This window comes from Nelumbo nucifera, chromosome 5 (assembly GCF_055504915.1).
Source record: "Nelumbo nucifera cultivar China Antique chromosome 5, China Antique-T2T, whole genome shotgun sequence".
In the NCBI taxonomy this organism is placed as follows: Eukaryota; Viridiplantae; Streptophyta; class Magnoliopsida; order Proteales; family Nelumbonaceae; genus Nelumbo; species Nelumbo nucifera.
The window spans coordinates 5,829,068-6,049,660 of NC_142653.1; the positions used below are offsets into that span (position 1 = coordinate 5,829,068).

Sequence of the window (220,593 nt, forward strand, 5' to 3'; positions counted from 1 at the left end):
TCTCCGAGACGAAATAGAGGGGCTCATCCGTCGCGGATACTTGAGAAACTTTGTACAGCACAAAAATAATAACAATAAAGCAGATCGGCCGGGCGAGCACGAAAAGGACGCCCCCGAATCTAGCAGCAGGCCAGCTGAACCGTTGCAGCGACAGCCTCCGGTAGAGAGGCCAATTCGGGGAACCATCCATGTAATTGTGGGAGGTCCGGTGGTAGCAGAATGTACCTCGATAGCAGCCCGGACTTCAGTTCGCGAAGCGGTCCTCGAGGAGCAGAACCCTCCGAAAAGGCCAAAGACCGAAGAACCAATCCTCTTCACGGAAGACGACGCGCGAGGAGTTCGCTACCCCCACGATGACGCGCTTGTCATTAAACTAAGGATCAGCGACTTCGAGGTCAGACGCGTACTCGTAGATTCGGGCAGCTCGGCGGACATCCTCTTCAAATCAGCGTTTGATCAGCTACAACTGCCGAGGAGCGAACTGAAGCCCGCAAACACTCCCCTGGTGGGCTTCAGCGGAGAGGAAGTCAGGCCCCTCGGAAAAATAATGGTACCTGTGGAAGTCGGCACGTGGCCTTGTGCGGTCAGACTCAACCACAACTTCCTGGTGGTCGCGACCCCCTCCCCATACAATGCCATAATAGGGCGGCCAATCACGCATATCCTACGAGCGGTGGTCTCCACCTACTATTTGGCCATGAAGTTCCCTACGGACTTCGGTGTGGGGTTAGCGCGGGGCGACCAGCTCGAGTCCCGCAAGTGCTACGTTGCCGCCCTAAAGGGAAAGACCAAGGCAGCCGACGACCTCGATCTGGAGCGGCCCGCAGAACAAGGTGAGGAACGAGCCTCGCCCACAGAGGAAACAATCGCAATTCCAACCTCGCCTACGGACCCAGCTCGCACACTCCAGATCGGTGCTTCCGTCAAAGAACCCCTACGGACCGAACTGGTAAGTTTTTTACTTCAAAATTTAGATATTTTTGCATGGTCCGCGGCCGATATGCCCGGTATTGACCCTGGCCTTATAACTCACAAACTTAACACTGACCCTTTAGTCAGACCCGTTAGACAGAAGAAACGGAACTTAGCCCTAGAACGCTGGAAGGCGGTCGACGAGGAAGTCGAGAAGCTCCTCGCGACAGACTTCATAAGGGAAGTCCATTACCCGAGCTGGGTGGCCAACCCTGTGCTGGTGAAAAAGGCGAACGGCAAGTGGCGCATGTGCGTCGACTACACTGACCTGAACCGAGCTTGCCAGAAAGACTGCTTCCCCCTCCCCAGGATCGACTGCCTAGTGGACGCGACCTCGGGACATGAATTGCTAAGCTTCCTGGATGCCTACTCAGGCTACAACCAAATCCGGATGGACCAGTCCGGCGAGGAAAAAACCAGCTTCATAACCGAGTTCGGTCTGTACTGTTACAAGGTCATGCCCTTCGGATTAAAAAATGCCGGGGCAACCTTCCAAAGACTTGTAAATAGGCTGTTTCGGCCCCTGATTGGCACAAAGATAGAGTGTTATGTAGACGACATGGTCGTCAAGACATGGTTTTCACAAGAACTAATAAAAGACTTGGATTCTATCTTGCAAATCCTGCGTCAGTTTAGCATGAAATTGAACCCCAACAAATGTGTCTTTGGCGTCACCTCGGGCAAATTCCAAGGCTACGTTGTCAATCGGCGTGGTATCGAGGCCAACCCGGACAAGATAAAAGCCATCCTAGATATGTGACCACCTTGGAAAGTAAAAAAAGTTCAGAGGCTAAACGGTCGCATAGCCGCTCTAAGCCGCTTCATGTCCAAGTCAGTAGATCGCTGCCTACCCTTCTTCAAAGCAATCAAAGACAAAGGGTTCGAGTGGACCCAAGACTACCAGCTCGCGTTTGACGAGCTAAAAGGTTACCTCGCTAGTGTGCCAACCTTAGCTCGGCTCGAGGAAGGCGAAGTCTTAGAATTGTACCTCTTGGCTAGTGACGAGGTGGTAAGTTCGGTACTAGTAAAGGAAGCAGACCGGGTCCAATGGCCCATATATTATGTTAGTAAAATCTTGCAGGGAGCATAGACATGGTACCCGCAGATAGAAAAGCTAGCGTATGCACTGGTGATAGCAGCACGGAAACTTCGCCCGTACTTCCAGGCTCACACTATCATCATCCTGACCGACAAACCTCTGAGACAAGTTTTACTCAAACCCGAGGTTTCCGGCCGACTGACGAAGTGGGCCATCGAACTCAGCGAGTACGATCTCCAGTACAAGCCAAGAACTGCCATTAAGGCCCATGCCTTGGCAGATTTTATCGCAGAATGCACGTTTAGCCTCGAAGCCCCTGAGCCGGTCGAGCCTGAGATGCCCAGTTCGGGCGAGCTCGGAGCTCCCAAGCCAAATGAGTCCGAACCCCGTGAAGTAGCAGCCAGTGTAGCATCCCTCCTGGTTAGACCAAGCGTGAACTGGGATGAGGAGCCCTGGATCCTTCACGTAGATGGCTCCTCGAACCAGCAAGGCAGTGGGGCTGGAATAGTGCTACACGGCCCGAGTGGAACAAAGCTGGAATAAGCACTACGCTTTGAGTTCGCGGCATCCAACAACGAGGCGGAGTATGAGGCACTGATAGCCGGGCTAAACCTAGCACACAAGGTTGGAGCAAAGCACATAGTTATCTGCAGTGATTCCCAGCTCGTGGTCAACCAAGTTACAGGCGAATACGAAGCGCGCGAGCTCACAATGATTGCATATTTGGCAAAGGTAAAGGAGGCTCTGCTCAACTTCCAGTCACACTTCATCAAGCAAATCCCGAGGTCAGAGAACGCTGAGGCCGACGCCCTGTCCCGACTAGCTAGCACGAGCCACAACGCCAGGAGAACCGTGTACGTAGAGGACTTACCTCGGCCCAGCATTCTCGGCGGGGCAAAAGGGGTCGCTCCCGTAACTGAAGCCGAGCCGAGCTGGATCGACCCACTCGCGAGCTTCCAGCTAGACAGAACCCTCCCCGCGGACCGCAACGCAGCCAAGAGGGTGCAGCGCCAGGCAGCCAAATGCGTCATGATAGATGAACGGTTGTACCGACGATCCTACACGCTCCCCTACCTGCGATGCTTGCGCCCAGCCGAAGCTGGGCTGGTACTCCGCGACACTCACGAAGGCTTGTGCGGCGGACACCTGGGGGGTAGAGCCCTCGCCCAAAAAGCACTTCGACAAGGATACTACTGGCCAACGATGAAGACAGAGGCAATCGAGCTCGTCAGAAAATGCGACAAGTGTCAGAAGCATGCCAATATCCACCATCAGCCCGTTGCCGACCTCAAATACCTCACCAGTCCATGGCCCTTCGCCCAATGGGGCATCGACCTCCTAGGGCCATTCCCACCAGCGACAGGCGAGAGAAAATTCCTAGTGGTGGCAGTAGATTACTTCACAAAGTGGATAGAAGCTGAACCCCTGGCAATAGTTATAACCCGAAACATACATAACTTCTTTTGGAAGAACATTGTATGTCGCTTCGGGCTACCTCGGGTACTGATATCCGACAATGGCAAACAGTTCGAGGATATCAAGTTCCAAGAATGGTGCCAAAGTATGGGAATTAGTCAGAACTTCACGTCGGTCGCACACCCGCAGGCAAATGGCCAAACAGAAGTAATGAACAGAGCCATCCTCCGCGGACTGAAAGCACGATTAGACCGAGCCAAAGGTTTGTGGGCAGACGAACTACCAAGTGTTCTATGGGCTCACCGAACCACGAAAAAAACCGCCACAGGAGAGACCCCCTTTAACCTCACCTACGGCACCGAGGCGGTGATCCCGGCGGAAATTGAAGTACCCACGCTGTGACTAGAAGCATACGACGAACAGACAAACGAGGGCGATACGCACCAACCTCGACCTACTGGACGAAGTGAGAGACCTCGCGCACATCCAAACTGCGGCCTACCAGCAAAAGGTAGTTCGGTATTATAACGCGTGAGTAAAGAAGAGGAACTTCCGCGTCGGCGACCTGGTTCTCCGTAAAGTCATGGTGCCCGAACCCGGCGTAGGGAAACTTGGACCAAATTGGGGAGGACCCTATAGAGTAAAGAAAGCACTCGGTGGGGGGGCATACGAGCTCGAAACCCTAGGAGAAAAACAAGTACCCCGAGCATGGAACATCGTCAACTTAAGAAGATACTATCTATAAACCACCAAGGCAAGTACCCCGAAGCCGAGGTAAAAAATGAACTAAAGGACCGAAATGGTCAGTTCGGCAAAAAACGTAGCTCGAAGACAGGACAACCAGCACTTAAACAGAAAAGCCATTTCATTTCAGATAAAGGTGTACATTCAAAAAAAAAAATGAGAGCAAAAGCCACTTCATCTTTTACAAGTCAGGGGCTACTTCATCATTATCAGAAGCCACTTCGACAACACCTGAAGGACCTGCCTCCCCCTCGGAGTCCGGTTCGGCATCCGCATCATTAGCCATCTCTTGAGTAATGCGCGAAGTGGATATGGCGCTGGTATTGAGCTCGGGGTACGTATTACGGATCATCCACCGGCTTAGCTTGAAACCCCTCCTGTAGGAATCCATCATCAGATCATCAAAATCCGGCGAAGCAATATAATCACTGACAGCTTTTTTCTTCGCGTCTTTGATGCCTTGAGAGAAGATCTGAGTCCTCTCCCTGATATCCTCCTGAAGATACTCGATCTGATGCTGCAGGTCCAGCTTCAATTCCGCCATATGCTTCACCACCACTCCCATGGCCTCAGCATCTCTCTAAGACCTCGCCTACCTAGACCACGCAAGGTGAGCAGCCTCCTCGGCAGCTCGCGCCTGCCTCGAGCACCTCTCCACCTAGTTCGCCAAGGCGTGAATAGAAGAGTTCACCTACCAAAGGGAAACAAGGAATCAAAGGAACGAATAGAAGAATAAAGACCGAAGAACTCTAAAGAAGGGAGCACTTACCACCATGGCATGGGTAACGGCACGGCAGGCCACTTGGTGCAGAGGGAGCTCGGTCCACGTCGCGACTTCCTCGGGAAACATGGCCTCCTTACTCCATTGAAGAGCGTGAATAGGCGACAGCACACTCCTGAAGTCCCCCGGGGCCTCCGAGCCCGACAGCCCAGCTCGCGTATGGGCAGACTCGGAGTAAGCGGGAGCCCCTGTGTGAGTAGTTTCGGCATAAGGAGCTCCCACCGGTTCCTGCATAGGAGGAACCATCTCGGGCTCCATAGGCTGATCCTCTGCCGGGTAGTCCGGTACCTCGGGCTCCGCACCCTGGGATGGCTCGGCGCGAGCTCGCTTAGCCACCCGTTTTCTCCTCTTCATGCCCTGGAACAAGTGCCCACCTCGGGTCCCTCGGGAGTCCAACGTACCTGCGAAAAGGAGTTCGACATCAGTAAAACAAGTAAAAGAAGAGCAAGACAGGATCGCTAGGGGAAGAACTTACCCGAACTCAGGCCAGCAGCAATAAGCTTGGTCTCCGTCAGATATCGTTGACACTCTAGCCCAAGCCGCGCCCATTGCCGGAGGCCTTTCGCCGTCTCTTTATCGAGTGTGACGCCGGAGTCGGGAGCGGCCATCCCCCAGCCGGTCTGAAACGACCACCCCAGCGCACTTCGCACCCCGAAATAGTCCCGCTTCCATGCCGGGACCTTATTAGGGAGTCCGTGTAAGAGCTTGAAGCCTGGGCGAGGAGACAGGTAGTATACCCGCCTATGCCCAAGAAGGGGACCCGCTTGCTTTTTCAGCATTAAAATAGAGGAAAAAATCTCCAAATCCAAAGGAAAGTTCTCGTCACAGAATAAGGAGATCGTCCCCACTAAATTCCTAATGGAGTTCGGGTGAAGCTGGCCGACCGTCACACCGAAGTGGTTTAGAACCTCGACGAGAAGAGGATGAAAAGGCAGTCGCAGCTCCGCAGTGAGCTGCTCCCGGAAAATCACGATCTCATCAGGACCGTGTTCCCAAGGGAAGCTACCCGTAGGGATGAAGTAGGCATGCTCCCCGGGCAAGTTGTAGTAGTCTATGAGGGATTGAAGTTCCTCAGGCGTCATAGTCGAAGGGCCGAACTGATCTAAAGCCCGGCCACGACGGGAGGTGGACGCCGACCTACTCGAGGCACCTCGGCCTGTAGGTTCAACCTCTTCCTCAGGACCTACATCGGGCTCACTTGAACTACCGGGGGACGCAAATTGGTTCGTAGAACCTGCATCAGACCCGCTTGAACTGTCTGAACCCTCCGAACTAGACATCAGGGAATGGAACGGGATTCCAAGAGCACTCACCCGGGAAGAAGACTGAAGTAGACCACGAAAACTCGAACAAGCAAGGAACCTGGGACGTGAGCTGAAGAGCCTGGACGCGAATTGAAACTTAGGCACGAGCTCAAGAGGTACTGTAGCAAGGACTGCCCCCCCCCCCCCCCCGCTATTTATATCCACAGCGGCCGGAAAGCGACGGCCCAGATCGAAGCCAATCCAACGGCCCACAGCCGCGTTAACCGCACATTTTCCGAAGCCGACCAGCCCACGTCTTTCCGAAACTGACGAGGCGTCACGCACGTCCTGTCAGAGATAACGGGGCATCAGCACGCATCTTCTCGAAACTGACAGGGTGTCAGTGCACGTCTCCTCGCAATAAAAGCATCTGCAGCACGACTCCCGAACGACTACCATCACGTCTCCCAAACGCACGCCTTTTTTGAAAATCAAATTAAAGCGAGCGCCCTCGGTACGGACCAAAATCCTCCTGCTACCTTACGAACTCCCCACGCCAAGGACAGGACCCTTGTCGTAGGGAGTGGGGGGCAATTGATGAAGGGAAATTTGGCCCGACCTCGCAATCACCCAACACGTGGCAAAGGCAAGCAACTCGGGGCAGCAGAACGCCCAAAACGAGCACCGAAAGTCCAAAGCTCGCTATTGAGCCCGAACTCCACCAGACCGGATTCCCTACTAGGAGCCCGAGCTCCCTATCGAGAACTCGAGCTCCCTACTGGAGTCCGAGCTCCCTATTAAGAACCCGAGCTCCCTACTAAGAACCCGAGCTCCCTGCAAGGAGCCCGAACTATCTCGGGTCCTAAGCCTCACGAAGCCATAACCCGAGTTGGCCCATGGTAGCTCGGAACACTCCCCAAACCGAACTCAAGACATCTCGCTCGCCACTCCAGCACTTCGCTTCCGAAACACCAGACTGACCAAATGTACCTGCCACCGAGGACGTCCGTATCCAAGGGCGGCGCACTTGACTGATTTGGGATCTGACGCTTGACAGCCGCACTTCAAACGGCCTCCTACCACCTCCACCTGCCACCGTCATTACCAGCCGCAGAGACGGCTCCGACAAAAGGAGCAGTGGCGGTTCTGTCCGGCCAGAGGGTGAATGCGCGAGGTGGTTATAAAAGGCTCCCTACCCCCCAAGAACGAGGTATGCTAACTTTGCGCTATCTGGCTTATCTTGCCTTTGAAAGATTCTAATTTGAGCTTCGGAGCCCTTACGCCGGGTTCTCCCCGGAGCTTCTTCACCCCCTCCGTTTCAGGTCCCCTGTCACTCAGTTCAGAGGCAAGATCGTTGACAGCTAAGACCGGCCGGATTGTGCATCATTAGGTCCAAAAAAGCAGTGGAAGCCCATTCACAGATGTTTAAAAAGTCTCAATTTAGGAATTGGGGCCAAAAAAAGTAGTTGAAGCCCTTCAAAGAAATTACAAAAAAAACTTGGTTGCACACTTCGAAGAGTGCAAACACAAATATGTTCAGTGCAATCACTCTTCCCAAACAGAGTCTTAGGGATTCTGCATTACTGCAAACTGAGTTTTTTGTTTAAAAAGCTTATAAGCGTCTCTCCAAACGCTATGGTTTCTATTGAACACTCCGAGGGCATTTTAGACGCAAAAGCAAAATCATCTGAAGTGTCACCCCCATAACAAAGGTTTTTTTTTTATTTTATTTTTGGTAAAAAACAAAGTAATTTTAGGATACGAAGAAATGAACTCATTTTAGGATAAGTGGATGACACAATTTTGAGTGCAGTTGTGCATTTTAGGCTCCCTGAAGTTATTTGGATAATTTATCCCTCCTTTATTTCTTTTTTCTAATTTTTTTTGCTACAAGAGGCAGAAATCAAATCTTGCGCTCTTTATATTTTCACTTCTCTGGCAACATCTATGAATGGAACCCAAACTTAATTTTGAACTAAATTCAATGAATTGTTCATTTCCACCTAAATAATATATAGAAAAAGGGGAAAAGTGAAAAATGAACTTTTTCAGATGGTTGAACATATTAATACCAAGGTTCAAAGTATCGGAAATGTCAAGTATATCGGGAAAACAATTTTAAAAGACGAATCGAGATACGCCTTGGATATGTATGCATATCGGAGAAAAACTAAGATACGCATAGATACACTTGGAAACACTATAAATACTTTAATAAATCATAAAAATACATTAACAACACTAAATATAAAACCTCAATGAGTTGTATATACATTAAATTAATATATTTTAATAGTTTTATGAAGAAATATATTGTAGTTAATTATAATTTCATTAAAAATCATATGCTTAACTATATTTATAAATTATAATTCTTAAGTTTTAATGTTTTATGGAATGGGAAAAACCCAACTCTCCTGTCCAACCACAAAATATGCATTAGCACAACTTCTAAGTGAAAATATAATTGATAATAATTTATTATTTAAATAATAATTATTTATTTTCAAAAAATATAAAAATAAATAAATATTATATAATATATTCAAAAATAGTTATTAAACAAGAAATTTCAATTTCTTTGTGGATATGATAGATCATCCATAGAGTTATAATATATTCAATCATTGTGATCAAATGATATTATATAATTAATTAATTATTCTATAAATATAAAAAAAAATAATTATTAAAGAAGAAATTTCAATTGGTGTTTAGATATGATAGATCATCCATGGAATTATAATATATTCAATTGTTGTGATCAAATGATAAAATATAATTAATTATTCCTTATTTTTTAATTCTAAAAATATAAAAAATATAAAAAATTAAAAAAGAAATTTCAATTGCTCTATAGATATATGATAGATAAATCCATAGAAAAAAAAAAACATATTTAGTCTTTATAGGCAAAGAAAAAAATTACATTTTCAATTTTTTTGTTAATTTATACTTTCCTCAAATATTTTCATGAAATTTCCATAAATCTACCGATAGCACAAAAAAATTATAATTTGGAATGTAAGAAATGTAGATTAACATAAATTTATACATTCAAGAAAAAAATAAATTATAAGATTATAAAAAATTGCAAAAATTTACCAATTTTTACCATATTTTTTTCAAAATTTGAAAATTCTTTAAAAAATATTAATGATTCACACTTGTTTCTTGTAATTTTTTTTCAAATTTAGCACTCTATGAATGAGGTTTAGAGTTTTAGAATCATTTAGGGGGTGAAAGAAAGCTTATTTCAGGGAAAAGAAGCTTACTTTTTCCTTTATATTTTTTCAGTTTTTAACCGTATCTTTATATTTTTTCAGTTTTTAACCGTATCTTCTTTGTCGATATACTACCGATACACCCCGATACACCTGAAAAAAAAACGATACACACGATTTCTATACATATACTATATCTATTTTTAAAAGATACGATACAATATGCCCGTATCGTATCGAAATTTTAATACAGTCGAGTTCGAGTCCATTGAGAAATGTCATTCACATATCGAAAATAGCCAACTGCAATAATGACAGGAATATAACTTTTTGCACCAAATCCCCTTCTAATGGAGTAGCCCCTCCCCGTCATCTTCGATCAGGGAATGGAATCCGCTAACAAATCAGCCTGTCTTGATGGATGATAGATGACGCTTAACAGAGCACTAACACCAGGAACAGTTGATGGGTTTTCTATTATTTTTTAATTAACAGGAGGAGATCTGTAATATGCTGGTACGGTCACAGGGAAAAACATCTGCCTCACTCCTTCTGCCTTTATAATGGGGAAAATGATACCTGATGCACCCTGCAAAGGAGCAAAATTGATAATGGTAAGGATCAAACAATCTCAATTTGGTCCACCAAAGATCATGTTCATGAATAAAGGGAAAGAGACAAAAGAAAAAATGAGAAGCAGAGAACCATTTGTATTGATTATTATTTAAATTGAAGTCTAGCAGTTGCAATGTCTGTCCATGAAATAAACCAAATAATAGTTTTTTCTTTTTTTTCTCTTAACAACCAAGTGATAGTTTATGAGGAATGAATACATGAAGATCTGTCTATATTTTACATTCAAAGATGACATCATGACAATATCGAAAATAAATGGTATATAAGATAAATCCCAAAGTACTGGTGCAGGATTATCTAGCTATTGTCCAAACAACATTCAACCATGACTTGCCTATTGGAAATTTGAAAAGCCAATAATGACAAGTGCCAAATTTCAAGCATAAGAAATCAGTGGAAAGTTGTAACTCATGAGGCTACTATTCCGCAAAATGATCTAAAGAAAGTCCGAAATATTACAACAAGAAAAAGGAATACTAACCGAAAGCAATCTAGCTCCAATCCAGAGACGTTTTGGTGAAGGAAATGGAAATAATAAACGACCAATACCATATATAGCCACAGCAAAAAAATGGAGAACTAAGGTCAATGGACTAGGATTTAAACCAGAAAGTAGAGACACAGGTCCTGATGAGAAAACACCTCCAAGCCTTAAATAATCAAAACATGCTTGGCGCATTTCATTTCTTGCTTGATCAGGTGAAGCACAAAACACCTTGTATAGAGCACCTGCCAATGTATTTATGGTAGCTGCTACTGGCTGAGAATGGAATTATGAAACACAAGTTATATATCATATTGCAAACTAAATACCTATGTATTTACCAAAACAAAAACTAAATACCTCTGAAATGAAAGAATTCTATTCATGTTACAGAAGCAGAATGAAATACATTGATAAAAAAAAAAGCATAACGAAATACAACCATCCACTAGGACCTCCCACATGGCAACTTGTTTTGGGTCCCAAAAGGATAAAACAAGTTCTGTACTTCTATATTTGCTTTATTAATGGGGTAAATTTCAGGCCAAAAAACTGTCAGATATCTAGAATAAAACCTGATTCATGGGCATTTAGAAGTTTAGGCCAATCTAGAGGTTCCCCTCCGATGGACAGTCTGGATTGGCCACAGAATTCTTTCTTATAGCAGAAATAGATGGATTGTCTAGAATTTTAGATTAAATATGAAGGGTGAAAAATGGCCATATGCATGTTATGGGTATAACTAAAGGAGCGTATGGTTGAAAAATGGCCATATGCATCTTATTTGAAACTGGGGAATGTAGAATACGTGGTCTTAGGGGGCACAGAATGTTATGGGTATAACTAAAGGAGCGTATGGTTGAAAAATGGCCATATGCATCTTATTTGAAACTGGGGAATGTAGAATACGTGGTCTTAGGGGTCAACTATGGGTTTTTGCCCTTTTGTTGTGCTGTAAGAGACGATAATCACTGTTGTTCCTTCTGAGATGTTGGATCATCACTTTAGGGGGTTGGAAGGCAAGATATTTGAGGAATGGTTCTTAAAGAGTTCTTATTTGGATGGAGTACAGTTGTTCTAGTATCTAGTTCTTTCCTCAACAATTACTTATCACGGTATCACCATCTCTTGCATTCTCATTTTGTTTCACTGAAATTTTTCTTAAATGAGGAAAAAAGACTTCCCAATTGACCCCATCATGGAACCTCTAATTTCTGTGGGCACGTAGGGAACTTGTATGTTTGTGGTTGACATTGATTGTATCCATGTGCTAGAAATTTATACTAAATAGTTCCAAAAAATATCAACCTAACATTTACCATGTTTAACATGATAAGCATTTTTCACCATTAAGATGTAGATCATGACAACTCTATCATCATTTTAACCCAAGATCTTTTGCTTCAATTAGAAATACCATTTCTGAAAATGTGTACCAAATGCCAGATGCTTATAAATACAGGTTACCTTGCGCAAAGTGTAGAATGACTCTAGATATCTGCATAATGCAGGTGCATCATTCAGATCACACAGAGGCCTAAGGAGATTCCGCAGGACAACAATATCAGACATTGCCACAGTCATCCCTCCACCAGTTAAAGGATGGCGCATATTAAATGCATCTCCCATCAATAGGGCCCCGGGAGTAGGATAAGGAGCAGCTGGCATGCTTCTGTTGGCCATGGTTCTTATGTTGCCTTTGTCAACTGCAGCTATAAAGGAATTATAAAGCTCAGGGGGGATCTGAAACAGACATGTTGCTAAGTTAGCCAAGGTGCTAGAAAAGTAGAAGGCAGTGGCAACAGAAACACTTCATGAAAAATATAGGAGAAACAAAACTATATTTTTTTACTGCTTAAAAATTCTGTGCACGCATGATTGGGTTAAACATGTATTTGTGAGCATGTAACACAGCTTAGATACCTGGGGAGCCACCACAGTCTTCAAATAGTTTGCCATTTCACCACTAGGAATAGAAGGAACTTTTTGCCCGGGTACATCAACCAAACAACGAATCTCTGTACTGCTGATGGGATAAAACAAGAGAGGTGAAGGATCTGCCAAGATAACATGTCCATGATTTGGAAATGGAAGTTGACAGTTCTCTAGGAGCAAACCAACAAAACAAGATGGGATATCAACCTGCAAAGAAGATAAAATAATAAACTTATCTTCGTGTGCAAACAATATGGGAAACACATGTATGCTGATAAAAATAATATGGGGAACATATATAATGTTTAAGTGATATACCAACTCAGAAAGAATTTACAACTTAATTGGTTAACCATTACTTACTGTTTTACATAACAAAAGTTATCCAATGATTTGATTAGAAAGGAAATTGTTAATGAATAGAAAGCAAGACTGAAATAAAACATTTACCTTTGGGTTGCAGAGAGTGCGGTGCAAATTGGAAAAACAACCATCGCATACAATTGTAAGAGGTGCATATGCATTTAGCTCTTCACCAATCTTAGTCTTGTATACCACCCCCTTAATGGCACCCTTTTCTTCAAGCAAGGATGTAACAGTTCCCTGCTCCAATCGCACACTAAAGACAAATTTTGAAAAAAAAAAATAATTAGTAAACAAGATAAAGCTTGTGCACATATTGTTAAGATTGAATTACCCATGCTTCCAAGATCCAAAAGCTTGTGAAACTGCAATCATGTATTACATGCTTTTTTTTTTACGAGTATGTCTTAGATACATTGTTAAGATTAGAGAGGCAGCAAAAATCACTTTCTTCTTTCTTTAATTACAACAGATCAAAAGTATATCATGTATCCAAAGTCTTTACCAATTGAAAATGCAGATTGTTACTACTTGTAGTAATACATGAATGGAAAGCAATGCAACATTTTGTTTATACCTAAAATCTTGTGAGTTTTAGATCAACATACCTGGATTTAGTTTATAATACAAAGAATTAAATCCTCAACTTTTATCTCAGAGAAGGTGCTTATGTTTTGGTTTACTCAGACATCCAAAACTCAACATTTTGTGAAACTTTGGATCATGCTACCTATACATATTGTTAAAATTACATACGCAGTATAGAGCACCTTCTTCACTTAGTAGGAACAAACTAAATTGCCAGATATCTATGATGGGGAAAGAGGTTTACTTGGGAAGAGATGCAGCTTTCTCCCGCAGCCGTTGTATGAAACGCCCATGATGAAAGCTCCTTCCAGATACATCTGCATGGAATTTTTCCAAGGGATATGACAGTCTAGTGCTCTTCCCATCCTTGAAAAGAGCATACCCAAATACACGTTGAGAATCAATCTCCTCCACACAGTCTGCAGTCCACATGCATGTACATAATTCAGAACCAGTGTCCAGCTAAAAAGGATGATAAGGACAAAGGGGTAAACAATTTGATGCCAACTAATTAATGACCAAAAACAATCTATTGTGAAAATGTATGGTTTTGCAGCAAAACTAGATCCATCTATCAACAGTAAGAAAATGATGCCTTTCATGCCCACCCTCAAGGCCCAACTCAATCAACTTCAGATAGCCCCCTGGCTGTAATAGTTCGCCAACTATCCTGTCAGGTTCCTTCAAGTCCCTCTCAATCAAATGCACTCGGCGCCCATCCTGCAATCAGTAAAAAATAAGGCTGCAGTTCAAGTCAACCAAGCACATGAAGAAGTTTATCAAATATACCTGAGTGCTAAGTTAAATAAGTTTTTATATAGACTCATGGTTAGAGCATACAAATAATTGTTTCTAGAAAACATGGCTAGAACTCCTCAGGACCTCAGCTAGTCAACCCTTTGGCTATTCCTTGCCATGAACCCTAAGCAAATAGAAAACATAGGTTTTCAGCTCCCAGGCAATTGTCTGATTTCAAAAGAAAATGGCCTTTGATACCATGGTGGGGTTTCCATTTCCGTTACCCAACCTCTCCCCGGTGGGTGCCTCCAGATTCCATTTCAAGTTTTCAACTCTGCCACAAATATTGAGAGGGTGGTTCTGACAACAAATAACCATTCCTTAGCGTGGGTGGTTCTGTCTTTTTCTAACAGGAAAAAAAAAAAAAAATCGTAACAAAGTGCTCCATTTCTGACAACAAAAACTTATTTCTTAACGCTTAATTCATGAAATTTTTAGCGGCACCTCCAAGCGTCGTAAGAGCCAAGAAGTATTAAAAAAATGTTCACACCTCCTGTAGAACAGCATTCTAGCGTATTCTAAAGCTTGTTAGTTTTTCAAAATTTGACATAAGAACGTTCCTTATATCGCTCACTAGAAGACTTGAGGGGGAAAATTCGCCTTGCCGCTAAATGGAATCAAAACTTACCAGCAAGCTGCTCTATTAGCATGCAATAAGATGAGCCTAACCCTTGTGTTTGGTGATACAGGAATCTAAAGTAAAACAGAAAGAGAGGAAAAAACATAAACAAACACAAACGAGCAAATAAATAAAGCGAAACAGCTTCAATTACTTTGTGCTCATACCAGTACAACGATCAATAGAAACTGATAAATCCTGTCAACAACCTCCAAAGTTGCAAACAGAACCTTGTTAATCGTTCAGTGCATGTTCCCTAAACCAAGTGAACTAAAAAGAGGACCCTAAAAAAATTAAAGGACACAGAGAATCACCATCTGAGACTTGTTGCAACTATATGGATTCGGCTACATGAATCCCGTTTCGCCACTCCGTTCTGTTGAGTGCCAGGCCCAGAGGAGACATAGCATATTACCAGAAATCTTAATTCCAGTAATTTCATTTACAAAAACGCATGAAATTAACAGAAATCCGAAGGAGAGTTCAAAGTTGATGAAAAGAAAAGAAAGGAACAAGAATTTTCAATTTCACCTTGCCAAGCGTATAAGCGAGAGCAGAACCAGCAACACCAGCTCCGACAATTATGACATCAGTATTGTCTTTGTTATCCGAACTGCATTCTCCATTAACGGGAGTCCTTATGCATTCGTTTCGGATCTCGGCGGAAGCTCTTATCTTCTCTTCATCCTCCTTCTTTTCTGCCTGCCAACGGTACAACAGAATATAACCTAAAAAGGAAGCAAGAACGCCTGCGAAGATATACTCGACGATCATCTTGTGAAGCCTGTGATCTCTCTCTCTCTCTCCCAGTCTCCTTGGCTCCTTCTCGATTCTCAGTCCCTCTCTGATTCTGTTTTTTTTTTGTTTTTGTTTCTGTGACGGTTTTTAAATTTTAATATAATATTCAAGGCCTACTGCAAACGCTGACGCGGATTTCGTCTTCATACAATCAGTGCTCACACCGTCCTCAAGCCTTATTTTTTAAAGGCGTACTCAAGCCTTTACAGCCGCTTATTGGGGACATCTCCGTATTTATATGAATTACTATCGGGGACCCGTGGGGAAAGATTTAATAATTTTATTTATTATTAATTAATATTAAATTAATAATCAAAATTTGTTATTAATTAAATAAAATTATTCAAAGTTATTATTAATATCTAAAATTTTAATGATTGTATTTTTATTTAATATTGATTTACAAAAAATAATAATTATTAATTTAATATGAATAAATATTTCTTAATAAGTTTAGCTTTATTAATAATTTTTATTATTTTTAAATGAAATTTTGATTAGTTTTAAATAAATACAAATAATTATAAAAACTGACATTTTTATTAATTTCACTAATAAATAACAATTATATAGGAATGACAATGGGGTGAGTTCAGGGCGGGGCACCTCATCCCTGCCCCTGCCCCATAGTGAAGACACTTTATGTCTCTACCCCATTCTTGCCCCGTCCCTAGTGTTAGGCGGGTTCAGGTCAAGGCACCCCACTCCTCATCAAGATGGGGAATCCTTGAATTTCTCCGCCTTGTCCCCAGTGTTAGGCAGGTTAAAGTCAAGGCACCCCACTCCTCATTAAGGATGAGGAATCCTTGAATTTTCCCGCCTCGTCCCCAATATTGGGCGGGTTCAAGTAAAGGTGTAAATCGGGTCGTGCAGGGCTGACATGACATGACTTGCATGCGGCCGGCATAAAGTGCGAGTTGTGCTGTTTTGGCCCATGGGGCGTCCTGGTTCGTGCCTCCCTCCCCTAGGATAATTTGGGGGTCCGTTCCATGCCTTGGGTAGGGCTGGTCCATGGGCCAAGCCAGGTCACAAATCGGGCCAAGCTATGAGAGGTTTGTTTAAAAAAAATGAAAAAGATGTTTAAATTTTTATTTTATATGATTTTTTATATATACAATTGTTTATATATAGAATTAAACCTATTCATGGGCCGGGTAGCCTGATAGCTTGGCCTGGTCTGACCAGTTATTTTTCAGGCTTGGACAAAATTTCAGGCCCATGGGCTCGAGCTCAGGCTTTCTCAAATAAGCTCGGCCTGGTACTATTACATATATAAAAAAATACTTATATATATATATATATGCTTCTTAAATTATTAATAAATATCAATTTAGTATTAGGAAATATATATTAGTTTATTAATTTATTAAATTAATATAATATTAGTTTATAAAAGTATACTAAAAATAAGACATTTTGTATACAGATTGGGCTTTGGGCTCGGGCAATCTAAGTCCGATGGTCGGGTCGGGCTCGGACTCAAGCTTGCACATTTTCTAATGATAAAGAGACCCGTATTAATTATAAAACTATGATTTTTTACAAATTAAAATTTTTATTTAATTCTAGTCTAGTATAAAAAAATATATAACATTTATATATATATATATATATATATATATATATATATATATTAATATAAAATTTGTTAAGGATTGTTTAGCTTAGGCCCTATCTGCTAAAGCCATCATTGAACTCCAAAAGTTTGATACCATGGTGCAAAGTATTTATGGTTGATACTCCAAAAGGAGTATGCACCATGCCCACACTCCTCTGCACCATCCTCAAAGCACATCATAGTTGTGCATGGAGAGCAATTTCTTAGAAATAATAAAATACACGTACAAGAGATATTCCCATTGCATGGTTGAATGTGTTGTGAGGTTGGTGTGAGTAGGTCTGTTAATGGACCGGTTTTGGATTGGATCTCATCCAAACCAAAATCAATTTGGATGGATTGGACGGACCAATAAGACATATTGAATTGGACCAATCCAAACTTAATGGTGTAAAGTATTTATTGCATTAGATGGGACCTGATCCATAATATTTGTAATGAATTTATATTAGATTGGGTTGGATTGAGCCAATACCGATCCATCAATAGAAGATAAGAATATAAATGTCAATAAACTAAATTTGGGTTGAAATTAATCTAAATTAAAACAAATTTGAAAGGATTGGAGAGTCCAAACATTAAATTGGACTGGTCCAAAATGTTCATAGATTATACCTGGTCCATTGGTAATAGATTCACACTGGACTGGATTGGATTGGACCAAATCCAGTCCAATTGACACCCTTAGTGTGAGAAGATGAGAAAAAAATTCGGACTCGCCCATAAGATGCTACAGCCGCACATCTGGAATATATATGAACCAACCCATCAATGATAGCATACAATTACCAAACATATCCTAAATGTGTGGCTGTGGTGGCATACTTCAGTTCTTCAAAACCACCAAAAGATTTTACCGGCCAGCTAATTGGCACTTAGTCGGAAACTGGTAGTTCTGGTCACTCCAAATTTACTACCCACAAACTCTTACCATCTCCTTACCGGCCCACAAAATATTACATTACTATCGTGTATTGGAAACATATCGAATAGATGCAAACAAAACAACTATCTAATTAATTAGTTGTAAGGCAGACGTGGGATCAAAATGCGTGGTCATTAAAAGTTGGTCGGTAACTGTGTATGTATGGGCTAGCCTATCCCCTTGTTTAGTCCCATTGAAAAATAGAAATATAAGTTACGTGTTTCATTGAGGTGTAAATGTGAATCGACGTAAAACTCAACTGTTAGTTCGTATTTATATCTGTTTGTTTTTGGTGTAAAAGTAGATTGGTGTAAACTTTATACCCAGTCCAATTTTATAGTCGTTTATTTATCATGTAAAAGTTACATCTAAAATCGATGCAATTCTTTTTTTTTTATTGATTCTTACATTTTTAATTGATGTAAATGATATATTGATAAAATCGATGTACTTTTATATCTATTCTCACCTAAAAATTTCCAATGATTCAAACAATTTTAAATTGATGTACTTTTACACAAAGATTTTTCATCAACTGACTTTTACACGGTGGATTTTTTCACCGCATTCAAACACAGCCATAACAACAAAACAATAATTCAAACCATTAAGGAGAACGGATGGGTGGTGGCTATCTAGCTGAGTTGGCTTATTTGAGTCACTTCAAACCGGATTCAGATCTGCTCCCAACCAATCACTATAGTGACACATCAGGAACATCTCCCCATTAATGACAAGGGAGATATTTCCAACACTGTGGGTAGCATATCCCTATCCCTCTAAATTAAGCAGCGAAACCAGCTTAGCTGAACCTTTAGCTCACCCCTCCCATATGGGACCTTAGCTTTTAATATGTCTACCAGCCATGTGTGTGGTTTATGATGGAAATGCAAATACTTACAATTTGGGAAGACTGCAAATAAAATATGTACAATCCATACTTTTGCATATGGTATTTCTAGACCTTGTATTTGCACTCTTCCCAAACTAAACCTTATAAAGTTGCCCCCAAGTTCCACCTCAATGGACACTAACAAAAGATCCAAAGAAGTCAAATGGACCTTCTTACCCCTCCTAAAACCACCATTGTATTATTTAATTCTTAATCCTTGATTCCTCAAATCACTTATAGATTGCTTAAAAAATCGATTTAGAATTTTCCAACTTTACCATTTAATATAAATATGATGTTTTCATGTTTTTATATAGTATTTTATTCTTTTTATCATGCACAAATGTGTTTTCACACGGATGTTTGAGATGATGATGATAATGACAATTTATTCAAATAATAATAATTTCATTCTCCTTATTAGAACTCATGCAACAACAACAATTAATTAAGGCATGGTGGAGTGGTGGATTTGTTGCCCTTCACCTTGAACTCCTTTTTAACAAAAATTATTGACTCGGTCAGCAACTTGATAATCTAACCAATTGAACCATTGGCCCATAGACCCAACCAATGGGTCATGGGCATCAATTTTCTTTTTCATTATTTTTTTTTATATTTTTAGTCATCACTGTCATTAATAAAAACAATTCTCATTTATCATACATGTTATTCTTTAATATGATAAATATATAATAAGTCCCAATTCTTCCACAAATTTTATAAATTTATTTGCTGTGTTTTGTATTTTTATTATTTCATTTATAACATCACATTGACTCTAAATAGAACATATTGGCGAAATAGGATTCATGTAGCTGACCCCATAATTAGGATAAGGCATGAATGATGACGATGAATTTATTATGACATCATACATTGATTTATTTGGCCTAGATGATTGAATTGTTGACCTACCACTTAAAGGCAAATGCAGTTCTAAACTTCCAATCAATTTTTAAAACATTAGTTTTTCATCAATGTTCTTTAGCTTGGGTCAAATTGATTAACTGGATCAATTGATCTATTACCCAACCAATATTTTGGATCCATTTCACCACCAAATTGCTTGTCCATGAAAAACATGTTGACTTGGTTAACAACTTGGTAACACAATCAATAAAATTGTTTCATTGTTTGACTCGAGTGGTGAGGTCATAGGTTAGAAATTAATTCTCTCTCTCTCTCTCTTTGTATTTCATTTCCATTATTGGTAAAATGTAATTCTTATATATCACATTTAATTTGTTAACATGATGAATAAATTATATTAGAGAGGTGTAAAATTTTGTCTACAATTTATTTTATTTTATTTTGTATTTATAGCAAATTTTAAATTTCATTATTTGATTATAACGTCATGGATTGAACAATTTGACCCAAATGATTAAACTACCAGTCCATTACCCAAACAGAAATGATTTAATTTTTGGGTTGGTTTTAGAAACATTGATTTTCTACTATTTAAATTAATTATGGTGTATAGAATTAACTTGTGGAATTTAATGTTGAGAATGGGAACAAGGAGTTAATACCTTAAATTAAGGAATTAATGAATAGAAGAAAATGAACTAAGTAGTATCAATTCAAATTACATTTTCTACCCTCATAATATATATATAGGTAGATAGATAGATAGAGAGAGAGGGAGAGAGAACTCTGAAATAGAGGTATTTTAGTCAAAAGAAAATGTCCAAAGGCTCAAACTAAGCCCATCCCCACTTGGGTAAATTGCATATAGGTGCCCATTAGTATTCCATTAGTTATTCGTAGCATGTGAAGTAACTGTGATTTTAAACATTAAAAAATCCCAAAACTACCCTTTTCATGTTTTTTAAAACCATTTTAAAACATGCAACACTTGAGTACCTTGTATTTTGGGTGTAGTGAGAGATAGGCATCTTTAACTTTCAAATGCAACACTTGAGTGACCTGAACTCCCAAAAATAGACACCTGGGTTTATTTTGAAATCCTTGTTTTTCTTCTCAGATTTCATTATCAAGCCTAAACCACAACAAACATCAACCAATTAACAAAGAAGAGAAGGGGTTTCATTCTTAAGTTTGATTTTTCTTATTTTTCAAACTGTGTTGCGCTTTCTCCTCTAAAACTGTATTTCTGAGATTCATTCTTAGGTTCTTAATTTTTAAATCTTCTTTTTTCTTTTTTCATATTTCATACTTAGGTTTTATTATCAAGTTTGATTGTTCTGAGATCATTCTCACGTAAGAGAAAACATGCCATTTTAACTAGGGCTGTTTTGGTCATTTTGATTTTTTTTTTGTTTTTCAATAATTCAAAATATATATGTAGACATGTCAATAATTTTACCACACATGGAAACATTGGTTAATGACACTAGACCAAGGTGTCTATATAGGAGTTCAGGGTACTCAAGTATTGCATTTGAAAGTTCAAGATACATATCTATCAAAATCCCCAAAGTATGAGGTGTCTATTTGTAATATATCCTTTCCATTTTTATAGTAGCATAGAATAGATATAGATTTTGACGTAGGGGTGCAAATGGATCGGATCATGATCCCATCCAATCCTATTTGGTTGAATTTGGATCACCCCGATTTGGATCTTCGGATTTGATAATAGGATCCGATCAGAAATCGGATCGGGTTTGAATCACCCCCTATCCGATCCAATATATATTATATATTTATAAATATAAATATATATAATACATATATATATTATTTATATTATATTTTTATAAATTTGTTATATTATTTATTTTTTATAAAAAATATGTATATATATGATGAAAATAATTAAAAAAAGTACTTCTATTTTTTGTTTTTATTTTATTTAAATTAGTATATTTTATTTTTCTTTTAATAATTTATTAATTAAAAAAAAACAAGTTGGATCGGATCAGATCTGAAGATCTGACTACCGATAGGATTCGAATTCAAATCGAGTCCTATTAGATCTGATTGGATCGGATCCAACATGAACGGTGTTGAATCGGATTCGAATATACCCTGATTCAAATCCGATCCAATCCATTTGCATCTCTATCTTAGTATTATTTGAAAATGTTGATTATCTTTTAGATTTTAGTTTGGTTTTAAGCTCGAACTTCTAAGTAGGAGGGGTCAAGTTGAAGGTTATAACCTTCTCTAATATCACTTTTTGGGTTTGCAAAAAGATTTATCATTTACCCAAGATTTTTTTTTTTTCTATCAAAATCATTTATCCAAGATGATTCCCTATGAATCAGAAAGAAACATTGTTGTTAATGTGGGTACATTGTGTTGTCTCGTGATGTGTTGCACATGATAAGTTAGTCTAATTTGAGCATGCATATAATATACTTGTCATTTAAGACATATTAAGTCAATTGTTTTATTTTTTTGGGTAAATTATAAATATGCCAGTATATTTTCATTTGTGACAAAGACCCCCTAAATTTTTAATTGAGATAAAGACCCCCTTGATCGTTAAGCCAACTGATGGAAGGTGTTACTGTACTTTGTGCTAGGTGAGAAGGTGAATCAGGAGTTGAAGGCAGAGAGGCATCGACACCATTTTATTTTGAAAATTTGAAGAAAAATAAGAGGTAAAACAGTCTTTTTATTTTTTCGTGTAAAAATATTTTAAGATAAAAATAAAATAATAAAGATAGAGTTAATCAATTTCCTAAACTTTAAAAATAATTTAAGAAAATTGCCTAAACTTTTATCATTCAAATTTATTACCAGTTTTTCTTTTCTTTGACAAATCACTGCATTGTTTTGTATTATCATAGTGAGTAAAAGAGATATAACTTAAACCGAAGGTGATATAAAAATATTTGACCGAAACCCCATTGCTTTGAATCAACAATTATAACATTTTTGGAGAAAAAAAAAACTATCATAGCATTGACAGCAGGTTGGTTATTTTTTGAATCAAGATCACGATTACTAACAAAGTACTAATAATTAATTTGAGGCCGATATTTGGTGCAAGAGGAGCGAGCGAGTGCCACTCGTTTGATGAGTGATGATGAATGGAATATAAGAGGATAAAAGGAAACAAAGACACAAACATCAAAAGTCACTCTCAAGTGTCAAAATATTTATTATTGTACTAGCAGTGGGCCTTCTTGCTTTATGATCACATGAACCCTGGCACCGGCACTTGGACTATGTGCTGTGCTATTCTGCTCTGCATCTCAAAATTATACCATATTTTCTTATTTTTGGAATCCCCGTGAGACGAGACAACGATTCGATCAGGACATGCAAGCATCAAACCGAAATGGCTGGATTGGATAGCCGGGGAGTCTGGAGAAGACAGAAAGATACCAATTTTATTACTCGAGGCAGGATGCAGGGAAAGAATCTTCACTTCACATGATAACAAGTTACGAACAGCTTGTTTTGGCATGTGGCTAGTGTTAAGGTGGTATCCAATTATACTCCCACTGCCAGATATTGTCGCTTGTATTGCTGAAAACTACGCTTCAACTAAAATATTCATCCACGCAACAGACTCTCCGGCAATTTGGCGTATGATTTGGAAAAACGTTGGCCGTTTTGGGAGCTTTCTTTTCATGACACGATCTCTCTCTTGATTCTATGTGTTTCTGGTTAACAGAGCATTTGGCTGCAAACACTACTTTACCCAACACCCATGTTAACGTGTCATGCCTGCCTTTTTCTTTTTTTTTTTTCACTAGAACAACCAAAATATTCCCATATAATTTGAGGTTTTTATTTCAACATCAAGTGAGTAAAGTTAACGACATAGAAGATCTCGTTTTGTCTTTGTAGCATAAAAAAATGAGTATATATCTTTTCTTATCAAAATATAATAAAAAAAAATGGGCCATTTAATAATGGCTGAAGTTGCTGAATTGAATTATTTATTTCATTATCTTCTAATATATAAAATAATTAAATATTAAAATTTCAGAGGCATAAGTCAATCTACCCAACTTCATTCAGCCATTAAGGAGCGCCCAACTTCCTTACAATATTATTCAGAAAAAGGACAAAAAAATATAAGCTTTTCCGTTTAGCCACTTCTATTATCAAATTACCACTGAGACATGTAAGTGGAATACCAATATCGTAACTGTTATCGCATAGATAATAATATGCGTGGTATTCTAGCTAGGGTTCTTCAACAAATGAACTCACTTCTAATTTTTGTTGTCATCTCAAATGGTTTCAATGCAGTTGCTTCAAATACAAAGGAAATCTAACAAAATGATATGCATATATATATATATATATATATATATATAGTTTCATGCAATTTATCTCAGATTTTTGAAGTTTTGTTGTACATATCAAATACAATAAAGTCAAAATCCTAATTTGTCATATATAATCTAATTTCCTTGTACAAAAAGCAATATCAAGTCTCAATTTAACAGCAACAGTTGGCTGCCCCCATCGAATATAATTCAACCCTAGTATTATTGATTTTTTTTCCTCAGGCTGCATTTGGAAATGACGCAAATAGAGTATAAATGCAAATATATAGAATGCATTTCGGTCCATACAAATGTAAAATTGGGTTAATTTTGTATTAACAAATTTCCTTTCTTACCAAACGACTTTTAATTATTGTAATGTATGCAAACACAAATTAATATTAATAAAGTAATATACCTTTTTAGCAAAATCCCACTTTGAATGCAAATTTACTTTTCTTTTCAATATAAACATGCCTTGAAAATTGTGTTTGTCAATACATAAATACATTCTTGCCAAATACTAACAAAATTGAACTAAAATTCATATTTACACTGGACAGACATATAAATTCCATTTGCACCGTTTCCAAAGCCTCAAGATTTTTACTCTTTTGTGGGATAAAACCATAAGCTCTTTAATATGGTTAAAATACAGTAGTGGAGTTTTCTAGTTGCAATATCTCTTGCTATTGGTGCCATCCATTCTCCAATCACATAATACAAAAAAGTAAGGCCACAACAATGATAGGGGCTTAGGGGGTGCAAATTAAATTGGTTACCTCCGGATTCAGATTTTACACTGCATCGGCCCAGATTTTCTGAGCCGGGCCCATTAAAATGTTTACAAAACCTCAATCATATCCTAACGCAGCCCCAAAACAAACAATAATGGTTCATCATACAAAACAAAAGAGGTCCCAGCCTTTCAAGTGTCATGATGGGTTTGTTATTTACTTTGCTTGTTTTTGAGAAAAGCAAGCGCCTGAATTCAAACTGCTTATCAACAGAGACGTGTAATTGATGCAGAGGCGATATTGACCCAATACTAATAGGTGTAGAGTATGAAGTGGTTGGTGGGTGCGAGTTAGAGGGTGTATTTAAAGCCTTAGGTGATAGACATGTGTCTAACATTTATGGTATAACCACCAAAGAAACAAAGAGAGATGATGCAATGAATGAAGTTGTTCAGTAAAACAGGGAAACGACTTTCCCACCAAAGTTAGATTGCACCTAAAAGGCATTTTCGTTCAATTCGATCAACAGCTCAGAATATAAATTTGAAGCTAAATGTACATAAAAAAAAAACGGAGCAACTCATAAGAGAACTAAAAAGAAAGGATAAGTTGATCGATGCTGGAATGGTATAACATAGAAGAGATCCTGAACCAATGTGAGCACTACCTACAAAAATTAGTCCATCCTAATACATGGGCTGTAGGCCCAATAAAAAAGATCTACGTAGTTGTGTCCACAATGGAAGCAGTCCAACTCAGTGACCCACAGAGAAAAGTAATGATAGTCCATCTGCAAAGATCCAAAGATAACCGCCTAAGATTGAATTTCCTTCCATACCACCATCGCTACTTCCTTGGCAACCAAAATATTTGCCATTTTCCATGGGTGCAGCGGTGCAGGTGAGGCAACCACAAGTCATCGGATCCACCAAGACTGACTGCACAGTCGAGGTTGATGAGTCCCAACATCCAATGGTGATTAATCTGTAAAAAAACTGCTTCTGCCCAAACGTGATAAACTAGACTCTGTCAAGACTGTAATAGAAAAAGAAGCTGGAAATTAGGCTGCATTTGCTCTACTATAAAATAGATTCATTTTTTATTTCAGATTAGGCTAGAAGAGCTCGAAGTAAACTAAAAGGACAGAAATAGTTTAACAATTAGATATGGTTTCAAATAGAAGGAATTGGCAAAACATGATTCATGCAACTGGCCCCATATAATTGGGATAAGGCATAGATGATGATGATAGCGATTGAAATATTTCAGTCTTTATTTTTCACTTCTTTTACAACAAAAACTTTGTTTTTCACCCATTCTTATTTGTTTTGGTGTAAATCAAATCACATCCAAAGGTGATGGAATTGTAGCTTAACGGTGGTGTTCACCAGCACCAGGTATGTTTTAAAAGCGAAAACATCAAATACAATATGATTTTGTTGAGGTGACAGTCGTTTTTTTTGTTTTGAAAACATCTTCTAAATATTTCAACCTCAACATTTTTTACACTGATTTTACTCAAAACAAATAAAGCTCTGGATTACGATTAAAAAAAAATAAACCTACATTAGGTTTCATTTGTTTCACCTCAAATGGGAAAAAAATTCGATTATGAAAATGTTATTTCAGTTTAGTTTCCTATCCTTTTATATATAACTACTTAGGCTCAGTTTGAAAGAAGTACAAATATGTAGAATGCAAAACCTTATATTCTGTATTTATTTTGTATGTATTTACACTATACATATTTGTATTATTATTGAGTTTTTTACCACCCAAAACGACCCGTGCATATACACAGAATTTCTCATCAAACCAGCTCTGGGTTGAGAAATATAAAACATTTCAAATGGAGTCGAGATTGAGTTACTATTTTATAGTTAAGGAGTATTGAAAATTGATGACATGGACCACTTTGGGAAAAATGTACAATGGTGTCAGGCAGCCCAGGTTCAATACTAAGAGAGGTTTATGCTTAGTTGCTACTCGTAATTATTTATGCTTCTCAATTCTTCAAATTTCGGAAAACGTGAAAAAAATATAGATTAAAAAGGAAGTAATAGGGAAGCATTCTAAATTTTTATTCAATCATCCAATTAAAAAACAAACAAAACCAAGTAAAGAAAAAGGGAAAAGAGCTGTATAAAGAAAGATATGAAGAAGAAGAATGGGTTTTAAGAATTCTAACTACATGGGCTCGGGTTTTCAAAAAGTTGTATTATTATTGAGTTTTGGAATGGCCGGCCCATTGCAGATTTAGCGATATGTTCAGCCCATCACGATCCAAGTTTGTGCTCCCAAAATCAAACTACCATTATTATTAATTGAAAAAATTAAAAAAAAACAAGTAAAATCCGGAAAGGAGTAATAACATAAGAGCTTTGACCAATTAAAATCAAACGTAAATTTTGATGAATACCAACTGATTATATATTTATGTGGTAGTATGTATTTTTTTTTTTTTCATTGTAAAAGTTGTAGTCTGTATTTGAACGCTGGATGGAATTTGGATGGGCACCCCACAGAGTGCGCCCCATGATACATCCCAACCGTGGTGTATCGAAAACATCTTCCCACGACAAGTATGAGAAATACTCCTAATGCATGGTGAGATGTGCATGTGAGGCATGCAAAGAATATATGAAAAAATGAAACCGGATCTGCTTCTAATATAATCTGACACCACACATCTCAATATACACTTCGAACCTGTGAGATGTTTTCAATGGCTGGCTTCAAGTCTCAATACAACACATCTACCAAGATATGTATCCCATCCTATGAGACCAGAGCAACGTTGTGCTCAAGTCTACAATGGCATGGTGAGTACTGACTACTGAGTAGATTGTATCTGATGAAGAACCCATTGACGGCCCGGGAGTGGCCCATGTTGGTTTTCGTTGTAGGCTAGGGGTGACCAAACCCAAAAGCATCCTTTGTATTGTCCCATCTGTCAGGTTTAGAAATTTTTGGGCTCAGATACAAGTTTTTCATCGATACCAGGCCCAGTTTAGACCCACTGGGCCCAATGCTAAACAACTTTAGTTCTAAAACACCCGAGCGCAGTTAAAGATGCCTTGACTTATAATTTATAAGCCCATTAACATTAGAAAAGGATACAGACTTCAGTCCTAGTTGAAGTTGTATATATTTTTCTGCCCCTTTTACAGTAATTATCTCTCTCCATTTTTTTGTCCTTGTTGTTGTGAAGTAAAGGGTGTAGAAAAACATAGTAAAATAGGTTCCCAACGTTTTCACCATCTATTGCCTTTTAGCTTTCGACCAGACCCTAACCATATAACCACATGCTTGGCTATAAGGGGACACCTTTCACCATCCCTCTTTTTGTTTTTGTTTGATTGGAGAGAAGAAAAAAGAAGATATAAAAAAAAAAAAAATCCATGAAGAACAAATAGTAGTAATAGGTTGGTTATAAATTATAAAAGTCTACATCTGAAAAAATGGCAGTCCAACATTGGTTTACTTGATAAGCTAGAATGCCATCTTTCTGTGGGCATGTTGGGTTTTTGAAGCTTTATGTGCACGCCCCATCTACTAACCATCTGCCATGTGGAAAAGCAATGGAGCGAATGACTTTGTCTTATTAATTCCAGGACCTCATCTCATCAATTTTTGAGGTCTATATATATAAATGGTCTTGTTGCAATATGTGTATATGGTCCATTCCATATAAAGAAGCTTAGAAAGGGATTTCAAATTTGATAATTGAATTTTCTTAACATTTTTTTTTTATAATTACCAGAAGCAATTTTTAATTATAAAATGCTTTGAACTTTGCACACGAAAGATAAAATATAATATATAGTAAAGACTAAAGATGGGGAAGCGACATCATCATCATCATTCACATCCATCCTGCTGGCGTGCTTTTCAAAAGTTGAGAATGGAAGAAGCAAGAAGCCGAATACTCCCCAAGCTTTTCTTTCTGCTTCTGCTTTATATATGCATATTAATCCTCTTCAATCAACAAAATACTCCAAAAACCCTCTCTGCAATGCAACTGCAATAGCATAGCTTGGGGAGGAGGGGTGGTCATTGGATTATGACATACACCACTCAGTCACCCTCTCAGCTGATGGAGAATATGTCAATTGCCAATTGCCAACTGGCAAGCAGCAAGCGTCATCTGACACAACACCCAAGTTTTGTCCATCTCACATACATCCAACTCTAAGAACCATCCGTGTTAGATGTATAAATTATTCCTACGTCCTTTGTTATAACAAAAGCCCCAACTAGGTTATTAATTTGCCGATGACCTTCATTATTACCTAACCTATGTATATTAATACAGTTGGGAAATAAAGAAGTGAATTACATGGATCCCAGCTAGCTAATAAGAGTACAAGATGAAAGAGTGTTGCATTGTTTTTTACCCTGCGTCCAGATTCAGTCAAATCCAGCCCATCATGTCAATTATTAGTTTCCAAAATTAAAAAAAAAAAGAATGATAGCTTCACTCTAAACATCCACCATGTGAAGCAGATTACACACGTCCTGTGGTATATAAGAAATTAATGTGTAGCTAGCTAGGTATGAGCATGACTCTCTTATATAGATAATATGTTTATTAAACTAATTTTTATATTTATCAATAAACATAAAATAAATAGCGTACACTAATATATATCGGGTAAGCTGCTTCTATGGATTTCTAGAATTCATGGCGATTTTGAAGATCCAAAAAGGGATGGGTTTTTGTATGAAGCCGAGCTGTCATGCATGAACGCTAATCTTTCCGTGTCACCCCACCTCCATCCATTCAGCTTATGCATTTATTTTTCTTTTTTTAATTTTTCGGAAGCCTGGCCAACTATCTATATTCCTTACAACACATGAATTTAATTTAAAAGTATTAAATATAACATAAACATAGAAGGCAGGTATGTATGACATAAGCCACAGATCATGTATCTCATTTTAATTATTCTTTATAATATGTTGAAAGAATCTTATCATTATGATTCTCAACACTGGGGATGTCTCCCTCCCGGCAGCTCACTTAACCCTTTTTTCAATTTTCTATCTTTGGCCTCGAATACGCTGCCTTAAGTTATACCTCCCTATTCACTCTTGTGCCATACCATCATCATTACTCGTTAGTCACCAGTCCCCACTCACTAGAGACAAGAGAGAGAACCAGAACTAGCGGCTTCAATACATAAGTCAATAACGCGTTAATACATATACATATATATATATCACTGGGCTAGTGGGCTGGAGGCCTGGACCCTGGCTGGATTCAGAATTTTGAACGACACGTCCATTTTGATTTTTGACCCACCTGGATACCACCCACTCCATTCCATAGATTAACAAGTCCAATCCATCCGACGGCCGTCATCTTTCCGCATAAAATCATGAGTCATGACAATTGTAATACCAAGCCTCCTTGTCCATCACCTGCCGTGGCCGTCTGTTTGATTAATTGATCCATCCTTCTGATTAAAAGCTTATGAATTTCCGATCCTAAAAAACACGAAAATCTTATTAATTTTCAGGTCCTTTTCACACCTACCCAATGATAATTGCAGCAGTGCAATAGTGATCACCGCCTCACCGATCGGGAGTATTCAACAAAAGCAACAAAAAATTAAATTAAAATAGGGATTATTCAACGGGGATTGATGAGGTGGCAGAGCAAAGATTGCGCACATAGCGGAAGGCACGACCTAGACTGAGTTGAGCAGGCTGCCGTCAGCCGTGCCGGCTGTGCTGAACAGGTTGTCAGCCACCGAGGACGACCTTTCGACATGTAACACCGCTTATCTGTGCGGGAAGCACCTGGCGGTCACACATGTATGTGATTGTGATGTAAATATCCGAGCCGGAACCCGGACCTGGAGAAGAATTCGGACAATCGGACTTTATCTTTATACCAACTTAATAATTTGTTTGTTTGTTTTTTTTTGCTTTTATAATACCATCCGCTCCGCGTTATTCCTCCTCTAGAGTGAAATTTGAAATTTGAAATTTGAACGGGACTGGACTGAATTGCTCGCCTCACATGAAGTACTTTTTCCGGATTTATTTATAAACTTTACCTCCCCCTTTTTTGTCAGTCATTTTCTTCTGACAGTTTCCCTTCCTCTGTTGCTGGTCGAACCGGACTTCTGTTTGTGTGTGGGTGTGGAAGGTTGGAGGTATCGACCTCGACTATCGACTTTCGAGGTTTGAGGATAGAATCATAGAAGCTTAAAAGCTCTCTGCCACTTGCTATTTCTCGTGTTTGGTCGATGGGTGAAGGGGGTGGTGATCTGATAAATCATAATGGCCTAATGGGGATTGATCGGCCCGACCGCTGGGCTGGTTTCAAGAATTATATTGTAGTCCGTTAGGGGGTGTGTACGTCGTCTGCCAAGCCCAAATGGCCCATAACTACTAACGAGAGCGGAGGGGGGAGGGGGGGACCATACTTGGATACTCTCATACTCCTACTCCTCCTTGTGACCTGATCACCAGCCAGTGACCAGACCACCTGTCAAATGCATGATACATCTCTTCCTCCCTCACCCGCTCTCCCATCGTAAATTCTATTCGAGAAATTGTAAGGACATTTGGGGACGCAAAGCATGCCCATCGTCCATCTGGCATCTGCCGCCTTATGATTTCAACTCTGCTCCCTCCTCCCCCCTCCCCCCTTCTGATTCCAAGGAAGAGCACTCCAATTGGAACTTAAAGGCGGATAAATTCAATGGGCGTTGGACATTTTGGTAAAATCATTCATTCATAGTTCATTCCAATAAACTTCTTTCTTCTTCTTCCTAGATTCATAGAGGATAGGGCTATTTCAAATTTTGTACCGATGGTTATAGTTTTGTTTCCCATTTCCATTCTTACCACGTACCGTATATAGAAGAACCGGTCTTCTCTCTCCCTCACAGAAAGGCTACGGCCATGGATTTCTCCCTGTTAGCGGACTTCTTTTGTCACGTGTTTCTATCCAACAAAACTCATTTTAAATAACCAAACAAACATTTTATTCACTTTTTCTTTTCTCACTTTTGCCTCTCAAACGCGTTTGGTTGTTGGATCGTCGTCGTCTCCTTCCCTGGGACTCTAGGAACTTTCGCGTGTGAGAAAGAAGTCACTCCTAAAGCTAAAAGGCGAGTGGAGGAGAGAGAGAGAGAGAGAAATTCAAAAACCAGGAGACGGGACATACCGTTTTTCTTCAATTTCACACGCGAGAAAAAGTTTTCTACGGTTCTCCCAGGAAAGGACGCTACAAGCCTACAACAAAGATCCTCAATCCTTTGTTTTTTTTTTCTTTTTTTTTCTTTTTTTGGTCAAAAACTACGGAAATAGGAACTGGCTTACCCTCTTTTTTAACTCCTTTAATTATCGATCCGTGCTTTGAAAACCCTAATCTGGTCTTCTGATGAGCTAGGGCTAGGTTTGGTCTGGGTTACAACGTTCTGGGTTTATTTTAAAGGAGCAGTAAAAAGAGAAAGTGCCCAGGCCAAAAGTGGTTTTTGTCGGAATCCTCAGTTATTTTTTGGGTAGAGGTCGGAATCCTCAGTTTCTTCTTGCGATTTCTTTCCTTTAATTTAATTGGTCGGTGTATTTGATAGATCGTTAGATCTCTTTCTTAATTGTCTCAAATTTATAGGGGTAGATTACGGTAAACTTTCCGTTTTATTACCTTCTTTCTTTTCAATTTGGAATAGTTACTGGTTATACGGTGCGAATGCGATCTTAAGTTCTTTATTTTATTTATTTTAATTTCTTCTCAAATCCGAAAAAAAAGAAAAGGTATTTCGAAGACGTGTTGAGCTGTTCTCTCAATCTCTCTCCCTCGTGTTGCTGCTCTCTCGGCTCTCGCTCTTCCCGTTACGGTAACCTGCAAGCTGGAATTGAATAAGAGAGGTTTTGGACTCATTCGCCAAATCTTCTCTTTCTCTCTCTAGAAGGGTCTCTTCTTATAAGTTCTACCTGAATGTCGCCATGAATTGGAGACGCTTTTAGTTTCAGTTCCTCTACCACGCTAATTGAGTCTGAGTCTCTCTTCTCTGTCTTTCTCCTTCTGCTCGTCCATTTCTTCTTTTTTTGTCTCCTTCTGCCTTTTTTCTTTCCTTCTCAAGATTATGGGAACAACTTGGTAGCTTCTTATGACTGCTTTGGTATTTTTGCAAGTATATCGTTGAAAGAAGAGGTGGATCTCAGCGTAAAGTCGATATTTTTAAGTGAATATCTCCAAAATCAGAGAAAAATGGCACCGTCGTTCGACTGGTGGTCCAAGCAGAGCCACCAAGGAACGCCGGTGGTTGTCAAGATGCAACACCCTAATTGGTCCATGGTTGAATTAGAAAGTCCTTCGGAAGACGACTTTCTCCTCGCCGGTGCGACTAGAAGTGGCGACAAGGGTAGAGGGAAGAACGCCAAACAGCTAACTTGGGTTCTTCTCCTCAAAGCTCACAGAGCTGCCGGATGTCTGACCTCGATTGCTTCGGCAATGTTCGGGCTCGCTTCCGCCATAAGGCGTCGGGTGGCCTCTGGGAGAACGGATTCCGACAGCGGCAATGACAATGAAAACGAGAACCCGACAGTGAAGAACCGGTTCTATTCCTGTATTAAGGTGTTTTTGTGGTTGTCCATGGTGTTGTTAGGGTTTGAGATTGCCGCGTACTTCAAAGGGTGGCATTTGGGGGCTCCTGACCTGCAATTGCAGTATCTGTTGTCAACGACATTTACGTTTTTTGGGTTTTTCGATTCTTTGTATTCCCGATGGGTTCTGATCAGGGTGGATTACCTCGCTCCTCCGCTCCAGTTTATCGCGAATGTCTGTATTGTACTCTTCTTCATACAGAGTATCGATCGATTAATTCTTTGCTTGGGTTGCTTCTGGATCCGGTTAAAGAAAATCAAACCCGTTCCCAAACGGTCGGTCGGAGATCTTGAATCCAACGCTGGCAATGCAGAAGGCTACTACCCCATGGTTCTTGTTCAGATACCCATGTGCAATGAGAAGGAGGTATCTTTCGTCCCCAACTGAATTTGGTGGTTGTTTTTCCTGTTTTAATTATTTTTTGGTTCTAACTCTTTAGTTACCGTCAGGTCTATCAACAATCTATTTCTGCCGTCTGCAATTTAGATTGGCCGAAGTCCAACTTACTGATCCAAGTCTTGGACGATTCCGATGATCCGACAACCCAATTGCTGATAAAGGAGGAGGTGCATAAATGGCAGCAAGAGGGTGCTCACGTTGTCTACAGACATCGAGTAGTCAGAGAAGGATATAAAGCTGGAAATCTCAAGTCGGCAATGAATTGCAGCTATGTCAAGGACTATGAGTTCGTCGCCATCTTCGATGCCGATTTCCAGCCAACTCCAGATTTTCTTAAGAGGACGATTCCACATTTCAAGGTACTAATAATCACTCTCTCTCTCTCTCTCTCTCTCTCTCTCTCTCTCTCTCTCCAAGTTGCTATGTTGAGATTGCACTAAAGTCTCTCTTCCTTGTCCTACAGGATAATGAGGAACTGGCACTGGTTCAAGCAAGGTGGGCCTTCGTAAACAAGGACGAGAATCTTCTCACAAGATTGCAGAATGTAAACCTTTCCTTTCATTTTGAGGTGGAGCAGCAAGTTAACGGGATCTTCCTCAATTTCTTTGGGTTCAATGGGACGGCAGGGGTTTGGAGGATAAAGGCATTGGAGGAGTCCGGTGGATGGATGGAAAGGACCACTGTCGAGGACATGGACATTGCTGTCCGAGCTCATCTCAATGGCTGGAAATTCATCTTCCTTAATGACGTTGAGGTATACTACCACTATAATTAACTCCCAAAAAGACCCAAGTTTCGGTTAACCCCCAGTCCTTCGAATTTATCATGACAGTTTTAGTTTTCCCTCCAATTCAGTGTCAATGCGAGCTGCCGGAATCATATGAAGCTTACCGTAAGCAACAGCACCGGTGGCATTCTGGTCCTATGCAGTTGTTTCGCCTCTGTTTTCCGGATATTATCCGAGCTAAGGTATTTAATTTAAAATTTCATAACTTACGACTCAATGGCGCAATGTCGCTCTTGATCAATCACAACTGCTTCATTTCTTCTTTTGGTACATTCACAACTGCTTCAATTGATTTGAGGGGAACCATTTCCAACTCTTGTTAACAGCTCTTCTGATTCTCCTTTTGTTTTTATGCAGGTTAGCGTTTGGAAGAAAGTCAACTTGATCTTCCTCTTCTTTCTCCTCAGGAAACTGGTCCTACCTTTCTATTCCTTCACTCTCTTTTGTGTTATTCTCCCAATGACGATGTTTGTTCCAGAGGCTGAACTTCCTGCCTGGGTGGTCTGCTACATCCCAGCAACTATGTCTTTTCTGAACATCCTCCCGGCCCCGAGATCCTTCCCTTTTATTGTACCATACCTCCTCTTCGAGAATACAATGTCTGTGACCAAATTCAATGCTATGATATCCGGTCTATTCCAGCTTGGGAGTGCTTATGAGTGGGTAGTCACCAAGAAGTTGGGCCGCTCATCAGAAGGTGATCTCCTCTCCTTGGCTGAGAAGGAATCGAAGCAACAGAGGGGTGTTTCTGTGCCCAATCTTGATGCAATTGAGGATGAATCCAAACAGCATGCTAAGAAGAAAAAGATGCACAACAGGATATATAAAAAAGAGCTGGCACTTGCTTTCCTTCTCTTGACTGCCTCTGCTAGAAGTCTTCTATCTGCCCAGGGAATACACTTCTACTTCCTGCTCTTCCAAGGAGTGTCATTCTTGTTGGTGGGTCTTGACCTGATCGGTGAACAGGTTGACTGAATTATATGTCAAGGACAGATGCATTGTTTGGAATTTACAGGGGAAAATTTTGTTTCTATCATATTTGATATACAGAGACAACAAGAGGTTGGGGTGCCCAAGTCAAGTTGCCACTGAAAGAGGAGAGGAGCTACGAATCGGGAGGGTGGGTTTCCTTTATTCCCTTCTTGTTGGCATCCGTCCACCAAAGCCCCTGTGGAATTCCGCCCTCTTTGAGTGAGCGAGAGAGATAAAAAGTAGGGATTATTCCTTTGGTGACTTTTGTCTCTTCTCTGTCCACAGAGAGATGTTGTAGATAGTGTTGCTGCCATTTGATCTGTAAGTTGTGGTCAATTCTTTTGCTTTTTCTCATTTTGGTTGCAAATTCTTTTGTAAGAAAAATTTGTTATTTATAAACAGGAAGCCCAATCACATATGGGAGCTACTCTAGTTCCTTATTCCTAAGAATGACTTCATTTTAAATCCTATCATTTCTAGTTTTTTCCACTTTTGACATGTTATGGGAGCTACTCTAGTTCCCCAGCTCTGGTATGTACTTGTATTGCAATTGAAACTTGAAAGGATGCTACATTACCTTGAGTTAAGTAGAAGACCAAAATAGGCCCCCAAAAAAAAAGAAAAGAAAATCATTATTGAGATTTCTCTTAAGTAAGGCCGATTCATGTTTCAATTATATTAATTTAAATGCCTTAATTATATATTCTTACCATTATGAGAGTGTTTTCTGTCTTTTTTAATTTGGGGAAAGTGATTTGATCTTAGTATTGACTTCGATGTATTCTTACTGATGGGGGCGGTGGTACATTTTATAAGATTGACACTGAAAGGATTTTTTATTTATTTTTGGCAAAATAGGAGTAAACTTTAATTAATGATGGCAGAAATACTAAGTTCATTAGATACATAGCTAATATTTATATTTTTTATATTGTATTTACATGGCCAATGAGCGAAAAGATCAGCCAAAGAGTTTTGATTATGGTTTATGAGCTTGATTTGGACGTCATCATATGATCTGATTAAACTGAATTCACTGGGGTAGTTTCTGGTTGAAACAAGAAAATATAAGTCTTGTCTAAGAATTTTCTGTTCCCCGGAGGCACAACTTGTTTCTACAACGCCGTCTTTATTAATGTAGTCAAGGTGCGTTTGGTTGTAATGCAAACGCAAATATATTTGCACACGATTCGTATTTTAAATCGTTTTTATATTTATCTTGTTTGTTTGAAATTGATGTAAAGTGTGGTTCCTTAATTTTGGTTAAAAAGTTAATTATCAAAAGAGCACAATTGTATTTAATAGGTACAGTCATGTGTCGAAAAATACATTTTTGATCTGATAATTATTATTCTTTTACATATCAAACAAACAAATGTTGGCAAACATAAATGTCTCGTTTGGCGTTTGTATGGCAAACAAATGGAGCTAGAGATGTTTCTACACAACACTACTTATGTTAAACTTACCAAAAAAATGAAACTCAAAAAGATCTGATGAAAATAAGGTCACAGGTGTCACCTGGTGCAAATTGAGTTTGAACTTTCAAATATCTGATCAGTTCGTTGTAAAACAATGTATAAGAAATTTTACATATGGCAGTCCCTTTTTAAAAATGTTTTGCTTGTTCCCGTCCACACTCTTTGCTTTCATATCATGTGCATTTATATGTCATCTAACTTCAGGCTCAGTTTGGGAACACAATTTATGTTCAGTGCAAAACCTTGTATTTGCACCCTTCCCAAACTGAGCCTTAGATTGCAAAGAGTATAATACAAACATATACATTGCAAAAACATGTATTTTGCATTGTACATATTTGTATTTGTTTTCTCTTCAAATTGAGTCTTAGGCTGTGTTTAGTTGCAGTTGCATTAGTACAAATGTATAGGAGTGCAATTTCATTTGCACTGCCATGGTTTTGTATCAGTATAAATTTATTTGCATTACAACCAAACACAGCCTTACGTGCATTGTTTAAACTTTTTTCTAAATAATTAATTATTTTTTCATGTCAGTCTAAATTTTGTGGTAATCAATGAAATATTTGACTGCTTTTTAAAATATCTTTAATATATATTTCTCTGTTTTTTGTTGACCTTTTATATATGTGTGAATAGAGATCTTAATATATTTTATACTTCCATCTCATCAGGATACAATATTTTTTCCCTTTTCTCATGGAATCATTTTAATTGTAAGATATTGGTTATTGAATCCACATCGAACTCTTTCAAGAATGCTAAGACTCCCTCTTCATTTGGGTTGTAAATTTGAGGGATGTTTGTTTTTTTCTTTCTCAAATCTTACCGAGCTTTAAGATCCTTGGGTTTTTTTTTTTTTTTTTATCTTTTTTAAGTTTTAGCTTATATTAAATAGCTTAAAGTTTTTTTCTTTTTTGTTTTCGTATACTCAAATGATGTTCCCACTACCCAAATTTCAGGCATTGAACCTCCCATCAAAAGGTATGTTGAATTTTAGTTTATTTGTTACCTTTGTTCTAAATTGTTCTTTTTTATTGATTGTTTAAAATGTGAGTAGAAATACACTTTCTCGGAAGGCCGAGTTCCAAATTTATCAGCATTTCTATTTTTTTTGTACATGTATGAGTAGAAATTTTAATTTATTTATCTGTTTCTCTTTAAGATGTATTTTTTTTTTTTTATGTTATAGAACTATTTTAATGTGTGGAAAGACTAGCATGAAACTACTTAATTTCAATTTCATTTTTTTTTTCAAGTCATGGAGTCTTTCATTTAGGAAGCGTGTAGAAAAGCTATGAAGAGAGCAGTTGATGAGATTTTCTGTATAACCTTTCATGGTCTTAAGAAACGGAGGAGATATATATGATGAAACAAGTTCAATGTGGTCGGCCGTGGATCGGTCAGATGCTATAGTTGGCACTTGGCAACTCCTGTACAAAAACAAATTTCTGCAATGGGAATCGATTCCTTGATTCCTTCGTGGTATACTCTAGCTTAAATTCATGTGGCCGGCCGTGGATCGATCCAAATGTTGTTTCATACATTTCAATTGCATGATGTAAATCTGATAAACAAGAAAGCTAGGAACGTTGATGATGCTTTTCCGCCAAGACCCAAAGAGCCCGTGAATGCAGCAGCAGCAGGCCCACAGACATGAGACATGGACAAGCATTTCCAAACCCATTGCACTATTCAGACCTCAACCTCAAAACCAGTGGAACTGCGGAGTCAAATGAAATGAGATTTATTTGATTCCGGGTGGCACCCCAGCTATATTAGAATTTGATTCAGTAATTGTTGATGGTTCATCCAAAACAAAAAGGTGGTCCACACTCCACAGATGGGTAGTACCTCCAGGCCCCATAGGTTCACGAATGTTTGTAACATTCACTTTTTTGTTTGTGAGTGGATGACCAGCAGGGGCTGGCTAATTGGCTATAATAGATATTTGAGTTCAAATCGTCTCAGGTGGATGCCTCATCTACTAAACTCATCCGAGACCTCGTAAGTTTGTCTTCATCAGAAAGTTGTCGAGTGTGTCATTAATTTGTAACCACTAGTTGTTCAGCTTCAGGCCTTCAGCAGCTACTCCTCCGGTCTCCGGTATCCAGTCTCCAGTCCTGCTTCATTGACACTTGGCAGGGTTTCCTCTTTCCTTTAGCAGTTGGGACATTCAGTCAGCACCATTCATGATTCACATTAGATCAGTTCAAGGCAAGGGGGAGAAACGAGCCAAATGACCAATGCATGTACATGTAGTCATCTACGTCTCTTCATCGAAACTAAGGCTTCTAATAGCTCCCCTAAACCACACGTTTCACCAACTAAGTTGCCTGTTAATATACCAAAGATGATAGTCAGACACAGAAAAAGCAATGTCTGGGACATTGGGATGAACTTTTGGCAAAAGTTTCATGCTGCAGGTTGCCAACTCCATTCAACTTTCCTCGTTTGTCCAGTGAGTTTGATGGAGGCCCATCACAAGAAAGCCCATCGCACCTCTAGGGGCGGCAGCTCTAGGGATAAGGCAAGAAGTCAAGATAGAGAAGGAGCCAAGATTATCAAGATTAGTCCAAGAGAGATAAGCAAGAACAACTCAAGACTCCCAAGACTATCAAGATTAGCAAGACAAGGCAAGACTCTTCCAAGATTATCAAGAAAGACTCCAAGAAGCATCAAGATTAGCAAGATAATCGAAGGTACATGTATCTAGGGAGATCGGACGGTGGAGATCAGGCAAAGAGGAATTCGATCCTATCTAGATTAGATGTTTTGATCTATCCTAATTGTTCTTTCCCAGTTCTTTTACAATTTCAATTTTCAGATGTATTATAAATACTGCTATTTTTCAATTAACAAAGACAATTCATACTTCAGATTTTCAGATTTTCTTGAGTTCTCTTCTTTGAGTTTTCGCCACCTTTTCTCTCTCCTAGAGAAATCGGTGTTATTCGCTAAGTGCTAGCGAACGCCCGGTGCTTGCATAGCCAGCTCCGGTTCTCATTGCTTCCACGCTGCGTCAGGTGGTATCAGAGCAGGGAATTCGCCCAGTCATGTCCAACCCAGACGGTAGCAGTCGCAACCCACCCCGTGACGGAGATCAGGGGTTTCCAACTGTTTGGAGAGCAATCGAAGAACAGCGTACAACCACACGTAACATCGAGCAGCAGTTGGCAGAGATGACTGAACAACTGCGAACCTTGTTGCGGGAGGTTGTCCCACAGAACTAGGAAAATCCACAGCAGATCAAAGGAGACAACCACGACAAACCACCCGTCGCTACTGCGTCCCGACGTCCAGTTCTTGACGACGACAATGATGATGATTTCCAATTTGGTGGTGCTCCAGTTCTTTCCGGCAACGACAGAAACGGTAGAAATTGGCACAATCAAGGTAATTTCAATCCCCGTAGGAATAATGATGAATTTAAACTCAAGGTAGATATTCCTACTTTTAGTGGAGATCTTAGTATAGAGGGACTTCTAGATTGGATCACAGAAGTCGATAGGTTCTTTGATTACATGGAGATACCAGAGGAACGAAGGGTAAAACTGGTAGCTTTCCGATTAAAGGGAGGCGCATCTGTTTGGTGGGAATGGATGAGAGAGACCCAGATGAGAGAAGAAAGGGGTTCTGTTCGAACCTGGAGGTGCATGAAACAATTAATAAGAGGTAGATTTTTACCTTCTGACTATGAACAATATATGTTTGAATCTTATCAGAGGTGTGTGCAGGGTTCTCGTAGTGTTAACGAATATACATATGAATTTTTGAGATTAGCTGAAGGAAACCAATTATCTGAAGTGATAACCAGCAGGCAGCCCGTTATCTAAGCGGTTTGAGACCGTCCATCAGAGACAAAATTGGTGTACAAATGGTTCTTAGTGTGCAGGAAGTAAAGAACTTAGCCTTGAAAGTAGAATTAATGTTCCAGGACAAGGCACGCAGTGATAATTATCGCCGGTACAACGGGAGCGACAACAGACCGACAACTGTCGACAGGAACAAATCAGTCCCGGCAGTACAACCTTCTCACCCAACAAGTACAAGTAATGCCAGTAAGGCTACTACAGGAGGACATACTCGAGGTAATCCTTCCAATCCTCCTAAACCCAGTAACCCTTATGCAAGGCCTGCTCCTATTAAATGTTTTAAATGTAATGAGGTTGGACATAGATCCAGTGACTGTCCCAGGAGGAAGGCAGTTAATATGGTAGAAAGGGAGAAGGAAGAAGATATTGAGGAAGAAGTATATTGTGGACCTGATGGGGAGGATGAAGAGGGTCCATATGAACATGAGGAGTATGCTTGTGTGTAAGAAAATTAATGTTGTCTCAGAAAAATAAGGATACTTCTCAAAGGCATAGATTATTTCGTACCAGATGTACTGTTAAGGGAAAGTTATTTGATTTAATTATTGACAGTGGTAGTCAGAAAAATATTATTTGCAGGGATGTCATCCAACAATTACAATTGATTCCTGAAAAACATCCCAACCCATACACAATTGGGTGGATCAAGGAAGGGGGTGGCGTACGAGTGGAGGAACGCTGCAAGGTACATTTTTCTATTGGTAAGTACCATGATGAAGTATATTGTGATATTGTAGATATGGATGCTTGCCATATTTTGCTAGGGAGGCCTTGGCAGTTTGATACAGATGCAAGACACACGGGTAGGAAGAATACCTACCAACTTGAAAAAGAGGGTACACGTTATACCTTGTTACCCATAGCAGAAAAAGGTATTACGAATACTCCAAAAGCACATGAAAAGAATTTTCTTACCATCACCCATCATCATGCTGAATTCGTTAAAGAATGTAAGGATACTCATGAGATACATTTGTTAGTAGTAAAAGGAGAAGATGTTAATGATGAAAATACAATTCCAGCTGAAATACAAGGACTACTGGATGAATTTAATGATGTAGTTCCAGAGGAGTTACCAAATGAACTCCCTCCCATGAGAGATATACAATACCATATTGATTTTGTTCCAGGTGCTAATCTACCTAACCTCCCACATTACAGGATGAGTCATAAGGAGAATGAAATCTTACGGGAAAAGGTAGAAGAATTATTGAAAAAGGGACACATTCAAATCAGCATGAGTCCTTGTGCAGTAACTGCCTTATTAACACCTAAGAAGGATGGTAGTTGGAGAATGTGTGTCGACAGTAGGGCCATTAACAAGATCACCATTGGGTACAAATTTCCCATTCCTAGGCTGGACGACATGCTTGACCAACTAAGCGGAGCTGTAGTTTTCTCAAAAATAGATCTCAAGAGTGGATATCATCAAATCAAGATCCGTCCCGAAGATGAATGGAAGACAACCTTCAAGACTAGAGATGACTTGCTCGAGTGGTTAATCATGCCCTTTGGACTAACCAACGCACCCAGCACTTTCATGAGGCTAATGAACTAGGTATTGCGCCTCTTCATTGGTAAATTTGTGGTAGTCTATTTTGATATACAACAAATCTATCACTGAGCATGTGGGACATATTAGGGAAGTCCTGGAAACATTGAGGGAAAATAAATTATATGCTAATTTGAAGAAATGCATCTTTACGAATGATAATTTATTATTCCTGGGATTTATTATAAGCAAGGATGGTGTGAAAGTAGATGAGGAAAAGGTGAAAGCCATTAGGGAGTGGCCGACCCCATCCACTGTCACAGATGTCAGGCGATTTCATGGGTTGGCAACCTTCTATAGGTGCTTTATTAAGAATTTTAGTAGTATCATGACTCCCATTACTGAATGCTTGGAAAAGGGTAAATTTTATTGGGGAGAAGAACAAGAGCAAAGTTTTGCTCTCATAAAAGAAAAATTATGTACTGCTCCTGTTCTTGCCTTGCCAGACTTTAATAAATTATTTGAAGTTGAATGTGATGCCAGTGGAGTTGGCATAGGGGCTATATTGTCTCAAGAGAAAATACCCATTGCTTTCTTCAGTGAAAAACTATATGAAGCCATGAGAAAGTGGTCTACTTATGACAAAGAGTTTTACGCTGTGGTTAGAGCCTTGAAAACATGGGAACACTATTTAATTGCAAAAGAATTTGTTCTCTATACTGACCACCAGGCCCTAAAACATCTTAGTGGGCAAAAGCAATTAAGAAGTGATTTACATGGCAGATGATCTGCTTTCCTAGACAAGTTCCCATATAAAATTGTGTATAAGACAGGACAGCAAAATAAAGTGGCTGATGCACTTAATAGGCGCGTAGCTCTCATTAAGACCCTTAGTGTTGAGAATGTGGGTTTTGAGTGCCTAAAAGACTTATATGCCCAAGATGAAGACTTCCAACAGGTATGGGAGAAATGTGTGAATAAGCAGTCAGCATAAGGCTTCTTTATTTATGATGGGTTCCTTATGAAAGGGGAACAACTGTGTATCCCTTGCACTTCCCTCCGCGAAAAGATCATCAGGGATTTGCATGGGGGTGGATTAGCAGGACACTTGGGAAGGGATAAAACAGTAGAAGCAGTTAAGGGGCGATATTACTGGCCGAAATTAAGAAGGGACGTGTCTACCATCATAAGCAGGTGCTATGTTTGTCAGACAGCTAAGGGACAAACCCAGAACACAAGTCTCAACATGCCCCTACCCGTTCCTACTGCTATATGGGAAGACTTGTCCATGGATTTTGTGCTTGGCCTCCCAAAGACCCAGAGGAACATGGACTCCGTCTTCGTGGTGGTTGATAGATTCTCAAAAATGGCTCACTTCCTCCCATGCAAGAAAACAGCAGATGCATCCGCAACAGCCAAATTGTTTTTCAGGGAGATTGTCCGCTTGCATGGGGTACCCAAGACCATCACTTCAGATCGCGACACATGGTTCCTCAGTCACTTTTGGATGACCCTGTGGTGGTTGTTTGATTCATCACTTAATTTCAGAAGTACAGCCCATCCGTAGACAGATGGACAGACAGAAGTGGTAAACCGGACCTTAGGAAATTTAATCCGCAGCATATGTCGGGAGAAGCCAAAACAATGGGAGTTCGCCATTGCCCAGGCTGAGTTCGCCATTAACAATGCAGTGCACAGTTCTACAGGCAGATCCCCATTCTCCATCGTATACATGAAGGTCCCTAACCATGCACTGGATTTAGTGAAACTACCCAAAGTACCCAGCGCTAGTATCTCAGCAGAGCAGATGGCAGAACAAATCCATTCCGTCCAAGAGGCCGTGAAGCGGAAGCTAGAGCAATCCAACGCCAAGTACAAGATAGCCGCAGACAAGCATCGCCGACCTCAAGTGTTTGATGTAGGTGATGAGGTTATGGTCTTTTTAAGGAAGGAAAGGATTCCCATAGGTACTTACAACAAGTTGAAGCCTCGGAAATATGGTCCATACAAGATCGTGAAGAAGATTAATGACAATGCCTATGTAGTGGATTTACCAGATCATATGGGTATATCCAAGACCTTCAACGTTCCTGACCTTCACCGGTATTTGCCAGAGATCACACTTGCCTATCCTAATCACGACTCGAGGTCGAGTTCTCTCCAAGTGGAGGAGAATGATGGAGGCTCATCACAAGAAAGCCCATCGCACCCCTAAGGGCGGCAGCTCTAGGATAAGGATAAGGCAAGAAGTCAAGATAGAGGAGTCAAGATTATCAAGATTAGTCCAAGAGAGATAAGCAAGAACAACTCAAGACTCCCAAGACTATCAAGATTAGCAAGATAAGGCAAGACTCTTCCAAGACTCTTCCAAGATTATCAAGAAAGACTCCAAGAAGCATCAAGATTAGCAAGATAATCCAAGATACATGTATCTAGGGAGATCGGATGGTGGAGATCAGGCAAAGAGGAATTCGATCCTATCTAGATTAGATGTTTTGATCTATCCTAATTGTTCTTTCCCAGTTCTTTCACAATTTCCAGTTCTTTTACAATTTCAATTTTCAGATGTATTATAAATACTGCTATTTTCCAGTTAATAAAGACAATTCATACTTCAGATTTTCAGATTTTCTTGAGTTCTCTTCTTTGAGTTTTCGCCACCTTTTCTCTCTCATAGAGAAATCGGTGTTATTCGCTAGGTGTTAGCGAACGCCCGATGTTTGTATAGCCAGCTCCGGTTCTCATTGCTTCCACGCTGCATCAGAGTTGAATGTAAGACAAGCTCAATATGGACAAAACTCCCAACACAAGAGACCTCTAGAAGTGATCACATTCCACTAGAATCATGCAGCAGAAATAAGTGGAATTGGTACGCATGGAATACCGTATATAGGTAAAGTACTGCCGTGAGTAAAAGGGATATCACATTATTAAAATACTGTATAATTATAAAAATCTGTCAAATGTTTCAAGTTTCAACATAACATATAATTATTACTTACAGACACTATTTTTATAAGTAATTATGTAAATAAACATTTATTTTATTTTATGCTCCAGTGGGTAGGCCTTGTCAGCTATGTGGGCATGTGGCTGGGCTTGGGCTAGGTCAACGCGTCAAGCATGAGGGTTGGGGAGGCCTGAAGCCATCTCGGTGTATTCCTTATGCCATATGCTTCACCAGTCCGACCCCAACAAATTATTTTTGTAGAAGCTTGTGTATAGTGACACAGGGCCCATGACTTGTTGTTGGGCCTAATAACTTGGCATGAATCAGAAATTGGGTGATTAGAAACTTAGGGTCTGTTTGGTATATAGTTGGATTCAGAATCGAAATTGAAACCTTTGAAATTGAAATCAGAATGGTCTATTCTTATAATCTGTTTCATTCAGACAGGAATCCGAATGAAAATTAGAATCAATAGGAACGAAATCTCATTCTCAAGAGAGGGGGAGGAAATGACCATTCCACTAGGAATGGGAATGGGATTCCGATTCCACCCAACCAAATAGTTGAAATCGGAATAAGCCCATTCTCATTCTGGTTCAAGACCCCTATTCCTGCAAACCCAACAGGGCCTTTAGAATGATCAGGAGTGGTGGGGACGCTCGCTCATAACTCTCATTGAGATCTGATGAAGCTGATTTTTGGTATAAAAGCATGATGGAGGAAGCAGCTCCCAGATCCTGATGACCTGACCCTGACCCTGAGGCCCGAGGCCTGGATATTTGAAGTTCAAAAAAGAAAACATTGAATACTGAATGGAATGGAAAATGACACGGAGACGGAGTCCGCAAATTTCTGATTTCACATTCCAATTGGTCCTTATCACCACTCTTTCAAGTTTCAGCCACAGAGCGAGAACAGAGACAAAGCTCTGGCCTCTGGTTGCGCTATTGATGGATTCATCTTCAACTCATTGACACATTAATAGTGCCTGACATTGGACAACAACATCATCTAATCTTATCCATACCTTAAACTTGAAAATTTTATTCTCCTTTTCTCTTTCCCTTCATTATTAAGAATGAAAAAAGTAATCTGACACACTCTGGGACGCACAGGTTGCTTGTGACCGGTTCAAGTGCAGAGTTATTGAGTCATGGTTGGAATTTTGGCGCCAAACAACTTTAATCAAAATCACTAAAATCCCTTGAAGTGTTGCGCCTTTTTTGAATGCATGTGGCAGGAACAGGAATACCGCATCTAATTCCATTTCCCACCATGCACCATGACATTGCTATTGGTGAAGAATCCATTAATAATAGCTAGCAGCTATACATTCCATGTGTTAACTTGACTCAGTGACTGAACCTTATTTGCTGTGGTGTTGGTGTTGCAGTTAAGAAACCTTGCTTCCCAACCTTGGCATATACAACACCACTGGTTAATAATGGAGCGTTTACAACCAACTAATAACTAGATTGCATCAAATATGGATTCACACTAAAAATTTACAGGTTCTCAATTTCATGGGTGTCATTCTATTCATCATATATAATATTAAAGTCGTGTTAGTTTTATCATTAATATATAATATTTAGATCATTTTTAGGTTAATTTCTCTAATCCAAATGTTAATTCATGGAATTTGGACTATCCTTTACTTTCGAAGCCCTAATCTTTGGCGTGGGAAGTTGGGTTCAATAACCGCTTTCTCCTCTGGGTCAATGGTTAATGGTTCAACCATCATAACAAAAATAAATAAATAATTAATTAATTAAAATAATATAAAATAACTAATAATTCATTAAATGGGTCAGATGGAATCCGCCTAATAGGGATGCAAACGGATTGGGTTGGATTCGAATCGAGGCATATCTCAAGCTAATCCGATAGTACAATAGACCAATCCGACCTGAAAATCCATTTGGATCTCACAAACATCCATTCGAATCCGAATCCTTTAAGGATGTCAGATATCCACAGATTTGATTCGATCCGATTTAATTTATGAAAAAAAATAAAAAATAACAGTTTATAGAAAAACAAAAAAAATGTAATATAAATATATTTTTAAATAAATAATCAGATCGGATCAGGGGGTGATCCAAATGCAATATGATTTTCAACTGGATCTTATTATCTGATATGATCGAAAAATTCAACAGGAAAATATCCAAATCCCACAAAACAGGATTGGATTTTGGACCAAATGGATCATGATCTGATCCGATTCATTTGCACCCCTATTGCCAGGACATATAGATCGTAGGAGAGGGAGAATAAAACTTAGCCATCAAAAAAATGTGGGAGAATAAAACAAAATAGGAGCAGGTTAGTGGTAGGAATGGCAATAGTGTGGGGCGGGGATGAGGAGCCTCTCCCCATCCCCGTCCCCATCCCTGTTAACGGGGACAAAGTTATCCCCATTCCCTGTGATTCTTTATAATGTCAAATATTATGTTTTTGTTTTTTATTTTATTTAAAAGATAAAAATAAAATAATTAAAATTTACAATTTTATTAGAAAAGATTCAAACATATTCAACCATTTTTAAAAATATTAACATATAGACGTATATGTATATATGAATTCGACTATGATATGGAAAAGATATGATATCTGAAAAATGTCTGAGCAATCAATTAGAATCATAAAATGTGGTAGCCAATCAGGTGTTATTTATTAAAATTTATGGATGGATTTTCATTGGTCAAAACTCTTTCGATACCTTGTCTTTCCCGCATGATAAATTTTCTCATGTACATATATACATATATAAACGTATGCATATACATTAGCGGAGATCCCATGGGGTGGGATTTGGGGTCCCCACGGGGCAGGAAGTGCTCTCTCCATCCCCGCACCATCTTCGCCAACGGGGATGAAAAATTTCCCCATCTCCATCCCCACGGGGAAAAATCATCCCCATCCCCGCCCCATTTGGGGTGAATCCCCGATCGAGAAAATTACCATGCCTAGTTAGTGAGGGCAAATGAGTTCAAGAATCAAACCGGCAATGGTCACGATTAATCATGTTAAGATATTTGGAGAAATGGAAAATCAAGTTATCCTTTAGTTTTTTGTTTTTATCAAAATTCATCTGATTTTAATGTTCCCACAAGAATTTTCCCTCCACGTTTCTATTCCTCTTATTTCTCTGTCTAATCAAACATATCCTCAAATTGGATTCAGGCATATCGGACCAAGGCCTAGACAGACATTTGAATGTTTGCAAGGTCAAGGTGGCAAACACTTGATAGGACGGGGGATAGATGCGAGTGTTCAATGTAGGGGGTTATGAATGCAACCCTTATTTAAGGAATTCTTGAGATGACGCTTGTTGAAAATGGGTGGAAATGATAAAATTGTGTGGTCTCCCAGTTCGGTTGTTAAATTTTTGTAAGGTTAGCCTACTTCTTGGCAATGGAGCTCGTTCATAACTCAAAGTGAGGCTGGTTCAATATCCTCTATGGACAAGGAATTTGGATTCTTCTTTGGAAAATCTCTGTTTTAGTCTCAAAATTTACTCCAGGTGGAGGGGCGCCCACGTAAAACTTTTATTAGCCATTTTCAAAAGGAAAAGCCAGAAACACAAGGGAGGACTTGGAGTACAAAGAGCATTTCCTCACAATTTCACCCAAACCCCACAAAGAAAAGAATACCCCACAGCGATACATTAAAAGCCATATCATTCTAAACCTAGGAAAGTAAAAAAGACCCGGCTTATCTTCTGAAGCAGATATTTAACATGAGGGGCCACCTTCGAGGGAGAATAATACCAAGTTCTCAATTCACAATCTTTCTTATAGAGGCGTTGTCACAATGGATTAAGCTATCAAAGAGAACCTCTTCAAGCGTACAGTAGTTCATTCCCTCATTTGCTCTCTTTGTGAAAGAGACAGTGAATCTATCTTGCACGCCCTCGTGTTGATGATACTGATGTTCCCCTTTCATGCAAGCTGGTTTAATAATTGATGCAAGAAGAAGAATCAAGGTAAATGTTGGTGGTAGTTTTTTTTCAAGTTTAATAAAGTTAATATTGGTTATTTGCTTTGGAGATGATGATGGTGTCTGTTGGGTAGGAAAGGGTGGTCCTTGCAAGGTGCAATTGCAGATTTAAGAGCTTTAAAGGTGGTTAGAACTTAGAAGTCTGGATTTCAAGCATGTGATTGTTGAGAGTGATAATCTACGGCTCATCTAAGGCCTAAGAATCCATACTGAATTCATGTTTACAGGGAAATCATGCTTTTGTTCAAAGACATCTTTTCGTTTGTAAGGTTCAATTCAATGGAGTCGTAGGAAATTAAATGAAGCAGGTGATGATCCAGTCAAACCTGGCATCATTTCTGGTTATCATTTTGTGGAAGCCTTTCCCAGTCTGAATGTCGGATGCTTTATCTTGTGATTGGAAGTGGAGGAAGTACTTCATAGTTGTCTCCCTGTTTCGAATTCATAATGATCTGGTTAAAAAACATACATATCCTTAAGTTCAATCTGCAAATAAAATCGTTGAATTTATGATTTTACAGAGAAATAGCACCTCTTTCTTGTTCCTTTCTCCGTTGCCATGGTTTAAGTCAAAACCAGAGCAGAGGATCATGATTAGTGACAAGACATTTTTTCCAATAAACCAGACAATGAAATCGACATTATTATAACTGTATGTGGAGAGAAAGTGCAGTTAGTTTGTATATTGGTCTAAGAGAGAAAGAAAAAGGGGAATTGGAAAGAAGCCTAGAACAACGTACCCTGCAGACCACAATCATGGTCCATTACACAGCCAACAGAAATCATCCATTAACGCTTCCACACAAAGCAAGCAAAGGAATGCTAGAATGCGGATTTTCTGCTGGGGGTACTGCAAAGCCACTGCCACTGCCATCTTTTATATCCTTCAACCTCAAGAGTTGAGCTTTGAGCTCATCATCTTTTTTCTTTTCTTTTCTTTTTTCAGGAACAATATGTAAATGTTTTTGCAGCCTTTGATTTTAACTTGAAGCCTAAGAAATATAATTTTCTCTAGTTTACCCATTTCTTTTTGTTGTGATCTCTAGGGAGATCACCGCCAGGCGCCGGGTTTTCTGCCACATTGCAGGCGGCTTTCGGCCACAGACTGAATCGTCTAAACGGCACTATGACATGGAAAGCTCGCTCTGTGACGTTGTTGTAGAATGAACCCATTTCAATTTTCAGCCGTATTCAGATAAAGCACAATCCCCTCTCTGTAATTGTAATCTCTTTATCTTCTTACTTTTAAATTCGTTTTACATTTCTATAAAAATTACTGCACATTTCTATTACATTCCACAGAAGCTCCATTCATAATAAGATTACTGCAACTTCTTATCCTATCTAAACTTGTAGATGTTGTTACCCAAAAGATTTTCCTGTCCGCTACGGATTGCAAACTTTCAGCCCTACCAAACTAACTAGTCAAGGACAGTGAGGTCCCCCTTTAAAGCTTAAATCATGTCTGAATTGTTCGACTACTGGGGATCCACTGAACCATGTTATGGGTCCCACTGACCGGACAATGTAGCCAGGTATAACCGGTCCGATCAACCACCCCCCTTCTTTCCTTTTTCTTTCTCGTCAGTCATGCCTATTGCCAAAGTCCCCAGCCCAAAAATAGAAAAAAGAAAATTTGTTTCCATCTCCAATTCTGGAGAACAACCTTTCCCACCTCCAGACGGATCAGACGCATTCAGTGATCCAATTCTCCACTCCTACAATCTCACATTACAAAACCACGCAACTCCATAGCATAAAATTCCTTGAATTTATGATTTTTTCACAGAATAGAAACGGTATACACTATACAGGCAGCTAATTGAGCTTTCAGCTCACATAACTCTAACAAAGAGAAGGGGGAACTCATCTACACCAACTTACAAAAAGGGATCTAGTCTACTACAGTTGTTTAGAAGAAAAATATATACATAAAGAAATCCAAAGAAGCACTGAATGTAAAAGCAACAGGCAATTCAGAGTATCAAGTACTGTTTGAATGAGATATAGGTGGTAACCGTATTTGCATTAGCAATCCATGCCTCAATTAGTTTACATTGTTGAGTAAAACAAAAAATCAAGGCAAAAATACAAATGGTTAAAAAAACCCAACAACAAAAAACCCAAGGGGGAAAAAAAGAACAAGTACTCACATCCTCTTTTTCTCTAATCTCAAATTGAATTACACCGGATTCATCGAATCGTACCTGGAATTACTGGTTCGTATCTCTCAACTAATGCATGTTAATAATCAGGCATAAGCTGACTGATCTTCCCTTCTTCACCAGCTATCCCCTGCTCTGTAACCCTCAACCAAATACAGACGGCAGTAAAACTAAGCACCAAGCTCAAGAATCCACTTCCTAAACCGATTCCTACGATGGCCATCACGGACAACCCTTTTGTCTTCAACGGCGGCAAAGGGTAGCCATAAAGGTCCTTGTTTCCTTGAAAGGAGCTGGCATTGAACCTGGGCAAATTCCCAGTTCGGTTTCCCAGCGTAGAAGGGATAGGGCCGGAGAGCCGATTATTGGAAACATCGAAAGCCGATAGCCTGGCTAGCATACCCAATTGCTGGGGAATCGGTCCGGTGAGCTGATTGTCATGGAGATCTATAACGTTGAGATAAGCACACATTGCGAGCTGAGGGGGGATATCGCCGGTGAGTTGGTTTGAGGAGAGATTGAGGACAGCGAGATTGACGAGCAATTGGAGATCAGGGGGGATGGGTCCGGTGAGGAAGTTAGAAGAGAGGTCGAGAGCTTGAAGGTTAGTGCAGTTGGAGAGGAAAGGGGAGATGTATCCTCTGAGAGAGAGGTTGGAGAGTGAGAGCTTGTAGATGCGACCGTTGTTGCAAGTTGCGCCTTGAAGGTAAGAGTTGAAGCCGCTACATGGATTGGCGAAGGTGGTTTTGGTCCAGTTCTTAAGGCTGTTTGTAGGGTCTTGAAGGGATTGTCTTAGGTTTGTGAGGCAGGCTTCGTCGTATGGATCGGATGAAGATGGTGGGAGATGGGCGTACATTACACAGAAGAACAGAAATAATGCAGCATACAACCCCATTTCAGATTGAGACTCGACAAAGAAACCGATTCTTTCCCCCCTTTTTTATGTTTGGTTTGTAGTTGATATTGTGTTTTTTCCTTTTTTTATTGGTGATGGTGGTGGTGGGGGTGCCTCTTTCTTCTACTTCTACTTGGACTTCTTCCTGGTTCGGCTCACGCTAGCTAGCGCAGTAACAGAGGGAATGCGAAATGTATGAGTATTTTATTCAGTTGGGGTTTTGAACTTTTGATAAATAACCAATTAGGTGTTATTATATATTTAATAACACCAATGAAATCACCCCTTCCCCCCGTGATTTTAATAAATAATAACACCTAATTGGTTATTACTAGTTTTATGATACCGGTTCATTGGTTTTTTGGTATCATTGTGGAACCCGGTTGATTGGTTGGTTACCACGTTAACCAATCAAAATCAAAATCAAAATCCCCCATGATGAATTGGTTACCACTTACCACTTCAAATTCTAAGGTACATGGCTGAATGGTTTATATATTACAGTGTGATGCCTCATGATTCTTTTATTGTTTTTCTTTAAAATAAAAAACGGAAGCATAGTAGCATACCGTGAAAAGCATACATCTTTAAAAAGACAAGATGGACCCTGTATGTGTACTTGTATTGTCGTCATAATAAGGATATTCCTTTGTCTTTTCACAAAAGAATGTATACCTCGATGTGCCCAAATCATTTTCATGATGGGATGTGCATTTTTTATTTGTGGGGTTCCAAACTTCCAAGACCAAGATGAAAGCAGTCAGCGCAACAATTGCTGAAAAGATGGAGATTGGAGCCGGATGAGTCTTCATGGTCTGGGAGAGGAAGAGGACTGGAGGAGGGAGGCTTTCTTTCCTTCTTCTTTGGTTGAAACTTGAAAGAATACACATACCTACATACAATATATTGCAGCAGATCTCAGTTTGATTTAAAACTTGAAACTTGTTCGACTCAGTTTGGAAGGAGTACAAATGCAAATTTGTACAAAACCTTGTATTTTATATTATTTATTTGTATTTGTACTCTTTCCAAACTAAGCCAAAGGACAAATTTGAACAGAAATAGGTGGTGTGCATCTCACTCTCACATGCTTATCTCACCGCCTTTGATTTACTTCTCCTTGTCGCTTTCCAGTGTTCGCGGCCAACATGTAAACAGACGGGCTGTTTAAACTTGTATGCAATAAAACAATACTTAAATGGTGTTTGATAAGAAAAATCAACTCGACAATTTTACTTTTGACGGATGAAAATATCGAATTTACTTTGGACAGTCGATAAAGAAATTTCCGCACCCTGAATGATTTTAGGGTTTAGAAAGCAAATAAACTCTCTATAGCTTAGTCTTAGGAAGGGAGAGATATTTGAGTGGTGATCCAATGGTAATAATTTTAGAAAATGAGACAAAAATAAAAGAAAAATAAGAGAGTGATGTAAACTACCATATGCATCTTCTTAGATCAGGAAAAAACACGACGTACTAGGTTCCACCACTTAGTACCCACCCGAACCAACGAGTCCAATTCCGCTGGAGGGGAGTTGGTGGTATACCAAACACACATATCACCCCAATTGTTATAATTACATCTTTATCTTTCATGAAAAATAAAATAAAATGAAAAACCACTCCAACTAAGCTGTGAACACTGATATAAACAAGGTCAAGTCTAGTGGGCAACCTCACACGTCCTTATTGCTGTGTTTGGTTGTAATGCGAATTTATTTGCACTCATATAAAATCATAGTAGTTCAAATGATTTTGGTGCAAATTAAGATTTATTTTATTTTGTTTGATTGTAATAACATCTCAAACAGAACAAAGTAAAATTCAAAACAAAATTAAATCAGAATTTGCATTCTTTTCATTTGCACTCCTATGCATTTGTACTAATGTAAATAAAATTATACTGTAACCAAACAGCCTATATGAATCTCCACAAAACGTCAAACTAACTAAGGATGCAAACGGATCTGTTTAGATTTGAACTAGGGTATATTCAAATCCAATTTGACACTGTTCATGTCGGATCCGAAGATCCGATTGGATCTGAATTCGAATCCTATCGGATCTTTGAATCTTTGGATCTGATTTAATCCAACTTGTTTTCTTTAAAAATTAATAAATTATTAAAAAAAATAAAATATACCAATTGAAGTAAAGAAAAAACAAAACATACAAATATTTTTTAATTATTTTCGTCATATATATATATACATGCTTTTTTTTTAAATAAATAATATAACAAATTTATAAAAATATAATATATTTATAAATAAATAAATAACATATATAAATATTTATATTTATAAATATATAATACATCAGGTCGAATCTTTTCAGATTGGATAGGGGGTGATTCGAATTTGACCAAATAAGATAGGATGAGATCATGATCCGATCCATTTACACTCCTAAAACTAACCCATTTTATCCTCACAAATACTAACTAATCTCACAGCACGTTGCAGCCATTGAAAACATCTTCTCATGAACAATATCAAGTATGAAAGATGTTTTTTCAATACACAGCTGAAAACGCTGTGAGGAGCAAATCTGGATTTTAAATTGTTGCATCACTCCTGACCCAGAGGTGTCACTGAACCCGGTGCACCTCTTCTTGCAGGTAGATAGCACTTCCATATTGGGAAATCGGATTCAGTTTTTACAAAATCATTTTCACACGGTGCTCACAACTATTTGTAGATATGCATTGAAAATATCTCCTAATAAATAAAAACATACAAATATGGAGATATTCCCGATATACCGCTCTAAAGACGGTATGAGCACTGTTTTATAAGAAGTGAATCCGGTCTCCCATGTTGGCCTAAGGCGGGCCCAAGCCCAAGGGCCCTCACTAACATTTTATTTGTTGTGGTTATGCAAACTGCCAAACTGTAGGGATTTCACAGTTATTCCTTCCTTAATTATATGACTAGTGACTACTGTCTTTAAGTGCTTATCCTCCCTACCATGGTCCATGGCTTTCAAGTTTCAACCCCTTTTTGGCTCGGCCGACCACAGCAGTCAAACCGTTGAACCATTGACCAAAGCTGTTAATTTATTTAATAATAATAATAATAAATTATTAATTATTTAATAGTAAATAATAAATTAATTAGTAAATAAAAAAAAGTAATTAATTAATTAACAAATAAGGGGAGACAAGTACAAAATAAACAATAAATATGCAAATTCTCTTGTGCTTGACGGATTTCCTTTTCCATCCTCCACGGATCACGACAGCATTGACAAATTTAAAGGGTGTAGTGTAGTGGAGGTAGGTAGAGACACAATCCATTCAGAAAATGGGACAACGTCACGCTTGGAGTGTGGGCCTTGAATGCGACCCATTTGTGCACCAGGGCCCCAGGCCTCTCCAAGTGCAAGTTTTGGATTCATTTGTTGTGTAAGCAGTCGGACTTGGACCCAGTGGCTTTGCTTTTATGAGTTATGGCTCACCAGAGATGCATGAAAAAAACTTATTAAGACCCCTAATCAAAATCATATCCTCAGCTTGTTAAAGTTATGTGACACCAAATGGGTCACATGCTATGTATATGTGTTGTTGCCTGTTTGGAATTTAAGGACTCGGATCTGGAGCGGACCCATCTAAACCGGTGCCAAACACCCATTAAGTGTTTCGAGTTTAAATATGAATTTTTTATTGGGTTGAAACCGTTTTTAACTTAAAACATTCATAAAATGTTTCATTAGGTCCATCAGCTGCCATTGGAAGAAACAGTCCAATGCCTTGATCCTTAATTGGCATTGGTATCCTATGTGGCAGGCAGTGTAGAGATATATTCTGATGCATCCTATATTTGCAAAGATGGATTATGGATATACACCAGCAACCACCCATATACTTCTAGAACCGTTAAATCTACATCTAGATGTTAATCTATGGTTAGTAATGAGCCAACCATTGGATGAGAGACCAATACAATAGGGTGGTATCACATTGAATATAAATATTTCATTTAGACATTTGAGGTAACAATGCCAATATCAAACACGTGCACTACTGCTCAAAAACATTTGTTCAACACCTAATGGCATAAGTACTAACCAAACAAGTTTCATGTCAAAATACAGTTTCTACTGGAACGTTTTGGGTTGATCGCATATGCCTATTTCAACCATATATAAACAGCCTCAAATAATAATTGTATGCTAATTTATATTGATAATTGGGTTGATCGCATATGCCTATTTCAACCCAAAATAATTTAGGTATAAACAGCAATGGTACCAAACACAATTTAAATGTTTGAGCCTGAAGTGGAAGTGGAAATGGTACCAAACACAATCTTAGTATGGTGTTGAAAGTTGAGATTCTAGCCCTTGTAAAAATAGAAGACCCAATGATTAAAGTATCGGTATTGAGTATCGTATCTAACAACTTGGATACAGATATGTTCTAGAAATGTATGGATACGGACGAATGATTTGGATACGCTAAGTAAACACATAGAAATTCCATAAATATATTAATAACACCAAATTTAAAATCAAATAACCACAAATAATGTATAAATACCTAGTTAATGTATATTTTAATGGTATGTATAAAAAAATATATTATAATTAATATGTCAAGATGCATAAATATCATACAATTTTATAGATTATGCATCAATCAAGAGTTCAAGACACATAAAATATGTACATATTTTATTTTAATTATTATATCAATTATTTTCTATTTTATTATTTCTTACTTTTTTACATTAACAAAAGAGTCAACAAAATATTAAATTCTCAAATGTAAATTAAAATATCAATTAATAATTTATAAAAAATATAATTTCAATTTAAAATATATCAAATTTGTTAAAATTTCTAATATATATATATATATATATAAATTAAAAATTGTATTATATATAAGTTGCAAATTCTTAATTGCTAATATAATTATAACATTATTAGTATTTTTTGTTTCTATAGCTTTTCTAAAATTAAAAACCATTGTTGGTATAACTTTTTATTGGTAGAATTGATAGAATCTATTTAATATTATATTCCCAAATATTTTGTAAACATTTTTTTTTTGTAAATATTTAATATGTTGTTGTTTAATGTGAGGTAGATTAAAATATTAATTAATAATATATATATATATATATATTAATTTTAAGTATTAAAATAATTATTCTATTATTAATATTTTTATTTACATACATTTCTTGAGATGAAAATCATTTTTTGATTTTAATGTGAATTTGATAAGTTATTTATTTGATTATTGTATTAGTTTATAGAATAACAATTTTTAATATTATTCTTTTAATTTTTAGTAAGAATTGTTAAATATAGTATTTAATAAAATTAATTGTATTTCAATAATCAGCATGAGAGTCAAGTTGGATAAATGTGTAGGGAGACTTGGGTTCAAATCGCCCCTCCCTCAAAATCTATTTTTAAGAAAAAGGCGTGGCTGCACGGTGTACAACCTATACCCCAAAACCTTCCTCAAAAATCAAAATCCTTGAGAAGACATCTGTTTTGATACATTTACAAAACCTTTTTTCTCATCCACCTACACCCACAACCCCACATGGTCCATCAGGTTAGATAACCGTCTGTCAAATTGGATTCTGTTGAAAAGAGAGAGAGCGTAGTACGTCGTGAAATGGTGGTACAATCGCAAAGTGACTGATCAGAAAAAACGGGCTGAGGACTTCCTGGGAGGAGTCAGGACCCACCACCACCAGAGAGATGACTTAACGTCTAACGGGATAGAAATAGAAGAATTAATCATCTCATATAACCATTTCAATGATTTGACCGCGGGGTGTTGTTGATTATCTTCTTACCTGTCTCAGACTCAGACCACAAATGCTGAAGCAAATGGTTTACCACATTCTTCTGAACCACCAACTGAGTAGTGAGCGCTTCCTTGTCCTCAGTGTCCCTCCCCTCCTATTCCTACAATCCTCTGTATAATAAAACTCACAATACTTCTTGATCTTCAGCTGCTTTCACCGAATTAATGAAAATCCAAAATGGGTGCTTCTACAGCTGCAACAGGATGGATACAAATGTCAAACGTTAAACTACTGTAATGACAAATCCCCTAAATACATGGGATCTACAGTCATTCAATCTCTCACTAGCTAGGCCCATGCTTATACTTTTTGAGATATTGTCATTGGTTCCACCGCCACCTACGCTGCCATTGTTCAGTTAATCCGAATTAATCCTAATTCCATTAAAGGTTAATGGAACTGTGAGCACATATTTAAAACTGAACTGAATCACAATAAATGTGGATGATCAAACCAACCAATTAACCCACTGATTCGGTTTGGCATTACAAACAAAAACAAAAAACAAAGACAGACATTCAATAATCATTCAGTTGGTCTACCATTCCTGGTGGGGCAAATCAATCAGACGTCACAGACTTTGGATAAGGTGCGCTTCATCATCACGTGGACAAGGATGAGTGAAGTTGCATGGAACTTTCGGTTTTGCTGATTTCATTGATTGGATGAGAAAATCCTTTATATTCTAATTTCAATTGCTTGTTTTTGCTTTTCCAGCCATGGCTTCCTATGTTAAAATTCTACGAAACCGTGCATGCAATTCAATGTTCACCAGTTTGCATGATCTCAACTCTCAAGGAAGGGAGTATGATATGGCTTTTCCAATTCCAATTCTAATTCTAATTGTTCAGAATTTTATCCCTACTTTTGGTAGAATGATATTCTTTCATTTGAAGAAATAACCATTCCCTCCCTTCTTTTGGGAATGAAATTTCATTTCAATTGAATATAATTTTCATTTCAATTCTTATCCGAATCAGATTATAGGAATAAATCATTCTAATTTCAAAGTATTTCGATTTCAGTTCTGATTGTGATTTCAACTGTAAACCCTAAAAGTAGTGGAAGCACCATAAAGGACAAGCATGCAATGCAGCGCCTACTGGCGCAACAATCAAACAGGTGGGTAATAATTACAATGAAGTGCAAAGTGCAAACAACTTAGGCTATACTAGTTCCTTGAACGAGTACCAGTCTTTGGACATTTCTGTTCCGCCAAAGAAAGAAGCAGTGACAGTGGAATTCGGATTAGCTGAATGTGAAACCAATGATGAGGTTCCAGTCAGTAACAAATTCATGGACCCCTACTGTAAAAGATCATTGGTTCTGCAGCCCACTAAACAGTTAAACCTTTGATTAGGCAGCAAATCCAGTGACGCCACGACTTGGTTGTTGTTTCGATCACCAAGTTGTTCCGGCTTTTTTTTCTCGACTTTCTTACCAGCTGTAAACTCTGCAACCATTCTTTTTATTGACTTTCGTATCAGCTGTAAATAAACGATCTCTGCAAACATTCTTTTTCTTGACTTTCGTATCAGCTGTAAATAAACGATCTCCGCAAACATTCTTTTCTTGACTTTCGTATCAGCTGTAAATAAATGATCTCTGCAAACATTTTTTTCTTGATTTTCTTACCAGCTGTAAATAAATGATCTCTGCAACCATTTCATCAATAATAACGTAAATACAAAGGAAGACTAAAATGTGACATTTCTGATAGCCTAAAAATTGATTAACCTCTCGATTATATTATAGATTAGTTCATTAACCACACTTGGTACTTCAAGGGCAGGGCCATTATATCCAAATTAAAGGTCATATCTGAAATCCCATTTCTTGAACCCAGATGCCCCGAATATGCAATCAAATACCTCACCAACAGAGTAGTGCTCTGAAGATGGCGTGAAACAAATAAACTACTTCACAGCTCAGAAAAGCTGTCACCATGGTCATTATAGGTGCTGGGCAGACTGAATGCTAAGGCTGCAATTGAGATTCACACAGCCCATGATCTTTGATTTATAAATGGTTCAGTTCTCAAAATCAAAAGTTTTGCCAATTTCGTCTGAAATATTTCCCATATGCATGAGTTCAACAAAACAGAACTATCCCATAATGCTGCTAATTCACACTCTTCCTGTCGTTTTAAACATGGTTTTTGAACCCAACGGTTGGACTCGTTTACCCCAGGAATTATTCAGGCAATCGGTTCTGTTTTACTCCAAACCAAATCTCTGGCTAAAAATCATTGACCTGGGTGGTCGAATTGCCAACCCGCTCAAACGGTTTTAAGCTATATTTTTATTTTTATTATTTTTTTAATTTTTTTGTCAAAATGGGCCATCCATTTAAATCAGACGGTCGAACCATCAGCCCAAAAACTAGTGGCCAGAATAATCTGTTCCAAATCGTTTTTTAAAACATTGGTTTTAAATACCTTTCACGCATTTCAGACCAAATATAGTTAGCCTCTTTCTTCCATTCCCTACTGAACCACCCAAACATATCAGTTGCTGAGAACTGTCATTTTGTAAGGGCTATAACTGAACAAACCAGCTAACACACCAACGAGCCAGCCTTCGGTTGATATATAACGATTCTCATTGGTTAAGTGACAACAGACTGAATGAACTATGAGTAGAAATGTGATTCACCAATAACCTGAATTGCGACAATTAGACTGCTGCCTCCATCAGTAGCAAATTTACAAATTTTTCTCAGAAAATACTTGCATGAAAGATGCTGGTCAGGAGCCAAATCTTTCCTTTTCATATTCTTTTGCTTCTGTTATCTGTTTATCCACAGAAACAAGGTCCAGATCAAGGTTCAAAGTATTGATATGTATCGGCCCATATCGACCAATACGTATCGTTCCGGAACTCCTCCGATATGCTCATATAGTGGGTATATCAGGAGTCTGACCGGTTCAGGAGATGAAGGAGCCCTAAACCAGCCCCCCTGAACCGGTTTCAGAAAATAAATAAAAAAACTAAAAAAAACAGTATCGATTCACCCAATATGCCCATACTGGCGTATCAATATTTTGAACCTTGATCCAGATAACATTAAATTCGCCAAAGTTGACATTAGTAGGTTTTCCACTTGCGAATACTCCCTTTCTTTCCTGTCATCTCTTTCTAAGTTTGTTGTTAGACAAATTGGTACCATGTAACTTCCACAGCCAAACTTGTTAACATTTTGCTCATTTATTTTATTTGTTATATTCAAACATTTGATCAAGGTTCAAAATATCGATATTATTATTTTTAATTATTTTTATTTTTTTTTCTGAAACCGGTTCAAAGCCGGTTTAAGGCTCCTCTATCCCCTGAATCGGTCAGACCCCCGATACACCCACTATAAGAGCATATCGAAGGGGTCCTGAAACGATACGTATTAGCTGATACAGGCCAATACATGTCAATACTTCGAACCTCGCATTTTAATGTCTAAACTCAGATGTTACATCTCCATACAATTATTAATCTTCAATAGTACATTCCACTCCTTTGCCTTACATCCTGATGATTTTCTGAATGAACTCTATATTGCAAGGACCAAACAATGTCAAATTCTGATTTTATTCTTTCCTTGATTGGATAGATTCAACATTTCTAATCCACCATGTACCATGAGTTTGATATTTTTCTACACAAAGTTTTTAGGTAGTCCTTATTTTAGGTTGTACCCAAAAAAAAAGCAGTTCATCAACTCTTAACACATTATGTCTTTCAAAGAGTTTAATGGAGACAACAGTCCTAGTGGCACTTACTTGGCTAATGGAATTTCTAATGGCCATTGCAATGCTGATGCAACAATTGAACACTCCTATAGCGGCTACAAATGTAGGAAAGTTAAGATGATGTAGAAATCCTACAAGTCAGATTACACGGCTGGATTTTTATTTTTTAGGGTTAAAATAGTAATTGAAAACCATATTTGATGTAAGACAGCCCAGAAATTTCTTGACAGAGACAAATAACATCAAAAGTGCCATCAGAAATAAATGCTAGAGAACCTCCACCGAGTTATTAAAAGAGGTAGATTACCTGGAATTTTTAAAAGGCTCAAAATGCTGAAAAGTTGTAATAGAAAGAAACCACCACATCTATTCATGTTGGAAAGGACAAAATGAGATAAAGCTCTTGGACATCATACAACTAAAGTAGAGAATTTTCAGACAATTAGAGAGGTATTAATGACAGGAGGCTCACCCTAAGTTTGGGCTAGGATAAGAGTCCGAGTAATAAAACAAAGCCACAAAATAATTTCACCATCAAGATTGAGAATAAAGTAAGACAACCAATAAAAGAGTAGAAGGTTTGTATAAAATTTCTGCAATTCAAGAAATGATGTAAATCGTATGAACTTCAGCCCTTGATTATACAGAAAAGGGCATTGTTTAGTACCATGAAAAATCTCAAGATGCCAAAGGAGTTGCAAATGGATGGGTTGGATGAAGGGTGAAGGACAACCATTAGTAACCCAAATTTCTATTGTATACATAGGTTTCAAGTTTCAACCCAAATTATCCGACTTAACCCACCAATGTTGACCCATTTAAATATTTAAACCTACGTAAATACATCCTTATCATGGAAAAAATAGGGATAACAATAACCCAAATGGATAACCATTCCATGTAATTGCCTGCCAAAAAAAAAAAAACTTTCATCATCTTGACCCAAATGGATAACCATAACCCAACCTAACACAGCCCTTTTCAATTGACCCATTTGATTGCTCAACTCGTATTCCACCCACATCTAAAATGGATGAGTATGGGTAGGTTGTAACTTGTAAGTGGATGGTTTGGATGTTTTTCAAGTGGTTGGTTCAGAAATTGCCAGCAATATATGAGAATACATATAAAAAAAAGCTGGAAGTCCAAGTTCACTCCATCCATCCCAAAACACCAGATAGCTAGGGGGCCAGCATAATGGCCTTTTGGCCCTCAGTTATATAGTAAAGGGGTAGGTCTATTTCCTTCCTTTGGCTGCTAGTCTCACACGATAAAGATTTTTATCAACTTAACTGATGCGACATTCCAATTACAGATCCTGGGTCATCATAAGGATGCAAAAGCTTTCTGGTCATGCCAAAAGTCAAGACATTTAAACATGTTCTAAGCTCCAACACATGCAAACAATGCTACAAGAATAGTTGTCAACGGATTGCTTAGGTGATAAAGCATTTTTCACCTTAGTTTTTTTCCAAACGAATGCATTAATTTTCTGTTTACTGTAAAGGTAAAGAGGTAAAAGGAAATTGCAAAATAACAATTTTCAATTCAAAGAACCACAAAAAGAGTAAATAATCTGTTTATAACGATAGACCTCTTCTTCTACTTTTCTCTCAACCTCTTCTTCACTCTATTCATTCTTTCCTCTTTTTCATTGCAATTAAAACACATAGATAAACACTCCTTAACTCTACCACATTCAACATAAATAAGGGCTCTATCATCTTGTTTGTTTTTGTCATTTTCATACCTATAATCTCTTTGTACCTCCCTCACGTATTAAAAGAATAGGGGCTCCAAACTGTTTTTTATTTTTTATTTTTTTTCTCATAGGCCATGTAATTTTGTTTTCCTATTACTTTTTAATGTTGGACTTAGATCACCTTTTTTTATCAGCTTCATGATAAATCACTTTTAGTGTTTGATACATGCTATTCTTACTAGGGAAACAAGCTAACCCATAAAAAAAGGAAAAAAAAAAACTAGGACATTTTAAAACTAACCAAGTTGCATTATAAAACAGTAATAGCTCAGAAGAGTGCTTAATCACCTAGGTAACTAAGTGCCCCCCTGTCATCTAGGTTCTAAATCAACCAAGTAGAACATCTTCAATTTCAAATGCAGTTAGTTGTGATACTATCAAGTGTCTTCTGAGTTTGGCATCACCTATTGGCATGGTTGGTCCAGATAGGAAATTTTCTTTGCAGATAAATATTTATGCTCACAGTGAACACAGCCCTAAGTCCTAGCTATCCATTGCCTAGCAGGATCTCAAGCATTACCAATAAATTCCTTCCCATGCAAGCAGCTAAAATTTGGAGTCTTTGGAACCCACTACAAAATATAGAATGTGAATATATTAATGTACTTTATTTACCAGTTCAGAATTGGATCTCATGCATTGGATCTTTTACCTTAGATTGGTTACAGTGATAAAACCAGACATGGAAATGGGTAACTGATTCAGTTGATAACTTGAACAAGGATGATCAACCTGAGATACTTTATATTTTCTACAAGCTTGATGAAACAAACACAAAACGGACAGAAAGATTTTTAACTAAGCAACAAGAAAGGCTCAAGCTACAATTGAAAGATTGGTCTTTCCTGCTGTTATAAATCACAAATGTAAACATAGAATAACATAATCAAAATCTGGAAAGCATGAAAACCAAGAAAAAAACAAAGAAAAACTGTAAGAAGAAAGAAAAATCTTTTGGGTTTTCATTCTTTCTTTGTTTGTTCTTGTTCAAGAGTTATAATCCATGTTTGGTGTTATACCTCTATCAGATATGTGTGCCATACAAAAGATTCCATCTTTTTCACTGCTTTTATTTGAAATGTAATCATTATTCACATTGAATAGCCTGCTCTTAGGCGTTCCCATGGAAAACTGGCCTTAACTTATATGCCAAAACCTTTCTTCCCTTCTTTATTCTGGATGAAGGAATGCTTCCCCTGGAACCTTATTGTTTGTTCATATTTCATTCTTTCTTTTAATTTCTATGTGGTTAGGAGGCCATCCCAATCATCCTTTGTGTTTTCCTTTTCCTGTAAAATAGGTGGAAGGATCAAATCAAGTTGCTGGCAGGGTGCCAGTCCATGCTGTGTTCTCATCATCAATGCTTCTAGTCCTGTGATTGCGGCTTTCTTGTAAATAGAAAACTCCAGACCAAATCCCACGAATAAGTAAGATGCTTACAAACACTACACTTCCAAGGGTACAGACAACCTGAATAGAACAACAAAGAGGGAAAAGTTGGTTAAAGAAGAGAAGCTGGGATATGTAAAATGCCAGTATACAATATGCATCAGCACATGTCCATTTAGTATCAAACTATCAATATAATATTTCTTTTGTCTTCAAAGCCAGAAAACAAAGCATGTATTTACACCAGTTTCCAGTTATGAAATTACAGTATTGCCTGATAAGATAACACCGTTGTTGATTCAAGAACACAAGAGTACTTTCATTTAAAAAAGTCTATCCAATCACATAAAACAATGGTGGATGCTATAATATGCCACCTCATGGAACAGAAAGATGACCTAATACGAATGTCTACGAATGGCATAATCAATTGTTTATTCAAAATCTTATACTCCATACTGTTTGAACCACATCCCTAGGCTTGTAATCAAGATATGACATTAGCAAACAAAAAAAATTAGTGAGACTCTCAGCAGGGGCAGAGCCAGGGGGTGGTGGTGGGGAGCCATGCCCCCCCCCCCCCCCATGCCTTCAAAATTCCCATAAAATCTATTTAAGTTCCACTTACATTTTAGCCCCCTTACCCATGTTTCCTAGTTTTTGCCCCCCCCAATCCATATTTTCTAGGTTTTAGTCCCCCTCAATAAAAAATCCTAGCTCCGTTCCCTGACTCTCAGGAAACAAATTCAAGTTCAACTCAGTTTGACAGCTTTACATTTGTAACTCCATGGTAGCAACTTGTCTTGGGCTGAGTTGTATATATTAAACAACTATGTCAAATAAAAAAAAAAAAAAAAACTCACATTGACATTGTGTAGAAAAGAATATTGCTAGTAACAGGGAAATACTTTATTGGATTTGAATCCAATCATTCTGCCTAAATTGCCATTAAACGTGCCAATGTGTGCATGACTGGTCAGAACTCAGGAGTGACTTCATCCAAAAAAGGAGATTATTGAATGTAGAAACAATTATTCAAATTACTAAGTCTATGGGACCACAACTAGTTTGATACCATGTAAAACAAAGAGCAAAACAGATGAAAGGAAGAGAAACCAAGAGAAGATGAACTATAAGCAGAAGTTAGAAAATCATCTAAAATTTGGTAGAGTGGTAAGTTGCCTTGATACTAAAACTGGCATGGTTCAGAAAAGTACTGATGTAAATGGTAATTAATATCACATATACATTTTCGGCTGAGGGGTTGATTTCCAGACTCCGGATCTCCTGCCCACGAGAACTCTGCCCACACCTACCCACAATACACTACCTCCCGTGAATTGGGAACATCTCCCCCTGCATAATACTATGTAGAGGATGAGATGTTCTTCATGTGTGGCTGCGATTAATGTGGGCAGAGTTCTCGTGGGCTGGAGATCCGGACTCTGGTTTCCATAGATACCAATGATAGTCAACTGAATCAATAATGGAACCCCAGCTGCCTAACTGTAGCCTCTGAAACAGATATAAGATGTTATCCATTATGTCGGTATACACGAGAGATGCCATGTTTAGACTTTAGGCTATGTTTGGTTTGAAGGAAACGGTATGGAAAGGAAGGGAAAGACATGGACAAGATTTGTAAAGGTCTCCCTACCTTTCCCTTCCTTTCCCTACATTTTCCTTCAAACCAAACTGAACATAGCCTGAGAGTGAGCATCTGAACAAGAAATGATAATGGTTCAAAAACAGACAAGGAAAATTGATTCTACTAAAAATTATAAAAAAAAAATAATTCTACTAAAGTGGAAAAGTAAAAACTGAATGAATCTATTGAAAGCCTTTAACTTCTTCTCCAATAATAAGAGTGTTTTAACGAGCAAGTTGGTTGTTCAGAGAGCAGTACACTACCTCAAGGAATGCCTTCAGAACCCACAAAAACGCCAATATTATAATTCCGTTAACCGAAAAGCCCACCTGTAAGTAACCAAGGCATGTTTGTTAAGGTTACAAATAGATTCATAATTTCGAAATAAATTTCCTTCAGGGATGAAATCCTACACATGAAATAATGGCGCCGATAAGACAGCAGCTGGAAATTTAAGCAAAAAGATTAAAATTGGAGTTTAAGTAGTATCACGGGCAGCAAGAAGAAAACATCTAAAGGTATTATTTTCAACTTGACTGTATATCTGCTAAGGAAAAGCCCTTCGTTTAGGAAGTGTTTGGTTTAATGGTAAATAAGAGAGAAGCAGAAAGTTGAAGGAAATTCTAAGTAATTTCAGAAATTTTGTTAATTACTTTCCCTGGACTTTCTGTTTGTCTCTTATTTTCTATCGAACCAAATATAGAAAATTTAGAATGCATTTTCTGACCACATAGATGAAATAAATCATACTTTATTGGAGGAATCATTTTGGAATACAAGGACAAACCAATTTAGTGGAAATAGAAAGCGGAAGGACTGATCGGACGGCCTTCCTAGCGCGCCGGGAGATCTTCCGGAACACATTCTGAACGAAACGAACGAGAAGATCCAAGCTCCGATCTTCGTCTTCGCCCTCTTCATCGTCATCGGCATCGTCGTCGGTGCTGAAGTCGTCATAGTCCCTGGCGATCCTCCCGCTCCAATTACGTGGTTCAGAGACCAAATTGTCACTTTCCTGGTTAAAATTGATCAGATAATTGAAGGAAAAAAAATTCTATTTCGAAGATGCCTTTGCAGCAAATGAAAACAAGGAAAAAGGGAGGTTATTCTTTCTAGTCAGAGAAGGAGTACCTGCGAGTAGTTGGAGAATCTTCTGGTAGCTGGGAGTCGGAGACAATAACGGAGCCGAGGAGTATTAAACCAGATTGGAAGTTGGTGAGAATGGTCTTTCCGCAGCTTCGTTTGAAAGCTAGTGGAAAGAAACTGGGGAGAGAGAGGATGGGAGGATGCCAACGCCATGAGATACCGATACGAGCGAGAGAGAGAGCGGGAGAAGTAGAAATGGAGACGAAAAATATGATGGAGAAACGGGAAAAGAAAAGGCTCCCACCTCCCAGTCCCAGATCGAGTTACGAGGTTACCACGTCGACAACTGCGAGGCGTGCTTTTCTACAGAACGGAAGCATTGTTTCAATGTTTCTGCCAAGTAGCATGATGATGTAATCAATATGAACCGTCTACAACGTCCCACAATACATCTCCGCCGTGTATTGGAAACATTTCGCGATGATAGTACTAGAATAGATAATATAATCATTGAGAGATATTCTTCATACACAGCGGAATTCAAATTAACCATCTTTTGATTTAAGCGGTTCAATATAAATCATAAATTGGGAGAATGACTGTACAACACACTCGAAGAATTCTTAATCCCACAATATAATTGGAGTAGGTGTCAACTCAGAATTGATGCTAAAATACGAATAGATATTGATGTTTATCATTTTGAATTATGTAAGATTACAATGAAATTCAGAATTATATAGTGTGATACTATATACTTTTTCATAAATTTTTCTTCTCCTCCTTGGGATGGGGTTACACTTGGGCCCGTTCATTTTTCGATCCCTTTTTGTTTAGTTTTTAGGTAAATAAAACAATGAGCGTTTCAATTATAAAAATACATTATTAAAACTGTGTAATTTTGTCTCACCCAATTGATATCCAAGAAAACAAAAAAGTATTTTGGTCAATAAAAACCAAAATCCGATTGACTCACATTCCTCTCTCTCAAGATCCAAAAAACCAATGGACTCTTACACAACTTATGAAATGTGGATTGCACAATGGAATACCCATATCCATCCAAAGTCCATAAGTAGCCCCAACCCTGGTGCAGGTGGGATTAGGGGATTTGATCCTAATAAATCTACCCTTACCAACTGAACCAAGCACCTTATAGTATAAATTTATCTTACATTATTGTACTTTTTCTTTTTTTTCTTTCGATTAGTATGGTTGAAAATTTTAGTATTGATCTTATTTTCTCCTTCACGGCCTGCAATATATTTATTACATTAGATATTATCTTTGGAGAAGCCAAAATCAAAGTAAAAAAATTGTTTGATGAAAAAGTTGGGAGTGGATTTCTTATCTAAAAAAAGGTCTGTTTGAAAAAACTGAAAAAAAAAATCATTTTGCTTTTTATGTTTGCAAGAATTCAGGCTATGTTTGGTTTGAAGGAAAATGTAAGAAAATGAAGGGAAAAGTAGAGAAACCTTTACAATCCATGTATTGGTTTCCCTGTCTTTCCCTTTCTTTCTTTGCCTTTTCTTTCAAACCAAACAAAGCCTAAGAAGTTTTTTTTTTTTTAAGCGGCTACCATTCAAACACTAAAAAAGTATTCTTTTCAAGAAGTCAGTTTCTAAAATTGGCTAAAATTTTCTAAAAGCCCAGGGCTTAGTTATGAAGTCCACACTCCACAATTTGTTCATCACTTGGAATGAAATGAACAGAGAGAGACTTGTCTACAACCTTCTCTCGAATAAAGTGAACATCGAATTCAATATGTTTTGGCACGCCCATGATGTACAAGATTGGATGCTAAGTGAGTGGCACTGTGGTTGTCACACCATAGAGAAAGAGAGAAAGAGAGAAAGAGAGAGAAATCGGCCTGTATTGGTGCTTTTTTTTCTTAATTTTTTATTTTTTTAATTTGGTTTTGAGGGATCAGTTTAAGGCTAATTTATCACCTGAACCAATGTCTGACCCGAAACACTCCCTATAGGAGCGTATTATGAGCCCATGATACAGATTGTAGGAAAAAGGGGTCACTGTAACTTTGGAGGACAAGCTCTGAGGCGCGTCTGAAGGCACTGTCTTTAGAACGTTATTTGCCCCCACTCAGTTTCATTGAGTTTGCTATTGGGTTGTAGGCAAATCTGTTCCTAGGATACAGCAGAGCCTTGGGTGAGAATCTGCAACCAACAAAGTTGAAGAATCTCCGAAAAAACCTTCTGTGAGACTGTAGCAGACCAAACTGAGAGAGAGAGAGAAAGTGGATCTAAAAAATGTGTGTTTTTGAAATTTGATTCATGCTCCTTAAATAGTTTATGAAGAGGTATAAAGAAAATGTAGGTGCTGGTCGCGAGCAAAGTGCGCCTCTAAAGTGCCTTATTGCACTGCACACACACGCCCACACGTGTGGGCACACATTGCCCGATATCAACTCCTATTAAAATACTGAAAACAAAGCTTATAATTTTTCAATGTGGGACAAGTTCAAAACAGAGTTTTGTAAGAGAAAAACTAATTTTCCAATCAAATGTGCATATGCAATTTCTCATATAATTGACGAATCAAACCCATTAAATTTAATCTCTTATGAGATTAAAATCCAACAATCAATGCTTTGAACCTTGATCATAATATCGGCTTAACAACAAACTTAGTAAGTAACAGCAGGTGATTCGAAAAAGACCACCAACAATGATTTGAAAAAGAGTGGGATTATCAAAGAGAGGACAAGAATCACCTAGGCGACATGAGGCAGTCATAGTCATAGGAGTGGTACTAGTTTTGCAATCTTGCATATTTACATGCAATAGTGAGTTTTGGATATGTTTGTACTAATAAATATGAATGCAACTAGAAGAATATTTTAATTCAAGACTAAGACAAAATGAGCAATATCCGTATGACAAAGAGGAAAGCAATGCCAACTGAGATATCAACTCTTGATTGGTAGATGGGGAACTCCTAGCTATCAGAATGTCATAAGCATAAATAAGTGTTAGTAAAATAGAATAACCATCACGCTAAGAATAAGGAGTAAGCATGTAATTCAAGGAAACCCAAGAGAAGTGATTGTACAAACATGTGAATCAAGCTCAAGGAGTCTGTTACAGGCTCTATAATGATTTGTTGAGTTAATAGACATTATTCAGAAAAGGAGAATTAACAAATCCAATGGATTGTTTCATACACACCTCCTTTTGCAATACACCGTAGAAGAAGACATTACCAACATCCAGTTGATGAATCTACCATTTGAAACAAGCATTCAAAGATAATACAGTCCCAATGGTTGTGGGTTTCATCAAAGTCGACGCCTACCTCCTAAGTGTAACCTTCGGTAAGCGTGTTTTGAAGCACTCAATACAACCAACTTCTTGATGTTTAATTTTATACACCCAAACGTTTCCAACAACGTTCTTGTCGGAAGTAAGAGGGATGAGATTCCAAGTATCATTTTAAATAAGACCCTTATATTCCTCGAGCATAGCAAAGACCCCTATCTTATCTGAGCTTTGTGTATGGTAAGTGGGCTTAGTTTCTTGTGAAGAACTAGAATGGAGTTTGAGGATGCCATGCTTAACACGTGTAACCATGGAAGTGGATGGTAGAGGGATGGACACATTATATTCAGCATCAAGGTTCAAGTGTATCCCACACTTGTTTATTGGGCTAGTGAGGTCTGAGGAAGACGAAGGTGTCAAAGCTGGGCAAGGAGTTGTGCCATCAACATAACCAAAAAGATGATGACCGAGGAGGGGGTTCTCAACTTGAAAATAATTTGAAACATCAAGCTTCACTGAAATGATGAGTTGAGCGAATTGGGTACAGCTAAAAGATTGGTACTTGTCCAGGTCGAAGGATTTGAGGAACCGTTGCTAGTTCTCAACATGGTGGAACGATGTGGACCCAAGGAAATTAAGGACGTTAATCAAGGGCTTTGATACCATGAACGAATTTGGATAAATAAGAAAGGCAAGACGATCTTTCCTTGGTTGGTTGTATTCTTTTTTTAGATGAACGGAGCATGAGAAGTTTATTTGTTACAAGATAGTAAAGACAAAATAGAAGGAAATTAAAGAGATAAGAGATATACATCAAAGAGAGAGAGAGAGAGAATCCTATGTACATGAGATATTGCTACGTGTTGAGGATCGATGGTGTTTTACACATAATTTAACGATAAAATCGGCTTCACTCTTCACAAGACCATGTTTACATCGTTCATACAACTTTTAAAGCCATGCAATGAGAATATCTTTATTTATACTTATATGTTTTCTTCATAGAAAATATTTTCGATACATGATGACTGAAAGAGACTGCAAACAGTGTGAGGAATACTGAAGTCGATTTCTTTAACAATTAGCTATCATCATTCTATCTCAAGTTCATACGTTCAAGCATAGGATCCAATATGAGCCAAGGACAGAAAAAAACGGAGCTATTGGTTAATGGTTACTATAGCTTACGCTCTTTGGACTATTTGTAGATCTCAAAATGCAGTTATTTTTCAAAACCCAGCTGACTGTTCTTTGATTTGTGATATTAGTAATATCTCAAAGAGGACGATGAAAAGCATGATGAGAAATTATTGTCAAGGTTCCTTAAATAATGATTCAAACAAGTCAAAGAGATGTTTTTGATGGCATGCATTCTCACGAAGCTGGTGCGATCGATCGATATCGATACAGATGGGAGTTTAGCAATGTAATTAAATAAAGCTAGTTAATTATGGTGTGTGATATATATATATAACTTGTGACCATTCTGGTTCGCGTGTAGCTAAATGCATATTCGTCTGTGGGCCCATTATCATTGATCCCACATCCTGCTAAACAGCTCTAAGCTGCGTCTTTCCATCCCTGCAAGGCCTCTCGTCCCCGCATATCGGTATTTTATGCAGTACTCTTTTAAGTCTCTCCGTCTCCGAGTATATTATCATCTCCGTCTCTCCGAATCGTTGACATTTTATCCAATACCCTTTAAGTAGTATGACAATACTCTATAAAACAAAATCACTGTTCGAAAATAAAAAATCTATATTTGATTATGATTGTGTGAGAGAGATAGAGAAACCCAATGTTATTAAGTTGAACCATTGAAAGTAATCGAAGCTATATATCCTTTTACATCATTGCATAGGTATTTTTATCACCACATTAATAACTCTTGATGTCGCGCGATCTCGCTATTCTTGCGTGTCTGATGATTCGGACTCTTATTCGGATTATACTTTGTCAAGCCGAGCTGATTTTATTCGGATTATACTTAAGTCAAAGAGTGTTTGACAATATTAGAAAATGAGAAAGCTTGAGAGTTTTAGAGGTTGTAATCACGCGTACCTTCATAGATAGAAATGAGTGCTTTATATAGGCATCAGTGGTCTTAGTCCTCTTACAACGGGTATCATCTTCTCGTAGAACCGTTTTCGCTTGATCAGCTGAGTTATTACGTCAATTACGAGATCTGCACAGGGTTACGATCTGCCCGAATAATTCTGAGGCGTGCAATGCGGTAGGCTGATCTAACAGTCGAGACATTAATGCTCCAGAGATCTCGAGTTGGTAATGGATCATTGGGACAAGTCAGCGGGCTCCCCTTGCAAGTCGCTGTAGGTTCCTACAGTTCGGCCAATCTCTGAAACAGGTCGCTATAAGCGGGGAGACTTGACAACTCGGCCTGATCGAGGTGGAGATCGACCTGAGCGAGGGGTTTCAAACTAACTTGCCGACCTAGTTTACTTACTCAACGCCGAAGTATCATTTGCAAGCCAAGTGTCGCAATGTGATTTAAGTTTTGTCAAATAAAAAACAACTCTTTCACTTTTTATGTTCGCCGTTAAATTAACAATTAAAAAATATATTTATTTCAATGTATTAATTTACAACATTAAAATCTTCATGAGTTCATCTCTCAAGAACTCTGATTAGTGCGTTCTTAAGATCTTATCCTGTATTTGGCATTCCTTATATTTAAGGATTTATCCCTTTTGGCTGTTAAAAACTCAACTCAGTATTAATTTATAGGAACATTTTAATTATATAAATAAATAAATTCTTAAAATAAAGAATGCCAAATGCAGCCTTAGTAAGCAACTAAGCATGTTCTCTTTCGACCGACTTAATTTCTGCTATTCTCCTAACACAAAAATGAACATTTCTTCAGCAAGATTTGCTTTTACATTTTCACCTGAAATTAGATAAGTATTTGAAGGAGAAAAGAGAACTGACAAAGTGGTCTGGTACTCTGGTTTATAATTTTTATCCGGTTATCACCAGCTGCCACCACCTTCTTTGTTATTGTCAACGTATCATGATTAAAGGAAGGAGCCACTGTTTGGCTTTATTGTGCTTGCAACTCAAATTTCAGGTGTTGATGACATCTTTATAGAAGGGTGCATAATATTAAAGAGGGGAAATTAAAAGAAAAAAATAGAATAAAAGATGGATTATCTGCAACACTAAACTAGAATGCTCACTGAGGGTACTTTTGGGAGGGCTTTGGCTTTAATTGAGTTGTTTTTACTGAATCACTTTGACGGATTTTGTTTGGGAAAATGATCGATCAGCCCAGAGTCAGAATTTATAAGTTCAAAATACTATCAGAATAGGTGGCAATTCGAAATTGATGCCAATTCATGGGTGAATGTTAATGCATAGAATGTGGATTGTTGATCTTTTGAATGTTTATAGCTTTGTAGTGAAAATAAAAAAATCTAAATTAGAAAAATCCGTACTTCTCCAATTTGATTTCAATTAATTTTTTTTACTCAATAAACGCATATTTAGGCTTTAGCCCTCTCAAACAGGCACTGAGCTATGGTTAGCATGCATGTTTAAACCGTGAAAATCACCATTTTACCAGTACCCAGAAAGGTCACGTCCAGTCCAGTCCAAGACTAACAACTAGCTTTATAGTAAAGCAGCAATCACCATTTCACCAGAACCCAGAAAGGCCATTAGATCACCAGTTCAACCGTTCAGTCCAATCCATGTCTTAACAACACTACTAGCTTATAGGAAAGCCGCAAATGAGACAAGACTCACCCAGATTAGTTTGGCTTGTTGAATTCTTGACATTTATAGATATAAGAAAAGAATACGTTGCTTAGCAGTTTTTGTAAGATACCGATTACCAAGATTAATATTTGTTATACGAGTATACCTAAAGTTGAGCTCAGGCTCGGTTATAACAACTTAGCGTGGTCATTCACTCACTAATCCAGTCGTACACCAAGCCGAAGATACTCCCTTTGGAAGTAAAGACAATTAAGTATCTTTCCCTGTAACCATTGCAACGGTTAGAAAACGGCCAGCGCAATGATGCCGGAAGAGCTTAGCTTTGACCAATCACACCCGGCCCACTCCCTGGTCCCTGCCGTGAATTTTTATGAATACCACCTGATTTGTCATCACTTCCGGTTGATTGGCTTTGGTTAAAAGGTTTTCCGGTATCATGCCTTTCTGTTATCTCAAAATTTTTTTCTCCTCTTTCCCAAAACAAAAAAGAATTGTAGGATTTTTTATTTCAAACCGATTTATACTAAAGAAGGGTAACAGAGGGGGGAAGGGGAATTCAAAATTCTACGGAGAGTCAGAGGCCTTTGCTCCATGGAGTGGCTGGGCCAAAGGCCCCACACCAGAAAGAGAATCAGAGACACCATAAGAAACAAAACCCAGATGCTAGCCCAGAATCCCTGGTTCTTTCTTTATGTCCTTAACCTTTTTTCCCTGTGAATATTCTTTTTTTTTTAATTAGTAATGGAAGTGCTCTGAATTCTGAATGGATTTATGCTTTCTTTAATCTTTATATTGAACTAAAGCCGCCCAAACCGATTCTGGGCCTGGCAACGTTGACAGAATCCAAAAGAAACAGAAGCTACAAAGCCCACAAAACTGCAGCAACGGATAAGGCGTAAAAAAGCTGAACTTGTGTTGTGTTTATGGTGACAAGTTTGTCACGGTTGTGGTTCATTAATGACTCAATCCACAGAACATCAAAATTATTTAAACATGTGGCTTATGTTAGACAATTCGGGCTCATTTGCCGTGGATGGTTTTGAATGGTTCGCATGTTGGCCATGTTACATTTACAAATACAATGGTTAAAGAACTCAAAGAAGACATTTTACTTGACTCGATCTAACTCACCAATCCCCATGGGTCTCAGACTAGACATCTTTACCATTACAAATAGATCTAGCATTACAAGTCTACACAAGCACACAAACAAAACGAAAAAAAAAAGAGAAAAAAAAAGAGGAAAAATGAGGAACCCATCTGCCCTTTTATTGTAACAGAATCAAGCTCAGAAGTTTCAATTTAGTGCCCGCTATTAACAATCTTTCTGTTACAGGTTATGAAAACTCTCACAAAGCTTCTCACATACCTCTGTACTATAGCACCCATAAAAACAATCATCTCCCCAAGTCATGTAAACCTATGCTGTCTGACTATACATGGTGTGTGTGCCTATCAAGTCACCTTCTTCTGCTAAAACTCGAAGAACAAACGGTTAGGAGCCATGGACTATACAACTCCGAAAAATTCTCTCTCACTCTCTTTTACTTTCTACTGGTTTTTCAGAAAAAAATAAATAAATGTAAGATTAAATGAAGACTGGTCCAGAGATTCCTTTTTGATGGAGTTGACTTCAAAAAGACATCTATAACTACACCTTCATGCAACCTGCAAGATGGGACAAAACTTTCAATGTAAAAGTATAAAACTATAAGTTGGATTAAACCAAATGCTTTTCTTTTCCTTTTTATTTCTTTTACCATTATGACCAATATTGTCCAGAGTTGAGTTAGGAACGAAGCCCAATTGGATAACACCTTGAAGCTCATCATCCCATGCACCGGGTATCTGTAACCAGAGGGCTCTATAATCAATGACTGATGAACAAAGGAGAGGAAAGGGAGGTACAACAACTCATTTGTCTTACCGGAGGAATGGGGGTTAACTGTGGATTTGTACCCTGGACTACTGGCAAGGCACCCTGTGATGGAGTTATGTGCTGTTGTGGAAAAGAGGAGCTCATTCCTGGAGCAAATCCAGGAGTACTTGAACTGCCACCTCGTGAATGAAGCATCTATACAGTGGAGTCAAATTTGTCAACTAACAAGGAGTTCATAGCAAGCTCTAAAGAAACCGTGCTTCACCTTCATCTATAGAACTATTGTTACAACATCCATACTTACATCTTTTGATAGAAATCGTTCCATGTTAATGTTTAGCTCCGGATTGACAGTGGCAAGTTTCATTGACAGGAACTGCAGTAGAACATGTGACATATCATAAGAATCAACAAAGCCAATTAGAAAAATAAACAAGCTAAATTCCTAACTCCACTTACTAAATGGAAAATATGCAAATAGACCCAAGTTTCAGCATTTTATAACAGCATTGCACATAAAACATAATATGAGCTTTTATGATATGGGATTGTAAACGAGATCACATCAGCCCACATCCACATTGGAACAACACAAGCTCAATCTTCCCCTCCCTGAGGTAAGGAGACCATTTTCGATTACAAGAAGACATTCACCTTCCCCCCTTAAAATTCTTCCCAGAAACATCACATGGTGGAGCATTCAATTTAGAGAGCCAGCTCCAAGCACGAGGCAGGCAGAACCAATCAGGACTAAACATTCAATGGACCAACCAGTCAACTTTCATTCTAGAACTAAAACTTGAATGGAGGGATGGTACTTTGAACGAAAGATAAAAATCCCATTTACCGGCACTTGCATCAAAGAGAAATGAACTAGAGAAATGGCCCCCTAGGTGCTTACTAGTAGTGTAGATGTAACACAGTGGTCTATATCATATGGAGGTTTTCTCCTTCACTCCCCTGTTTTCTTCTTGGTAAGTATATAGAGGAATTGGTGAACTACATACCTCAACCTGCCGTTGTAATGATTGCACGTAATTGATAATTTCATCAAGCATTCCAGCCTTCCCAGTAACCTTTATTTGTAAAAAACAATAACTAATTAGAAGCAACGAGCTAAATAAGAGAATCCACAGAAATAGAGAAATTAAAACTTTCTTCATCTACCTTGTTGCATCCTGGAACAAGATCTTGAAGAAACCTCATCCGCTCACTGATCTTTTCTCTTCTGACCTACACATTGATGAAGGATGTATGCTCAACAATCTGGAGAAAGACAAAGAATTTCTATTATGAGAACTACGGATGGCTCATAGGAAGAAGTTACCCTCTCTGCCAGGCTGTGACTATTGGTAGCCTGGCCTCTTCTTGCTCTTACATGAATGTAATCTTCTTTTGGGGCGTCCCCATTCTGGGACCGGTCTTTAGCTTGTTTACCTGTTACCTTACCACGCGAATTAGCACCTGGGTTCTGCTCATTTTTCTGTTTCTTCTCATCCTGCTCATTGGCACCATCTAAGGTCTTCTGTGAGAGGTCCTTTTGCTGCTCAGCCTCCAAACTCTGTCCCTTCGGAGATAAAAACCAAATCACAATCTTGCATGACATAATGGTGAACGATCATGAAGTGTAACGCAGTTTACCTGACTGGTATCAAATTGAGAATGATTTTCAGGCACTCTTTTCCTTTTCTTTCCATTAGGTGAAGGTCCCCCAGCCCCGTCGTCCTGCTGGTCCTCTTGGAAGACTCTGGCGTGAATAGCACCATTCGTTGAACTTGCGGTTTTCTCAGTATCACCCTCCTTGTTTGAGGAGGGGTAATCGAGACAGTCAGCATTGACAATTTGGTCACAATCTGGCAAGCCAAGGGAGCTAACCATATCAGAGAAGCTCCCACTACCAAAACATGGAAGCTTGGGCGCTAGGTCGACAAGGTTAGGATCAGATGGAAACTGAACAAGGTGAGGGCTGACTCCCCGATTTTCCAGCATACCAACACCATAAGTTGAAGTAGTAATTTGATGGGGAGAAACAATAGAAGAAACCTGGAATTCCACGTTCTGTGCCTGTGAAACAAATGGATCCCAAGGAGAAGGGAAGAATGAGTCCACTACATTGGAAGATTTAGACATGGACATTGAGCTTGCTGTCATCCCAACAACCTTCTCAGGCACGTACATCCCTGAAGATGGACAATTCAGAAGGCTTCCACATCTCTGTTGGAACCCCAAATCCCCATTATCATCAGCACCCATGTCCTCTAACGAGACTAACTAAATTTTCCAATCTGTTGAATTCAACCTATTTCGAGTCCAATTCACAGTCTCCCCCCAAATGCAAGTGAAATAGCTAAGTTAGCTTAAAAGAGAAGTTCTGTAAGTAAAGCCAAAGTGGGTTTGACTAAAAATAGCCGGTAATTTCTTGCAGGACTCAACAAGGAACAAATAACCTTGGCAGCTTTATAGAACCAAGTAGGGATTAAAGCAAAAGAATGGCTCAGTTGCAGCATCAAAGGAAAAGGAGAAATCGAGTGTACCAGGCATATAATCTACAATCTACACGGTACAAGCAACTTACCTGTGCCTTCTAAAACCCTAAGATCACGTCTACTCTAATGTGAAAAAATGTCCTACAGACAAGAAAGTGAACCTTTCAGAGCACAAAGGAGACAAACAAGAAAAGAATGGCATTAGTTAACAGCTCATCAAACTAACAAAAAAAAAAGGAAAGCAGATTCCCTTTTTCTTTTGTCTTTAAAAGAAACGAAATATCAGCATCTCTTACTCAATTAACTATGCATTCAATCCAAATAAGCATAAAATTCCATTGGTCAGGTTCAAGAGAGGATCATTTGAAACTTGTATGCCATGATAGAAGCTGAAAGTAATGAATACAGAAATCTCAGCAGAGCTCAAGAACTGGTGAACATTCTGATTTCAAATTCAATTGACCCAAACCCCCACTGCTGAGTTTTTTTTTATTTTTTTTTTCCACACAATAATATGGCTTACTTTAGGTACACTAGAATAGAACACACTAAAAGCACCAAATGCTACTACAATTACACAAAACAGTAGAACGGCCGAACGGGTAAGGTTTAAATCTTCCAGCCAACACAAGTTTTCATATCCCCCAAATAAGGCGTTACAGAACCATTAGAGCATCAAATGCTGGTCCAGATCAGGCAATCGAAAAGGGGAAAAAATGAAAACCCTTAATCACCCAACTGTATATTTGCAGAAATGGTGGGAAAAGCACTACAGATTGTTGGGAGGTTGGAGTGTGGGGGTTTTGCTTACTGTAACAACTAAACAGATGAAATGTACGATTCCAAAGGACAGATTAACCACTGCTAACTACCCTTGCTGCTAAAATATATCAAAACCTAACCCGGTTTCTTCTCAGCAAATTCATTCTAATTTTTTATTTAAGTTATCGTATATTTATTTATCTTTTCTTTAGTTAGAGAGAGAGAAAGAAAGAGGTAGGTTCTTCTCTTCAACTCTAAGCTTGCTTGACATCTTTTACTGACACAATTGCCAACTATCCTAATTCCCAACAGACCTACTGCTGTTCTGCACTCAATATATATATATATATATATATATATATATATATATATATATATATATATTTCTCCCTGCCAAGTGCCAACTAACCCCCTCTTTACTTTTGAGAGGGGATAAATTACATAATGGAACCCAGCTCCATCATCTCGGATGCGCCTCTTAATCATTAATCTGGGCCATTCTGACCAGATCGCATCCGTTTGATTCAGAAACAACTCAAGCCTTCCAATCTAGAATTGGACGCCATAATTTATGGCTACCCATTGCCTAAAATCCCTGGATGCATCTTAGCCATCTATGTGAGGTTGGACACAGAAGTATGGCCCACGGGATAATGGTGCAGGAGGATAACCTGTACGACACGTGTAGGGTTAAATGCATCATAAGTATTAAGTAGTCATCCATCATGCTGCTATTGGTTGCTCTTGAGTCTTGAGTAGAGTATCTCTTTTATTATTTTAAGTTTCTCACTCTTTGAGTCTTGACTCGCTCTGCTCTGCTCAGGCTTTCTGCCACCAAAGCATCGTCTAGTAATAACAGACGGGAATCTTTACCATCTTTCTACCTTGTTGTCATTGTACTGTTTCCAGCTGTTGATGTTGCTTGCCCCTGTAACTAATGAATTCTTCTCTAGTCTCCCTACTCTAAGTTGGTCAAAACAAACGACAATTCTTGGTCAACTATTTCGCTGGAAGATGCAAATCCATCGGATTTAGCGATGAATCATTCAGTGTGAACACATGCCATGGAGATCGGTAAACCTCATTAATGACTGAACAACTAGAGAGATGGAGTTATTAATGATTATGAACCTAGTCACGTAGGATCTTCTTTTTTCTTTTTTCGGGTATGAGCGGAGTTCGCATTTGAGTGAATCTTTTGACTTTGTTCTGATGACAATAGTAATAAGGTACCCCCGGTATTTTTTTTTTTTTTTTCAAGTATAGACTATACTATAGGAATTAGGGTTGGTTAACAACGTACGGTACAACCAACTCCAACTATAAGCTATTTGGGTTGTTGTTTCACACTCACTTTGGAAATCGGAACAGGGCTCATGGAGATCTTGACTTGGGCGAGAATTCGACATGGGCTCGAACTAGCCCATGAAAATTTGGACTAAAAAAAAAGTTCAAGGCTTCAAGCTTCGTACCCAGACTGATCTGGAACGTAAAAGGAGGTAAAGTGAGGAGTAGAGAAATGGTTTGGTATCTGGTTTCAACCAAACTGTAAAGCGTTAAATTTGTGTCAGTGCTCTGTACTCAATAAACGCTTTAACGCTTTGGGTTTAAAGTTTAAACATCAAAGCCCTAAAATGAAAATTTGGAAATATATTTCATATTTGCACCCAGCTCCCCAATCCTCATCTCTCTACTCTAAAAATAGGAATATTGAACATAATCCATCTAATAGATCGCAATGGAAACGAGAAAACGAATCTAATTCTTTCAGCAGCGCCTTGCCTTGGTTAAACATTTGATTCAACTCAAGTACTCAACTCAGGTTTAAATCCTAATATTCCAGACCTAACTTCTTCTTCACACAGGCCCAGCTTAGAGTCTTCGACAATAACTCAACTCAAGAAAAGGTAGAAGCCCGATGCATAAAAAAGGTAAGGTAGAAGACTGTACCAATAGTGGCTTCTTAGTGCTTCTCATTTCCCTAAGCTCTACAGTAATTAGGAGCATGTTGACCATGGAAAGGTAGGTAATGGACGGGTTAAACCGGGTCCCTATAAAGGGCATCATTGTGACGAGAACGACCCAAACCGGGTCAGGGTTTGTGGTCGGTTCATTTCATGCTATAACACTTGAATTGACTTTATGCATAATTATTTAATTGTACTTTTTTTGTTTAAAAAATGATAATACCGTATCCCTTCCCTCTTATTTGATATTCGTTTGTTATATTCTCTGGAGCTACTTGGAGTCTTGGACCCGCCAGTTCTAGTCCTAATCACAGGGATGGAACAAATTAATAGAGCTCGGATCTGGATCCTCCTGCCTCTGTCATCTCCATTGGTAATTGGTTCAATAAGACGCCTTCAATTTTTCAGAAAACCAAAACTTGGTTCAATAACACTCTAGATGTCCTGCCCACAAAAATTCTATCCACGTCTACCCACAAGGCCACAATTCACTATCTCCGTGCATCAGTAACATCTCCCGTATATAATATTAGATAGGAGGATGAGATGTTTTCTATATATAACAGCGACGTTATGTTAGTAAACATGGCAGAGTTCTTGTGAACAAGAGATCTGGAATCGTTCAATAATGCCTAAAGACCATCTACAAACATTCCTTCTTGAATCAAGTTCAAGCCTATTTCCATATGGACGGGAGGGACTGTGTATAGGGGACGTGAATGACTTGGCAACTACGAATACCAAATAGCTAGTGGGCATCCCACCACCACCAATGGCCAATGGAAACGGATCATCATCTGATTAGTGGAACATCTATTGGACCAGAAAATCTGTCCATCAGACCACCCAAAAATTGCTTAGATCGGAAAGAGTTCAGATCTGCACCCCACAAGGGGTGCCCCACAATGGCCCACAGTATATATACGCTGTGTATTGGAAACATCTCCTGATGATAATACTAGAAATGATGATATCATCATTAGGAAATATTCCCAATACACGACAGGAATGTACTGTGGAACGATGTGGCACCCCCTTGTGGGGCACAGATCTGAACTCGATTGGAAAGCCGGTGACCCGAACAATTCAGTTTAAAATGGCGACCATTATCCGGAAACTAATGTGGGATCCCCCGAACAAAGAGCGTTCCATTAAAAGTGGGGTGCAAACCTCCATCCTAACTCATTTTTCTATTGATCCGGTATTCCCCTTCTTTTAAAGATCTTAGTTACGATTGGTAAGCCTTTTTGACAATTTGCCCAAAAATGTCTTTTCCTTCTCTTAAGATTTGAGTGGATAATTTACTTTCAAAGATGCTAATTGTACTGACGACTTAAACTTACAGAAATTAACCATCCGTATTAATAGGGGTGTCAACAGACCGGTTTTGGATCGTACCCCGTCCAAACCAAAACCAAATTTGGATGGATTCGACGGACCAAAAAGACATTATATTGGACCAGTCCAAACTTTATGGTTCAAAGTTTTTATTGGATTGATTGGATTGGACTGAACCTTGTCCATTTATAATGAAATAAGGAATTCATATTAGATTGGGTTGGATATATATATATGTGTGTGTGGGTGTGTGTATATATGTGTATACAAATATATGTATATATGTGTATAAATATATATTTTAACAATAAATAATGTATAAATATATTTTGGATATGTTATATGTATTATTCTATATTTAATATATATTTTTTAATTCAGTTTTAAATTTTTTATTTATAAAAAATATTAAAAATTGTAATTTGTAGCTAAAAAAGGTTTTTTTTTTCATGAAAATAGTGGGACAAGGCGCCTATGGCATTTTGGGACACATAGATCTCAAAAATTTATCCAAAATGAAAAAATCACCTTGATCGGACATCGGAGTGCAAAGTTATAGCCTCCAAAAGTTTACATGTATTCAAAGTACAACCCACAACCCAGTCACTAGGTCAAACAGGTCAACAGTCAAACGGTTCTTGACTAAGTCAACAGTTTTTTATCATGTAACGGGTCTTAATTGAACCTGACCAAAAATTCTGATTGGGCGATGGTTCAAACGGTTCAACCAATCGGGTCAACAACGGGTTGAAAACATTGGAAAGTATTCTGCCTTGATTGGGCGGTTTTGACTGAACTAGTTAACTAATTAAAAGAAACTGATGGAAAGTTGATTTTTCAGCTCAAATAAGCTTATTTCCAAACACGATTCCACAGCTTTGGGAGTTTCTCAGCTCATGAAACAAAAGCCTTGAAAGCTCGGCACTAAGTTGAATCCAATCCGGACTTCTCACAGAGATCTATGAGAAGAGGTAATGCAAGCCCATCCTTCACTAGCTTCCACAATTCAAAAACTCCCCTTTCATTTCATGAGATGATTTAAAATCATGACAGCACTATTAGGGGTTGTTCTATAACATGAATGTTTTTGTTTTTATTTGTTTTTAAAATAATTAAATTAGTAAAGAACAAAAACATGTTCTTGAATTATGTTTTTCTTATCAAAAGGAAAAATAAGTTGGTTTTGTTTTCAAAAACAGTAAATGTTTCTTGAACCAATAAAGTATTAGTTTTTAAAACAAAAACAAGTTTTTTAGTATAGAAATCACATGATTTATGGAGCATGAAGTTGAATAATCAGATAAAAACATGTTTTTGAAACCAGATTAAAAAAATATGTTTTTTGTTTCAATTTTGAAAAAACAAAACAAACGCACAACCAAAAACATGTTTTTCTTGTGTTTTTGTTTTGAAAAACAGTTTGTCTTCAAACCAAATTATTTTGATTTGTTTTTGGAATAAACAACAAGAAAAACAATTCGCGTTGTAGAACACCCCCTTAGAGTTATAGTTTGTCTTCAATTTATTGATAGAACAAAATGTGACTCATCCAAAGGCACCGCATAAACATCTGAACTCTTCTGGTTAAAGGCCCATAAGCATGTACAAGTTTCCTCAGAATCTGAATTATCAATATCATAGTTTCTTGGAGATCAGGAAGTGTGTACTGACGATGCACCACAAGAGTCATCGATGCCCATCCTTCTCGAAGACCAAAGACATCAATCTTCGTCTTAGTTGTAGAAACTGTTGGAGATTATGCAAGGTTCAAAGTATCGACACATATTGGCCCATATCGGCCGATACGTATCATTCCAGAACCCCTCTGATATGCCCCTACAGTGGGTGTATCAGGGATTTGACCGGTTCAGGGGGTGGAGGAGACCTAAACCGGCCCCCTGAACCGGTTGCAAAAAAAATAAAAAAAAGTACAAAAATGCAGTATTGATACGCCCCTACCAGCGTATCCAGCATATCAATATTTTGAACCTTGAGATTATGAAATTAAGTTCTAATGAGTGTTTGATTGATTAATCACATGATTGAGTACACTTACACATACAGTTTGAAAATTATTTTCAAAATTCCTATCAAACCTTTTATCTTTTTCAAATCTTGTTTGAGATTGAAAATTACAAAACTTGTATTGAATTTTTTAAGAGCCTATTTACATTTCTTGAAACACGCTACCACATAATGACAAATGAAGCTGTTTTTATACAATTGGAGGGAATTACAAGGAAGTTAAGAGATTAGAAGTAAAGCCATAAGCATCGTAAAAACAGATAAAAGCAAGGTTACTATCATTTATATGAGGGCTCAAAAGAAGCAGCTCTGTGATGTCCCATGCTCGCCAGTCTATCCATATGGCTCAACACAGGCACATATCTGATGTTGAGCTTAATGCAACATTTGATGTCCATGCAGATTTTGATGAAGTTGTTGATGTTTCACGAGGACTCCATCTTTCCACATAGGCAGCTGATAATAAAACTTGAATCACCTTCAATGACTAGTTTATGATGAGGAAACTTGCAACAATTTCATGGGCCTTAATGGTCGCCCAAGCTCCAGTTTCATTTATTGAACACTCTCCTATATCTCTGCAACTATACCATAAAGCTTGGCCTAATTCATCTCTTATAATAGCTCCTAACGCACTTTTTCCATTTATCTTCCGAGATGCATCAAAGTTGATTTTAGTTCCTCATTAAGTGGTTTCATCCAGCCCACTGATAGGTTTACCTTTTCCTTTTTCCCATGTTTGTTCATGCAGGAGATGTTGTAAATTCAAATAGATCAATTCTTACTTTTTCCCGTTGTTATTCTTAAAGATTTTCTCATTTCTCCTCTTCCATATATTCCAAAGGGTAAGTAAACCTTACCTTTTCGATCCTAAGGTTTTGAGTGTTATTATCTGTTCGAATTCTATTCCACCATTCAAACAAGTTTTCATTTGGGATTGGAAGGAGGCCGGTATCCCCCAAGGTTTCCCAAATAAGACTCGAATCTCGACAATAGAGGAAGAGGTGTTCAACATCTTTGTCCTAGCCACAGAATGGACATTCACCATCAGTTCTTAGAGTCTAGTTCCTTAGCCATGCTTTTGTTAAAATTTTCCTTTTTAAGCACAGGTAAAGGAAGAAAATAACCTTTTGAGGACAATTCAATTTCCAAATATTTCCTAGACCCCCATAGGAATTTGTGTGATCCCAATCGCCTTCCAATAGTCTATAGGTAGTCTTTAACGACTATTTACCTTTGGGATCAGGTTTCCAAATCATGGAATCACAATCATTCCTAACTGGGATGGGGATAGCTCTAATTTTTTCCCATAAATTTTGGGGGAGAATCTCTATTAATTTTTCTTTATCCCACATCATATCATCCTTGATAAATTCACACACCTTTTGATTTTGGATATTCTGGCTTGAGTCCCTAGTATTTTGTAAAGGGGAATTTCCCACCCACATATCGTTCTAGAAATAAATAGACTCGCCATTATCCATTTTTCATCCAATTCCCTACTTAAGGGTATCTCTAATTTCAAGAATGTCTCTCCAAGCTCAAGAAATGTTCTTTTTTTAGTTGATAAGCCAGAAATTATCATTTTTTATATATTTATTTTTTATTATTTGGTTGAGTCAAAATTTTCCAACCTAATTTTGCCAAACTTGCAAAATTTACCCACTGAAGCTTTTTCAAACCCGAGTCCCATTCAACTTGGACTTGCAAAGAATGTCCCATTTAATTAAATTTATGCTTTTCTTTTCCTTGCCTTCCCATACAAAGCTTCTTTGCTTCCTTTCCAAATTCTCCGCCATAATTTTGGGGAGCTTAAAAGACCTCATTAAAAACTGAGGCATCATTGAAATAGAGGCTTTTTTTTTCCATCCCACAAGCTTCTTATTAACATTGTCTTCTACTTTCCTGATTGTTTCTTTGGTTACTCTACCCTCAATGAGAGGGGCCCCCAAGTAGGTTTTTTTCTTCTTATCTATTGGGATTTTTATGACTCTAGACAATACTTTCTTATCCTTTTATGAATGTTTTTGGAGAAGAAAATGGTGGATAGGGCTGTTCATAAGAATGCCCAACCCGACCAAACCAATCAACCCAGACCGACCCAATCTGAGTCGGCCGGGTTTTCATCCATACTGGTCGGTTTCGGGTTGGGCACAGACCTAGAGATCTACTAGTTTGGTAGTTCCTACTTCCTAGTTTGAGTAGTTTCCTAATTCCTACTAATCTTCTACTTCTAGACTTCTACTAGAACTAGAACTCTAGAAGGCCCATTAGGCAATTACAATTAGAATTCAATTAGGTGTCATTTTTTAGTTTTTTACCTAGATTAGAATTTAGAAGGTTTCTAATTTTTTATTTTATTGACCACTTTTGTCTTCTCTTAAAATCTTCTATTCTCTAACTTGGTTGGTCCGCCCCCCTCATTCCCTCAAGCTCAACTGTTCAAGTCTCAACTTCAGTCATTCAAAGGTTAGTATTTATTTTTTTTTTAATTTAATGCATGTTACAAGTTGATATATTTTATTTGTGTTTTGTTTAAGTTTAAGCTTTGAAACAAATCCAGTTAATGATGATATATTTGCACAAAAAACTTCAGTTTTGTATGAAAAACTTAATCTATTTAAAACTTTAAGTATATATTTCGGTTTTAATTTAAATATATTTTATATTTAAAACTATTAAATAAAGATATTTCAGTTTTACATAAAAACCGAAATATCTGAAAAATTTTATATCTAAAAAAATATATATTCTGAAATATATGAGATATATATTTCCAGAAAATATATATTCCAAATTTCCAATATATTTTATTTGTACGTATATTTTTGTTTATATATATATATATATATATTAAATACATATTTCAGTTTTAAATATATTTCCAGAAAATATCTTAAAAAATAAAAACTTCAGTTTTCAGTTTTTATGAAAAACCTAATCTATTTAAATATATATTTCGGTTTTAATTTAAATATATTTTATATTTAAAACTATTAAATAATGATATTTCAGTTTTAAATAAAAACCGAAATATCTGAAAAAATTTATATCTAAAAAATATATATTCTGAAATATATGAAATATATATTCCAATTTTCCAATATATTTTATTTGTATGTATATTTTTGTTAAAATACATATTTCAGTTTTATTCGGCTTTGTACAGGGGCAAAACCGAAACCGACCCAAACCAACCCAACCCGACTCAAACCGACCAAGTTGGTTTGGCCTATCAGTGGATTGGTTTCGGTTCCCACCTTAGGTAACCCGACCAGGTCGGGTCGGTTGGGAAAATACCACTAAACCGACCCAACCCGACCCGTGAACACCCCTAACGGTGGATTTGCTAAAATTTGGTTTTTGACCAAATGCCCCAACATATCTCTCAATGATTTCCTTGATTCTTAATGCATTATCTATATTTGCCTTTGCAAACACAATACAGTCAATAGAAAATTATAGAATTTGTATCGTTGGCCCTCCTCTTGAAGGTTTAAATTCAAGGATTTCTTTATCTTTTTGGTCCCGCTTACTAAAGAGCTTACATAGTGCTTCACTGCAAAACACAAATATATACGGGGATAATGGGTCTCCCTGTCTAATTCCTCTAGTGGGTTTTGATGAGGGGTAATTTGAACCGACCTACCACACCCAAACACGTGGAAGCGACTTGCTAACTGGACGATGACTCGGCACTTCCTGCCATCTCAACAAGCTTGGTCAACTCGGGTACCTCGGGCACCTTGGCTAAGACCGAGGTCCAAGCAGCTCGTGATGGCCCGACTTGCCGAGGTGACACATAGCCAACTTCTAGAAGCTAGCCAGCTATCTCCGATCTCTCCAGAATCATGGTGCACATCTACGAGCCTTATCCTCATCCCGCACGGATCGGGCGGACTCGATAAGCCTTAACAATTGGCACGAAGTCCACCTCCTGGCGTAGAAAGGATTCCTAGTAGCATGGACTGAAGATCTCGTAGGTGTTTCGTGAGACCTACGGCATCTCACCTATATAAGGACACCAACCCCAACGTTACAAGGTACGTGCGATTTACTACTCAATAGCATACTAGCATACAAGCTTTCAGCTCGCACAACCAAGCACTAACTTAAGCATTAGAGTGCCCACATCGGGTAAGCCACCTCGGGCTCTCTAAACATTGTTTTCTTGCTGTTCGAATGGCCAGCTAAGCAACCGACATCCGAGCTGCCCTCCAACTAAGAGCATTCAGATCACGCACCATGAGGTTTCAAGGTCCACTAATGAGGCAGTTTAAAGATACACTTCATTCCTACTTTTGCAAAACTGCAAAAACCATTATAAATAATAAGATAAGGGCCTTGAGTCCAATTAGAAGCCCATAATTTTTGGGCTGGGCAGTGAATCAGAATTCAAAATTTAGAAACCTCGTCAGCTGATCAGGCTACTGATTGATTGGATTGAGTTTGTATAATTGTTACTGTTCAAAAAAAAAACAAAGAAAAGAAAGTTTGTGTAATCTATTATATATATATTAAAGGAAGGTCATCAGGCTAGAGTCCTCCCCCTTCAGACATGTGGCATCCTATTAATTCAAGGTAGTTTCACTCCTAAACATTCTCAATAGACAGCTATTTATTAGCTTAGCACATGTTTATCCATAGTCAATTAAATACAAATGGTGGGATCCATTAAAAAATTACCACAAACCCACGTTTGTTTTTAAATGATCTTTTTTCAATAAGAAAATACTTTATTAACTACAAACTTGATTAAACTTTTAGGAAACAACCTAATTTAACTTTTAAAAATAAATAACTCAAAATATATTTATTAGATAAATGATAAATACCAAATAAAATGGATTATTGTTTATGAATAAGATCTCATTTAATATCTTAAATCAAATTAAAAAAAATAAATTAATAGTGGATTTCAAACAAAATAGGTCAGAATAAATTATCAATTACAAAGATGAAAGACCTATATTAATTTTTTTAATTTAATTTTTTATAACTAAATAGTAAACTTCAAACTAAATTATACACACATTTAGTTGCCCCGTACTTAATACAGGTCATTCTCTAGTTGTTAATAACAGTAAGCCACTGTCACAAACTCATAAAATTGGAACCGAATTAAGTTGAGGTAGAACCCCCAACTCCTTGCGAATTACGAATATACTCGTGTCTCCCACATTTGAGTCCATATATATGAGCCAGAGTCCAGAGACTATGAAATTATGGAATTTGATTAATTGGGGGTCTTTCGTATAACTGGACTTGGGGATCAGTTAGGCCCATCGCGTGATCCAAGGTTATAGCCCACAGCCACATGATCATGATCTAAACTTGTTTATCTACCCTGCCTTGATTCAAATTGCACCAATCAAGATGCCGCCTTTCTTGCCGAGTCTCTTTTGATGATCCTTCCTGCTTCCCCCCTCCCATTGTTCTCTCTCATGTATTATTCTGGGTTTTCTCAACTCACACATGACACAAAAATCTGGTAAAGTTTGATCTGGTTGATTTGAATCCTACTAGTGTAATTCAGCATTTTTATCATTTATGTAGGGATCTAACTCTCCATCTCTCAAATCCCCGGGATGTCCAAGTTCAGCTTAATTCACGTCGGCATTCTAGCCATGTTCCTAGTGTGACGCAAGTTCCTTTTGCAAGAATTTTTGTGGACGGGCATTTTTTGAATCTGGCTTTGCAGGTTTTGGTGTGGCAATTGTGGACAGTGGGGTAATAGATGCTGTGCTGCTCGGGTCATCTCTCCTCGTTCTGCTATTTTCTCTGAGATTACAGCAGTTTTGGAAGGTCTCCGGCTTGCGAAGATGGTTGGCCTTTCTGCGATTGCAATCTTCTCCGACGACTGTAAGAGCCTAGTAGATGGGATCAAGAGGAAGCCTTCTTTGCTTCCCTTCCAGCTGAATGGGATGCTCCAAGACATCAGGATATCAGGAGGACTTCCCGTCTTTTTGATTGTTGCTCACAGATTAGCTCGTCCGTCCTGCCCTTCTAGAGGAGTGTGGATTGGCTCCCCTCCCTCTTTCCTTTCTAGTTGGCTAAATGCTTTGTATGGAAGTGTAAATTCAACTTTTTAAGCAGCTTCGACGAATGTTGATACTTCAATTACCAAAAAAACTCACACATGACACAACCAAGATGCAACCATCAAACCCATATTCAGACTTTTCCCTGACTGATTTGAAGTTTTGACATAAAGCTAAACTTAGACCTAGGTCCAGATTTGATTATCGATCTCCCCCTTGCACTAGAGATAACCCACCCTATTGGGTAAGGTAATCAGGACTCGGGAGAAAGGAACTGTGTATTTATGTCCTGAATTAAGAACTTGTCTTCAAACAACGTTTTAGTTTTTAGTTTTTTAATGGAAGAATAGGAGTGGAATTCAATTCACAATAAAGCCGCTTACTGAGGCAAAGTTTTGGCATTGTTAATTCTTCGAGATCGAGACTACAGTTTCTTTAGGAAGAAGTAGAACAGCTATAACTTTTACTCCTACAATTCAATAGTATACAAGGTACAAGGCAAATACAGATTTACAAATCCCCCCCTGAAAAATGGTGGGTTAAGGAATGAAATGGAGAAGGTGCCTCCACCATTGGGGAAAAGAGTAAGAAAACAGATGATGGCTAGGACAAATCCCCACGCGTACCTCTCGTCTCCCAGGGGAGTGATCTCATCCTTGGCAGGTATCTCTTCTCCGCCTCGGAAGAAGGTTGCAAACAAGCCCCACGCCAAGCAGAGTACACTTCCACCGAGTCCACCAATTCCAAGCAGAAGTGATGTCCCAAAAGACAGAAGAGTCGTAATGTTCCTTCCAAACAAAGCTTGAGCAATGCGACCTCCTTCAAGTCTCCCACAAGGCAATAGGTTCAAAGACGTCACCACAATTCCTGCACAGTTTGGTATAGCAGATTCATTTACTAAAATACCAAAAATCCTCATCATATCACTTCTAAGTCTTATCTTCATTGGTGAGCACTTCTACCAAATTACACAGGAAGAGAGCAACTGATATGGCGCAACAAGAAATCCATTGATCAAATGATTATGATGGGTGGCCCATTTGTCCTGTCACTCCGTGAACCCTGAGGTAACTGGAACAAAGTATCCTAAGAAACTTACCTAGAAGTCCAGCAAAAGCAAGAGGGTCAACAGGGACACCAACCCCTTCTACTGCATACGGAAAAACATTCCCAAGATCATCCGCATAAGGTCCAATTACAAATTGGATGAAAGAAAGCAAAGGGTTATTGTAGAAGAACTGTGGCCTTATATACCTGCATAGCAAACAAGGAGTGTTTAAGAAAGTTATGCAGGTCTTGGATTTAGATTTTGAAAATGTAGTTAGAATACCCAGAGATTCAACCTATGTCTCAGCCTATTTATTAAGTCAATTTAGGCTATGTTTGTTTCTATGTAAAATATGGAATTTTTTTCAGTCTGAAACATTTGAGCTATACTTTTGACTCTTCAATGAAAATTTTGTTTTCCTCACAATTTACATAAAAAAAAAGTTAGAAAGGAGAAGAAAACAAAGTTTTTATTGTTAAATGGTTGGAAATTTAGTTAAAATATTTCATTTTGAAAAAAATTTACATCCATTTTACAGAGAAGCATGTGCAAAATGGCAGATCCAAATTTGATTATAAACAGATCAAATCCGGATCACCTTAATTGATTGGTTCAAATTTGAATTAAAATAAAGGGATGCCATTTGCAGCCTTACTTGGGGAAGTCATCTGCCATATTGAATATGGATCCACCCCAATCCAATCAGAATCATAATATTTAAACACTAAAGAGTCACAGGTCGAAGTCTCATAGAAGTTAATTTCAAGCCATTTTAATTATCATATACAAAATCAAATTCATCTTTACTTTACTTTATTAATAACATAACATATAATGTTCTAACCAATTTAGTTTGATTTAGTAACCACATTCAATATTTGAACCCAATCTACACCTGGTGGATAAAATTTTATTAGTATTCCAATATTAACTAATCAAATTTGGATCTAGAAATATCCAATTTTTTTGGAGCCCCATTCCCAAGTCAACAGTTATATGAAATGTGTCATCTTTAATAGAAAGAAATACGACAGCCTATACATATTACATGTATTCTACGAATAAATTTTATGTTTTCCCCTTAAAATAATGACGATTTCTACTCAATTCATGATTTTTTCCAAGACACACAAGTATCACAGCCATCTGAGTAAATGCCAGACTTGTAGTTAACGATTTCAGCTTAGGTAGATTACTTAGCAATAACAGAATAAACTGCTTGAAGAGCAAAACTTACAGAGCATTGTCACCTCCATTAAAGCTTCCATCAACCACAAAAGCTGCAACTGCAAGTGCTAGTGACATCAAATATGCACTACCTGTGCGTGCAACAGGAATATCAAAAAGAGCTTTCTTATTAAGCAGTAGGGATTCATAGTTATTTATCACCCCTAAGCATCCTGTCCAGTTAGATGGAATGAGAAAAGATGGACTAAGCTTGACACCATAGCGAGCTGCTGTTACTCTTGTTACAATCTGCAAAATAAATAAATAAAAAGTTAATAAGACCAGCAAAATGCTGAAAAAATTATATAAACAGACGGATTCATATAACCCTGGGCCTTAACTCTTGGTTTTTGTGATGGTAAAATTTAACATGATCCAAATCGGAAAATCCAGCACAATGATAACACGGCATAAAAATTCTTTTTCTAATAGAATTGGGACCAAAGAAATGGATTTTCAACTGAACCACAATGCAGCATAAGACACAAAAAAACTTAATGCATATAATTTAAAAAGAAAAGAAAATAATTTTACTATCATTAGAGCTTATCTTCATATCAGATTAAGAGCCATCTAACTTTGTTCAGTGGCAACAAAGCAGATGGATCAGTTATAGTCAAATTTCTAGACATGCCATCAAGGAGGTTGACTCCTGCACAAAGATGGTTGAAAAGAAATTCTTCTACAGCATCCCACACAAACTAGTATCTAACCTCTCCTCCAGTGCATAATGATGGAAATACATTCTTAATATAAGGCATATTCTAGAATAAAAACCATTGCAAATTGCCCAATTATGACGATGAGATTTAAAATCTGCAAAATATCATTTGCCAATCCTGTGATGATCGTCTGTAAGGTTATTGATAAGGCTCTAGTTGACATGAGCACATACATGGTTCAGTTTCTTTTTCTTGTAGCAGACCCAGAGCTCTCACACAGAGATTACAGGTAATGCAGAAAACAGACTACCAGTGAAATCATTCAAAAGATTGCATTTTGCATGCAGGGTAGGTTTCAAAGAGATGAAATTAAATTTAAAAAAAAAAATACTACCCCCTCCAAGTACATTAGCATTAATCCTGATTCCATGACTTGTAATTTTATGAAACTAAGAGCTACCATTATGTGCATACATGGGGGGTTAGTCCTATATCCAGTCCATCTTCCCAAGACCCCGTCTAGCCACGACAAGCATTGGGTAACAGCCTTCTAATCCCTCCATCAGGACTTGAGTTTGGGCTTTAACATGAATTCTTCAGAAAATTAATGGTGGAAAACTTAAACAAGTTACCTCATATATAGAAAATAAGGGGCAGCAACAGAATTGCAATAGGTTTGATAGAGAAGAAAATGGGACATACCTCAGAAACTCCCAAAATGGAAAGGAAGCCAGAAAATAGAGGCACTACATCAGCCAGGTAGTCATCAATTGTGGCATCAGGCTTGAGGAAGAAGCCACTCATCAAAGCTATTGTCCCAAAAGTTGCAACACATAAGACTACTGCACTGACATAACCCCAGGGAGTGCTCAGCTTGGTAGACTCAAATTGGAGATCTATTTCTGTTTTTGGCTGCACCACACAAACCTGAAAGATGACATGTTCCTGCTTCAATACCCATTGTCAATGACAAGCATCTTATAAACAGCTCTTCTTTGAAACCAAGAAACATTATTTTCTATCTTTCAAAGATTTTGCACCAACCAAGAGGTGATTCAGCAAATTTATGCATAGACATGCTGAAATCTGTTATCACGCCAGGGAGATAAGAAAGTCTAGCCCAGAGTAAGTGAAAGAAATAACTATATGGTATATAGTTCGATATTTTAGAATCCTCAACAAATTAATAATGAGTTCGAGCGCAACTACTTTCAACCTTGAAATTCAAAGCCACCAATGCCTCCGAAGAATAAATTCTTACTCACTTTCCTCAAATTTATCTACCTGCTTTGTTATGTCATCCTTTTTCTCCTCTATCAACCATAGAACGACTTCCCTGCCAGAAGCATCAGAAAGCTTTTTCTCCAATTTGGGTACGACTTCTTCAATGGGTCTCCTCAAATTCCCAATAAAAATCCCGCCATCACCAAATCTCCGAACATCAGTGGCAAAGAATGTATCATACCCGAAACAGCTCTTTAACTGCCACACAAAAAAATAATAATAAATAATAGTTTAAGAGCAACAAATGATCGTTCCTTTTTTTTTATTCTCTTCATAGTCGATTCACATGAAACATAAAAGAGTAAAAGTGTAATACAATTCACATAAGATGATACATTCCTATATCTAGTTGACATTCAATTTCTATTTTAATTAGAGATTTAGGAAATTTATTAGAACAACGAATGGTGTGACTTGAGATCTCCTAACCAATTTCTCTATTTCCATTTATTCTTAACATAAAATAGCAAACTTCATGCAATGTAAAACTAAGACGAACAAACCTTGTTAAGATCGAGCGCTTTGAAAGATTCCTCTGCTTTCTCCAACCTCTCTTTCTCTTTGGTCAAACTATCACGGGCTACTCTGTTAAAGAATCCCACAATTGGGTTCGTACTGGTTTCTCTATCAAGCTCCTTGAGCTTCCGATCAGCTCTCTTCTTCTCTAGTTTTATTGCGGCTTCGATCGAAGGGTTTCCCATGAACTTCTTGAAATCTTCGTCTGTCTTCCAATCCAACTCCTGCTGCTTGGTTATCTCTTCAGAACCCAGTTCCTCTCCTTCACTCAATTGCCCCTGGACAGAAGACTCACTCTTGTCGGTTCCATCGCTGCTAGGTTTCTCTGGAACTATAGCAACAGAAGAGGAGGGCGAAGGGGGCTCGTTCTCTTGTTCTTCTTTGATAGAGAACTTCAGCCGTTTTCCTGAATTGGGTTTGAGAAATAAAGAGGACAGGTGAGTCTTTTGGCCAAATGGATGTTTAGATAGAGAAGAGGCCAATGAAGTAGGGGTTTTGCGGAAATTCCAGATAGAAGAGGACGTGAGAAACAGGGTGGCCATCGAAGAGGATGCAGGAAACACGATGAGGGAGGAAGATTCATGCTGTGGTTCCGAGAAGCGGAAATTTTGATCGGAGAAGAGATGTATCTAGACAGTTGGAGAAATTATTTTTTCTTTTTAGGTGGTGTTATACAAGAATAATTCTTTATTTTCATTTATTTTGCCATATCAGCAAAAATTTGAAACATATTTATTAATTGTATTTTTGTTCTGATAAGTAAAAATAAATTGGTTTTGTTTAGAAAAACCTCTCATGTTTTTTAAATCACCTAGTTAATGGTTTTAAAATAAAAAATAGATCATCAGATTAAAAAAATTTTTTCAAACCAAAAAAATTAAAGAACATGTTTGGTCCAGTTTGCAAAAAAAAAACATGTACAATCAAGAACATATTTTTTATTCAGACTAGACAGCTATAATTTGTTTTTTAGAACTCACAAGTCACGATTAAGAAAAAAAAATCACATTGGGGAACACTCTTAGCAGACCGAGCATATTTGTATTTGCATTATAAACTGATTTGGGATGAAATTGTCCTTTGATGATTTCATCACAGTTCCTAACTTCCTATCCACATAAACATGTGCCTAAGTTTGGATCCATAGTTCTAAGTTTGGATCCGATACCGTTTTCTTAAAAATGGCATCACATCAACGCCTAATTTGAAATTGTTTTCTTAGATATGATGAATTTCATGGGGGAATTGACTACAGTCTACACAGGGGGCGACCCCACCACCGAAAACCCTAATCATTCCACAAGTCCATTCTGAGAAAACTTTTTCTTTTCGCCATTATTGGTAACAAATCCGTGGGCCGAATATCCCAAAAAAATGCTCGGAGTCAGGTAGATCTGCATGTCATAAATCATAATCGGTAACATAGTTTCAGTAAACTGGAGGCAGGAATAGAGAATTGTCCGTCGAAGTTGAAATAGACTTCAAAACTGTTGAAAGTGAGATTATTCTAAGATCGGGTAGTTCTGATACCAAATTCTTGGAATCGATTCCCACCCAGGCTGATTCTAGGATCTAGAAGTTTACCCTACCCAAATCGATTCAATGAATTATTCTTGATTGGCTTTGTTGGAACTAATCTTGGTGGAACCTGTCTTGAGATCGAACTTGTCTTGAAATAAACCCCAAAATATTTTTAGGGATGTAAAAATTTGAATCTAAGCATTCATGGTTACAAAGGTCATGGTCACACTTGACTATTGAATTACTTTAAGTGATTTAATCATTTGCTTTTATGTTAATACCTGAATATGTATAATAAGTAATATAAAAAATAATATTTATAAATTTAAACTATAAATTTTGAACAATATAATGATAGTCTACATATTAATTTATTCAATTTAATCAATAAAAATAATACAAGTTTTAAACTATATATATCATATTTATTGAAAATAAAGTTTTTAAAGAACATATTTTTTTTTCAAGGGTGAGAGTAAAAAAGAATAGGTTCCACGGACAAAACCTGAAACCGGCCCCAAAACCATTAAGGTCAGAATCGACTCTGAAACCAACCTTTATAAAGTTCCAATTCCAAACTGAACCACATGCTCACCCATGGCTTCATACTCAATATATATGTGCCTCAATCCTGCATATGGTCCGCAATCGAAGATAAAAGGGTTTTAGCCCAAGGATACATTACGAAACTGGGGTTTCATTGAATCTAGGGACTTCTATTTTACTAATATTCACGGGGGGAGGGGTAAGAACTTAGGCCTAAAACCTTGGGGTTGCAATTGGCAGGGTTGGTATCTAACCCGCAACCCGTTAATGACCGACTTCAATGAAACTAAATGGGTTGAGTTTCTATCCATCCATCTAACAATTTTAGTTTTGTAAAAATATGGTGTGAATTTTGAAGATCAAAACCACCTATTTATCCGGAGCACATTACAGATTACAAAATATGGTTTGAACTTTTATTCAGGTGTTTTAAGTAGTTACATTACAAATTACGAGCATATAATGGAAATTAATGAGATAATAACTGTTAGACATTAAGTTGGAAAGAATATCAAGAATAGAATAAAAGGAGTGAGAGTAGACCAGAGATGTATTTTCAACCTCTGGTTGAATCGGCCAACTGAACTAGTTGACATTTCCAATGGTTTAATGATTGGGTGATTTCAACCGGCCAATTGGACTTGACATTAACTCTCTTTCAAAGTCGATGATAACAAGACTCCAATCCTCATCTCCACCAGAACAAACACTACAAAGAAAAATGGTTTAAGCCGGCAGTTTTAGAGACCGCCGCTCTGGAGAGAGTTAAAGTGGCGTTTACAAGTTGAGAAGATCGATTTTCAGTCCATTCCTGTTTGGTTTGTGGAAGACCTAGGCGCCAAAAGATAGTGCGTCGAAAAGACAGGAAAAACCCATTTCAGACTAATTTTGGGAAGCTTCAAATGAAATTTTTCGCGTATTCCGTGTTTTATTCTCGCATAGAAAGACACTGAAAGATGCATTGAAAGACGTGCATGTGCCAAACATGCTTCGGGCTGCTCAAAAGCTCAATGTATCTTTTACAAGTCAGAGCTACCAGAATATCTTCCCAAAAATATGCACCAAACGGGCCTATAGCAACTCTACCGCAGTCTTTATAACTTGTACGATGATTTTTTCATTAAACTGGACTTGAGCTGGTCTAAATAACTCACTTGTCAACTTGCATATGAGATGTTAAAAGCCAAATACTCTCACCACGTACTCCTACGTTCTCTTACCTCCCACTATCAACAAAATTTTGTTGCAGGGAAATCGAAGAATAGTTTTGATGAAGAAGGAAAAGATCGATCTCTTTCTCTCTTAAAATCTTCTTCTCAATAGTTGCAGGGGTGAAGGGCATCATCATCATCTTCTCTCATTTTAGGGCATAAATCAGTGAAGGAAGACAGACACAGGTACCTGTGGTTTCAAACTCCCGTTTTAGGGCATATATTCTTACTTGCTTTTTCTTGCTCGGTTTATAGTTTTTGGCTTCACTTGTAATAGCATTTCATATATATATATATATATATATTCTTTTTCCATATTCTGTGATCTGTAATTCTATGTTTGGTTTCATGGGAAGTCGAGGTTTATTGAAATTTTGGGTTTAGAGGTATTGGGGTATGATAACGATAAGTCTTCCAGCAGTCCACGTACACCTTAGTTGTTAGGATATACTTTATGTCTATCTCTCTCCCTTGTTATCACATTATCATATCCTCTCTCCTTCTTATCATTTCTAGAATTTGTTTTGTAATTGAACTCTAATTCTACTATTATAAATACAGTCCTCAGTCATCGTATTCGGAGTGAGAGTCTTTTTCAAAACCTGTGTACTTTGGTATGGTATCAGAGCAAAACCTCGGTCCAACCATGTCAAGTAGCAACACCGCCACCACTACTCAAAATTTCCAAACCCAAAACCAAAATCCAAGGCTATCCAATGTAAACTTCACTCATCTCGTCACAATGAAGCTAGATAGGAACAACTATCTACTGTGGCACTCTCAAGTCTTTCAAGCTCTCAAAGGGACCGGATTACTTGGATATGTAGATGGGTCAATCCCATGCCCAACCAAATATCTCACCGTCATCGCCAATAGTGAAGAGTCAGTGACCAGTTCCAACAACATTCACAACCCAGCATTTACCATATGGGAAAAATAGGATGCCCTCTTACTAAGTTGGCTTTTGTCAACATTAACAAAAACTGTACTTGGCCAAGTAATTGGGTGCACCTCATCAGCAATGTTGTGGAAATCATTGGAAAAACACTTTGCCTCCAAATCACAGGTCTGAGTGATGCAACTGCATGTTAAGTTACAACATCTCAGAAAAGGTTTGCTATCTATGGCTGATTATCTCCAGAAAGCCAAATTTTTGGCTGACAGCCTCGCTGTTGTTGGTTCTCCTATATCTGAATTTGATCTTAATCTTCGAATATTGATGGGTCTAGGACCCCGACTATGAGGCATTTGTCACATCAGTAAGCACTCGCTCTGATGAATTGTCCATCGAGAAACTCAATGGAATGTTGTTAAATCATGAACTCCGGAAATTGGATTCGAATCCGGTCCATTTAGTGCCAATACAGCCTTTCGTGGGCCCAACAACAACAATAACAATAAGTCCCATGTCTCCCCAAATCAGTCCTCTCAATATGGATGACCCAACCCACCATGGGAACATGGTTAAGAAAATTATTCAAAAAAAGGGACCAATGGTCCTAATAATGGCCAACCTTCAGGCCCACAACGACCTTCAAGCCCATGTCAAATTTGCAAGTACAATAAATTGCTACTTTCATTATGAGAAGAAAGGAGAAGGACTCAAATCAGCCTTTACAACATCCTCCAACTCCTCTGCTGATCATTTTCTGTTTTTTGTGGTATCCGGACTCCAGAACTACAAATCATCTCACTGCCGATTTGAACAACTTAAAGCCGCATTTCGAGTATACGGGTACTGATCAGATCAAAATGGGTAATGGGACAGGTTTGTCAATCCACCACACTGGTTCTACACTCATTCCCAACCCCATTCGTCCCTTGATTTTGAAAAATGTTCTTCATGTTCCTTTAATTATCAAAAATATACTTTCAGTTGGGCAATTTTGCCATGATAATGATGTCTTTTTTAAGTTCCATGCTAACTTTTTTGTTGTAAAGGATTTCTAGTCCAAGAAGATTTTGCTCCACGGGTGGAATAAGAATGGTCTTTATCAGTTAGATCCAGGAGGATTCCTCAACTCAGTTCTAATTTTGCTTTCAAAGACAATAAATTGCCTTTTGCTTCTACGAAACATTCTTCTTCTGAACCTCTTTCATTAATTTTTGTGGACTTATGGGGACCAGCCCCAATTTCTTCTCATGGTTTTAAGTATTACATTTCATCTGTTGATGATTTTACCAAGTTCACTTGGACCTATCCGTTGCAAATGAAACTATGATTGAGAAACTTTTAAATTCATCCATCAAGGCTCTCCAAACTGATGATGGTGGAGAATTCCGTAGTTTTAAGCCCTTTCTTCTCCAACATGGAATCGTTCATAGATTGACTTGTCCACACACATCTGCCATCACAGATCCATCGTTGACATGGGCCTCACACTTCTAGCCCACGCTTCTGTCCCATTAACCTACTGGTGGGATGCCTTTGACACTGCGGCCTATCTTTTGAACCGCTTACCCACAACCGTGTTGTGGTACCACTCACCATGGGAAGCCCTCTTTCACTCCAAACTTGAATTGTCATGGTTGAAAGTCTTCGGATGTGAATGTTTCCCATGTCTACGGGACTACAATAATCACAAGTTTGCTTACCGCTCCAAATCATGTGTCTGTTGGGGTATAGTAGAGCCCACCACCATGGTTACAAGTGCCTTCATATACCCTCTAGCCGCATTTTTATTTCTCGGCATGTCGTCTTCAATGAAGACGCTTTTCCTTTTTCTAGACAACCCTCTTGTCCAACTCCTACCAGCACCGATACAACTGAACCTTCTATTGGCCTCCCCCCTATTCTTAACAGTCACGTGCTGCCTCTACACCCTCTTTCTCCCCATATCGTGTTGGGCCCACCATCTCCCTCTCTCAGTCCAAGTGCTATGAGCTCCCTTCCCATTACAGGCCCATCCCTCTCCAACCACCTTCCTAAATTCCTTAACCAAGAACCACTGACAACACCAGCCCCCCTATCTTTTCCACTAGGCCCACCGGGCCCATCCAACCAAGCATTACACATGCCTCCTCCTAATGAGCCCACCTCACGCTGATCACACTTCTCCTTCTCCTGCTCCCTCCCAACCCATTCTCGTACCTCCTCATCAGTCCACTCACCCCATGGTGACTCGTTCCAAAAATGGCATTTTCAAGCCCAAGGTCTTCTCTACTAGTCATCACCCCCTCTCTGACCTCACCTCTGATCCCTCTTGCCTCTCCAAAGCTCTCTCTAACCCCAATTGGAAATCTGCAATGGTTGAAGGGTATGCAGCGCTCTTGCACAATCATACTTGGACTTGGTTTCCCCACCCCCCAATTCCAACATTGTTGAGTGTAAATAGGTTTTTTATGTGAAACGAAATCCAGATGGTAGATCTCCCGGTTTAAGGCCCGTCTCATTGCAAAGGGATTTACACAACAAGAGGGCGTAGACTACACTGAGACCTTCAGTCCAGTAATTAAGCCCATCACCATTCGCCTAATTTTGTCCCATGGATGGTCTTTACACCAACTAGACATCCAGAATGCCTTCTTGCATGGGGAGATCTCTGAGACCATTTACATGGCCTAGCCGTTGGGGTTCCGTGACCCCACCAAGCCCGATCATGTTTACTTACTGCACAAATCGCTTTATGGGCTCAAGCAAGCCCCTCGAGCTTGGTATAAAAAATTAAGTACTTTTCTTTTTAATGATGGCTTCTCTTGCTCCAAAGTTGATACTTCATTGTTTATTAAGCACACACCTCACTTTTCTCTTCTTTTGTTCATTTACGTTGATGATATTATAGTGACAGTTTCCAGTCCAACTGCTATCTCCTCTCTCATCACTCGAATGGGCTCAGCCTTTGCTATTAAGGACATGGGCCCATTGCACTTCTTGCTTGATGTTGAAGCAATTCGCCTACCCACAGGACTATTTCTTTCCCAACAACGCTATATTGTTGATTTTATGCAGCGTCTCCACCTTAGGATGTGAAGCCCGCCCCTACTCCCATATTTCTGTTGAAATGACTTTAGGGTTAGGATCTTGGATTTTGGGAGTTCCGTTAACCAATAGAATGTGTGATATCTATTTGAAACTGCATTTTTGTTGTTTTTTTAAGAGGTAACTTTCATCTCTCCTTTTTTTTCCCTACATTAGTTTTCATTATATTTTTTTTCTTTTGTCTTTATTGTAGGATTCATTGAACCGATGAAGATGAAATCCATCTCACCATCGTTCTATTGTTGTTTAAAGACCTCTTGCATATCTCCATTACCTAGGGATTCTTTGTTGGCCTCTAGGGAGCTACTGACACAATCATGACAACCATTTCAGCTAGCATGAGTAATGTACTCATATATTGCTAATCCAAGTTTAGATTCCCCATTTCATTTCCCACATTCTTCTCATTTTTATTTTATTTTATTTTGTATAGTTATTTTTTTGGTTTAGCCCCTGCTTAACCTTGTTTTAATGATAATCAATGACAATGAATTGCACCCTATTGAACCCTAATTCAGTTTTGTCAATTTAGTCTATGCTTAACCTAGTTTTAACGGTAATCAATGGCAATGGCTTGCACCCTGTTTAACCCTGATTCGGTTTTTCAATAACATGATAATTATCTGTTTTGTGTTAAATCTAAATGAAATTAGTTACTGATGAGGGCAGATTTGGCCCTCTAGTGAAGTTGCGACACGTGGCACCTTGTGACAAGTAGGCAAGCCCCCAGGCAACAACATATCAAGTTGGTCCCCCCCGGGCACCGGTCTGGTTGGCCTGGCGCGACCTGGCGCGACCTGGTACGGCCTGCGTGCGACCTCGCGCGGCCTGGCCGGATCAACCTGCCACAGGCGCCGACTTGGCAATCTGGCCCGGACGCAGGCGCTGACCTGACAACATGACCCGGACACAGGTGCCGACCTGACAACATGACCCGGACACAGGCGCCGACCTGATGACCTGACCCGGACATAGGCGCCGACCTGGCAACCTGGCCGGACACCGACCCGCCGACTGACACAGGCGCCGACCTGGCAACCTGGCCCGGACACCAACCCGCCGACTGACACAGGGGCCGACCTGGCAACCTGGCCCGGACACCGACCCGCCGACTGACATAGGCGCCGACCTGGCAACCTGGCCCGGACACCGACCCGCCGACTGACACAGGCGCCGACCTGGCAACCTGGCCCAGACACCGACCCGCCGACTGACACAGGCGCCGACCTGGCAACTTGGCCCGGACATCGACCCACCGACTGACACAGGCGCCGACCTGGCAACCTGGCCTGGACACCGACCCGCCGACAGACACAGGCGCCGGCCTAGCAACCTGGCCCGGACACCGACCCGTCGACTGACAGGCGCCGACCTGACAACCTCGAGGAGTTCATCACCGTACCCCGGTTCTGACGGGATATGATGTCTTACAATTTGAAGGCTTTTTTACCCACCTAACCCGCGAGGGCACCACTATATAAGGACTCCAACCCCTAAAGCCAAAGGAGGAGAAAAAAGAGTATGGTAACCCCCGCTCTCTAGCTCTCTCATTTCTCTCCAAGCCCTCTATAATCAGAATGCTAACTAAGGCATCGGAGAGTCCCCGCCAGGAAAATACCCCCGGGTCCTCTGATTCAATTCCCGCAGGTCCCTCAGCTCCCGCCGTCTACAAAGGAGAGAAAATCACCTCACGCAGGGGGTAGTCGGGTAGCGCTGCACCAGGGAGCTCCACCATCCTCTGAGTTGCAGACCGCCTAGGAGCAAGTCAAGTGACGAGTTCGCCATCAGGGAGCACTACCAGGTAGTTCGCCACCAGGTAACACTGCCGGGCAGTTCGCCACCAAGCAGTTCGCCATCAGGCAGTTCGTCACCAGGCAGTTCGCCATCAGGCAGTTCGCCACCAGGGAGCACTGCCAGGCAGTTCGCCACCAGGCAGTTCGCCATCAGGCAGTTCGTCACCAGGCATTTCGCCATCAGGCAGCGCCACCAGGCAATTCGCCATCAGGCAGTTCGCCATCAGGCAGTTCGCCATCAGGCAGTTCGCCACCGGTCAGTTCGCCACCGGGCAGTTCGCCAACAGGCAGTTCACCACCGGGCAGTTCGCCACCAGGAAGCATCACCAGGCAGTTCGCCACCAGGCAGTTCTCCCCCGGGAAGTTCGCCACCAAGTAGCTCATCACCAAGGCATGTCAACACCAGGTCAAACACGAGGTACTTAGCCAAAAAATTTTACACATCCCAAAAAATGGTACGTGACCAAAAACGGTTACATCAATTGGCGCCGTCTGTGGGAATACGCTACGAAAAGCTAAGTTCTCATCCTACAAAAGCTAAGTTCTCATCTTACAAAAGCTAAGTTCTCATCCTACCAAAGCTAAGTCCTCACTTTTTTGAAGATATCACTTTATAGTTTACATTTTTTATGAACCCAAAAACTATGCAGGGGGCTAACAGACTAAGTAGCTCTACCAACCTTACTTTCGATTCAGATGATGCCTCATCAGTCCTCTCCGCAAGGTCCCCCTACAAAGATGAGCTCTCCGTGGCTTCTGCGGGAGTTGACAGCCAACAGACTACATAGGTGCCTTTACCGGTCGAGCCTTCCAAGGCTCCCGTGTGAGCTGGCAACCTAAAGTTAGTAGTGCTGCCCCCGAAGGTCGAGCCCTAGCAGCTTCTTGTAGGAGTCGGAGACCGGCATTACGAAGCTGATGCAGCACAATCATAGCTCGACACCTCACAGGCAAAGCCTACGGGCCACATCACTGCTTAAGACCCGGTCGCCTCTCCGGCACGGGCAAAGTCAAAAAAGAGTAGACCACGAGTCACTCCCAAAAGCCTACGAGCCACATTACTGCTTAAGACCCGGTCGCCTCTCCGGCACGGGCAAAGTAAAAAAGAGTAGACTATGAGTCACTCCCAAAGCCTGCAGGCCACACTGTTGCTAAATATCCAATCGCTTTCTCAATAGGAACAAAATCAGCAAAAGTGAACTATAAGTTGCCCCAGAGCCTAAGGGCTACACTACTGAAACCGGCGGAGACCCCCTCGTCTTACTGGTAGCTCGCCACATACAGGCAGCTCCCAAAGCCTAAGGAATTGGATCAAAACTTACTAACTCGTCGACTTACGGGCCAAAAGAAATCTACTCCCTTCGCTGAGTTACTCTCAGCTCAGGAAGGAGTGGGGGGCAATTGATGAGGGCAGATTTGGCCCTCCAATGATGTTGCGACACGTGGCACCTCGTGACAACTAGGCAAGCCCCCAGGCAACAACTTACCAAGTTGGTCCCCCCCGGGCACCGGTCTGGCTGGCCTGGCGCGACCTGGCCGGATCAACCTGCCACAGGCGCCGACCTAGCAATCTGGCCCGGACGCAGGCGCCGACCTGACAACATGACCCGGACACAGGCGCCGACCTGATGACCTGACCCAGACACAGGCGCCGACCTGATGACCTGACCCGGACACAGGCGCCGACCTGGCAACCTGGCCGGACACCGACCCGCCGACTGACACAGGCGCCGACCTGGCAACCTGGCCCGGACACCGACCCGCCGACTGACACAGGCGCCGACCCGGCAACCTGGCCCGGACACCGACCCGCCAACTGACACAAGCGCCGACCTGGCAACCTGGCCCGGACACCGACCCGTCGACTAACACAGGCGCCGACCTGGCAACCTGGCCCGAACACCGACCCGCCGACAGACACAAGTGCCGGCCTGGCAACCTGGCCCGGACACCGACCCGTCGACTGACAGGCGCCGACCTGACAACCTCGAGGAGTTCATCACCGTACCTTGGTTCTGACAGGATATGACGTCTTACCATTTGAAGGCTTTTTTACCCACCTAACCCGCGAGGGCACCACTATATAAGGACTCCAACCCCCAAAGCCAAAGGAGGAGAAAAAAGAGTATGGTAACCCCCGCTCTCTAGCTCTCTCATTTCTCTCCAAGCCCTCTGTAATCAGAATGCTAACTTAGGCATCGGAGAGTCCCCGCCGGGAAAATACCCCCGGGTCCTCTGATTCAGTTCCTGCAGGTCCCTCAGCTCCTGCCGTCTACAAATGAGAGAAAATCACCTCACGCAGGGGGTAGTCGGGTAGCGCTACAGCAGGGAGCTCCACCATCCTTTGAGTTGCAGACCGCCTAGGAGCAAGTCAAGTGACGAGTTCGCCATCAGGGAGCACTACCAGGTAGTTCGCCACCAGGTAGCACTGCCGGGCAGTTTGCCGCCGGGTAGTTTGCCACCAGGCAGTTCGCCATCAGGCAGTTCGTCACCAGGCAGTTCGCCATCAGGCAGTTCATCACCAGGCAGTTCGCCATCAGGCAGCGCCACCAAGCAGTTCGCCATCAGGCAGTTCGCCACCAGGCTGTTCGCCACCAGGCTGTTCGCCATCAGGCAGTTCGCCATCAGGCAGTTCGCCACCGGGCATTTCGCCACCAGGCAATTCGCCACCGGGCAGTTCGCCACCAGGCAGTTTGCCACTAGGCAGTTCGCCACTAGAAAGCATCACCAGGCAGTTCTCCCCCGGGAAGTTTGCCACCAAGTAGCTCATCACCAAGGCACGTCAACACCAGGTCAAACACGAGGTACTTAGCCAAAAAATTTTACACATCCCAAAAAATGGTACGTGACCGAAAACGGTTACATCAGTTACTATTATTATTTTGGGAGTTTTTGAAAAGTTTGAGAAGTTTTTTGCAATCTAATGGAAGTGGACATCCTTATTTAGTATCATTTGGGACGGACTGATTTAAGAAGATTGAGAGAATAGATTTCTTCTTTGGTAGCTTCTACTTCTAAATGGATTGCAATCTAGCATTCATTTATCTATGAATTTAGGTATGTTTAATGGTTGTTTATCAATGGATTCCAATCCAAAATTTTCAACAATGATCAAATTTGAAACACTTCTTGATCAACAACCTAGGCCCCCATATTAGATGCTTTTTGATGTGTCTATCTTATTTGTTGTTGCTTCCTATGGTCAGTCTCTTCCATCATGAAGTTATAGGTCTTTAGAGTGTCAACTCTCTCAGTAGTAAGTTGTAAAATCCAATATCAAGTCGCAAAGACTGGATTTGAGGTGAGAGATGTTAGCTATGATTTTTAAGTCAAGTGCTTTATTATTCTTAGAGGCTGCAGATATGTTGATTGTAATGGTATTGTAGAGGTTTTCCAAATGACTTTTGGTAGTTTGAGGTGATATGTTTGACTTATCCATAAACCCATGAGATATATTTCCAGCCCATTGCAATCAATAGTTATTCAGCTTCGATATGGGCTAACATCATTTTTATATTGTTTTGAATATATCCTTTGATGATTTTGGCATTTCTTGCCACTCAAATTGATTAAAGGTTACATATGAGGGCACTTGGGTACTTGAAGATCTTGGTCTTAAAATATGGATGCTTTGTTGCCGAACTGTTTGGAGTGGATAATGTATGAAACATCTATACCTAGCTAGTTGTATTCGTTTGGGAATTGGACCCACTATTTATAGGGTAAATTTAGGTTGGATTTTTTTATTTGATTTTAGAGACTTGAACTTAATTGATAATTCACAATCTATTTTATCTAAAAAAATGTGACCCACACCATGATATTGAAAACTTTTCTGCTGATTCTTTTTTTTTTGTCTTAATTAGGATGTTAAATTGGATTAGATTTGTTATCAAGAGAAATACTTAGGATGCAGCTTTTTAATCTAGATTAAAATTTTTTGTTTTCTTAGGCTTAGGTTGAAAGGAGTACAAATACATATGCAAAGTGTAAAACATTGTATTTTGTATATATTTGTATTGTACATATTTGTATTTGTACTCTTTCCAAACTGAGCCTTAAAGTTTTGGCTTTATGATATGATTCTCATATCATAAAAATGAAACAAATCTAAATTGAGCCTTAGAGTTTTCGTTGCCTTAGTTTGGAATAAGAACATTAAAAAGGAAAAAAATCTAAGCCGGAAGACCGCCAGTATAGCCATAAACATGAACTAAGGCGATGGTCTAGACTACCGTATACAAGGATTGGGCAATAGTTGGCAAAATATGAGTCGGAGGTCGGCAATATTTAAGGTGACGGTCCGGACCACCATTTAAATTGTTTGGCACGAACTAAGGCGGCGGTCAAAAACATCTAAGCTGACAGTCCAAACTGTTGCTTTTGACGATGCTAAGACAGCAAGCAGTACCACCGCCTTAGAGGTGGTTGAACTGCTTTAAACCAGCAACCAAAGGCGGCAGTCTTAATTATCTTAGGCGGCGGTCTTCAGCAAAGGCAACACCAACTTAGCTGGCGGACCAGAGACCGTCACCTTAGTTCTATGGCGATGGTCCGCCGGTTTAGACTGTTTTTCTTGAAGTGAAATCAACTAAAGTACCAACTTTGCCACCACTCAATTGTCAATTTCCTCATGATTGTACTTTGTAGAGATTCCATACATCTTTCTGCACTCCCAAAACCACAAGTGTTGAGATATACGCTTCACCAACAGGATTACAAGGAACTTTTGAGATATTCAATTCTTTGTAGCCCTGTTGGTGAAGCTTATATCTCAACACTTGTGGTCTTGTTGAGAAATAAGCTTCACCAATAGGGTTACAAAGAAATGTCGAGATACCATGTCCACTGGTGGGTGAATTGAGATTTTCTCTTCACATCGACTCATAGCATATCCTGGCCGTACATCAGCATTCATGGGGAGATGGTTCCAATACACGGTGGGATGTGGTTGTAAAACCGGTATGAGGAGTGCTTTACGAGGAGCAGATTCGGACTCCTGGTGGGTGGTGGATGCATGTGGTCTGATTAGATGGATGGTAGTGTGGGGATTGGGGAGGTGTGCCCAGCAAACGTGAAAAGGATTTGGCACACGTGGTTAGGACTACAAGTGGAGCAGATTTTACATGATTCAAATCACGATCTCGTTCTTTTAAATTCGATTGCCATGCTGTGTGACGAATGAACATGTCAATGTTCCATGAATGGTCTCATGTGCAAGGACTCTTGATTGGTTACATAGCCTTTTTTACATATGACATGGCGAACAACAAATTTCAAGTGGCATTTTGTCATTTAGATAAATTTAGGTGTTGTTTGGTAAGTCTTTTTAGAAAGATCATTCAATAACTTAGATGAACAAAAAACATATTGGGCTTTTAGGGTCCTGTCTTTAAAGACAAAGACCATTTGGTAAACAATTCGGTTTACTGGGCTTTTAAAAATGTGTTTAGAGGCTATATCAATGCATTGTTGTAAGCAAGCCAATTCTAGGTTGAATGTTCTGCTCATCTCAAGCACAACATCCAAATTTCCAACCTCACAATCTAATTTATCATAAGAATCCAATTGAAATGCTAAATAGGGATGACAATTTTCCTCATTCCCATTGATTACCTAGCCTCCCCAACCCGGATGGAGTTGGGGATGGAGAGTGAAGAAGTCTCCACCTTGCCCCGACCTTGATGAACCCTTTAGGGTTCCAAACCCTAACCCTGAACCCTTTAGGGTTCTTTCACCTACCTCACCATCGAGCTCCATATGTGCCAGACCCCAACCAGAAGAAACAACGTCCCCAGCAGAACGTGACCCATGAATGATCCCATCTCTGTAATTCTCACTTCAACCACTAATAAACTTTGATCTCTAAGCTTCTTTATTCTTCTTTTCTGCTCGTGATGGAAGATCAAAATCCCTATTTTCTACGGTCCAATTGCCGACGTCTATTTCTTGGAGTGTTAATCCAAATTTTCCTGTTACAATAACAAGGATTTCAATCTTTATGCTCTCTATTTAAAATCAGAAGTGACCGAAATTTTCAAGAATCGAACTCCTAGCTTAGATTTTAAACCGAACACAGGAACAAAAATTCGAAAATTCTTTTGCTCTATTTTATAGGTTTTTTTGTCGCAAATACTTTGACCTCATTCTCTGTTAGGTAAGCTCTTGTGCAAGATCGGAAAAACTGAAAAAGGGAAGGGAATACTTTCTGGTGAAAGTTGTTTATTTTATGTTTAGCTTAAGGCATTCCTTCACATGCTCTTTTCCGTCGTGTCCAGCGCGCCAAGGCATCCCTTCACGACGTCGTCGGTGTAAGTGAAGTTTCGGGCGACTTCCTTATTGTCCTGTGTTCGATAAATGGTAATGGGCTTGCCCTGAAAAATATCCTTAGTGAAGAAGAAGTAAGCCATGTGGAGTCGTCCCCACGGGCCGTAGACGGTGAAGAAGCGGAGTCCTGTAATGGAGACACCGTAGATGTGATTGTAAGTGTGAGCTATCTCCTCGCCAGCTTTCTTTGTTGCGGCGTACAGACTCGCCGGTTGGTCTGTCCGGTGGGATTCAGAAAATGGGTTATCGGTGTTCAGGCCGTAGACGGAGCTAGACGATGCCCAGACAATGGTGGGTTGAGCAGTGGGTACCCACGAAGCCAACGGCCCCAGCGACCAACATAGAGAAGCCATTGAATCTACAGGGAGTAGACGAGTGGCGGACTTGCTTCTCCCTCTCTCTCCCCGGTAATGGATGTTAAGCCGCCGCCGGGTGGATGGGGGAGAGAGAGGGAGAAGCAAGTCCGCCAGTGACACTCAAGAGTCAAGGGAGAGAACGAGTCACTAACGGCGTGAAGCATCCCTCGCATGCTTCAACCGTTTACACGAATCGGCGCGTCCTCCAATTGCGCAAACGGTGCCTGAGGGTGCCTGGACCGAAGCCGAACTCCCTTCAATGGGATTACTATGTGCCTCTAATTGCTACTTGCCCACCAACATTATTTGAGCAACAATTCCCCCATTTGATCAAAGGAAAGGAATAGAAAAAGGAGAAATGAAGAATCTAAACATCCTATTTATATGTGAATTATACACACAATCTAACAAGATCATTCTTATTAGATCTCACATATACCTCCTGCATACCTCCTCTCATAAGACCTGGTAGGTCTTCATAAGGTCTTTCTCTCTCTCCGCTATATAGTCATTATTTATAATATCTCCCCAACTCATTAAATCTCCCTCTTCCTCTTAAATATTTCTTAATCCTTTTTGAATCTATTTTATAAAGTAGGGGTATAAATTAGATAAATTGGATTAGGCCAACCTAAATATGAACCCTAACTTGACCTGAAACTAATGTAAAAAACTATATTTATCCACTAATACATGGGGTAAATCAATTTTCTTCTTATGTAAAAATTTAAATGAACCATTTCTTCTTTTCATGAGTTATTAGGTTTTCTTTGTTTTTATTAATTTAGTTAATATAGATTTGTTTCATGAATTATTTTGGTTTAATAATAAAATATGAAAATGTAGTAAGAAAGTAGTTTTTTTAGTATTTTATATATACATGACTAGAAATATAGAAAAACTGGATGAAAGTCATTATTATTTCATTTTATTCCCTGAATTGGTAATGAATCAATTAACAAAAATTGATGGGTTCAATCGGACGTTTCCACTCTCACGTATGTTATTGAGTTCAAGAGAATGGTTGGTAGGGGAGGAATGTGAAGAAGAGATGAGGAACGAATAGAAGCTCAATCTCTTTGTTTTCTTTGGAATGACCTTTGTACAGTTGTACAGGTTCTCTAGCTCACCGCCACTTGTCCCTCCTCTTTTTTGTCATTGGGTTTTTTAGGTCATGTTTGGGAGTGTTTATTGAATAAGTGCTTAAAACAAGTTCTTATTTGAATAAACACTTATTTATATTCGGCATCCAATTTTTTTAATTACTTATTTTTTAAAATAAGTACTTAATTTTATATTGGGTGTTTGGTAGTCTTTTTCTTTAATAATCACTTAAATAAGCATTTGTGACTATTTTGTCTTCCATTTTCTTTTAAAATTTTAAAATATACCCTTTGAAAGCACTTTTATAAAAATATTTTTATGAAAGCATTTTTACAAAAAAACACTTTTATGAAAGCACTTTTACAAAACACGTTTACAAAAGTACTTTTATAAGTCTTTTATAAAGTACTTTCATAAAAGTATTTTTATAAAATGCTTTTTTGTAAAAGTGCTTTCATAAAGTTCAATTAGAAATAATTTTATAAGTGGTATTTTAAAATTCAGCTAGGGATAACTTTGAAAGAAAAAATTTGAATAAGTACTTATCACTTAAAAAACTATAAATTTTGAACTTAAAAAATAAGCCCTTATTTTTAAAAAAATCACTTATTTAAAGACTTGTTTCCCAAATACCAATAAGTTCTTTCTTAGTTTCATTAAAATACCAAGATTTAAGGATTTTCTCTAGTAACATCAAAGTGCATGCTAACAACAGCTAATGGCATTTTTTACTCTTAATTAGTTTTAAGTAATTAACTTTTTTTTTGAGTTTATAATTCTCTTCGGAAATATTAATAAATTATCAAATACATGAGTGGCAAGCCGTTCAAGCTCTGGGCCGGCCCAACGAGCGGAGGACATAGGTGCTGCTTTGAGTGTATTACTATTGTCCAAGAAAGTCGGTGAAGCAAACAAAGGATGAAAGGATGTATGTAGTGTAACCGGGAATTAGTAACTGTCCAATCTCCATGCTTTTTAGTTTTACAGTTAATTGTCAATAGTGGTTTTTAAGTTTTAACTTTTAATTCTGAAGTTTGAAGCCTCGAAGAAGGGTAACGTGGTCATTTAGAAAAAGAAAAAGTAGAAGTAGCCATGTCAGACTAAGGACGTAGCAATAATGATGAAATTGATTAGCGGATCTAGAGAGAGATTCGGAGATAGCTGTAAATGGTCAAACTATAGCAGTCAACACGACATACACCTGAAATGGTAGTCCACGTGGCATATAGGTCCCGGTTAAAAGTCACGAGGCCTATAGGCCCAGTATCCTGAAATAGATATGTTGACAGCGACGTGTCGTTCCATTTTGTCAGCTGCACCCTGCACCCTGCACCCTTCCGTACTGTCTTGTAAAGTTTGTCTGGTTCGAGGTCGACAACTCGTCCTTCTCCCACCCACCCACACTCCACACTTCCTCTTCTCTCCTATACTGCCTAGTGCCTATGCGCTTCCCTTCTCCCTTCGCTTTTCTAGCTTTCTTTTGCTTTCCATTCTTTTACAATATTTTTTTATTTTTCCTTTTCGTAGTCCATTACTCTAGATATAAGAGAATTATAGATGCATGGATGAAACTTGAAAGAACCACCCAGAATCAAATAATTAATTTTAAGGATACAGGGGATTGAGAGTTTGATGATGATGATGATGATGATACCCGACTCCCGCCTTCATTCCAAGATTCAAGGTTGACACCTGTGCAAAGCAAAGGTTTGGTGGCGATTGGGCACATCGAGGTTCTTACTTCTTACCTCAGGTTCTGCAATTGGTGGCCCACCAGCACCAGCTGTGCACCTGCTTCTATTACCCATCCAGGCTCCAGCTTTGATATTGTATTCCGACTGTGGCCCACCAACAAGATTCCACCTAATAAACAAAAAAAACAATCCCATCCCACTTGGCCACTTCCTTCCCTTTCAAACAAAACGTTTATCAACCATTTTATCTTCTTTCTGTGCTTATTTTGTCAAGTGCAATACAGAGAAAAAATCGACGACGACGATGATGGTGGTGCTCATCAGTAATAATTACTCAACGTTATGGTTCCTGATCGACGTAAGGAATAAGTGGGCCTTCTCATTCTTCTTTTATATTATTCCACCTAATTCAGCTTCCGTAACCGGTGAACGATGACGATGATCGTCTTCAAATGCTCGATCCGTTTGTTTTCTCCTCATTCTTAACAAATATGTACACAGATACATACAAATAATACAAAGTACCAGGTTTTGTACTCTTATTATTTGTAATTTTGAGGCCCAAAAGAAATTAATCTTCCACAGTGTGAAAGTAATATATTCAGCAACATATTTATCAGCTTTAGAATAGAACAGAATCAATAAACTATATAATTAATGTAGCCCATGTCCATTACATGGGACAATATAGAAAACCCACCGACCCGACCGAGGTCGTCCAAACTTGTTTTGTAGTGTTGAGTTCTCAGATTTGTCACCCAAACGGTGGTCCAAGCGAGGAATGATCCTTGGGCTTGGGCCTTCTATTCAGTGGATTTAGGGACCACCATCAGCAGTGCATCCAATGGGCAATTTGTAGCAAGTCTTCCTACTTGGTCTGTACCAACTACCAACCAAAGAAAAAAATGCTTCTTTCCTCTTATTATCACTTTGATAGATTGTTGAAGGCTATTTGTTCATCAGTCCATTTAATTGGAGAGAGAGAGAGGTTCTAACTCGGAGCAAACCGCCGAAACATAGCTTAGCTTAACCACCCATATTTTGTATGTGTCTGGTTAGTTACATTTACGTTTTTTCATTCAAAGTTTATATTTTATTTGTTTATAAAATCGAGAAAAAATAATAATTATAATCATTTATAACAACTAGGTATCACTAGAAATTACGTCAGCATAACAGTGAAAAATACCTAACCGTTTGAGGAAACTTTAAAAATACCTCAAGCGGTAAATGAACACAAAAAACCAAAAAGTCACACTTTGCTATTCTCGATGCTTAAGAAGAATATGAGAAGAGAACTGCTGAAGTGATGCCACATTGGCACCACAGTAACAAAAACCCTCTTTGACGGGCATGTTATCAACAATGGTCGTGGAGGAAAGACAAAGGGAAAATCACACATGGATAAAAGTATGATTTTCATTCCCCAATTTTCCATTACCAAATTTATGTCCATCAAATCCACTGGTACTTCTACACAAAAAGAAAAAAAAAAAAAGAATTCCTGGTACAAATCTCATATTTGTATTATTTAATATTTTGGTTGTATTTGATTGCAATGCAAATATTTAATATTTTTTTTTTCAGTTTAAAAATGTAAAATGTAACTTTGTACTTTTATTCTTGTTTGTTTGAAATCAGTACAAAATATAGGCTTCATCGTTAAGACTATGTTTGCTTTGAAGGAACAGAGAAGGAAGGAAGGAAAACATAGAAAAGCCTATATAAAGTTTGTAAAATTTTCCTTACATTTTCCTTTCTGTCCTTACTTTTTCCTTCAAACCAAACACAGCCTAAATGTCTTAAATTTTTTCTCAAACACAAATTTTTTATATAATAAAATGGGTACAGCAACGAATCGGGGTACATAAATTGCCAGATTTGACATTTGTATTTGCAAACAAACACGTCATTAATTAAGAATAAAAGGTTTGCCTGATTAATGAGTGATTACATCAGTCATTAATCAGAGATCAAGCATGCATGTTTATCTAAAGAACATGTAGTAAAAAAATAATTTGGGATAAACAGATTGCACCACTTCAAAACTCTGAATTACACTACAGGCTTCAAAAATTCAAAATTTAAAATACCTCCATCTAAATACTAACTCCGAGTTGCCACCAACGGGTACGGTAGAGCTAAAATTTGTTGGGTGGATTGAACAGTAAAAACCCCAATTTAACATATTGTATCTATTCACACGAGTAACCGATCACATTCTCGATTCCGTGACACACCAAATGGGGTACTCTAAAATCTGGTTTGGCCTTGCTTGTTATCTTGTTTATTTGTAAGAAGTAAAATAGGCAGGAAAATATAATGTGTTTGGTTTATTTTATGTTTTTTCATTCAACGGTTGTGCATTATTTGTTTACAAAACCGAGAAAGTTAATATTTACAATCATTACGACAATTAGACGTTATTAGACATCACATCAGCGTAACCGTGAAAAAATACATAATCGTTTGTGGAAGCTTTAAAAAATAACTTCCTCAAAAGGTAGACATGCACAAAAACCGAAATTCACTTTTATCATTCTAGATGCATACTAAAGAGCAAGAGAGGGGTACTGTTGAAGTGGTGCCTATGTGACAACATTTATTGAATAAACGTCCATAGAACCAAACCGAGATCAGCTCCTCACAAATGGGCACCTCATAGGCACGTCCACCGTGCATTGGGAACATCTCCCATAAATAATAACTAATAAGTATGGGAGATGTTCCCAATGCATGGTAGGATGCGCGTGTGAGGCACCAGGTGTGAGTAGCAGATCCAGTCTCCATGGAACAAAACACCCTTATAGTCGTCACTTTATCATGTTGTGTTACATGAAAGAGAATGGTGGGAGGAAATGTTATCTGTTTGGGACGTTTAAGTTAGGAAGAAACAAACCGTTAAGAAGCAGCATGATGTAATCCCACAATTCCACTTTATATGAGAGAGAATCAAGATGGAGGAGAGGTGCAAATTTTGCATCAGTCAACACCGCTAAAGGGTGCAAATGAGAATAAAAAAAGCACATTTTGTATCAGGTTGGGAATTTGAGCTTCTACATGCCTCTCCAAGAGTATTGTTTCCAATATGGAAATTAAGTGTACATAGGGGTGGCAATGGGTTGATCACCCATTGGGTTAATTTAAATGGGTTGGGTCGAGTTGGGTTATGGATAACCATTGGGTTAACCACAAATGGTACATGTGTGAATTCTTTAGCCATTATTCTTTAATTTTCTTCATTTGAGTGTGAATTTCTATTAATTGTTAACTAAAATTAATTTCACCTTGAATCAACATATTTCACCCAAATTGACATAAATCCAAATCAACCCAACCCAAGTCTCGACCAGTCCCACTCAGTTCAGCCTAGTTCAAATTTGAACAGACTCGATCACCTAGGTTTCATCTATTTGGGCTGGCCAGTCTAGTCCGATCCGGTCTGAATATCCGAATCAGATCCAAATAACTTAGGTTGATTAACTTGACTCGGTTTAGACCAACCAGCTCCGTCTAGAACCCCATGCATAGACTTATTCATGGGTCAGGTAGCCCGATGGGCTGGCCCGACCCCTGGATGGGCTTGAACATGAGTTTTAGACTGCAGGCTTTACCTCGAGCCTAAAAGCTCGCTCGATTTCTTTTCTAGACGGGCTCGGAATTTGTCAAAAAAGCCCACCCCGACTATTATATAGTTTAAACCCTAAATTCCCTAAATTCCTAAGCCGCCTAACCCTAACCCTAAATTCTTTTCACTTTTCTTCTCATTCTCAGTTTCTCACTCTCAGAACCGGTGAACCCAGTCGCACCGTTTTCACTCTACGACTTCAGGCACCGGCGGCCGGCGCCACCAGAACTACTCTCTCTCTCTCTCTCCGGCTGGCACCATTTTCATCTTCTATCTTCTCACTTTTCTTCTCACTCTCAGACTCTCAGAACCAACGAACCCAGGTGCACCATTTTCACTCTATGAACTCAGGCACCAGCAGTCGACGACACCAGAACTAGGTCGTCTCTCTCTCTCTCTTCGGCTGGCACTGTTTTCATCTTCTATCTTCTCACTTTCTCAATTTTCATTCTCAGTCTCAAACTCCAAGGAACAAGTGAACTCAAGCACCATTCTCCCACTCCCAAAGGCAAACTCAAGCACCGATGCTCAAACTCCCAGGTCGGGCTTCGGGCTTTTTATGAGGGCCAGGCTCGGACCCAAGTTGTAGGCCCATTGGTCAGGTTGAGCTCGGGATCGGGCCTGAAAAATTTCTGTTAATGAAGAGCAAAAGCCCGGCCTGACCCATGAACATGTCTACCTGTGCAACCCAAAATAGACTAGTCTGGTCTGAACAGAAATGATCGATCTGGACTGCCCACCTTGACCCGATTCGAATCCGTCAGGTCAATCCCAAACCTTTGCACACCCCAATATGGACCGATCTGAGCTAACCCATCATATGTTGAACTGGTCTGGTTTGGTCAGAGCAGACTGGTCCAAATCCAACTTGTTTGACCACTCTTGATGTGATTAGCTTGAAAATAAATCCAGTTAGATAGTTCAAGTTGGTTTGACCGATTTGAGTCTCAGTGGTTCGGTCAAACTCAAGACCTGAACATAGTCAAAAGACTTCAAGTGATTAATTGCTTTTTATTCTCCTTGTAAAAGTAATATGCATGTGACTTGAACTTTTACCACCTGTGTAAATAATAACTTACATGGCCACTAAACTATGACCAACTTATTTGTCAAAAGGAGTTAACTTTTACTTTGAAGTACATAAATATAAGATTAATGGGTTTGAGTGGATTAAATTGGGTCAATACAGGATTAGGTTGAATCCAACCCATTTAATTTTATATAACCGGATCATTAATGGATTGGTGAAATTAGATGAATTAGATTGAAGTTCAACTCAAACGAAACCCAACCCAACCCACAGAATTGCCACCTATAAGTGCAGAACTCCAAAATAATCATTTTTAGATAGCAAACAACCCTCCGATGGAAGGAAGAAGGATAGATTGAATTGCTTGTTCCATCCGGCTACCTTGATTAGTATCTATCATTTCACTCCGAGACAAAGGTTAAACGGAAAGATATAGGGGATTTATACAGATGATCAATAGTCTATCCAAAACTCATTCTCAATAGGGTACTTTAAAACTTAACTATTGTATCATTACGAATAAGCATAATTCAACCTAGTTCGGTTTGGTGCAAACGTCTGATAAAGAGTTCCCAAAACAACAAGCCAAAGAGCACATATGTATATAAACACATCCCATTTGAGTCCCAATAAAGCAAAGGTCCACTCTTAATAAAAAGCATTAAGATCCTTTTGTAATTATCCCATATGAGATTTAAGTAAAAATAATAGGAGTCGAAAAAAAAAAAAAAAACTTTTAGGAATGGAGGGAAATAAGAAATTTTAGCTTAAACTAGAGTTTATGTGAACATAAATTATACCAGTGTTAATGTGTGCAATTAATTAAAAAAGACCCCAAAAAATATATGTATGAAAAAATGCACGCTAAAACTTTTGAATCACACCCAAAGGTTACTAATAATACACCAAGCGCATCCATCCTAAAGCAGCCCTCTTTCTTTTTCTTTTTGAAAGAAGATGTCTTATTTAATTTCCTTGATCTTGGCACATTGTAGCGGTTTATTTTTTATTTTATATTTTTAGTACTGGAGTTGGAGTTATACAAGGTTATTAATGTCTCTAGACTCTCTCTACACAGCTTTTCCAAATAAATAAATAAAGCTTGGGCCGCTTGACAAACACTGCACGTTGTAATACTTGAAAATCTTTTGAAAAATGTCATCCAACAATCTTTTCAAGTCCTAAATGTACTCGAGGGTTACTCAACCAACCTATCATTCCCCTTACTTGGATGGGGAATGCGCGGTGAAATAAATGTCACAGCCTCAGCATTCAGAAAGCTACATTAGTCAAATATTAGATTTAGAATTCTCAAACCAAATTGGTTCTTAAAACTCTGGTCGTCATCATCTACTCGAAAATACAGTCATTGGTTTCTTCCAACCATTATATGAAGGAAAATACAGCTATTGAAACGTGTATATATATTATCACACTTGGTTAAACAATTTGAATCGACCAAGTGCAGATGACGAGGTCTGCATTGAGTAAGAACTTTGAACCAATAACCCATAGTACCGGCTAAAAGTAAATTTTTAATGAATTCCTACTATATCATTCAGCTAGATTTGCCGAGGTAGTAGAACTTCCACCTTTGATTACCAAAAGAGGGAAAAAAAAAATCGGAGTCATTACAAAGAAATTGCTTCAATTTCCAATAATACCCAATGCAATGTTGTTCCTTGAGTCAAGAATAGGATGGGATTAGTTGCTTTAAGCCAAAAAGAGTAAGCCGTTTTCAACCGGAAGGACCTTAATGAAAATAGCAGACAGATATCCAATTTGTGAATGGTCATAAAGTCTTGTAATTAAACCAGTAGTACCCACCAAAAACAGAAAAGTGGCCGTGGGAATCCACCTATAACCCTCGACAAAAGTTCATTTAGGAAACTAAAACAGAAAAATGGTAATGATGACTCAACTCAACTCATGACAGTAGAGAGGTGTGATCAGCCTCGAAAGCAAGACCCATCTGGATTTACATTACTGAGAAGCACACTGAGCTGGCTGTGTACCTGGCAGAGGACCCAAAAGCCAAAAGATGGCACAGTCCTCACTTCTCGTTCCTCAAGTAGCAGATGGGTCACCACACCACCTCGCTGCCATAGAATTTAACCATTGCTGTTGCCCTCAAATACCCCCCCCCCCCCCCCCCGCCATTTTGCAAAATCTTTGTCCAATATGGGCCAAAAGTGACTGTCTGATAAATTCTTTAAGCTTTGGTTACAGACAGAAAATTGGTCCCACAACCTCAACTTCCATTAATCCCCCATTTCAATCTTCTAACTTGAAGTAACTTCCTCTCCCTTTCCGCGTGTATATATATATTTTTTTTCTTCTTCAGCCTACTTTTTTCTCTTCCGTTACTAATGCCAAAAAAGAACTTTACAAGTTTTTACCACACAGGGGTTTAGGCATCGGTCCAAGTAGCGAACAATGGCATATGAGACATGCCAATTGTTGGCCTCAACTGGGCTGATGGGATCCATAAGTTCATAGGGTTAGTAGAAGCATTATTGATCAACTTGGAAGCCGAAGGTGGCTTTGAAAGGAGTACCGAGAGGCCGGTCTTATCAGGGCTGCCTTCTCTCGAACTGCTCAAGCTAGTGACCAAAGAGGATGAATTTGACAAGTGGGTGGCCAGCTTTGCCGACTCATCGGCTCCTTGGGGTGAGTTCACCGTATCGATCCCGATTAGATCATGCAAGGCCGCTGAGATAGATGGGTTCCTGTAATTCCCCATGCTCATGGGTTTCTGATCAAGAGGCTCAACGCATGCCGTTGGTTGCTGATGTGAGCCCTGGAACAACACCATCTTCCACTCCGGACCACTTCCACTGTTCTCCTCTGATAAACTAGCTTCCCCGTTGCTAATCTGGGCCGAAGATTGGTGATCGACGCCCTCATTGTTGGATTCTATCTCCTTGTTTCGTCTAGCAAGTTCTCCCGCCAGAAGAGTATTGCTCGCCATGATCCGTTCCACATCGTATCTTGATATGTCAAAATTGGTGACAGCATTCACCCCACGAAACTTGATTGCAGCGATATCATAGGCTTCAGCTGCTTCCTCTTGGGTACCTACAAAGTTCAGATTTTGAGAACTTAAGAGTCCTTACTCCTTATTAATTCATAAATTAGCTTTAAATCAAACATAAATGAGTGGAAGGTTTGCAGAGATATCAGTTTCTTTTCATCTGCTCTGAAAAAAAAAAATAGATAGAAAAAAGAAATTGAAGCCTTATAAAAAGCTCCTCCTTTCTGAAAATCAGCCTTGTACAATCTGGGCATAGTTGCTTATCAGCCTTAATAAAGCATCACAACTGACAGAAAAAAAAAAAAGATAGTTTTTATAAGATGTTCAAAAAAAAGGGGGCCTACGCGCCGAGAGCATTTCTCTGCGACTTTCAGAGTTTGATTTTTTGAATACGAGATGAAGACGACTCAAGGGCATCAAGAACAACGCGAATAAGCCCGTAAAGAAACCCAGTTGTCAAGAAATTAAGCTTGGAACAACTTACTGAATGTCCCAAGATAAAGGTCTTTATTTCCTGCTACCCTGCCAATCCGAGCTTGCCATCTTCCATGTTGATGATGCCTGTAAACACAGCAAACGGATATAGATATATCAGAGGGACAACTCTTTCTTTTTCAGAAATATGGTTGTTTTGATGTGCAAGAAAACCAGCAAAATACCTTGTAACTCCTCGGTACATTGAAGCCCCTCTCGAGAACCCACTGCTTTTCCTGCAACATCGAGAAGAAAGGATGATATTTTTACAAAGCAACAAGGGAATACGGGCAACATAACAGAAAGAAGAGGGAGAAGAACTAGAAATACCTCCTCAAATGAGCAACATATTCCTGCCTGCTCATGTTCTTCATTTCTTCAAGTTCTTCCTGGTAATTTTCCAACTGAATGATAATAATAAGAAAAAAAACAGTGGAGTTGCATTTCAGTAACTCGAAAACATCAATGGACTGATGATATGATAGATCCAGTGGACATAGGATCATACAGGGAAGTTGATATGAGTGGAAGGTCCCCAATACTTGAGCGCCGCCAGGTCATAAGCTCTTGCCGCTTTCTCTTCCATATCATAACCCCCTGCAGTTCATAACAAAGGAATGAGTAATGACTAAACGAAGATGCCAAATAGGGTCTTCGATGAAAAGCGTCGTTAACGCTAAGAAAGAAAGAGACTTACCCAGGTAAACTGAAAAGGCGTTATTATTGATAGGAATGGCATCCCCGAAGAAGCAAGAACATGACAAATCAGAATTCATAGTCGTAGTCAGGCCAACAACACAAGAAGTCTAAAAATTTGCAGGCCTAATGGAAAGGAATACTTCCAAGAGAAGCTGTAAATGGGGTGTTCCCTTTTCTCTGACTAACCTTGTCTTCCTTTCCTGGTCTGCCCTTCCTTCTTGCAACTGTTATCCCATAGATGGGCTTCATACCTACCAGTCCATCTATGCCTGATGGAGACAAATCAAACAGGCTTATTAATAAATTCATAAGAAGAAAACAAGGTGCAAGTGCAGAAGATAAACAAGGAAAAGGACGAACGATACAAAAGATAAATAAATTAGTTCAGTGCTTAATTGATAAAACTAATAAGAGAGACTATTCAAGCAATAAACCAGAAATGAAATAAAACAAACCAGTACAAAAACAGCATGAGCAAAACAGGAGAACCCAAATCAAAGTAGAAAATAAATGGAAAGAAGAAATTGGCTTGAACTCACCTTGTGACCCCTCTATACTGCGACGTTCTCTGTCCAAATGTGTCGATGGACTTCCTATGAACGGGTTGCTTCTGACCCACTTTCCCAGACCCTCTCTTCTTTGTTTCCAAGGCCACACACTCAGTTCCAGTGGGTGAAATCTGATGTGGAGCTGTAACACAGCTAGACTGTGAACCAGGGCTCATGGATAAGCTGAGAGACTGTAAGTCGCCATAACCCATCGTAACGATAGAGGAAGACCCTCCCCCATCATCACCCATGCACCCGGTCATTTTCTGCTCCAATGCATGGTTAGTGGAATAGTGCCTAGCAACCCAGGTCTTAAGGCCCGGGATCCCATCATCTGTCATTGGAGGGAGCTGGAGACTGCAGTCTGATATCTGTGTCTCCTTGGGTTCCTCCTCCAATGCCGTCTGGTACATTTCGTGGCCTGTTAGTCCAGAGAAATATGGGTTCTGTTCAACTTGAATCTGTTGTTGCTGCCGAAAGTGTTGTTGGGGAAAGTGAAGAGAGTGTTGTCTGTTAGTCTCGGACTCGGAATTTTGCTGGTAATACATGCTGTCTAAGCTAAGAGCCATGGCTGCTTCTCTGTCATTACTCCCGTATTGATGGGTTCCCATGGTTGCACCACCTAAGAAGTCCTCCAGTTTTGGGGATGAAGTTGGAACCATCCCTTCACGCAGAAAAGTAAAGAAAGAAGGTTCTAGAGAGGTTTACAAACAATGCTATGTAAAAATAGAACCCAAAAGATAAATGAAGGAGAAGAGAAGCAGACCTTCTGGCTGTGATCTACTGAGAGCTTCCATGATGCATAGAGATCCATCAGACTTCAGTGGCATCACGGACAAGTGGGAGTAGAGCCCACCATTTTCTCCTTCAACCCCATAACAGATACCAGAGTTGTTTAGCTGAGGAGAGAGAAAAAAGCTTGTTGGCACTGCAGTAGAAACAACTACAGGAGGAGCCTGTGATTGATTATGTTGTTGATGGCGATGATGAGGGTCGGAAGGAACCTCCATGTTAATGTGAGGTGAGAGAGAGAAACCCAACCAGTTATTGTTGTTGCCGTTATTACTATTCATGGATTTCATCTCCTTCTCCCCCCCTTCCACACCTCCCGTCTCTCTCTCTATCTCTCTCTCTCTCTCTTTAGTCTTCTTTTTTCTCACATCTGGAGATTCTTAAAAGGATCTCTTGCTGCAAGGGAACTCAATCATTGGAAAACGAATAAACTAATCATTCCAAAATCTCTTGCTTCCCTCCATTTGAAATCTGGGGTTTTTTGTTTTCTAGCTGCAGAACCCATGGAAGAAATGTATCCATCTTTCAAAAGCAACCCCACTTGAATCTATTCCGCTCCCCGCTCGCTCCCTCTCTTTCAAAAGCTCTGTAAAGAGAACAAAACAAGTCCCTTTAAACCAAACAAAAAGAATGAGCTCTAGCAAGCAATGCTGGGTAGCCTTCCTGCATTCCATAGGGATCTGTGTAGTTGAGAAAGACCATGTTTTTTGCTTTCTCCTCACCTTCTTCTCACTGCCTTTTTCTTAAGACCCTTAAAAACCCATTAAAAAACCCGATGCAATTAAAAACCAAAACCTGCTCCAAAGTGCAAACCGACCTATTTTCCGAAATAGGTTTTCATGGCTTCCTCATTACCCCGAAACCGTTTAATTATTTTTATATTTTTACCAAAAGTCTTCTTCTTCCGCCCTTATCGACACGCAAATCTAGTGGTTACTGGTGCGAAGGGTCAGATAACCAAAACTGGGTTGTTTTTTTACAGACTCAGGGCCTTGGATAGATTTGAAGGAGAGAAGACAACTGTCCACCCAGTCACTTCACAACAGTACTAGCTTCAGTACGAGTCTGTAACTCAAGGATCTAATTAAAATTCAAAATTAGGGAAAAACTATTGTTTTCAACTTATAGCACTGCAGGCCAACTTGGTTCTACTTTCAAGACGGATTAGGATAAAGGCTTTACTAAATAAAATATAAAAAAATAATAAAGCAATAAGTAATATAACTGAGCATTATTGTATTAATAAAAACAATATTCCAACTTATCTCTCTCGCTTGCAAGTAGTCAACACCTGGTTTTCCAGACAAAAAAGCGAGAGTGGGGTCTTCAGTAATGAAGTAGAAATATTCCAAGAATGATGACCAAAGGGCCCCCCATTAACAAGCTTTTTGTGAAACATTATTTTATACTACATTAGCATAATTACGCTATACACAGATACAACATTTTCCCAAGGAGATTTGGTGTCTGAAACGTTGAAGTTTGAAAGTTCCAAGCAAAACAAACTACGATGACTAATGGGTTTGTTAAGCAACAAAAAGAATGTCACTAATTGGTCTAATTTTTCAACACGTTCTGCTTTTTTTTTTTTTTCTTTTGTTTTCATGGCTGTCTTGTTGGTTTTGTTATTAGAAGTCAAAAAATAAGAATTTATACAGGTCATTTCTTTTTTTTGGAGGTCACTAGGTCAGGATTTTTCTTTTCTCTCTATTTATTGCATGCATTATGTGCATGAAAGTGTTCATGGAGACAGATTTTCTAGTATGAATCATTTGGTTTGAAAAGAGAGGGAGTATGGGAGGGAAAGATGTACTGCAGAGAGAGAGAGAGAGAGCTTAACTCTCTCTTTTGATTATGGTAATGATGATGAGAGTGAGTCCACCAGCACCAAGGCCAATGGGCTTTTACCAGAAATAATGTATTTGCCTTAGAATGTCGGTATGCAACTGACAGAAATGATGTATATGTGTGTTACATACTGCAAACAAACTTGAAATCGTCTTTTTGGTAAATAGAGAGAAAAAATTAAAAACCAAACCGTTGAACATCAAAAGACAAATAATTCCGTAAATTTCACAAACAAAATTGTGCTAGTCTTGGAAAATTTGCCCTACAGAGGGGGGGGAACCCCCCTCCCCCATCCCATGAAAAGACAGCCCAACTTTTCTGAATCTACGGTATAAGGCTGAAGCAGCTTAACAACATGAATGAAATCATTGTGAATCTTAATAATCTGGGGAGGTCTACGGGTTCATATCATCATATGGATTGATGCACATTCATCCATCCACCACTGACGAGTGACTATACACATTCACATAGATTTTAATATGAATATATATATATATATATATATATATATGTATGCTAAGGCAATACATCCTTTTGAAATCCATAAAATCTATTAGGAATTGTTTGTTTTATCCCTGAAAGCAATAATAGGAAGGGCAGCAGCATTAACATGTAAAGCCTTCGATTGCGAGTCCTACGTTCAAAAAATAACCATTCTTTCAATATTCTCTTGGGAAAGAATGATGATTCACTTATAGCCCTCGTCCAATAATCCATGTTAACTCCACCCTGTCACTGTCCACACTCCAGTATCCATCATTCGTTGGCTCCAAAATCTCGGACAGAAATTAAAACAGATTGCTTTCTCAGCTTTTGCCGTCAGGCGATATGAGGATCATTTCATCGCCAAGGGGGATGGATATATATATATATATATATATATATATTCTTTTTTCTCTTTAGTAAGGCCGGGGGTTTGAGGCTTGAGCTATTATTTGATGATGTGAGAAATTCTAGTGAAACGACCTTTTTCTTTTTCTTTCTCTTTTGCTAAAAGTGAAGTAAGTGTGAACAACGAGTTTATGCAAGTCTTTGTTTTTCTCCGCCCTGTGCCCTGTGAAAAATCATGGCTAATTTCATGTTGTCGTACGTCATTGCATGGATTCCACCCTGTCTATGGATATGGGTCCACATGACCCATTACATTATTATCCATTGAGTTGCATAAACCCATTTTTACTAACTTTTCTCCATGTTAACCATATATACCAACGGCAAAAGCTCGGGTATGGGTCCACATGACCCGCGTTACATTATTATGAAACCCTATTTTTCAGACACGGTGGTTTTGGTACTTGGTTATTCCGCCCACTGTAGCTCGGCGGGCTAAGAAAAGTACCATGTCAAAGTAATTAGCATCAATGACATTGAGCGAGTCCAACGGGTTGGGTTTTTTTTTTTTTTTTTTAAATCTTTTGTGCTGGGCCTGGGGTTAGTCTTTAGGTAGCCCAAATCTGGCCTGACCTAATTCCAATCTGAGTCCAACCCGATTATACACATTCTTGATCGATTTAGTTAACTGCCAGTTTTCATATTGACTAAGTAAAACTCAACTGTTATCTTCAATTCTTTTCAAAAAAATACCGAATTAATCGATTTGGTTAATGGGAATTTTCGATTTGATTCAGTTTTTCAGTTTTTGATAAGCACCCCTAATGGTTCCACTTTAACTTGAAAATCAAGTTGTTTTCTATTCAAAACATAAATCAAATTTATTTTGGTTCCCTAACTGGAATAAAAGACTCGATGCAAAGCTTTCAATAATTTCCATTTGTTTGGCGATCAATCTCGTTAATAAAAGTGTTGTTCAATTACAAATCTAACCTAATTTAGTCTACTAAATTAAATAAGACCCTGGTTTGGACGCTTGTATGTTTTGTGAAGGTTTTCCTAACTTTTTTTTCCTTTTTTTATTTTTTCCTTCAAACCAAACATAGCCTTAAGGTTTCAAACAGAGGTGACGAGATTTGGTAGGCACACTAAGGGCTGTAAGCAGGCGGGCCCCAGTTGTGCATTTGTTAAAATCTTTAGATCAGTTACCCAACTTGCACCCCCTATACACACTAATTTACCAACATAATCATTTTGACACCTATCTTGTAAATTATGCTTGAACTTTGAAGTGGGTTGAGAGCAATTTAAGGAACAAGTGTGGAAAATAAATTGGATGGTGTGCTCTTATCCACACCTCATCATAGTAGAAGAGTTGTTCTGTAACGTAGACAAAGTGTGTGGAAGTCAAAGTTCAAGTTTGATTTTATGTTTCTCACACACAAAGAAATTAAAGCAATAGCTAAACAACCAACCAATGTAATTAGTTGGAGCTCAACTTTTGATTCTTAATTAAACAGTGGAGCTAATAAAAAACCCTTAAACATTGTAGTATGAGATCACTTATTTTAGAAAAAACATGTTAACGCGAGCCTATTCATAAGATATAAGCATGAATATATTGTATGAGATAGTGTGGAGTGTGGACGGATTCACGATATAGTGTTGATCAATCCACATAACAGTGTAAAAAAAATGCCATATTTAATACAAACGGGATTCACTATTCACTTTTCCTACACTCTCTATCCGCCCTAATTCGCAGCCACACATCTCTATTCCAATTGGTATAAACTGAAATGGTCCATTAAGTGTACAGATGTATTTAATGAACACCACTACAGTGCTCATTAAGTGTACAGATGTACTTAGCTAGTATGCTTTAATAACACATCTATCGTAGTCAGTCTCCTATATCAAAAAGAAAAACAAACAAAATGGCCTATGAAATTGGTCAGGGTTTCATTCTTCTACATAAATCCAACCTAATCAAACACCTAAATCAAATTAGAAAAAAAAAAAAAAAAATTGCTTCAAGAATTAACCATGTGAACAGTCCCAAACAAAATCCATTCAACATGCCTACATGCCTTGATTTTAATTTATAAAAGCAATTGGAAAGTTCAGTTGATTGGCTACCTAATGGGTTCAAAATCATGGTGACATGATTTGAGAGAGAACTATAACTTAACTTATTAAGCAAGGGTCTTTTTGCATTGAATTATTTTTTCTAATTTTAGTATTGCTTGTTTTAGGATTTTAATTTGGAGATTATATAAATATAACTTTATTACTTGTCATTTGTTTGGAGGCTCAGCAGTCAGGACCCAGCATCCAATGGTCCAACAATAGATATCGGATAGTATAGAGGGTTCAGTGTGCAATGAGATCGGATTTTCTCCTCACGCCACGCACCAACCTTAATGTAAAACCTAGAAACTTTCCATGACATGTTGACATTGTATTGCAGAGGTGTTTGCACTGCTATAATGCGATGAAACACAACCCTCTAGGAAATTACCTATTTTAAACTCGAAAATGGTTAAGATCAATGATATCTAATGGTGCACGACCTGGTAGCTTCCTGTTAGAGAATAATTCGAACGTTGGGCTGATGAGATCGGCAAGCTAAACTGTAAGAGAATAGTGTCAAAGTGCCTTAATTCTTTACTTGGGGTGGACACTCCAATGCTTAAATCAACGATGAATAAAAAAGAGCAAGAGAGTTAAAATGCAAGTGTGTTGAATGTACAATTGCACATACCTTCTGTGGTTGAAGGAGGTGCCTTTATATAGGTATGAGTCTCACGTAGCACGTCTGAAATCTCCGGGGGAGGATGTGATTTATTGGCCCACCACCCTTGGAGGTGGTTTTAGTGGATAGTGATGAGGCTTATCCGATTACCTCCAAAGTGGGTGGCACAGAAGTCAATCCTATCGATCAGACAATGTGATCCTAGAAAAATCAGAAACGATAAATCACACGTAAAAAAAGTCGGTCACCACATTACATAGGCGGCCACCTTGGACCTTGTCAGGTTGGTGAAAGGTCCCTGGTCTACTCCACTACGCCACATAAGGCTATGAACTCCTTGGCCCTAGCCAACGTGATGCTAGGTGCTCACTCTCTTAAGACGTCCAAGGTGTGTCCGACTGATTTGGTAAACTACGTGGTGTCGAGGTGTTGTGCAATGGTCCAGAGGTGCCACGTAGTCACTGAAGGGCCAAACTACCCCCTCACCAATATCAATCCACAAAACAGGTAAAAAAAAAAAACTGATCGGACTGATTTTTTATAAGTCTTCAAGACGGACCATATAAGATCACAGCAGGTAATACTGGTGGCCATGGGGTTACATTGCGACTACAAATTGTGTTACCAGGTTCAAGGCACTCCCATCACCATCTCACAATATTATACAAGGGGGACTCTTTTCTCTTTGTTTTGATTTGCATTTACCTTTCTGATGTTTGGGGGGAGGGTTACCCCGTTGTGTGGAGCTGGGTTTTTTTAACGATTTCTTCTATTTTCTTTTTATTTTCCCTTGTTTTATCTCCTCCTTTAAAAAATCCCTTGTTGTTCTAAATCCATTTGCGTTAGTCACTAATGACCATTGCATCCGAATTCGCAAAGCTGACTGTGATGTTCACACCAAATTAAAAAAAAAGCTGGTTGGAGTGGAATGTAATTATGGATTCAAATCCTATTGCTTTAACTTAATTATCAAAAATAAATAAAAAAATCCTATTGATTTATCAAAATAAATTAAAGAAAAAACAAAGATTTTTAACAAAGAAAAGCATAAATAAGATAACAGCTGAATGCATTTTTTTAATCAATTCTTACATAGAATTGATTGGAAACACGGCAGGTTTGCTACCACTGTCAACTACAGCTACTACAGACTGTATAATTTAAAAATAAAAAACATCTATTATAGGCAAATACGCTATTACCAGATTGGCAAATTTCTGAGATTAGTAGGGTAGGAACTCAGGGAAAGGGATGGCATGCATTACATGACCCAGTGAGGCAGTGACCCACTAGCAACGTACATAAAGACAACTGAGCTGACGCAGAGAAGCTGCTTTCCCGGGGATCGAACCCGCATCCCCTCAAAAGAATCAATACCAAATTACCAATTGACCACTTACTGACTTACACCAAAACCGAGAGGTATGAGGTTGTCACTATGGTGTACGAAAATAAAGGCAAGTAGTCAGCATTAATACACGTCAAAAGTGTGCCAATTTGTGGAGGCTAGGGAATTGGGGCTTGAAGAACAAAGAGACGAAATGTTTTCTATTTGTTCCAATCACTAGTGCTGCAAATGAATCGGATTGGATTCGGTAAAGGGCATATCCGATCCGATAAGAAATTCGATTGATCTGAATCTGATAATAATTCGTTAGATTTCCAAGAGCATGATTTGAATTTAAATTCCAATATTTTATCGAACATCTAAATCGATTAGAATTGTAATAAAAAATTAATGATATTTATATTATATAATCTATATAATATAAAATTATATAAATAATAGATCGGATCAGGTCGTAGAAGATCATATCAGGGTATATCCAAACTCAATTCGTTAATTAAATGGGTCAACTTTTTTTGATCCAATCCGATTTATTAGGATTAAGGGAGGTATTCGAATCTGACTCTTCTCAAATTGAATTCAAATTTGAATTAGATCAGATTATGCTGAAAGAGTAATGGGATAATTTTTATTGTGAGGAGATGGTTGATACAAATAGAGGATGATTTGTTCAAGGGAGAATAGATGTGCAGGCCACATTTTATGTGTAAGACACAATAATCGCATATTGAGAACATCTTGTTATGAGATACAGAATCCCTCCATTGACCACTAGTACCATAAATGGTGTCAACTCAAGACAAACTATTCAACATGGCATGGACCGTTGCCTGTATCCACAAGGTCACAAAACCATGTGGGGTGAGACGGGATCTATTGAAAGCAATAAGTGTGTTACCATGAAATCCAATTGCCCATTCAAATATTTACAAAATTTAAGCTTGGCCCATGAATAGATAGATTTATTTGTTATTAAGGGTGGTAATTTCCACTCTACCTATTGGATTAGGTATTCACCCAATGCAGTTTTTTTTAACTGTTTTGGGGGCATGGACAGGTTTTAGGATTTTACAATATATATATATATATATATATATATATATATATATATATATATATATATAGGGCAAGATATATGATATTAGGTCAAACCTATATTGAATTTATTAAAATATCACTAATGCTTATAATTAAATTATCAATATGTACGATATGAATTTAAATATATTGTGTATTAAATTTAATAATGTTTTAAAGCATATATAAAAGATAATTGATCATTTATGTGACTTATACATGATTCAATCAAATAACAAGATATTAGATGTGGGTTTTGGATCTGACCCGCCACGATGAGACATCAATCCAATTCCAACCCACTGCCATTCTGCTAAAATGGTGGATGCATGGTACCCACCGCCGATGCTATAATCACATCCGACCTCAACATTTTCCGACAGGAGGTCCAGACATATCACGCATGCGCTGGCTTGCCAAACTCCAAATGAGAAGCACAGACATGGGCAACAATTTTAGCTGTGGCTGTGGAATCCAATACCTCCTTGGCTCCTTCAGCGCGAGTAGCGAGGAGCAAGTACGCGACCAGATAACCAGATTCTCGCCTTCTCTGTGTGACCGTGTCCATCAATCAAGAATTCAAGATTCAAGAGAAGGGGGGCGTCTACGTCCTACGGTCTACACGGTCTATGTGAAAATGAACCCAGGACCAGGTGTTAATTAATTAAGTTTATGTTCATGGGTTTGTGGCCATTATTATGTTTAAATGATATTGCTTCAACGTTGATCTAATTTCTGCACCTGCTTCACAAAACCCTAGTATAAATCAGAATACGTGAAAAAGTACAGATTAAGTTGTATCCATTTCTCAGGATGCAATTGATCTCTGTGGAGGAACCATTCAAAATGGATCCCGATGAATATGGACAAGAAGCAGATAGCAAGTTGGCTCGCTCCACCTCCAGGCTGCTCTGTTCTGCCTCTGCGCGTCTTCTAGGTGTTCCACCACCAGACCAGACCCATGGCTTTTTTGCCTCTGAAAAAAGAAAGCACGGTTCATAAACTGGAAACCCAAAATCAATTCGTACAGAAACTTGCATATTACCAAATCAGGACTCCTTTTTTTTGGAGCGTCATGTCATCCTGGTCAAATTTGGATTTTGCTAGTCTCTTCGCATTCACTTTGTCTTGTAAATAAAGATGAGAATTCAGAACCACGGAGTTTCGATTCTTTTATTCTCTACTTGTGTATTTACTACTTAGTTGCAACAATAGCTCGCTTGCTTGGATAGTAAAGCGCCGTAACACCATCTCTCTCTCTCTCTCTCTCCCAATTGGACATTTAACTGTAAAAGGTTCTCGGGTAAGACTGTAAAAAGCAACACAGTCGTCCCAAACAGAGGCAAAAGACAATGCAAGAAATGTGTTGGAATGGAGGATATAAAGTCTGAATTGGATTGGAGCACAGAGTATAAATGAACCCAATTGGAATCTTAGGTGTGTCTTACCAAAACAAAACAGGCTACACAAAGCAAGCAGGCAAGTTCTAATTCTCAGATTAATGTAGGCCCTGTTTCAGAAGCACTCAAAATATGACCTTCATTTTAGCAGACACCCTGCTGTTTCCTGAATTGAATTCATTTCTAGATTTTAAGAAAAACTTATATAAATAAAAGAGAAGAAAGAACAAAACATGTGTAAGATGTATGTTTTCAATAAAGTTGAATTGTCCTTGTTGCTGTAATTTTAATTTTTTCAGAACCAAAGAAAATGATGTTCGATGGAATATTCAACCTGAATTGTGCTTTTTATTTTATTTTAACTCTTCTGCCAGACCCAGTTTTACCAGGAGTAATTGGTAAGATCGATCTGATTTTCTATCTTGACATCCTCAAAGACAGAGCTTGCACACCCAAACCAGTTTCGGGTAGGGAATCTTACCGACCCGACTATACCCATTCTTCCTCCCTAGGACTGTCAACCGGGTCGTGTTTGCCTTCACCCTAACATGACTCACTAATACTCCCACCCAAATTCAATGCAACCCTATACGATTCAACATATACCCATGACCCATCCAACCCAATCCACAATCTTTTTAATTGTATGCTTATAAGCCCAAGAGGGATTAACTTTAGTTGAAATTTGGCTTATGGGTGATTATGTTCCAAGGTATCACTTCATATATATGTAGGGGTATCATCATCTGACAGGTTTAGATAATAAAGCCTATCCAATTCAGGCTAAAGAATCGAAACCCTAACTTGACCTTATATTAGACCGGACATATAGCCCCAATTTGACCCTATATGCCAGGTTTAAAGTATGAAAGCTTTGCTTATGAGATTTTCAAACTAAAGAAACTCTCTTTTTTTTATTGTTTTGATGTAATAATTTGTTAGTAGAAAGTTGATTCTATAAGCTAAGAGATAACTAAACGTGACCATTTCTGACACTTTAGTTTAATTTAATTTATAATAAAATAGAGATTGAGGAAGATGTCACCTAAAGGTTAGAGTGGGATGAGCAAAATGGGTGCATCCGAACATATATACGATAGATGAATATCACTTAAACTAAAAGAAAATTCTATAAAATAATTGTAAACAAATATGTCCGTCCAGGAAATGACAAATGAGTGTGATAGAAATGTAAATGCAAAGATGGATGATTAGAAAATTAGAAAGGATAGGTTCAAGAACAAAGTCATTCATAATAACTTAGAAATAGTCCCAATAAATGATAAAATGAGAGAAAATAGATTAAGATGTCTTAGTCACGTACATAAAACACCATAAAGGGCATCAATTAGAAGTGATTTATTATAATGGGCTATAAAGATTGGGGGTAGACCGAAAGGGACATGACTAGAAGTAATAAATGATTATTGCACTAATAATTTGACAATGAATATGACTTTAAATGAAAGGGATTAGCCAAACAGTATTTACATGACCTCATATAATATATTGGGATAGGGCATGATTTTATTAGTAGAAAGCGTCAAAACACTTACTAGCATTTAAAACTAATTAAATTACCTAACCCTTGCAATTGCATATAGAGAGTTTCAAACTAACAAAACTCTTTTTTTTTTAAATTATTTTGATATCATAACTTGTCATCAAAAGTTCCATTATCACTTTTTATCATTTAAACCTAGCTAAATCACTTAACCCTTGCAAATTAAAGTATTGATAACCCTAAAAACCGATAGGAATGATTTAACTGAACCCATTAGCATCCTATCCCCTCCCCCACCTAGAATCAAGGTCATTTCATGATTTTGCCAATAAGTGTATATTCAATCAAGCATGGATTATATTTATAATCAAGGTTCTAAATATCGATACAGGTTGATATGGCATATTGGTCTGTATCAATGCTTTTTTTGTGTGTATGTTTTTTATTTTTTCCAAAATTGCTTCAGAGGGTCAGTTTAAGTCCCGGCTACCCTCTGAACCATGGTCTGACCCGATACACCCCCTGTAGGAGTGTATCAGGAAGGCCCTGATGAGATATGTATCAGTCGATATGGGCCGATGCGTAATGACATTTTGAACCTTGATTATAATGGTTGAATTAGCTGAACTAAACAACTTATTGCTTTATCATTTAGGATATATTTGATTCGTAGTAGGAATTGGAATTAAAACCAAAACAATCTATTGACATGGTTTGTTTGGTTTAAACAAAAATTGGAATTAGAATAAGTTTGAATATGATTTCATTTCCAAGGGAGGAGGAAGGGGATAAGGAATGCCCATTCTCTCAAATGGGGGAATGTCATTCTAACAAAAATGGAAATGAGATTCCAATTCCACCCAACCAAACAATAGGAATTGGAATCATAATGACTCGTTCCAATTAAATAATAACAAACCATTCAATGGTAAAATAGCACTATCCATTTTAGCTTCATCTTCAAAGGAACCCACAATCTCCTTAAAAAACTTACGGCGCGTTTGATAACACTTTTCAGATGTCTAGTGTCTAAAAAACTTGATTTTTCAGACACCAAACCCGTTTGATGATGCGTCTGGAAAATGATCTGAATTTCGTTTTCAAATCTAATGCTCAAAGCGCGTGATCCAACTCTTAATGCACTCAAACGTGTTTTAGAGCTAGTAAAAAGTGAAAACTACCCCCAACATTTTTGAAATGACGCGTTGATGCCTCTGATTATCCAAAACCAAAAAACCTAGCCCATTTTTGTTTCAAACGCAAAAGAAATTTCCACTCGTGAAGATTGCTCCAGGTATGGCTACAAGACCTTCTATTCTCTCATGTTTGCTTCTTCTTCCTTGTCAAGCATTGGATTTCTCACCATAAATCTTCATTTTTTTAGGGGTTATAGTCATACCAGATGCCTAGCGAAGGTATCTTCCTATTTACAATTGTTTGATTTGTTTACGTTTAATTGAATCTGTTAAGTTTGTTAGTAATCATATGCAAAGTGTAGATTATTTGATTTGTTTATTGAGTCTCTTCACTGTTGAGAAAATATCCATGCTTTGCTTTTTCCTTTCCTGCTTTGTTTTGTATGATGCCTTAACTGTTTATTGAATCTCTTAATTGTTGAGAAAATTATTTTAATTTTTGTGTAAATTATTAATTTTTTTTATTAGTCATTAGTTATTTTTATTAATTTTATTTGTTTTAATTTTTATTTTTAATTATTAATTCGTTATTGATTTTTTAAAATTATTTTAATTTTTATTTGTGTGAATTACTAATTATTAGTTAAAAATTACTTTAACATTTTTTATTAGTCATAAATTATTTTTAATAATTTTAATTGTGTTATTTATTAATTTTTATTTGTATTATTTCAATATTGTTTTGAATTTCATAAATTATTTGATATGAAATAGTGCAAATTGAACTCAAAATTATCAAATAGTCTGTTTTGGGGGTAAAATAGTAAAATCAGGAAACTTTAGATGTTATGAAATCTGACGGACACTTTTAATATGTTTTTAACTTTTCAAATTTTAAATTTCAGATTTATCAAATGCCACCTCAGTCATTTAAAGATAAAATAATGAACTTTTCAATCACTTGTAATGTTATGAAATGACCCGAATTCTTATTTCAATGTAATAAAAATTACATGATGAGAAGTTGGCCATAAATACATGTATTAGTAGGAACAGGATCTGCTCCTCACTCATCACAGACACATCCACCATGCATTTGGAATATCTCTCACGAATAATAACTTATAAGTACGGGAAATGTTCCCAATGCATGGTAGGATGTGTGCGTAAAGTCGGTATGAGACGCCCTTTGTGAGGAATAGATCCAGTCTCGTATTAGCAGGGAGTCTGATTTTCTTCTTAGTAGGGAGCGCCTCACACCAACCTCACAAAGTTTTGAGCTTTCAGTCGTGCATTGTGAATGTGAACATCTCCCATAATAGATTTTATCATTCAAGGGAAGATGTTGTTAACGCACGGCTGCAATATCTTGTAAGGTTGGTGTGAGGCGTACTTTTTCTGAGTAGCAAATCCGGTTTCATCGAGCAGAGCAGTATTGCAAAAAGCAAAAAACAAAATAGGGCAAGGGCAACCATTTTTGTCGTGTTGGCAAAATACGACCACTGGGTATTTAGTACTAGGTCGTATTTGGTGATACATGTGGGCCCAATGGAGTATGGATGGTGACAATTCACTTACATCTCCACCTAGGCTGATGCTGATCTGTGCAACCTTTGGACCGACTCCATCCAATCCATAGACTTTAGCAGCTAAATTAAAAGTTAAAAAGAGAGAGAGTGTGGTTAGGCCCATTTAAAGAGCAATAGTGGAAATCAAATCAGTAGGAGGAGGACTTAAGGACTGGCGATTGCTTGGTCATTGTCAATTACTCCCCACCCCCAGCCGTAGATGTAAATTTACCATTAACCGACCGTCAGTTACCATTAAAGTGGCCCGCCATTAAAGCCTCCTTCCCTGCAGGTTTTCTGCAAATCCTCTCTCCTTCTCTCCATCAACCAGTGAATGAAACGTCACAACCTAGGGCTACTGTGTCATTATCACCTTAGACTTCATCTACCTCTATCTCCATCTCTCTAGAGCTACTTTTGGTCAATTGGATATCTAGGGCTTTCTTTGTCTTGTTTCATTTTCCCTGTCACATTTGTAAGATGGAACAAGTAGGAGCAATTTGGTATTGTAGGCGTCAAGGGGACTGAATATCCCACTAGATTTTCTTTTTATATTACAAATAGAGGAAGAATCCAAGAGAGATAGAAAGAAGGAATAAGCAGAGAGTGAGCAACCCCTACAAAAGCATCCCTCACCATTCACCAAACACCTAGCATTCCTAAAATCGGGACTCTTCAGTTATTTAGAAGATTGAAGGGGAAAAGAGAATGTAAAGAAATTTTGGTAAATTCGAATATCAATAGGGATTGGACATTGCTGGTGTTTCTTTCCCAACAATTTTTTTTTAAGTTTCCCAATCCCCAGAGGTGCCTTCCTTTAATGTCTGCTAACAATGCCTGTAAAATAATTCATCTGCCTTTTTTCTTTCACTTTTGCTTTTCTGAGAGGCATAGGCAGAAAGAGAGAGATGTTTGTTTAATTGTACTGGGGAATTAAGAGTACAACGACTCAGCATTTCTTTCTCCTTTTTTTTTTTTTTTTTTTGACTCGCTAAGGATTGCCACCCAACTGATTCTGATTAATTTTATTTTTCATTATTGAAATCAAACGGCCATTGTGTTCCTTTCTTACTTTTCTTTATTCATTTGTTACTTTTTTTCTTTCCGAGCAAACTTGGAGGGTGATGCCGGATTTGCCTTTTGTATTTATTCTCTTTGTTTTCTTTGGGTAGGTGAAAAGTTTAGTTGACTGAATTCTTAGCCGGATTGTCCCGCTTATAGTTGTTTCTTTTTCAGTTTTCTACCAAAAATTCTGTTTAATTTCTATAACCTGTTTTTGTTTTTGACATTAAGCACTTTCGATTTCGTTGTAATGAACCAGGTAAAGATTTGGCACTTCCAAGTTCCAACTCAGAAAGTAAAATGTGTAAAACTTGGAAAAGTTTTACTCGAATTGAAAAGAAAACTATCATCCTTCGCTTACAATGACAATGGGTCGGGTCGGGTCTGGTCTAGCTCAGTGCAGACCCGGTACTAAACCAATAATTTGGACACGATAATAATAACAAGGACACCATGAGAAAGACAGGCATTGTAATGGAGTAATTTCATAAACACGTGAAAACCCAGAGCTGGGACATGTAATGCAAAAGCAAAACCCAGTCAGTCTCCAATATTATTGGATCGGTACAATTCAGTTCTATCGGATATATCCGGCCCATTGACAGCCCTCTATATATGCTTAAAAAAATAAAAATTGTTAGGTTATGAGGCAAGGCCCATATATGAATTGAGACCTATACATAAAAGAATCCGGATTTCATCCACTTGCAGCCGTGGATTGAAAACATTTCCCCAGAAATGAAAATATACACAAGTATGGAAGATGTTCCCGATATAATGGGTGTGAACTGAGGGAGGAGGATTCAGTGAGAATGCGAGGAGAAAATCCGAAATCCAAACTCCACATAGAAGTAGAACCCCACTGGTGGGATCTACATGTGGACCAAGACCAACAAATGGGAATGGGGTCCAAACATGGGACCACTGGAGAATTGGGGCAGGGCTCAGACGCAGGACCAGCAAGTGAGACTGACAGTGGTGCCTTCAGGCTTCAGGTGGGGCTAACATATGTATCTACATAGGTAGGGTACAGCTCAGCTATGTGATCCATTGGCATTTTCCCGTTGCATTTGTTTCCCTACAACAGAAGCAAAAACATACAAACAAACAAAAAGAAAGAAGCATTATTTATTTATTTCATTCACCAAAATTTATTCAATTGGAATCATTTTACTTGAAAATAAATGCGACATGAAACAAATTCAACAAGAAGCACAGATGGCAAAACCGGGGAATGATGAATCTTGAGCTCAACTGCCGAGAGCCGCAGGAGCAGCCCACTTCATAGCTGGGGATTAACATTTAACACCAGAGCAGGGGACACTTTAGTCTGGCTCTTTTCGAACGGGTTTTGTCGGATACGGGTTGGCATTTTTCTTTTTCAGAACCCTATTACCCTGTTGTGTTAATGTGCAAATGGGTTCACATCCATATTGGCATTGAGTTCGGCTTCAGTCAGGGCAATAGCCCATCCGAGCAGCCTTTACTTTTTTGCATTGAGAATATCTCCGTATTATTTCATGGGCAGATATTCTCAATGCAAGGTTGGGAAAAGCTGTTAGATCGGTGTGGGCACAGGTTTGCCCTGATGGAAGCCGATCTCATTGGCATTAACAGTCCATAAATCTATTAAATGTGATGGATATTTTATTTAACACAGTTAATATGTACGAGTGGTGTCCGTCGTTTGTGGCCCGACTGAGAGAGACTGACTGCTTTTTTCATGGAGTGTTGTTCACCTAACCTAATTAACCAGACGTCCCGAATGAACGGACCCTGCCACCAGGACCAGGAGGTGCTGGTGCCACTTCTTCCCTGACAAGTGACAAATCCCAGTTCAGTTTTAACCTATTGGCTGGCTAAATTTTGTCACAACGGCTCGTATTTATTAGAGTATCACCGATTTACTACTGGCCGGGGGAAAAAGCGCTACGGCCCCACCTTTTATATCCCTTCGAGTGCACACATCAACTCACTAGCAAATTTGCGTTTCTGTTTTTGGAACCCACCACTAAACAAGAGTCCGGATCTCCTGCCCACACAAACTCTGCCCTGTTTACCCACATAACATTGCAGCTACACATGGAGAACATCTCATCCTCATGCATGATATTATGCAGGGGAGATGTTCCTAATTCATGGGGGTAGTGTGTTGTGAGTAGATATGGGCAGAGTTCTCGTGGATAGAAAATTCAGAGTCACTAAATACGCCAAATAATAAGAGATAGGAGGAAAAACCCATTTTCGGTCATTAAGGTTGTATTTGCTTCAACACTCATTATTTTTCATTCTTATTCAAAATGAAACTTTAAAATAAATAAGAGTAAGTAAAAATAGGCAGAATGAGAAAATATTGTTATGAATTGAACATTTTTTTCTAAAAAATGAATTCTTTTCAAACTGACAAATAACCTATGTTGCACATTTTCATTCTTCAAAAAAAAAAAAACTCTGTTCTGACAATCATAAACTGCCAGCCTAAGTCTTTGAAACTGATGGTATGAACCTATAGATGGCCAATGATCAATGTCCATTAACATAAATTCTAATAAACATCTATGATGACGATTTTTGTAGACTTAGGCCAGCAATTTACGACCATCAACATAGAGTTTCTTTAAAGAATGAAAATGAGCAAAATGAGACATGATTATTTTTTATCTTGCAAGCTACCTTAATTTTTGTGCTATAGCCTATAGGGCGATTTTTTCATTCTAAAAATAATGAAGCCCATAACAAAAACATTGTAACCAAATGATACAATGTTATTCATCCTTGCCCATTCGGCAAGTTAAAGCTATGTGAATGATCTGAAACATGTGGTGTGGGGTGATGGGCCGAACGTTTTTGAAATAAAGTTACAGAGACCGAGGAAAATATATTCACAAAATGGGGCATTTCACTTCAGAGAACGATATACACCACTACAGATAATTCAATACGCCACCAGTGATGCCAGCAAGGGGGTTGAAGTTCATAAAATCCTAATATTGCTACCAACTCCTACTTAGTTTTGTAATCTAATTTTATCTTGATGAGTTGATTCACTTGATTGGGTAGGGTTGGTGTAAGTTCAGAACTTCCTGCATGTCTTGGGAGTAGAACTGTAGTCAAGGTCAGATTCAGATTATATCCAGCAACATCCGACGAACCCAACCTAATTATTTAAACCTTAAATCCAAATCCAATCTTAAATCCCGTCACTTCACCGAAACCACTTCCTCTCAAGTCGTTCAAATGCTTCACATGAATAAAATTTCAATAGGAATCAAAGGGTTTACTATAAATATGAACAGCTAGCTCTTCGACATGGTAAAATAGAGAAAAAGGATTCATACAGCTGACAGAAAATAGCTGCCCCTTTTACCAAGCAGCAGATGTTCTAAATTGTAAACTAGAAAATAGCCCCAAAATGTTCATGCGAGTATCAAGCTGTAATTTACATGAATCAAAAAGAGTTGTGATTTACCTTCTACATGTTACAAAACTTGGACTTTCATTCATGTTGGGTGCTTGTTTACGAGAAAATCAACTGTTGGATACAAGCACATGAGAATTGGCTACTATCACCACCTTCGTACTAACGATGTAAGCAACTGCAACATCAACAACAACAACTAGAATTTTCAGTATTATCATAATCAACAACTTGGTTTGCACTTTGCAGTGGTATAGTAGTGCAGAAGCATATAAAACTGAATATCCTATATTGAGCAGGTCTAGGACATTCCTTCCATAATTCCAAATTGTCCAACTGCCCAGGGACAGAATTAGTGTGCATACATATTTAATTTTCTCCATCCTCTGTGAAACAAATAATAATTACTAATAGCAATAAAAAAAGGTCACTACCAAATGTTGGTCCCAGCCGTCCGGGGTCTAGGGAAGGGTGGACTGGATACAAACTTACCATTTGGCCTTTTTTTTTGACACGAAATGGCCATTGTACGACCTAAGCAAGCCCACATTCTTATGCTTGTCAGCCCAAGATTTTACCATAATATTAATAATAGAAAAAAAAAACTATCAAACAACCAGGTGTGTGTAACAAAAAATAAAAGAAGAAAAAAATGGTGAACTCAATCACCTATTTCCATTATATAATAGACAAAACGGACTAAGCTTCATAAGGAAATCCAAATAGATCAATAAACTAAGAACTGGAAGTACAGAATTTAGAGTCATGCTATGGCACTGAAAAAGTATAATATAGAAATTGCCTATAATTTAAAGAAATATATCATTGAACCTTTTTTTTTTCTTTTCATGTACCCAGTAGCTGTAATGGTGACTAAATTACACAAGTGTACACCTGCATGTACACAAAGAGGATGTGGGTTTAATTGATTTTTATTGATCTGAGACTTTTCACAGACGAATCTAGAATAGAAAAATTAATTGAGATTAGGGATGGCAACGGGTAGAAAGGGAAACGACCTACTGTTTTCCAATGGTTTTTATTGGTTTAGTGGCAGAAATTTAGAAAGTAGGAGGCGCACCCTTGTTTTCAAATGGTATGTAGAAAGGGAAACGATCTATTGGGACAATTATTAAAAAAGAAAAAATAAATTGAGCTTAGTGATGGCAATGGGTAGGGTACCCACGAAAATTGCCCTTCCCATTCCCACACCTGCCTAAGCACCCATGATCCCAAACCAATTTAGTTTTTCCTCCCAATTTCCCAAACCCGTCCCATCCCCAACCTGTTATCACTTAGGCTCAGTTTGGAAAGAGTGCAAATGCAAATATGTACAGTGTAAGTACATACAAAATAATACAAAAATATAAGGTTTTGCACTCTACATATTTGCATTTGTACTCCTTCCAAACTCAGCCTTAAGTGAAATGTGATGTTCCTCCTAAGCAAAAAATGGTGTGCGATACCAGTGGTAATATGTTAGGATCAGGATGGATACCCAATAAAATTTTTGCTATATGTTCTCCCAGAATTGTAATTGCCCAATACATAGAATTTCTCCCCACTGACTTCAGAAAGATTAACTGAAGGGCATTTTTTAACATATAGCAAGAATTTTATTGCACCAAAAGAAAGGAAGAGAAATATAAGCATATTACCAAATGCACTGAATACCAAGGAAAGAAATAAAGGCCCTGAATTGATAGGACCAACAAAGTTAGAAACATGTCCACAATCCACAAGCCAGAAAATAAACTACAACAGAAGATGAGACCAGAACAATTCCCCGCTCTCTTAGTGCATCAGGTGGGAAGGACACTATGGCATTTGTCAACCTTGGCATCAACTTAAACAAGGAATTCAAATTGGAAGCTTACCATTGTGGTTTCCCTGATGAAGTGTCACATCTCCTTGCCCCTACATCTATCAATCAGTTCACATCAAACTATTCCCAAAAACTAAGGCCTTGTTCGTTTACAACTTTGTAAGTTACCTGGGTAAGTGCACTTACCTAGGTAAATTCACTTACCCATGTTCTTTTCGTTCCCAGGTAAGTAACAGAATGACATTTTTACCCATAAAAAGCTAGTATTAAAATGGGCAAAGTTGTCCCCTTATGTTTTATAAAAGTTTCTCCCAGGTGGGAAATGGTAAGTTTTACCTAGGGTAAGTAAAGGTGATTTTACCATGACCAACTTTCCCAGGCTTATTTACCAGTAAACAAATGGGGCCTAAAAAGAAAAGTAGGGGAATTTTAGTAGGCCACTTTTGGGCCCTCAAATTTCAGTAGAAGGCAGCATACAAAGATCCTTAAACTGGAAAGTTTCTGCTCATGCTTTTATCCTGTGCTTTATCAACGGGGATTGGATAAAACACTTCCGTTTATGCATTGCAAGTATGTTTGCACATATTTGGCTTTTATGTTATTCCCCCTCGTTTTCATTATTACTTTTGGGGTCATTTGGTGTTTCATTGGCAAGCTTTTTCAACACCGCACCCGAGTCATTGCCTACTTTAAGTGTGATTTCCTTGTTAAAAGAGGGATTATTGTCATGTGACATTTCCGAGGGTCTGACTGCATATTACTGATTCCATATTTTGCTACAGTAATCCCTTCCACAAACATAAGCTCTTCATTGAAATGCTACCACCATTTCCCCATTGCAGAAATGCTAACTAGGGTGATCTAAGACCTAAACCTCCACCTGCCATAGAAGAGCACACCATGTCCTAGTCTACCAAGTACCTATACATGAATTCCTCCTGCCCCAATAGTTGGTCCTGTTGTAGCTTTGCCAATCATTTTTCTACATTAATTTGACTATGCAACAATGATAAATATATGGGGAGATTGGGCAAAGAACTTTCGACCAGCATGAGTTCTCCATCATTCTAAAAATACCTAACCTTCAGAAAAGTGCTTATAACCCTTACTTTCAAATAACTGTTGACTTGGTCAAACTGTCAAAGAAACATTGACTGGACAGTCAAATCATGGACCTGCTTATATCATGTTTTTACATCTAGTTTTTTAAGCTAAATGTCATTTCAAGATTTATGTCTTGCCAAGTGTCAATGATATAGAGTATTTGACAAGTATCTAGTGTTTGAAGCTAAATGTCATGTTTTTATATCTAGTTTTATAATACAATTTTTAAGATATACAACTTTACATATTTTACAAGTGTCAATGCTATAGAGTATTTGGTAAGTATCGTGTCTGACATTGGTACACTATGTATGTACAGGTATCAAAGGAATATACCTGTATAATTGGGAATTCTTATAGTCAATGTTTTTGACTGTGTAAAACTATAACATTTATTTCCAGCCAAAGTTTTGGATACATAACATTTTGAATTTTTAATCATATTTCTGCTTGTTGCACCTATTATAACTTAACCTTTAGCCCAATATCCTTACCCTCTAAAAATCATAGATGCCAAAAATAAAAATATCTATATGTATCTATTTTACTTTTATTTAATCCAACAAAACTTCTTGAAACATACTAAGGTTTCATTTTCATCCTTGGTTGTAGCTAAGAGCTCCCCAAATATAAGGACCAGATGCCTTCAGCCCATGGGGACACACTCCAATAAAAGGGAAGAAAAAGGAAAAAAGCAAACTTTCCTTCAATGAATCCTGCCATAGAGTTATAGTCAATTTGTCATCTATGTAAGATATAAATTTAAACTTCATAAAATTGAAAGTTATTTTAATTCTTCTTAAGCTCAGGGAGCCTATACTAGTGGAACTACAAAGGCTTAGTCATCCAAGTATAACACATAAGGAGATAGTTGGAAGAAATAATTAATTCTCACCTCAAACAATTCAAAGGGGCTCCCCTGTTTGTACATATCATTCTTCTTGCTATTGTCACCAGGTAGAACAGTTAATAAGAGAGCTCTCCATCCAATTAACAAGGTTGCAGTGCTTCCCATAGTTACCATCATAAAGCTGACTTGAGGAATATGACCTGATGTTGCTGCCCTAATTATTAACCCCAACTGCCAAAGAAAATAAAACAAATATCAAAGCTATATGGAGAGAATAAGTAATAGTATCGTGTATCTCAGCATTCTTCTTATTGACAAAAAGAAATATATGGAACAGGAAAGTAAAATTTGAAAGAAGGGTGTAAGAGAATTTTATAAGCTAATCTGATGTGGAATTAGATCAACAGCTTTATTAAAACAGTGCAGGAAGATATTGCAAGGAACTACAAAGAGGAAGGAAATATGTTGCATAATAAACTTTATGCATGAGTATTGAGGTTAACAGGAACATCCAATACAATTTAGCAATTTTCTTCTCCTCACTTCACAAATGTGAAGTTGAAACACCATATCCTTCTCCATTTTCGAAGCACATTTTTAATTTCTTTAAAGCTTCATTACTGAAAAAGAAAGAAAAAAGGGTCTAATTTTCCATTGTTCAGAGGACTGCCAATGGGATTTCACTGGGAAAAAAAAGCAACTTGATCCCATAAGGACTTCATGGGATGATTGATGAAGAATGAAAGACCCTAGGTTCCATGGTTTGAAGTCTTAAACATTATTGCTCACATAAATGGAAACAATAATTGAAAGAATGAAGAATTCCAGATTCTACTTCCCTAAGGTTTCTCTTTCTCACTGTTGGAATGCTATTTTTATTTCTTATGTTTTGTATTCTGCTGAGTTAGGATCCGTTTGGACTAGTTAAAGTAGTTTTTTTCCTTTGTTTTTTGTGCTCTAACTTAAGTAGGGGCATAAGGGTCCTTTCCCCTTTAATCATGGTCACCCTATAGGCCTATATATATATTAATATAAACTATCGCCGCCAGTCATGGTTGTTGACTCCAAAACTCTCTCTCCTCTCTTTCTCTTCTCTTCTCCTTCCTCTCTACTCTGTTTGGCGCTGTTAATATGGTATCAGAGTGGTTCTGCTAGGCCTGTGAGCAGATCGAACAAGTTTCCATTTCCTCAACTTGCTGTCTTCTTCAACTGAGATCAAAAGTACAGACCTACGACCGGTACAGATCTTTTTAAATTTTTTTTACTTTTATCTTGGTCGTGTACCAAGAAAAAACCATATGAATCCAGGCTGCTGAATGCCTTCTGAGAAGCTGTGAGGTTCGAACCTCTTTTTTATGGATCGTGTGATCCCATATCTGAGAATACAGATCTGTAGGCCGTGGATGACTTGACTTTTTACCCCTTGTGGTGTAACCGTACTGGTTTATGACCCCTCCTAGCAGTCGATGTGTTTGGGTGATCTGGAAGTTGGTGGAGTGTGACTGTTAGGTCAGTTCAGCTCTGAGATCAACCTAAAATCTTGCCTTTTTTGGACAATCTATGCTGGTTTGTGGTCAGATAGTGTCCAGATTGCAATGTGGGTTTCATCTTAGTGTGTTTCTAGGACTGTTTTTTGGTGATAGGAGGGATCATAAGGTGTGTGTAAGGTCTGAAAAGTGTTTGAATCATGCCCTCTAAGAATTCTGCAACTTCAGGAATTTCAGGAGGTCAAAATGGAACGAGTGGGGGGATGGATATGAGTTTCCCCATGGCTTGTAATCCCCTTTGATGGACTGAACTATCTTGAATGGTCTAGGGGAATTAAACTTTATATTACTGCTAGAAGAAAAATTGGGTATATTAATGGTAAAGTCAAGGGACCAAAGACTGGTAGTGCTAAACATGACAGATAGGACCAAAAAAATAGTATGGTGATGTCATAGTTCTTGGTTTCCATGCTGCCACAAGTAAGGAAGACTTTTAAAGTGTGATGAGGATGCAAAGGCCTACAAATCACTTGTTTCCCAGCAACGAGTATTTGCTTTTCTTTTGAGGCTGAATCCTACATATGAATCCATGAGGGTACAAATATTAGGAAGTAAGAACTTACCTTCATTTCAAGAAGTTTATGCCCTAGTTCAATCTGAAGAGAGTAGAAGTGTGATGAATTGTATAGAAGGGGAACTGATTGCACTAGCTGCCCGAGGAGGTACAAGTTCAAATGTTGGAGGTTCTTTTAAAAATGGTGATTCACAGAAGAGAGTGGATGACAAAGATAAACTTTGGTACACTCACTGTCAAAAGTCCAGGCACACTAGAGACACATGTTGGGATCTTCATGGCAAACCTAAATGGGCTTAGGAATTGAGTAAGAAGTCTGATCCGAGTAAGAAGCCAACCCAGTAGAGTAAAAAATATATATATAACTTAGCAAATGTGGCATCTCAAGAGACTAGTCCCATGGTACCCCAGGAGCGACACTCTAGTTCTGACCCCAAGGAAGAGATCATCAACCCCTTTTGTGACCACTTGGAATTATATGGTAGGACACTTCGCCAAATGGATTCTGGCCCTACTCCTTCTACTTCCTTTGCGACTACATCAGGTAACACTGCCACTGCTTTCAATGTGTCATCACATACATCTGATTCCCCTTTGATAATTGACTCTGGAGCCTCAAACCACATGACTGATAAGTCAAATTTATTTCAGGCATATAACTTCCTCTTTGGGAGAGGTAAGGTGAGACTGGCTGATGGATCTTTTTCCACCAAAACCGGTCAAGGAACCATCTCCCTTCCTCTTGGTCTTACCCTCTCTAATGTGTTGTATGTTCCTAAATTACCTATCAATTTACTTTCCATTAGCAGTATTACTTATTCCTTGAATTGTTCAGTGACCTTTCCTTCTTCATGTGTGTTTCAGGATTTGACCTTAAGGGAAACGGTTGGTAGAGGAAGCATGGTGGATGGCCTCTACATGTTGGAGAATAAAGCTGGTCTTGTGACTACAGAGTCCTTAAGTTCTTCTAGTGAAAGTCATGCCTACTTGTGGCATAACCGTCTTGGTCATATTTCGTTTGAGTCTTTAAAACTTATGTTTCCTGAGTTGTTTAAGTCTTTGTCAGTTAGTAAATTGTAGTGTCAGACGTGTCAATTGAGCAAGCAGTGTAGAAATTCTTTTCCTTTAAGAAATAAAAGATCTGAATTTCCTTTTCATATTGTCTATTCTGATGTTTGGGGCCCTATTTCTCTACCTACTAATGCTGGATATAAATATTTCATTACTTTGATTGATGACTACTCTAGATATACTTGGGTTTATCCTATGTGATTTAGAGATGAAGTGCCAAAGATTGTGAAAGACTTTCAACGAATGGTTTTCACTCAATTCCAAACTGAAACATTTCCAATTGGACAATGCAAAAGAGAGTACTTCCATAGTGATCTCACGAAGTTCTTTGCTTCTTGTGGATCCCTTCATCGAAGCTCTTGTGCCAGGACACCTCAACAAAACGGTGTTGCTGAAAGGAAAAATCATCATCTACTTGAAGTAGCTCGTGGTTTACTACCTCATATAAATGTTCCAAAATGCTTTTGGATGGATGTTGTTATGTGTGTTGCATATATCATCAACCATATGCCATCTCGACTACTAGAGTATAAGGTAGGGGTGATCATGGGCCGGGCTTTGCACTTATGATAAAGGCTATAGCTTAGGCCCGGGCCCGGCCCGGCCTAGGGTTCCGGGCCTAAAACATAAGCCTTAGCTCAGGTCTATACGGGCCCGGGCCGGGCTGGGCCTGATTCCGGGCCAATGTCACTCATATATAAAACATTACATATCAATATATTAAATGACATAACATGCATATAAACTTATTTTATACATTATATAATATAAAATATTACATATAATATAAATTATACGTGTCATGTTATAATATTTATATATAAAATATATAATATAATGTAAAATAACATGTATACATATGTATACATTATACACAAAATGTGTAAGTTTAAAATATATGCGGGCCGGGCTTGAAGTATTAAGCCCATGCCTGGCCCTAAAATTTACGGGCCTGATGTGGGCCCGGGCTCATGCCGGGCCTGAGCACAAAACCCAAGCCCAATGTGTGTCTTTGGGTGTCGTTGTTTCGTTCATGACTTGTCTCCTACTTGTAGTAAACTCGATCCCCGTGCCACAACTTGTGTTTTTCTTAGTTATCCGTTATCTCAAAAGGGTTACCATTGCTATGATCCTACTTCATGCAAGTACTATGTCTCCATGGATGTATCATTCTTTGAGAATCAACCTTTCTTCTCGGTTTAACTACCTCCTCTTCCTGATCCTTCTCCATTTCGGGTCTTTCTTTACCACCATAAGAACCAACAGAATTCAAGAACTATGGAACCCAAAACTATGCAACCAATATCATCAGACTTTCTAGAGGTAGATCCTCCTCATCAGCTATGTACACTTGTTCTCATTGATATGCCTGAACCTCTTAACATTGATCCCCTTGTTGTTAATGATCTTGATGGTCCTATTGCTAAGAGAAAGGGTGTTGGATCTTGTACTACTAATCATCCTATCTCTCACTTTGTGTCCTATGGTCATATTTCACCTTCATACCGTGCATTCCTTTCCTCTATTGACAGTGTCTCTGTTCCCAAGAATGTGGCAGAAGCTTTATCCAAACCTAAATAGACAGATGCAATGAAGGAATGAAGGAATTAATGCCTTACACAAAAATGGCACTTGGGAGTTTGTGGATATTCCTAAAGGGAAGGAACCAGTGGGTTGCAAGTGGGTATTCACAGTAAAACATAAAGCTAATGGTTCAATAGAAAGGTACAAAGCTAGATTGGTGGCCAAAGGGTTTACACAAGTGTATGGAGTAGACTATGCAGAGACCTTTGCTCCAATAGCCAAGATGAATTCGATCAGAATCCTCCTTTCACTGGCAGCTAACCTTGACTGAGAATTTCACCAGTTGGATATCAAGAATGCACTCTTGAATGGTGACCTAGAGGAGGAGGTTTACATGACTCAACCTTCAAGTTTCTGTGCCAAAGGTAATGAGCAGAAGGTTTGCAAGTTAAAAAAATCATTATATGGGTTGAAGCAATCACCTCGGGCCTGGTTTGGTAGGTTTCATTTAGCTGTACACCAGATGGGATTCAAATAATGCCAGTCAGATCATACTTTGTTTGTTAAGAAAGGTGAAGGGAAAATTGCAGCTTTAATTGTGTATGTTGATGACATAGTAATCACCGGAGACTGGAAGACTGAAATACAGAAGCTGAAGAAATTCCTAGCCACTTAATTTGAGGTGAAAGATCTAGGCCCCTTACGTTATTTCTTTGGAATTGAAGTTGCCCTCTCTAAAAAGGGCATCTTTATTTCCCAAAGGAAATATGTACTAGATCTATTAAAGGATACAGGCAAGTTGGGAGTGAAACCAATTGATTCACCCATTGAACCCAACCATCAGCTAGGAGACAGTTAGGGGGAGTGTTTGAAAGATATGAAGAAAGTCCAGAGACTTGTAGGGAGGCTCTTATATTTGTCTATGACCAAACTTGATACTGCCTATGCAGTGGGTGTCCTTAGTCAGTTCATGCATAACCCTAAGACAACTCACTTTGAAGCTGCAAAAAGAATCCTTAGATATCTCAAGAAGCTCCCAGGAGCTGGTTTGCTATTCCAGATGCTGATTGGGCAGGGGCAATCAATCACAAAAAATCTACCAGTGGGTATTGTACCTTTGTGGGAGGAAACCTAGTCACCTGGAGAAGTAAGAAGCGAAGTCTGGTCGTTAGATCCAGTGCTGAGGCAAAATACAGAGCCATGTCTCATGGAGCTACTGAAATGATGTGGATAAAAAAACTTGTTAGGAGAGCTGGGTTTTGCAATTAACAAACCTATGTCACTCTACTGTGACAACAAAGTTGCTAACCTAGTCCTCCATGATAGAACAAAACATATTGAAGTGGGCAAGCATTATTAGAGAAAAGCTTGTGAGGGGAGAAGTGTGCACTCCATATGTCAGTTCAAAGGAACAACTTGTAGACATCTTCACCAAGGGCCTTCATCATGTGCAGCATAATAATTTGTGTACAAGTTGGGCATGATTGACATCCATGTCCCAACTTGAGGGAGAGTGTTGGAATGTTATTTTTATTTCTTATGTTTGTATTCTGCTGAGTCAGGGTCCATTTGGACTAGTTAAAGTAATTTTTTTTCCTTTATTTTTTTGTGCTGTAACTTAAGTAGGGGCATAAGGGTCCTTTCCCCTTTAATTATGGTCACACTATATATATATATATATATATATATATTAATATAAAATGGCGCCACCAGTCATGATTGTTGACTCCAAAACTCTCTCCTCTTCTCTCTTCTCTCCTCTCTCTCTTCTCCTTCCTTCCTCTCTACTCCTCTGTTCAGCGCTGTTAATACTCACAAACCCGCCATAGGTTTGATTGAAGTTGTGCACATTTATATGACAATGAATTCATATCCAAAAATAAATTTATATGACCATGAACAGAAAAGGATCATAGCAACCAAAGATCTTCCAAAACAAATTTTGACTTCGAAACCAAAGCCTGTACTATATTATATATAACAAAAGGGAAAAGCTCTTTTTTTAGTAAAATGGAAAAGTTCCATTATAAGCACTGTATAAGCACTGTGCACAGGTTGGGCTGTTAGATGTGTCTGGGAGTTGGATCTGTTTTACATCAGAATCTTGGGATACAAGGGCAGCTAAAACTAATCTTCCAATACATGGGAACGTGGAACATCACATATTGGATAATAAATTTGTTAATTTCCAATCATGCAAGTTAACATACGAAGGACAGTATTTTATCAATAACTTTTGAAATTTATTCATTAAAAGAAAAAAAAAAGTATATACAGCATTTTAAGCTTTTACAACAGGAGTCAAGTTAGTTTAATAGTACTCCCCTACTATGAGTGACCACTCCTACCCTAATAGAATATAAAAGATATGCCCCCCCCCCCCCCCTTGCCCCCCTGCATGCACAAGTCTGCAAGAGAGTTGGCAGATTGTGGAACCCAGGAAAAAAAAAAGCCCCAATGGAATTTTTTGGGTATTCTACGTAGGTGTCACCATGGCCTACACTCCAACATCCAATTAATGGAAGTGATGAAGGAACCACCTATTACTGAAGTCCTTGGGTTGCCCAAACTGCACCCATCAAAATTCAGCTTTGTTCAACCTTGTCATGGAGGTGTCCAAATAGAAATCATCTTCTCCTTTCTAGATGAAGCACCTGTCACCACATTCCGTTCTTGAAAAAAAAAATTTTTCACAGTAAATGTGGTGAAACCTCCTTTGTTTTTTACCCAAAGAATGACCCTTGTGGAAATAGTTCCAATCACAGCTTCCAATTATTGTCATTTGTCAAGAAATAACTGTAGCACTGTGTTCCTCCTAGACTTTACATAAGGTTGACGGTCTCATACTCTTAACAAATGATATTTTCCCCTTTCCTTTTTGGGAAGAAAATTGAAGACAAGAATAAAGTGACTTCATCTTGAGGGAGACTCCACCTGGCTCCAAGCAAAGAAAAGAATGTCACCGAAAGCTAGCAACATATAGATATGAGATTAGTAAATGAGAGGTAGATTCACAGCTTGCCCTACATAAAAAGTACATGTGGGGTGACAGAGTCCAGGACCTCACAAGTATTAAATCGTTTGATGAAACATCTCCAACAGAAAGCCCTACCCTTTGGAGGTGTGAATCTTTACCAAAGTGCTTGCACTGCAATACTTTGTGAAGGATGATGAGATCTAACAAGAGACTTCAAGAAAGAATCACATGAAAAACTTTCCAAGATTATCAATAAACCAACCCTACAATCCCTCTTATTTAACCCAACAAAAGCTTCTTTCAGAGTATGTAGAAGTATGGCATGTAGTGGAGACTGTTTGGATCCGGATGCCTTTATAAAATACAATATTTTATATATCATATCTACATATCTGTCCTCGAATTTATTAGGGATTTAGTTACATTTGAAGACAATTGAGTAAATCTCTAATCTAATCTCTTATGAGTATATTTTTACATGTATTAAGGAGTAGCGAATCTAGAAAAACTGGATTGGGTTTATATCCATATCCAACCCACGTAGATACACTTGCGACTTAAAGGGTCGGATCTGGTTCGGGTTATAATAAAATGGACTTCATATGGATCCATTTCTGCTCTAGATACAACCGATTAAATGCCCTATATAGGAGCAAAGCAACCTCAGAAGTATCCATGCCATCAATAGATAAGCTGACACAAAGAAAGGAATATATCAAGAACAGAAATTAGGAAATATATAAGCTTATAACATGATGTTAAAAAATCTTTGAATATAATCTATATCTATACTATTATTAAAAGTACAAATGAGCTTGTGAAACTTTGCTCTTGACTAAAATACCCCTATTTTTGAATTTGGACCCTCTAATAGTAAGGGCAAAAAATGTAATTCAAACTACTACCTCTCACTTCATTCAATTCCCTCTCATAAGTCTTATATTTAAAGTATTAATTCTCATTCTCTCTATCCATAAAACCTTTCCATTCTCTCTCATTAAATCTTATATTTCGAGCTATTTTTTTCTCACCTATAGATTCTACTAATTAGATCTATATCCAATACTTTTAACAATATAAAACCCATGTTTTTTTTAAAACTGACCCAAAAATGAAATGGGTTTTCTGTCTAGGTGGTAGGTAAGCAATTCAACCATTCGGGTCAAATGGATCAACTCATAATGTCATAGTTAAATAATAATTTTTTAAAAATAAAATAATTAAAAAATTGTAGGAAAATTTGGGCACATGTCTAATATTTTATGTTAATCATATCAAAGAAAAACAAGTGTGATAAATAAGAATTGTTTTTATTGATGATGGAAATGAAAAAAAAATTTTAAACCAACCCAAAAATGAAATCGTTTTCTTGTTTGGTGGCAGGTCAACAGTTCAACCTTTCAAAGTCAAATGTGTCAACCCTTGATATCATAATTAAATAATAAAATTAAAAAATATGAAAACAAAAAATGCAAAAAAAAATACAGAAATTTTGTAGAAAACATTTGGGCAAATCTCTAATATTATATTCATCATATTAAACAAAAATAAGTTTTGTAAATGAGAGTTACTTTTTATACACAGAAATATTAAAAAATTATAGTAGAATAGACACATATTATCGTCATCATCTAAACTGCTACATGCAAAGCACATGCACATTTGCTGGTATTTGTAAAAATTCTATATTATATCTGGTTCAAGGTGCATCTTTGGTTGACAATTTTGCATTCAAGATTCAACTAATAATTGCAATACTTATTTTTAACCACATCAATTAACAATTTACCTTGGGCAGGTGTCTAACAAAACAGATTTATATACGTATCAAAAAAAAAAAAAAAAAAAAAGCAGATTTATATCCAGTCCATCAAAATAATTAAACAATGGAAATGGAATAGCACTAGACAAAGCAGAATGGTGGAACAAGATTCATGGCACAGGACAAAGCAGAATAGAGTTGAGCTAAATATCCAGTCCATCAAAATAATTTAACGACAGACATGAACAAAGTAGATTTGTATCCAGTCCATCAAAATAATTTAACAACGGGCATGGCACTGAACAAAGCAGAATTGAGTTGAGTTGAATATATCCAATCCATCACAATTTCGAATTTGGATTAGCTGAACAGGATGGCTGTTCAGCAGGCTGTGGAACCAATGATGAGGTTCCACGCCAGTAATAAATTCATGTGCCCCACTGTAAAAGGTGCAGGCCCCATGCATTTAAATACTGGCGTGGAACCTTATCATTGGCTCCACAGCCTGCTGAACAGCCATGGCGTTCAGCCAAACCTTGCTTTACAATTTCCACCTTATATCTTCTGGTTTCTCACAAATACTCAACTCAGCCAAGCCTTTTCCCAACTGTATTGGATTGGCTACCAAATGAAATCTGATTTCGTATTAGAAGGGTATTCCTCATGCTTGAAACAAATGTGGTTTTTGCCACTCGATTTTGGCGGTTTGGCCATGTGGCTGTCTTGACTGGAAGGCTCTTCACAGTAAGGTTTGATGGTTTTTGGTCTCTTCCAACAGTTTCTTAGGATTGCCTGTTCAATTACTCTCCAATGAAAGGCACCTTCAGTTCTTCACCTTCTGGGATACATATCCCCCTCAACCAACTCTCTCCCATATGGGTATTGACAGAAATGGCTGCACCGAATGGATTTTATCTGGATGCGTACATGCCTTCCATTGCGAAACTCTGTATCATTTATTTTCTTTTCTTTTCCTTCTTTTTTTTTTTTTTTTTTTTTGCGGGCAGGGTTTTCTCCTTTGCTTTAAGGACCAGTTGGGCAAAGATTTGAATCAGTAATTCCTTCCTCTTTCTGTGACCATTGGAGATCATCTATTATTCTGCAAGATTGCAAAATTTGGCCTTTCATTTATCAGTTAACAAGCTTGCCTGCTCTCACAAAGCTTGACTGTTGATGGAAAAACAAATATACAATTTTGTCTGTTCCTACAAAGGCTTCTAAGGGTTGAAAGACAATGTCCTTTCTTTGTCTTATGATGATTTCATCAACAACAATTTATCTCATTAATTTTGCACATTCTAAATCTTTGACATCAGAAGTTACAAACTTTTGAAGGTGATGAAAGTATCCTCATCAGTGACTTCTGCAAAAATTTGTTGAAGACATCCTGATATAGGATGAGAGAATTAAAAGCTCCATATGTGAATATGTGCAGTGGTTTAAGGATTGAACCACATGCATAACGTCTTGATGTTAGAATACAGAAAATGACTTCTATAAGGCTACATGCTGCAGCAGTATTCCATTAAGTCATAAAGTACTGCCAGATGCAGAGCAAGACACTTTTGCGTGAGAAGATAACAAACAGAGCAAAGGCATAATGTTACAGTGGTCATATAAAACTAATCAACTCCATTAATTCAACTCTTCCTACTACTTTCTTCCAAATTTTTGTTTTGGTTTTTTGGATCAGCAAAAGACAAAATCTTCTAATTCTTCTACTAATTTATTTACAATGAAACTCCTCCACTGCAAGGAAACCAAGAAAATATGGCACCACTTCCTGAAGTTTTTTTTTGGGTATTCGGTGCTATGCACCATTAATAACTTCTCCCTGGCCCCTTTTTTCCCCAAAGTGCTGGTTGCGGGATTTAATTCCGCGTCAACACTGGAACAGACCAGCTAACACACCAACGAGCCAGTTCACTTCCTGAAGTTGGTGGGTTATAGTTGGGCTACCCCGGAAAATATTCAGGATTTCATTCAACAATGGCAAGGCAGAGGATTAAGTAAAAGAGGTAAAATCTATTGGCAGACAATCCTACAAGCAGTGATGTGGGGTGTTTGGGAAGAAAGAAACAATAGCTTATTTGATAACAAGACAAAATCTCATGAGGAGCTAGTCTCTCAAATCACTCTTCATTGTAATCTTTGGGCCATCAATTCTGATCTTTTAAGAGGATTCTCAGTGACTGAGCTCAATAGAAGTGCTCAGTTTCTTCTCTTCTACTCAACCTCCTCCCCTGCTGATCCCTGCATATTAGCAAGAACAATGGAAGGAGGGATGACACTAAACTTTGACGGGAACACGTTAGGCAATCCAGGAGCAGCTGGTATAGGAGGCATAGTAAGAGACGGAAGGAGCATTGTTATTTGGACTTTTAGTGGCCCAATAGGTGTCGCTGACTCCACCAAGGCGGAAGTGTTGGCAGCCCTCATGGGAATCAGAATAGTTAGAACTTAGAACCATGGGCATTCAAAATTTAACCATTTCAGGAGATTCAGCAAATACCATAAAATGGCTAAGAGACAAAGAAGGTGGTCCATGGAGATTAAGCCATTTGATTTAGATTCCAAGGGATCTAAACTCTATTGCAGATGGTTTAGCTAAAATAGGTGCACATTTGGATGTATTATATAGTGACAGTTTGATTCCTATGTAATCCCCAGGGGTTTCCCCTTTACTTTGTACATCTCCTCATGTAATTTCTCTCTTATAAATAAAACCCTGTTACCTTTTCAGCTTTTCTCAAAAAAAAAAAAAAAAAAAAAACAATGAATCAACAAACTCTTATCCCAACTTCACAGGGTTGGCTATATTAGTCCTGTTTGCCACACTCTATTAAGGCTCAGGTCCATTGTACATAGCCAAATAAGAGAACTAACTCAAATGATTTTTTTTTTTTTTGAAAGCTGTAAAGTATAGTGATTTCATTAAAAAATCAATTACAGAAACCCCTGTACACAGACAAATGAACATAGGATATACACAAACCCAAAATGGGCTGTTTTGTGTTCAGAAATGAGGAAGGAGAAGTCTTGGCCCTTTACTCGGGCTCAATTGGGGTGGGAGATTCATTAAGGGCAAAAGTAATGGCCTTACTTCAAGGTTTGAGACTGGCGAAACAATGGGGAATGCAGCAATTAGAAGTGGAAGGAGACTCCAAGATGGTAATAGGGTGGATGCAAGCTGGAAACCTGGGAGTGTGGTCTCTTAGACAGCTCTAAGAGAGATTATTAGCTTAGAAAGGGAGGTTGGGGTGCATTTTAAATGGGTAAGAAGGTCAGCAAATGGAACGGCTGACACTTTAGCTAAGAAAGGAGTTACTAGGGAGGCTTTGTCTTGGGCCTGTTTGTAAGTTTTTGTTTTATTTCCATCCATTTTGTGGGCGGTAAGCCTGTAATCTTTTCAATTCTCTAATGAAAGTTGCCATTTCCTATAAAAAAAAAAAAACCAAAACAGCCCATTACAGCCTCAAACCCCCAAACAAAAAACTAACTAACCATTCCTTACTAACAAAAAATTAAACTCAAAACAATTAAACAACGAGTGTACAGTCAGCCATGAGTGGTCATCCCTAGAATTTTCCTCAGAACATCTTCTTTTGAGTTTTGAATTCCAATCTGTTATTTCTTTCACTCCACACAGCCCACAGAACAGCTGCGGGAATAATATTCCAAGCCACCTTTCCAGCTTTATTGAACCACAGCCACCAAGCCTCTATGAGTCCCCTAACATCCGCTGGGAAACATAGTTTAGCACCAAATAATTCCACCACTCTTAACCACATCCAGTGAGTAAAATCACAGTGTAACAGCAGATGACTAGATGATTCCACATTCCCAATACATAGGGGACATGTTATGTCTACCACTTCTAACCCTCTTTTGACTAAATTGTCTTTGGTTAGAATCTTATCCAGCACTGCTGACCAAACAAAAAAGGCTATCTTTGAAGGAACAGTTCTAACCCATATTCTTTGACTTGGGAAAGAGATGTCTTCCTCCTTTGAAACTACTTTAAAAAACGAGTTTACAGAGAACACACCTGATTTCTCAAGGCTCCAAGTTCTTTTATCTTCCCCTATTCCAGGTATGTTCGAGTCATAGAGAAACTGGAGCAATCTGATTAGAGAAGCCACCTCCCAATCATTTAAATTTCTCCTGAACTGGGGGTTCCAAGAGAAATGGCCATTCTTTCCAAACAGTCAGCAACAGTTGCAGTTTTGTTTGTGGAGATTTCAAACAGGTCTGGAAAAGCATTCATTAAGGGGCCCTTTTCAAACCAGGCATCCTTCCAAAAGAGAACCCTCCTACCATTTCCCACTTTGTATTTTATTCCCTTCAAAAACTGGGGCTGGATTTTTTTGTATTGCCTTCCAGTTTGAGCACCCATAGGGAGAGCTTATCTCCTCTGTTTCCCAATCCCTGCTACTCAACCCATATTTGGCTACTATCAGCCTTCTCCATAAACTTTCTGTCTGTTCATTAAACCTCCATAGCCATTTACCAAGCAGAGCTGTGTTTACCTCTCTTACTGATCTGATCCCTAGGGACCCATTTGTCAGTAAAGATTCTCTAGATGAAATAAATAAACATAAATGAACACTTTTCCTTCCAGAAAAAAAAAGGCAAAGTATGTGCTTCAGCAGAGCATAGAAAATATACAATTGATCAAGTTGCATTGATAGGCAAAGTTATTTTATTTTCCTCCATCACATGAATTACCCATGTAGCGACACCTGTACAGCTGGTGCATGTAACCTTCTGCTACTGGCACATCGTGTCTTGTGTCATTTCAGTCACAAGGTTTAAGGCTATAATGTGCTAGAGACGCACCTATTAGGGATTCCTATAGTTGTGATTGAATTGGGTAACAGTCTAAATTAGGCTCTCATAAACACCAATAGAAGCTTATTATATTTTGGATTCCATGTGAGCATACAGAGAAAACAAAGTGTACAACAGGCTAAGATTTTCCTACAGGTTTGACCATGTGAGTAACCAAAATAGAGGGTTCTGTTCCTTAAGTTCAATAGGAATTTAAGGAAACTAGGGGGCCTAAACTTAGATTTCCCTTTAAAAAGTGAAAAACTGTATCCATCTGTCTTCTAGAAAGTAATCAGAGAAATCAAGTTAATGTCAAGTTTAGATTTTGAATAGCTGCTAATTATATTGGTAGAATTGTCATTTGATTCACTGCAGTGAAATTTTATTTGCACTACTGAAATGCATGGGAGCTCAAATGAGAAGAGTGCAAATTCCAGTTCACTTTAAATTCAGATTTTACTTTACTTTGCTTCAGAATTTATTTTACTTCATTTGCACCACAAACAAACAAAACAAAGCAAAATATAAAACAAAAGTAGACCAGAATTTGCACTCAACTCATTTGCACTCCCATACTTTTGCACCATTGCAAATAATTGCAATGCAAACAAACAAGGACTAAAGAACCATCAAGAAATGCACAATCACTGAGATCTCCCTATGTAAAACTGTAAATGAAATCATGAAGCAAAAACAATTAAAAGAAAAAGGAAGTGAGTAAAAACAATTAAAAAAAAAGAAAGTGAGCCATTCATGCCATGCAACAAATCGAGCCAACAACGAGGCAATAGAGAAGTTATAATTTGCACTATAAGAGATACTGAGATAGTTTATGTGGTTTAGAATAGTCAGAAATATTGCGACTGTAACAGAAAGGATTAGACTGTCATAGACACTGATAGTATGCATGGGTTACTTTTAGACATTCCATAAGAGGATTTCAAGAGTAATACATCTCACCATTCCCACATCTCCTTCCTTGAATGCTTGCATAACTACTAAATTATGAGTTCAGAAAACCCTAGTTTGGTTACTCTATAATCACTTCAACTTCATCATTCACATTCCACAAATGACATCCCTGTTTCAAGATTTTCAATTGGGCAACCACACTCTAAAAATTTATTGTCGAAATATTCCCTACAAGGATAAACACCCAATTCAAATGGCAACAAGCATGAAACTTACCGGAATCCCCACAGCCCATGACTTAACGGCAGTTACAACAGCTTTTGACAAACCGTTGCTTCCTCTCCCGTCGTCTCCGTAACCTCCAAGGAAGTAAGCACTTAAAAACCATCCTGCCAAATCATTTAAATCTCTCAATAACAGACCGAACAAAATCCATTTGCTCATAGGTCAAAAGAAAGAAAAAGAAAAAAGAATAGCCACCGGCGATAAAAGGGTCCGCAGTATGCAGGGTCTCAACGTTAAGAACTGGGAAACCATGGTTGAATCTTCCAATTGCAGAAAACAAAAGTAAAGCCAAAACATCCCCACCAGCCATAAGAGCAATTCGACTGAAACAGAACACATAGGGGAAAATAGTCTTCGAAATAATAGAATTCAAAATGGAGGGAAAAGGAGAAAAGGGAGACAGAACAAAATTTGACTCACCCCCATTTATTTAACTTGGAAGGTGAATTGGGTTTTTCGAACTGAATTACACCTTCAAGTGGAACGGCTTCTTCACCGACAAAAACAGTCTCATCGTTGCTATAAGGAGATTGCGAGGAGCTGGAGAAAGCTTGCTTTGTTGCAGAAGCTGAATCACCACCATCTCTTTCTGCATTTGTGACTGTGAGATTTATGGTTCTCCTAGAGTTTCTGGATGCAAACTTGGGTTTTGAATTGGAGAAGAGAGTTGGATTTAGAGTTGGGATTCGTGAAGGAGATGAGAAGGAGCAATTACTGGTTGAAAGAGCTCTCACTGGAGCTTGGCTTAGCAGAAGCATGTTTATTTGTCCACTCGTTTCCTTCGTTTTTTCACAAACCAAAGACGCGCTTTTGAGTTGTATGTATTTTTAAGTTTGGGAATTTATCAAGGGTCCGTTTCGTTTGCAGTCGTAAACGAAGGAAACGAGTGGACAAATGCGTGAATGAGAGTCATCAATAATAGAATTTTATTCTCAAGGGAGAGGTAGGAAATGGCCGTTTCTTCAAATGCGTGAATGACATTCTAGCAGGAATGAGAATAGAATTCCAATTTTGCCCAATTAAATAGTTAAAATCGAAATAACTCATTCCAGACCCTTCCCACGGGGCCTATTTTAGTTTTTATCATTTCTCTAAATTCATCACAACTTTTCAAAACAGTCACATTTCAAATAGTTTTTTTATTTTCCAATGGTCACTCCTAACTAGCACTTGCGTGGCTCCTGAAAGGTACCTGAGATAGAGAAGATGAAGGATCCCCGGGGGCTTGCTCGGCGGAAACACTCCGACGCTTAAGTTAGAATTCTGTGAAAGATGCAAAGAGAGGATGAAGGCTAAGAGTGCAGATAGCGCGAGTATGTGGAAGTTACCTCTGTTCCTTGAGACTGGGCTTCTTATAACAGAATTCGGTTGCATCAGGCCCACTAGCCTCTGACAGGGCAGGTATAACCGCCACTGTCATCTTGCCGCAGCCGTTACAGGCAAGGCTGAGGTGGCACGCGTGTGGCCGTCATTGCAGGGTACGTGCTTGTCAGGTGTAAGGCACCCTCTAAAGGTGGCAGGCACGACACTGTCTGACGAGGGACATGGTTGTTGTCCCCAGATTTGTCGGGTACGATGGTCGGGCAGGAGATCTTCCTACGATATGCCAAACTGCTCTTTCGCGAGCTACCTTGTGCCGAGCTATTCCGCAAGTGGCGAGCTGCCCGTGGCAAGCTACACCGAGCTGCCCGGCCCGAGATGTCTTTACCTCGGAGTATCTAGAGGCGGATCGGGGTGTTCCTGTTTGGGAATGGCCAAAATCCACTGGGAGGAGCTCGGGCATTAGGAAAGGTCAAGGGGCCCCAAGCTCGGAGGTAGCTCGGAACATCTTAGCCTCGGGGAGGAGGTGCAGGTCAGGCGGCTCTCGACGAGTAGCTTATCCCGCCGAGTTGTCAGGCTGAACTCGGCGGGCCCTTCCCTCCGAGTTGCAGTTGCGCTTGCTGTACTGTCATACTGAGTCATTGCTTGAGCAAGATCACACCCATGTGTACCCGTGCTAAGAGGTCAGGCCAAATCACCCTCCATCAGTCATCGTTACTGATCATGAAATGAAAGTAAGTACTCCTTAACGATTGAATGAATTTCTTTTATTGATGGCATGAACTTCATATGAAACGATACAGGGTAGAGCGAGCATTATTCCGTTAAAACCAAAGTTTTGGTTTAGGTTTTTTTGATTTTTGGTTATTTTGATTCAGTTTTTTAGTTTTATAAAATTTTGGTTTCGGTTTTAAGATTTTGGAATTCAGTTAATAAAAAACTGAATTAACTAAACTATATATATTAACATATAATACATATATAATATGTATAATATATTATATATTGAAATATACAATTTATTATACACACATATATATTGCATAATATATATATTTTAATATATAATACATAATATATATATATAGTGTGTTGAAATTCAGTTTTAACCAAAATAATCAAAAGAACAAACTGAAATTTTCAGTTTTGATTCGATTTTTCATTTAAAATTTCGATTTATTCGATTTGATTTTTAATTGAATAAACTGTTTGCTCACCCCTAATAGAGGGAGAAGAACGCCAATGAATGTAGAATCATGATTATCATGGACTGTTTGTAGTTTGAAGTGCTTACAAGCCAAGTTAGAAGGCAGTGAATGCAAGCATGGACCAGAGCTCAACTGGAAGAAGTTATAGCAGTGCAATGCATGTCCCAGGATTCATCTTTTGATCACTTGGTGGCTATTGTAGGGAAGATTACTAGTGAAGCCCATTGGGCTCTGTTGTTTTGGTTGCAAGTTGTAGCAACATTGAAACAGAGGATCATCTGTTTTGGCAATGTTCGTTTACAGTAGTTGTATCATTTGGATCCATTATTGTAGGTTGGTGAGGCTGTTCGAGTGGATAGATTTTGGGTAATGCATGATCAATGGGACGTGTAGAGGTAATGAAGAGAAGCGCCACAAGTACTTTTTAGATTGCAATAAGCGTAAGCCGGTAACCATTATTGTATGGACTATGGAGGTTTTGGAACAGAGTTACCTCTGAATCTCAAGGATGGTAGACGAAGCCAGCGAAGGTTATTGATGAGTAGCAGCATTGAAAGTTGAAAGTTGAAACAGAAAACAATGGCAGTTTCTCTAATGTACAAGTGCTTTACCCGGATCCCGGATCCCGGATCCCGGATCCTGAGACAGTGAAGGTGCATGGACTACTTGGAGCCCATGGACCATGGTCTATCAAAAATCTAATTCATGATGGCAAAAATCCCACAATGTTGCATTAGATATATCCCCAAAAGTTGCAATCCATTGGCCCATGGTTTGGCCAAATTATGTCCTATTAATCAAACTATAAGTTCTTTCAAAATATCAACTCTATTAAGTGTCTTGAAAGAGAACCCACCTAATTGCTTAATTTGTTTTTTTTTTTTTTCATCAACAAATATTCTCTATTTACTAAGCGTAAAAAGAAAATAGATCATTTTAATGCCATTCAATCACTTTGAATGGCTTCAAATTGCTTCAAGCGAATGGCTTCTATCGAGCTACAGATTGGTGGGAACTATGAAATAGCTCACAGATACATGGATTGGATTGTGCAAGAAGATTGAGTTTCAGTGAAGCACAGGGGCTCTCAATCTCTCAGACAGGATTTCAAAGAAAACCCCTGGAACTCATAGAATACATAGGTGCAAATATAAAGAGAGCATAGACCATGGGCTCTATGCCACAAAGGACATCAGGCTAAGACCTTGTTACAGTAAATAAATCAGTGGCCACGGACAGGGGTATCTTGTCTGAACCCAACCAAGAGGTCTCGTTTTGTAATTTGAGGATTGAAATCACTTGTTCTAACTCTCCTAACGGATTGGTTCGAGAGCATGCATCAAATTGCCCCAACTTCTTTATATTCTTAAACTGGTTAGTCGACCCAGTTGCAATGTTTGATTTATCGGGGAGCTTCTTCTCTATGTGGGTTTTAAACGAATCCTCTACATCGATGAACAGGGAGAAAAGGGGGAAAGAGGGAGGAGGACAAGTTGGCAGAGAGAGAGAGAGAAATCCGATAACACTGTTTGTCGTTTAGGGGGCGTTCTTTTTTCGGATTCTTAGAAGGGGGAAGTTGGTCAATGGGATTTTGGTTCCCATTGACCAAGAATCTCATGTTTTTTTTTTTTTTCAGATTTATGTGGGAACCAAGGGAAGTTTATTTTTCTGGGTATCACTTTCTCAGATGGATAAATAACTTTTCCACCCAAGGAAAAAGTTGTCAACACTTGAATGGGACAAAAATACCATTTTTAATAATGGATTTTTATGGCTAAAATGGTCATTGCCTTATTTACATGAGAAATAAAAGAATATGGGTAAATGCACTTACCTGGGTAAATATTTCCCAAAAAAAACTCTCAGATAATTACATTTATCCAGATAAGCAACTTACGTAAAAACGAACGGGGCCTTAATGAATGGTAAATGACTTACAATGGCTATTTAGAGGTTTTGAAAAGTTATTGTGAGTTTAAGAGAAATGCAAAAAATAGAAAAAAAAAAGCATGATGAATTTTAAATAATATCACTTTAATTTTTAATCTTTATCATGGTCATTGATTTGAGCACATCTATTTTCGATAAACTATAACAGATGGAATATAAGAGCAGAATTTATATCTCGCAAGAGCAAACATAAGCTCTGTGAAAAAAAAAATGCCTTCTTTGGAGTTTTATCATATATTAGTTCAGGATCAACCGCCTCTTCCACTAGCCCTCACCAGAATGAAACTGTGGTTTGGTGGATGCCACCATTGGGTTTTGTAGTTAAAAGCTAATTCTGATGGTAGCTATTCAGCAGGCCGAAGTGGTTATGGTTTTTGGTTCAGAAATTCTGTAGGTTCTTTCCTGTTTGGCAGTTGTGGTGTTTGTAATCTGATTTCTCCTTTATATGCTAAAGTTTTTGCAATCAAACAATGATGTTTTGCCGCTAAGGCGCAGTTTGAAAAGAGTATAAATGCAAATATGCACAGTGTAAATATATACAAAATAATATAAAATACAAAGTTTTACATTCTAGATATATATTTGTATCTGTACTCCTTCCAAACCGAGCCTAAACAATTACGTTATGAACTTAATTTTTAAAAGTGACAATCAGTCTATTACTAAGGTTCTGGAAGCAAGATCTTTTGATATCAATACTAGCGTGGAGTTTGCTAATGGATATGTACAGTCTAATCTCAATTGGGTTCTCATTTAGCTTCAAGCGAAGAGAAGCCAACAAGGCTGCTCATCTCTTGGCAGCCAAAGGAGCAGCTGGTTTGGAAGGCAATTGGTCATGCCCCCTTTCCTGGCTGTTGTCTTCGCTATGATTCTTCTTTGTAGTTTATTTTCTTTCCTTTTCTGTTGTTTTCCTTTTTGTTGTTTTTCTAATATTTCTAAAAAAACAAGGCTTCTTCGTCTTTTTACTGTAGCGAAAGGGTCATGCCCAATTTCCATCACGTGAGAGTTCAAGTGGGTTTCTATAGCACAGCCACAGGATCGTCTCTCCGCCTCAACTTTTTAGAGGCATGACCGAGAGAGGGGAAAAAAAAGACTTATGGGGGCATTTGGAAAGTTATTTCTAGATTTTCAAAGTTTAGAAGAATAAATCAAGTCTTTACCTATTTGACAATGAAAGATAGGAAATCAGAAAGACCTATTAAAAAAGATCATGAAAGCATGGTTTTTGAATTGTTGTTGATTTGCACATTTCTACTGTACAATTTGGAAACTGTCTATGCAACTGGATTAGTTTCACACCTAAACTGTTTTTTTTTTTTGAAAACCCGATGACTTAGGCGGTTTAAATGTTGAAGGTTTTTAAAATCAGACCGGACAGAGAACCGTTATAGGGACCAGTCCCTGGGTAGAACAAACAACCCATTCTAACAAAAATAAATAAAAAACAAAAAACGATAAAAAATCGTTGTTCTAGTTGATAGTTCAACTGCCCGGGTCAGCGATTCACTAACCAAATCAACGATTTTTGGCAAATAGCAGTTTTGGGGTGAAATGGAACCAGTCAGGTGATCGGTTCCCAATTTTTCCAGTTCAATCGTTTGGCCCTATCCAGTTTTGAAAACACCAGTTGGATTGTTCAACCCAAACAATATTTTTTTCCATTTTTTGGTTTTAATTATCTTTTTTATTTTTTATCTTTAAATTGCAATGGGCCATCTATTTGGACCAGATGATTAAACCGTTGACCCAGAAAGCAATGGTCAAAGCGATTCCAGTTTTGAGTCAGTTTATAAAACATTACACGGAAATTGAAAAAGCCAAAAATCTTATACTTCAAATGAAGATTCTTGTCTTTTTACACTTAAAATCTTTATTTAACAGCTTTATAGATAGATCATGATAGACTAAGATAAAAGACAAGACTTCAAAAATTCATTACATCTTTTGGCAATATTCATAACAGGACTTGTCAAATGACACTTAAGAAAATTTTGAAGCTTTGGATAACTGATTATGAAGGAGGGATTATGGTGGAGAACTGACGTCGTCCTTGTATGCTGATGCCTTCTAGTGCTTGGGACTTGGGAGTGTGTGTGTCTTACTTGTTTGGTTGTAGAGGCACGAATCCACGTAATTGGGTTTGGATGCAAAATATGCCACCAATACCTTATTTCTAGAATATGCCAGGACTCAGAACCAGCTGATTATTTTAGCTATTGCATTTGGAATTATTCCTAGACCTCTCTTCTTACACTCCAATTCCAACAACAGACCTGTGGATTCTTTCTAGTTTTTATTTTAGAGAAGGATTTAAATTTCATTGGAATTTATTCCCATTTTCAAGAGGACATAAATGTTAATGCTTGCCTTGGCTTCACGTCCAGCCATAAAAGCTTATCAGAATATTAACAGAAATACTTGATGCCAATGCTTCCAAATAACAGTTATAGAACGGAAAAAAATAGAAGCCCCCAAAAAAACAAAAAAAGAAAATCAAAACTTAAATGTCTTTACATCTTTTTATTGTTTTATTTTTACTACACACATGTGGAGTGACATGTGGGTAACTAGATGAGAGATAAGTAGGAGAACAAAGATTAACATGAAAAGGGAAACATAAATAAAAAACAGGAAAAAGCCCCAATTTAGGTTGTGTTTGGATAAGCTTTAGGGTTTGTGCATGTAAAGTTGAGAATCACAAGCCCAAATTTAGGCATTATCCTTCAGAGCTTAAGAATATGTTAGCTTCAGTTTGTAGTATTTCTGAAGCAATTCTTAACAAATATTCAAAACACCTTTTCACTCTTTTTTTTTTTTTGGCAGTCTAAAGCTAGAAAGTAAAAGCTTATCCAAATAGAGCCTTAATCTAGCTCCAAATTTTGCTGAGATTTCAATGTAGATGAAAACCCAATTCAAAATCAGGAATTAAATCCTTGAGGAGAACACAAAATCAAAATATAATGAAAACTCTAGAAAATAAATGAGAACTCAGTCTTATAACGCAAATCACACTTGTCCCCTAATAAAACATGCTTTAATCAATATAAAATCTGAATCCCTGAATACAATGGCCTCTCCTCAACATTAAACCAGCAACTACTGTGCAATATATGCAATTAGAGCAAAGCTAAACGGAAGAGGTGAAGAAGGTCTAGTAATGTCTCCTGTATAAAAAAAAAATAAGCAATAAAGAAGAAAAAAAAAAAAGATATCTAGAGTTCATAAAGGAATCATACATGGAATTGGATTCCTTTTTTATTTAAGCAATCTGGATGAGCAAGTAAAACACCATTGAACTTTAAATTTAGTTTCGTTAAAAGTTATAGTTCTCTTCGTTTCAATTTTTGATTCGACGCTCTGATTCTTCATCTTTTTTTGTCGAGCAAGTGTGCCCAATTAAAATGCTACTGGAGTCATTACAAACAAAAGATGTACTCCAGGCTCCAGGCTACAGCAACAAATGAAGGCAATCAATGATCCAAGACCAAGCGCGCATCTAGCTTGTCATATTTTTGGTCGACTCTCGGATCTCTCCGTAGCTGAAACACAAATACGTGCACAACTTATTGGACATCGTTTCTATCCGATTAGGACCCACCAGTTATCGAGCTCAGGTGGCAGGTGGCATTCATATACATACAAGGTGTTGGAAGAGCTAAACAGAGCACAGAATGTAAGACAAATATCATCTAGAATCGTGCGGATTTTAGGTGCAGCCAACGTCTAGACAAGAGTCGACGACTCAGCTCAGCTCTCTGCAGTCTGCACCACGAGACGGGTCACGACTCACGGGAGGTTAGCAAATTGGGCCCTGAGGCCACCAATGCGCAGAACAAGTTGAAGATGTGTACTATGCTCTATTTAGAGTTATTGGGGCCACCAGACCAGAAATAGGCAGCAGTATCCAACACATTATACAAGCACACACACATACACACACTAAAAGGGGGCCCTACCGCCTACTCTATAATATTTTCCTTGGAGTTGGAGGAACAGCAACAAAACACTACCTAAACAAGCAATTGTATTGAAGGCAACTTCATCAAAAATTTTGCATGAGATACTTTTTGGGGTATGTTAGGTTTGAAGGGAAAAGTAGGGAAAGAACGGGAAAGGTATCAAAACCTATACAAGGTTTGTAAATGTTTCTTTACCATTCCTTTCATTTCCCTACTTTTTCCTTCAAACCAAACATAGTCTAGGCTTTTGCCAGCACGACAGTAGGTCGAACAGGCACCCTTTTAAAGTTTAAACCATAACAACAACACCCAACCCAATGATAAAATGAAAATACAAGACAAAACACACCTGTACAGTAAGTAAGACGCATATGCAATGAGTTGAAATGAAAGCTACTAAGAAATGGGTGGAGTGGGTAGTGAGTCTAGTGACAGACGCTCCTGCGAGAGAACGATAATAGCGGTCCTCGAGCGACAAGGTAATGAATGACAAAATGCTCAGCGCAATCTCCAAACATGCAATTAATTAGAGAACTTAGAAGAGGAATAGGTAATTCATTTATCATATTTTGTCGCGCAAAGAGGGTTACTCGTCACCAGAACCACAATTCCAATCTACCCTTTTTTCTCTCATCAACCCAACTTTTCATTCACCCTGCTGCACTCCCACTGCGCGCTAGCCTACAAACAATGAAACAAAGCAGAGCCACTGTAAAACCGTTAATCTTTTGGTCTGGGCCTCGCTATAGTGAACGTGAACCTAATAGCAGTCAGCAGAGCTACCTACATACAGACTATAGTTGCTAACCTGTCAATCAAAAACACCAATCCCTCCCCTGCTAAGTGAAAACGCACAAAAACGCTGACACCATTACTCAGGTAACTTTTGCTTAGAAAACACTTGTCCAGTAAACTCGCTTAACCAGGTGAAAATGAACGGAGCCTTGGATTCGATGATTTAAAAAAAAAAACAGACCACATTTGCATACATCCTTGTTCACATCACATCTTATACCTCAGCGGCGGCCTAGCCCCCACCCCACACCACAAAAAATTGGAACCAAGCCTCTTAAGGAAAAACTGGCGCATCCTTTCTTCCTTTTTATTTTTCTGTTTAATAACAGGGATTCTACTATCATCACAAACAATGGAGTTGCATCCTCTACTTCTGTATTTGGCTACTACATCCTCTACTTCTTAGAGAATAGACAAGTTTCACTGGGTACAAACATCCACTAGGAAGAAAAATGACAATGCACACAAAACACGAATTGGATTCTTCCTCACCGACTCTATATACTACCATTAATACTTTCTTCCCTTCTATCTTAAACTTTTCACTCAATATATAATTTTCTCACTCGAACTCATTGGCTTACTGTTCAGTCTTACCTTTGCTTAATTCCTTTTATGTTTTACTCTCAATATGATTTTATAAGTTGTTCCATAAAACAATCTCCTATCGTTGCTGTATATTGCACTTTAAACAAGTTCAAATCCTAGAGTTCGCTTATGGTTTTTATTTTCTGTTTCCTCCACGTCTTTAATATTAAATTAAACTTATCATGTCTTTAACATTAAGTTAAATCTATGATGCTGAAAAGGTATGATTTAAATCTATTTGATATTTTCATTTCTCCTCTTATTTTTTTCAAGAACAATAACACATCAGATTAAAAAGGCCCACAACATATGTGCAGTACAGACGTCCTTGCATTCCCAAAAAAAATGCCAGCAAAACGACCAAACACGAACAACCAAATTCGTAGACTCCTGCCATGTTTCTTGATACAACAAATAAAATCGATGTCAGTGACGGGGGTAGATAATGACAAACACAGATCTTTAGAACCCCGACATGTAACCACTGATAGGCGAGACCCTAAATGCCTCGCCATCCATCAGATCACAGACTTGCTCATCGCTGTACGCTATCACTCAGCACCTTAGTAATAACTCTTTGCAAACGTTATTTCTCTTTTATTTTACTATTTCAAGGCAAATCGAATGACAGGTTATTGATCCATGAAACGCATTACTTTTTTATTTTTCTTCTTGGATTACTGTATAATGGTTACAAGTGTTTCTTTGTTTTCATTTAGGCTGGCTCTGGTTTGATAGAAAATAAGAGAAACAGAAAGTTGAGGGCAAGTTCTTATGGAATTTCACAAAGCTTCTCAAGAACTTTCCCTCAACTTTCTGTTTCTCTTTATTTTTCATCAAACCAAACATAGTATAGATTGTGCCATTGTGGTTTATATTCCTATAAATTAACAATCAAAAAGTAAAAATTTTATTATGCTTTCACGGTTTGGAACAAGATTTAGAAACAGCTGGACAGAAGTTATCACTGGATCCGTTGGGGCTCAGTTCAGGCATTGAACTGAATTGCCCTAATACTCAGAAACATTTCTTAAACCAGATAGTTCAATTCAAACCTTTGAACCATCTTAAGTTAAAAGTGGCCTAGATCCAAAAAATATTTCTTACCATTTTCACCCACACAATAGTATTTACTTCAAATTTTAATTTGTCAGAGAAAGATAGAGAACAATGATTCACAATTCATGAAGACAAAGGTTTTTTCCCCTTTTTTAGATCATAATAATGGACCAGTGAAAATCTTATGTAGTAGACAATAAGGCAAAGCGCAATTGAAGTTTACTACGATGGGATTTAGGAAGCTATAATCATAATTTCATAACTTGACATAGACAAACTAATCGAGAAAAAAAAATAAATCAATAGACACAATGGCAAGCCAAAAACAGTGCATCAAAAAATCATAATACACACCACTCTAGGATCTCTCTAATACTTCCAAAGGCCCAAAGTTAGAGAATATAGATAAAACTGGATGAAATGGAGATATAATCAAGCTTACAAAAAAAAATGTAGTAAAGATCAAGCCAAATGCTATTGCGCCATTTGTAGCTCAAGAAGGTTTAACAGTGGTATTAAGGTGTCAATACCATATGCAAGGTGCGTACCAGCTGGTTGGTAAGGTATCCTGCTGGTCGTAGCAGAGACTTGGGATCAAATCCCACCTGCACCTGAGTTGGGGGCTATGGATTGGTGGATGGGCTACCCCGTTGTGTAGCCCTTCAAAAGAAATAAAAAAAGGTGTCAATACCATATGACCAATGAGATTCATGTAAATACCATATGCCCAAAATGATATAGCTATTGGTATCAATATTTCATGTATCACAATATTCTTATTGACAGTAAATGAATTTATGGTAATTATCCTGAAAAAGACCACATTGGATATTGTAAAAGAGGACAAGGTCAATACTGCAGGAATCACCTCTGCAGAAAAACACAGCTGCACTCAACCTTGAATGCAGGACCACAAGCACACCACAACACTATTGCTAGACCATCCTTATCATCTCCAAAGATGGAAGCAGACAATGCCAAGAACCACACCACACACAACACAAGGAGAAACTTACAGGCCTAGTATCTACTATTATTCCACATTAAGACACCATGGTGTAACAGCAAAAATGCAATTTTTGTTTACTATAGCAAGAAGTACAAAAACCCTCAGCCCAAAGATAATTTAGATTCTCCCTTGTAACAAGGGAGTGATTAGTAGAATTGAAGCTTCCTATGGTAAGGGCATTATAGCTATAAATTACATAATGCCACAGCTCTAACACAGCATTTGAAGACCATCAACAAAGGCTCTCCTCAAAGGAGTTATCCAAACAAATGCTCAACTAAAATGATTAATCCCTTTTGGTAAATACTTTCATAACCATCCATTTAACAATTTAGCTCGCTGACAACCCAACACCCCATTGCCAGTTTGCCACTTCATGATCTTATTAGAAATTTAAGGAACCGGGCAGTATTTGGAATTCAGAGACAACTATATATTACACGAGAAATTGCATACCATAATGATAAATTACTGAAATGGATTATGACACACAATGACAAAGACTTTTAAACAAGGCAACATTCAGAGACTTAAAGTGAGAGAAATCTCCAACCAAATTCGTATAAGAATTTACTGACCTCAGATGATAATGCAATACAATGAAAAAAGTCAACTAGAATTAGTGACAGCATAAGGCCTAAGTTGTCCATCAGGCCCTCTCTGATTCTGCTTGTTGGCAGTAGCACCATAGTTTCCGGTGAAAGCTGATGCATCATCATCCAACTTTGCACCATCGATTCGAGGCCTTGTTGTACCAGCAGGCATCTGTGAATCGCCACCACCACTCTGATTCCACTTCCCATTAGCTTGGGGCCCCATGATCCCACGATAGCCGCCAGACGCCACACCCAAGACTCCACCAACTCCACCATTCACATAGCCAGGATAGATTGCAGCACTGCCATAAGGAACAGGACTCCGTCTAGCACCAACCATTGCTGGGCCACTCCAGGGACTCCTTGGGGCTCCAATTGGGGCTGCCCCATAACCAACTCCGCCAAATCCTCCAACAGGATATCCTCCTCCATATGTGCCTGCTCCATAAGGGTATCCGGCAGCACCCCCATACCCAGTGAGAGGGACAGGCGCATAGCCTGGGAAAACCCCATATCTGGGACTGTAAGGTGGGTAAACACCACATTGATAACTACCAAAGAGGGACCCTCTTCCACCACCAACTCTCATGTTGTAGCCGTGATAGTTGCTGTTACAATTGTTGGTGTTCCCATCTTTAGGAACTGCCCTCTTTACCTCTACAGTCTTATCGTTCAACTCATGAAAGCTCTTCTGCATCACACTCTCCACAGATTCCTCGGAGTCAAAGGTGATGAAACCGAAACCCCTAGGCCGGTGGGTTGTGCTGTCATACATGACAACCACATCGGTGATCCTACCAAACTTCTCAAAGTAGCTCTTGAATTCCTCCTCAGTTAGGCTAGCGGATAAACCCCCTACAAAAATCTTCTTAGTCCTAAATTGGTTGTTACCACCACCATTACTATTACCGTTCTTACCCGACCCTTTATTCTGCTGTTGGTGGGGATGGTGGTGTTGTTGGTGGTGCTGTTGATTTTGTTGTTGTTCACCTCTTGGTACGGCTTTTTTCACTTCTACCTATTAAAACACGATGAAATAGAAGAAGAAACCCAAAAATAAAACGTAGTAAGATTGAAAATTCATGATTTTCTTTGACGAGAAAGGATTTGGAAAGAAAAAAGAAAGATATATATAAAATGCAAGTGAAAATAGGAAAGATTATGAACGAGGCAGAAGTACTAACCGTTCTTCCTAGTATGACGTGCTTGTCTTGAAGGGCTTTATCAGCTGCGGATGGATCCGAGAACAGTACAAAACCAAACCCTCTCGCATTCCCAGTGTTCCGGTCTCTCATGATGACAGACTCCACAACATCTCCATACTTCTTGAAATGATCTTTGAGGGTATTCTCATTAGTTTCCCACGATATGCCTCCCACAAACAACTTCCCTTGATCAGAATCCATGGATACAAAAAGCAAAAACTCCAGAATCCAGAGAACCTCCAAAACCCTAAAAAACCTACGAAAAAGGAAAACCTAAAACTAGGATTACTTGAAGAAACCGAAGGAAAATACTTAGAAGAAGAGATACAAAAGATAAGTAGAGAAAAATAACCAAAAACTATAAAAAATAAAAAACGAAAAAGAGTAAACCGAGGGGTTTTTAGTTGAGTTTGAGTCAAAGTGATCAGAATCGAAGTAATGTTTGCTTTCCTTCTCTTTTTATTTGTTTTTCGGAGTGACGGACGGGATGACTTCTATCAAATATCAATGGTGAATGACAAAATACACGTCAGCTTCGTTTTTCTGAGCCGTTGATGTTGCAATATTATTTCTTCGTCAAAGAAATCCTTTTATTATTTATTTATTTTTTCTGTTAATACAATCGGAGTTTATTTGCTTTACACCGTACTTTTCTTGTGCGACTTTACTTCTATATTTTTATTTTTTATATTTATGTTTATTTTCTTTTATATATATATATATATATATATATATATTTTTTTTTTTTTTTTTTTTTTTTTCCGGGTCCAATACCAATGAGCAGGGAAGGGAAAAGCGATTGGGAGATTTGTTAGGGTTACGTTCACTTCCGACTCATGGCGCCGTACTTTAAAACGTAGGAATTGTATTGCTTTGAATAGATTTTAGGGTTTTGAATCTTGTTTCCATGACTTTGATCCCAATTATCACGAAAGCCATCCGATAGGAATATAAATTAAATGTTGGTCCCCACGATATCATTTACTCCTTCCAGGCGCTGGGATATTTCATTTTTGTACTTGATAATCGGTATTGAAAACAAACAAACAGATCTGACAAACCCAATAGATTTGTTACAAGTGCTAGAGATTGGACTCGGAACGCACCGGGTGTGCACTCGCTGCTGGGTCCCAGCTCCCAACTCGATAGTCGATACCTCTGATTTGATCCGACGGTTTTGAATTGCCATCACCCATCTAGGGTTCTAGATGAGAGACCACTTTAATGTCATAAACATTTTGTCGGTGGTGGGTCGTACACTTGGGTCCTAAGGATTTAATTTAATTCAAGCCCATTTAATTCACTTGCTTTCTCTTTGTTTTACGTACCAATTTTTACAGAATTTCTCTCATATTAGCCACAGTGGATAATTAATTAGTAATCGGAGATAAATCCAAAAAATTACAGATTATAAAAATCAAGGATGAAATTTTTTTGGTGTCGACTATCAAGATTTGCTACCGGTAGGCGTGGACACGAACTGAAATTTTCATGAATTATTTGAGTTCCGCAGCCTCCGCTTGTGAAAAGTTCCATCTGGCTCGATTTAAATCAAGTTTCCACTTGAGTTCAAGCACAATAAAATTTGAGAGTCTAATTCAATTATATTATATATAATATTTTAAATTTTTATGTATATAATTTTTAATTTTTATATGTATAATTATACATATTTTTTTATTTTTTATATAAAGTTTGGCCCAATGTTTTAAAATCCAAATCAGAACTGGAACTATTTTGGCTATCGGTTTCTAGGTTAATGGTTTGACCGCCTGGTCCGAATGGATGACCCGTTACAATTTTAAAAAATAAAAATTAATAGAATAGTTAAAATAAAAAAACGGCCAAAACTATTATCCATGTTGAATGGATCAACGGTTTGACTGCCTGAGTCAACAAATCATTGGCCAAGTCAACGGATTTTGACAAGATTTTGGTTCAAGGGTGAAACAGAACTGGTTGAATGAACGATTCCCATGCTGAACGGTCCGACCATGTGAGTCAACATTGGTTCGAAAACCATAGTTTAGCCCATTATTAAGCTAAAGCCCAATCAAATTTATATTATATCTAACATTTTTAATGTTAGATGTGTATAACGTAATAATAAACAATTTTTATATGTACAAGTTTTTACACGTACATCTTTTTATTTTTATATAAAACTTAGCCCGTTATCAAGGTTGAGACCAATGAAATTCGACTCATGAAACTCGTGAGACTAATTGAGTTTATATATATAATAATTTTTATATGTATCATTGTGAGAAATTGGATAACTATATGGCAATAGCGGGATCACAACACCTTATCACAAGCATGAAAGGCGAGTGACCTCACTAAGACTAACAACTTCCTTTTGAGGATCTCACACATCCATTAGAGATCGTGGTATCCTGTCGATTAGGTAAAATAAGTGTGGTTTCGTTAAACCTAGCGAGATCCTCATTATAAGAAATTCGTGAAGCCACTCTTTAAGTAACACTAGTGGGGACCTGTGCTGGGATTTATTAAGCGAAAGCTAAATAATATAAATAATTATTTACTAAAATACCCTTATAATTTAATGGATTTATTAAAATCTACCTTATAGTTAAAATTTTACTAAAACACCACTTATAATTTGTAATGAATTTAATCTATCTTCCATTAGATGACAGTGGAAAATGATAGTGTTGACCCTAATGTCATTTAAATAAATTTAATCAAAAGAAAATAAAAATAAAAATACCATTTTTTTCCCTTTATGAGACACGGACAACCACTCTATTGGATATATTTGGTTAATTTTGTTTTATATACAAAAAAAAAGTATTAAAAGTATTTTTGGAATAAAAAATTGTGGGCCTAATGGCAAAACAAACACTCCTTAATGAAAATGTTGATTAAGTAAATAAGTTGTAAAATATATGGGATATTTTAATAAAATGAAAACTATAAAGTAGGTTTAAGTAAATATGTAAAACTATAAGATGTGTTCTAGTAAATGACCCTAATAGAATCACATAAGAGTATACAATTGTTTTATATTTTCAAAATTTTAAATAGTTAATAATTATTCATATTTTATATATCACTTTTAATAAACTTTCTATAATAAAAAAATAACAATAATTAATTTCAGTTAGGTTTATTCATAAAACTGGTGAAACCGATCAGCTCAACCCGAGTTGGTCGATTCTCTAGTATTTTAGGTCGACTTTGGTTCAAATATCTCTCAATTCGACAAAGTTGGATCAATTTCACTTTGGCCACTTGTAAACCAACCAAAATCGAACGACCTAACCATGGATATATATTAATATTTTATATTTTAAATATAATTTTAACATGGAAAAATGGGAAATTTCCCATATTTTATAGTATAAAATGTTTTATATCATAAATCTAATTTTATAATAATTTCACTATAAATTTTAAAATTAAATTAAATTTTTAAGTTTAAAACTTTTGAATCGACTGGTCAAACAAAAAAATAGACCTAAACCGATACAACTTGAGTGAGTCAATTTTCACAAAAGGTTAGTCGGTTTCAGCTGACCAACTCCCCAACCTGACTAGGTCAATTTGGTTGGCCAAATAGCATACGACCAAAATGAACCAACTCATGAACACTCATAATTTTAGCTAAATTAATAGTCTTATCTCTAATAAATAATAATAGTTTAATCTTCAATAATTATTGAAAATTTATAACGAAAATACACAATTATTGAAAATACATTGATAATGAAAAAAATACAATAAGTACTAAAAATATATTAACTTAGTCAATAAATAATATAATCTCAAATAATAGTTTTATATCTAATAAATATTAATCAATAAGTTATAACAAAAATACAATAAGTACAATAAATTAAATTTAAAAATTTAAATAATAGTAGATTAATATCCAATAATTATTGAAAGTTTTATATTAAATAACAAAATAAAATAAATTTACACATATTCATTGAAAATACATTTATCACAAAAAACAATAAATAATTACTGAAATACAGTAAATATTACTTTTAGTATATATAATTATATAATAAATACAAATTAAGAGTTTAAAATTATTCTTAATAAACATTATTTTTTGAAAGTTATTTTCTCGAATTATTACTTGTTATAAGTGAAATTAGTTATTTACAATATTATGTAAAAATATTAAATTATTATCAATTTCAATATTATGTTATAATTATTTTTCTACTTTTTAGATTTTTTTTAAATTTATTACATAATTTCTTTATTTTAACTATTTAAAATCTAGTTATGTTAAATATTTTTTTATTTAAAATACCTGATTATTTAAATACTCAGATAATATGTAAAATATTTAAAATTTAAAATATTTTTTATTTATTGAATTTAGTTATCCATAAAATCATAATATATACTATTATTACATAATTTAATTATTAATTTTGTAATATATTAAATTATTATTAATTTCAATATTACGTTATAATTATTTTTCTGCTTTAAAGAAAATTTTTAAATTTATTACATAATTTCGTTATTTTAAATATTTAAAATATAATTATGATAAATATATAGTTAATTAAATATTTAAATAATCTATAAAATACTTAAAGTTTTTTATTTGAATTTTATTTATTTAAATCTATTACGTGTTATTAAATATTTGAGATCCGGAAAAACACAATTTAAATTGTTAGTACTTAATTTTGTGATATATTTTGTAAAAATATAAAACTATTTATTAGATAATTTCATTATTTTAACTATTTAAAATATAGTTATGATAAATATAGTTATTTAAATATTTAAATAATCTATAAAATATTTAATATTTGCATTTAAAGCTATTATATATTATTAGATATTTGTAAAACATTTAAATTGATAATCCGCAAAAACATATTTTAAATTGTTAGTACATATTTTCGTGATATATTTTGTAAGAATGTAAAATTGTTTTTTGTGTTTTTAATAAATATTTTAAAATTATTATATAATTTTATTAGAATATTTAAATAATTTTTAAATTTTTTAATCCAAACTTTCTTTAGATAGATATAAATAAAAAGTTGGGGATAGGATAAATAGGAATTGGAGATAATTTAGCAGAGAAACTCTTTACTAAATTAGAGATAATTTTGGAGATAAATATGAATTAGAGATAATTTAGAAGATAAATAGGAATTAGAGATAATTCTGTAAAAAGTGAGAAAGTTAATTTAGGATAAATTTTAGAAGAAGAGATTGTTTAGCTTATTGGGAAACTACATATCATTAGTTGTTTCAAAAATGACATAAAATTAGTTAAAATTTGCAAACCACTCTTTGGTGTTTGATCATGGTCATAAGATTCAACAAGACTTAAGGCACGTGGGTCCCCCAAATTTAGAACCCATTATCCTTTTCAGTGAATTAATAGGGATTCTTCCATTTATAAAGTGTCTCCTTCGATCATTTTGGAAGCTTTTTAAATGGAGTCTGTGTCGGGCATGGAATATTAATAACAACTTCGAATGAATCCTTATTGTAGCTCGATCAGTTTCTGATGTTCCTAGATCGCGTCGGCAATTTTTTATACAGCTTGTGCTATTTTACTGGTATTTGGAAAAGCACCAAACATTTGGTTTCCTTGTGAAGACATTTTACTAGAAGTCGCAAGTTTTGACTGTATAAGTTGGGTTTATGTTAATCGAGTTTTTAATAGTGGTGTCCATTTACCTGCTAGTTTGAAAACTCAATTTGGTCTCTGAGTTCATATTCCTCTAGCTTGTTTTTTTTTTGTTTGTTTTTTCTCGCTTTAGAGAGCTACATTCTTGTGACAAGTTTTGTATGGACTCTGTTAGTGCTTTTTAGGAATGTCAATTTTTCCCATTTCTCTTATCCCTGTGGAGACCCGCCCCGAATTAGGTAGGGATGGAGATGATTTTTCTCCCATAAGGATGGAGATGGGGAAATTCTGATCCTCGTTAGCGGGGACGAGGAGAGCACTCCCTGCCCCGCGGGGATTCCAATCCCTGCCTCGTGGGACCCCCACTAATATATATGTATATATGTATGCATGCGTTATATATGTATATATGTACACATACATTTATATATTAATATTTTTAAAAATATGATTGAATATGTTTGAATCTTTTCTAATAGGATTGTAAATTTTAATTGTTTTATTTTTATTTTTTAAATAAAATAAAAATAAAAACAAAATGGTTAACATTACAAAAAATCACTGGGATGGGGATCCCCGTGGAAACGAGGATGGGGATAACCTTATCCCCGTTAGCGGGGACAGGGACGAGGACGAGGATGGGGAGAGGCTCCCTGTCCTCGCCCCGCCCCATTGCCATTCCTAGTGCTTTTGCTTTAATGGAATTACTCCCACTTTACCAAAAAATCAAGAAAAGAAACTTCCTAACCACTCTTAAGTTTTATTGTTTCCTTTTTTATGGACCCATAGTAGAGATAAAGGGCCAAAGCTTCATTACACTTGGCTCTTACAATCACAAAGTTGAAAATTGAGGTATTTGTTAGAGTCAATGTTGTTGTTGTTGTTGTTGTTGTGTGATGCATGAGATTTATCAAGAGAAAGTGAAACAATAGAAACTCATAACTATTATAAGGAAGGAATGCAATGTTGTTTAAAATAATTAATCTTTATTTTAGTAATTTGTTTAAAAAACAATTTAATAACTTAGGAATTTGAATTAAATATATTAATATATGTTAACAAAAATAATAAATTATTGCTAATTATTTAATAAAATAATTACTTTCCATATTATCTATTAGTGTTATATTTTATTTATTTTACTTTATTAATGATTAAATGCTACATTTTTGTAAATATTACTTAAATATTAGTAAATATATAAAATTAGGTTGTAGTCATAATTAAATTAATCTACACACTAACTTTTTAGTGATAATTTTAATCTAAGCCCGGGTTTGAGGATTAACCCAAGCCCAACCCAAAGTCTTAAACCTCAATTGTGGATGCAAAACTAGAGATTTCAGAATAATCAAATGTATATGCAGATATAGAGATTTCATAATTGGATGCAAATGCAAATTTAGCTAGATCCAATCTGCTTATAGCCCTATGACTAGCATTATGTGTGAGATTGGTGCAGATCCAATCTAGACCTAGCTTAGAAAAACGTAATTAATTGAGCCTGAAAATTTATAGATCTAATCGGGTTATGCTAAGTTATAAATGATCATCCATAAGTAGGAGTCTTATAACATTTCTAATTGTGTCATTATTAATTTTATTATTTTAATTAATTTTTACATGGAACACAAATGCTTTGTTTAATTGCTTTTATTTCTTATTTTCTTATTTATTAATTTTAACTCTCCTATCAATATCAATTATTTTTAAATAGAAATCAAATGCATTTAAAATTTTAATGTATGGACACCTAATTGTACTAATTTCTTAATCTTTAATAGTTGCTAGATAAAAACTTGCTAAATTTTAATATTTTTATTAACTTTGGTAATTTTTATTAATTTTAGTTATTAGGTTTCAAATTATTATTTTCTAACAATTAACCAATTAAATATAATTTGAATTTGAAATAAAAATTTGGATGCGCATAAAATTCTCTCTCTCTCTCCCTCATTATTTTTAGGTGATTTAACTATTTGTGATATTTTTACTAACTATTTTTAAATTGTTTTTTGTTTATGGGCTGGGTTGAGCCCATGCCGACGAAATACTAGGCCCAACTTGGCCCTGAAATTTGTGGACTTGATGGGGCTAGGGTTTGGGCTAAACTAAAATGATCACCCCAAAGCAAATTGCTTTGATTTTATTAGATTAATGAGAAGAACAAAGAGAATAAAATGGAAATAGAAAAATAAAAATAAAAACAAAAGGAGCAATTTAATGGAGTATTTGAGAGGTGAGAGAATTAGTGGAGTGGGTTATTTGAGGACCGAGAGTTAATGGAATGATTAACGAGGAGATATAATCAAAGGAGTTAATGAGAAAGAGAAGAGAAAGTTAATAGTGAGTTGACGGAAATAGATTAAAGTCTTAAAGGCTAAAAGTTGATTGGCCACTTGAATTATTTTGTTCAATTTAAAAATAAAAGCTAAAAAAAAAACCAAAAAAACTCAGGCCTAACCTAAACTTAAGTTGGGCTTGGATTGAGGCATCGTGTAGCTAAGCCTGACCCGACCCAACCTGAGCCCACCCAACATTTTATGATATACACATTTACATATTATCAATCTACTCTACCTTGAAATTAGGCTACACAACTAAACATGCCAAAGCCTAAACTTAACTCAAGATGTAGGGTTAAGCTTAGGTTGGGGCTAGATTGGTAAACTTGGGCTTAACCATGAGTTGGGGCAAGCCTGAGCTCGAGATTTGAGACTTAGGTTGGGCTTGGGTTGGCCCTCAAGCCGACCCAACCCACACAGCTTGCATCCCAAGAAAGAGCATCATGACATTCCTAATTGTATTCATTTTTGTTATTTTTAAATAGACAAGGATTAATAATAATTAAGTTTAAAACTAGTATTTTGTTTTTTTTTTTGTTTTAATTTTATCAACAAATTTATGGTATCATCTTATTTTTTTAAATGAAATTTAAATGGATAATAAGATTTAATTTTGAAACTAAAGTTTTCTTATTTTTTGTTATTTTCTTAATAAACATGTTAGGTTTAAGTTGGGTAAAATCACTAAAAAGTTGCTTCTGTATAATTGGGCTAGGCTCAGAGTAATATAAGGTCAAGTTGGGTTTAAGTTGAGCTAGAGCTACCTAGAGGCTAGTGCCAAGCCTAATAGAAAAAATAGAAAAGCCCAAGGTTTTTTGCCCAAACCCAACTCGAGGACCAAAAATAGAAGCCCAACCCATGTAAAAATGTGAGTTGGGTCAATTCAAGCTCAAGTTGGGCTTGCTCAAATTGCACCCCTAGTCCCTTGCATTGTAACTACACAAATTGCACCCCATAGGGTAATTTGAAATTAGGTCATAACAATTGCAAGGAGACTTAAGATATTCCCATTTGAGTTGAGTTGGTCCAAGTCCAACCCAAGTTTTTTTTTTTAAATAGAATCTAAATAAAAATTGAAATTTTCATCAAATTTTATTTTTATATCATTTTAACGGGTCCTTTGTGTATTATGCACAGTAAAGGTTCCAATTCATACAAATTATTATTTTTAATAATATTATTGATTAATTTAAAATGCATTAATACAAAGTTAATCAATAAAATAAAAGAATAAACAAAACATGATACTAGGGCTGTTCACGGGTTGGGTTGGGTCGGTTTATTGTGGTTTTTCCAACCGACCCGACCTGGTCGGGTTACCTGACATAGAAACCGAAACCGACCCAGTGTTAAGCAAAACCGACCTGGTCGGTTTCAGTTGGGTTGGGTCGGTTTCGGTTCTAAGTTCATCCCTTTGATAAAATCTTGCTAATTTTAAAAACAGTCATAAATTGAACATCATTTCAGCCATCTCCTATGATAAAATTTAAATGAAAAGTTAATCACAAAAGTTGTTCATTAATCACTATTCACTAATCCAAAGTTTCTTGCAACTATTCAAAAACTAGGTGGCCTAATGGGCTTTGGAACTTCATGTTTGAACTAGGAACTAAGTCGGTTCGGTTCGGGTCGGTTTCGGTTTTCTTGTGTGAAAACCGAAACCGACCCGAATCATCGGTTTAGGAATTTGCACAATCCGAAACCGACCCGTGCTGATGAAAACCCGGCCGACTCGGGTTGGTCGGTTTGGTCGGGTTGGGCCTTCTTATGAATAGCCCTACATGATACAACATTAGAACATGGGCTCCACGTGCAATATATCAAACCCAAGTTTACTATGTCCAGTGGATTTTAAATCACAATATTATTAAAACCATCCATTAATATATTTTTTGTATTTAAATGTCTTATTTTTATTAGTATTTCTTAAATTTTATTTTTTAAGTGGAATTGAAATATTTTTAAATAACATCTTAAGGAAACCAAATTTCTTAATTTTTATTAGCTATTATAAGATAAATGTGTTTTAATTTGGACAAATTTCTTAAAGTATACTTATGGTTCAGATAACTGACTAACTCTACCTTATTGTTTACATATTATCTTAAAGTACCTTTTAAGTTTTTTAACAATTGTCTAGGTTAGTTAAAATACATTCTGTTTACATGTGACTGATATATTTTTTAAACTTCCTAAAATACCATTTTTATGGTTATACTCCATCTCAGTTCGTCTCCGATTTTGTCTTCGTCTGTCTCTATCTCCATCTCCGACTCCATCTTCCCGTCTCTGTTTTAGTAAAACACCTATTAATAGGAAATGCCAATTAAAACGCCCACTAATAACAAAGAATGACCGTGTTTCTGCAACTTGTTTTCTCCCTACAGTATTATTAATACTAGAAGACGTACACTGCAGCTCCATGGTAATGTGGTACAACCAAATGTCTGCCTCCAATTTCATGGTAGGGGCTTCCTCCATGATTTTTCATTTTTAATAACAAATGTACACAACAAAAAAATTAATATTATTCATTAAAATGAATTTCAATAAATCATAACAAATTGTTGACAACAATGAAAAATCTACCTCTCGGTGGGGGAAATTCGAGGGCAACAATGCAATCTTACAATTGGCCCTTCTCCCATCGATTAAAGGGTTCGGTTCTAGACAAGTCCTCCTTGCCTACTCTGGATCAAGACGACCCTGGGGGGGCAGAGGATAAGCCAAGCACCGGGGTTAGACTGCAACATGCAATCGGAACTAGGGGAGGGGACAAATGGTGTTATCATGGATGCAAAGGCTACAAGGGAAGCAAAAGATGTACATGCCTACATGGTAAAACAGAGTCATTATCATCCACCCTTTTTGCTCTCTACCCAACCGGTCTTTGTCGCTTGCAATCAAATTCATCCGTCCCCTAGCCTTTATGTTTGAATCTAGTTGCAAAGACTTGAATTCACAATAAACAACGGAGAACTCTCTTTGTCTTGCAGTGATGGCTAGGACAAGAATGAAGAAGAAAGTAGTTCCTCTTCATCCTTTCAATGGACCCAAACTATCTTATAGTTCTTGAAAATTTTCACCAGTTGGGTTTTATTTTGAAAGTTTGAGGAATAGTGAAGGGTAAATTTGACATTTCATTTTGTTCTCTTAGTGCTTAACGATAATGTCAATTGTCAAAAAACTTGAGGGTATTTTAAGACAATATGTAAACAGTAAGGATAGAGTTAGTCAATTTCCTAAACTATAAGGGTACTTTAAGAAATTTGCCTTTTTAATTTTTACCAAGTTTTATTAATAGTTATTATTTTTAATTGAAAGTTTAGTGGGTTTTAAATTAATAATTTTTTAGAATAATACTTTTATTTTTCAGCCCCAACCTATTTAGGTTAATATTTTATTGTATTATTAATATAAAAGTCTTAAAGACTTAAAGGCTGATTTACTACTTGAATTATTTTGTTCAATTTTAAAAATAAAAATTCTCTCTCTCTCTCTCTCTCTCTCTATATATATATATATATTGGGAGTGTTTGAAAATAAGTGCTTATTTGGGCATGGACCACACCATTAAACACTTATTGGTGTTTGGGAAATAAGCCTGAAATAAGTACTTTTTCATTTTTTTTCTTCCAAAATTATCCCTAGTTGAATTTTATAAAACTACTTTTGTAAAAATACTTCATAAAAATGCTTTTAGAAAAGTGCTTTTATAAAATTTGAAAGAAAATAAAGGACAAAATAGTCACAAATGTTTTTTTAGAGAAAAAAGACTACCAAACACCCAATATGAAATAAGTATTTATTTTTAAAATAAGCACTTGAAAAAGTTGGATGTCAAATACAAATAAGAATAAACACTTATTTTTAATATAAGCACTCCCAAGCATGGTCATAGATATATAGATATATAGGTTCATTACCTTTCAACAGCGGGAAGATTTAGAAACTATGGTGAACATTTGAGGATTGACCTCAAGTTGATTTTCTGGTCAAGTCAAGACCAAATCGATCAGAATTGTTGAACCGGTCAGTCTAACACCATGAACACAGCACACACTATTCATTTGGTAGTGATTGCAATTGAAACTTTTATTCTTGTATTATTGCTCAGGCTCAGCTTAGGAAGAGTACAAATGCAAACTCCAGTATATAGACGTGGACTCAATTCCTATAACCACCATCTTTTTTTTTTTTTTCTGGGGGGGGGGGCACCAAAAAACAAGAACCTTTGTTGTACTCTGGGCATTATACATCCATTTGAGTCTCCTGTTTGGCTGTTTCCAAGACCATTGTTCAATGTTGAATGTATTTTTTATTTTTTATGTATTTGGAAAGCAGCATTTTCTTGCTTCCAAAGTTTATCCAGTCTATAGGGCTGCAAACAGATCGAATTGAATCTGATTTGATTAGCTTATATTCAAATTTGAATCAAATCATATCCATCAGATTATTATATCAAAGTGGAATTGAATTTGGATTGCAATCAGATAATGGTGTTAATAAATTAAACTGAAAATGATCAAAATATCATATAATATTAATAAAATGAACTACAAATGGCTTTGAAATGGTCCATGAACATAATGATCCCAACATTTAAACCGACTTTACAAGTAGATACAATCATACAATATAAACTTGGGAAAATCTATGATACCGGAAAAGCTTTGACCGATCAAAGCACTCCCGTGAATTTTAATTAATACCACCTGATTTGTCACCTCTTTTATGATTCCAGTTGATTGGTGGTAAACTTTTACGGTATCATATCTTCCTGGTATCATAGTATATAATTATATAGGTAAGTTAAATCAAATCAGATTTTACTGGATGATCAAATTCGATTTGCAGCCTTACCAGTCTACCCCTCCCACCAGATATAATGCCCCTCTTGTCATGTATTAATGATGTTTTTATTTCCATGTAGGAGCAGAACACAAGTTTTGACTGAAGACAAAGTCAGAAGTACAACTCAAATTTTACAGACTGAAAAATAATCCTGCTTTATGGCGAGGCAAAATAGATCCTACAACTAACCGTTTTTTTATTCAAGTAATAACACAGTTGTGGGTGCTGATTCTTGCCCAATTACCCACAGGACGTGATCCATCCAATAACAGCTGATCTCTAAAAGATGGCATTTGTGACAAATAATAGGGCCCAATACCCATCTCCATACCATGAGTTCCCTGACTCAAGATTTGGTCAATGCAGACAACTGCTTTTGCGTCTCCACAATGTTTGGAACTTGACTTGTCATGGTTTCAAGCTTTAGCGGTTGTGTTTCTTCCAATCCTTCGTTCTGTAAAGCAAAGAGATTTTTTTTTTTTTCCAACCGTATCCTACGAATAAAACTACATGGGAATGATGGAACAGAACAATAGTACACCTCGTTTTGAAGAGTGAAGAAGTACAAAACATTAAATAGGCTGTGTTTGGTTTGAAGGAAAAGGTGGGGAAGGGCCTAAAAGGACGCCCCAAAGTAGAAAAGAAAAGGAAATGAGTTAGGGTGACCTAGATGAGAAGAAGGCTGATGCAGGTAGAATCAGAACAAGTAACTGCAGAGATATTTAAGGAGAAATTTATTCCAATCCTGTGGGTTTAGCAAATCACTTTGCTCCATAGAGGTAAAACTTCCATTCTTAGGCTTAGAAGCTTGGAAAACTTCAATCAGAAGTTCAGAACATTCTATAAACATCATAGCCAGTGCATGAAAAACTAAATTTTGTGCTCGCCATCTACATAGTATAGTAGTCAGTTAATCAATTTCCACCTAAGGAAAAATTGTCATACCATCAGATGTAAAACAAAAAAAAAAAAAAGATAGTTCAATATGTATAACCTGCAGATATGATAGTTACCAAGTAGGTGTTATTTGACAAACTAGATATATTTGATGACATCTAAATAATAAAGTATAGTCAAGCTTCATGGAACTGTAGCTTTGCAGCAAACATCAAGGATTTCATCCAAAGGGGCATGATCACCTGTCCCTTCATCTTTCCTTGCATATAACAATTGATTACCTTTGAAGACAAACATCCCTCCCTATTAAAGAGGAAAAGACAGAATAACAAAATGAGAAATGGTTGTTGCACTCACTCAAAGACTGGCAATCAAGTTAACTATAAAAGATAACACTTTCAAATATTTTTAAGAAAGCAAAAGACTAGACCTGTTGCAAGACGCTACTTCTATCATCTGGAGTGGCTTCAATGGTATAGTTCTTTACAGCTTTTTGTAGTGATTCAAATCTTGAAAACACCTTGGCCTGTTACATTCCATTTAATGAACAACTCAGAAGCAAATTGCATCTTAAACACTAGAAAAAAAAAAGAAATATCTAGAAAATGCAATTATTTTCAGGGAAAATAAGTTACGCTTGCTGGGTTGAAAAATGTTCTGCCAAAACCATAATATAATCCCAATACATCATATGCCTGCAAGAAAATCACATTACCATTTGCAATAAAAGTGATATCAATGCACAAAAAATGCATTAATGAGATCTTTAACACTGGCATCTTCATTTACCTTGCGATCTAGATCAGCATATAGGCAATCCAATGGAAATGTTAGCTGGTGAGATAATATCAAGTGCAAAAGAATTAGCTCTAGAATAAAAAAGGAAAACTCCAAATTAACACATCTTATAATAACATGGAAAATTTCTAGTCATAAGCAAGGCCTTAATCCACCTCCCCCCCCACCACATACACACACACACACACCAAAAAAAAAGTGCATGCTCATGTACATACACAAATAAATGGTTTGTCAATTGAAAATCTTTCAGGAAGTAAAATATATTTTACTTATCTTTGCTGGGAACATATTGTACTTTTATCTTGAAGATAGCTTGTTATGGACCTAATGGCAACAGAAGCAAATGTTCCAACAAACATGAAGAAGAAGATGACACTTCCTAGAGGAAAATTTTAGGTTCTAAAACAAGTTGAAAAGTTGTGAAATTGATGGTAGCCTTTCTCTTCATCAATCAGATATCTTAATTGGGGAATTAATCCCTAGCCCATTCATCAGTATATTATTAGTACTCTGTCATGATGCTTCAATGAAGACAAACAGTAAACAACCTGGAAAAGTAGATGAACCACATGAATTCTTGGTACCACTGATTTGTGATGCCTTCATTCAAATTTGCTGTGTGAGGCACATCTTTGTCTTCACATTTAACAAACAACGGCATGCTTCATATCACAAAATCTTGGTCTTATTCCTTATTTTTGCATACAATTATTGCTTACATACTGCAAACAGAGATACATACCTTAGGTGCATATGACTTAATGTGGTCATGCTTTATGGGTTAGAAATTTATGCAATCAAGAAATAACATATCTATAGAATGCACATGGACAAAAGATGCAAGAATCAAAGGGGGAGGAGAGAGGAGGAACTCATTTTTTCTTTATTTTTAATATAAATATTTTATATTAAGAAGAATGAAGATGCATAATACTAGTTTAAAGGGGGGGGGAGTCTTGTCAAAGCGGAGGCAAGCGAGTAAAGTGAGCAAGAGCTCCCCCAGCGAAGAGGACCCCGGGGCTCTGCCCTTGGCCAAAACTTTCTTTCCTCCCCTCCCCTTCCCTTTTATTTCTTTTATCTTTTTTTCCTCTTTTTCTTCCCCTTCCCTTCCCTTTCTTTTCCTTTCCTTTCCTTTCCTTTCCTTTCCTTTCCTTTCCTTTCCTTTCTTTTTCTTTCTTTTTTTTTCCTGTCTTTTCGTATGAGGTGTATGTGAGGCGCGCATGAGGCATACGCCTCTAGCATGCCTCATGAAAAAGGCATATGAGGCATACTCCTTAGAGGTATCAACGCCTCTGGCATACAGCTCTAGGCGTTTTGATGGCGCCTTGTTGAGGGCCCGGGAATAGGATCTTGTCACGGGTCGGTCCACAGGGAAAACCTCCTGTTTTTCCTTGTTCCTTCCTACTCGTGATGAACCTATCTTGGCGCCTTCGGTGATTTGTCCAAGAGATCACCAACTCTCCTAACTCACTCTTGACTGAATAATTTGATATCTCATTCAATAATGGGGTCTCCTTAAATAGGAGATTACAAGAGTCCTAATCAAAGGGAGTCTCCTTGCTGAATTGGGAGACTTCCAGTTCTATCTTGCTAAGGATAAGATAAGCTAATCCTAATCTGATAAGCTACTAACAAGATAAGATAAGCTAAGCTAATCCTAATCTGATAAGCTATTAACAAGATAAGATAAGAGATAAGAGATAAGAACAAGCAAAATGAGCTAATCTGATCTAGATAAGGCTGTTGTTGCCAAACTGGGTAGGATGAGCATCATTGAATCCTTGCTGCTACTGGCGGTGGGCCCGGGGCCTGTTGCTGCCGGCGGCGATGGTACGTCTTCCCGAGGAAGGCGTCCATAACATTACTCCCCTCCTGGACTACGAGCTTGTCCTCAAGCTCGAAAGCTGGATACGTGTCTTGGAACTCTGCCAATGGGATCCATGTGGCTTCTGTTGGTGGTAGATCACACCATTCCACCAAGACTTCAAGGATTCCACGATTGAAACGAGAGAGGGTGACAGTTTTAGGCTGGGGGACCAGTTTGCCATCTTTCAAGGGTGGCAGGGAGGGAATTTGGTCCGGGGGAACACCCGTAAATGGTTTCAGCAAGGAGATGTGGAAGACATCATGGATTCGGCTAGTCTCTGGCAATTCCAGCTGGTAGGCCACACTGCCAATCCGTCGCAGAACCTTGTAGGGCCCATAGAACTTAGGGGCCAGTTTCGGGGCAGCCTTGTGGCGCAAGGAGCGCTGCCGGTAGGGCTGGAGCTTCAACCAAACAAATTGTCCTGAATCGAACGACAGTTCCCGGTGGTGCTTATCATAGTGGAGCTTCATGCGGAGCTGGGCCTGCTGTAAGCGAATGCGGACGTTGGCGAGGAGGGCGTCGCGTTCTTGTAAGGAGTGATTGATTGCGTCCAAGCGAGTAGATCCGGGCTCATAGGACAGCAAGTGGGGAGGATCCCTGCCGTAAACGACGCGAAAGGGAGTCATGCTGAGGGAGGAATGTAGGCTGTGTTGTAGCAGTACTCGGCCCAAGGAAGCCATTCCAACCACCGTCGAGGTTGATCGCCTACGAAACAGCGGAGATACATCTCGATAGTGCGGTTAACCACTTCCGTCTGACCGTCAGTTTGTGGCCGGTAAGCTGATGAGTAGGCCAGGGTGGTGCCGTGTAGTCGAAATAACTCTTTCCAGAAGGCACTAGTGAAGACCGGGTCTCTATCGCTGACGATGGATTCCGGCAACCCATGTAAGCGAAAGATATGTGTAAAGAAGGCGAGGGCAACCGAAGTGGCACTATACGGGTGTGATAGAGGAATGAAGTGCGCGTATTTAGAGAAGCGGTCGACTACCACAAAGAGAACTGATTTGCCCCCTACCTTGGGAAGTCCCTCAATGAAGTCCATGGAGATGTCGGCCCAGATCTGCGATGGGATGGAAAGGGGCTGAAGGAGGCCTGCCGGGTGTAGGTTTTCCCATTTGTGCTGTTGGCATGTGGAGCAATTCTGGACAAAATCTCGAATAGAAGTCTTCATACCTTGCCAATGGAAATCAGTCCAGACGCGGTGTAGTGTTTTTTGAATGCCCTCATCGGTGAAGTTATGGATGCTGGTGATGATGGTGGGAATCAATGGGCAGTCTGCTAAAAGATGGACTCGTCCCTTATACAGTACCAACCCGTCGTGAAGTGACCAATCGGGGTCGGCCGTGCCAGTCTGGATCTTCTGCAGTAAGAGCGACCATTCCAGGGACTGTGGTGCTGCCTTCTTAATGTCGTCAAACAGAGAGATTCGAGGTAGGGAAATGCTACATAGAACCATCGCGTCCTCTTCTCGCCTAGACAAGGCATCAGCTGCACGATTAGAGGATCCCGCCTTATATTCCACCCAGAAGTCAAACCCGAGCAGTTTGCTAACCCAATGCTGCTGAGGGGAAGTGGTGAGACGCTGCTCTAACAGGTATTTGAGGCTGTAATGATCAGTTTTGACGATGAACGATCGCCCCCACAAATACGGCCTCCAGTGCTGTATGGCTCGGGCAAGGCCGATTAGTTCGCGCTCATAGGCTGGAATCTTCAGATGCCGGTCGGCCAATCTGCGGCTGAAGAAAGCGATCGGGTGCCCTTGCTGCTGTAGTACGGCCCCGATACCCACTCCGGAAGCATCGCACTCAACTGTAAATTCGAGGGCGAAATTAGGTAATTGCAGGACAAGGGTTGAAGACAATGCATTTCGCAGTGATAGAAAAGCTTCATCAGCTGCGTCGTCCCACCGGAAGGAGTTTCTCTTCAACAGGTTGGTTAACGGGGCTGGCAACACTCCATAGTTCTGTACAAATTTGCGGTAGTAACCCGTTAAACCGAGGAACCCGCGTAAGGCCTTGGCGGATTGAGGTTTGGGCTATTCTGTTATAGCCTGAATCTTGGAACTATCAACTGTTACACCCTGCCCATGGATGATGTGGCCGAGGTAAAGAACCTGTCGTTCCCCGAAGGAGCACTTGGACCGTTTCAGGAATAAGCTGTGTTGGCGTAGGAGTACGAAAACGGTCCTCAGATGGTGGACATGCTCTACCCATGATTTGCTGTAAACGAGGATATCATCAAAGAAAACTAAAACAAATTTGCACAGATGGGGCTGGAATACCTCGTTCATTAGTGCCTGAAATGTAGATGGTGCATTGGAGAGTCCGAATGGCGTGACTAAAAATTCGAAGTGGCCATGGTGGGTGCGAAAAGCAGTCTTCTTCACGTCACTGGGAGCCATGTGAACTTGGAAATATCCGGACCTGAGGTCCAACTTAGAGAAATACTGGACACCATGCAACTCGTCCAGCAGTTCGTCCACAACGGGAATAGGGAACTTATCTTTGATCGTCCGGTCATTGAGTTCTCTATAGTCAACACAGAACCTCCACGTTCCATCCTGCTTCGCCACCAACAAAACCGGCGAAGAGAAGGGGGAGTGACTTTTGCGTATGATCCCTTGGTTCAGCATCGCTGTACATTGTTTTTCTATCTCATCCTTCTGTAAGTGAGGGTAGCGATATGGCCTGACAACGACTGGTGCTGAACCCGCCACCAAAGGAATACGATGGTCGCAAGCTCGGGAAGGGGGAAGGCCCTTCGGTTCCTGGAACAGATCTGAAAACTCGGCGAGAAGTTTTTCCATGGCTGCCGGTTCTGTCTGGAGTGCATGAACCTGCGGTGTCTTTTCTTTAACCCTGCAACCATGCCATGAAACTTGCTTGCCATTCAGGTGGAAGGTCATGGTGAGTGCGCTGAAGTCCCACAAAATCGGGCCTAGGGTAATTAACCATTTGACCCCGAGAACAATATCGAACCCATCCAATGAGAGTACAAATAAATCAACAAGAATTAGTTCAGAATTGACCTGTACTGGGACGTCCTTACAAATCCCTGGACTGTGAACTTTTTCACCATTTGCGACGGCTACCTGTAGTCGCGGCCGGAGTTCCATTGGTAGTTTTAACTGCAGGGCTACATGTTCACTTATGAAGTTGTTTGTGCTCCCTGAATCGACGAGAATGCGCACCGGCTGACCTACGATCTGTGCCTGTAACTGCATGGTCTGAGAGGTTTTAATACCGGTGATCGCATGGAGAGAGATCTCTGGTTCGAATGTGACGGGTTCCCCTTCCTCCTCCTCTTGCTCATCTATGAGAAGGCAAAAAAGCCTCTTGCATCTATGTCCTGCCGAGTAGAGGTCATCACAGTTGAAACATTGACCTCTCGCTCGGCGCTCTGCCATTTCTGCCCTGGTCAAGCACTTGATGGGAGGAATGACCATGTTACTGTTTGTACTTGTCACTGCTCTAGAGGTGGTGGTCGTGGGAAGCTTCATTTCCCGGCGGGTAGTAGAAGAGGGGGTCGTTGCTGCTGGTCTTGGGGGCACCCACGAGTTCGGTGGACGACCCACATTAAAAATTCCGCGGCTGAGCTACAGCTTGCGCTCAAATGAGTGGGCTAAGTTCATGGTTGTGACCAAATTTGGGGGATTCTGCATCTCGACATCCACTCGCAGGGGTTCTGCTAACCCTGCTGTGAACATATCCACTTGCTGGTCTGGTCGCACGGAGGATGCCCTCACGAGGAGGGTTTGGAACTGTCGCTGGTTTTCAGCAACTGTTTCGGTCTGTTTAAGGTTAATTAGCTCGCCCAGTGGGTTGCTGGTCAATGGGGGTCCGAACTGAAGAAGGCAATAGGATTTAAACTGGGGCCAACTGAGCCCGGGTTCTTCTTGCTCTAACCGATAAAACCAAAGCTGTGCTTCTTCTGTTAAAAGAAAGGCGGCAAGGCTTACCTTGTCCCAGTCATTTGTCTGTTGATTCCGGAAGAACTGCTCGCAGCGATACAGCCAGCCTAGGGGGTCTCCGTTGCCGTTGTACGATGGGAACTCCAGCCTGCTGTACTTGGGGATGATGGCTGCTCCATGGCCGACAGACTGCTGTTCGCCGGAAGACTCCGGCAGATCTGGCCGGCGGTCGTTAGCTGTTGTCCCTCCGTCAGAGTTCCTTTCCCTGCTGGAAAGAAACATCTCCATTAGTCGTCGCAGTTCTCGCACTTCACCTTTGATCTCACGAACTTCGGAGCTGGTCTCCACGAGTTGGTGCTCGAGGTCGTGGACCCTAGAAGGTAGCTGCTCCAGATCTCCCATGACGCCTTGCTCTGATACCAAGTTGTTGAGGGCCCGAGAATAGGATCTCGTCACGGGTCGGTCTACGGGGAAAACTTCCTATTTTCCCTTGTTCCTTCCTGCTCGTGATGAACCTATCTTGACGCCTTCGGTGATTTGTCCAAGAGATCACCAACTCTCCTAACTCACTCTTGACTGAATAATTTGATATCTCATTCAATAATGGGGTCTCCTTAAATAGGAGATTACAAGAGTCCTAATCAAAGGGAGTCTCCTTGTCGAATAGGGAGACTTCCAGTTCTATCTTGCTAAGGATAAAATAAGCTAATCCTAATCTGATAAGCTACTAACAAGATAAGATAAGCTAAGCTAATCCTAATCTGATTAGCTATTAACAAGATAAGATAAGAGATAAGAACAATAAGATAAGAACAAGCAAAATGAGCTAATCTAATCTAGATAAGGCTGCTGTTGCCGAACTGGGTAGGATGAGCATCACTGAATCCTTGCTGCTGCTGGCGGTGGGCCCGGGGCCTGTTGCTGCCGGCGGCGATGGTACGTCTTCCCGAGGAAGGCGTCCATAACACGTCTCCAGGCGTACACCTTACACACCTTTTAAAACACTGCTTCTAATTTACACCATAGACTAGTGACTGCAGTAGTGAAAATTAATGGAGATGGTTTGGTAATTTCCACCATAGACTAACGACTGCAGTAGTGAGGTTTAATATCATGTAAGCTTAAGCTTTGAAGATGGTAAGAGGAACAAAAGGGTTATTCTTCGAAGCATAATGAAACACAATTTAGCCTGCAAATGATCACACATGATCTATTTTTGCTTTGTTGGAGCTGCTACTTGACACCTCCAAATCTTTTCCCTCATCAAACATGGATCAGTATCCAAGTTATGGTATGGCAAGTCCAAGTTCTATCATTGCATCAAACAAAGCATGATAACAACCTTTACCTTGTTTTTCTACCTGAGATCACAACAAAATTTATCTAAGAAGCCAAAAGAATGAGAAAAAAAAAGCATCCATGCAAGCCTGAAATTTGCCAAAACCACACTGAGACTAGGGATGCATATTCAAATTGAGAAAGCAGATTAAACACTAAAATTGCATATCGTTTGCAAGTGCTCAAAGAATAAACCTTAGCAGAATGATAATCAACTGAGCAGTAAATTGGTAAATGCAGTTCATTACAAATGAGTTGATTAGGTTCTAGGGTGAATGGAGTCACTAACTTTAGAGATGCTACCTCTATAATGGATTTCAGATAATTGGAAATATATACAATTACTAGAAAATGTCTGATCACAAACAAAAGATACTGATGCAACCTTCTGAAATCTTTTGGAATCATAATGGAAAATGTATTGATATTTTAGGAGAGCTCAAGAAATTAATTATTCCAATTCTTCTAATATTTTTTATCATCAATAAACAGATCTTAAAATTATGCACCCAAATGTTACAAAAATTACAATGAAACAATTCCTTCTACCTTAGTACCTTTCCCAAATGTCCATTAAATATGTTACCCGAAACTACATAAAATACAAGGAGTTCAAATGAGTCAAACATAGCTACAACTAATAGAAGCCCTTGCCTTTTCCCTTTCTCATTTCTTTCTTGTAATACCCATATAGAAGTGATGCTTTACTTTTAATGAACAAATATCATATGCATCCTCCAGTGGAAGGGATGAAAATACAATATGGTAAACAGATAGCAAGCATTAAGTACCCGTTCAGCAAGAATACGAGCTTTGTTAGGAGTTCCAACCCCTACAGCAATTAGTTTCACACCAGCTGAATCAAATAGTGGTTTTGACTCTTTCAGAGTGGATGCAAGTTCCCAGCTTCAGAAAACACACAAAAAAGATGGAAAAAAGGAAGAAACGAAATTATAAGTAATCATGTCTCCTGAATAAAAATATCATTTTCTGGTTAAGTAGCAATGAAATGTAAAAGTTTCCACTTACCAGCAAGGGCATCCAAAATGCCTCAAAAGTGCAACCACTGCCATTCCCTGAGAATGAGAAATTGGGCTCTGATGTTGAGGGCAGAGATGATGACAGGGAAGTTTAAAGAAAATGCCAAACAACTATAATGTTTATGAAAATATATAGAAGGGCAAACTGATCAAGACTAAGCACCTTGAACAAACATTAATTGTAAGTGCTTTCATTAAAAAAGCAACAAAGAGAAATGTCTTCTGTTTAAACAAGTGAATTAGAATATAATCCCATATATCTAAATGTAAATTCAAGCAAATAAGAAATAGAAATCAAAGACCAACAGATTGGCATTCATAATCATCATAGCCTTGTCTAACTCTATGAGATCGGCTACATGAATCCTTTTTTGCCATTCTATTCTGTTCAGTGCCATATCTAACGTTAAATTATCTAAACCATTTCTTATTACTTCCACCCAAGTTCTTTTCAGTCTGCCCTTAGCTCTTCTAACTCCTTAAACTTCTAACAGATCATTTTTCCTAACAGGTGCTGTAGATGGATGGCCTCCTATGCACATGACCAAACCATCTCAATCCACTTTTTCTCATTTTATCACATATTGGAGTTGCTCCTACCTCCTAGGTTCCTTTGTATGACTTCATTTCTAACCTTGTCCATTCTAGTTTTATCACTCATCCATCTAAGCATTCACATTTCTGCCACACTCATTTTTTGGACTTAATATTCCTTTACTGCCTAGCACTTTACTCCATACAACATAACTAGCCAGCAATTGTTTTATAGAATTTTCCTTTTAGCAGAAGTGGTAATTTCCTATCACATACTTACCCCTCCATTTAGCCCATCCTTCTTTATTTCTATGCGTGACATCCTCCTAAAACTCTTCTTTGTTATGAATTATTGAACCAAGGTAGTGGAAATGTCATATTGAGTAACATAGCATATATTGTTTTTATTCATACTTATATTTTGAAACCTTTTGTTTCTAATATAGTTGTCCATAAATCTAATTTTGCATTGAAGTCTTAACTAGTTTCATCAATTAATATTATGTCATCAACAAACATCAGGCACCGTGGGGCATAGGAAAAATAAAAATTTCTATTAGTAACACTGGTGTCGATAACTTACAAGGCAAGACTAATACTGTGGGAACCAAAGAATAAAACTTTTGGTCATATCTCATATGAATGTGGAGTGCAGTGAAATCCCAAAACAACAGTAATTCGGACAAGTATCACCATTAGCGCAGAATTTACAATTCAAGAAGCTCCAAACAGAATAAAAGTAATATGCCAGTCCAATCCAGAAACGTGTAGGCCAGAATTGAAAATAAAAGATTTTAACCTCTTTCTGATCCCAAAGGTCCTTGAACATGACTGGTTCTCCGGACGCAGTGAAGATGCTAACATCGCCGAGGATGTGACCGATGCTTCCACTGAAACCAGACGCAGAGGCTCTTGCAACGAGAAGAGGAAGTGTCCTCTCCTTACCCAATTTCGTCGAAAGGATACCAACGGATGAGGCGGTAGACGAAAGAGGCGATGTCAAGGAATAATGAGAGCTGGAAGAAGGGGAAAGGGAAGGGAGAAAGCGAGGTTGTGGAAATGCCAAGGCCTGTGCAGAGAGCACAGACATGGTTTCAACTTTGAAGATTCCTTAATCGATAGGAATTAGGATGAAGACAGCAGACCTTAAACCCAGGGACTGGTTCCTTCCCCGATCGTTCAGGAGCCAAAGAAAAAAGAGCGATGGAAAAGCAACGACTTTTCAATAATTTTTGTGACTTGTGAGGTTAGCCACTCAGCCACAACGACTGTCGACTATACTCTCTTGTACATGCATCTTAAACCGCTCATCACATTGCAGCTACTGCAGGATATATAACGTTTGGCTCAAACCTCGTTCCCTTTGTGGTGCAATTTCATTTGCACTGATGCAAAAGTATTGGATTGCCATGGCGTATGAATGAGTTAAGCCTAAATTTCGATGTATTTTGGTTTAAGAAAACCTTGTTTTATGGGAAAATCTAAGATACTAGAAACACAGGAGGAAGGGCTTTGAATTGAACCCCATAGTTTAACAATGGTCAAATCAAAAGTCGATGAGGATGATAACGAATATGTTATGGTCCTGCACGTAGGATCTCGTCACGGGTCAGTCCACGGTGAGAAAGCCCTGCTTTCCCTTGTGCCTTCTCATGCGGGCAGACCCTATTGCGGAAACTGAATGGGTGATTTGTCCAAGAGACCACCCGAACTCTCCCTTGGGATGATTTGTCAAAAAATCACCAAAACTCTCCTCACTCTTTTCTTGACTGGAAAACTGAATGCCTTTATTTCAATTCGTGGCTCCTTAAATAGGAGATTACAGAAGGAATTCCTAATTAAACTCAAACTCCTAATTATCTACTCCTAATAGTAACACACTCTTAAGATAAGATAAGGATAAGATAAAATAAGGGATAAGGGATAAGGAATGGTGTATCTGGTGGCGAGTTGGCGAGCAGAGCTGATGTGGTAAGATAAGTGTGAACCCACCCTAATGAGTTGTCATGTGGGGCGGAAAACTTGTTTCCACCCTTGATTGGTTACACATTGATTACAGTGAAAAATGAGAATTTATTTAGGCTATGTTTGGTTTGAAGGAAAAAAAATTAGGGAAAGGTAATTTTTACAAACCTTGTATAGGTTTTGATACCTTTTCCTTCGCACCAAACATAGCCTTAACGTAACTCAACTCGGAGGGAAAACTGGTGTCTGCGCCAGTTTTTTCTGAAATTTTAACCGTCTGATCCACAACCTTATCACCACGTCTCAGATCATTGAAGGGCATGGCCCTTGTTAGAGTGGAAAGGGGACACACAATTTGTGTGGCTGAAAGCCGTCTAATAGGGCAAGGCTTTCTTCACCCGAATTCCTGCATACTGGGCTTGGGCCGTATTTATTTTTAGTTTGATTGATTTGGCCCCCCTCTCGCCTCTGGATAGAACTATGCAGGCCAATGTCTCAGCCTCCGAACTTTCTGAAACAAACCCAATTCAATAAGGGTCCATTTGGTTGGTTTTCCGAGTGGAATTCAAATTCTTTTGAAATCGGAATTGGAATAGAAATGAAAATGGGAGAGAATGATCATTCCTTTTGGTTCAGACAGGAATCAAAATGGGAATTGGAATAAGTTGATATGAGATTTCATTCATCAAGGAAGGGGAGAAAATGATCATTCCCTCAAATGGAAATGGGAGAATGTCATTCCACCAAACAACAGTTGTAATTGGAATGGCCCATTTCGACTCCGATTACGAACTCCTATATTCCCACAAACCAAACGATTCTGGTGTGTGTGCACTGGGAACATCTCCCTATGAATGTCAACATACAAGTATAGGAGATGTTCTCAATGCATGACTGCAATGCGTGTGAGGTTGTTGTAAAGATCAAGTATGTGTTTGGTTCTATTATAGATAGGGCGTTTATTTGTACCTTTTTCACTTTAAACATTTATTTATACTTTTTCATTTTAAACGTTTCCTGTTTTTGTTGTTTGGTTGGACTTCACTTTAAACGTTTTTTATTCTCCACCTCAAATTAATACCTATTCAAGTGTGCCAAATCAGCATTTGGTTTCAAGAAACACTTGGGCATTGGGGGAAACAAGAACTTGATGTTTCTCCAAATGACCCATGCACAAAAATCAAAGCGTTTCAGTTTTCTATCATTTATTTGATAAACGGTGAAACTAAACAATTGTTTCATTTTGTTTCATATGCAATAAATGCAAACGTCTATGTGGTGCTGATGTGACGGCATTTTCTCAATAAATGCCCACATAACCAAATACAACCTAAATCCAAATTCTACTAATTGGGTTGTTTGGTGAGCTTTCCCAAATGGATAAATCTGAAATTTTTAATAGGGTTGGAGCTAAGCTAAAAAGAGTCTCTGTGTTCTCCTCCTCAATTGGTCATTGCGAACATTTCACCATTTTGGCCCAAAGCATTTTGTCTTGTCCCATGAGCAACACGGTGCCCTGTGCACTTCAGCCCCAATGTCTAGTTATCTACAACGTAAGTCAGGCTTCTTGTTCTTGGTGTGTATTTTAGGCAAGGATCAAAGTATCGATATCGTATCATATCTTTTAGCATACGATACAAGATACGGTATGAAATCGGAAATGTCATATCTTTTTGCCCGTATCAGTACCATATCGATACGATATGGGGCCGTATCATGCGTTTCGGTGCCGTATCATCCAATATGGAACCAATATGGCGTATCGAATGATACGGGCAGAAATATAATTCTTCAAACCAAGGAGAGAAGGCTTCTTTCTCACGAAAAAATCCTTCTCCCCTCCCAAACAACTCCAAACCTCTCTTATACTTGTCTACACTACTAGATCTGCACCAAAAAAAAGAATCAAACTTGAAGATTTTGGGAGATTTTTGAGGTCTTGGAAAATATTGCGAAAACGAGTTTTCCAAAATTTTTTCATCTAATCTCTCTGATTTGTTGTTTCTTTCTTGTTTAAATGCTTGAAAATGCTCTAAACCTACCTGATATACATTTCCCATGTAAAAAATCACATTTTTCTTATTGTATGTGTAGATCTATGGATTTTTATGAAGAAATATGGAAAAATAAAAATAAAGAAAAAAAATTAAAAAATTTGTTTATATTTTATTTGAATGTAAGCACTTAATATGTTAGAAACCTATGGGTGATCTACCATATCCATGTAAGATTTGAAATTTTCTATTTAATATTTATTTTTTTGAAATTTTTGGAAATAAAAAATAAATATTAATTAATTATTTGTATTATTTTTTGTCTATCAAAACTGAATATATTGTAGATATATGGCTGATCTATCATATCCATAGATCATTTGGCATTTTGGCATTTATTCTTTAAATATATGATTTTTTTTTATATTTTTGTAATTTTCAGAATTTGAAATAAATATTAATTAATTATTTTTTAATATGATTTGTCCATAAAAATTGAACATATTTTTAATATATGGCAGATCTATCATATCCATTGATTATTTGACATTTACCATTCAAATATGATTTTTTTTTAATTTTCTTTTGAAATTTTCAGAATTAAAAATAAAAATTATTTAATTAATTTTTAGTATGATTTGCTCATAAACACTGAATATATTCTTAATATATGCCTGATCTATCATATCCATAGATTATTTGACATTTATCATTCAAATATGATTTTTTTTTAATTTTCTTTTGTAATTTTCAGAATTGAAATAAATATTAATTAATTATTTTTTAATATGATTTGTCCATAAACATTGAAAATATTCTTTTAATATATGTCTGATCTATTATATCCATAGATTATTTGACATTTATCATTCAAATATTTTTTTTGAATTTTCTTTTGTAATTTTCAGAATTAAAAATAAATATTAAATAATTGTTTTTTAATATGATTTGTCCATAAGCACTGAAAATATTATTAATATATGGCTGATCTATCATATCCATAGATTATTTGTAATTTATCACTCGAATATGATTTTTAAATTTTTTTTTTGTAATTTTCAGAATTAAAAATAAATATTAATTAGTTAATTTTTAATATGATTTGTCCATAAAAACTGAATATATTCTTAATATATGGATGATCTATCAGTTTTAAAATTAAAAATAGATAATAATTATTTATCTCTTATTGTAATTTTTCATAAACACTGAATATATCCTTAATTTATGGCTAATTTATCATTTCCATAGATCATTTGGTTTTTTTATTTAAATTTGAATAATAATTTAGAAATGTGGATTATGAATAAATATGACATTTATATTGAATAAATATGATTATGATTATGAAGTGTTTTTTAAATTATTTTTATGGTTTACGTGAATTATGAAGTGCTCTCTACAGAGTATTCGATATGGCACCTAAAAGGGAAGAAGACCCAGATATTGGATGGAAATATGGTACTAGAGTAAATAATAATAGACTCCATATCAAATGTAATTTTTGTGGGCAAATTATGAAAGGTGGTGGTGTAACCCGTCTTAAACATCACTTGGCTAGAGGGTATCCGAACGTTTTTGATTGTCCAAAGTGGCCAATGGAAGCAAAGAGTTGGAAAAAAGCATTTAACATATTTAAACCGTCCAAGTCCAAAAAATCCTCAAAAAGTGACACTCCTAATATAGAAGAGATGGACAAATTTTTGTATAGAGACAGATGGTGGGCAAAAAAAAAATAATGAGTGTTATGACCATGGATTTGGAAATGGTGCTAGAAGAGCTATCTCAAAGTTTTTTCTATATAATCATATCCCTACAAAAGCAGAAAAATGTGTACGGGGGCCTATACCTTATGAAATTATGGGGAGGTTCTTAGATAATAAAATTGAAGATTGAAAAGCCATTTCAAAACATTCTTACAAAAAGCTGAAATATATGGGCTCACTATTATGTGTGATGGTTGGACAGGACCAATTAGAGTGTCGATCATCAATTTTAAGGTGTATTGTAATGGGCAAACAATGTTTCATAAATCTATTGATACATCTAGTGATCGACATAATGCACAGTATTTGTTTGATTTGATGAACGCAGTGGTTGATGAAGTTGGTGCAGAAAATGTTGTACAAGTTGTGACTGATAATGGAAGGGATTATAAAACAACTAGTAGAAAAAACAAAAAAGAAAGCACTTGTATTGGACACTATGTGCAATTCATTGCCTTTATTTAATGTTAAAAGACATTGATAAACTTTTATGGTGTCTAGAGTGATTGAAAAGGAAAAAATGATTACCAATTTTATTTACAATCACTCAATTGTTCTCAACTCGATAAGGAGCTTCACAAGCAATAGAGATTTAATACGTTTAGGGCAAACTCGCTTTGCTACTCACTATATTGCTCTTGAAAGTCTAACTTCTCAAAAGATAACATTGAGATGCATGATTGACTCAGATGAATGGAAACCATTGCCACAAGCAAGAATAAAAAGGGGAGAAGTTGAGAAAATTATCAATAACAATAACTTTTGGAAATTAGTTCAACAAAATGCTTTGATGACTGAGCCCCTTGTAAAAATGCTTCGAATTGTTGATGGTGAAAAAAGAGCAACAATGGGAATTGTTTATGAGGCAATGCGTAGAGTAAAGAGATGATTGAAGATAAATTTCTAAATTCAAATAAACACATCTTGGACATTATAAACAAGAGATGGAATGCACAACTCATTCACCATTTACATAAACCAGGTATTTTTTTTTACTCTATTTAATTATATCATTAATTTCCAAAATTTTATATTTTTATGTTAATTGCTAAATGAGTTTTTAAGATGTCAATTAACAATGTTATTGTTTTCTTAAATTTCAGCATAGTATTTAAATCCAGCTTTTCAATATGATCATGATCTTGTTGTAAATGAGGATTTATTGTCATCTTTGAAAAAAGTCATTACAAGGTTGAAGACAGATGAAACCAGAGTTGCCCTTGCCTTACAAGAGGTAAAGTGTAAATGATTGTGTAAGTTGATAAATTATATAATAAATATATTTTGATAATATGATACTAATATCTGTTATTTTTAATTTAGGCAAAAATACCCCGTGAAGCATTAAATGGCTTTGCAGATCCTGTGGCCATTAAAGCAAGAACAAGAACTAACCCAGGTAAATTAAAATTTTAAATTGTCTATTCTTTAATGTTAATTATCAAATTGTTAGCTAATTAATTTCATTTTTAATATTATACATTTTATATTTATATTAAAATGTATATATATATTTTTTGTTTTTTTTTTCAGCTGAATGGTGGTTGATTTATGGCCAAGATGCCCCACATCTTCGTAAAATAGCAATAAGGGTATTATCACAAATGACTTCTTCTAGTGGTTATGAACGAAATTGGAGTACCTTCGGCCTTATTCATACAAAGCAGAGCAATCGTCTATACTATGACACTTTGGAGAAATTGGTATATGTCCACTATAACATGAGACTAATAGTTAGACATCTCATTAGAGATAGAAGACATCTAGAATGTTACTTCAACCTAATTGATCTTGATGATATATATGATGAAGAAGATCTAGTGATATCTTGGTTAGAAGATAAAGACATAGAAGCAAGGGTTTTACATGAACAGGTAATCCTCCAAGACTTGATCCCTATATTGCAAATCAAATGGGGATAAATGTTGATGATTGGGTCAGAGAACAGACAAGCAATAGTGGGACTGGAAATGGGAATGAGTCTACTGATGATGATGGTGGTGAATATGATAGAGGTGGCTATGATAGAACAAGTGATCGCAATGAAGGTGATGCTATTAGTAGTTTTGACAAATATATACCACCTATGGATGATTCAATGCCACGTAGTCAAGAGCAATACCGTCCAAGCCACAGAGACATGCAATTAATGGATAATTCTAGTTATAGTTCTTATGGTTATAGAACATCAAATGAATGAAACCAATATTATGGAAGATCCATGGAAAGTAATGAGATGATGTCTGGATTAAATAGGATGAGTTTGAGTTCAACTTCTAATTATGGTTACAGCTGGAAAGTAATGAGATGATCTTCTCAGTATGGATATGAATCATATGACACGGGTCATATAGCTACAACCCTTAGAAGTACAATGAGTTTTTGGCTTTTTGGTGGTTTTGCTAAAGGATATGGATCAAATTATCAGACTCAACTTTGTTATCAACAATGCAGTATTAAGGAGCAATTTGAGCATTTAAGACAGATATATATAATATCATACACTAATAGAATGAATTGGGGCGAATATTGTGCTTTGGTTAGAGATCAATACAATGTAAATATAAGCAATTATGAGCCTGCAAGAAACTCCCAATGGTAATAAATTATTGCTTGTCATCACATGATTTTAGGCATGTAAGTAAATAATTAGTTTTTATTATAATTTTAATATTTATTTATTAATAATTTTTCAATTATATGTTATATAGGTTATTCACGGACACCATCATTCATGAAGGTATGCTTTACACTTCTATTACTAGATGTTTTTTCTTTAATTTTAGACAATATTTTGTGTTGAATTAGGTTGTATGTGTTGGATTGAATTATTAAATATTGATGTGATTATAATTTTAATAAACATTGTTTAGATGTTTCACATATGTTGAGTAATTGAGTATGATGTGGTTCCTTATAAATTCTATTAAAATTTATTAATCTAATGTATATATCTTATTAAAACCTTATATTTAGTGTTATTGATGTATTTTTATGTCATATTGAAGTTTTTATAATATTTCTATGCGTATCTTAATTTTTCTCCAATACATATGCATATTTCAAGAATATCTTGATACGCATACGTATCGGATACTAACAACTGAATGAAGACTCGAACAATTTATCCTGTCTCCTCGTGCAATCTGTTGGAAATTTGCCTATGACCATGGGGTCAATTAGGATTCTTTTTCCAAACAATTTTATCCTGTTTCTCTTCGTGCATACGGAGGAAAGGCCTGGCAAATCCAAGCCTTTCATCAGACAAGGGCTTCCTGGGCGGCCCAATCAGTTCCCGGCCCATGTCAGTCCATCACCTACTGGCTACTGCTACCGGCGTTAACCTTTGGTGTTGGTACCAAAAAGAAGGAGATCCGTCATCATGCCATTATTAACATCTTTGGCGGAATTACAATAACAAATTATAATCACCTTGTTTTAAAACAACTCTTTACTCTTAAAATCAAAACATGGAAAAAATGTTTTTGGTTGTAAATGTGCTTTTTTTTTTTTTCCTTTTTTTCTGTACAACTGGAACCAATAAATTCTTGAATTTTTGGCTTTAAAAAATGTTTTATTTTATTTTATTTTAAATGCCAACATTTATTCATCATTTTGATGGTTTCAAAAACATCTCGAAACAAATGCTTCAAAAACAAATTAAAATAAAACACCTCCTTAAGGCTTTAACTATTACTACATTTGTTTCTTTTTCTATTCAACATAATTTCCTCACGGAATGAAAACCCATCGATCCACTGTTGGTTGTCATGGATATCTGTGCAAGAATCTCGACCGTCCAAACAGTGAAACCATCTCCTATACATGAATTACAAAGCTGCTTGTATAGATATAGCTTTCTAAAATCGGTATGTGATTCTAATTAAAACCGGGGCATGTAAAAAAGATTGATCGATAAGGTTAATTTATTGATCATATAATGACAAGCCTCTGACCAAAAATCCCATAATCAGGCCCAACAATCGGAGATCTTTGATTGTGGAAACTGCATAAAGAATCTGAACCAAAGATCTCCGATTCTCACCACAGTCCTATTTTTTTATAGACCCGGATTCCAGAATGCTATGAAAATGGCTCCTTCGGCTTCAAAACAAAACTCATTTACAGGATTAATTAAAACGATCGACGCATGGAGGTTGGGAACTTGGGTTGAGGCCAAAATGTAGAAGGTGGTCCAACAACAACAGCTGGAAACTCCCAACTTCCTACTTTTTTTTTTTTCTTACACAAATAACTGGTGAGAGTGGTGAGCGTGCATGGAACGTGAGGTTTCAAGCCGGATCACAATGTCAAATTCGGCCCTAATACTAAATACAAAATCTGGACTAATTCATACTCCTCCATCAAATTCTTTAGCTTCTAATTACCACAATTCTTGACCTTATAATAAAATAAAAACCAGATTCATTTTCTGCAGTCAAACCAACTTTTAGTCAGTCTTTCGCAAAATTAAATAAAAAAAGAAAGAAAAAGCCTCTTCTTTTCGAAACTTAACTACCAAAAACACAAATTGCGAATTAGCGAGTAGCTACCCGTGGAAAACGGTTTTTTCTTTAACCAGAGAGAGAGAGAGAGAGTCAATCCCGAGATGTCCTTGATCACATGACACATGAGAGGGGGGGTGGGGAGATAGATATATCATTCACGACCTCCATGTACAAGCTGGGAGGGATTCACTAGAATAATAATACATTATGAACAGTAGTTAAGTGCGTGCGAATATTCGATAATTGAGCTAGAGTTGTTTAATTCCTTGATTTGTGAGCATAGGAAACATATTAATCATTTAACTAATCAACCCCTTTTTTAATTAATTGCATATGACATAAGATTTGAATATACCATGATGTTGGACGATAACCAAATAAAATAAAGGGAGGTAGTTACTGACCATTCGTGTTGAATTTCGTGTATTATCCCGATTGATTTATTAAAAAAGAAAAGGAGAGGGAGGGGGGGGGGGGGATGATGAAGAGGAAGCACTCTGCTGCACTCATCTTTTTGGTCTTAGAATTTATTTTAAGTAATATAATCGAACTAAGCGCCTACCACTTTGGGTTTGGGGGAGTTCCTGTTCCTCAGATCTCACTTTGCATCACTTACTCTTTGTCCTCTTCTTGTTGCCAAACACACACTTTATATATACTTAATTCATAGCAGACTTAATTTGATTAAAAATACATGTTTATTATAACATGATATCTCTCCTGCCTTACCCTTTTTTGTCTTTGGGTTTTGGTCGGTCCCAATATAAAAGGACGTCGCTTCGTGCTACATTGTTGACGCAATGAGTGCTCTGCAAATTGCACCTAGCTATATTTATCTTACATTGGAATTAGATCCAATTAATTAATATAGTATTGGACAAACCCCGTCCTTAGAAAGTAGTGTTGCCACATGGCAATCAATATATGCCAGGTGGCATGCCACATGTGTCTTATTTTGAATCAAATAAAATAAAGAATATATTAAAATGCATGCACATAATGCATGTTTGAACTTGGAGCAAATGGTATAATATACTGCCATACAATATGAATATATGTTTCACCTCGATGAGTGTTGTGTGTTGACCCCACACATCACACATGCATGACTTACCATAAGAAATCTTAACCCCAGCCCCAGGTTACATTGATCATCTTTATCTTTTTTACTGGTTAAAGATTGCTGAATAACGAGAGCCGCGCGTCCCGCACAATTAAACGACCCAGTCTGTCTTCTTGGTTCAGTTACCAGCTTTCTAATGGCTGCGTAAGTACTACTTGAAAGAACAACCAACTGTAGGTTGCTGCCTATTGATGGACAGGTCCTCTGGATCTCGATCAGGATCTGGAGATCTGCTCAGGACACTACAGGTGTAAGAGAAATTGTGAGGCCAATCACATCTTACGTACGTTAACCCCCCATGAGCTAAACACATATTAACGAAAACCATGAGCTGAAAGCTGATACGTGTGTGTACTTTGAAAGCGTGTGTGGTGATGGAGTGAGAGATCTAGATTCTAGAGAGAGAGAGATGTGGCCTCCACATGCTTCATAACATGGAAATTACATTTATATAGTATAAAAATACTACACATGGTAGTCAGCAAACCAATTTTATAATATACAATAATAAAGAAAAGAGATTGCTGGTTTATGGAAGGGAACCCACGTTGTGCAGTTGCCTTTCTATAATAATAATAATAATATAGTTAGATATAAAAAAAAAGTATTAATATTGATTGCATTACTAATACAAATTGAAGGGGACATGCTCAAAAGAGGTTGCTCAATTTGAGTTAAAATAAGCCGAGTGATGATATGATCCAACAAATAACTCCGAGCTGAAAGCCTGGAACTTGATTGGCTGAACTCAAAGACGAGACGATGAGACAAGTCGATAGAAGACTCTAAAAATTTAGGGAGTAGAAGTTGACAGACACCTTGGAGATTGAGATGACCTGACCTTTTAAAATCATGAAACATAACCTCACCTCTCTGGAAGTCTGGATCTCTCTCTCTTAGAAATTATAGAACAAAGAAAAGAAACCCCGAACTAGATTCAGGAAAGGGAGCAACAGGATCATGGAAGGATAGACATGGTATCTCGTAGTCGTTCATGACCTCAAGTTTTGTTCTTTGTTTTTATTTTATAAAGAATAAAAAGGAAACAAAACATGATGGGATTATAGTTTGGAGTTGTCGGGGCCGATCGGAATGGAATGGGAATGGGGGTGGAGGGCGGTGTGCCTCAATGCCTCGTAAGCCCTAGAGAAAGTTAGGGTTTTGTTTGTATGCCCAATGGATTTTTTTGTTTTTTTATTGGTTTTTATAAATGATTTGAGCTGCAATCCAAAGGAACCCGTATATTCATCATCCCCGTGCAAGACATTTGTGACCACTGACCAGAACATAAGCCCTGGACCTAACAAACCTATTCGCCTTCCAATGTAAATATATACCACGCCTACGGCCCACGCCAAAGTATTGGAAAACAACGCTGCTTCCCTTCTCAAACTCGGTGAACAGCGAGGAGAGAGAAGTAAAATTTGGCATCATCCAAACAAACCTAGATTTTTGGGGAGAGTTTTGTTGAAACGTGAAAGGAGCATGTGATATTGGGAGGCAGCGAAAGCAAGTCGTAACGTGACCATGATGAGCTCCACCAAGACGGAGTATCTTATAAAATTATAATCCATCCTCCTCTAATTATTACATTTTGTTAGTCTTTCTAGAAATAGAGTGGTTAAGCTAGGTCTTCGTTGTCGCTGTCTCACTACATGTAGAGTGGTATAATGGTGTTGTGCCAGGATTTGGCCTTGTCTCTATCATATTCTCTCTCTCTAAAAGCTATTTATTTGCCTAGCGTACCTTTATATTTCTTTTTTCTAGGAAAAGATACTAGACCCCAACCATTGTCTGTTATCATCGTTTCATCATGAGATGCTCATTCGTTTGGGTCGCCGGTCGCCTGACCCGACCCATCTCCTACCCCAAATCTACTTTCCGCTTTGACCGCCATTGTTCAACCGGGAATCTAGGTGGCTGGCATTAATTAGTAATTGGGATCCATAGAAATTAGGAAATAAATAGGGACGTAGATCAACTGTATTTCAAATTTTTTTCATCTTCGCTTAAGATAATAGAAGTGTGTTTCACATCTCTCCTCTCCTCTAAATAACTCCGGTTTAATTATTGGCTCTAATGAAAGTCAGCAAGTCACAACCTTTTTTTGTGTGTGTTCATTTGTAGTACGGATTTCATTTATGTTGGATATAAAAGTAAAATTTGGCTCAATTTTGTTTAAGTATTTTTTCTTTTTTTTTTTTTTTTTAAGATTGATTGGGAGGAGTAAAATTGGAAATAAAATGATGTGGTCCCAATTCTATATGGGAGAATGAAAGTAGGCGGAAAGGTTGTTTGTTTGAAAGGAGTAAAGTAAGAAATAAAATGATATGGTCCCCACTTTATATGAAAAATGACAAAAGTTGAGAGGAAGATGGATTTAATTGTACATCCTCATGGTCTCTGAGAGATTCAAAATTTACACAAGAAGATGTGCAAATCAGCTAGGCCTAGGGGAGTAAATCATTATTACAAACAAAATGCATGCAAATATCTGGAGTGGGTGCAGATCTTCTGTCCAGTTTGGACTTTGGATCTGAACTCCAAACAAACGGAGGAATTAGCATTGTTAATTGAAATGCAAAAACACTGTAATTTAATGATTCTCTATAATATAAATAGAGAAATAAATTTGAGAAGAAGTAAAGCGATAAGGACATGAAATTAGGCATCTAGCTAGGCTCTACTCTCTAGTCGCGTTTGACCACAAATTCACAAATTCATTCCACAATAGTAATACATAATGATACTACTGATTACTGAATCGCATGCATAGGTTGTGAATCTGTCATAACCAAATCCCTATCTTTCATAGTTTTGCGCTCTCATGCGGATTCTGAAATACAAATTTGTACTAAATATCATTCTCCACGTTGAGACACACTCTAATGCTCTACCCTAAATTGTTGTTAATAACTGTCAGTTTTACACGGATGCTTATTAGTTGGTTTAGTTCTCAACTCAAAACTGAAAAGTGTCCTTTGCTTTCCGTTTAACAAAGGGCTCTTGGAATTTGGACCATTAGGAGGAGAATATTAAAGTTGGGGAGCACGTACGAGCCGCGTGCAGGACCCTACCGCAAATCAAGCATCAGACCAACCAGGTGGGAATATGGCCCGGCCCACCATGCACGAACCCACCTGGGCGGTGTGAATTGTGATGGATGCGGTGCGAGCTGTTTTCTGCTTTCTTCTCATATCACATCTGCGCCTCACATACACATCTCAGTGTGCATTTTCTCATTATATGGTTGAGATATACTGTGGGGCGCAGATATGAATTCTTTCTTGTTTGATTGTCCATTCCCCGATACCAATTCCTCTTCCTTCTCGAAGAGGATTCGAGTCGAGCATTCTCAAGTCTGGAACTAGAGGCTCAGGAAACGACGGCCTTTGCGGCTATGCCTTTCCCACTCCGCACCAGTCCACGTGTTTCGTCTATAGTCCAATTTAGCAAAATACTCGACCTCCCACATGTCACCCATCACCAGTCACCCCCAGTAGGGTTATAGATAGGAGATAGACCCCATTTATATCTCTATCCTTGGCCCATGCGAGTTGTGAGTGAAGATGACGATGAGTATGGGTAGGTAGGTGGTGGGTGGGACCATCAGGTTGTTTGGACTTTGATGAATAGTAGTAGTAGAAAATAAGGTCCACTCCTCGGAAGGAGAGAAAATAACCCCTAGGGTGCCACGTGGTGGGACCCCGTAGAATGACTCAACACTCGACACGTCAACTTAAAAAAGGATTTCCCGAACTCCGATGAGATAGTGAAGGAACGACCTGCCCCTTTCTTCACCCTTCTTTTTTACCTTGAACCTGCTTTCTTTATTTTTTTTTTTCCCTTTGCCTATCCCCCCCGATTTGTCTTCTCATGGGTAAAATGTGGAAACGAAAATGATCATCGTCTTATTATGCGGAAAAAAGAACAAAAGGAAAGAGAAAAAGCAAAAACAAAATTTAAAAAAAGGGGAGTCTTCCTCCCCCTTCACGCGTGAAGGTTTTGTGCAAGTACGGCATATTAGTTGGTGTGCATGGTTCCCCATTTTTCAATGTTTGCAGAATCATATACCGTTAATCATCATTGCTTCCTCCTATCCTGATCGTAATCTGCAATTCAAATGCATATGATACGAGTGACCATGAGAGAGAGAGAGAGAGAACGAGACCCGATTCCTTCTTTAAGCTTAGCTTAGCCTTAGGGGAAGCTACATGGACCGGGGGTTAGACTTTAGGCTAAGAAAATAAAAGAAAAGGAAAAGGAGATGACGTGAAAGAGAAGGCCTTTCTGGGCTCTGGGCTGGACTTCTGTTAGACGACTAGATGCGTTGACGTGAATGAGAAATATGGGCTTCTCTTCTGTTAGATGACGAGCGGCCCTCTGCTTTCTTTTTTGGTTGAGAGGCGAGGCTTGAGATGAAACATTTATTTTCCAACGTAAAGGTGTTTGAAGAGTGGTCGCAACGACAATAATAAGGGTTTGATATGTATGCAATTGGACCAATTCCAATTCCCCCAGCAATCCAACCGTTAAAGGACAAGATGGGGTATGTCACCCTAAAGAGGAGGACATGTTTCTTTTTTTAGATGGCCCAAATTATCAAACGAGGCAGGAATCTTTGTTGTCCCATGGATTAAAGTGTGTGAGTGAGAGAGAGATAAAAGTTGAACCCCCTACAAAGGGAAGTCGGTTTTGATCAGGTCTAGCCGTCACCACGCGTACGCCTAGGCCTTCCACGTCGTCCTCCAACCACCATTTAACAATTTATTTAATACTGATGTTCGCATCAAATTTTTTTTTTTTCAGCTGTTTGTGAATCGTGATTCCAAGTTGTCGCTATATCACCCTAGTCCCTATACCACCTATACGTGCAGGCAACATAAAGTTTCGGCATGCTTTTAAATTATATATAATTTTCTAAAACTATCTACCTTGGTTCTTTCAATTTTCTCCCTACACTTTTTCTTCCAATGTTACCCTTGGTCAAGTAAAAGGGTCCTCTTAATCCTCCTATATTTTCAAAGGAGATGCCCTCAACCCATGGGAACACATGGCTTCAATTCTAAAACCACTCGTAGGGTCTCATCAGGAAACTAGGAGTCCAAAAAATGAAACTCATAGGTCCTCCTCATAGGGGCAGAAAAAAACCAATCCACTGTGAACCCATCAATGTACACTAAATACACCAATACAAGTCGCTGCAGGTATGGACCTAATAAGAGCGACCTTGCACATGAGTGATCAATGCCAGTTTCGGGCAATTGGGACTTTAATGTAAACTTGTTAGTTTTTTTTTTTTTTCATCCATTCTCAATCGTAGTGATCTTAAGTTGGGTTCATATTTTGGCCCACCAGTCGAGTACCTTGTTCTCTTCATCTAGGGCTCTCAATGGACAAGATATTGGCGGCAATCCAATCCAATTAAAAACTAAAATGAATGTGGACCTCAATTAAGCTAAAATATCGGATTGGATTAATTTGGACTGGAGTGTATTCCAAATGAATTGGATTCATAATGGACGCATTGAATCCGGTCCATGGATTGCCCTATCTTCACGTCGTGGCTGAGTACACTGACTATTTATGATTGGCCAGATTTGCTAATTAGTCCAAGGACATGATGTGAAGATATGATACTCATCTTCAATGTCCTCACAAATCATGTTTCTTTCAGAGTCACTTTCAATCCCTCTTTTCAGCTTTGAAAACAAGAGACTTTAGTCTCAAGCAAGTTGGTCAATTGTGATGCAAAAGGTCAATGGCTCAATCACTAGATGCCCACAAAACCTTTATCTAAAAACATCTCAACATATTCTGATCTTCTAGTAAAAGACAAGTGCAAGTGGGTCCAAACACTTTATGTTTCTTCATCCTATACTCCACGAGAGAGAGAGACAGATGCCTTTCATGAGGTGCAGGGAACTCATTGGAGCTATAGTTGAAATATTTCCTAGCTAAGACATTAATGAAAGTTAATTGTACCCTATTAATGCGTCTTTTTTTTCATGATTTATACACCAAGTAAAATGTGGAATTCAGAATTTAAAGAGAAAAATTATTAAAAGACTATCATAAATAAAAACATTTAATGTAATATTTTTCGGTTATGAGAATATCCCTTTAATATACTAATAAATAAATATGTATTTGACAAAACTATTTCATTTGTTTTTTTTTTTTTTGAGGGGAGCATGAATACATGTACTAATTTAGATGGGCAAATTGTCCTTGAAAAATCAGGACGAAACTAATTGCTTGTTTTTATTTATTATACAAGGTAAGTAGATACAAAGCTATTGTGCAAGACTTTGAAGAGTAGTTGACTTGTAAATCATCCAATGTACAATGATTCTAATTAGATTTCAGACTGGTGCAAACAGTATCTTCCAATAACTTTGTTTTCCCTTTTTTTTGTTTTATCTATTTGAAATTTATATCGTTATCCAAATTAAGTTGTTCCTCTTAGCTTGCATGCTCTCATGTAAGTACTCAAAGCTAATTTACTAAAAATACAATGTTAAGTATTAATTAGGGAAATACTTGCATTTCCAAGTTTTTCTTTTAGGCTGCATTTATTTCCAGTGTAAATGCACTTTTACACCGATGGAGTTAAGACACGATGGTTCAGTGAAAGTGTAAAATACGGACCGGTCATTTTGCCTATTTACACTCATCCTGTTTGGTTACATCAACGTAAATGGAGGTTATCCTATTTTTTGGTTTGTTGCAACGAGAGATTTATCAGAGAGAGAGAGAGAGAAGGGTGGAAGGGAGTCAAGGGACAACCTTATCCATTTACACCTTTTATAAAAGCATAGCAAATTAGCAAAACCAAGAACATAGAGAAAATGGAAAAATTCTTAGAGGCTCAGAGGAGAAGAGAAGGGACAAAAAGACAGAGCCACCATATTAACTCTTGAAAATATTTCACTATAGCAGCTAGGAAGAGCTACCTTGCCAAACCCAGTTATCGATTTATTGATGGGGATAGAGACAAAACGATTAGTTCCGATACCATGTTCGAATTCGGCGAAGTTGACCTGTGGAATTTGAATCACGATACCTCACCTAAGTTGAAGAAACCAATGACCAATGTGCGTGCAACAAAGAAATTGGGGAAAAGGGTCGAGAATGCTGATCGGGGTGGTGGAGCAGTTGCAACTTCGACGTCGTTGCCGGTTAACATACCCAACTGGTCGAAGATCCTCAAGGAGGATTACGAGGACACTCGGAGAAGAGAGAACTATGACAACTTTGATGACGAGGACAAGGATTCTGAAAACAACAAATGGAGAAGAACAAGCGAGAGGTTAATGATGACGAGGACAAGGATCCTCAAGGAGGATTACCAAATGCCTGCAAAATCGAACCGGGGTGTGAAGTTTACCCTGGTTCGGTTTTACACCTCTACCAAACGCTGCCTTAAAGGAAAAATAAAGAGGTTCAAAAGCCCACTAGGCTGAGTTACATTTACTTATCAGATCATAAGTAAGCATTAGAATTATAAGAGGGGAAAACACCGATTTAGTGAGTACAGGCGTCTGATCTAGTTTTTTTTTTTTTCATGCAAGTCTCTTGCACCAAGTGACAACGATTTGCCGGAAATATCTCAAATAAAATACATAATACCCTAATTTTACTATTTCGAGGTCTACTTTTGTTCAGTTGTTCTCTACCAAAAAATAAAAATGTCTACTCTTGTTTGGTTGCTAAGAGGGGGGCTTGAGATGATTGCTAGAGGTTTACTTAACGAGAAACAGTCAAACAAAATTGTAAGCTGTCTCATTGTTGTTTGACAGCATAAATGCGAAGCAGCAAACAATTTGACCCAAGAACACAAATAAAATAAAGGATTTTTTTTTTTTGAGGGGGGGGGGGGTAAAAAAGGGGAATTCAGGCTGTGTTTGGTTTGAAAGAAAAGATAGAAAAAGGAAGGAAAAGATAGGAAAAACTATATATACAAGATTTGCTAAGGTTTTCTTGCCTTTTACTTCCTTTTCCTACCTTTTCTTTCAATCCAAACATAGCCAAAAAAATCAATCCAATAAGAAATTGGTGTGCTTGGTTTGACTGAAAATAAGAGAGAAATGGAAAGTTGAGCTGCTGAGGGAAACTTCTTAACAAAATTTCTGTTTCTCTTGAATTTTGATAAAAACTTTCAACTTTCTGCGGCTTCTCTTATTTTCTATCAAATGAAACATTGCCCAAGTAACAACAACCCGGATGGTACAAATGGCCAAATGGATTCATATCATATAGCTTGGACCGGTTCAAATGGGACAGATTTGAATTTATAATCTAAGATGGAGCATTATCGTCGTTGTCATCATCATCATCATTATCTCTCTCTCATTAGATGACATCCGATGGGAGTGTACTATCTTATACAATGTGTCCTATAGGCTATAGTTATGAGTTTACTACTATTGAATTGCCATAACAACCCATCCGATCGAGAAACTAGCCGTCAGATTCACGGGAGCCTTTACTTTGGGCATTTATTCATCACGTGATGTATCCATCACACCAAGGACCTTGATGCGTATTAGTACTTGCTATATATATATATATATTATCATCAACTCATCCTCATATGCATAGCTTTCATGTATCCGCATTAGTATGAATGTGCCTACACCTAGTCCGGTCAACGAATCGCATTCTAACTATTCTTCCTCACCATTAGACCTTTAAAGAAGTTGTAGATGATGAATGCGACCATGAGAGATATAGAGTGATTGTTTTGTCCAGTCAGTCCCCTGGAGGGGCCCATTAAATGGAGAGTTCCAAACATCTGAATATTGGCTACATGGCAAGTTGTGGGGTACCATGCATGCATATGCTGTCTAACACTATATCTACTTTTTTGCCAAGGAAAAAAGTGATTCGGCCGGGCTCATCCATTAAACGTTCCTTTTCTTTTTTCGTTTGTTTGGTTTAGACCTTTATATCATGTGCCTGGTTTATGAAAAAGGATATGTACCCGAACCGGTGTACCGTTAAACAATGGATAAATGCTTTTCAAATTTGCAGGCCAACCAGGAAGGAGTAAAGAGAAAAAAGACATATAGAAAGAGAAAATTTTATGTTTTAATGCATTAACTTAACAAGAGTAACTGGTCGTGGCTACCACCAGGGGTTTTCTGACTCGTCGGAATAGAGACCTGGGATCAAATCCCGCTGACACCAATGGTTGGGGGGTTTTGGGAAAGGGGATGGGCTACCCTTCATTCTCTTACCCTATATATATATTGATGAACCGGACGGACCATTCGTCCTCTGTAAGTGGTATAGAGCTAAGAGATTCTCATCCCTAGCTATTACTAATTAATGCAATGCACAACTTAATTGATCAGTACTCAACTATATATCACAACGGGAGCTCACACCTGCCGCTTCTCAGACTCTCGGTTAAAAAATGATGAACACCATTCCCTACGTAGTACGTACAGATGATTCAATTCGCATCGCCATTGCCCAATTTGCCCATTGGCATTGGTAATCAATCTATCTACAGTTTAAATAGCTACTACTACTAGTCCTCCTCCATTATATTTCACGATACGCCATGCTATATACCGGCTACCGGGGGACTCATTTTGCTCTCGTTAATTTTTGTTTCTGAAAGCGCTCCGCTCCGCCTGCAGTGCGGAGAAGAACAAAATAAATATATTGATCTCAACAGCAAAAGCACTGGCAAATGTGCATGTTAAACAGTTAAAGTGACCGCCGGCAGCGGCAGGTTCATGTATCCTCCATCAAATATATTGTACTTTGATCCCAATGAAGTTAATTAAATAGTAACGACGGTATCAGCTGCAAGTGGCCTACTGAAGATGAAGCAGCTGGCGCGCGCGGCGTACGTTGGCAGTCCCTAACTCTCTCTCTCTCTCTCACTATATATATATGATAAATTCATTATTGATACACAAGTTTCAGAATCTTCAGATATCATAGATTTTGCTTTAACTTTGGACACCACCAGAATAGTTACACTTACTATACATGACATTACTATAGATTCTCTACGTCCAAATCCCATAATTGGAACATACAATAAGTGC

At 38.0% G+C, this 220,593-nt stretch overlaps 10 protein-coding genes and 1 pseudogene across 12 annotated transcripts; 1 reads left to right on the forward strand and 10 right to left on the reverse strand.

Moving 5' to 3' along the window:
• Positions 1-9,597: 9,597 nt before the first annotated feature.
• On the reverse strand, positions 9,598-15,846 carry LOC104609137 (squalene monooxygenase SE1-like). The gene is made up of 8 exons (XM_010275368.3): positions 15,375-15,846; positions 14,035-14,146; positions 13,671-13,845; positions 12,926-13,094; positions 12,464-12,682; positions 12,008-12,283; positions 10,538-10,816; positions 9,598-10,009 (listed from the first exon to the last, which is right to left on the reverse strand). Exons 1-8 carry the CDS (start codon positions 15,615-15,617, stop codon positions 9,905-9,907), a joined length of 1,578 nt encoding a protein of 525 aa, XP_010273670.1. The 5' UTR covers positions 15,618-15,846; the 3' UTR covers positions 9,598-9,904.
• A 15,793-nt stretch (positions 15,847-31,639) lies between these two features.
• CSLC12 (Cellulose-synthase-like C12) lies at positions 31,640-36,245 on the forward strand. The gene is made up of 5 exons (XM_010275357.3): positions 31,640-34,006; positions 34,090-34,398; positions 34,503-34,793; positions 34,895-35,008; positions 35,184-36,245. The coding sequence occupies exons 1-5, from the start codon at positions 33,245-33,247 to the stop codon at positions 35,799-35,801; spliced, it is 2,094 nt and encodes a 697-aa protein (XP_010273659.1). The 5' UTR covers positions 31,640-33,244; the 3' UTR covers positions 35,802-36,245.
• Positions 36,246-49,118: 12,873 nt separating this feature from the next.
• LOC104609118 (receptor-like protein 44) lies at positions 49,119-52,872 on the reverse strand. Its single transcript, XM_010275348.3, has 2 exons — positions 51,809-52,872; positions 49,119-50,032 (listed from the first exon to the last, which is right to left on the reverse strand). The coding sequence occupies exon 1, from the start codon at positions 52,659-52,661 to the stop codon at positions 51,846-51,848; it is 816 nt and encodes a 271-aa protein (XP_010273650.1). The 5' UTR covers positions 52,662-52,872; the 3' UTR covers positions 49,119-50,032; positions 51,809-51,845.
• Positions 52,873-64,782: 11,910 nt separating this feature from the next.
• On the reverse strand, positions 64,783-68,497 carry LOC104609111 (ATP phosphoribosyltransferase regulatory subunit). The gene is made up of 4 exons (XM_010275336.3): positions 68,168-68,497; positions 67,824-68,051; positions 67,300-67,365; positions 64,783-65,469 (listed from the first exon to the last, which is right to left on the reverse strand). Exons 1-4 carry the CDS (start codon positions 68,333-68,335, stop codon positions 65,314-65,316), a joined length of 618 nt encoding a protein of 205 aa, XP_010273638.1. The 5' UTR covers positions 68,336-68,497; the 3' UTR covers positions 64,783-65,313.
• Positions 68,498-76,383: 7,886 nt separating this feature from the next.
• Positions 76,384-80,011, reverse strand: LOC104609097 (transcription factor bHLH74-like). 3 transcript variants are annotated; one of them, XM_088889081.1, is made up of 9 exons: positions 79,175-79,418; positions 78,656-79,078; positions 78,342-78,581; positions 78,182-78,247; positions 78,022-78,090; positions 77,319-77,390; positions 77,063-77,209; positions 76,896-76,983; positions 76,384-76,803 (listed from the first exon to the last, which is right to left on the reverse strand). In XM_088889081.1, the coding sequence occupies exons 1-9, from the start codon at positions 79,265-79,267 to the stop codon at positions 76,787-76,789; spliced, it is 1,215 nt and encodes a 404-aa protein (XP_088745207.1). In that variant the 5' UTR covers positions 79,268-79,418; the 3' UTR covers positions 76,384-76,786. The 3 variants fall into 3 exon arrangements, with proteins under 3 accessions (XP_088745207.1, XP_010273628.1, XP_010273618.1); XM_010275326.3 differs by having other exon boundaries at positions 78,342-78,575; positions 78,656-80,011; XM_010275316.3 differs by having other exon boundaries at positions 78,656-79,482.
• An 11,985-nt stretch (positions 80,012-91,996) lies between these two features.
• On the reverse strand, positions 91,997-97,375 carry EGY3 (ethylene-dependent gravitropism-deficient and yellow-green-like 3). Its single transcript, XM_010275309.3, has 6 exons — positions 96,358-97,375; positions 95,855-96,052; positions 95,273-95,497; positions 93,919-94,157; positions 92,733-92,887; positions 91,997-92,500 (listed from the first exon to the last, which is right to left on the reverse strand). Exons 1-6 carry the CDS (start codon positions 96,910-96,912, stop codon positions 92,103-92,105), a joined length of 1,770 nt encoding a protein of 589 aa, XP_010273611.1. The 5' UTR covers positions 96,913-97,375; the 3' UTR covers positions 91,997-92,102.
• A 14,293-nt stretch (positions 97,376-111,668) lies between these two features.
• LOC104609084 (UDP-glucuronate 4-epimerase 6 pseudogene) lies at positions 111,669-112,097 on the reverse strand (annotated as a pseudogene).
• A 9,641-nt stretch (positions 112,098-121,738) lies between these two features.
• On the reverse strand, positions 121,739-126,016 carry LOC104609075 (AP2-like ethylene-responsive transcription factor ANT). Its single transcript, XM_010275290.3, has 9 exons — positions 125,078-126,016; positions 124,303-124,975; positions 123,950-124,032; positions 123,762-123,770; positions 123,573-123,661; positions 123,395-123,468; positions 123,250-123,300; positions 123,075-123,151; positions 121,739-122,634 (listed from the first exon to the last, which is right to left on the reverse strand). The coding sequence occupies exons 1-9, from the start codon at positions 125,391-125,393 to the stop codon at positions 121,967-121,969; spliced, it is 2,040 nt and encodes a 679-aa protein (XP_010273592.1). The 5' UTR covers positions 125,394-126,016; the 3' UTR covers positions 121,739-121,966.
• A 16,895-nt stretch (positions 126,017-142,911) lies between these two features.
• On the reverse strand, positions 142,912-163,150 carry LOC104609068 (uncharacterized). Its single transcript, XM_010275277.3, has 5 exons — positions 162,675-163,150; positions 162,450-162,577; positions 162,246-162,358; positions 146,878-147,063; positions 142,912-143,231 (listed from the first exon to the last, which is right to left on the reverse strand). The coding sequence occupies exons 1-5, from the start codon at positions 163,010-163,012 to the stop codon at positions 143,202-143,204; spliced, it is 795 nt and encodes a 264-aa protein (XP_010273579.1). The 5' UTR covers positions 163,013-163,150; the 3' UTR covers positions 142,912-143,201.
• Positions 163,151-174,578: 11,428 nt separating this feature from the next.
• On the reverse strand, positions 174,579-176,420 carry LOC104609061 (RNA-binding protein 1-like). The gene is made up of 2 exons (XM_010275267.3): positions 175,923-176,420; positions 174,579-175,756 (listed from the first exon to the last, which is right to left on the reverse strand). The coding sequence occupies exons 1-2, from the start codon at positions 176,142-176,144 to the stop codon at positions 174,752-174,754; spliced, it is 1,227 nt and encodes a 408-aa protein (XP_010273569.1). The 5' UTR covers positions 176,145-176,420; the 3' UTR covers positions 174,579-174,751.
• A 13,201-nt stretch (positions 176,421-189,621) lies between these two features.
• Positions 189,622-200,613, reverse strand: LOC104609055 (Thioredoxin superfamily protein). The gene is made up of 7 exons (XM_010275261.3): positions 199,970-200,613; positions 198,626-198,672; positions 198,388-198,502; positions 190,470-190,514; positions 190,316-190,375; positions 190,111-190,206; positions 189,622-189,983 (listed from the first exon to the last, which is right to left on the reverse strand). Exons 1-7 carry the CDS (start codon positions 200,258-200,260, stop codon positions 189,864-189,866), a joined length of 774 nt encoding a protein of 257 aa, XP_010273563.1. The 5' UTR covers positions 200,261-200,613; the 3' UTR covers positions 189,622-189,863.
• Positions 200,614-220,593: the final 19,980 nt, after the last annotated feature.

Coding starts and splice junctions, on each gene's coding strand:
- LOC104609055 (XM_010275261.3), bottom strand. CDS start 200,260: ATGTCTGTGCTCTCTGCACAGGCCTTGGCATTTCCACAACCTCGCTTT. Junction 198,503..198,625: donor CATTTTGGATGCCCTTGCTG/GTAAGTGGAAAC, acceptor TGTTTTCTGAAG/CTGGGAACTTGCATCCACTC. Junction 190,515..198,387: donor CTCGTATTCTTGCTGAACGG/GTACTTAATGCT, acceptor TTATCTCACCAG/CTAACATTTCCATTGGATTG.
- LOC104609097 (XM_010275316.3), bottom strand. CDS start 79,267: ATGGGTGCTGATGATAATGGGGATTTGGGGTTCCAACAGAGATGTGGA. Junction 78,582..78,655: donor CTCAATTTGATACCAGTCAG/GTAAACTGCGTT, acceptor TTATCTCCGAAG/GGACAGAGTTTGGAGGCTGA. Junction 78,248..78,341: donor GTCACAGCCTGGCAGAGAGG/GTAACTTCTTCC, acceptor ATCAATGTGTAG/GTCAGAAGAGAAAAGATCAG.
- LOC104609111 (XM_010275336.3), bottom strand. CDS start 68,335: ATGGCGTTGGCATCCTCCCATCCTCTCTCTCCCCAGTTTCTTTCCACT. Junction 68,052..68,167: donor GATTCTCCAACTACTCGCAG/GTACTCCTTCTC, acceptor AATTTTAACCAG/GAAAGTGACAATTTGGTCTC. Junction 67,366..67,823: donor TTTCTATTTCCACTAAATTG/GTTTGTCCTTGT, acceptor GGTTACTTACAG/GTGGGCTTTTCGGTTAACGG.
- LOC104609118 (XM_010275348.3), bottom strand. CDS start 52,661: ATGGGGTTGTATGCTGCATTATTTCTGTTCTTCTGTGTAATGTACGCC.
- LOC104609068 (XM_010275277.3), bottom strand. CDS start 163,012: ATGCTTCTGCTAAGCCAAGCTCCAGTGAGAGCTCTTTCAACCAGTAAT. Junction 162,578..162,674: donor TCCAAGTTAAATAAATGGGG/GTGAGTCAAATT, acceptor GTTCTGTTTCAG/TCGAATTGCTCTTATGGCTG. Junction 162,359..162,449: donor TGCGGACCCTTTTATCGCCG/GTGGCTATTCTT, acceptor ATGATTTGGCAG/GATGGTTTTTAAGTGCTTAC.
- EGY3 (XM_010275309.3), bottom strand. CDS start 96,912: ATGGCCACCCTGTTTCTCACGTCCTCTTCTATCTGGAATTTCCGCAAA. Junction 92,888..93,918: donor AATGGAGGTGACAATGCTCT/GTAAGTTTTGCT, acceptor TTTGCTATGCAG/GTATATAAGGCCACAGTTCT. Junction 92,501..92,732: donor TGCTTTTGCTGGACTTCTAG/GTAAGTTTCTTA, acceptor CAAACTGTGCAG/GAATTGTGGTGACGTCTTTG.
- LOC104609137 (XM_010275368.3), bottom strand. CDS start 15,617: ATGATCGTCGAGTATATCTTCGCAGGCGTTCTTGCTTCCTTTTTAGGT. Junction 13,095..13,670: donor AAAGCTGCATCTCTTCCCAA/GTAAACCTCTTT, acceptor ATTTGTCTTTAG/TGTGCGATTGGAGCAGGGAA. Junction 12,683..12,925: donor GCACTCTCTGCAACCCAAAG/GTAAATGTTTTA, acceptor TCTTCTTTGCAG/GTTGATATCCCATCTTGTTT.
- CSLC12 (XM_010275357.3), top strand. CDS start 33,245: ATGGCACCGTCGTTCGACTGGTGGTCCAAGCAGAGCCACCAAGGAACG. Junction 34,007..34,089: donor CCATGTGCAATGAGAAGGAG/GTATCTTTCGTC, acceptor AGTTACCGTCAG/GTCTATCAACAATCTATTTC. Junction 34,794..34,894: donor TCTTCCTTAATGACGTTGAG/GTATACTACCAC, acceptor CCTCCAATTCAG/TGTCAATGCGAGCTGCCGGA.
- LOC104609075 (XM_010275290.3), bottom strand. CDS start 125,393: ATGAAATCCATGAATAGTAATAACGGCAACAACAATAACTGGTTGGGT. Junction 124,976..125,077: donor CAGTAGATCACAGCCAGAAG/GTCTGCTTCTCT, acceptor TTCTGCGTGAAG/GGATGGTTCCAACTTCATCC. Junction 124,033..124,302: donor CAGTATAGAGGGGTCACAAG/GTGAGTTCAAGC, acceptor TGTCTCCATCAG/GCATAGATGGACTGGTAGGT.
- LOC104609061 (XM_010275267.3), bottom strand. CDS start 176,144: ATGGATTCTGATCAAGGGAAGTTGTTTGTGGGAGGCATATCGTGGGAA. Junction 175,757..175,922: donor ACGTCATACTAGGAAGAACG/GTTAGTACTTCT, acceptor GTGTTTTAATAG/GTAGAAGTGAAAAAAGCCGT.